Source organism: Eulemur rufifrons, chromosome 7 (assembly GCF_041146395.1).
Source record: "Eulemur rufifrons isolate Redbay chromosome 7, OSU_ERuf_1, whole genome shotgun sequence".
NCBI lineage: Eukaryota > Metazoa > Chordata > Mammalia > Primates > Lemuridae > Eulemur > Eulemur rufifrons.
This window is the reverse complement of record NC_090989.1, coordinates 227,921,802-228,168,833: the sequence shown is the minus strand read 5'-3', so window position 1 is coordinate 228,168,833 and position 247,032 is coordinate 227,921,802. Positions and strand designations below refer to the sequence as shown.

The following is a 247,032-nucleotide window of genomic DNA, read 5'->3' as shown; positions in this document are numbered from 1 at the left end:
GTAGCTACGGTGCATGCTTCAACTCAAAATGGATACTAATAATAATTTCTCTCTCTCTCTCTCTCTCTCACACACACACACACACATACACTTTTTTCCCTCTTTCCCGTCCTCCAATCCTGCACACCAAAACCTTCTACATATTGGATTAACTCCTCTACTCAAAAACCTTCAAAGATGCACAGTTAACTATCAAACGACTACAAACTTGGGAGTTCAATGTCACAATAACATGGGTTTGCAGCCATTCCTGGATAATGTCACCAGACCATGAGTTCCAAAACACACAGGAGGGGTGGGATGTCTGAAGGGGGTGGCAGCTTGAGTAAGATTAAGAGTTGTAATGAGCCTTATGCTGATTAGAGTCAGTTATGAGGAACCACTAGGGAGGTGACAGGTTGGTAGAGATGTAGGTAGAATTTGACAGAATCAGCCCTGAAGTCTATTGAGGGAGGTGGGTAGTCCATTTATATTTATGTCATTTCTTGAGATTGCCTTTTAGGGAACTGACAGTGGTCATGTGGGGTGTGTTGAAAAAGCTCCAGGACCCCTGAGAATCTTCCCTCCAGAATTCTGTTCTGGGGGATGCCAAAACAAGAGGAGGAGCTGTCACAGTAGGCATAGCTTTTTATATGTCATCTCATGTAATTACCCCACCATCTTAAGAAAACAACTATTATCCTCTGCAGCAGACCCCATCAGTGCTATTCACATCCTTTCATCTCTTACCGTTTTCAGTGAAACTCTGCCTAATTCTCTTCCATCAGTACCTATATGTCTTTGCCTAAAGGTATTTCCCACCCATACAGAACTCGGCATGCCAACAGTACTGGGGAATTAATCCCTTCCTCTCACCCCCTGAGTCTTCAACAAATGACTGACAGAAGTTAATATATGACTAACCCAGCTCCCTTCACCTTTGGATGAGACAGCTTTGAGATGTCCACTCTACAGTGTTTCCCCAGGACTCTCCAGCAGTTTCATGCTCCAGTTGCCCACAGTGGTAACTTGCTTGATTAAATATCTTTTAGCGCCTTCTTTCCCTTTCCTGTATCATTTCTCAACTCCCTTCTGATACATCCTGGGGTAAACTCCCAAATAAACTACTTACACTCAGATTCTTGCCTTAGAATCTTATGAGCAACCCAAAAATAAATGCTGACTTTTAAAATTTGAGAACTGAGGTTCAGAAAGAATAAATTGCCTGCTTATGCACACTCTCTCTTCTTTCCTCTTCCTTCTCTCTCTCTCTCTCTCTCTCTCTCTCCTTCTTATTGAAGGTTCTCTCTGGCATGGCAGCTTCATGGTAGCCAGACTTCCACATATATGTTTGGAACCATAAACCTTCAATTAGAAGTCTACCTACCATGAAGCTGCCATGCCAGACAGAGCACACAGAGAGAGTAAGCTAGCTGTTCCAGCTGACAGCCAACATCAACTGCCAGACAAGATAGTGAGCAAGCCTTTGGATTATTCCAGTCCCCAGCCAGCCTCTGACCATTCTTTGTTGCCACCCTGGCTGATGCCATGTGGAACACAGATGAGCTGTTCCCACTGAGCTCTGCCCAAATTGCATAGCCCTAAACTAAATAAATGATTGTTACTTTTTAAGCTGTGAGATTGGGGGTGGTTAGTTACACAGTAATAAATAACTGAAATGGACTCACTGTGTGCATTTTGTATTGTTTTAATTTAGATAAAATAGAACTACATACTGCTTAATTCCCTTGCCTGCATAGTTCTGGATTAGCAAACCACAAGAAACATCTTGCATAAGATTATCGAAGGTCTGCTGAGAGACTGTATAAGGGTCTATGCAAGGAATTTATTAATACATACACTATCTCTAGTTTGGTCCTCACACCAACCAGCTCAAAAGTTGAATTGTAAGTAAATAGGGGTTTAGGAAACAATTCCCTCTACTTTTATTTGTGTTTGAAATTGTTCATTACAATTTTTTTAAATCTGATCATAGAATCTTCTTTTACACTAAATTATAAATAACATATGCTTTGCTTTGTAATCACTTCCACAAATACTTCCATATTAATAAAGCCACAGGGTATTGGGTCTAGGGACTGGAGTATAAATGAATTCTTCCCAGTCCACACAGAAAGTTGCTCAAGACCACACTTCCACCTACCCTGCTACCTCATCATCTCCTTTGTCCAAGCCATCATAAGTCCAAGGGCTTTTTTCTACCACAGCCTGGAACTAATGTTTCCCATGCTCTGGCTTTAGGATGAATTTCTGTGTTCAGTGCTCCTCCTCTGGGTCTCCACGATAAATATTCACAACTACATTTTTCCATATTATACCCTTTTATAATCTGTTTATATGGCAACCTCTCTAATAACACTTTGTGGTCCAGTGAGGGCAGGGACTATACTATGGCCTATCATTTAGAGCAGAAATAGTATCTTATTGTATCCCCAGTGCTTAGCACCTATTAGGAGTTCAAGGAAAGTGTGACTAAAATATTACTTAATTAATTAACTGAAAGACACATGGCTAGGCTAAATCAGTGTTAAATTAAGTTTAGCCTAAAGCTGCCTTCTTACATACTTTAAGTTATGCCAAGCTGTAACCAATTTGGCTCTTTCTGTACCTCACTTCTGTTTCCTGTACATCATTTTCTTTTTTCTGTCCATAAATCCTCTCTGACCATGTGGCAACTTGAGAGTCTCCCTGAATCTATTCTGGTTCAAGGGGCTGCCCAATTCACAAATTGTTCTTTGCTCAATTAAACTCTGTTAAATTTAATGTGTCTAAAGTGTTTCTTTTAACATTAGTGAACTCAAAAGTGTCTAAATCATTCATCAAACTTTAACATGCCTTAAAATTGCCTAGAGGGCTAGTTAAAACTCAGATTGCTGGGCTTCATACTCACAGTTTCTTCCGTACGTCAGGGGTAGAGATTGAAAATTTACATTTCTAACTTCTCAGGAGATGCTGATGCTTCTGACCTAAGGATCACACACTTTGAGAAACTTTAAAAAATTAAAGAAGGAAAAAAAGCACTCTGGGAGGCTGAGGTGGGAGGATTGCTTGAGGTCAGGAGTTCAAGAATAGCCTGAGCAAGGGCAAAACCCTGTCTCTATAAAAAATAGAAAAATTAGCCAGGTGTGGTGCCATGCGCCTGTAATCCCAGCTACTCTGGAGACTGAGGCAGGAGGATCACTTGAGCCCAGGAGTCTGAGGTTGCAGTGAGTTGTGATGATGCCACTGTACTCTAGCTTGGGTGACAGAGCAAGACCCTGCCTCAAAAAAAAAAAAAAAAGAGAGAGAGAGAGAGAGAGAGAGAGAGAAAGAAAAAAAAAATATTTGAAGAAATAGTGGGCCAAAACTTCCCAAATTTGATTAACTACATGAATCTATATGTCTAAGAAGTTCAACAAATTCCAAACAGGATAAAGTCAAAGAAATCCACACCAAGACACAAGATCAAACTGTTGAAAGGCAGAGAGTTTTGAAAGCAGCACGAGAGAAGCCGCTCACTGTGCACAATGGATCTTCAATAAGATTAATAGCGGATTTCTCATTAGGAAATGTGGAGGCCAGAAACAAGTGGGAAGACATATTCAAAGTGCTAAAAGAAAAAAAAAAGACTGTCACCCAAGAATTCTCTATCCAACAAAACTATCCTTCAAAAATGAAGGAAAGACTGGGTGCAGCGACTCACACATGTAATCCCAGCACATTGGGAGGCAAAGGCAGGAGGATCACTTGAGGCCAGGAATTTCAGGCTGTAGTGAGCTAAAGTCATGTCACTGCACTCCAGTCTGGATGAGAGAGTAAGATCCTGTTTCTGGAACAAACAAAAACAATGAAGGAAAGGAAAGCTGGGCACAGTGGTGCATGTCTGTAGTCCCCACTACTCAGGAGGCTGAGGCTGGAGGATCACTTGAGCCTAGGAGTTCGAGTCCACCCTGGGCAACATAGAGAGACCCCATCTCCACAAAATTAATTAATTGATTGAGTGATTAAAATAAATAAAAAATGAATGAGAAAGACACTCCCAGTAACAAAAACTGAGAAAGTTTGTCACTAGCAGACCTACCCTACAAGAAATGCTAACAAGAGTACTTCAGGCTAAAATGAAAGGACACTAGATAGTAACGTGAAACCACATGAAAAGATTTTAAAAAACCAATAAAGGTAACCAAATAGATAAATATAAATGATAGCATTAGCATATTTTTGCTTTTTTATTTAAAAGATAATTGTATAAAATAATAGTTATAAATCTATGTTGATGGACACACAATATATAAAGGTGTAGTTTGTGACAATAACAGCATAAGGGGGAGAAAAGGAGCTACATCGTGTAAAGCTTTCATATACTAGTGAAATTAAGTTAGATTTAATGTGAACTAGATTGCTTTAAATTAAGACATTAATGTTAATCTCCAGAGCAACCACTAAGAAAATAATTTCAAAATATATAGCAAAATAAATGGCAAAATAATTAAAATGATATAATAGAAAATATCTATTTAATACAAATAGACATTAATGGAGGAATTAAGGGGGAAAAGATAAAGATATATAAACAACAAATAGCAAAATGACAGAAGTAAGTCCTTTCTTATCAGTAATTACATTAAATGTAAATGGATTAAACTCTCCAATTAAAAGAGATTGGCAGAACGGATAAAACACATAACTCAATTATATGCTGTAAGCCAAAGATTCATTTTATATTTAAGGACACAAATAGGTTGAAAGTAAAAGTATGGGAAAAGATATTCCATACAAACAGAAATCAAAAGAGAGCTGGACAGGCTATAATGATATCAGACAAGATAGATTTTAAGATAAAAATTGTTATGACAGACAAAAATGGACCTAATATAAAGATAAGTGTATCAATCCATCAAGAAGATATAATAATTATAAACATATATGCTTCTACCAATAGAGTCCCAAAATATATGAAACAAAAACTGATAGAATTGAAAGGAAAAATAGATAGTTGTGCAATAATAATAGCTGAGAACTTCAATACTCCTCTCTCTTTCTTCGTTTTTTCTTTTTACTTTCTTTCTTTTTTTTTTTTTTTTAATAGAGACAGAATCTCACTTTGTTGTCCAGGCCAAAGTGCAGTAGCACAATCATAGCTCAATGTAACCTCAAACTCCCGGGCTCCAGTGATCCTCCTGCCTCAGCCTCCCAAGTAACTAGTGCTACAGGTACACACCACAATGCCTGGCTAATTTTTTTATTAATTATTTTCCTTTAGAGTTGGGGTCTCACTATTTTGCCCAGGCTTCTACTCTCAATAATGAATAGAACAACCAGGCAGAAAATCAATAATAAAATAGAAGATTTAAACAATACCATAAACCAACTAGACTCAACAGATGTGTATAGAACACTCTCCTGAACAACAGCGGAATATACATGCTTCTAAATGCGCATGGAGCATTCTTCAGGATACACTGGTGTTAGGCCAAAAACAAGTCTCAATAAATTTTAAAAGATTTAAATCATACAAAGTATCTTCTCTGGTCACAATGGAATAAAATGAGAAATCAATAGCAAGCAAATTTGGAAATTTTACAAACAACATCCTCTTATCTTAACCAATCAGTCAAAGAAGAAATTACAAGGGAAATTAGAAAATACGTTGAGACAAATATGAATTAAAACACAACGTAACAAAATTTATGGGATGTAGCAAAAGCAATGTTCAGAGGGAAATTTATAGCTACAAATGCCTACATTAAAAAAGAAGATCTTAAGTCAATAACCTAATATCGCATCTTAAACACACTAATAACCATTGGTGAGGATATGGAGGAACTGCAACCTTTATACATTGCTGGAGGCAATGTAAAATATTGTAGCCACTGTAGAAACAGGTGACAATTCTTCAAAAGTTAAACATAAAATTTCCATATGACCCGGCAATTCCACTCCTAAGAGATATACCAAGAGGCTTAAAAATACATGTTCCCATAATAACTTGTACACTAATGTTTATGGCAGCATTTTTCATAATAGCCAAAAGCAGAAACAACCCAAACACCCATAAACTAAGGAGTGGATAAATAAAATGTTATATACCCATACAATGAATTCAGTCATAAAAAGGGATGAAGTGGCTAGGTGTGGTGGCTCATCCCTATAATCTTAGAACTTTGGATGGATCACTTGAGGCTAGGAGTTCGAGACCAGACTGAGCAACACAGTGAGATCCTGTCTGCACAAAAAAAAGTAGAAAAAAATTAGCTGAGCTGGGTGGCACATACCTGTAGTCCTAGTTACTTGGAAGGCTGAGGCAGGAGTATTGCTTGAGCCCAGGAGTTTGAGGTTGCAGTGAGCCACTGTACTGTAGCCTGGGCAACAGAGCAAGACCCTGTCTCAAAAATAGGGTAGGAGTGGGGCGGGGAGTAAGTATTGATACATCTACGATGTAGATGAACCCGAAAACACTATACTAAATGAAATAAGCCAGACACAAAATGCCATATATTGTATGATTCCACTTATATGAAATGTACAGAATAGGCAAATCTATATAGACAGAAAGTAGAACAGTGGTCCCCAGGGGAGAAGGGAAGACGGAATTGGGAGGCATGAAGTTTCATTTTGGGGTGATGGAAATGTTCTGAAATTAAGAAAGTCATGATTGTTAAACAACATTGTGACTATACTAAACAAAAAAACCCACTCAATTGTAGATTTTGAGATGTTTAAAATTGTGACTTTTATGTGTATTTTATCTCAATAGAAAATGTAACTTGAAGGTTAAAAAATAAAACAAAAAATGATATCTAGTCTAATACTGGGAACATAATAAATGCTACATAAATATTTGTTGAATAAGTAAATGGAATTGTAAAGGACTAAATCATTACCATGGGGCAGCTTTCTATATTTAACAGTTGCTACGTTGGATACTACCACAGAAATCCTGGATTTGACTTATATTTATGTGGCATTAAGTTACATGTTTTATTATGACAATAATGAAAAAAAGAAGGGAGAACAAATGCTAGATATGCTTTATTTTTATATATATATTTTTAATATTTTAAAAAAGTAGAGATGGGGTCTTGCTCTTGCTCAGGCTGATCTCGAACTCCTGAGCTCAAACGATCCGCCCGCCTCGGCCTCCCAGAGTGCTGGGACTATAGGCGTGAGCCACCGCGCCCGGCCTAGATATACTTTAGATCAAGAGATTCCAGTCTATTCCAAAGGAGGGAGAAGGAATTGGCTATTAAAATTGTCTGGGTGGTTTCTCTGTACAGCTGACAACCTTAAAAATAAAATTTCCCTATCATTGTCATAAATGTTCATGGTGATTTGGAAAGTATATCTTTTTCTTTTCTTGTTTCGGATTTTGAGACCCTTCTGAGTGCATTCTGGTCTTGAAGTGTACGAGGGCTGTCTGGAAAATATCCAGCCATTGTTAATATAACAAGAACAGTTTGCACAACATCGATGTAACCTGGCAGCCAAGGCGAGTGGACTGGAATGCACATGCGTGAACTATGACGACGTCACTGTACTAGTCAGTGGGACGCTAGGTGCCATTCAGTGAGCGTGTGTACTGTGTGGCCATCGCATTCAAAACAATTGAGCAAGTAGAGCAATGGACCCGCATCAAGTTTTCCATCAAGCTTGAATATTCCTTTGCATTCAGAAGGCTTTCAGGGACGATGCAACGACCGCAGCACAAATAAAAGTGTGGCACAAATGCTTCTAAGATGGTCAAGAATCTGTTGAAAGTGATCCAGGTTCTGGAAGGCCTGCAACAAGCAGAACACCCAAGAATGTTGAATACATGCAGGTTAGGTTAAGAGACGCAGGGAGAACTGTGTGGGGTCCCAAGGTGCCTATTTTGAAGGAAACCGAGGTGTCATTGTCCTATGTACTATGTTTCTTGTATCTTCTTCAATAAACGTCTCTATTTTTCATATTACATGGCTGGATACTTTCCAGAAAGACCTCATATTTCTCTATTTAAAGAAAGTCATATGGACAAAGCTAGGGTGTTCAATATAACAGAGAATAATAATATTCATCATTGTACTGATCATATCCCTAATGACTTTAAATATATAAAATTAAATTTTATCCTGCATATATCTGATTGCTGCCTTTCTGTTCCATGCTGCCTAAGGAGACTAGATGTAGTAGGACCACTGCTTCTCTGAACTTATGCTAAATGAAATGTCTGTTCAGAGAACTCAACAACTGCTCTGCTGATGAGAGACAAAAAAGTAGACTTCCTAGAATTTTTAAGATTTCGAACATGTGCTTGACATGCCTGGGAGCTTTGAATTCAGCTAGGTTATTCCTTTCCTTGTTAGATGCCTTCTTCCATTTTTACCTGCCATTCTTAGATTTTTTAAAAAACTTAAATAACACTTTGGTACCATCCTATGTTCCACATCTTTAAAAACTATCCCTCCATTATCTAAATTTATTTGTGGAGAATACTATTTTTCAATAACAGTTGGAATGCAGCTTTGACTATTGTAACAAGGCCAAAATAATAGTGGCTCAAGCATAAGCCATCTAGAGTTGATATGCTGATATAGTATACTGCACTGTTGCTCCTAATTAGTATTCCCAAACCTATAAAACATAGGTTCTCACCATCCATCTTTGGGAGGCATATACATCTCCATCTTATTAGTATTTTGCTTTGCCATCTGACTTGCTTTGACCAATAGCATGTAAACTTACATGACGTTTGCCATTTCTGAGCAAAGGTTTTAGGAGCTTTATATGTTTCCACCAGCTCTCTTGCTCTTTTTCCATTGACCATGACACTATGTCCAGATTAGGGAATGTTTCCTTGGCCTGCATTCTAAAATGAAGAAGACAACATGGAAAGATCCATAGCTAACCCACAGCAACACTCAGCTAACATATTCTATAAATGAAAAACTTTTGTTATAACCCTCTGGAAATTGGGGATGGGTTGTTACTGCAGCAAAGCTTCCTGATACAGGTGACCCCATCCTTGTATCTTCTTGCTCTGCCATTCTCATAATGCAGCTTCCATCTTGTGGCCCAACACAGCAGCTCTAGATTCCACTGTAGGATCACATTCTGCCCAGTGGGAAGGGAGAATGGGTAGTCTTTAGCTGGTCAGTCATGTGCTCAATTAAAACTGCCTGTTCTATTTTTCTTCCATACCCAGATCATCATGGTCCTCTACCTTGCCTGTTATATGAACTTTTGTTATTATAATAGAAAGAAAAAACATAGTAGTAAGAAAGAAAATATACATTCTGGGATTCTGTGAGAAGGTGAGAAACTAAAATGTACTAAACTCCTACTAATAGTTTTATTTTTGAGTACCGGGAGGACAACAGAGAAGTAAACTGACAAGATCCCTATCCTCAAAGAGCTTACATTCCAGTTACGGGAGACAATAAACAAGCATTCAAACAAATAATAGGATATTTTCAGAGTGTGATGATGTGACATAACAAGAAATATATATTCGGTCTCTGCCTCTATTTTCTGACACGGAGCCGCTAAAACCTGTGTAATTCCTAAGCAATAGGAGTAATAGGAGTGTCTTTTGTTCTAATATTTGGTCTTTGATCCTGGTGCCTGAAACCGAGCTCCTAAATACCTTGGCATTTCCTGGGTGCTAGGAGCATCTTTTGTTCTAATGAGGCAACTTTTGGTGGGCTTCTGGATGGGTGCTGTCCCGGAAAAGACAAAGCCATGATTAGAAGCTTGGAAATTTCAGCACCATTCTCCATTCTCCAGGAAGGGGAGATGGGCTGGAGATTGAGTTAATAAACAGTCGTACCTACCTGATGAAGCCTCCATAAAATTCCCTAAACTGAAGGGTTCAGAGAGCTTCCCAGTTGGTGAACATGTTCATGTGATGGGAGGGTGACGAACCCCGACTCTTAGGGGACAGAAGTCTCTGTGCTTGGAACACTGCTGGACCTCACTCTATGTACCTCTTCATCTGGCTGTTCATCTGTATCTTTTGTAATATCTTTTATAATAAACCAGGAAATGTCAAGTACATGTCTCTCTGAGCTCTGTGAACTGTTCTCACAAATGATCGAACCCAGGGAGGGGGTCATGGGAACTTCTGATTTGTAGCCAAGTCAGACAGAAGTTGTGAGTCACCTGGGAACCCACCACTTGCTATTGGTATCTGAAGTCGGGGGCAATCTTGTGGGACTAAGCCCTTGCCTTGTGGGGTCTGCACAAACTCCAGATAGTTAGTGTAGTACAGACAGTGTCAGAATTGAATGGAATTGTAGGACACCCAGTTTGTGTTCACAGAAAACTGCAGATTTGCTTGGTGTGAGAAAACCCCACACACATCTGGTATCAAAAATGTTGTGCTATGTATAGAGAAGAAAGAAGTTTGTTTCTCCCATACAGGTAAGTTCTAAGAGAGTGGTGGATGATGGGCAGGTTGGTCAGAGAGAGCCGCATGAGAGAAGTAACATTTGAGCTGAGGAATGAGTAAAATCCAGCCATGATAAGCTCTAGAATATGAGCATTTCAACATCGGAAATAGCAAATACAAAGGCCCTGAGGAGGGCATAAGCTTGGTGTGATCAAAAAACAGTAAAAAGGTGAGTGTGGCTGGACATGTGAGGCAAGTCATAAAAAATAAAGTAGGAGGGATAGGCAAGGGGTCAGGTCATGTAGAGCCTTGAAGTCCACAGGAAAAAGGTTGAAATTTATTCTAAGTGCAATGAAGAGCCCTTTAGAGTTTTAGGCAGAGGAGTTGAAAAATGTGACTCACATGTTAAATAAATTAGCTATTGTATAGAGAACAGCATTTCTTAAATTCCTGCTGTTACTCAGGACCTGTGCCAAGTGATACACAGACATTATTGACTTAATTTTACAAACATTTATTATTAATAATTGGTATCATTATTTTTCAGATGAGGTACTGAGGCTCAGGGAGGCTTTGTAACTGTCACGGATCATACAATTTAGGAACCATGCAATCTAGGTGTAGCAGACAGATGATTCTTACCTCTCAATGTTCATGCCCTTGTACAATCCGCTCCCCTTGAGTGTGGACAGGACCTGTGGCTTGCTTCTAACCAATAAAATAAGGCAAGAGTAATAGGTTGTCACTCCCCTGACTACTGACATTATAAGATTGGTTATATAAGATTCCTTCTTGCCAGCAGTCTCACTCTAGACTCTCCCTTTGTTGCTGGCTTTGAAGAAGCAAGCCACTATGAATCATGCAGTTGCAAGGAACTGAATGCTGCCAACCACCACATGAGTAGGAAAGTGGACCCTTTCCTAGTTTAGCCCCCAACTAAGAGCCCAGTCCTGGATGACACCTTGATTACAACTTTGTGAGACCCTGAAACCCAGAACCAGCTAAGCCATGGCTGAGCTCCTGACTCCCAGAAACTATGACATAATTGTAAGTGTTTAAATCACTAAGTTTGTGGAAATTTGTTATGCAGCAACAGAAAATTTACACAGTGGCTTTCAAACCCACATCTGTCTGGCTTCCAAACTCTGTGCTCCTTCTACACATGATTAAACTCATGGTAAAAGGTGTTAACTGAGGAGTTGATGGAAATTAGAGAGTTCAAAGAAACTTCCAGATCATATATTCCAGCCCCTCTATGACAAACAGATCCTCTTTTTTCAAGAGAAAGTATCTGAGCAGGCTAGGATATTGATTTGGAAGCCAGCAGCTTGAGTCCCATTTATATTTAGATGACAACCAGGCATAACTATAACTAATACTTTTAAAAATTTATTATGATTCTGGCAGACCTGTTGATTATGATATTTAATCTCTATTTTCCTAGAATTGTTAGCAATGAAAATGCTAAAATTTGAATAAGTTTGTGTGTTTGTTTCAGAGCCTTCAGGAGAGGGACAGGGTGAGGAACTTCAGTCTTGCTTCACAGGCAACCATAAACTATCTTTATTGGTTATGAAAATGAAAGAGAAGTGGGTGATCAGAAGATGATGAAAAACTTAGCAGAATTTTTAAGGTCCCAGTTGCCAATCTTGAATTCATTATACCATAATTATGAAACATTATGATTTATAATTATGAAATTTCAAATATGAACTGAAGCTTAATACACAAATGTGAAATTGGGTTATTAATAGTTACATAAATGATACCTTCCCAATTTTTTAGGACTGTCTTAAATTCCCATATTTTATTCACTGTCTACATTAGTACCTTTGCACTTATCAAATCACATGTTCTAATATCTGATTCAGAATCATTTGTATTACAACTAAGTCACAAATTTCAAGATACTTAGATGTAAAAAGGAATTGATTTATTAAAAGTGAAGAAATATCTAAAAGTCCACCAACTAAAGAATGGATAAGCAAAATGTGATCTATCCACACAGTGGATTATAACTTGACAATAGAAAGGAATAGAGCACTGATAAATACTACATTATGGATGAACCTTGTAAACATGCTAAGTGAAACAAACCATTCAGCAAAAAATCCTCAGATATTGTATTATTCCATTTATATGAAGAGTCCAAAATAAGCAAATCTATAGAGACAGAAAGTAGATTAGGTACAGGCAAAGAGGGTCATTAGAAGGTCCAGACTAACGTTCTAGTAGCTTAGCAAATACAGCAGGAAGAAGCCATCTCTTTCCCAAGAGCAACAGAAATCTGGATTAGGGCTCTCATTGGCCCTACCTGGGTCACATACTGGTTTCTGAACCAATCACTGTAGTCAGAGGGAATATGATGTTCTGATTGGCCGAACCTGGGTCACGTGCTCACCTCCTAAGAGAAAATCTTTTCAGTGACTCTCAAACTACAAGAATGGAGCATGGGAGAGGGGTGCCTCCCCTAAGAAAGGGTAAAATGCTGTTATCATAAGAAGATTCCTGATGTCAGAAACAGTGTGAGATGGTAAATTTTTGTTGTTTCAACCAGCCAAGTTTTGGAACAATTTGTTACACAGCAGAAGATAACTTATACACTGACAAGAAGTTGCCATCTTTTTAAAGTAAAGGCTTTTTTAAAATTACCATCTGTTAGCATTGTATAAAAAATAATTAAAATCTTTATTTTTTTTATTATGTATGGTTTTAACATAAACCAAAGTAGAAAGTGAACTTATGTACTTATCTACCCAATTCAAAAATGATTAACTCATGACCAATCTTATTTTACCTATACCCATATCCATCTACCCATATCCACCTTAAATTATTTCGAAGGAAATCCCAAACATCAAATCATTTTATCAGTAAATATTTCAATATACATACATCAATATATATAGGTATCTCTAAAAGATCATTACCCCTTTTAAGTATAATCACAATACAATGATCATAACCCCAAAGATAACAATTTCTTAATATTGTTAAATATCCACTAAGTATTCAAAGGTTTAAAATGTTTTTGCAGTTTGTTTGAATCAGGATCAATTGCTTGACCTGTTTCATACATCTCTTTTAACTATTCGCACATTTTCCTTTCTCTCTCTCTCCTCACCCCTTTTTATTGCAATTAATTTGCTAAAGAAACTAATTTGACTATCTTGTAGCATTTCCCATAGTCTGGATTTTGTTGATTGCATTCCTGTAATGTCATTTGACATGTTCCCCTGTCCATTGTATGTTTGTGTAATTGTATATAAATTTATTATTTGATTTAAAACAGAATTTCTCAAACTCAGCACCATTGAAATTTTGTACCAAATAATCTTTCACTGTGGGGAGCTGTCCTGTGCAGTGTAAGATGTTTAGCAGCAACCTTCGACTCTCCCTACTAGATGCTAGTAGCACTCTCCTCCTGCAATTGCGACAACCAAAAGTGTCTCTAGACATTGTCAAATGTCTCCTGGTGGGAAAAATTTTCCAAGTTGAGAGCCACTAGTCTAGAGGATTCAAAAAGATTCAAGTTCAGTTTTGAGGTTTTTGTTGGCAGAAGACAAATTTCATAGGTGGGATATGCACACTTGTCATAAGGCACACAATGTGTAGATGTCTCTTCTTTTTGTGTGTTACCAGTTATTATTGATGATCATTACTAGCTCCATTAATTATTGGAGGTTGCAAAATAGTAACATTCTAATTTGATTATTTCTTCTTCATTTACTAGCTGGAAATTTCTATAAAGAGAAGCATCTTCTCATCAACTATTTGGTTACCTGAGATATAGTTCATAGAGAAAAGGCAAAAACTCTGTTTCTTTTCCTTTATCTACCAGTTTTCAAAATAAAGAGTTCTGCAAAGGTGTCCTTTGGAAATTTTTGGATTTGTGAGTCTTTATGAGCTCATGAATTTAAACATATTTTATGTGTTTCAATCCATTGCAGTATTAGTAATAATGTTCAAATTATCCTCTCTCTCCAGAAGGAGACTCTTCAACTTAGTTGATAAGCCTTTTTAAATGAGTACAATATTTCCTGATAACTTTCTTGCTTTTTTGAATGACATGATATTCCAGGCTCAGATCGTATATTTTCTGTCCCTAATCTGGAATCAACCATTTTTCCAAGAAGCTCTGACTTCTCTTAGTGAAAAGTGGTAATTAGAGACCATAATCTGGGTGCTCTTTGCTACTTTGTCCTTGTTTCAAGGCTTTTCAGTAGAAAAACTGGGAATATTTTCTCTTTTTTTTTTTTTAAGATAAAATATATAGTGAGTTCATAGGGGTACTTTCAACTCAAATTCAGGATTCAAGGTGTTTAAATTAATCTCACTGTTCTTACATTTGTATCTCTTTCTCCCAGGCCAAAAATCCTGGTTCCCCATGGATTAATCATTAATCATTTCCTTTATCCCACAAAACACAAAAATAGTCTCAGAACAACAATACTAACACTACCACCAACAATAGGATTACAGAAAATAGTTTACAGGTCTTTTATTGTTCTTAAAGTATTACCACAGGGATATATAGTAAAATTTGTATGTTTTAAAAGGACTTGAAATGGTCCTCTCTGTGTGATTATGTAATCTACTCAATACAGAATAGATTTATTTGTTTCATTTTGCTTCCAATTTCTAGGGATTTATTTACAATTTTAACTTTGTTTCATAATCATATAAAATTTATAAAAACAAATCACATTTACAAAAGATAGTATTTACAGAGAAGTCTAGCTACTATCTCCATCCTTTCTATACCACTCTCTCCTTTCCCAATGGGGTACTGATTTTTTAAAAAGTTTTTATTTAGCTTTATTTTATAAATATAAGCATAAATCTGTAATTTTATTCTCCCTCCGTTCAGCTTTTTTTTTTTTTTTTTTTTTTTTTTTTTGAGACAGCGTCTCACTTTGTTGCCCAGGCTAGAGTGAGTGCCGTGGCGTCAGCCTCGCTCACAGCAACCTCAGACTCCTGGGCTCAAGCGATCCTCTTGCCTCAGCCTCCCAGGGAGCTGGGACTACAGGCATGCACCACCATGCCCGGCTAATTTTTTTCTGTATATATTTTTAGTTGTCCATATAATTTCTTTCTATTTTTAGTAGAGACGGGGTCTCACTCTTGCTCAGGCTGGTCTTGAACTCCTGAGCTCAAACGATCCACCCGCCTCGGCCTCCCAGAGTGCTAGGATTACAGGCGTGAGCCACCGCGCCCGGCCCCTCCGTTCAGCTTTAATAGAGAAGCAGTATCAGACTATACAATTTTTTTCATGTTGATTGTTAACTGACAAATATATCCTAGAAATCACTCAGTAACAGTCATATAGTTATTTCTCATTTACCTTTACAGCTTATTTTGTTTGAATGAACCATATCCTGTTCAACAGTCCACAACGAAATACACATTTCCAACATTTTACAATTACAACACTGCAGCAATTAATTGCTTAGTTCAAATATATTTTCATAATTTTGCCAGTACAACTTTGAGATATATTAAATGCATCTAGAAGGGGATTGCTGGATCGAAGTGTAAATACAAATGTAATTTTGCTAGATATTTCCAAATTCTCTTTCATACATTTATTAGGGTCAGCCAGATAAACAGAACCAATAGGATACATACAGATACATATAAGAAGAGATTTACGGGCCGGGCGCGGTGGCTCACGCCTGTAATCCTAGCACTCTGGGAGGCCGAGGCGGGTGGATAGCTGGAGGTCAGGAGTTCGAGACCAGCCTGAGCAAGAGCGAGACCCCGTCTCTACTAAAAATAGAAAGAAATTATATGGACAACTAAAATATATATATACAAAAAATTAGCCGGGCATGGTGGCACATGCCTGTAGTCCCAGCTACTCGGGAGGCTGAGGCAGTAGGATCGCTTAAGCCCAGGAGTCTGAGGTTGCTGTGAGCTAGGCTGACGCCACGGCACTCACTCTAGCCCGGGCAACAGAGTGAGACTCTGTCTCAAAAAAAAAAAAAAAAGAAGAGATTTACTATGAGAATTGGCTCAAGCAATTATGAAGGCCAAGAAGTTCCACCATATGCTATCTGCAAGCTGGAGAACCAGGAAAGACAGTGGTGTGATTCAGCCCAAGTCTGAAGGCTTGAGACCTAGGGGCTCCAATGTCGAAGGACAGGAGAAGATGAATGTCCCAGCTCAAGGAGAGAAAGATTGAATTCGTCTTTCCTCTGTCTTTTCATTGTATTTGGGCCCTCAGCGGATTGGGTGATGCCACCCATCTGCTGAGGTGAGGGAGATCTTCTTTACTCAGTCTACTAATCCAAATGCTGATCTCTTCTGGAAGGACTCTCACAGTCACTCCCAGAAATAATGTTTACCAGTTATCTGGGCATCCATTAACCCAGTCAAATTGATACATGAAATTAACCAACACAGTATGTGTTGTATAATTTTGCATTCTCACCTGCAACATAGAAAATTGCCTATTTCTCCACATTCTCACCAAAAATGTATATTGTTAAACTTTCAAATTTTGCCTGACAGATGATAAACAATATTTCTGTGCATATTTAATTTACCAAAAAATTTTTTTCTCTCAAAAACTGTAAGGACATATTTTCAAAATAAATTAGAACCCTTTGAATTGAATACATTTAGATTTACACAAACCTCACTACGTTTCCATTTTTATCACTTTTCTCTGGACTGGTGAAGACTTGCTCATAGACCAGCATCAGTCTGTAGAATATAGAAACCATTGTTCTAGCCAGTACTTCTCAACCACACACATAAAACAATAATATCTGTAAGCACTCTGGGGTAGTAGGGTGAGGCTGCTTGTAACCAAAGACAACAGGCTTAGGAGTCAGACCACCCCAAGGATAAGACCTTTAACATCTCCACACATCTATAATCCACACCTGTTCCAAAACTGTGTGTTAGAAAACTAACCTCATCCATGACACATGGATTTTTATTAGTTTCCATCTCAGAAGTTTGTGTGTTTTTCTTGCTATAACTGAGTTAGGACATCTTCCTCTGGGGACTATAGTCTTTTGTCCTTTAACTGCAATAATGTGGAAACTGCTTAGGAGAACAAAGACCAAATTGTTTTCAAGCCCCATGAAGAATTTCAAAAGTTCTATTCACATGTAAGTTTTTTAAAATTATAAATTAGGCCAGGCACGATGGCTCATGCCTATGATCCTAGGACTTTGGGAGGCAGGAGGATCGTTTTGAGGCCAGAAGTTCAAGACCAGCCTGAGCAACATAGCAAGACCCTGTTTCTACAAAAAATAGAAAAAATTATCTGGGTCCAGTGGGGGTGCATGCCTGTAGTCCTAGCTACTCAGGAGACTGAGGCAGGAGGATCACTTGAGCCCAGGAGTTTGAGATTGCAGTGAACTATAAGGATGCCACTGCACTCTAGTTCAGCGACAGAGCAAGATCCTGTCTAAGAAAAAAAAATTATAAATTATATGCTATTTATATTACAAATCTTTTTATTTGCCTGTTAAAATTAGGGATATGCATCTTGCTGCCCACCTGATTTTGGGTGTGACGGTGAGTTTTGCTTTGGCCAATGAAATGTGAGCAGAAATTACCTATGTCACTTTCAGGCTGAAGCCCCTCCATGGCAACCACCATTTTCCAGTTAGTAGCTGCTCCATCAGCCTGAATCCTGGAATGAGAACCACTGTGATGCAGCAACCAATCTACCGTGGACATGCAGCTGGAGTGAGAAATGAACCTGGGTTGTTCTAACTACTGAAATCCGTGGGTTACTTCTTAGTGTAACATAACCTAGCCTATCCTGACTATTAAAGCAAAGAGTCTTTGTTTAATGTGGCTCTATATTACAGAGACCTGAGGTTTCAATGCAGTTGAAGACATTGGAAAGGCATTAGTTTCGAAACAGCACAGAGGTACCAAATGATTACTCTGCAACCGAAAGAACAACACACATATTATGTGGAATTAATATCAGCTTACAGGTCAATTAAGTTATTAATTATTCCTGGAATCATAGGTTTTTAGATCTTGAGAGATTCTAGAGATGACCAAGTCCAATACTCTATCCAACACATACCTCCCCTCTAAACACAATCACCAAAGAGAAATCTTCCACGGTCTTCTTGTAAACCGCCATGAGTAGACAGCTTATGTCACGTGAAGCAGTTTGTTCCATTTCTTGATAACTCTAATTGTTTAAAAGTGCTTCTTTATATATTGTGTTGATGTCTTTCTTCATTTTATTTTAATGCATTGGCTATGGGAGTAAATTTAACCTCCCATAGTACAAAACCCTAACATGCCACCTTCTTATCCCGGTGAAATATAACCAGTTTTTTGTAGTATTCCTCAATGTCATTCCAAGCCATTGTCTTTTCCAGTCATTTACCTGGGGTCTGTTTGCAAGTCTGACAGGTCATTCTGCAGTCTAATAACCAAGAAGATTCTGTATTTGGCATGCACTGTTTTCTATTCCCACCCTCTTGCCTCCCTGCCAACTCCACCATCTCCCAAGCTGGTTGCTGGTAGAATGGAAGCCCACCACAGACAAGCAAACCCTTAAAAGACACTTTTGATGTGACAATTCTCTAAAAAATCAAAACCACATCAAGAAGACTCGCTAATAGTTAGTTCTGGAACTGTGATAACAAAAAAGGACAAATCCCTGAATTTTGCCTTCAGGGAGAAGTATTGAAACAATTGACTTATTGTATAATTCTGGCTGAGTGATTTTTTAGACCAAGGCAGTCTGAAACCAGAAAAGGGAAACCAGCTGCAGTGGATTCCAAGAAATATCAACATGTGTGTACTACTTGGAGGGAAATTTCCAGGGATTTCTGGGAACATTTCATAACTTCTGTGCTTACATATGTTTAGTGTGTATAAAGCAAGAGCTTGCATCAAAGATATTCATTCAGAAATTGACACAGTGAGTTTTGTTTTTCTTTAAAAAAGTGTCCTACTTTTTCTCCAATTTATAAAAATACTACAGGCTGTCATAGAAAATTTAGAACACACAGAAAAATACACAGAAGTAAAAGTTAAATCAGTTTTGGCAGATGCTCTTACAATAAAATCTTTGCATTATTCAGTAGATAACAGTGTACCTTTTAATGGTCATATTTGATGTAAAAAAACATTATGAAGCCTGGTGCAGTGGCATGTGCCTATCTATTGTCCTAGTTATCTGAGAGGCAGAGGGAGGAGGATCACTTGGGCTCAGGAGTTTGCGGCTGTAATGCACTATAATTGCACTTGTAAATAGCCACTGCACTCTAGCCCAGGCAACACAATGAGATCCTGTCCCAATAAAAAATAAAAATATATATATATGGTTCAAAATTACTTTGGCTGTGTCCTTAAAAGTTGTTTAACAGGATTTAGAATTTTTAAAGCTTTAACTTTCTCCTTTCTGTTAGAATTATAGAATTTATTTTAATTTCTTAACCTTACAGACAAGGAAATCAAGAATAATAAACTCCACAATTATTTTGTGGCTGACCAAAATGTCAAAGAGGGTTCCCAGCTGCACATTTTTCAGTGACCCATAGAAAATATTTATAGTCATTTCAAACTCAGCATGTCTAAAAACTGAGCTCATCTTCCACTCAAACTTGAGGTTCTTCCTAGTCATCTCATTTATTTGAAGAGATGGGTAATGTTATTTTTGTGATCCAGCAGGCTTACAACATCAATGCCTCTCTCTCCTCTTCTCAACATATTCAAGAAGATAGAAATTCTGTTGATTCTTCTTTTAAACTCTCTCTAGATTCCATCCCTGCCTCTAAAATTGTATGCCACTGCCTCAGGCCTTATCAACTGGGAAGCTGTTAATAAAAGACCTGAATTAATGTCCATCCAGCTGCCTCCATCATCTCCCTAAAGCATTCTATGTTTTATTCCTTTTTCTGTAATGTGTGATAGCTCCTCCTTGCTTATGGACTCAAATCTAAATTCTTTAGTCTAGTGCCATTCATCTAAAACCCTTTCACTTATCTACGCTGTGCCAAGCACTGTGCTTGGCAGGAAGGACATAATGGTGAACTAAACAGACAAGATTCCCTGTCCCATGGTGCTACAATATGATGGTGGAGACAGACAATAAAATGAGCAACAGCAACATAAATATATAACTTATGAGAGCTCTGAAGGACATAAACAGAGTGCTGTGCCCAAGAATCACAGGGACAGTCTACTCTGGCTGCTGGGTGAGGTGTAGATTACAGGGGGGGTGAAAGAGGATGCTGGGAGAAGAGTAAAGAGGCTCTTGCCATTGTCTGGGCAGAAGATGATGTGTCTTGGATTATGGTGATGGCAATGGAAAGGGAAGGTAGTGGCCATATCAGAGATATAGTTAAGAAGTAGAAATGACAGGACTAGCTAATGGATTTGATGTGAGGTCGGTGGTAAGGGAAAGGGCTGAATTAAAGATCATGTCCAGCTAAGAGAAGAGTATTTTAAGAACGATTGTACCAAATGCCACTGTGAGATCAAGTAAAGAGGAGAATACAGAAAAGTCCATGGGGTTTGACCATTTTTAGACTGCTGTAATTTGTTTATATTTCCCCTAAATGACCCAATGCTTGCAAAGTTCTAACTAGAGTCACATGTCCCAGATTGCTCAGGACAGTCCCCAAAAAAGTCATATTTTGCTCGTGCCCAAATGTGGTTATTGATAGTGCTCTCTTTCATTTTCAAAAGCACAGCAGTTTGTATGATAAATTATATGGTCACCATCTTTATAACACAAGCCTTTTGTGCTGGGTGAGGAGGGTAACTTTAGTTCTGATTCCTCCCATTCTCCTTCCTATCTCGGGGCTTTTGCTCAGGGAGCTTCCCACATGTCAGAAATGTCTTTCTGCTCCTTCTCACAAATTCAAGTCTCATGATGCCATGATGGTTCCATCCCACCATGAACCTATTCAATCTCAATCTTTCTTTTTATTTTTTAATGCATTTTTATTCTGAATCAGTATCAGATTGATAGAAAACTTGAAAACATAGAACAAAAGATTCTTTGTTTTTCATCTATTAGAGAATAAATTTCCAACATGGTGCCTATGGCCCCTAAATACTTTAGAGTGTATTTCCTATAAACACGGGCATTCTTCCTACCAAAAATCAGGAAGTTAACACTGATGCATTATTCTATGTAATTCTCAGACTGACTCATTCAAGTTTCACTAATTGTCCCAGTAGTGTCTTTCAGCCAATGAGTCCAGTTCAGAATCATGCGTTGCATTTATTTGTCATATCTCTTTTAGTCTCTTTCAGTCTGGAAAAGTTCCTCAGTTTTTTCTTGACTTTTATGACCTTGAATCTTTTGAAATTACAGACTAGTTATTTTATAAAACGTTCCTCAATTTGGGTTTGTCTGATGTTTTCTCATGATTAGGTTCAGGTTAGGTATCTTTGTCAGAAATACAAAGAAGTCATGTTATGTTCTTCTCCTTGCATCCAAATTTTAACATGTCATGTTAGTAATGATGTTAACTTTGACCAAATATTTCGTTAAGGTGCCATTTACCAGGCTTCTCAACTGTGAAGTCACTCTTTTTCCCTTTGTAACAAATCGGCATTTTGTAGGGAAGAACTTTGAGACTATGTACATTTTCCATTCCTCATCAAAATTTCTCTTCATTTATTTATATCATTTTATATCAGTATAAACTCATGAATTATAAATTATTCAATGAGCATATTACTGTCAATGGATTATATTATTATCATTAATGTTAATGTTCAGATTGTCCCAGATTTGGTCAGCAAGACATTTCAGGCTGGTTTCAGTGTCCTTCTTTGAGCACTTTCTTACTTTCTGAGATATCCCAGACTCATCTCTTACTCTTTTCTCAACCCTAGAATCAGCCATTTCTCTCTAAGAGGTCTTGGTTCCTTTTAGTGAAAAATGATATTTAGAAATCAGGATTGGGCGTTGTTGATCTCAAGCCCTCTCAGTGCACAGAACTAGAGACTGTACTGACATATGTACCTAAACACATAACCATATATGCATTTACATTTACATTTCCCTGTGTTATATATGTATCTTATTTGTTTGTGTGTTATTGAAAACTATGAGTTCACATTGATACTTCCAATTCCAACCCAACACAGGTTCCATTCCAGTTTTCTCTCTGTCCATTATTTGTTAAGTCTCCTCTGTAACAGCAAGAAACTTTGCTCCCGTTATCCTTAATACATTTCCATCCATGTCTTTGGCGATACCCTTCTCTCCCCACGTGGACTCCAACACCCCATGACACACTGCCTCTCTGCCCAGACACCCACCTACCTGACCTGGGCTCTGACACCCTGGGCTAGACACCGCCCCCATGCATGCTTTCCTCTCCTGGGCAGGTTCTGGGCTACACCACTCACCCAGTCCCTGTCATAGTTACCTACCTCACTTGGCCCACCACCTGATGACTCAAGGAAGGAAAAGAAAGGGAAAGAAGTACTGGATCTTCTTTCTTATTACTTTTAAGCACTTCCATTTCATTACACTCTGTCATTCAGAACTTGATAGTTCTTTCCATTGTGCACTGTCCTTGAATTGCGCCTCCCCAGTGAGATTGCATCCGTGCTGAGAGCAGAGGTTTGCCACCTCCCACTTCTTATTGCAGACCTGTGGGAGGTGGGAGGGCAGCAAGCCCCTCCTCTGGCTCCCTCTGGAGGGCCTCCGGCTGAAAGCTCGCAGGCTCTGGCGGGGCTGATAGTGAGCGCAGCGGCCGGGCCAGCCCTATCAGTCCTTTGCACGCGGATGCTCTTAGGGCTCCGGGAGGGAGGAAAGGGAGAAGGAGACGTCCATGGGGCCCCGGGCCTTTGCTGTGACGCTCACTTCCAACAGCCCAGGAGAAAGTCTCGGGCTTTCAGACTTTGGTTTGTGAGGGAAATGATTTTAAAAGGTTAGTCACGTAGGCATTTGACAGCCTGGGAAGGAAACAGTCAGTGGATGACTAACAGAAATTACAGGACGGCTCCACCCTCTTGCTGAAATGACATATTCATTTAAATGTTTTGGGTAATTTCATAACAGGCAGAGCTCGCTGGGAGCAGCTTCCCATCAAAGAGGATGGAGACAGGGGTAATTACGAATTTCATTCCCATCTCCTTCAGTACCTGCCCGGCCTCCTTCCGCTGGCTTTACTTGTCTAAGGCTTCATCCTTAAGAAATCAATTTATTCATGCAAGTGGGATAACTATAGACAAACTGAGCAGGAAAAAAATAAATTCAATTATGCTGCGTTTGAGGCTTGAATTCCAGTAAAACAACAAAAACTAACTTCCTGTCTTCCTCCCCCCTCCTCCCCCCGCCACGGAAAAGCATTTATGTTGACAGAGCGCCACCTGCTGGCCTCTGGAGTCGCAGCCAGTGTTGTGCCTGACAGCTGCTGTTCGTTTCACTCTCGTGCAGAGCACGTTCGTGGTGTGCTTATGCTAGGTGCTAAAGTTACAAGAAAGCATGACCACTTCTCCGTCTAGGAGACAGGTCTCGCTCTGTCGCCCTGTCTAGAGTGCAGTGGCGTCATCATAGCTCACTGCAACCTCAAACTCCTGTGCTTAAGTGATCCTCTTACCTCAGCCTCCTGAGTAGCTGGGACTACAGGCGTTTGCCACCATGCCCAGCTACTTTTTAGAAGTGACGAGATCTCGCTCTTGCTCAGGCTGGTCTCAAACAACTGAGCTCAAGCTATCCTCCCGCCTCAGCCTCCCAGAGTGCTAGGATTGATTACAGGTGTGAACCATCCCGCCCAGCCTGTGGTGGTTCTTAAACTTGGTACAAGTCAGAATTACCTCCAGAAAGTTTTAAAATGCTGACTCCTAGGGTCTGTCCTGCAAAGATTCTGAGTTGGTGGGTCTGGGGTTTGTGTTTTAAACAAATTCCCCAGATGATTCTGAAACAGGAAAGCCACAAATCACATTTTAAGAAAACCTAAAAATGGAGAAGCAGACAATGGAATCCATTATCGCAATGTATCTGCTGAATGCCACAAAGTATGAGCAGGTCTGAGAGGGACACAGGGAAGGGACATCTCATCAGACTAAGGAAAGGAATGGAGAAGGCTCCCCAGGAGGTAAGATTCCGGACAGATAAGAGTTGGTGAGACGAAGAAGGGGCACAGGGGAAGCAGACACAGGGTGTAGGATATGCAGAGGCAAGAGGGCATGGGACTCCAGGGGACCTGCAAGCAGTGTGGGGGGCTACAAGGAAGGAGAATGTGGCACAGTGCCAGGAAATGAAGGGCCTCGGATACTTTATCCTCAAGGCTCCAGGGAATGCAGAAACTTTTTAAGCAAGAGAATGACTTGACCAGATCTGCATTTTAGGAAGGTTCCTCTGGCAGCAACGCTGAGGGTGCAGGACTAAAGACCCTGAGTGGAGGCTGGGGCAGAGAATAAAGAGGAGCGGCAGGCATGAGAGGAGTTTGGGAAGTACTGACAGCAGAACCTAATGACCCACACATGGGCAGGGGCAAGTGCGAGGCGTCTCACAGATGCCTATAAGCGTTCTGGCTTGGATGATCCAGTGTCATTTTCAAAGACAGGGCACAGAAAGGGAGTGACAGGGTTGGAGGAGGAGGTCAGGGAAGAGTAGGAAAGACACAAAAGACAAAGAGAAAATGGACAGTGTTCCTTTCTAATATGATCTTCACTGCTCCCCTCTGTCATTCGCTGTGTGATCTTAATTCTTCCTTAACCCTGCTGTGCCTTGGTTCTCTCTTCTGTAAAAGGTGGAGCATAATGGAATCTGCCTCATGGGGTTGTTGTGAGGATTAAATGAGTTGATTCATGCAAGTTACTTTCAAAAAGTGCTTAGCACATAACAAGATTCAATAACTGTTAGCTATTGTTTTATTATTTTTATATATTACAATAATGTTTATTGCCATATTACTAACTGCGTATAGTACATTGGCTGTTGTTCCCAATGCTTCACTCTCTCCATGTTTTGGAATGTTACATCCATGTCCTTTGCCGAGTGACTTTACAGTGCCTCCCACTGGAGTACATTCTCCTGTTAGGCATCCATGCCTGGCTTTGGTCCAAGCAGTGTTGTTTGAGACTTTAAATATACTTGTGAGAGCTGGCTTACTCTCTTGTGCTTGTGCCATTCACCAGCCATGCCCTTGTTAGCCACCGGCTTGGAATGACAAAGACGATGGAGCAGACCTGGGCTGGACCTGCAGCCTCAAGCCAGCGGGGGCCCAGCCAATGCACAGACTTGTGAACAAGAAAATGATTTGTTGTTGTTGTGTGCCAGTGAGATATGAGTGGTGGTGGTGTTACACAGCATCATCACAACACTGATATGGGGAAAAATTCTCTGGCCAAATTTTTATACTGATCAGAGACTCTTTTTTATATCTAATTTGTTGAGATGATCAGACACTCTTCTGTCTCTCCACTGGGCTCTTTGCAAGCAAAGGCGTTCTAGATCTTTGACAATATCCAGGCCTTCTCAAAAGAGCAAACATTTCATGCAGCATGGTTCGTAATAGCCAAGATATGGAATCAGCCTGTGTCCATCCACAGATGGATAAAGAAAATGTGGTCTATATACACAACAGAATATAATTCAGTTTCAAAAGAGAAGGAAATCCTCTTATTTGTGACGACATGGCTGAACTTGGAAGACATTATGTTAAGTGAAATAAGCCAGGCACAGAAAGACAAATACCGTATGTCTCTCTCATATGTGGAATCTAAAAAGTTGAACTCATAGAAGTAGAGAATAGAATGTGGATCCCAGGGGCTGCGGCTCTGGGGAACGGGGAGGGGCTTGGGGGATGTTGGTCAAAGGACATAAAATTTTAGTTAGACAGGAGGAATAAATTCAAGAGATCCATTGTACATCTCAGAGACTAAAGTTAATAACAACGTATTGTATACTTGAAAATTGCTACGAGAGTAGATTTAAGTGTTCTCACCACAAAAAAAATGAAATGTATGTGAGGTAATGCTTATGTTAACTATCTTGATTTGATCATTCCACAATGTGTGCATATATCAAAACATGTTGTATGCCATAAATATATACAATTTTTATTTGTCAATTAAAAAATTTTCAAAAAGCAATCATTTTAGAGTTTTCTCAACTTGTAGCCACTAAGGGCTTACTTTGGGTGTCTTTATGTCCAAGGAGAGAGAGTCACTGAGCAGGGAGAGTGGCAGGAGCCCAGCTCACATCTTCTGCTTATGTTCTTCCTTCCCCTTGACCAAGCTCAACCCACAGCCCTGACCACAGAATGACCCATCAAAGCTAAATTTAATTTTGTGTTTGAAACCTAGGAGCAGGCTTGACTTGACCTCCACACTTCCTAAGAGCAGCAGCATTCCCAAGGCCATTTGCTGTACACACAGCAAATGGATACAGGACACAAACTCCTTTGTCAGGGAGTTTGGGGGTCTGTATTCATTTCTCAGTTGTACTTGACACCTTGTTTTTATTCTGGACAGCAGAGTGGGAGAGCACTGGGCCAGGAGCCCAAAGAATGGCTCTGCTACCAAATTGTCTGACACTGAGTAAGTCACTTAAGCTGGCTGCCACTCTGTTTTCTGTCTGAAAAATGGGAATAAGAGAGCCTAACCCTAATCATTACTTGGTTTTCTAAGGATCAAATGACAAAGCACTGCAGGAAGCAACGCCCCTGGCCCCCTAAAGTTTTGCTGAAAAATCATTGACATGAGGCAGATTGATTAATAAGAAAAAAAGCACACAAATTTATTTACTGTGTATACATGGGAGCCTTCAGAATGAAAACCCAAAGATACAGGGGAAATTGTCCATTCTTATGCTTAGGTTTAACAAAGCAGGGACAGCCTTGTAGAAATGTGATTGGACAAAAACGATATGACCTAATGCTAATAGACTGGGTGGGGAAACTCAGCAAAGGCTGTTGTGTCTAGATTCTTCTTGGCCTCTCTGAGCAGCATTCCTTCCTTCTCAGTGGGTGGGTGGCAGGACCCTCTCTGGAATGGGGGATCTTATGACCTACAGTCAAACAAGGTAGATTAAATAATTTCTTTATGGCCAGTTTTTACACAGAATAATTTTAGGTTTCATGGCTGGCTTTCAAGAAAAGGGGTTCTGCCTTTTTTTTTTGAGAAGGTCTCGCTCTGTTACGGAGGCTAGAGTACAGTGGCAGGATCATAGCTCACGTCAATCTCAAACTCCTGGGCTAGAGCAATCCTCCTGGCTCAGCCTCCCAAGTAACTGGGACTACAGGCATGTGCCACCACACCCAGCGAAACAGCACTCTCAAAACTGTAAAATGAATATAAATGATAGATGCTATAACCAGCAGCAGCATTACTGGGGGTTGGGACAGGAGGAGTAATACTGGAATGGCGCCTCCTCCTGTGAAGTACAGGAACTGCAATACACCACTGAAGGCGGCCTTTATCTAGGGTGGGGAGCGAGCCAGCATCGCCAGGCTGAAGTCTTACTGCAGGTCCCCTCCCTGTCAGTTGTTTTACGACTTTCTTCCTGGCTTTATCTGCACCATTCTCCCTTCCCTCTGTGTGATCTCCGTCGGGACACGAGATCTGCACAGCAGCTTAGAATTCTCAGCCCTGACGTGCGATTCCCACGACAGGGCCCCGTTAATCACGGTGGACCTTTCCTGCAGGAAACCCCAGATGAGATATTTAGGACGGAGTAGATTGTAGTAGAGTTAATCTTTTTTTTCTCACCAATTAGTGCTTGCTAAGAATGATTTTGATTTTTCATTTGCTTATCCACAAATTGGGTGTCATTCTCAGGACACGTGAATTACAAGCCCCAGGCAAAAGCACAAAGAGGGGCAAGGTTGTTTGGAGGGTGCCTCCACCCACCTTTCTGTAGGCGGATTTTCTTTAAGAGAATGTTGAGTGAAGCATGGGATTATTCTGGATGGCCTTCCCGTCCCATTCAGATCCCAACCTCCCTGGGCCCTGAGGTCTCGGCTCTGCTTTTGCTAAGACAAATTTGATTAATTAACTTCCCAAAAGTTATCACTAGATGATAATCTTAATATGCTAACATATTTGTCTTTTAATAGCAATCTTTAAGACCTTGAACCAAACTTGGGGGGAGGGGTGATAAAGAGGAGAATTCCAATGTCAAATTATACAGTTTGCCTAAAGGGATTGTTTGTAGACAGGGCCTTACATTCCCATAATGATAAACCATGCCGACATCAAGAACCTCACGGCTCCCTCTGAGAGGGCGTGATCTCCATTTCATTGTTGAGACAAGTGCAGATGAGAAAGGTCAAGTGCTTGCCCAGATCTATAGAGCTAATTAGTGATTGAAGCAGGACGGGGATGGAGCTCTTCTAATGGGCACTTCATTTCTTGGCCACTTCATTCCACTGTGAGGGTATATTTGATGAGGTGGAGGTTGCAAACATTGACTGAAAGGAGATATTGATATTTTATAAAATCGTCGGCAGATTTACAATTTTCATTTGCTTTTTTGGTTCACAGCACTTATCACTACATTGAATGAAAAGAAGGTGGGAGGAAAGGAAAGAAGGAAAGAGGAGCAGAGCAAAGGAAAGAGACGGAGCACACACTCTATACCTGGCATTTTACACATGTTAAATAAAAATTACGGAGGCCGTTGTTTTGGACTAAATTTCTGTACTAGATCCCAACAGACCAAACTGAAAACCAAAATGGAGTCACCCATATTAAAATTCCACATCCAGGTCACCAAACCCAAACTAAGTTGTTATCTGACCTTCTGAGGTATCAGGAAAAAGAGATACCAGCCAATTTCTCGAACATGCCAGTTTAAATCTTCAATCTCAGGATAATGAAGTTCCCTATCCTTACACACACACACACACACACACACACACACACGGAGGTAGCCTGAAGTAATCAGTTCTTAACAAATCAGTTATTTTCCTATTGTTCTGTCTCACTGTCCCTGCCTTACAAGATAAGTAACTTTGAAACAACAAATACACTCTTTGTTCTTTGCTTCTGCTTTCTTCAGCCCTTCTCTGTCTATAAAGCCAACCCCTTCTGCTCAGCTCATTGGAACACTTACTCTATTTTATGAAATGAAGAGTTGCCCCATCTAGAATCACAAGTAAAGTCAATTGGCATCTTTAAATTTGTTGTAATTTTGTCCTTTGACACGTATGCAATCTTATTTAAATCTCACAACAGCCCCATAAGGTAGGTATTACCCTTCCCCTGTTTCATAAACTGCAGCCTAGTGAAACTGAGAAAGGTTTGTTATTTTGCTTGAGATCACTCAGCTTGTGAAAGGCAAACTTAGCTGTGTGCACCTGCAACTCCTGTGATCCAGGAATCCTTTGAATTTCAAGGAGGAGGATTATCCTCACGGGAGTATATGATTACTTTATACCTGGGTTCTGGGACAGAAAGGCCCTGGATGGACCACAGCTTCAGAACTGAAAGGGCGTTATTAGAATAGCCCAGTGCCTCAGGAGGGAAATCAGTACTTGGTGGGAGATGTTTCATCTCACAGGACAAGCAATGCCTCAGGCAAGGAGAAAACAGGCAAAGAAGTATGTTCCACGGCCAAGGTTATAGTATTTGCCCATCTGTCAGGAATACCAAAGATAGATGAGTGAGATTTATTGAAAATTCCAAAAGAAAACTTCAGGACATGGGTTCCTTCAGTTCCAAAGGAAGCCACCACCTATACTTAGATTTCTGTAAGCTAATCTGTTAACCTGAAATAAGTGAAAGGATCAGAACCCAGTAAAGAGTTTATCTGAGGAAAAAGTTGGGAATGACCATCTGAGAACATGGACTCCAGAGAAATGGGGTCTAGTTAAGAGTTAAGGTCTTGCTTGTATAGGCAGGTAACAAAGAAATTTAGTAGGATTATAACATTTTCTATATAAGACTGGCTTATGAGTTACAACAATTCAGTTACAGTTTTTTTTTTAATTTCCTTTTCAATTTAAAAGAGTGCATTTAACATTCCATCTTAGACAATGTGATAGTCATGAAGTCTGTGAGAGAGAGGAAAGAGGGAAGTTAATCTATACTGAAGATAAACAGTAAAGAGGGAAGGGGTCTTCCTTGATCCCTTTGTCATTTACGACATTTTACAAAATAACATAGGTAAAGAAGGCTAATCTATAGTCAGAGAAGCAAAGGTTACAGCTGCCTGTCACATGACTGAGGCCCCATAATCACATTCCTTTAAGAATCAAAATAATTTAAAGTTCTAACAGCTTACATTTTAAATTACTTTCACAAATAAAAGAGCAGTAGCAATTTATAAAACTAGACAGAACTAGGTCATTACAACACCAGGTTTATTTGTTTCATTTTGCCTTTGACTTTTAGGGGCTGCTTTTAAAACATTTTTTTTTTTTTTTTTTTTTTTTGGAGACAGAGTCTCACTCTGTTGCCCAGGCTAGAGTGAATGCCGTGGCGTCAGCCTAGCTCACAGCAACCTCAAACTCCTGAGCTCAAGCGATCCTACTGTCTCAGCCTCCCGAGTAGCTGGGACTACAGGCATGCACCACCATGCCCGGCTAATTTTTTCTATATATATATTTTAGCTGTCCATATAATTTCTTTCTATTTTTTTTTTAGTAGAGATGGGGTCTCGCTCTTGCTCAGGCTGGTCTCGAACTCCTGAGCTCAAACGATCCGCCCACCTCGGCCTCCCAGAGTGCTAGGATTACAGGCGTGAGCCACCGCGCCCTGCCTAAAACATTTTTAAAAATGAAATCTTATTACATAATTAATAAAGTCAAGTCGACAAGCCATAGTCAGAGCCATCTGGCCTCCATCTCTGTGCTTAAGCCCCAATCCTTCTTCCTCTAGAGGTAATCAGGGTTTTGGGGAGCTTTTTAAATTTGTTTATTTTTATTTTATCCTTTATTTTATTTTATTTCATTTTTTGGAGACAGAGTCTCGCTTTTTTGTCCTGGCTAGAGTGCCATGGTGTCAGCCTAGCTAACAGCAACCTTAAACACCTGGGCTTAAGCAATCCTTCTGCCTCTGCCTCCCGAGTAGCTGGGACTACAGGCATGCGCCACCATGCCCGGCTAATTTTTTCTATATATTTTTAGTTGTCCACATAATTTCTTTCTATTTTTTAGTAGAGACGGAGTCTTGCTCTTGCTCAGGCTGGTCTCAAACTTCTGACCTCAAGCGATCATCCTGCCTCAGCCTCCCAGAGTGCTAGGATTACAGGCGTGAGCCATCTCGCCTGGCCTAGCCTTTATTTTTAAAAATATAAATGTACAGATATATTCATATCCTCTTCCTCCTTTAGTTAAATGGTAGTATATTACCTTCAGTTTTTGCCTCCTTACTTTTTTTGATTGGAGATCATGCCATAACAGTTTATAGAGATATTTCTCATGGGTTTTTACAAGTGCATAGTATTTTACTATGTGAATGGATTTTAGTGTATTCAATCATTCCATGTTGAATGGACTTTGGGGTTGTTTCAGTCTCTTGCTATTAAAAGTAGTATTCACTGAATAACCTATGTATATACCTTTTTATATTTTTTCTAGACTATCTGAGATAGATTCCTAGAAGTAGAGTGTCTGAATTAATAGATAAATGTATATAAAATTTTGCTAGATATTGACAAATTTCCCTTGAGAAAGAAAAGCAGCTCGGAGGAGTCTGAAGAATGTGAGGTATACAAAACTGATCAGGCCCAGAGAGGCCTGAGAATGAGCGTTAAGTCATGCCCCTCCCCGGGCTCTCCCCCACCAGGCACCAGTAGCCAGGGAGGATTGTTTAAAGACATCTTGTTCTTTCTTTCCTTCCCTGTAGTTTCCAGACTAGCTGATAAATTACCTAAAATACTATCACAAGTTGCAAAATGTGATCCTCATCCATTACCTCCATTACCTTTATGTTCATGGAATTTGTGAGACAGAGAACAATGTATAGCCAACCAATAGCTTATGTTCACCTGAGGGACTGCCCCTTACTTTTTTCCTTTAAAAAACCATTTGCAACTGCTGCTAATTGGAGCATATATTCAGGGCAACTTGAATGTGTGTCTCCCATGTCACAGTCCTCAAATTTGCCCCAAATAAACTCTCTACTTATATTACTTTTGCCTCAGTTTCTTTCTTTAGGTTGACACCCTCCCCATGGATTGTACTATTTTTACATCCCCACCAGTAAAATATGAGTGCCTCTTTCCTCTCTGTCTTGTAAACACATTATGTTGTCAAACTTTCAGATTTTTGCCAATCTGATAGTTGAGAAATAGTATCTCATTATAGTTTTAATTTGCATTTATTTTATTATAAATGTGATTCAACATTTTTTCATATAAGGGCCCTTTATATCCATTTCTTTTTTTGTGAACTATGAACTGTCTGTTCGTATTTCTTTCCTATTTTCCACAGGGTGGTTTCCTTTTCATCTCCATCTTTAAAAGCCCTCCATATATGACAGATATATTCAGAGATGTGTTGGAGCTGGCTAGTGCCAGCTTATAAGTGCTGATTGTTAATTTTGGGGGAATTTTGCAATCCAGTTGATGTAACATTAGTACAGTTAATATTACTTTGGCAAGTTAAAATTGGCTATGGTGGGAGTATTTACCCTATGGAAACTGGCAAATGCTATAACATACTCTCCACCCAATAATCCCCCACTGGACATTAACCTTTTGTCTATGACATAAATTGGAAATAATATTCCCAGTTTGTCCTTTTCTTTTTATTTTGCTAATAATGTGATTTGCTATGAAACAATTTTATTGTTATTTTGTATAGTCCAAATTTTTGTCTTTTCCTTTATTGTGTCTGGGGTTTGAATTAGAGTTAGAAAAGTTTTCCCAATTTTCTTTCTTTTTTTTTTTTGAGACAGAGTCTCACTTTGTTGCCCAGGCTAGAGTGCCGTGGCGTCAGCCTAGCTCACAGCAACCTCAAACTCCTGGGCTCAAACGATCCTCCTGCCTCAGCCTCCTGAGCAGCTGGGACTACAGGCATGTGCCATCATGCCCTGCTCATTTTTTTTTCCTGTATATATTTTTAGCTGTCCATATAATTTTTTTCTATTTTTAGTAGACACAGGGTCTCGCTCTTGCTCAGGCTGGTCTCGAACTCCTGAGCTCAAACGATCCTCCCGCCTCAGCCTCCCAGAGTGCTAGGATTACAGGCGTGAGCCATCGCACCCAGCCCAGACCCCACCTCTTGATTGCAGAAATGTCAAAGTCACATGTAAAAAGAGCACGTGGACTGGGAGGTGGCAGTGTGGCCATCTTTGGACAAAACCATTTGCCACAATGGCTTATTAGGCCCTGTGAGATCTTCACCCTCACCACCTTCCAGAGCTTTCCTGTCTTTCTCCTTCTTGCTCTTTCTGCCCCAGGCACACTGGCTTCTCTACTGTTCTTTGAAAACCCAAGCTCTCTTCTCCTTCAGGGCTTTTGCACTTGCTCGTCTTTCTCTCTCGAGACAGTCTTCTCCCCAGATGTCTAAATGGCTTGCTCTCAGATTGCCTTTAGGTTTCAAATTGTCAGCCTCTCTATTCCTTTACCCTATCTATATAAGGTAATGACAGCCTTACCCTCACCCTGCTATATTTCTCTGTGTGGCACATATAAACACCTGCTATTTTATATATATATATATATTATTTTATATGTTTGCATCTTTTCTCTCTCCCTACTGGAATGTTATTTCCATGAGAGCAAGGACTTCATCTGTTTTGTTCAGTATTGGAACTGATGCTTTCAGCCAATAGTCCCAGAAGGCCTGAGACCTGCCAACAGTCACATGAATGAGCTTGGTTGTTTTTTGTTTTGTTTTGTTTTGTTTTAGAGACCGTCTTGCTCTGTCTCCCAGGCTGGAGTGCAGTGGCATGATCACAGCTCACTGCAACCTCCAACTCCCAGGCTCAAGCGGTCTTTCTGGCTCAGCCTCCTAAGAAGCTAGGACTATGGGCACACACGCCACCATGTCCAGCTAGTTATTTTAGTTTTTTGTAGAGACAGGGTCTTGCTATGTTGCCCATGCTGGTCTCAAACTCCTGGCCTCAAGTGATCCTCCAGTCTCAACCTCCCAAAGTGTTGGGATTACAGATGTGAGCCAAGACACCCGACCTGAGTGAGCTTGGAAGTGGCTCTTCCCCAAGTTGTGGCTTGAGGTGATCACAGCCCCAGCCAACACCTTCGTTGCAGCTTTGTGTGAGACCCTGAGCCAGAGGTACCTAGCTAAGCTGGGCCCAGATTCCTGACCCACAGAAACTGTGAGATAATAAATATTGTTATTTTAAGCTGCTAAATTTTGGGATGGTTTAGATAGATAACTAATCAGCAATAGACAGATAACTAATACAGAGCCCTTCTGTGGTAGGTTGTTACAATAATGGTTCCTAATGAATCATACCTCTCAGCATCCACGCCCTTGTGTAGTCCCCTCACTCGCTGACTTGGGGTTTGGCCATGTGACTTGCTTTGTCAGAAAGTGTGAGGCAAGAAGAGGTTTGGGAAGTACAATACTTGCATGCTGACGCCCCCCATCTAGGAATCCCGAGACCACCTGCATCTGAAGCAGCCACGGACAAAAGGCCATGTGAAGAGAGGCCCAGCTGTCCACACTGTTCCAGCCATTCCAGCTGAGCAACCAGGTGTAGACACATGAGTGAGCCCAAGAGAGACCAACAGGAGAACTACACAGCTGTGATAAGTGATAAATCATGTTGCATGCAGCCAATAAAGTTTAAAGTGGCTTTTTATAGCAGTAGATATCTGATGCATCTTTCTTCTCTTTACTCCACTACAATCCTAGTCAGGACTTCTCAAACACTGATCACTTCTATTCTCCTGTTCTCATCTACCTCTGAGTGAACCAACACACACGCACATACACACGCTTTCTAGCAACACACTGTATTAGTTTCCGAGGACTACTGTAACAAATTACCACAAACTGAGGGGCTTAAAACAACAGAAGGTTTTTCTCTTGAAGTTTTGGAGGCTACAAGTTTAAAATCAAGGTGTTGGCAGGGTTATGCTCTCTCAAGGGCCCTAGAGGAGACTCACTTTGGTGTCTTTCTCTTGGCTTCTGGTGTCACTGGCAATCTTTGGTGTTTCTTGGCTTGTAGCTGTATAACTTCACTTTCTGCCTCTGTTAGCACACGGCATCCTCCCCCTGTGCCTTTGCCTCATATTGGATTAAGGGCTGACTGTTCTCCAGTGTGACCTCGTTTTAACTAATTATGTCTGCTAAGACCCTATTTCCAAAAAAGGCCATGTTCTGAGATAATGGGATTAAGACTTCAACATGTCTTTTGGGGGAATACAATTCAACCCATTACGCATGCCTATAGTTTTCCCCTCAGTTGTACATTCTAGAGCCCTTAAATATTCCAATCTTCAATATAACAAAACAGTAATTCTTAGTATTTAATCAACAAACATTTATAGAATGTCTACTATGTGTAAAACACTCATTTGGGCTTTATTTGATTCAAACTAATTTGTATAAACACTTGGTCATTAAATTAGGGTTTGTACTAATTTGAGCTCAAGGTCTTTCCTTTTTTAGAGCATGTTAAGCACTGAAGAACAGACCCATACACATGCCTGTGTATGGCGAAATGGCTATGCCTGGCACGGTTGCCAGGAGATTTCCCAGATTGGCAGTCACTTACTCACATGTAATCAACAATCTTTTGCTAAGCCAAAGTTAGTTGGTGTTTTGTGGGCCGATTACTATGACCTTGACATTCAGCTTTTCCCTCCACAATGACAGGATGATGCCTCAGCCACTTTTGTTTGTTTGTTTGAACATTTTTTTTTCCTAAGCCAAATTTCCCCGGGATTTTTTTTCAGATCTCTTTTGGAGCCGCAACCTCAAATGTTCCCAGCTTTGGAGATTAGTAGTACTTTTTCCACACCTTCGGGTTTTCTAGTATTGCATAACTTGTACTTGTCTAGACTTTTTCATTCTTTTGTTTGTTCTGTTTAAGTTTTCTCATGCTTTCATTTATACTGTTTACTTAATCCCTTCCTCTGCTTTCCTTATTTTGATGTCCTTTTTCTAACTACATAGACTGAATGCTTAATTCATTTATTTTCATTCTTTCTTGCTTAGTAATGAATATATATGAACTATACACCTTTTTTTTTTTTTTTTTTTTTTGGTAGAGCAGGGTCTTGCTAGGTCGCCCCAGGCTGATCTGGAACTCCTGGCCTCCCAAAGTGCTGGGATTAGAGGCATACGCCACCACACCTGGCCACGCATTTTCTTTCTAAATACAGAGCTGCCTACCTATTAAAATCTCCCATTCACCAAGCTCAGATTTGCTCACTGAGCAAACCTTCCCTTACCATCCCTCCCTAAAATAATTTCTGTCTTCTTTTAAATCAGTTTTGGACCGCTCATTTGGCAACCTCTGAGGAGGATGGCACCGTGTTTATTTTCACAGAGCTTTCTTTCTGCCTTAGCATAGTGTCCCAGCACAAAGAAATGATAATTAATGGACTTCATTGAACACTTACCCTGTAGCTGACATTGCACCGAGTACTTTACATACATTATTTTAACCTCTTCCTACCAATCTCCTGCATTCATTTTACAGATAAAATGGTACTCAAATGTTTGTTTTCTGTTTCTATTCTTGAACATGCTGAATATTCCGTTTCAGGGCCTTCCCTCTCGCCTGTCTCTCTCCCTCCATATTCTAATTCAGTGCTCAGAGCAAATGTCCTCTCTGAAAAGCTTTGCTGACCACCTGATCTAAAATAGCCTCCCTCTACACTTTCACACATTCTATTTTATTCATAGCATTATCTCAAATTATCTTGCTCATTTGTTTCCTTGTTATGATCTACCTCCACCACTAGACTTTAAACTTCAAGTACCCTCGGAGCCCCCTAGGAACAATATCTGGCACATAGTAGGCACTGAATAAGGATTTATGGAGTGAATGCATTTCTGAAGGTGAATAATGAAATCTGAGGAGACAGTGCTTTCGGGCTCTGCAAAGTAAAAGTAGCAGCTACTTTTGAGCCTGAAAGTGTGATCCTGGCAGGTAAGAGACACTTCTCACTAGATGTGTGCCTTGAAGCACCTCACTTGATGAAAACCGGGTTTCCTCTCCTGTGAAAAGGGCAGGGAGGCCCCTTCGGTTCATTGTTATTATCTGAGACGCTACAGAGACGGAGGGGGAAGACGGCGCTCAGCAGCAGAGCAGGAGGAAGGACGGAGAGGAAGGAAGTGCTTGGGGCGGGGGGGAGGTCTGGTGTCCCAGAGGGGAAAGGGGACGCCAGCGGGCGCCGGGGTTGCCAAGGGGGCACCGTGTATGTGGCTGGAACTGGGTAGGACAGGGCCTGGCACGGACTAGGAGCGAAGGGTACGAAAAGAGTGTTGGGGGACGCGGGTGGAGTCCGGTAACCAAGGGGCGACTAGAAGTAGGGAGGGGACGCCCAGGAGTTGACAAGGGTGAACCGAGAGGCGCGCGGTCTATCCGGTTGAGACTGGGCAGGACAGGACGCGGGATGGACCTGAAGCGAGCGAAGGGCATGCAGGGGTCACCGAAGAGGTCTCGAGGAATTCCTGGCGGCAGAGGGTGGCAAAGGCAGCAGAGTGGAGCGGGCGAGTGGGAAGGAGGCGCGGAGGGGTGCAGGTGGACCCTGGGCAGCCGAGGGCTCGCGGGGTCGCCGCGGGAGCGCGGAGGAGGCGCGGCTTGCGCGGGCTGGGCTGGGCTGGCCGGGCGCCGAGGAGGGGGCGCGCCGGGGTCGCCGTGGGCGAGCGCAGCAGCGGGGCTGGGCGCGGGCGGAGCAGCCCCAGTGGCTGTCGCCTCACTTCCGGGAACGCCGGGACACCGCGGCCGCAGCCTGCTAGCAGCTTGCCAACCCGCTGGCCCGGGGCTGTGGAGCGCGTGAGCGCGCAGGCCAGGCCAAAGCTCCACTGTCGGCTCGCGTGGGCCTGTCTGCGGCCATGGGGGCGTCCGCGCGCCTCTTGCGCGCAGTGATCATGGGGGCTCCGGGCTCGGGCAAAGGCACTGTGTCTTCGCGCATCACCCAGCACTTCGAGCTGAAGCACCTCTCCAGCGGGGACCTGCTCCGAGACAACATGCTGCGGGGCACAGGTGGGAGTCCTGGGCGAGGGCTTGCTGTGCGCGGTCGTCCGGGTCGGGGTTTGCGGGCAGAGGGGCCAAGGTGGGGGAAGCGGGTCCCGAATGCGGACGCAGCATTTCCCTCCCGCCGCCCGGGGGAGAGACTGAGCCCCGAAATCTCTGGTCCAAGGGCAGCTTCGGGCGGGTTATGGGGGGAAGGGACTAGGAAGTTAGGACTTGCTCGAAGTTTAAATGTGAAAGGAAACCATTGGCTTTGTTTGGGAGGCAAGTCTATCCCCTGTCGCAGCTGCTCTTGAGGGTCCATGGAGCCGGGCTGTGGCTTATTCTCCACGTGCCCTTGCACAGAGAAAACAGGCGTACGCCCTGCCAAGGTTTGCTCTTTTTCCCCTTACTTTCTGTAGTTGCGCTCTATGGGATCTTGTAGTTCTGACCTTTCCCCCGTAATCTGAATGCCGAGTATTATTTACGCTTGTTGCAGTCACAAAATTGGCTTAGATTTTGATATCCCCAGAGATTTCTGAAACACGAAGGCTTTTCTTATGCGTGGTTACATAAAAGATTGTTTATTTCTCATGCCAAATAAATGCTTGTAACTCAGCATAAAATCCAGTCAGCAATTTGTACACTTTACAATGGGCGAATTTGTGGTATGTAAATTCTATTTTAAGAACGCTGCTTTAAAAAAGTCAACAGCAGGATAAATTTCTTTCTCACAAGTGTTGACCTTTACTTTCCAAACAGAACCCATTGGAAACTCCTTTTGAAATCTGTTTACATAGAAATAATGCCTACACAAGGTTTTTTTTTTTTTCTTTTTTCTTTTTTAAAAAAAGGATTGGAAACAGGATAGAATTGCATAAAATAAAAAGCAAAGTCCTTTTCTTGCCTGGGTCCCACTCTTCAGAGGGGAACAGTGTGTATACTTCTAGAAGTGTTTACTTATGTACAAGCACATATATGTGTCTCCTTTATTTTATGTAATAAGTAACCGTGTATATAATATACACACACTCTGCACCAGTGTGTTTTCACTTTACATCTGGGATATTTTTCCACACGAAGACCTAGAAATCCATTTCATTCTTTATGTTTTATTTTTTTTCTTTTATCTTTTTTCTCCTTGTTGCATTTGTATTAGCAAAGTCTAGCATGTTCACACGTCATTAAGTAGTCTTAAAAATGATAATTTAATTTCATCAAGGTTCCATAATTATTAATTTAAGCATTTTCCTATTGTTAGCCACTGACATTGTTAACCATTCTTTGCTATAATAAATACTGCTATGACTATCCTTGTAAATGAACATTTGGCTGCATCTTTGCTTATTTCCTTCAAATAAATTCCTAGTGTGGAATTTCTGCAAGTATAGTACCATTAAATAAAGCTACAGAAGGACTGCACCAATTTACTGTCCAACCACCATTTCATGAAGGTGCTGTATTTTGTAACCCATGGTTGTATTTTATATCTAAAGTTTAAAATCATCTCAGAAGATAAAAGGACACTGAAAACACTGGGCAACCCACGACAGTAGCAAACCTGGAGTAACTGTAGACCACCACTGAACCTTAAAGTCAAGAAGCTTAAATCTGACCCACAGACATTTAGTCCAATCTTTTCTTTTAAAGATGAGGAAACTGAGTTCAGGAGACGTTAAAGAATTTATTCAATAGTAAAAAGTATTTCATGAAGAACTAGGGTTAAAACAACCCAGGTTTCTTTGTGTACCAATTAAATACCCTTTCCACTCATCCTCTTCTTATAAGGACACCAATCTTATTCAATTAATGCCCCACCCTTATGGCCTCTTTTAATCTTAGTTAGGTCCTTAAAGTCTCTGTCTCCAAAAACAAGTCACATGGGGGCTTAGGGTTTCAACATGTGGATTTGGAAGGCGCAATTCAGTCCATAGAAGATGTAAACACATAGTTTTAGCAGTGTGATACGTGTCCCAATAGAGACAAGTTTGTGACATTATGGAAGTCCTAGTTGCCTAGGAGGTTGAGAGACACCTCACTATGAAGACCCCTTTAAGACGGATGTTGAAAGATAAATAAGAGCTTATCAGGCAAAAGAGGGGAGCATGAGGCTTGTGCAAAGACTGGGAGGATCCAGAGGATGCCGAGCTCCCTGAGGGGTGGGGGTTTGAGGGTCAAGTACAAATAGGGAAGATGGGGGAAGGGGAGAAATCAGATGAAGCTGGACCCAGGTGGGCTTTTATGTAACTGAGAATTTATGCTACCGCAGAGTGAATGGGAAGGGGTGGAGTACAGACCTGGAAAGGGAACTTTCTAGATGCTTCACTGAAGAGGAGAGAGATTGGGTGATGGTTAGAGGGAAGACCAATGGTCAAGGGAGGCTTTTGTTTTCAATATGATTCTTGTGAAATATTCCATGTGTCAAAGAATTATCATGTCTATGTATGGTTAGAAGATTAAAATGAGCACCATTGACCCACGACCAGAGAGAAAACCAGGACTTCCCCCCAACCCCTCCCATGCACATCTCCTTCCTGCCCCCCAAAGGTATCCACTGTGTTGACTCAAGTGTTTTATTATTTGAGAAAGATTTTTTTTAAAAGCTTATCATTTAACGCATTCCCTGACATTCTTCTAGTTTCATTTTGTTTTGTTTTGACACATTTTCAAAGGTAAAGTTTTATGTAGTTTACCATGTAATGATGCTAAAAGCAAATTTGGCAGGAACTAGGTTAATTCTCTGTAGCTGCATGTAAAAGAGAACTGTTATATGCAGGTAGGTCACATCGCTCTTTTGTACTTCATAGCTGCTCGAACTAAGTTTGAATAAGCTCATTCAGATATGAGAGGTGGTTGGTTTGGGTTGCACTGTGAGATGTTGTGAGAATGACCAAGCTTCAAAAGTAGATGTAGAATTAAAAATTGGTTTTTATGTAATACAAACACTTATCCTCATACTAATGTCTACATGTTTTAGGATTTCTGATTTTTATCCTTAAAAGTTAGTTTTAACCTTCCTTATTTTTCTCTGACCTTCCTTTCCTGTTTTTATTTGTGTGTAACTTTGTAGAAAATTAGCTTATTATGAATAATTTACTTTTTTTGTTTGTTTTTGAGACAGAGTCTCGCTCTGTTGCCCGGGCTAGAGTGCAATAGCATTGCTCATAGCTCCCTGCAATCTCAAACTCCTGGGCTCAAGCAATCCTCCTGCCTCAGCCTCCTGAGTAGCTGGGACTAGAGGCACATGCCACCACGCCCGGCTCAGCTAATTTTTCTACTTTTTGTAGACACGGGGTCTTGCTCTTGGTCAGGCTGGTCTTGAACTCCTGGCCTCAAGCAATCCTCCCACCTCAGCCTCCAACAGTGCTGGGATTATAAGCATAAGCCACTGCACCTAGACAGAATAATTTACTTTTAAACTAGCTTTTTGTGTTTTGTAGGTGTGGGAGCTCCGAAATTTGTTAATTTTTGAATCAAAAAAGGAAATACAGTTGACCCTTGAACAACACAGGAGTTAGGGGTGCTGAAAACCCACATACAACTTTTGACTCTCCCAGAACTCAAGTACTAATATTAATAGCCTACTGTTGACCAGAGCCTCATCGATAAGATAAACAGGCATTAACATATTTTGCATGTTATATGTATTATATACTGTATTCTTAAAGTAAACTAGAGAAAAGAAAATATTAAGAAAGTTGTAACGAAGAGAAAGTGTATTTAGTATTCATTAAGTGGAAGTAGGTCATCATAAAGGTCTTCATCCACCTCGTCTTTGTGTTGAGTAGGCTGAGGAGGAGGGGGAGAAGAGGGGTTGGTTTTGCTGCCTCAAGGGTGGCAGAAACAGAAGAACCGCTTATAAGTAGACCCTCGCAGTTCAAACCTGAGTTGTTTGAGAGTCAACTATAGTATTTTTGTGAAAAGTCTATTAAGATGTAATACTAAATTATAGGCAATCAAACAAACAAAGTTTTACCAAATGTCCAAAGAACATGCTGGATGAGAGTCTTTGCATATAATTTTGGGAGGGAGCAAACATTTAAAATGTATTAATAATAAACTGCTCAGACTTTGAAATAGGGAGTTGAGTCATTTTTTTTTTTCTTTTAAATAAACTCCAATTGAAGCATTTCAGGCTTCAGGTTTTAATAAATACTGTGGATAAATGTTTATTGATAAAATTCATGATAAATGAAAAACACATTAGATTATACATAGGATTATCTATATATACACAAAACTCAAAGTATCTAGAAGTTTTTATATTATCAGTTTTAACAATAATTATCTCTGAGCAGTGATGGGATTATGAGTAGATTTTTCTTTGTTTCATATTTGCTTATCAGGAATTTTTCATCTTTTTTTTAATGGATATTGAGATTTAATTTATATGCCATAAAATCAACACTTGTAAAGTATGTGATTCAGTGGTTTTTAGTATATCCAGAGTTGTACAATCATTGCCTTCATTGATTTTAGAACATTTTTATCACCCCCAAAGAAATCCTGTTCGTATTAGTAGTCACTGCTCATTTCTCCCCAACCCTCCCAGCCCTAGGCAACTACCAATCTTCCTTCTGTCTCTGTAGATTTGCCTAGAGTGCCCATTTTATAAAAGTGGAATCATATAATATGTGGTCTTTTGTGTTTGGCTTCTTTCACTGAGCATGTTTTCAAATTTCCTCCATGTTGTAACATGTATCAGTACTTTGTTCCTTTTTATTGCTGGATAATATTCCACTATGTGGATATACCACACTTTATTTATTCATCAGTTGATGGACATCTGAGTTGTTTCTACTTCTTGGCTATTTTGAATAATACCACTATGAATATTCTTGTACAAATTTTTGTGTGGACATGTTTTTATTTCTCTTGGGTATATACCTAGGAGAGGAGTTTCTAGGTCATATAACTCTCTTTAATCTTTTAAAACTGCCACACTGTTCTACAAATTGGCTGTACCATTTTATAATCCTACCAGCAATAATGAGGGTTACAGTTTCTCCACATTCTTGCCAATACTTATTACAGGTATACTTTGTTTTATTGTGTTTCTCAGATACTGTATTTTTTACCTGTGGCAACCCTGTGTTGAGCAAGTCTATTGCTGCCATTTTTCTACCATGTGCTCGTTTCCCATTTCTGTGTCACATTTTGGTAATTCTTGAAATATTTAAAATGTTTCCATTATTACTCTATCTGTTGTGATGATCTGTGAGCAGTGATGTTTGATGTTATTGTAAAGGTTTTGGGGTGCCAGGAACCAAGCCCATGCAAGAAGGCAAATTTAAGCGATAAATGTTGTGTGTGTTCTGACTACTCCACCAACGAGCCATTCCTTAGTCTCTCCCCCTCTCCTTGGGCCTCCCTAGTCCCTGAAACACAACAATATTGAAAGTAAGCCAATTAATAACCCCACAATGGCCGCTAAGTGTTCAAATGAAAGGAAGAGAGTGGTACATCTCTCACCTTAAATCAAACGCTAGAAATGATTAAGTTTAGTGAGGAAGGCATGTTGAAAGCTGAGACAGGCCTAAAGCTAGGTTTCTTGTGCCAATCATTTAGCCAAGCTGTGACTGCAAAGGAAAAGTCCTTGAAGGAAATTAAAAGTGCAACTCCAGTGAACACAGGAATGATAAGAAAGTGAAACAACCTTATTGCTGATATGGAGAAAGTTTAAGTGTTCTGATAGATCAAACCAGCCACAACATTCCCTTAAGCCAAAGCCTAATCCAGAGCAAGCCCTAACTTTCTTCAGTGCTATAAAGGCTGAGAGAGGTGAGGAAGCTGCAGAAGAAAAGTTTGAAGCTAGCAGAGGTTGGTTCATGAGGTTGAAGGAAAGAAACCATCTCCAAAACATAAAAGTGTAAGCAAGTGCCTACTAGAAGTTGCAACAAGGTATCCAGAAGATCTAGCTAAGATCAATGATGAAGGTGGCTACACTAAACAACAATTTTTTCCATGTAGATGAAACAGCCTTCTATTGGCAGAAGATGCCATCTAGGCCTTTGATAGCTGGAGAGGAAAAGTCAATGCCTGGCTCCAAAAAGGACAGGCCGACTCTCTTGTTAGGGGCTAATGTAGCTGGTGACTTTAAGTTGAAGTCAGTGCTCATTTGCCATTCTGAAAATCTTAGCGTCCTTAAGAATTATGCTAAATCTATTCTGCCTTTGTTCTATAAATGGAACAACAAAGGCTGGATGACAGCGTATCTGTTTACAGCATGGTTTACTGAATATTTCAAGGCCACTGTTGAGATCCACTTCTCAAAAAAAAATTCCTTTGAAAATATTGACAATGCACCATTCTCAATGCATCATTGTATCACTGACAATGCACCTGGTCACCCAAGAGCTCTGATGGAGATGCACAAGGGGACGAATGTCATTTTCATGCCTGCTAACACGACACCCATTCTGCAGCCCATACAAGGAGTAATTTCAATGTTCAAGTCTTATTTAAGAAATATATTAATATTTCATAAGGGTATAGACGCCATAGATAGTGATTGCTGTGTTGTATTTGGGCAAAGTAAATCGAAAACCTTCTGAAAAGGATTCTAGGTGCCATAAGGAACATTTGTGATTCATGAGAGGAGGTCAAAATATCAACATTAATAGGAGTTTGGAAGAAGTTGATTCCAACCCTCATGGATGACTTTGAGGGGTCAAGAATTCAGTGGGGGAAGGAAATGCAGCTGTGGTGGAAACGGCAAGAGAACTAGAAGTGGAGCCTGAAGATGTGACTGAATTGCCACAATATCATGAAAAAACTTTGTAACAGAGGAGTAGTTGCATGGATGAGGAAAGAAAGTAGTTTCTTGAGATGGAAATCTACTCCAGGTGAAGATGCTGTGAACATCATTGAAATGACAACAAAGAATTTAGAATATGACATAAGCTTAGTTGATGAAGCAGTGGCAGGGTTTGAGAGGATGGACTCTAATTTCTAAAGTTCTACTGTGGGTAAAACGCTATCAAACAGCATCACATGCTACAGAGAAGTCTTTGTTGAAAGGGAGAGTCCATCAGTGCAGCCAACTTCTTTGTTGACTTATTTTAAGAAATTGCCACAGCCACCTGATACTTCACCAACCACCACTCTGCTGATCAGTCAGCAGCTGTGAGCATCCAGGCAAGACCCTCAACCAGCAAAAAGATAACGACTTGCTCAAGGCTCAGGTGATCGTTAGCACTTTTTAGAAATAAAGTATTTTTAAATTAAGGTATGTACATTGTTTTTTTAGACATAATGCTACTGCACACTTAATAGACTACACAGTATAATGTAAAGATAACTTTTATGTGCACTGGGAAACCAAAACATTTGTATGACTCAGTTGATTGCCATAGTCACTTTATTGTGGAGGTCTGGAACCAAACCCACAATATCTCTGAGGTATGCCTGTATTTGTCTTTTTGATTAAGTGTGAAATGGTATCTCATTGTGGTTTTAATTTGCATTTCCCTAATGACTAATGGTGTTGAGCATTTTTTTTCATGTGCTTTTTGGCCATTTGTATATCTTGTTTGGAAAAATGTGTATTCAGATCCTGTGCCCATTTTTAAGTTTTTTTTAATTTAATTTTTTTAATTGTTTTAAGAGTTCTTTAGCTATTCTAGATACAAGTTCCTCATCAGATACATGGCTTGCATAAATTTTCTCCCATCTCATGGATTGTCTTTCACTTTGTTGATGGAGTTCTTTGAAGCACAAAAGTTTTTAATTTTAAGTAAGCTGAATTTATATATTTTTTCCTTTGTTGGCTATGGTCTTGGTTTTGTATCTAAGAAACCATTGCCTAATGTGAAGTCATGAAGATTTATACCTATGTTTTCTTTTAAGAGTTTTATGCTTTTAGCTGTTACATTTAGGTCTATGATCCCTATTGAGTTAATTTTTATACAGGATATGTAGTAGAGGTCCAACTTCATTCTTTTGCATCTGGATATTCAGTCGTCCCAGCAGTGTTTGTTGAAAAGACTGTTTTTTCCCCATTGATTTATAGTGGCATCCTTGATGAAAATCAATTGAGAGTAAATTTGAGAGGTTATTTCTGGACTCCAATTCTAATCCCTTAATCTCTATGTCACTTCTTATGCTGGTACCACACAGTCTTGATTGCTGTTTTAAAATTGGAAGTTTGTGTCCTTCATCTTTGTTCTTCTTTTTCCAGATTGTTTTGACTATTTTGGGTCCCTAACATTTCCATATGAATTTTAGGATCTGCTTGTCAATTTCTGCAATGATACCAGCTAGAATTTTGGTAGAATTGCATTGAATCTGTAGATCATTTTTGGAGAATACTGTCATTCTAACAATATTAACTCTTATAAGCCATGAATAAGAGATTTCTTTCCATTTAGTTAGGTCTTCTTTAATTTCTTTAAACAATATTGTAGTTTTCAGATCAACACTTTTGTACTTTTAAAAAATGTATTGCTAATTTTCTTATTCTTTTTATGCAATTATAAATGGAATTGTTTCTTAGTTGCATTTTCAGATTGTTCCATTGCTAGATTTTTGTATATTGATCCTGTACCCTGCAACTTTATCGGATTCCTTTATTAGTTCTAATAGTTTTTAGTGTATCCCTTACGATTTTTTTTTTTTTTTTTTTTGAGACGGAGTCTCACTCTGTTGCCCAGGCTAGAGTGAGTGCCGTGGCGTCAGCCTAGCTCACAGCAACCTCAAACTCCTGAGCTCAAGCGATCCTCCTGTCTCAGCCTCCCGAGTAGCTGGGACTACAGGCATGCGCCACCATGCCCGGCTAATTTTTTCTATATATATTTTTAGCTGTCCATATAATTTCTTTCTATTTTTAGTAGAGGTGGGGTCTCGTCTCGCTCTTGCTCAGGCTGGTCTCGAACTCCTGAGCTCAAACGATCCGCCCACCTCGGCCTCCCAGAGTGCTAGGATTACAGGCGTGAGCCACCGCGCCCGGCCTCCCTTACGATTTTTTATGTACAAGACCATGTCATCTGCAAATAGAAATAGTTTTACTCCTTTTCTGGATGTTTTTTATTTCTGTTTCTGGATTAATTGCCCTGGCTAGTATTTCTAGTACAATATTGAATAGAAGTGGCAAGAGCAGATCATCTTTTCTTAAAGCTGTTCATGAACAGATGAAACTAAGTGCTTTATTAATTAATCCCATCATCTAAATCCATTTGTTGCAATTGGTTGGGTTTAGAAGAAGAAGACTTAGCCTAAAGAGTGAAAGTTGAGGGGAGGGACCAATACCAGTTTTTTCAGGACTCAGCTCTGGAGAATTGCAAGTTTTTACAGTTTTTTCCAAATGCTGTTGATGAGGCTGGAGCTCTACCTCCTCAGAGTAGAGGTCAAACGCCTGGAGACAGAGAGGTCCATACATTAACTCTATGGACCTTTCCAACAGGGTATTTTAGTGAGCCCCGAAAGCTCTTTCTCAGAACCTAGGCCCTTTTCCAAATGCAGTTTACAAATCCAACAGTACAGCTGTCGAATGGCAACCAGTTTCCATGTAGTTAATGTTCTTGGTTAAAATCTGAGGTTTCATGCATTTGACAATTTAGATTCTGTTTTGAGGTGTATGGCACTTCATACCAATAGTTATGAAAATGTTCATATATTCCATGACCCTTTGATCTGACTCCTGGGAATTTATCCATTAGAAATAATTCAGAAAAGCAAAAAAGAAAGAAAGAAAAAAAAGAAAGGGTGTTAAGATCTTTAACAGCATCAATGATGAGGAAAAACCAAGACTGATTTATATAATTTAAATGTCCAACAGTACTGCTGTGATAGTATATTTTTATATATTCATTTTCTATATTGATGGAGTACAATAGTTACCAAAAATTACTGTATAAAGTCACTGAAAAGTATTCACAAAATAATGCTAAAAAAATAGAAAAAAAGAACTTACAATGGTATGTGCACAGATTACAATAGTATAAAAATTCTGAATGTATATAAATGGTTTTATAAGGGAACATGAGGAAATGAAATACTCTTGCATAAGAATGACATATAGTTGGAGGTAATATTTTTAAATTGTTCATAAATCCTTTTCCGGGGAGTTTTATTAATAAAAATGTCATGTGATCACAGACCTAATTTGGTCAAAAATTAAATTGTATTATGAGAGCAACACCTGTTTTACAGGATTGGAAAAATCTACATAGTAACATGTGAGATCAGGCACTTACATTGAACCACTTCAAAATAATGACTATTTCAAATTCTTATTTAAAAAAATAATTTCAGTTATTCCATATATTTTTTCTGATAGAAAATTTAGAAAATAAAGAAAAATGCAAATTTGTAAAACAAATCACTCATAGTTCTATCACACAGAGATGACTACTGTTAACATATTGGACGAGAGCTTTATTTTTTTGGTTTATATATTTACATTTATATATTTTTCCATAATGGAGAATTTGAAGTAGGTTTAGATTGTTTTGTAACCTCTGTTTTTACCACTTTCATATGGGTGTGTCATCCAGAGGTCCCCTTCAGGCAGCCAGTTCCTAGGGACCTGGAATGGGATAAAACAAATGCACTTATGATTTCTTCCCCTTCTGCTGCAGAAATTGGTGTGTTAGCCAAGGCTTTCATTGACCAAGGGAAACTCATCCCAGATGATGTCATGACTCGGCTGGCCCTTCACGAACTGAAAAATCTCACCCAATACAGCTGGCTGTTGGATGGTAAGTGGAGTGTCGTGATCATTTCAGCTGCCTACAGTTATGAGTGCTGCCAGGACAGTGAAATTCACTCACTTTGTCACTTTTGAAAAATGTTTTATTTCTACCAATTTTTCCTGGTGTTCTGAACAAAATGTCCTTAATAACGATATTACAAAGTCAAAAATTTATGATCAAAATATAATTTTTAAATTCTCTAATGTATGTGGGTCTATTTCTGGATTCACTGATTAGTTACATTTGCCTGTCTCTTTGTTTTTGAACCACATTGTTTAGCTATATAATACATTTGTTTATCTGTTAGGGTTTGTTCCTTTGCATTAATAATTTTCTTTTAGCTGAACTTTAATATCATTTTGTCACATTCCAAAAATAGCCTCTTGAATTTGAATGAAGTTAATGAGTTCAGTCTGAGTCCAAAGTCAGGAAAAAGCCAGTGTTTCAGTTAGAAGGTAGTCAGGAGGAACTCTCCCTCCTTAAAAGTGAGTGGATGAGGCCCACCCACATTAGGAAGGACAATATGCTTTATTTACTCAGCCTACCTTTTTTAATGTTAATCTCATACAAAAACACCCTGACAGACACACCCAGAATAATGCTTGAGCAAATATCCAGGCACCTCATGGCCCAGTCAAATTGACACATAACCACAGTTGCACTACAGCTGTGATCAGCCTGCCTGGTATTATTCCTTTTGTTCAGGTTGCACAGTAATTCTTTCTTTTTCTTTCTTCTTTCTCTCTCTTCCTTTCCTGCCCCTCTCCTTGCTTCCTTTTTTTTTTTTTTTTCCCTTTGGTTTACTTTATAAAGGCTTTCCAAGGACACTTCCACAGGCAGAAGCCCTGGATAAAGCTTATCAGATAGACACAGTGATTAACCTGAATGTGCCCTTTGAGGTCATTAAACACCGTCTCACTGCTCGCTGGATTCATCCAGCCAGTGGCCGAGTCTACAACATTGAATTCAACCCTCCCAAAACTGTGGTGAGTAGTTGTTGTGGAACTGACATATAGCAGACTACTGTCCTCGAGTCCTCTTGCCCTCACAAATGTAAGTTTCGTGAATTTGGAAATCCTCTGCCTGACCAAAACTCGTTGGGGTATATTCGCAGGTTACTTGGTAGAGTCGACTGGTACAGTCCACTCAGCTTGCCAGTGTAGGTGCCCAGGGAGCAACAGGGGGTTGTTATTCATTCAAAACCATTCAGTGATTTCCAACTCTGTGCCAGGGAGTGCGTTAGGAGTTCGAGTGACAGAGATTTACAACATCTTGACTTATTTAGGGCTTGTAGTTGAGATTCCAAGTCTGTAGCTGAATCTTTTTGTATATATATGAAATTACTTAGAAGCTGCTTAGAAAACCTTTTAATCTAAGGAGAAGATGACTGACAACTGTGGAAGTCATCCTGGGGTCTCCTGGCTCTGTGCTGCAATGATCTGTCTTTAGGTTGGATTCCATTCATTTAAGTCAGCACATCGTTGTGCTTGTTGTTTTCACAGAGAAGATGTCTGTTTAAAAAAAATAGAACTGCTTGTAAAAATGTCCTTCAAAAATATGATACTTGATGCTAGTGTCTTCTAACTCCTGTTTAGGGCATTGACGATGTCACTGGGGAGCCTCTCATTCAGCGTGAGGATGACCGACCAGAGACGGTTATCAAGAGACTGAAGGCTTATGAAGCCCAAACAAAGCCAGTCCTGGACTATTACCAGTGAGTTTTTGCTTTTCAGAACTTCTCTTGCATGAAGAAGCACTAAGTCAGTTTTTGATTTTCCATACTTTACAGCTGAAATGCTAACATACCAGAAGACCCAATTCAAATTGGCTTAAGCAATAAAGGAAATGTATTAGCTTATGTACAAGAAGTCCAGAAGGTAGGCTGGCCTTCTGTCACTTCAAGGTTTGATCAAAGTTTTGCCATACTCTTGGCTTTGTGTATTGGCTTTGTCCTCAGGCTTCCTGAATGGTCACAGACATCTGCAGGAACAGTCGGGCCCTCTTTCATGAAGGGCTGAGGGGTCACCTTTCCCCCAATGAAAACAAGCCCCGAGCATCACTCAGACTGAGTCAGCTTTAACAGCCACTGTAGTCAGGGAATGCCTGGCACTGACTGTTTTAGGCATGGGTTACTGCCCATTCCTGAACCAGTCGCTGGGGTGGGAAGGATTACACTGATTAAACTGATTTAGTCCACACCCAGAACTGAGGGTGGGTCAGTCTCACCCACACTATACTATGTACAGATGCTCCCCAATTTACCATGGAATTACATCCTGATAAACCCATTATAATTTGAAAGCACCAAACATCATAGCTTAGCCTAGTCTACCTTAAATGTGCTCAGAACACTTATATTAGCTTACATTTGGGCAGAATCATCTAACAGGAAGCCTATTTTATGATAAAGTACTGAATATTTCATGTGATTTATCGAATACTATAATTACGGTAACAGCTAATTTATAGTATCTGTTATTGTAAGTGAAAAGCAGAATGCTTGCTTGTATGGGTACTCAAAATACAATTTCTACTGAATGCATATTGCTCTCGGACCATCATAAAGTCAAAAAATCGTAAGTTCTATCATCATAAATTGCGGATCTTCTGTAGTGCAGGGAGGGCCAGAACAAATGCTGGGGAGGCAAACCTAATAATGCCCACTCCATCTGCCAACAGAGGAACGGTATAGCACAGAAGAATCTCAAATGGCAACTAGTCCCTCAGATCACTTATTTGGCTAGTCGGCTTTAAAGGCTTACATGCTAACATTATTTTGTCTGCTCTTCAGGGAATTCATACCACACAGGAAATATGGGAACTATAATGAGTTAATGTGTGACTCAGGCTAAGTAACAGTCCTGTTTTCTTACTCAGCCTTTCCCTCTCCTTACAAAGAGGGCTGATCGCCTCCGCTTCCATTGATTCGCTTACTGAATAATGATTCAGTGTCAAGGCAGTACAGGTCGTGGGTAGAGCAGACTCTGGAACCAGAATGCAAAAGTTCAAGTCCCAACTCCCCATTTAATTAACTTTGTTTTTACCTCTTGTCTAACTAACCTCTACCTGTTTTTTCCTCTATAAATGGGGGTGAGAATAGAGGGTTGAATGATTGAGTTAATATATATAACTCTTAGAATTGTGCCTGACACATACTAAGCACTACATAAATGTTAGCTATTACTGTTGTAATAAAGTATGCAATAAAAATCTGAAGCAATAGTCTCCAAACGGTTTTAATAGTTATTTCAGAATGGTGAAATTACAAGGGAGTTGGCAATTCACTTTTTATAGTAGCTCTTACTGTAATTTCGTGATTTGTATAATGAGCCTGGCTCTATAGATTACCAGCTCTGTGGCCTTGGGCAAGGTATTTAACCTCCATGCCACAAATTCCTTATTTGCAAAATCAGGTGATGTTAAATAGTACCCACTTTATAGTGTTGTTAAGGGAATTAATAATGTGAGAGAAACCGTGGGAAGACTTAAAGTAGCCCTGGCATCTATTACATCACTGTCAGCAATTATTATTTACTCTGTTGACGCTGTGCTAGTCCCTTAGTTCACATAATTAGACCCAGTCCCTGTCAGGCCCTAAGAAACTCACCTTCTCTATGTGGGTCAGGCAGGGAGCTGGGTAAACAGTATTTATCATACAGTGTGACACATACTTATATTAACCAGGAACCTAATTCACACTAGCTTACACAAAAGGGAAATTTATTGGCAACTAAAAAGTCCAAAGGTAGGTGACTAGGTCCAGGTGTTTAAAAGGTGTTATCAAGAATCAGTCACTCAGCTCCATTGTCCAGTGTTGGCTTCAGTCTGGGAGGGGGGCTTGAAGGGGGGGCTCTTCCTGTGTGGCAGCCCAACACTCCAGCTTACCTCCTACCAGTTCAGCCATGCCAGCATAAAAAAAGCCTCTCTTGCCAGCAAAAGTCCTGGGGTTGGCACTGATTAGCTCTGATCATGTCCATTCTTGAAGATAGGGAATGGGGCAATCTCACCTGAACCTCAGGGACTGAGTTTGACAGAGAGATTTTCCCAAAAGTAACCAGAAGAAGGGAGTATGCATTGTTGCTGGGCAGGTAACACCACTGCAAGAGGCAACCCCTGAATGCAGTGAAGTACCAGGGCTGTCGGAATTAGTTCTGCCACAGTGTGGGAAAGAAAGTTAGAGAAGTCCACAGAGATGAAGTGAATGACTTGGGTTCTTATCTTAGGAGATATCTTAGATGTCTTAGGAGAAGTCTTTCTAGGCTTCTTCTGCCTTTTGCTAGTTCCAAGCTTTTCCTTCTAAGTTCCCACACATAGAACTAAGGCTGGACTTAACTAAAAATTAAAAGTGGTGTTTGCAAGAACCTTAGTAATAGTCAGCATTGTTATTTAAAAATGCCAACAATTGTACTTGTTTTTTTAAAACTCTTCTCAGCTACGGGACGTTTATAAGTCTTTGTTTACAAACATGATGCTCATTGTGGAGGACAACTTGTTGAAGCTGGTCCCATTTTATTATACAGAAATTAGAATGACAAATGTTCATCCTAAATGTACAGTTTTTGGATAGAATAGGTGCCTTAGTAATTAGCCCACTTGTTACACTGGCTTGACTTAAAGTGGCTCAAGAGGCTTATGACAGTCAAGAAGCTTGTTTGCATGAAAGCTGTGAATTTAGAAGGAGGGCTTCTAATATCCAGAGAATACTGTATTTGCATAATTTCTCTCCTTAGCAGATATTTGTTACCAAGAAAACAGTAGGAGGTGTGATGTAACCGAGGCAAATTGTATGAGGTATCAAGAAAGGAATGCTTTTGTCCCTAGGGAAACCTCTGAACCCTAGTAAGAAGGGTTACAGAGGTGTGACTGATCCTGTTTTCAGAAAGTAATAAACTAGAGTTCTTCAGTTGCTCTTATATAGCCTTTAAACCAATGTGTGCATGGGTTAGAGGAGGGGTGTTAGCAAGAGGAATGCCAGAATCTCTCGAGGGAATGTGTGGTTTGGAAAGAAACCCCACGGTTCTGATCCTCACTCAACCATACTACCCACGGGAAACTGGAGTAAATAAAATAGACTTTGGCTGCTGGTCTGGTGACAAGCCAGACAAATCTGCCTGGGGAGAAATGGAAAAACTCAATAGGAAAAACAATAAAAGCAACACTTTTTATTCCCCTTTCTGTTAAAATTCAGAAGGGTAGAATAAAGGAAAAAACAAACCCAGGCAAAAAGGAAAGATAACCAAGTCTTAGAAAGCTGTTTTTGCCAAGGAATAAGTAAGACAAAACCAAGGGGTTTTCTGGTATCTGACAGGCTCTGTCTGGAAACCAGATACCAACGTGGTGATTTGAGGCTAAGTTACTTTACAAGAGACAATTGTATTAGTAAGATAAGAAACTTTGAGCTTTGGAAAGGATTAAATGAACTAGTACATGTAAAGCCTTTAGCACAGGGTTTAGCACACAGCAGCACATGCTCAATAAATGATAGGTGCTATTATTTTTTTAAAAGCCCAATTCTATAAGTCAGAGGGCACAACTGAAACTAAAATCTAGGTTTTCCAATGCCTAGCCAAGTGCCTTTCTATCTTGATCACACAGATCTATACTTACCAAGAGTCCTAAATCTACATTATTATAATTTACAAAAAAGCTTTAAAAAGCTCATTAGGAAGACTCAGACATGTGTTTTGTTTGTTTTTCATCTTTAGGAAAAAAGGCGTGTTGGAAACATTCTCCGGAACAGAAACCAACAAGATTTGGCCCCACGTATATGCTTTCCTACAAACTAAAGTTCCACAAACAAACCAAAAAGCCTCAGTTACTCCATGAGGAGAAATGCATATAACTAGTAAGATGAGCAAAACCTCCTTGTCCTTGCATTTAGAAGCTTCTATTCTTAAGACTCCAGCTTGTATGAATATTCTTTTAGAATTATGTTACTTTTATTTCTACTGATTTTATACTGGATACTAAGGATGTGCCAAATGAGTCAGATACTAAGATTAAGTTTTTTGAAATTATCTAGTGTGTCTTATCTAGTTATCTTCTATGGGTGTGCAATTCAAAAATATCAGAGATGTCTAAACTTTTATAACATCTGTTAGAGCAAAATTAAAAGAGCAATTGGTAGTAATATAGCCTCTTATTCAGTAAGAATAAATGGTGGATAAAATTTCCATATTTTTCTGGAAAGGTTTAAAAAATTATCTGTCATTTGGGGAAAATATCTCTTCAAAGGTTTTTGCATAGATTGATGCCAAAAATGACATTTCTAACATGGTGGAACATGGTTTCATGAGATACCATATCTATGAAATTCCAGAAAAAAAGCAACTGGATTTACAGATCTGTTGCAAGATACAAATAAGAAGTGTATAAAGTAGGCATGCTGTATTTTGTTGTTAAACGTACCTTCAGTTTACTCAGAATTTCAGTTTGCTATAAAAATGTATTAATTACCATATAGGAAAATATTACTTTAAGATGACTTGTTTTGTTTTCAAAATACGTATGTATTGAGGGATATGATTTATGTCAGAAATTGACATTACAAATTCTTGGATAAGCACCAAAATTGAATGAATTTTCAACAGAAAATGTAATTAAAGTCTTGTTTTTAGGTGTAACTCAGGTTAAGAAATGCGTGTTTCAGGATCTACTTGCCAGTTTTTCTCTTTGATCCAAACATGTTCTGCCTTGATAAATCTAAGATATAGTGAAAGGAAAGGAAGGAGGGAAGAAAGGGAGGAAAAGAAGAAAAAAAAGAAAAGAGAAAACCCATGGCACTATGTAAAATGAGCATACTTTGTCTTTAGGAAATAGAAAGAGATCAGGCATGCCTGGGGAATATTCCCTTGGCATAAATAGCAATCATAATTAGTAAACAGGTATAGCAATAAAAAGAATGCATATGATAGGGTAACAAGGACCAGGAGAATAACTGAGTTTCCTGAAGGAGTTCTTTATTCCCAAGGAATTGGTTGGTATCTGCTAGCTTTTACTGTCACTCTATCTTAGGGAGAAAGAACTCTGCTGGCAAGTGTTATGTGAGCAGCCATTTATAAATATAAACCATTTCGATTCCTTAGTGGGGTAACAAGGATGCATGCTTATGTACCGTGACCTGGAGGAGAAGTGGGGTAATATGAGAGACGGAAGAAAAACCTATTCCTTCCATAGGATATTTACTCTTACTTGGTGCTAAATCAAATGAAACAAGCCCCGTACATGCTGTTATTAACTGCCTTTGAAAATTCGGCCCATTTTATTCCAGGCACATACAAATGCCAGCAAATAGTTCTTATGTATCCTGGGGGAAAAAAACTTATTTTCCTTTTCCTTTGATTTTTCAAAAATTTATTGTTGATCTTTCAAAATGGACCAAGTCTTTTTTAAAGGATTATAGTAAACATTTCATTCTTTATAAAACTTTATATAATGCCTTATTTGAATATTAATATGTGTTTTCTAAAAATATTGTGAACCACTAAACTTATGAATTATCACTAGATTATCAGGCATGCATTAGTCTTTATTAGAATAAAATGAAATTTCTTAACTGAGGCTATTACTTTCTCTTTGATGCCTCACAGGGCCTACTCCATCCCACCTTCCTTTCTGCTGTCCTGATGTCTCATTGGCTTCTGAATGAGGCACTGTGTTCTAATAAATTGTCTTAAAACAGTACATAGCCTGGTTTCATTTTACACAATACTTTATCTCCTGCTATAGTATTATAGCCATACTAGGCCTTCATAGTACCCTTAGCAGATCTGGAAATCAAAGAGAAGGGTAGAAGAACATGGCTATGAAAACTAAGACTCTTCTTCTCTGTGACCATTCCCTAAACACTTAAACCAAAGTTTTGCAAATACATTTATTACTTTGGGAAATGCCTATGACTTTTTTATTAAAACATAAAATAATTTGTTTTCTGCTGAATGAGTTGATGTCACAGACAGTGCTGTTTAAGAATATCATTGCTGAGGAGTGCATCCTGCTTAAAAAAAAAAAACCATAATGCTGTAATGACCAACATTATGATTTATGTGCCACATGGAAATACATCTGGAGCTGAATGTCCTGGCTAGGAAAAGCCACTATATTGTATAGGTAAAAGCTAATGAGAACAGTACCTCAACCTATTACCCTATTTCCTGGAGTAACAGTTATTTTGGTATACCTTTTATAAGCATTGCGTGCTATGGGAAATGAAAATTCACAATTGTTAGCACCAACCACCCAGAAATTCTATTTCTGCTCTTAATTCCATTTGAAATAGATTAAATTTCTAAACCCCAGCCTGTGGCTCCTTTTCCCTCAGCTATATAATGGCATTCCAGGCAAAACATTTTGGACCCTCATAGTTGTGACAAAGCTTCCCTATACTAAAAACACATCATTGTAATTATAGACCTCAAATTTTATTAAACTGCTGTAAGACTTACAACCAAAAGCAAGAATAAATTTGTATTTTAGAACATGTTTACACTGCCAGGCATGGTGCTGCACACTTGTAATCCCAACACTTTGGGAGGCCGAGGTGGGAGAATTGCCTGAGCCCAGGAGTTGGAGACCAGCCTGGGCAACAGAGCGAGACCCCATTTCTACAAAAAATAAAAATAGCCTGGCATGGTGGCACACGCCTGTAGTCCCAGCTGCTTGGGAGACTGAGGCAGAAAGATCACTTTGTTTGAACCCAGGAGTTTGAGGCCACAGTGAGCTATGATCACAACACTGCACCCCAACTTGAGGACAAAGAGCAAGACCCTGTCTTTAAAAGAAAAAAAAGCTTTTAAGTTGTGTCTTCTCACTGACAAAAGAAAATATCTTCAGACATTGATAAACTGTAGAAATAGCTTTCCTGTCTTTGCAATTAAAAATTTTCATCTTGAAAGTTATGGTTTAAAAAAAAATTTTTTTAGGCTGTGCATGGTGGCTCACGCCTGTAATCCTAGCACTCTGGGAGGCCAAGGCTGGCGGATCGTTTGAGCTCAAGAGTTCGAGACCAGCCTGAGCAAGAGCAAGACCCCATCTCTTCTAAAAAAATGGAAAGAAATTAGCTGGACAACTAAAAATATATATATATAAAAAATAAGCTGGGCATGGTGGCACATGCCTGTAGTCCCAGCTACTCAGGAGGCTGGGGCAGTAGGATTGTTTGAGCCCAGGAGTTTGAGGTTGCTGTGAGCTAGGCTGATGCCACGGCACTCTAGCCTGGGCAACAGAGTGAGACTCTGTCTCAAATTTTAAAAAAATTAAAAAAAAAAAAAAAATTTTTTTTTAAGAAACACAATTAAAATAGTCTAGCTGTGCTTAAGCTTTTAGTAAAAGCCAATGTGCTTTGTAGAGTTTTTACCCTCCTCTGTACTTTTCTTAGTTCACCAATGATTATGAGTTTTTCCACATATAGCATTGAGTAAAGTTAAATTTACTGTCATGCCAAAAGTGTTTGTCATGCCAAAGTGTAAATCAGTCTAGCATTGTCCTGTTTTTCCAAAGCATCTGAAGTGTAAATAGCATGAAGAATCATGCTGTTTAAAGACAACAAGGGAAAGATGTGGGAATTTAAAAAATCATTTTCTATACTTAGAAAAGACCAAACTTCAAGTCTAATTCTTCAAGGCTTATGAAAATGGTTTCAACATCATTATTAGATGGTAAGCAATCCATAATCAACTTATTAATATATTCATCTTTGTGCCCCCCCCACCCCATTAGCTTACATAGTAGGCAAGCAAATACTTCTTAGATGAATCAGCTTCTCAGATGACCTATGATATAGTACATACATGTCCATTACAAATGGGAAATGGATGCATAGGATTTAGGGTCTTATTAAAGTATACATGATATAGTAGCAAAATTGAAATGGAAAGCCTCAACCCAGACAAGTACCATTTCCGTTCCACATCAATCTAAGAACTAAAATACATGACTGACTTTGAGAACGGTAAATTGACATTTTTATGCTTCTCTGAAAGTACCCCAAGGTTAACTTTAGTATCAACTTACCTAAACCTACAATCAATTTTTTCATCCTGTAAGAAAATCCACTTACTAAAATAGATCCATCTTCTTTGGGCAGTATGTTAATTCATTTTTAAAAGGTTAATATACATGCTAGTCTGGAAGAAGAGGGCCTGATTTTCCTAAAGAGAAGTTATAGGAGATTGTGAGCTCATGAGGCAAAATTTGAAAGGGCCCAGTCATGGTATAACTGGAAAAGACTGTTACCCATCTATCTATCTTAGAGTAATAATTTTAAATCAGTATTAATATCTCCATTACCATTGATAAAATGACATTAACAGAGAATAAATGGATAGCTACTTGATTTTTAAAAAATCTTTTATTAGAATATCAATCTTATCAAATGAAACAAGAATCTTTGATGGATACTTTGATGTCATTCATCTGTTTGGACCAACTGTGGTTTATTTTGTTTAGGGAAAATTGTCCAACCTGAAATATGAATTATCTCTTTGCTTAGTATACTCTTCCTTATTATTTCTTAAGAAACAGAAAAGAGGACATTTCATTTGGTAGGAGTTAGTTCTTAATACTAAAGCAAAATAAATAAAAATAAAAAAGATGTCAATTTACTGTTTCTACTACCAAAGTACCGCTATGTAAAAGTTATAATCTTTAAGTGCAAATTATGGCATCAGCCAGTGGTTCCCAAAACAAATCCAATCACACTTTTACACACAAAACACAGAACACTTCCCTTTGAAAGTAAAAAAATAGATATAGTCAAATTTCAAAGAACAGCTCTTCGGTAATTACTATTTTTAGAAAACAAAACCAAAAAAATCCTCCAGACATAGTTTACTCAGTTTGTTGTTTCTCTCCCACCAGTCTTCAGTCATTGATACCTCAAACTTAAGGCAAAATGAAACACAAAGCAATTTAGATGCTTACAGGCAAGTCATGGGAAGGAATGGAAAATAATGGTTTAAGTAACATTTCTGTGAAACTAGGGATTTTGTTCCACTCTCTTGATTTGGTAGGAAGGGAAAAACAGATTTTGCTCCAGAACAGAAAGAAAAAGAAAAAACTTACTAGGTCATTGGTTTAAAAAAAAAAAAAAAAAAAATTACAGGCTGATGAATACTACCATATAAATTAGTCAAACATTTTATTATAGAGTATATATTTATATCAAAAGCACAAAAAGACTTTTATTCTGAAAATCAGGAAGATTGTGATGTTACAGCAGTATGATTCAGTAATTCCAGTCCTTTTCTATGGTTACTAAGTGCCTGATTACCTCAGTTAAAGCAAAGTACAAAAGAGGCCAAGGTCTCAGGTCTGATCACCATAAGGGTCCCTTAGCACTATTTGGTTTCTTCATTGGAGACATGTATTCCCAATCCCAGTTAGCCATTTTCCAAATGTTTGCTACTGGTCTCAATGGGTACCAAGCCAAATACTATACTCAAATACAATCAAAGCTCATGTTTCCATAAATCAGAAAATTAATCCTTGAATAAGGATAGCATAATTAGCAATTACCTAAATAAAATGAATCATCAAATATTCTCACATATTTGAAGTGAATTATATAGGAAGTAGTAAAGCCCAGAAGCATTCTATGGTAACCGAGCTGAAGAGAGGAATGACAAACTAGTAAATGCTATCATTACCTGTAAGGGTCATCAAATTTTTTTCTTCTTATAAAGATGCAGACATCATAGTTTGGGGGGCTTCTTTTGGTCTGGCTAATTTTTTTTTATTTTTTGTAGAGACAAGGTCTCACTCAGGCTGGCCTTGAACTCATGGCCTCAAGTGATCCTCCCGTCTTGGCCTCCCAAAGTGCTGGGATTACAGGTGTGAACCACTATGCCTGGTCTCAAATTCTTAGTAAAAAGTTGTGGCAGTTCAAGGCAGTTAGTTCCACAAGATTCCTCTTGTCTTTTCAAAAAGTCCTTTTTAAAAACACTACATGAAAATGAAACAAACAATAACCATGATTTCAAAAATCAGATTATTCTTCCTGTTTGTTCTTACAGGCCATTACTGTTCTTTCAAAACTTAACTCCCTGAGAGATCCCAGACTATGTCAGTCAAGTAAAGAAATTAAAAGTAAGCTTGAAGTTAATCTTATTTAAAAAGAAAATCTTTACTAGCTCATCACTTTTGATATCACTATAACTCTTAATATTAAAAAGTCAACAGGGTAAAATAAACTTCTAAGGAATATAGTTTTTTGAGAATACTTTGGGCGTAAATGTAACGTCTTTATATCAAATTTGTTATTCTAGTCAAGGATTTAACTGATGGTGCCGAAAATACAAATGTAGTATCATTATAAGAGGAAAGACTTTTTAAAATTTGTACCATCCAGCTTAGTTAGAAAAGTAGATTACCAACTACTGATTTATTGCTTTTAATATGATGAAACACCAGATTTGACAGCTAAATTAGCAGTGAGATACAAGTACATTTTTATCTTTAATCATTTTTGTAGAGTAGGACATGTACATATCCATATAAAAAGAGACTGTAGCAGATGCCTCCTAGAATCAACCAGTTCTTGTAAACATTACATTTGTGCAGATTTTCATACTTTGATTCCGAAATTGAGAACAATAAGATTAAAGGCAAATTTAGTAGCCAAAAAAAAAAAAAAATCCAGTTTCACTTCCTGCAACATATGGTACCACTCCTCTCTTCAGAAAAAAACAAAACAAAAAACCTAGCAGCACATAAAAAAAGTTATAAAACGTTTCAGTACTCTTTTTTTCCCTCCCATCAAAAACCAAACAAAAATAAAGTGCAGCACCCATAAAAGTGTCAAGAAAATAGCCAAGTTCTTCCTTTCTTGTAACAAAATAACACTTGGCCTCAGCAGTCTTAACCAAATTATACCGTGTCCATCATTTTGGGTTCATCATCTTCTTTATGTACCACTGAGTTTAAACTGCAGAGAGCTGTATTGATAGAATACTGAAGATAATCTGGATTCTGGTGGCCGGGGGAGGGGAGGAAAAAGGTAGAGGAAAAAGAACACATGATAACCAGTTTTATGCTAGTACATGCAACTACATATTCAGTTTCACATTTTCTATTCCTCTGCAGTGTAGTAGGGTAGGAAAGAAGATGGACTTTGAAGACAGACTTGGGTTGAAACCCAAGAAAATAAAGAAAAAAATAGGATGTTATCACTTCACCCAAAAAGATGCAATAAAAGACAAAATGATACCTGTGAAAAACAAATGTAATAAACGCCACCTTTCTTCTTTTAAAACTATAAATTGCTTAATCATACAAGGCTACATCTTCCATGTGACTATATGTACACAGCTACTGGTAATTTAAATGATAAATATGGCTTTAAGCCAGCATGTACTTTGAAGTTTACTATGTAATTACAACAGTAAATACTAAAAATGCGAAACATTTGAATAAAGAAAAAAACTCATTTATTGAGTAAAATTATAGTTATCTTCAGGGTCTATTTTGGTTTTCCAAAGATTAAAACAAACTCAGTGAGAAATCTTTAATCTTTTGAGAGGTACTTAGACTCTTATTTTTAAAATTGAGAATAAAACAACAGTTAAATTTTATGTATTTTTTAAACAGAAGGAGAATTCATAAATGTTATGTTTGCCCATTTCCCAAACTAGGAACAGAAAATATAAAATCTTATTCAATAAATGCAAAAATGTCTAGCCAGAATTGCAAAAAACAAAACAAACGATAAAAAGCAAAAATAAAACCATTATTATTTGTTAAAGCACCATGAACAAGGACATAGGCCCTTAAGATCCAGGACTTAAAGAAATTCTTCCCCAAGAATTCAATTTTGTCTACTCAGTTGATCAGATTGTCTGCTAGTACTTAAGACTTTTACTATTGTATCCCCTAGTTTATTTTATTTAATAAACACCAATTAGGAAAATAGTCAAAATGGGATAGATGTCTTAAACCTCCCCATTCTATAGGGAGGCAGGGTTTTCAAAAGATCCTGCTAATACAATATAATTACAATACTTTGTGAGATTCCTTTATTGTAAAAGCCAAAAAGCTAGCTAGAGTTTAATCAGGTCTTTATGAAGGAGGCAGTGCAAGTAACTGACTGAGGTCTGGGACATTCACCCTAGACCTCAGTTCTAATCCGCCTCTACTTAGTAATGCATTCCTCAAACAGAAACAGATTCATCACAATTTAATACAATTAAAAGCTAGCTTATAGTTTAGACTGTTATTTATATCTATATCCTTTGTTTAGCCCTCTTAAAACTAAGGATAATGGTATTTGGCTTATTTCATAAGATTGTTGTCAATTATGAAAGAGAAATTAAAAGCTAAAGTGTTACCTAAATTTAAGCTTTATAAAAAATGATCAATACTTTTGTTACATTATTCCATTCTCCAAAAAACAATGTGAAGGCCTTTTCTTGACAATCCAGGCTAAATTCCAAAGGCTTTCGGAACAGAGTTTACAATTACCCTATTAAGACTGGGCTCTAGTTTTCCATGACAGAATTTGAGTAATAGAATTGGCTGAGTAAGTTCTCCAGAACTCATCCATCCATCTCCCTAAGAACTTAAGATACTACTTAAAAAAACAGAAAGCAATCAATACATCTAACCTAACCTACAATTAAATTCTACTTATTTCCCGAGATTCTCATCTAGTAACATTCTCAACAGATTTCTTGTCCCAGTGACCAGTTCTTCCCAAGAGTATGTAATTGTTATTCCTATTTGTAGTACAGGTGAATGAGTGAATAATAATAGTAATCTAGGATTAGAATATTAGCATTTATTGTGCTGACTTCAGGCAAATTAGCTAACCTCCACGAGTCTCAGTTTATTCATCTATAAAAATGAATGAAAATGAATCATAGCATTTTTGAGAAGATTAAATGATACAACATGTGAAAGAGTTTTATAACCTATAAACTGAAATAAATAAAAATGGGATATTATTATTATGGTCAGATTTTTCTTCCAAACCTCCAAATTGACAACTTGGTTCCTCAGGTGGCCTCTCATTTTATCCGTTTCCCTCAACTAGTTGATAATCCTTCTGCACATCTAGTTGAAATTTTATCCAGCCCTGTTTCCCTCAGGAGGTCTAGACCAAGATGCTCAACTTCTCCCACTATGAGGAATGATTCTGTTAGCCCAGCTTAATTAAGTCTGAACAACCCTGATAACATCAGCAATTCAAAAGTGTCTAAACCGTACAATCATTCCAGCCCCCACCACCGTAACTATAAGGATTGCCTAGCAGCTGGTATCAGTGGCTATCTGATATGCGTAACAAGAACTTACTTCTCTCAAACCAGAGGCAACTTCTTGATAACACAGGCCTCTTAAGGTATTATAATGTGTATCTTTTCCCTCTTATGTTTATAATCAATGACATCCTTCAAATCTCTTTTTTCCACTGCATGCATGTGTGACATTTTAATTTTAGGAGGTTTATGTATTGGACCTGACAGTGACTTAGTCATAGAATTCCCTTGGAAAAACTACTTCCCTGTGGGATATCTCTCAGCAACCGAAGAGAAAAATCATCACTGCATTTAAATAACATTAAGAGATAATCTATAGAAAATCTGTAGGGAAAATATTCCTTACAGGTCTAAGGGGGAACATTACTGAAAATTTAAAATTCAGAACTTTATTGATTATTTCCATCCCTGAAAATATTTTTGAATGAATTGAGTATAATCAATTGCTTTCTTTAAAGGGCCTACAATACATGTAATTGGAATGGTGAAATTGCAGTAACATAAGGTCAAGATATTGGAAAACTCAATTTCTACCACATTAGAGGTTTAAAAATAAACAGAGGACTCTCCTCTCACATTGTCTTTTGAATGAGACTTCCCTTCTCACGATGTAGACAATAGACTAAATTGGCTAAAGCTGGTCTTAAAATCTTGAAGTCTGGAAATGAGAAATAACTGGGTTCTATTAAAATCAAAATGGGCAGGAACTATCTTATAACAACTTAAAATTATAATCCTAAATAGTATCAGGCAGAGCAGTAGTCTGATCCCCTCTTCTTTTTTATATAAATTCTTTCATGCTGGTGACAAGGTTTTATCTTGATCTAATAGCAGACTTTGAAGAGGCTCAAACAGTTGGCCAATTATTTCCAGATATAATATTATCACTACAATAATGAGTACTAAAAATGTTACATCTGTGGGCAACACCAACATTTAACAAGATAATAAATAATACTAAAAATAAACTCATGCAATACATCATCTTGGTTTCCACTCGCACATCCACTTGGAAGCTAATTCATCCTAAAAAATTTATAATGGCATAGTTCTCAGAATGGTATGTTCCTCAGGAGCCATCTTGAAGAGTTCATGATTGAGATAATCAACAGGTAACACTTGCCCTTAAGAATGCTTAGGCATAGGTCATTGTTTATGTAGTAAAAGGAGATGTCATTTGGTATCTAAGTACTTAAGAAATGGAAGAGATTCAGTGCCAAAACACGGCATGAAATAAGACTCAGGGTTATTTTCTGAGGCAAGAATATTTAAAATGGTCACACATACAAAAGAAAGAGTAAGCCAAAAGAATACAAATTACATGAACTAATACGCTTATAAAGAATTATTTGCATTTCCAACTTACCTGTGGTAAGGATTCTAATAAACCTATAGATCCAACACCAGAATGGGGAACATGGTTCTGAACTGTCATAGGCTGAAAACTTTGTGATTGAGAATAAAGTCTTACTCTTGACTTGAAAGCTTCAAGTTCATTTTTGAATGCTTCAAAATAACCTTCTTCCTCTGCCTAGAAAACAATAAAACAAAGACTGTATTTTTCAAGACTTCTTGACTGCACAGTAAGTTCTAAAAAGCATATAATAGGTCTCAGGTGGAGGAAGTAAAGACAAAGAGAATAGTTTAAATGTAGAAACCACCATGATCTTGTCACATTTGTGAAAACTACCTGTTTTATAGGAACATTAATAATTGGTTTGTTCCATTTCTTTCTGCTTCAGCAAAATAAAACAAGTAATAAGAAACAACTCCTCCCTATACACATACACACAACTGTAACAAAAGAAAAGGAGGCTTTCTCTTTATTTCCCTTGATTTATCTGGATCCTTGATGGGATACAAAATAGTCCTCATTTAACCTCCCACAATCATTCTATGCTCTTCCCACTGCCAAAACAACCACCAAGGGATATTCTTAAAACCTTTCAATTTGGTTTGGCATGGTGCTTCCCAGAACTTTGGGAGGCCCAGGCAGGATAGGAGTTCAAGACCAGCCTAGGCAATACTGTTGAAACTCCCATCTCTACAAAAAATTTAAAAATTAGCCAGGTGTGGTGGTGCACACCTGTGGTCCTTGCTACCCAGGAGGCTGAGGCAAGAGGGCCACTTGAGCCCAGGAGTTTGAGGCTACAGAAGGCTATGATCATACCACTACAACTTCACTCCAATCTGGGCGATGGTATGATTCTGTGTCAAAACAAAAACAAAGCCCCCCAAAACCCACCTTTTAATTCTCCACCAATTAATGAGGGGGCACTATTACTTGTTTCTAGTAATTCTCTGACCCTATATTCCCTATTTGTAAAAGCCGTGAAAACCAAATAAAACTCAGCATTCAACTTCCTTATGGGAATATCTTACGTACTAGTTAAGCAAATACCTTCTTTTCAACATCATAGTAAAAAGTATAACTTATGTTGAGGGAGGGGAACTAAGATCATCTAATGATCTATAATATAAGCAAAATTCTTGATACTCCCTATTGGCAGTTGCCTCTGTTTCCTCCACAGATAAAGAAATGACACAGAGCATATTCTATACTAACAGAATGGAGGCTTTAAGTTCAAGTGGTGGAAAAGATCTTGTCAAATGGAGTTTAGGTTACATAATCAGGTTAAAACCTATGGATTAGTAATAGCATTAACCTTATATTAGACAATGTTCTGTGCTGTCATTCTATCTTACGAATTTAGGAATAATTTCCTTAATTACATTCTAGCATCTCACCTTAGTCAGTATATGGTACTCGAGCAGACATATAAAATGTCAGCCTTCCCATCTTCATATCAAGATTTCAGAAAGTAATCTTTCTGGAAGTGAAGTAATAAGCGGCACAACTGCTGACCTTAGTACATGCCTAAGGCCTAGGGATTTAGATCTTGAGTGACTTGACTGATTTTGTATTATTAAGTAACCTACCGCCTACTTGCTTAATTTCTTTATGCCAATTTCCTCACCTATAGAATAAGAATAGTAATCCTCATAAAATGTTATAAGGATTTAATGAGTTAATCCACATAAAGTGCTTAGAACAGTACTTGGCACAAAGTAAGCATCCCATGAAAGTTATTATTTCTTAACTTAAAAAAAGAAAGCATAGTTTTTATTACTTCTATGTGTCAAGTAAAAATTTAAACTAGTCACTGGAAGCCTAGCTAAAATACCAAGTCAATCATTTACTCATTAAAACTCAACCATTGCAGGAAAATTTCCTATTTAGGTTGCACTTCAGAAGAGTTTAAGGCATTTAAGTTAGGACGACTGCCACCTTGATAGTTATCTTAAAAGTTAAAAATATAATTTTTTTCCCTCTGTTTATAAAAAGAAATCATTTATAATTCTACCACCCAAGTATAAACAATGTTAAACTTCTGGTACATTTCCTTTTAACTTCTAATTGTATGTGCTAAAATGTATCCTATATGCGAAAGAGTATGTAAAATATGTATGTATAGTTTATTCAGCAAAACCTAAGAAATAGATCATTACTAGTATCTTAGAAACCAGGTCCCAAGAGCCTTCCTCCTCCCCCTCTGAGGTACCATTATCATTAACTTTGTTTTAACAATTCCTTCGCTTCTTTAGATTTAACACTTATATATGTATCCTTCAACAATATATTTTTTAGTTCTGCCTGTTATAAAAAAAAGTAAAAATATAAACTTTAAAAAAATATAAAATGTTTTAAAAAATGATACTAGATATATTATCACTCTGTGGCTTGTTTTATTCACTCTCCTGTTTTCTTATCCATGCTGATGCTGGTTATTATATTACCAAATGAATACACAGGTTGAGTATCCCTTATCTGTAATGCTTGGGACCAGAAGTCTTTTAGACAGCAGATTTTTTTCAGATTTTGGAATATTTGCATTACCCTTACCATTTGAGCATGCCTAATTTGAAAAACCAAAATCTGAAATGCACCAATGAGTATTTCCTTTGAGTGTCACAGCAGTGCTTAAAAACTTCTGGATTTTGGAACATTTTGAACTTTGGATTAGGAATACTCAACCTATACCACAATTTATTCATTCTACTATTGACAGACATTTGGGTTGTTACTAGGCTTTTTGCTATTGTGAACAACTATGCTGTAAACATGGTAAGCTAGTGCACATGTGTAAGAGTTCTTCTAGGGCACCAGTTCTCCTTACGGTCTCAGGACTCTTTCACACTCTTGAAAATTACTGAGAAACCTAAAGAGCTTCTGTTTATGTGGGTTACATCTGTCAACATTCACTGTGTTAGAAATTAAAACTGAAGGATTTAAAAAAATATTAACTAAAAATAATAGCAAACTCATTACTCACTACCATTAATAATGTATTTTTATGTGAAAAACACTATTTTCCAAAACAAAAAAAATTAGTGAAAAGAGAGGCTTTTTTTTTTTTTCATTTTTGCAACTCTCTCTATGGTCTGGCTAGCTAGATTCTCACATGTGCTTCTGCATCAATCCGTACTATACACTCATGAGAGAATAAGAATGAAAATGGCAAATAACATCTTAGTATTATTAATATTATAAAAATAGGCCGGGCGCGGTGGCTCACGCCTGTAATCCTAGCACTCTGGGAGGCCGAAGTGGGCGGATCGTTTGAGCTCAGGAGTTCGAGACCAGCCTGGGCAAGAGCGAGACCCCATCTCTACAAAAAAAAAAAAAAAATAGAAAGAAATTATATGGACAGCTAAAAATATATATAGAAAAAATTAGCCGGGCATGGTGGTGCATGCCTGTAGTCCCAGCTACTCGGGAGGCTGAGACAGGAGGATCGCTTGAGCTCAGGAGTTTGAGGTTGCTGTGAGCTAGGCTAATGCCACGGCACTCACTCTAGCCTGGGCAACAGAGTGAGACTCCGTCTCAAAAAAAAAAAAAAAAAATTATAAAAATAGTTTTGACTGAGGGCCTCTTGAAAGGGTCTTAAGGACCCCTAAACCACACACCACACATTGAGAACCAACTCTCTAGGGTACATATCTAGGAAAATTTCTGAGTGTAAAGTATGCACTTGTTCAACTTTACTAGGAAATTCTGCAAAGTGATTGTGGTTGTTCCAATTTATACTTCTACCAGTGGTGAATGTGAATTCTTATTGCTCTACTTTTGTGGCAACTTTTAAATTACTACTAATCTAGTGAGTGTGTGAAGTGGTACTTCATCTTTCTAGATGTATCTCTTTTTCTTTAATATGGCCAACATCATCTTGTATGTATCACTTCTTTTGAATTTATAGCATATGCATTTTCTCAGATCATTAAAAATGTTCCATAAATGTAATTTTAATGGCTGCATAATATTCTATGTACCACAGGTATTTTTAACCATTCCTTTAATTACTGAATTTTTAGGTTTCTTATTTTTTCATTACAAAAGTCTGACTTCTCATTAAACTGTGAGTTCTATACGAGGAGGATCCTGTATATATTATTCAACAGTACATCCTGAGTATCTAAAATGGCTGTGCTTTGCATTAGTAGGCACTCAGTATTTATTGAAAGAATAAATGATGGAACACTGCAAGTTTCCTAAATACATACATTCATTTGAATGGGTCTCAATTTAATATATGTGCTATAGTACAGTCTTTTATATAGCTCCTTTAAGTCTAAATTAGCAATATAAATTTTCTTTTCACTAAAAAAATCTACAGAATTTAGCCTGTCGCATCCTGGTTGGATGGCTTCTTTTAATGTGTATAGAACAAAGAGGTCTCAGCTAAGGCCTCACCTTCCCATTTATCATTATCAAATAACTACTTACTTTGGCTTTCTGGAAAAATAAACGAAAACACCCTCTTGGATCCACATTACAGTTTTTGGCCATTTCCATAATAAACTGCATTACAACAGCTTGATGTGCTATTTGTTCCATTAGAGCCCCTTTCTGAAAATAAATAGATTAAAGTTATAAGAAATATCTCTAGAAATACATTTAATTGATATACTGATTCAAATTTTGAATTTTTAGAATACTTTTGATTTTACTCTCTTTACCCATAAATAAAATACTTTACAATATAAAGGGTATATCTTAGTTTTTATTATTTGCATATGGACCAGAATAAGTAAAGGAGAACCATGCTATGGGCTTGATTTAACACTGTGATTACTGTTTGGAGTTTTAAAACATGACTTTCTAATTAGTCAAAAAAGAACAAGGATTATAGTGTATGGGAATAAAAGAGATGGGACAGGGTGTGGTGGTACAGAAAGCACATTGGAAAAGTTTCCAAATGCTAAATGAAACAACTAAAAAAAAAAAAAATTACTACCTTAAACTCAAGTAGGTCCATAAATAAATGTAATAATTCTCCTGCTTTCATTTAAAGAAAGTATTAATAATACAAAAAATAAAACACCAATACAGTAAGAAATCAAAATTCCACTAAGGTTCCCAGGAACTCAATGTTCACACAGTACCTGCTCAGCTTCTAGATGAAAACACCATAAAATAAGATATTTAGCAGTTTCTTCACATACAAGGTATGGATGGTCTGACAAAAATCTCTGACTATCATCCCATCGACTCAACATACCTATAAAAAAAGAATTAAACCATAAATGTCAAATATTTCTTTCTTCCTGTAAGGGAAAAAAATGCCATTCTTAATTAATCTCGTATTGGTATTTTAAAATGATTCTCTTTAAATACAATTTGTATTACCAGAGTAATATTCTATGGTAAAAGAGCAAATAAAGAGGGAGAATACTTTCAAATAATTTCCAGTAGATTGGAAATAACTTCCAAAATTCACAGAAAGTTTTATTTCAGATAATTAGGATAAAGTAGAATGGCTAGTTTAAAGTTAAAAAGTCCTACATCTAGGACTGCCAGTAGTCTTGGGAAAATTCAGACAGTCATTCATTTAGCCATTTACTCATGATATCTGTTTATATATAAAGTAACATAATCTTATAAAAATTAGTTAAGCATATTTTAAAATGGCTGCCATTTTGTTTCAAGATGTCAAAGGAATCCAAATACTATTTAAGGTGTATCTGCATCTTTCTCTAAATTAGAAATTTGGTCAAAGTCAGTAATCATGAAACCAGGAGAGTACTGAGTTTTTAACTTTGCCCAGTCAATTTTATAACTGAATAAATTAAATATAACAATGTTAGATTTAGTCTCTGTAGACTCATCCAAGGAAGTTAGGATGTTCACGGAAATTTTATAGGGCTATCTCAATAGTTTCACAATAAACTTTTCCTCTAGACACACAATGAACTCCTACACATTAAATTCCACATTAGAACACAAAAGAACAAAACTGAAGACAAATGTCTCACTGAGAAGACACAGCAACACATGCGAGTCAGCTGAAAATAAATGATTGATTTTTCTTCACTTAAAAAAAGGGGAAAAATATTTTAGCATTTTCTCATAGAGATGTATAAACTTTAAAAGGTAGTACCTTAATATTTTGGAGACAATGAATAGGTCACTGAAAATTCTGAGAAACAGCGTATGATGGAAATTACTTAAAACTACTTCTCAAGATATGAAGAGTCTAATGACTCCGGGGGATCAGATCTAAAGAAAGCATAATCCTTAATTTTTACACTTGAAAACACAATGTAAATCCTATGAAGCAGTTTTGCTTTAGCTTTCTTACACTTCTGAAGAGGTAATATTTTCAACTCTATCTACCATCCATATAGAGCACTGCTTCTCCTGTTTTCTCCATGGCAGTACTGTAACTCACTGATTTACCAAAATCCTACCCATTTTAGTTTCTTTTGCAGGAAAGATGACATGAAAAGGTTAGTGACATTTGTAGGGCCATGAGGAAAGGTATCATTAAATGTTAAAGTTTTCTTAAATACATATTTAATACTTGAGACAAAGTTAACACTTGAGACTAAACATCCATTTTCTTTATCTGAAAAATATCTGTCATCACTGGATTTCAAAAATGCACATCAACGACTAGGCACAGTGACTCACGCCTGTAATCCTAGCACTTTGGGAGGCTGAGGTGGGAGGACTGCTTGAGACTAGGAGTTTGAGACCAGCCTGGACAATGTACTGAGAGCCTGCCTCTACAAAAAATAGAAAAATTAGCCGGGTGTGATGGTACACACCCATGGTCCCAGCTACTCAGAAGGCTGGGGCAGGAGGATCGCTTGAGCCCAGGAGTTTGAGGTTGCAGTGAGCTATGATGCCACTGTAGTCTAGGTAGGGAACAGAGTGAGACCCTCTCTCACCAAAAACAAACAAAAAAAACCCACCATTGAATTAGTATGAAATTGAGAAGTTAAATTACAGGTAGTCCATACAGACCTTTGTGGAAAAAATACGGAATTTTATGAAAATATTTAAAAGAGAATCAATAGCTGAGTGAAACAGAACCTAACTGAAATTATTGATGTTACTCTGGATTTTACAAACTTGTAAACAAATACACACGCCCTTATTAATTTCCCTTTCCTCTCTGCATTATACTTATAGAATGGTACATTTTAATACCTTACACTATTCATTTTATCTATGTGCTAAAAATCTCCCAGCTAGGTTGTGAATTCCTTGAGGAAAGATACATGACCATTTTTCCTATATTTCCTGAGCCCCAGATCTGTATTCCAGTCATCTGCCACCATACAACTATTTCTACTTACATTCCTACACAAAAATATTTTATATGAAACCAATCCCATCCTTCTCTCTCTGTAGGATTACAATGCTTCCTAGCCTGCATGTTACCAATAAAGCTTTCTAGAAATTTCTCTGACATTCCCATTTCTCTCACATCAAATTGATCACTAAGTCCTGTGGTTAACTACTACAATCTGCTAATATGGTGAATCACGTTAATGAATTTTCCAACGTTGAATTAAGCAATCCTTGAATTCTTAGGATAAACCCTTTAAATTTGAAAAATCCAGAAAATAAAAGCCTGCAATTCTATCACAAGATAATTATTAACATTTTGATGTATTTCCTTCCAGGTGTATTTTTTAATGACTTTTAAAGAAACAAAATTAAAATCATATCATGCATTGCCTATTCATTTCACTTCATATTCAAGAATACCATATATTAAATGTTTTCAAAAACAGGATATTGATATGTTTTTAAAAAGCAATACATAAGTAATTACGTTGAAGAGGCTATATTCAGTTTCAGTACAAATGAAAAAAAATCCCATCATAGTTATTTGTGAAAATATTTAAAGTTTTTGATAAAATTTCCAGCAACAACATCCTAAACAGATTCAAAAAAAGCTGAATCACAGCTAACTTTGGCTGGAAGTGAAGATGATGTGCTCTGAAAAACTGTTAGATGATTCCAAAAGTCGCTCTGATGATTACAAAGACAGTGATGTCAGAGATGCATATAACTTTCAATGTTAACTATGTGAAGTTTAAGAGTTAACAGGCTTTGTTTCTAAATTGATATTTTATATTTATAAACTATGAATTAACTAAATTAAATACAAATGTAGAAAAAAATCAGATTTCAATGCTTCATAACATTCCATGACATACTGTACCATTTACCATTGGATGGTAAATTTCACCTAATTATAACAGTAAAAACATCACAAGAAAGTAGTCAACAGATAGCATAAGAGAAAGTTAGGAAGAACTCTGAAGAATATAATACACAGAAGACCACAGAGAAGTACTGGTGTGAAACCCCTATAGTCCTACAGAGTTGCCCACACACCAGGCCCATGTCTTCCAAGAGTCTGGAATGGAATCCAAGTTTGGAAAGCCTCAAGTTTGAAGCTTTAATTACAGCTCCTATTCTAGACATTTTTAAAGGAGTGTATCAATGTAGTCCTCATTCTGGTAATGCTTTCTTCCTTTAACACAGAAAGCATACAACATCAGAAACAACTGATTCCACCAAGCAGGGACAGCATCAAACTTTCACTGTTTTGCCTCAGGTCTCTATCTATTCTATGCCATAATTTGGTCAACAGGGATTTTGATGATCTCATCATCCCACATGTCTACAAGTTGGTCTACTCTACACAGAAGGTACTTGGTGAACAGGAAGTTGCAGGTACCCCAGATGCCTTAAGATTACATGCATACCAGAGAGTGGGAAAAACACATGAAAATTTTAAGAGCCTACTACCTTAGTAACATTTCTGGGGATCCAATGTGCTGTGGCAAGTAGGATTATCTCCTCCAAAATGAAAAGCTGTGCATATCCACTAAGAAACAGGCACAATGTGAATCTGGGAGTGGCTATCTGGTCTGGTTGGGTTTGAAGACAGCAAGGCTCTGGTTAGTATTACAAGATAGTATACTGGAAGCTCACAACATACAATGGAAAAACGATTGCTTATTAATTACCTGTGGATGTCAAGTCAGCCTTTTCCCTCACCTATCTCATTACTTGCACCATAGTATCATACAATAAGGGGTTGTGGTGGCACAAGTTTGAGATTATGCACAGATTCAACAGCATAGACTCTCCTCATCAAGGATGTTCTGCTATCCCAATCCAGTTTAGCCAATGAACACCTAATATGCCTGTAGCAAAAACCAATGCTGAAGCTTCAATATGGTACCATACACTGGAGAGACCATCCAGTCATCAAGTAGCAGGTTGACTATCGGGGTCCCATTTCATCTTGGAGGGACCAGTAATTCCTCACTTGAACAGCTGATTCTAGATATGGAATTGCTCTCCCTCCTTGCCCTGCTACTACCACTAATACATCTGTGGTCTTACTAAACAAGCATACCACATTATTTTTTTACATAGAAACTCATTTTACAGCAAAAGAAATGAAGACTATAGGCTCATGAAATTCCCTAGTCTTATGAACATCACTACCCAGAAGCAGCAGGTTTTATAAAATGATGAAATGGTTTGTTGAAGACTTAGTTACAGTGTCAGATGGGTTAAAACACCTTCTGAGCTTCAGATAATTTTCTCATGCAAAATTGCTTTTGCCTAAGGCACTCAGTTTACAGCAAAAGTGAAGGAACTGTTTCTCACCTACTAGGTTTCCCATGGCTCCAAAGCAACCACCCTATAAAGTGTCAGCTGGATGAAAACATCTTGAGGGATGTTGTTCTATCAGACGTAGTACATACTCTGAAAGAGCAACCAGTATATGGCACTATTTTTCCTACAGCAGAAAAGCACGGGGCTAGGAAGCAAGAACTGTAGGTGGCAGTGGCAACTCACATATTACAAGTAAGATTCATTTACAAAATTTTTGCCTTTTATCCTTATGACTCAAGGTTCTGCTCATTTAAAGATTTTAATATCTGTCCAAGGGAGAATTGTTTGTTTTTTTTCTATTGTAAATAATACCACAATGATAATATGTAGAAAAACTTTGTCTATGTTTATTTTTTCAAGTACTATTCTTGAGTTAAATACACAGTCTATTTTCTTTTTTAAACATAAAAAGTATGAGGAAAATGAGTATTTTATAAGTAAATTGTATAAAAGGAAGGGAAAAAAGTAATATCCATTGTCTTGACATAACTGACACATAAATGAAATTCAAAAATCTTTGGGGAAAAAAACACCAATAAGAAAAAGATTTCAAAATGCCATTTAGTTCATGAACATACTACAAATAAAAACCATGTTTATTAAATTAACACATTACTTGGAATCAAAAAAAAAAAAATGCTTTAAGCCTTAACTCCTAACACTTCTCAGGAACATTTTCATGCCAGCAGTATTATACTGCTTATAATTCTCAGAACACACCATGCTGTTTCCTAATTCTGCCTTTCTACATGCTGTTGCTATTGCCTTGCCTCTTTTTTAACTACATGGAAAACTTCTATCTGTTCCTCATAATCAAGCTCAGATGCTACCTCCTCTGGGAAGCCTTCACTTTTATTAGCCCCCATACTGCCCCTTTTCCCAAAGAGAAAAAACTATTTTTAGTTCTTTATATATATATTTCTATTACTATATTTACCTGAATAACAGTTAAAGGATCTGCCTGAATTATATAGCATCATATCCAAAACTTGAAAAAAATGTATACTCATCTTTTAACTATGAGATAATCAGATACCAAGGAAGCAAAAATGAAAAAAGAAAAAAGCAAAGACTAGTTGGGAAATGGAAAGAGGCTATGGAATAAAAAGACTGTCTTAGAGGGTAGTATTTTGCTTCTCTTTATAATTTGGTTTGCTCTATCAATCTATTTTATTTCTGACCAAAAATAAGGCTAAAACAAAATCTATATAACTATGCCAGAAGTAGCTACACAACTGGAGTTTGCCACTTATCTTTTTGGCTCCCATTTTATAAATCCATATTTTGCACACATACATATGATACGAAACATTACAAAGAAGGAAACTCAAACAGTAGACTTACCAAAATGTCTGATTTTTTGCTCATATTTCTGCATAAATGATTTTGATTTATCTTCATCTTCTGTTTCTTTTCTTTTATCTTGATTAATAAAACTCTTAAGAAAAAATTTTAGAAATGAAAATCAGATTTTATATTCTAATTTAATCTTCTTTCTCAGATACTGAATGCCTAGCAATCCTTTCTATAGACAATATAAAAATATAGTATGGTATCATACTGATATTACATCATTAAATTCATCTGTTAAACTCTTTATTTAAAAGATAAAAATTTTTTTATATGGGAGTTTCATTAGTTTTATTTAAAATGATGTATGTGTGGGAAAGGTTTATCTCAGAAATCATACAGAAAAACATCTGATTTAACCTTTATGTTAAACTGTATCTCCCTATTAAAGGTATATACAGAAAGATCTATTATATACATAATTTATGTTTGCATTATTCATTTCCCATAAATATTTGCAACTCTGGCCTAATCCTTGGAGTTCTTGCTGTAAATAAACTAAGAAATTCAGAGTATACAGAGAATAAAGTACATTTACTATAAATTCTTTGTTAAGACATAAACCAAAAATAGACCTTTGTTGTATTTCTAATACACTTTTCTTAAGAGAGGCCAAACAATTTGATTCTTGAAATCAAGTATAAATTTCTATTTGGGAAGTGCTTATTTTCGGTTAAATAAGTCATAAAACAGATCAAGAATGAAGTTTTTATCTAGCCAGAAAAACTGGCAGAGCAGTTTCTCAGAACATTCTGTGATCACATTTATGCCCTGTTACCATTACTGCCAAAAATGAAAATTGCAAATCAGCTCACTACGAGTTTACAAGAGGAAACACACAAAAGTTTATATATTTCAAAATAAAAGTTTTTTTTTCTTTTATAGTCTGCCTTTATAGTCTGCCATCTAGCCCAGCATTGTCCAATAGAAATACAATCCAAGTCACAAATGTAATTTAAAGTTTTATATTAGCCACATTAAAAAGTAAAAAGAAACAGATGACAATAACTTATTTTATTTAACCTAATATATCCAACATATCATTTGAACATGTAAGCAATACAAAAAAATTGTTAATAAAATATTTTACTTTGTTTTGGTACCAAGTGATTGGAATCTGGTGTGTATTTTACACTTACAGCACTTCTCAATTAGGACTAGCCACATTTCAAGCGCTCAATTGCACATGTGGCTAGTGGCTATCCAGTTGGACAGCGCAGATCTAGACTAGGCCTCTCAAGTCTCAAGCTCCCAGACAAAACCAATGTACGATTTTGAGCAAATGACTGGAACATAAAGATAGTCCTAATTAATTTGTGGTATAAATGTAGGCAATGTTAGAACCTAAGTTTAAAAAAACAAAAGCAGAGACAATGTGAAAATATATTTTTTTTTGTGAGCAATGTGTTAAAAGAAGAGACAGTAACTTTATAAAACAAACGTTGCTTTGATCATTCCCTCTGGAAGAAAAAATTTAAATAGGTTTTGGGTAAAAATGCAAAGCAGAAAATAATACTAAAGATGACACACCCCTTAAAATAACATATACAGATATAGCTAATTATTCAGATAAAGAATGATCCTGCTGGGGAAGAGAAAAATTTATATACATTAGTACAGGCACAGAGAAAGTCCAGAAAGATATGATTGACTATTAACAGCGGTTATTTCTGGGAAATGGTAAAGGGATCCTTTCAATTTCTATTTTACATACTTACGTATTGTTTTTTAATTTATTTATTTTACAATAAGCATGTTTTATTCTTAATTTTTCTCAATTAAAGAAGAAATTACTGATAGAGCTAGTGGTAATGTACATTTATCTGTGTGTGTTACTGATTGCTGTAGTTGAAGTTGAGTTAGTCCAGGAAAAGGCAAACAATGCTCAAGAGGGCAAGGGAGAATGGATGCCAGGAGGACAGAAACAAGTGGGTTATGGACGAGAAGTCTAAAAAATAATGGTTAAAAATAAAGTCAAAGTGGATTTAGACAAGAATGAGCAGTCTATCCCCCAAGCTTGAGAGTTAGGTTTAGTACAAATACAAAGAGGTACCATTTACAAATTAGTAGAAAATGACTGAATTTCATTGCCCTACAGGTTCCACATTGCCATCCCAATAGGAATGTAGATTACATGAGTATATCTATTTGTTAAAATTTTACACTTACGATTTGAGCATCTCAAAGTATATAAATCTTACTTAAAAATTAAACAGAAAATTAATAAACAAGCAGGGATGAGGAGTGGGGGAAAGTATAAATGAAAATGGCCTAATGATGATAGTTGTGGTTGTCAAACACAGGGGGTTCATCTGTTTACTTTGTGTATGTTGAAATTTTCCATAATGAAAGGCTAAAAATGGGTCCAAATTCACACCTAAATGATGTTCATGGGTTAATTAAAAGAAATGATGATGTTTGAAGGCCAATCCCTCCCTATTCTGGGCATGTTGCAGGCCTAAAGAACACTAATAGTGGATAATATACAAAATCTACCTTTGTTGTAAAACTAAACGCTTTTAGCTTCTGCAAACTGTTTCCTTTAGACACTTTGGTATAGTGGAAAAAAACCGAACATCAAAATATCAGCACCTGTCAGCATGTTCACAGATTTATTTATAAATGCTTCTCCAAAATAAGGCTTAATATAGATTATTTTTCAACATATAATTGTATCAGTTTATTCCATATTAGTTCGTGAAGCTATCTGTTAGGCTTTGCCTTTTTACCCGTCTTAGGCATTTGGAAATTGATCTCTAAAAATTCTGATTTTCAAATGGAAACAAAGGTATAAAACCCTAAAGTCTGAGAAACATGGGATTTTAAAAGGCTAACCAGGCCAATGATGTCCATTACTAATGCAGATGATAATTTTCAGAAAAAACTATTATATGGACATCAAAGGGATCTTAATAAAGGATACTCAACTAGTCTCTCAATTCCACAGTCAGAAATAATCTCTCAATTCCACAGTCAGAAGTTTTTTCCTCACATTTAATCTACCACTATGTTATCAAGTCACTCTACTCTACTTACTTTTCAGTTTCTTCATTTATAAAATAAGGTGATTGAATTAAAGGAACCCTAAAGCAGTGACCACAGTAGGGGGTACAAAACATGAGATGTGGGGGAAAATACCTTATAATGTTTTCTTATCCTTGTGAGTATCAATTCTTTGTGAATGTTTTCTAATATATATATTTGTCCAGCAGTACATGTATATAAACAAATAGGTGAGACAGGTCAATTAACTGCCTGGAGTCTATAGCTCTAGAGCAAGAGCTTTTAAACTTTTGACTTTCATAAACTTTTCAAGCACTTTTCATAAACTGTCAAAATTGAACACTGTTTACAGGATTCCATTACATTGCTACCAAATATGCACAACTGGTTTGTCCAAACACTTCAGTTTTCTTTCTTTCATTATGGCCCAATAAAAGGTCATACCTTATTAAAAACATCCTTGCTAATGGCATCCACACTCCACAGACACATCCTTTCTCTTTGTATTAGAGCCTCTTCTTTCTGTCGCCATTCTTCTTCCCGTTGCCTCAGTTCTGATACTGCAGTTTGTGCTTTGGCGTGTTCCTGATCCAAGGACTCAGAGTTATGCAGTGCTAAGCTACCAAGTTTCTGCTGAGCTTCAGCGAGATTCCATTTGCACGCCACAGAGCTCTTCACAAACTCTTTCTGCTTTTGGCAAGCTAGTTCAATCCCATGGCTATATATCTGGATGAAAAAACAATATTTGTTAGAAATGAAGAAGGCAATGAATATGTTTGTGCAGCACAGTTCAATTTTTTTTATGTAAAGGATTTCTGTGCAATATTTTTGGTACATAGCATATCCTGTGTTCTGGACTTGCAGTTACATTTTTACATTCTAGGCCTTGTTTTATCAACTAGACTCTAAGCTTCTTTGTTAATCTATGCCCCTCCCCTGACAACTAACAGTAACAAAAAGCCTGGCAACAATCACAGTGCATAAAGCCGGTGCTCACTAACTGATCAACACTATGGTGTTCACACAGTAGTAATATTTTCCAGGGATTAGGAGGTTGGAGGGGGGTAAACTCACAACTAATGGACACGGTGAGCATTGTAGAGGGGAAGGGCATGCCTCTGAACCTCGCCTGGGTGAGGCAAAGACATAAAATGTAAACAGAATGTTTGTACCCTCATAATATCCTGAAATTAAAAAAATAATAATAAAAATAAATAAAGCTGGTGCTCAACAAACATCAGATTTATAGTCTTTATGATACTGAGCCAGCAAAATAAGGAGAACAGAGCTTAAATCTAGTTTATCACCTCAACATCCAACACGCTGAAAACAAGACCTTTAGAGTTTTGTTCTTCAAGTTCTTCACTACAAAAACCTCCTTTTATTTAGAAGTAATCATTTCTTGATTTCTGTTTACTTTCTGTATTTTCCCAATCCTTGGTGATCTGAGAAGTTCTTATTGGAAATTCCTATTTATAACTGATTATATCAGACAGCTATCCTTTAACTTATTCCTAATCAAAATAGGCAAAGATTTTTTTTTTTTTTTTTTTTTTGAGACAGAGTCTCACTCTGTTGCCCGGGCTAGAGTGAGTGCTGTGGCGTCAGTCTAGCTCACAGCAACCTCAAACTCCTAGGCTTAAGTGATCCTACTGCCTCAGCCTCCCGAGTAGCTGGGACTACAGGCATGCGCCACCATGCCCGGCTAATTTTTTTTTTTGTATATATATATTTTAGTTGTCCATATAATTTCTTTCTATTTTTAGTAGAGACGGGGTCTCACTCTTGCTCAGGCTGGTCTCGAACTCCTGACCTCGAGCGATCCACCCGCCTCGGCCTCCCAGAGTGCTAGGATTACAGGCGTGAACCACCGCGCCCGGCCAGCAAAGATATTTTTTTTAAAAGTGCCAAATGATCCACCCTGGTGACTCTGTTCCACTCAGAAGCTGTAGGATTTAATTAATATATGTAAAGCACTGTGATAGGTATTTAATTCCTTATATTACTTGGCTCTGTAAAACAAAAGCTGAAGGTACATTCTTTACGATTTCTTAGCCAAATATAGATTAACTTCAAACGACTTATTAGGAATAATTTCTCTCCCATCTGTTCCTGTATGTGCATCACTATTCAAGCCCTTATCATTCCACATGTGAATTATACAAATACAGCCTGTTTATCCCAAGCCATTCTCCACTCCACTAGCCTGGAGTGATTGTTCCAAAAAACAAATCTGATCATTTTATTCATTCTTAGGTCTCGGGATAAAGTGCAAACTCTGTGGCATGGCCCTTCATGACGTCATCTCCAATTATCTCTCTAGACTGGGTTTAAGTTACTCTTTTACTTGTTTGTTTATTCTTACTGTCCCCACCAATGCTCTCCCCCCCCCCTTCAATTTGCCAATTTTTCCTCTAGGTAACTCCTATCTCCATCCAGATTCTGGCATCACCTAAGTTTTTCCTTATCCATTTTCTCCCCACCCAAGTTATGCATATTTCTAAGGCAATGTTTTTCACACAATATCACGCTTATCTGTTTACTCAACTATCAGCTCCTTGAGAGGCCAAAATTCAATAAATGTTAGATGAATAAATTCACTTCTTTGAACCGACTGGTGGTGGTAAAGAATTCTGAGGCAAGTAGCAAGCAAGGCCTCCACCTCCTAGCTGAGTCTTCAGGAAAACTCAGATTTCTACTAGGGTAAATGTGGACACTGTCGCTATTCAGATGTTTTATTTACTCATTCAGCAAGTTTGGAGCCGAGGTACTACAGACCATGTCCTTAATAAACCCAGTAAAATATTTATTTTTACTTTTTGCTATCTTAGAATGGGATCAAGAGTAACTGTAGACTAACTATGCTTAAAATGGGGCCAGGAAAAGGAGAAAAACAAAGCTATAAAACTTATTTTGTAAGAAGACAAAGATATACCAAGAAAGGCAATAGGGATAAATGGAAATATCTTGCATTTTTAAATTATGTGGGCGCAAATACTCATTTCTCAAATCAAACAAATTCTAAAAGTGATTTACGTTTAAATTCTCCACAGACTACCCAGACAACATTTGGCCATTTGGGAAAACATTCCAACACGTATTCAGATGGTTAAATAAAATATTAGGCCATATTTTAATCAGTGAGCATACTGAAGTTTTAGAAGGACATTAATATGATTATATTTTAATGAACATAAATTCTAAAAAGGAACTGTTAGCATTAAAATGTACCAATGTAACTTTACAACAAAAAATCTCAAAAAGGATCTCTATATTCTGATCTGCCTTTATATTAACTGGATCTCAGAATTATACATCACATAGTATATTAAGATGTCTAGATTCCCATATTTGATAAAACTAAACCAAAGCTGTTTTTTAAAGATTATAAAATGTTTATCAGCTGCATTACACATTGTATTCTTTCCAAATATTCCAATCCCAAAATTTCAGTCTTAAAGCCAGCAAGACAAATAAGTAGGTTTATAATAAGCACATGAACTTAGAATTAGTAATCACTTTGCAAATTTTAAAACCAATTAAAGGTAGTTTCATCTAAAGTTTTACAGTACTTCACAGGACGGGCAGTGCAGTAGGTGGGAAAATATACCGCACTAGGAGTCATAAGTGGTTTCTAGTTTTAATTCTGCCACTAACGAGTTATATGGCCTCAGGGAAATCACTTTCTTTTTTTTTTTTTTTTTTAAGGCTGCTGAAGTGAGGAAATCACTTTTAATAAAGGAGATAAGCCTACTGACTTCTAAAATCCCTTTCAGCTAAACAAGTTTCTAAGTGCACCAGTAAAAATAATATATATATATACACATACAGATATTTTTAAAATTCAATGTTTCTCTTAGCTTACTTTTGTGATTCAACCACAACACACTAAAATTCTTGAGACCTTTCTTTCTCTCCAGCTGCCTTCAAAACTGACAACAGCAGCTGCTGTTCATTATTATCTTTCTCTGTAACACATTACATGCTTATAACACATTTTGTATATAAACATGACACTGGTGATCCACAATTAGTGGGTGACTACTGACCCATCAACTCTCATTCTGTCCTCCTAAAAAATGCCTTGCACTTTCCTAGTGACTAGCTAGCTGAACTCCAGTCTGTGGTTATGAAACAGCATTTTTCTCTGTGTAAAGCCAACTAACCCCATTAGCTGGGTATAAGATTGATGATTTTACACATACTGGCAAACGACTTAAATCTTCATTAACACCTAGCAAAATGAGTTCAGAGAAAAACTATTAATTTTGTTATGACCTTAGGAACCCCATTTTCCAAGAAGCTTAGAAGGCAGACACTTACAATCCATTGACCATATTACTGTTTAGTCTGTGATCCTGAAATATACTTCCAAAACACACTAAGGTTAGGAGATAAACCAGGACAAGGTGATATGAATATATAAGTATTCCCTAAGACAGGGCCCAGAAAAATCCTAAATGGTGTATCACATTTGGATAAATTTCAGAGCAGGAATGCTCGGTTGAAAACCACTAGTAGGCAGGAATGCGAGGAAGAATTCTGTAGGAAAAGGGAAGTGTGTGCCTACATGTTTTTACTGGGGAATGACGTGAAGCAAAACTAAAAACAAAACAGTAAGGCAAAGATGGTCACGTGAATGGGAGAGGTGTGCACCAGCAGCATTAAAAGCGAGGTTTACAGAATTTTTCTTAGATGTCAACGTGGGTGAAATAGCATGTGAATTCATCTTTACGTCAAGACTCAGTGTGATGCTTAACTACAATCATTCACTGTTTATAACTACCAACTGTGCACAAGTATGTTGGAGCCTTTAACAGAATAAAGTGCGTGGAGAAAAGCACACACAAGAGGACAAAGGGTCAATGTTACAGCGTGAGCCACCCAAATCTGGGTGCTGTCAGGAAGCGGGGAGGCGGAGGAATGTCTTCTAAAGGTGAGGAAGAATCAGCCAAGGTGAAAGAAAAGGTGTGCGTGGAAGTGGGTAACACATACCCACCCTGTCTCCCCTCTGAAGATGCTATAATAGCAGAGAGATGGCATCAGGCCCCCGGGTCCCAGGGATGAGGTGAACACAGAATAGGGAACAGAAGAGTGTCGCATCGGGGAGACGCGGCACTCCATGGGGCTTGGCGACAGCACCTCTCCATTCCCCCCGCAGAACGCGGGCCCCCTCTCACCTGGGCGCTGCCGCCCGGCAGCTGCGGGCAGCGGGGAGAACCGGGGGACACGTCCAAGTCACTCTCTTCCTCAGCCTCACCCTCGGCCTGAGGCAGGCTCCAGGGTCCCGGCGGCGGCCACGGTTGCTCCATGTCCGGCTACTCCCGGCCCTACAACCGCCCCTGCCAACGGACTTGGCGTTAAGTGGAACCTGCTGCGCGGAGCCAGCCGCCCCAGCCTGCCGGGGCCGTTACCCAGAATCCCCCTGCTAGCCTCGACACAGACGCACACCACGCGCTGGTCTGGGCCGCGCCTCCGGCGGACGGCGGAAGAAGTAGTCGACGGGAGTGTCACTTCCGGTCGGGGCGGGGCAGCGAGGTGCGTCCTGCGGCCTCAGTGTCGGGGGTGGGTCTGGAACCGTTTTCTTGTTTAAAACTTCATTCTCTGAAGCCTTTCAGTGCTGGAGACTTGCATCAGATGGCGCGGCGGGCGGTGAAATATTTGTTAGGTAGTGTTAGATATTTGCTATCCAGTGTTCCCTGCGATGTAAACAGTGGGTCCTGGCCGCCGGGAGGTGCTCGAACCAAGTGTCCACTTTGCATGTTGTTTTAAAACTGCAACTCATTCCTGTGCATTGACACATACACCAGTAGTCCTAAGGTGGGGTTGAGACGGGGGTGGGAGAATTTTGAAAAGTGGAGCCGATTTTCGTCTCGTTTCCAATTACAAGCAATAAGAAAATTATGCAAAACTTGGAGGAGTACACCAAAGATAAAGTACTGGGGCGAGCACGGCTTCAAAGAATTAAGATCAGTACCCTAATAACGAACGTGTAGGGAGGGCTTCCTGTATTCCTACTTTTCTTTAATCCTAAAGATTTGTGCTCTTACTATCCCCTTTTTTGATAAGAGGAAATATACCCAACAAGCCTGAGGTCACACACTTTTAAGAGGAAGAGCTAGGATACAGCCCAGGGAGTCTAACTTCCAAATTTGCACGTTTAACGATCAGGCTTTGTTGCCCTACTTATAATTAAAGACACCCAAATAAAAGCGACAAGACGCCATGTTTTCCCCTGTATTACACTGACAAACTTGGGAAGTTTGATGTGAGGAAATGATGCAAGAATGTAATTTGTGTAATCTTTTGGGAGGAGTAATTTGACAATATGAGAGGCTTAAGTGCTTTGATTCAGTAATTTCACTACCAGGAAATTATGCAACAATTATTTTTGCACCAGTATTGAAAGACTTATTTACAAAGATATTTCGGTAGAATTTTTTGTGGTAAGAAAAAAAAAATCTAATTGCCCATCAATAGAGGAACTTAAGTTATGGCATATTAGTAAAATAGAGTATTATTGGTCTCTAAAAAGAGGAAAGTAGATTTAAATATGCTGATATAGAAATATCTCCAAAATGTATTAAGTTAAAAAAAAGCAACTTGCAGAGTTAGATATATGTATGTATATGTAATACTAGAGAGAAGGAGAGAGAGAGAGAGATCCTATTTATGTGAAGACTAGTGCGCGCGCGCGCGCGCGCGCGCGCGCGTGTGTGTGTGTGTGTGTGTGTGTGTGTAACAGTCCTGGAAGGTATACAAAAAACTGTTAATGATTACTTCTGGTGGGCAAGGCTGGGGAGGAAAGTTTCTGAGGATCTTTATTTTCCACATTTAGCTTTCCTATATTGTGCTGTTTGAATATTTTCCAATGAATATATAAATTAATATTTATATTAAATAAATATAAGTATATTTATTTATGTTATATAAGAAATATATATAATTAGTAAGTAATTACAAATAAAAGTTGAGAAGCACTTTTGCATCTAAACCTTCTGAGTTTATGGGTGAAAGCCACAGGAGAAAACAAAGGGAGAAATAAAAGGAAAACACTTTTCTTTTGCTTCCATAAAGCCACAAAGTGCTTTTAACAGTGCCTGGCATAGAGTAAGCACTATATAAATGCTAAGTGTCGTTGTTGCTGTTGTTGTTGGTTTTTTCCTACCTCACTACTTCTCCTCAGTCTCCTCTTCTAGCTGACTTCTAATTTTAGATTTCCTCAGATTTTGGCAAGTGAGGAAAATCTTGTCTATTCCTGTGGCATTAAATAACATCTGTGTATCGACAATTCCCCAATTGAAATCCAAGCCCTGATCTTACCCCAGTGCTTCAGACTCATAAGTCTACCTGCTGATTTGACATCTCTTTCTGAATGGCTCATAGAAATCTTAAATTTAATACATCCAAAAAGAACACTCGATCTTATCCTGTTCCCCAAACCTCTTCTTCCTGCCTTCTCCATGTCAATAAATGGCACCACCATCAAGTCCAACACCTAGAGGTCAGCCTTAATTCCTCCCTCTCCTTTACCTCTCATACAAACAGCAAGTCTTGTTGTTTTTACCCACCAATCATCTTGAATCTATCTACTTCTCTCCAGCTTTACTGCTTCCTCCCTAAGCTAGGACACCATGATCCCTTCTCAGGACTACTGCAGTAGTCTTCCATGCTTCTGTTCCATTCTTGCTCCTTACAATCTCTTCATACAGTTGCCAGAGAGATTTTTTAAAAATATATAAATCAGATCATGTCACACCCCCGCTGCATCAATTGTATGCTTTCAGTGCAAATAACTGAAACCCCAGCTAAAAGAGACCTAAGCATAGGACATGTATTGTCTATTTAACAAAAAGGATGAAGATAGGTGGTCCTGGAATAGGCTTATCAGTTTGCTGATGTCATCAATCACTCAGATTCTTTCCATTCCTCCTCTCCATCATCCTAAATATGTTGACTTTCATTGTTGGGCTTGTTACATCCTGGTTGCAGGATGACTCCCACAGCCCTGGACAGCACATCAAATTAAAGCAGCTAAAGCAGAAAGGGAGAGGAGGAGGCAAAACAGCTTTATTCACTTGTGGCTCTCATATCAGAATAAAAGTCTCAGAAGCTTCTAGTGATTTCCCCTTATATCTTATTGGCCAGGACAGGATTAAATACATTATAATTTGTTCCCTGGAGCTGGGTACATTGCCACCCACACAAAACTCAGGTTCTGTTGGCAAGGAGGAAAAGTTATGGCTACAAGGTAGAAAATCAAATTCTCTGCCATAACTGTTTTAAGTTCTTGTGCAATCTAGTGTCATCTTAGAAACTCTTGAGTATCATCTCTTAAAACACCCCATCTCTCCCTGACTCCAACCCCATGTCTCTCTTAGTATGTTCATTGGACTCCTTTCAGTCTTTAGACTGAAACAGGATCTGCACTTTTCACCATTAAGAATCATTTGATTCATCAGCTCAGAATCGAAAATGGTTTTGGTAGACAAATCTATGTTTAGGCCCAGGTAACTAGATATTTCCAAGAAGTAGGTAGCAGAACTTTTGAAATAACCATTATTTTAAGAATTATTTCACCATTATTTCACCATTTTTTAAAGGACTGTAGCACTTTTCACCATCATTTTAAGATGATTTGTTTCATCAGCTCAGAGCCTAAAATGGTTTTGGCAGACAAATCTATGTTGAGGCCCAGCTAACTGGGTATTTCCAAGAAGTTGGTACTAGAGCCTTTAAAATAACCATTATCTTAAGAATTATTTCACCATCGTTTCACCGTTATTTTAAGACCAGTAGCACTTTTCACCATTATTTTAAGAATCGTTTGTTGGAGTTGATTTTTGTGAGAGGTGGAAAGTGCAGGTCCTGTGTCAGTCTTTTGTTTGAGTTGATCATCCTCAGAGATGAGAAGTGCGCATTTTTGTGAGAGGTGAGAAGTCAGATCCTGTTTCAGTCTAAGGTCCAAACATACCATTCAGTCTCAAACATACCATTATCCATTTCTTTCCTGACTCATGGGCCTTTGCATTTGCTGTTTCCTTTGCCTGAATATCTTTTCTCTTACTTCTTTGAAAGTCTTGCTAGTAGTCATGCTTCTCTTCTTAGATCTTAGATTAAATGTTAAATCCTTAGAGAGGCCAATCTGGCCACTGAGTCTAAATTAGGTTCTTATTTCCTCTCTAGCTGTATCTTCTATCCCACCACCTTGGATATTTCCATCATACTGTTATCTTATTTATGTTCACTTAGTTATTATGTGTCTTCCCAGACTAGAAGGTAAGCTCCATGAGAATACACATTGTTTCTTATTCATCCTTGTACCTATATTGCTCAGAACATAACTGGCACATAGCATGTACTGAATAAATTAATAGGGAATGAATAAATGGAAACAAGGATAAAAGAAAAGATGCAGGGTTAAATAAAGGCAGAAGAGGGTGAAAAGAGAACAAAAGGGTATATTTTGGTAGATGATAAGGGGTGGATATAATGACATCAGAAGTTTCCATTGCTGACTTTAGTGCCTAAATGCTGTGTCCAGGCACTTTTTTTTTTTAAACAAGTCTTGGAACTTAAACATACTCTTCTACTTTCTTATGTTGGATAATAAATAAAATTCCTTCAAAATTGCTTTGGGTCATAGCTAGCCTGCTACTCCCATGGACATAGAGCTAGCCAGTTGAAACTCAAAGGAGAAAATTAGTTTTTTCTGAGTAGAAATTACTTTTAAATGGAAGGACTATATAGTTGAAAATGTTCAAGGGCAGTTCTTGTAGAAGGACTCGTGTGGTGTCATTATGTAAGTATTGAGCCTACAAATGCCAGTAAATCAAAGCATAAGCCAAAGAGTAACATATGAGTCTGACTCATGAACCCTAATAAAGTTTTGTGAAATAGATCTCATGTGCAGATCCAGATCCCAAATGACTTCAAGATTGTTAAAAGCTGTTCAACTGCAATTTGATTCCTTCCTTGGCAGTATTCCTGACACTTGGGGAAAATTCTTGAGAAGTGTGTATACATACACAAATACTCAAATTGTCAGCTCCCGTTTTGTATATTCATGCAGAGATCACTATTGTTATAATACAGTGCTACTTTTTTCGTTTAAATGGATTTCCTTCTGAATTGCTTGTAAGGTGTTACACATCAAAGTAATTTTATCTGCAGTGTGGTGAATAGATCCACCATATTTTTTCTTTAAGTGTATGTAAGAAGTCTATTGAAGGGAATTTGATAGTGATGTCACCAAGAATTCTTTGGATGGGCTATTTTAGGACAGAAAGAGGTCCATATAAAGATATAATAGCTTTTTCTTATTTAAGTATATGTTTGAAAATTTTTAATTATCATTAATATTTTTATACAAACAAAAGTATAGAATTACAGAAACCATATCCATCACTCAGATTCAATAATTACCAAGATTTTGCTACATTTGCTTCGTCTATTCCTTTTATTCATTTGTTGGAGTACTTAAAAGCAAAATCTGGCCGAGCGTGGTGGCTCACACCTGTAATCCCCACGCTGTGGGAGGCTGAGGCAGGAGGATCACTTGAGCCTAGGGATTCTAGGCTATAGTGAGCTATGATCATGCCATTGTACTCCAGACTGGATGAGAGAGAATGAGAACTTGTCTCTAAAAAAAAAATAACAAGTAAAAGAAAATAAAAGCAAAATCTTAGACATTAGGTCATTTTACCAGTACATACCTTAATGTGCCTCTCTAAACAATGTTAGTATTTGCCTTACATAAACACAAGGGCATTCTCATACCTATCAAAGTTAATTGTTTGGTATTATCTAATGCCCAAACCATAATCAAATTTCCCTGATGGTCTCAAATATTATATTGAAGTTGGTTTGTTTGAATTAGGGTCCCAACAAAGTCCACATATTACATTTAGTTGTTAGGTCTCTTAAGTGTCTTTAAATCTAGATCAGCAGCCCTCACCCCTTCTTCTTCTTCTTTATTTTTTAATGCCATTGACTTGTTGGGGACTAACTTGGTCAGTTGCCCTATAGAATGTCGCACGTTCTAGATATGCTTACCTGCTTCTTTGTGGTGTCATTAGTATATTTCACTATCCCCCATATTTCCTTTAAGTGAGTTTAGCTCTAGAACAATGCTGCCCATTAGAACTCTCTGTGATGATGGAAATAGTTCTACCTGCACTATCTAATACAGTAGCCACTAGACACATGTGGCTATTTGAGCAATTTAAATGTGACTAGTGCAAGCGAGGAACTGAATTTTAAATTTATTTAGTTTTAGGCTGAGTGAGGTGGCTCATGCCTACAATCCCAGTGGTTTGGGAGGCCAGGGTGGAAGGATCGCTTGAGGCCAGGAGTTTGAGATCAGCCTGGGCAACATATTGAGACCCCCATCTCTACAAAATTAAAAAAAAATTAGCCAGGTGTGGGGGCACACACCTGTAGTCCTAGCTACTTGGGAGGCTGAGATAGAAGGATTGCTTGAGCCCAGGGGTTCAAGGCTGTAGTGAGCTATGATAGTGCCACTGCACTCCAGCCTGGGTGACAGAGCAAGAGCCTGTCTCAAAAATAAATGAATAAAATTATGTAAGTTTATTTTATTTTAATTCATTCAGATAGCTATAGGTGGCTACCATATTGGACAGTCAGTTCTAGTGACTTGATTAGATTCAACTTCAACTTTCTTGGCAAAAGTGCTTCATACGTGCTTCCTATAAATTACATAGAGAGACACATGATGTTACCCATAGTAATGTATAGTCGTGCTAGTATTGATCAGAGTTCATATGGTGACAACCTAATCCCTTTAATGTAAAGTTCCCCCAAAGAATATGACTTTAACATTAACCTTTTTTTAAAAAACATAAACTTCATCTTTATGAAGTTTTTTAGAACCAAAGAAAGAGCCCAGTGTAGTTCATTGAGCTCTTTTATACGTTCAAAGCAAAAGTCAGAAAGGTATATCAAGGTGTGAGAAAACTGAACTATTAAAGAACATTTTAGAGAAAGACTTTGGAGAAATCTAAATATAAAGGACAATTATTTCTTCGATCTTGAGGCTGGGTCTGTACTTAAAAAAAAAAAAAAAAATCAGTGATCTGTAAATGCATTACTACCGAAATAATTCAGATTGTTTCATGTACTTGGGTGTTTTTTGTTTTCCTTTTCAAGCATTTCTTTCAAATGCTAATTATAACTCACTTTGGAAACTCAATCTGCTGGTGTTATTCACACTTGCTAATGAATAATTCATTGGCTCAAAAGATTGTAGGGCCTAACAAATGAGTCTACTGAGTCCAGACACAAACAAATGGCCTAGAACAGGATTTTGAAGGTCTTCTTATTACTTATTATGGAATACAGCTGCCCTTACAGAGTCAACTGGCTCTATCTAATAAGAAAGCATGAATGTGATGGAGAGAAAAAGTCCTCTTTTCTTACCTGCCACCTTATCAGATAACCCAGGTGACCCTTCTTTCTGCTGTAGGCAGAGAACTCATGGCAGGACAGAGGGCTCAGCATGCACCAAACAGTGCTCTAAAACCTGATTTGGCCTGACTCTTCCCCTTTCAAACTCTGATGAAAGCTACAGGCTTTCTTCCCATAAAAATGCACACATGCACATGCAGGAAAGGTTGCCTATCATTTCAGGGGGGTTAATAAACACTGCAGAAGTAGAAGTGGCAGAAACACTTGCATGGATATTTTTATAACATACAGTATATAGGATATACCCCAAAAACTGAAGAAGCCAGTTCCTGCTCCTCCCTATGTTTTCAGATTTATCCATTCTATTGTTTTATGTTTTCTAGTTGTTTTAATTTGTTTTCCTTTTTGAACTAGGTAATGCAAGTACTTGGCAAAAATATTTTTTAAAGGTACCTAAGGATATTCAATGAAAAATAAGGTTTCTCTCTCCCTCCCCTACCCCAGTTCCCTCCCCAGAGGCATCCATTATTAGCAGTTTCTACTGTATCCTTTCAGGAACATTCTAAGTATATATATGTACATATAATATTCTCCTTCTCTCCCAAAGGACAGTATACTTACACATTTTTTGGACCATGCTTTATTTCCCTTAGTTCTATATTTTAGAAATTATTTACTATTAGGATTTATAGCTCTGCCTCATTCTTTTCCCATGCTTCATAATATTCCATTGTGTTGATAAGAAAACTCCTCCATCTATTACCTGGCGCATCAGCCACCTGAGACCCCTACCCCTCAGACCATCCCAACCTAATAAAAGTGGTAAAAAATTGGGGAAACGGGGCTCAAAATTTGGTGGTAAGACCCCTCTGAGCCCGCCAGCGAATAAACCTTGATTCTCTGACTCTCCGACTTTCCGTGTGCTGCTTGGTTTGTCCTCGGAACCACCTGCTGTAACACTTGCTGTAACAGTATGGCTAAACCATAGTTGATTTTATCTGACCCTACTTATTGAACTTTTTTTAAAGAGATGAGGTCCCACTCTGTCACCTAACCTAGAATGCAGTGGTGCGATCATAGCTCACTGTAACCTCAAACTCCTGGGCTCAAGCAATCTTCCTGCCTCAGCCTCCTGAGTAGCTAGAACTACAGGCACGCACCACCATGCCTGGATAATTTTTTTATTTTTTGAAGAGATGGGGTCTCACTTATGTTGCCCCAGGCTGGTATTGAACTGCTGGCCTCAAGTGATCCTCTCACCTTGGCCTCTCAAAGTGCTAGGATTACAGGTGTGAGCCACCATGCCTACCTGTATCTACTGAACATTTAATGGGCTGCCAGTATTTGGTTGTTTTTTTTTTAACTACAAATAATGGTGCATAATGTGTTTTTGTGAAAGTATACCCATGGGATAAATTCCTAGCAGTGGAATTGCTGAGCCAAATTAAAAATTTTTTTTTTTTTTTTTTTTTTTTTTTGAGACAGAGTCTCACTCTGTTGCCCAGGCTAGAGTGAGTGCCGTGGCGTCAGCCTAGCTCACAGCAACCTCAAACTCCTGAGCTCAAGGGATCCTCCTGTCTCAGCCTCCCGAGTAGCTGGGACTACAGGCATGCACCACCATGCCCGGCTAATTTTTTTTTTCTATATATATTTTTAGCTGTCCATATAATTTCTTTCTATTTTTAGTAGAGATGGGGTCTCGCTCTTGCTCAGGCTGGTCTCGAACTCCTGAGCTCAAACGATCCGCCCACCTCGGCCTCCCAGAGTGCTAGGATTACAGGCGTGAGCCACCACGCCCGGCCCAAATTAAAAATTTTGATAGACATTATCAAATTGCTTTCCAGAGATGTTATATATGGTAGGCAGAATAATGGCCCCCAAAGATGTCCACATTCTAATGCCTGGAATCTGTAAATATGTTACCTTACATAGTAAAGCGGAAACTAGGGTTGCAGATGGAATTGATGTTGTTAATCAGCTGACCTTAAAATAGGGAAATTATCCTGGATTACCTGGGTGGTCCCAGTGTAATCACAAAGGTCCTTAAGAGTGGAAGAGAGAACTGGAGAGATGGCAGTATGTAAAACTCTTGGCTCTATGTTGTTGGTTTTAAAGAGGGAAGAAGGGATTTTGAGCCAAGGAGTGCAGGCGGCCTCTGGAAAAGCAAGGAAATGGAAAGGGCAAGGAATGCAGCCCAGCTGGCACCTCGATTTTAGCCCAGTGAGCTCTGTGTTGGATTTCTGAGCCACTGTCAGATAATAAATTGTTTTTGCTTTAAGCCCTTAAATTTGTTACATTAGCGATAGAAAACTAATACATTATATGTATTTACACACCCACCAACAATGTGTGTTATTTCATACCCCCCCATTATAATGTGCCTCTTTTTTTTTAGTTTCTTCTCCTCATATGAATACTCCTCCTGTTATTTGTAAGGAAATGTTTATGATATTGTATTTTTTTTTTTAGACAGGGTCTCACTACATAAGCCAGGCTGGTAACTATTGGGCTCAAAAGATCCTCTCATTTCAGCCTCCCAGGTAGCTGGGACTACAGGTGTGCCACTACGCCCAGCTCTAATATTGTGTCTTATAATACTTAGTTTTTTTTTTAAGTTAAAATCTCAGCCATTATTGACATCTTTACTGGGAAGAAAAATAAATAAATAAAATCTCAGCCATAATTATCTGACTGTCATAGTCTTGTTTTTTTGCTAATTTACTCTTTGGAAAATTCCCTTTTGGGGCATGTTTCATTTTCTTGTCTGGGGCCAGGAGGTGAACAGACCTTGCTGATGTGTCATTTCTGCAATGCTGATGTCACTGCTGACCGAGCTGCACTGCAGAAACATTCCGGAAATAGAAGTCATTCTCGGAATCTGTTTGCTGCCACCAACGGTACCTATCCAGGTAATAAAGCCATTCTCTTTTTAAAAAATATTTTTTGTATATATTCATGGAGTACAAGTGCATTTTGCTACATTGCTATATTTCATTATGGTGAAATCAGAGCCTTCCCTACATCCATCACTGTAGCAGTACACATTGTACTCACCAAGCAACCTCCCATCATCCACCCCCCTCTCTCCCAAGCCATTATCTTGAAGTGGAGACAGTCTAATCCTTAAACATCTTTGCTTGGCCTCCTGCAGAGGTGGCAGCCTCAGTGATTAATTACTCTGCAAGATGGGTGAGAGGCATTGTGTATGTAGCAACTTCCACATCTCCACGGCAGCTGGGAGCCTCAGGTGACCATAGTGGGGGAAACTGACAGAGTGTGACTATTCCCTATCAACTCATTTAATTTAATATCCCCATGGCAGACTAGCAGAAGTAGTTGTGCCTGGTTCTTTCTCATTCTGCATATTTAGTCTGTCCTGATGTGGTAGGACCTCCCCTTGGTGGGACCTCTCCTTACCCATGTACATTAACCCCTACAGACTGGCTTGACCATCTTTGTATTTAACCTCTATTCAAAGATATTTACTGACTATCTGCTATACTAGATATTTAGGATACAAACACTTAGCCATGCAGAGTTTACAAACAGTAATCACCAATCACAGGATCAAATGTAAAGCTGCTATTGTGGCAGCTGCTACAAAGAGGAGATACATATATTTACAATAGTGAGATTTTACCTTGTTGGGGGAGCAGAAGAGAGGCCTGGGCGGGATATGTAAATCTGTGTATGTGTGTTAATCAATACCTACACTGGATGACACTCTAGGTAAAGAGTATGTAGAGTGAGGAAAGGAAAAGCCTGGAAACATTGTTTAGTAGATTGAGGGAGATAAATAGTGACAGAGAAAGAATGGCCAGAAAGTTGGAGGGAAACCTGAAGAGGGCTGTGCACTAGAAGCCAAGCAAGGAGAGTCCAGTTATATTAAGAGTTAAGACTAAGAGGAGCACTGGATGGAACTTTGTATCTCTGGGGATCAACAGGATGTCTGTGTTGCAGGCCCAGTGATGTGGTAGGGTGCCCCTGCATTCAAATGTAGCTGCTCCCCTTATTATTTGCATGGCCTTTGGCAAAAGGCTGTCTGGCTTCAGATTCTGCATCTGTAAAATAGGGATAATATCTCCTTCAAAGAGTTATTGTGGGGATGAAATGAATTAGTATGTGCTATGTGCCTAGCACCTTGCAGATGCTCATAAAGATTAATTCCTCCCTTCCATTACATCTTTGGATTACTTATTAACCTGCCTTGGTTGTCATTTTCCTTGATATCTTAGGGTTGGTGCTGTGACTTTCCTATAAGGATCATCACAGGTCCTGTCCCACATTATTTTGAGTGCCAGTGAATTGTTAGGTGACAAGTCAGTGATCTGGACCCTACAGGGAGCCAGGTGTCCATTTGTCTTATCTCTTGGTGTGCAGAGAGACAGAGCAATAGGAAGTGGATAAGGATACAATATACCCTTCTACAACATATTGAGCTTTCTTCCTTCCAGGGAAAGGAACTCCAATTACCAAAATCAATACCTAATCTTGTCTCCAGCCATCTTTCTGCACTATTTCTAATTGCATAACTCTCCAGTGCAAAATATTCGTAATAAATGACTGAAGACAATTTAAGACTTTTTTTTTTGGAAGACAGCATTGGCCCTCCCAGATTTCTTGGATTACTAGAAGCAGCCGCTTCTTGCTCCTTTCTTTCATTTTTGTCTATCAAATACGGTGAATGGAAAAAATGAGATTCCCCCTATTGGCTGAGAACTCTTGCTCTGCTCACCCCCCTGATGGTTTTTACAGTGTTAACTGCGGCTTTGGCAAACACGGTAACTACCCCTTTGGGAGATAATGTAATTCAAGGCTTGCTTTAGATTAAACCCCAGAAAAGGCTGGACAAAGCCATGAAGAGCGAGAATGACTTATATTTCTATTGTTGCTAACACGGGATACCTAACTTTTAAACCTGTTTAAGAATTATACTTGTACTAATATTTCTAATCAACACACGTTTAATTTCTTGTAACTGACGGTTGGCCATGTTTTCTAAACCAAACACGAGGACGTATTGAATAAGCAAGAAAGTACCTTTAGCGACAGGCAACTATATTAAATTAGGATTGTTACAGAAATTCCAGGGCTTGGGAATCGTGTAGCTCCTAAAAATGCATAGTACTTAAATAATAACAGAGTTTTGATCTCATTCCACTTTTAGAATGGAAACTGTAAACATTTTAACATAGTGATTGGGGATAAAAAAAAAATCTGATGGAAAGAAGACCAGGACTCTTGGCATCTCCGGATCTGGCCACCACGCCCAGTAGCGGGCCAGGGTCTCGGACTGGGGCACCGCGGCGACAGCGGGCACCGGCCGCGCGTTCCTGGCGGAGCACAGAGCGCGCCTGCGCCGGGACCGCGCTCGCGTTCCAGGGTGGAAGGTGGCGCGTTTGAGCGTCCATGGCAACGCGACGACGCTTCCGCCTTCTGGAAGCCTATGCTGCAGCTCTTGTTGTGAGAGACCTGTCCCGGTGGGAGGGACCAGGGCTGGGCTGGGGGACAGATGGGGGAACAAGAGGATGGGGGGCTGGGGAAGGTTCTGGGAACATTTGCCCTAGAGATTGAATTAAACTAAGAAAAATTGGTCCAAAGCCGGGCACAAAAGGATCTTTTCATTCCAGTCCTGTCGCCCACGCAGGGAACGATGCCTTTGGAGGTGGTGGTGGAGCTGCAGATCCGGGCGGTAAGAGATCCACGAACCCGCTCCTTAACCCAAAGTCAGACTCTGGGGTGATTTTCACCACCCCTCCCCGACTTACAATACCCACATCATTATCTTTTGGGATAAATCGTATTTTTGTCCGTAAGATTTTCTACGTTGGTCTTCCCGGACTTCCTAACCTTTAATTCCGCTCAACCAGTTCTACCTTTTGTTGTTGTTGTTGTTGTTGTTTTCTCCTAAGCTAACTTGTTTCTTAACTTTATCCTTAATTTTTCCGTCCTTTTAAAACAATCCTGCAAATAGGACTTTCTTTTTCAGGATAAAGATTACTGAAAGGATTTCAAAAACTTCTCCTTTAAATAATACGGGAATAATTGGATTTTAAAAAGCCCCATCACTTCCTGATAATATGCCACCTCTGTGAACCAATCACATATTTTCTAAGCTGTTTCCCCTAGTGATGGCTCTGGCTTGCGGCTTCCAAAGGGGAAGTCAAACAAACAACAGATATTTTGTAATTATCCACCAAATGCTTCCTAAGTAAGGTACTGTGACAGAGTGCCTCCACTGTTCCTATTTGGGGGTCAGTCATTCCTTTTCTTTTAGCTTCCACTTTCCTGGAGGCTTCTCTGCTGGACATGATTACAAGCTAACAGGATACAGCCATGGAATCTGGTTAGCCTCCATACAATTGGCACATGCTGGGTTTCATCATACATGGAGCTGTGAAACAAAGCTGATCAAAATTTCCTGGATTTCTCCCACTTTGCTGACAGCAAATAGGGCCCAGCCATATCAGTTGTGCTACATCAATTTCAAGCTCTCAAAACTGTGCAGGAAGACTAAGGAACCCTTGAGAAGCTAAGTGATCAATCAATCAGTCTCCCTCCTCAAAGAAAAATTAAATAAGTTTTCATCTCACTTCATTTAACATTACTGGTTAATTTTATTTTGATTTTTAAAAGGCATTCCTCAGTATACAATTAACAAAGAAATCAGTTCTCTACTCTACAGTACTTTGGATGCTCCAAAAACATCAGGTGAATTGATCGTTAAAAGCCAGCCAACTCAGGCTTCAGCAAGGAAAACAGGGGATTCCAAAAGTATAACTATGAATCAGAAGGTAGGCCTAATTTCTAGCTGCCATTATTTGGACTCATGGACACTGCAAAAGGAAATATTGCTTCCAAGTATCTGGCCTGAATACTGCTGCAGTTAAAATAAAGGATCTCTCTAAGGTTAAACAACAGACCCAAACCACTTAGAGATTTACAGTTTGGCTGATTTAGCAAGTGAAGAGGTAGTAAGTGTTCAGGGTGTTGTGGGAATACAAATGATTTTATTTTGAGGAGTAGCTGTTCCTTTTTCAGTGTGCCCTTCGCTCTCAGTTCGTGCTTCCACCCAATCAGAATCCACTTACCACAGCCATTCTCTAGGTTCCTATCTGCATCTCTGTATGTCAGATCAAAGTATATAATCTTTTCTAATTATAAATGCCAAAATAATGAGTCATTAAGATTATCTGAAAAATATCACTTCCACAGGTAATTTAAAGGTTTTCTTTTCAGGTAGAGCAGCACTTAAAGCACACACTCTCTTCAGTCTTTCTGGGTCAAAGAGTAATGAACAGAGTCCACCCTGTGATTGGTGGTCTCTGGTCTTAAATGATTTTGGAGGCACCATGAATGAACAGCTTGAAATGTACAAGTCAATGTAAACAGAAATTTAGGAGTTATGCCTTGTGCCTGATAGAGTGGCAGGCTCCCCTGATGAATTTCAAGTTAAATACTATTACCTAAAGTGTGCTGTATACAAGAAAATGGAATTTCATATGAAAAACTGTAGTAAACAGGGTCATTCTTATGGCATATATGAGAAAGCCTATGCTACTGCATTGAAAAGAATCATGTTATTTTCTCATTTATTACCCCGGTAGAGGAACATTATTCTTTATTCAGTAGGGATGACTGGCAGCAGGGCCCCGTCTCCTGCACACTGGTCATTGGCATACTGTGTGGTCAGCTTATTCCCAAACTTTCAGTTCCTCTGACTTTCCCCAGCAACTTAAGCTTCTCTGCCCTCTATCCTGCCATGTTATTGGTTGTCAACAGAATTAAGCATGAGGCCATAGTCCCATTCTTCCTTTTTTATGGGCACCTTAGATATGCCCACCTTTTAAAAATGTTTCTTCTTTAAGTTCTTGGCTTATTCTCTGAATGCTAAAAGACAGTATTAGGGAGTAGTGGGAAATAAATATCTAAAGATCTTTTGAGGGGTAGAGGGAGAGGAGAGAAAGACAGTACTATCATCTCTTTGTCACTACCCAATCCACAAAAATGGAAGAGATAATAAAGTAAAAAAGCTTACCAAGAAAATCAGGATTAAGAAGAAATCTCCTCAACTGTGGCAACAGATCTTCAGGGAATAAGCTAGGAAAACCTGTGTCTTAGACTTTTAAAATACTGTTTAAAATCTCTCAGGAGGAGGACTAGGATTGGTACATGGTTTCTTTGCCATGTTTATTTACGGAATGAAGATATGTTTCTTTCTCAAAGTTAAACATACAAGTGATACGTTTTGACTTAGGGGATTACAACAAAACACAAATCTTACTGATGTCAACTTTTGAAAAACAGCAGCAGTATAACCACCCCAGCTTGGTTTCTTTGCAGTTGTCCTGGAGATATAAACAGTTGCTGAATAAATATATAAATAGAGGGATTTTTGTTTGTTTGTTTGCTTTCCCTAATATGGCTGTGTTCAGTAATGGCCAGCACGTGCTCCATCCTAGCAACACATCAAGACGGTGGGACACCTGAAATCCCAAAGGAAGCCTGAAATGTCTAAGAGGGGCAAGCAGGATGGCCGCTGATTTAGGTTGGCATCATTGAAATGGTCAGCCCTCCTGGTGCCATAATCAATGAGATAGTGTCATTGTTGATTCCACAATACAAAGAGGACAGGAGTAGTGTGGGGTGAGAGCCAGCAATAGTCCACGATGCTGTACTGCATGTAGCCCAGAAAAAAGCCAAAAGCCACGTCGGTGACATTGTGCCGCCCCAGCATGACCCTGGAGAGGCCCAAGACGAAGGCCCACAGCACCACCAGCACCCTCAGCGGAATGGCCAGCACCAGGTGGTTCAGGATGAACCTCGACACCAGGGCGGCCCTTGTGGCATGGCCCGAAGGGAAGGAGTACTTGTCCACGGAGAGAGTGACAAACATGTCCATCAGGTTGTGGGCCGGGCGGCGCCTACGGACCAGCCCTTTAATCAGGGCCACCAGCAGCAGGTCCAACAGCAGGGCAAAGAGCAGGTTCATCAGCACCTCGCGCCCGGCCCAGCTGTCGCTCCTGGCCAGGCAGTAGAGGGTGCCCAGCAGCCAGGGGATGCCATGTCCCGAGATCTCCAGCAGCTTCATAAGGGGCCGCACGCTGCCCCAGGACGAGCTCTCCCCGGCGCACACCCCCAGCTTCTTGGAGAGCCACAGGTCAATGGCCAGCAGGGAGCGCAGGGCGATGCCCAGGAAAGAAGGGTTCAGGTCCATGCGGTCCTCCTCGGGCAGCGGGGGCGGGGGCGCCTGCGAGGGGCCGGCGGCGGCCAGAGGGAAGGAGCCGCGGCGGTGCACTGGGCTCTCGGACGCGCGGAGCCGGGCACAGGTGAGGTCCGCGCCCGTAGCGCGGCTGCTGAGCAGGGACTGGAACTCGAACCTGCCGCCGCCGCCATGGGCTGGGCTCCCGGGGCTGCTGCTGCTGCTCGAAGCGGAGGCGCCCAGCGGCCGTCCCTCGACGCTCCTTCGGGGGCTCGGCATCGCGGCGGGCGGTCCCGACCCCGGGACCTGACCGGGCTATAGAGAGGCTCCCGGGCCCTGCAGCCTCTTCCGCTTCCGCACTGCCATCCTGGAGGGGCGGGGAGAGGAGCTGGTGAGGGCGCGATTGTGACACCTGGCGGAGACGTGGGAAGGAATCGGAATTTCCACTTGAGGGAGGAGAGCAGAGCAGAGGAGAGGGGAGGATGTTGGGCTGGGAGGTACAGGTGAGGAAGTGCGGTGATGGGGGAGGGGGGATTTCAGTGTCCGTGGGAGTTTAGGAGAAATAGAGCCCCGTTTAACAAAACAAAGCAAACCCTGCTTTCTCTTTCTCTTTTGTTTTCTTTCTTTTTAAGATCTCTTGCCCAGGGGTGTTCCTGCCCTGCAAGCAAGATGTGTACCTCGGGGTCTACCTCCTGAATCAGTACCTGGAGACAAACTGCTTTCCTTCTGTGTTCCCTATTATGATTCAGCAGAGCATGAGATTTGAAAAGGTGATTTTGACTTTCTCTTTGGGTTTTGATGCCTGAGGATAATAGTTCTTAGAAAGAACATAGTTCTTATTAAATTATTTTGCAAATTTCCTTTTAATTTAAAAAGCACTTCAGCACAGTGCAAAAAACCACGGTGGGCCTTGAAGCAAAACCGTTGTTGGAAGACTTGATTTTGCATTTCAGATCTGAGCCAAGTTCTGTCAATCTAGAGCTAAATACCCTGGTCGATGTTTCCTATTCTTGGAACTCCCATGGCATTTTCTAATTGGAGCAAAGAGAGCATTTCTCAATGTTCTTAGAGGTGTTAGAGGCAATTGCATTACTTTTATGAAAGGGATTACTAATAAACTGCAGACCTTAGGCAAAAAACTTTTTTAGATCCAGAAAAATAATGAAAAACTATAACCAAAGTAGATAAATCCTGTAACTGAAATCCTGTAACAAAACAACAAGGTTCTTAGATTTACTGAGTTTCCTTAGGTCATACCTGGTTTATTTAGCTACAGTGATAAAGGCTAGATTCCATTCCAGTGAATGCCATAGTGATATAAATAGCCAAAACATAACCAACCCTCTTCCCACTAAAGTATTTAATAGAATATTAATTTCATTACTATGCAATCACTGAGAGTCGCTTACAGTTTTTGTTTTGGAATTTGGAGTTGAAATCAGTTTTAACTTAATAAGTCTAATGATTTGCCCCAAACAATGTCATAGAAGTGGATCTTTTGCAGAGAGAGAAGGCTCCAGGGTAGAGCATATCACTTTGAAAGATCTGGAAGATGGTGCCCAGAAAATGACCTACCTGTTTTGATCTGAGGTTGGGAGAAGAAATGAAGATCGATTTTCTGAAGGGCTAGGGTTGTATGTAATATTTTTATAAACCACAGCCTATTAATTTATGTAAAGAATGTACCAAACTGGTTGGATAAAAGAGGAGAGAAACAAATGGCTGTTACCTTGGAACATACAGTCAGAATCCAAAGGAACCTACTTCTCCCATTTAGATGTTGGAAGTGGGAAAAAGTAGGTGGTAAAAATGCAGTCTTTTTTTCCCCACAGATTTTCTTACTAGTTTTATCAATTTTGAATTTGCTTTGTGGAAGCCTTTTAAAATATTTTAATAAGAAGCCCAAGGATACAAAATCACAGAAGCACAAAATGGTAAATCTGTAAATCCTCGATTTGTAAAAGAGGGGGTCTGAGTCACATTTTAGATGCCACTACTGCTCTGTTGAAAAGCTGTACATTTGAGATTACTAGTCACACAAATCATGGAGCCATCTTTTCATTTTATGAAATGCAATTAAATAATTACTCTCTTGCATGAGTTGTTTGGGTTTATATTCCAGCTTTCTTCCAGTTGATTCTGCTTTCTTGTATCTGTTCCATTCTCTAGCTGCAAATACTTGCAGCAAGTGGCGAAAACATCTCTTTCCTGGATCTTCTGTGTAATTCAGAATTGGATGTTCTAAAGCATGTGGATAAACAAATTACTCGTAAAAATGTATGTTTGGGCAGTTCATGTTGCTCATTTACACCCCAAGAGAAAGTCCTTGATATGGGTATTAGTTTCCTAGAGCTGTCATACAAAAGTACCATAAATGGTGTGGCCTAAACAACAGAAACTTATTGTCTCACAGTTCTGGAGGCTATAGAAGTCTGAAATCAGAGTGTTGACAGGGTTATGCCTTCACTGTGTGTGTGTTTTTAAAAATTTATTTTGAAGGGAAGGCCATTAGGCTGTGGTGGCTCCAGCGCTTTAAGTTACTGTGTAAGCAAACTGACACTCAGTGTAAACAGTAAAATGAAACTAGTGACTTTACCAATCAGATACCACCAACTAACCTCTAAATAGAGACTTTACCAATCAGAAACTGCCAACTGGCCTCTAATTAGGGTCGTTCCATTCTAACCAATCAAATATATTTTGTCTTATTCCCACCTCAGCCTATAAAAGCTTGTTACCCAAGCTACAGCAATGAAGCTCTGTGAACCTGTTCTGGTTCTGAGTGCTGCCTGGTCTTTGCTCAGATAAGCTCTGTTAAATTTATTTTGCCTAAAGTTTTTCTCCCAATAGTTCCTGTGTTCAAATTTCCCACTTTAAGGACACCAGTCATGTTGGATTAGGTGCTCACCCTACTCCAGTATGACCTCATTCTAACTTAAGTAATTATATCTGCAATGATCTTATTTACAAATTAAGGTTACATTCTGAGATACTGGGGTTAGGACTTCAATCTATGACTTTTTGGGGGGAGGGGGAATATAATTCAACCCATAACAATGGATAAAGTGAAAGGATGCAATTATTGAAATAATTTGGGCAAAAAAAAGTTACCCACAACTTAGTAAGACAAAAGTGGATTGCAAGGGACAGCCCTAATTTTTTTCTTTAAAGCAGACCTGGCTTTGGACCCAAGAGCATATTTTAACCATGCTTAAGTTAAAGCACCATTTAAATCAGAACTTTAAAGCCTGAAATCAAACTCTGCTGAAAACTTTTTGTTTTTCACAGGGTGCTAGAGTTCAGGGAGAAGGGCATGATATGCCTTTTATTGTCCTATCCCAGGCTCTTTTATCTTAAGACAAGCTATACAATTTGGCAATAGCTACACAGATATCACAGTGTTTTTCTTGGGTTTCATGATACACTTAAAACTTATGAGCCTCTCTCTCTCTCTCTCTCTCATATTCTTTGTGGGAGTGTAGCTGCTAGTGCTTAGCTTTTCTTTTGTGTTACACATATAGGTAGAATTTCTATTTATGTTTTTTTTTTAGCACAACCAATTGCTTGGGATGAGAAGTTGTTCATTCGGTTAACATTTAGTGAGTGTTGTCATATAAGTACTGCGCATTGATTGCGCTATTGGACCTCCCACATTTAGTGAGTGGTGTGTACGGAATGTTTTCCTACGTACTCAAACAAGATTCTTTAAGTTTAATGCATAGTATGCTGTTAGCAACACACAATGGAGCTATGTCAGGTTGATGACATTTTTGGCATGTGGTAAATTTAGCTAATTCAGATTTTGTTGCACATGTTATTGTTGTGTTAATTCTCATTCATTTATTTTATAATCATTTGTTGAACTTTTAACCACACACCTGTTAAAGGGGCTTCTGTTGAATTCTTAAATATTATATGACTGGATTTTACATGTTAATTATTTGGAAGAATATAATCTAAAATTTCTATAAACACTTATTAATACAACTTTGAAAATTTATTTTCCCCATTGTTCTCTGTAGGTATTTGAAAATGCAATAGATCCTGGAGCTGTAGCAGACCTTTTAGAAAGTAGGTATTCTCAAAAAAAACCCCCAAAACAAAAAAACAACCCAAAAAACAAAATAAAACAGAATAAAAATAAAAGACTATTGTGTGTAAATCACAGATAGAAAATTCTGCTATTTTCTAAATTGTGATACTTCCATGTTTGATCCATATTTGTATTCAAAGAGTCTATATAAATTTGAATCACATTTTTTATTCTATTGCAAACCCTTTTCTAAATATAGATAGGATGTATTGGATGGCATGATTTTGTTTGTTTATTTATAAAAATTAAGTGGTTATATAGTCACAGAGTTGTACAACCATCACCACAATCAATTAGATCATTTAATCAATTAGAATATTTTCATCACTGCATAAAGAAACCCTGTACCCATTAGCAGTCACTCCTCGTTCCCCACCAAACCTCTCAGCCATGGGCAACCACTAATCTTTCTGTCTCGACAGATTCGCTTATTCTGGATAGTTCATATGAATGGGATTAGACAATTTATGGTCCTTTGTGACTGACTTCTTTCACTTAGCATGTTTTCAAGGTTTACCCATATTCAGTTTTTTCCCATTAATTGTGGTACCAGCTATTGGTTTTATATAAATGCCCTATATCAGTTTGAGGAAGTTCCTTCTATTCTTAGTTTATTGAGTTTTTATCATGAAAGAATGTTGAATTTTATCACATGCTTTTTCTGTATCAAAGTGATCATGTGGTTTTTATCTTTTATTTTATTGATATATTAGTTTCATTTTAGATATTAAACCAACCATACATTCCTAGGGTAACTCTCAGTTAATCATAGAGTATAATCCTTTCTATATGTTGCTGGATTTGGTTTGCCTGTATTGTGTTGAGTTTTGTTTTTTATTTTATTTTTTTTTTGAGACAGAGTCTTACTCTGCTGCCCAGGCTAGAGTGTTGTGGCATCAGCCTAGCTCACAGCAACCTCAAACTCCTGGGCTCAAGAGATACTCCTGCCTCAACCTCCCAAGTAGCTGGGACTACAGGTGTGTGCCACCATGCCCAGCTAATTTTTTTTCTATTTTTAATAGAGACAGGGTCTCGCTCTTGCTCAGGCTGGTCCTGAACTCCTGAGCTCAAGTAATGTTCACACCTTGGCCTCCCAGAGTGCTAGGATTACAGGCATGAGCCACCGTGCCCGGCCCTGTGTTGAGGTTCTTTGAGTCTACAGTCATAAGAGATATTGGTCTGTAGTCTTGTTTTCTTATGATGTCTTTGGTTTTGGTATACTGGCCTCATAGAATGAGTTGGGAAGTGTTCTCTCCTCTTCTGTTTTTTGGAAAAGTTTGCGAATAATTGGTAATAATTCTTTAAACAGTTGATAGAATTCAGATGGTAAAGCCATCAGGACCTGGGCTTGTCTTTGGGTTGTTTTTTGATTACTAACTTAATCTCTCTACTTGTTACAGGTCTTTTCAGATTTTCTGTTTTTTCTTGAGTCAGTTTGGTAGTTTGTGTCTTTCTAGGAATTTGTCCATTTTATTTATCTAATTTTTTGACATAAAGTCATTCATAGTATTCCCTTAAAAATCTTTTTATTTCTGTAAAATGAGTGTCAATATCCCCTCTTTCATTTGTGATCTTAGTCATGAGTCTTTTCTCTAAGACTATCAGTTTGTTTTTTTTTGTTGTTGTTGTTGTTTTTTTTTTTTGAGGCAGAGTCTTGCTCTGTTGCCCGGGCTAGAGTGATGTGGCATCAGCCTAGCTCACAGCAACCTCAAACTCCTGGGCTTAAGCAAGCCTTCTGCCTCAGCCTCCTGAGTAGCTGGGACTACAGGCATGCGCCACCATGCCCGGCTAATTTTTTCCATATATATTTTTAGCTGTCCAGATAATTTCTTCGTATTTTTAGTAGAGATGGGGTCTTGCTCTTGCTCAGCCTGGTCTCGAACTCCTGACCTCGAGTGATCCTCCCGCCTCGGCCTTCCAGAGTGCTAGGATTACAGGCGTGAGCCACTGTACCCGGCCAGACTATCAGTTTTGTTGATCTTTTAAAAGAACCAACTTTTTGGATTCAGTGATTTTTCTCTGTTGTTTTTCTATTGTCTGTTTCATTAATTTCTGCTTAATCTTTTATTATTTCTTCCCTCTGTTTGCTTTAGGTTTAGTTTGCTCTTTTTTTTTTTTCAGTGTCTTAAGGTGAAAGGTTAGTGGATGGTATGATTCTTTTTGTTTGTTTTTGGTTTTCGTACAATTTTTAGTCATATTCTTGTTTTATGAAAATTTCAACTGAGATTTTATTCAGTTGAAAGAATTAGGACCAAGATCACAGATAATAGCAGAATATAGAGAAAGCGTCAGAAGCAAGTACCAGGTGAGCTGAGGCAGTGCTAGGTAGAGGACAGAATCAGGAGCAGCCTAGGCATCAGGCTGATATACCAGGGGGGTTAAGGAGTTTGAAGTTATGCAAGGAGTGAGTCAGTGCCTACAGATGTGCAGGTTAGAATGGTCACTGAGTAGGTGTTCTGGAACACAAGGGCGGAGCAGTAAGGCAATGGCTCAGAAAGCCAAATAGATAATAAGGAAGTAGAAAATCCATAGTAATCACAGGTTAAGATAAAGTGGAAGAGTCAGAAACAGTGATTTTTCTAAAAGAAAAATTCAGTCATTTTAAATGATTGTATAATAATTAGGATCTTTTCATTTCAGTTCCCAAATATTAACCCTGGGTCGTGAACTGAAGCATAAAAGAACATGAGAGCAGTTCTCTAGGTCACATACTAGTGATTTGCTCTGTCCTTGATATTTAAAGCAAGTATAAAGTATGTGATGCCATTCCAGCAGGCAATTAAAAGCTGTAGATATTTTATCAAGTATCCTAATTAACTTGTGCTGTGGAAGAATGAGATTTTTCAATGAAGTATCCTGTGCATAAGAGCACAGGCTCTGGTAACAGACTACTTACTTGGGTGTCAGTGTTAGCCAGTGTGACCTTGCCCACATTACTATATTTTCCTCTTTGAGATTTAGTTTTCTCCTTCATAAAAATGAGGATAGCTATTATACTGGACTCATAAGGTTGTGATGAGAATTAATGGAATGTAAGGAATTTAGAGCCTGAAACAAATTAAGGGCTTAATATTACCATTAGGGTGATGGTTGGCAAATATATTTCCCCCTCCAATTTTGAAAACCTAAAATTTCAGGCTCTCTTGGCTTTTAAGTTTCTTAGCATTTCAAGTGTTGTCCTGTGCATTCATATATTTTTCATAAATTTACAAAGTGAGAATTTTACTTTTATTGTCTATTTTAAAATATTTTTACTTCTAATATTATTTTGTGGGAATTATTTTTATTGATTTTTTTATTATTATATCATTTGTTTTAAGTCATCTTTAAGATTTAAATTTTATTCTTATCCTTATAGGCATTGTATATGGGCTATTTCTAAATATATTTTGAACTCAAGAAACATATAAAAAGTTATATATTTTATGTCTAATTTGTGTAGTCGTATAGCACACTGTTTTAAGCAAGATAAACTTTTGTGTGTTCATGGATAACAATTGGATTTTAATTTTTTAAGATGAAAAGTGCATTGTTATTTTAGTGCTCTATGAATACACTTTTAAAAGACAAAATATTGCATCTGTTTTGCCAATACTTTTCAGGTAGTGAAATACTATTTTTATAACTCAGTTATTCTACTCTCTCAATTAATTCTAGAAATACCTGATTTGTTGTTAGCACTTATTTTTAATTATTAATATTAATGCAAATGGGTGTTATGACAGTTTTAAACTTAGCAATTATTGAAAAATTGTGGGAATTTTTTGAAGTGTTAAATCTCATATTTTTCTTTTTAGGCTTCCTAACCAGGTTTGAATTAATACAGCTAGTACCTCCAGGTAATATGCCATTAAATATATTTCTAATTAGCTTAATAAAATTTTAAAAGGATTTTGGCATGACAAAATGGGGACTGGTATTTAAAAGTTGTGCTTTTGAATAACGTATAACTCTATACGTATATAAGTTTATATAACATACACTTTTTTCTGCCATCTATTGAATTTTGTCCACTTTCAGAAGAGTAACTTAATGGGATTTGGTAGCAGTGAGCATAAATTAAATAAAGCTCTTTGTCTTTCCATTTTTAATAACTTTAAGTATCATCAAATAATTTTTTCAGTCCTGGCTCAGCTTGTTTCAAGTTTTGGCCTTTGGCTATGTTCTAATTTGTGGGGTGTCTGTGTGTGTGTGAAACCCAAAGTGATCTTATCTGTGAGATGCTGGAACAGGGTTGGTAAACTTCAGCTCACAGGCAAATCCAGCCTGTCGTCTGTTTTTATATGGCCTGTGAACTAAGAATGGTTTCTACATTTTTTATATGATTGGATTTTGAATTTCAAACACTATAAAATTCATCATTTTTAAGTGTACAAGTTAGTTGTTTTAAGTATGTTCACAATATTGTACAACCATCACCACTATCTAATTCCAGAACATTTTCTTTACCCCCTCAAAAAATCCTATGTTCATTAGCAATCACTCCCATTCCCTGTTCCCCTAGCCCTTGGCCACCACCAATCTATTTTCTGTCTCTATTGATTTGCTTATTCTGGATATTTCCTATAAATGGAAACCTGCAAAATGTGTGTGGCCTTTTATGTCTGGCTTCTTTCACAGAACATAATGTTTTCAAGGTTTAGCCATGTATTAGATCTTAATTCTTTTTTATTCTGAGTAATATTCTTTGATATGGATATACCACATTTTCTTTATCCATTTATCAGTTGATGGACATTGGGTTGTTTCCTGATATGGTTTGAATATTTGTCCCTTCCCAAACTCATGTTGAAATTTAATCCCCAATGTGGTTGTATTGAGAAGTGGGGCCTTTAAGAGTTGATTAGGTCATGGAGCTCTGCCTTCATGAATTGATTAATCCATTCATGGATTAATGAGTTATCATGGGAGTGGGACTAGTGGTTTTATAAGAAGAGGAAAAGAGACCTGAGCTAGCATTCTCAGCCAGCTTGCTATGTCATGCCCTGTGTCGCCTTGGGACTCTGCACAGAATCCCCACCAACATGAAGGCCCTCACCAGGTGCAGTCCCTCAACCTTGGACTTAGCCTCCATAATTATAAGAAATAAATTACTTTTCTTTATAAATTACTGTTTCAGATATTCTGTTATAAGCAACAGAAAATGGACTAAGACATTTTGACTTTTTGGATATTATGAATAAATACTGTTATGAACATCCATGTACAAATTTTTGTGTATTTGCTTTTAGTTATCTTGGGTATATACCTAGGAATAGGGCATATGATAACTCCGTTGAACTTTTTGAGGAACTGCCAAAATGTTTTTGACTTTTACATTTTTAAATGGTTGGAAAAAAATTTAAAAAGAAGACTATTTAGCGACATGTGAAAATTTTTAAAAATTTATTTTCTATATTTTTTAATATCTGCATATCATTTATTTGGTTTTTTTTTTTTGAGACAGAGTTTCTCTCTGTTGCCCTGGCTAGAGTGCCATGGGATCAGCCTAGCTCACAGCAACCTCAAACTCTTGGGTTCAAGCAATCCTCCTGCCTCAGCCTCCCGAGTAGCTGGGACTGCTGGCGCTTATCACCACACCCAGCTAATTTTTTCTATTTTTAGTAGAGACGGGGTCTTGCTCTTGCTCAGGCTGGTCTCGAACTCCTGAGCTCAAGCAATCCTCCTGCCTTGGCCTCCCAAGTGCTAGGATTACAGGCGTAAGCCACCGTGCCCTGCCCGACATTTGAAAATTATATGAAATTCAAACTTTATCATTCATAAATAAAGTTTTATTGGAACTACAGCAACACTGATTTGTTTAAGTATTGTTTATAGCTGCTTTTGTGGCACAATGACAGAGTTGAGTACTAGTGAATAGATGGTCTACAAATTCTGAAATATTTACTATCTGACCCTATACAGAAAAAATTTATGACCCCTGTGCTAGAATCATGGGATTGTCGGAAGAAACTGTTTTATGGTGCCTTTGCTTTTTGGTGTGTCTCTAGTGACATAAAACATGAGCTGATGAGAATGGGTGGGACCTGCCACCAGTGGCACCAAATTTTCATAAGTAGTCTTTCAGTGTGGGGGTTTGGTGATTTTAGGGTTGTCTGTGTAGGGGTGTGTGTGTGTTTGTGTGTAGAAGAGAGAGGGAGAAAGAAAGAAAGAGAACACTGAAAACTCACAAAATTCTCTTCTGATCTTCACTATTACACATTTCTGCTTGTTTGCTTTCTCAAAATTAAAATAATTTTTACTTGTAAAAAGCATCTCCAAATCATATCATTCTGAGAGAACCTTTGTTTATATTTTGGTGAATATGTTTGTTGATATTTCTCTGTGGACAGAAGAAAACATAGATAAGGAATTTTTACCTAGCATCACATACATTTTCTTTGGTTATTAGCTTTCTCCTATTATATGCCACTATTATATTGTCATTTCTAAAAGCATAGATCTGCATCATTATTTTTAATAGTTACAAGGAATTTCACTGATTTACTTATGTGTTTTTAGAGGTCTATAAATAGTACAAACATATTTTGGGTTTTACTTTTCTTACTCTACATTGTTACCTACAAGTTACTTATTTATCATTTTCTGTAGCTATGTATTTTTCCATAGTGTTATTATCCTTAAATTGATATTGGTGAGTATTTAGATTTTCTTTATCTTTCACACCTTTATAAAAATTATATTTTTCTTTGTATATTTACAAAGAATTGAACTACTGGATTGAACTGTGTCTTGTAAACTGGGATAAACTGATCCCCAGTAAGGTTCCACTGCTTCTACCGCATGCAGCGATGCGTGGTGTGCTCATTCCCGTATCCTAGCTAATGCTGGATATTATCATTTGGATTTGTTGTATTTACCAACTACGAAATAATTTCCTTAAAATATATTTTATAATACTATGTTTTATAGTCCCCTTCTTTTTACATATGATTTGTGACAACCTTAAATTTAAAATTTACTTCTTGGCCGGGCGCGGTGGCTCACGCCTGTAATCCTAGCACTCTGGGAGGCCGAGGTGGGCGGATCGTTTGAGCTCAGGAGTTCGAGACCAGCCTGAGCAAGAGCGAGACCCCATCTCTACTAAAAATAGAAAGAAATTATATGGACAGCTAAAAATATATATAGAAAAAATTAGCCGGGCATGGTGGTGCATGCCTGTAGTCCCAGCTACTCGGGAGGCTGAGACAGGAGGATCCCTTGAGCTCAGGAGTTTGAGGTTGCTGTGAGCTAGGCTGACGCCACGGCACTCACTCTAGCCTGGGCAACAGAGTGAGACTCTGTCTCAAAAAAAAAAAAAAAAAATTTACTTCTTATAAATTTCCATTTTCCCTTATTATGATTTGTTTTCTTTCTTTCCTTCTGTATAAAGTGACTGTCATTGTCCTTTGATTACTTGTTGCGTGATGTCTGGATGTAAACATTGCATTTTGGTATAAATTCCTGATATTTTTACCAAAGTTTATGTTTTTTTCCTTATAAGATAGTGTCTCGCTGTGTTGCCCAGGATGCTCTCAAACTCATGGGCTCAAGCGATCCTCCCTTCTCAGCCTCCCGTGTAGCACATGCCACTGCACTTGGCTTTATTACCAAAGTTTTTAATCAGTTATGTTCAATACATGTATATTCCCCATATTTTGTTGCATTATTTTGATATTTTATTGTATAAACTTTTGCTTTTCTTAAGAGAACATAGGAGAAGGCAGGTGAGCCTGGCAGAGGCCTCCAAGAAAGCAGGAGGCCGTGGTCCTGCCTGGTACGGGTGTCACTGGAGCAGGTTGGGGCCCAGTGGAGTGGAGTGGACCCAGAGTCTGTAGTTCTCTCCTCTGCTTCTTGATTCTTTGGGAAAGGCCTCCCCTGGAAACAGACAAGAAGCCCAGTCCCTGTGAATCTAGGGATAGACGCTCTTGGAGATGTCATTACTTTCTTAGGTGGATAGAACAGAGCAGCTCTCTCCTTCCTGCTTTCCAGAAATTCTCACTGAATGGTTTTCAGAGTAAAAGTGACAGGCTGAAATCAGGGCACTGAGTTTTTTTCCATAAGTTTTTTTTTTTTCCTTATTTGACCCAATTTTATGTTCAAATGTATATCACTGCTAACTGGCAAATTATATTTTAGTATGCTAATAAAGAAACAGCACAACCATTTGGTCTTAATTTTTGCATGAATTTTTAAAAAATTACCCAATACTTAAATAATATTGCTATAAAATTTTTAACTAACACAAAAGTATATAAAATAAAATGTCAAACAACTCATTCAGCAACTCCTAACAGTAATTAATAGTTAAATAGTATTAACAATTTGATGTGTATCTTTTTTAGACCTTCTAAAATGCATTTAATATTCAGCCAACCCTAAAATATGTGTGTGCACGTGCACACACACACATACACGCCCTATATACAGCTGACCCTCCATATCCTTGGGGTTCAAATCCACGGATTCAGCCAACTGTGGATCAAAAATGTAGTTAGGCCTATGATGGTTACATCTGTACTGAGCATGTACAAATTTTTTGCTTGTCATTATTCTATAAACAATACTGTGTAACAACTATTGTATATAACATTTACATTGTGTTAGGTATTACAGATAATCTAGAGAAGATTTAAAGTATATGGGAAGATGTACATAGGTTATATGCAACTACTATGCCATTTTATATAAGGGACTTGAACATCCTAGGATGTTGGTATCTGCAGGGAGTCCTGAAACCAACTCCCTGTGGATAATGAGGCATGTGTATTAAATATAGTATATGTAAATATAAATATATTTAGTGTTTAGTATATATAGGTGTGTGTATGTATACATATTTTAGGGTTGGTTGAATATACTAGATCCTGGGTTCCTGGTCACATGAAAAACACATGGCAAGAAATACTAAGTTTTAAAAATCAAGTTCCAGAACATGTATATTCAACACACACACACCTATTTATATGTTAAATATACATATTCTACAACTTGCTTTTTAAAATTTTATATATCTTGGACTGCCATATGTTTTTCATGTGACTAGAAATCCATCTGTGAGAAGAAGGTTGCAAGAATAGTTGTTTGGAAAAAATAATTGGAGACTATTTGAGCTGAGTGCATGCACACTGGCTATAACTCATAAGTTAATTAGATGCAGAATGGGAGCCTTGTTAAACTTGTTTTCTTTTTATCCACAGCCCTTCGATTTCAGATTGTAATTTTAGGGGAATTAAATTTAAATTGCTCAAAATAACAATTTGGCTTAGCTTCAGATGCAGTGCAGATCGATCTGTTAGTTTGTTCAACGTATGTAATTGTGGGCGTACCTTGCACACAGCCTACACTGTCTTCCTAGTTTGATGCTGGTGGCACCAGGCACGCAGCAGCAGCAGTGAGCCAAGTCCTCATGATCTACTGGTCCTTAATACTAAATAATTGGGTAAAAATGATTTGCTAAAAGTGTCATGTGGACTGCACTGTGGGGCCACATGGGCCACATTTGGGTTCTCAGGGACCAAATTCTTCATTGGCTGAAATTGTTACCTTTTCACTTTGCTGTAGATATTACTATATTGTTTGATATATTTTCCACATCACTGTCAAACACACTTGTTAAAGTCAAAAGACATTTTATGACCATTAAGTTAATAATACAAGTAAGTTAATAATAAGAGTAATAATACCCAGCTTTGCATATGGCTTTATTGTTGAAGAATGAAGAGGTCCAATAATTTTGCTGCTGTTCTTCAGTTTTCAAAGGTGGGAAAAAGTGAATGGACACAGGGGGGCAGCGCAGTCCTTTTCGACAGTGAGCTTGGTGCTTTCTTTTTATTAACCTCTTAATAAATACCTTCAATGTGGGTAAGTCAGGAATGTTCAGTCCAACTGTAGAAGCCTATTTTAGTTTGCATCCATTCACTTAATCAAAGCTTGAGTTTACACTTCCATAGTGATGCTGACTAGGCATCAGCAAGGAAAGAACTTATGCCTCAGATGATCTGATTTTGAATTCCTACTTGCCATGTGGCATCGCTAGCCACGTGGCATCGTGACAAGTGTCAAACTCTCACAGCCTCAGTTTCCTCATCAGTGAAGAGGGAATCAAATGAGATCCTGTATCTGGAAGCACATTGTCATTTCTGATAATACTCTATAAATTTTAGATATTTCTTAAGCCAATGTTGTTATTAAAAATATGTTTCTCTAAAAGTCTCTTTTGTTTCCTTTTTGGGGGAGAAGTTTTTCATTGATGGCATGGATGATGTCACTGTCTATGCCATTAGCTTATTGAGAACCCTGAGTTTTTTCAGATACTTCACTTGGCCTGTGAGACTTACTCAGCCTGTGAATATATTTACTATTTATAACCGAGGCTCTTGCTGTAACATTCCCTTAGTGTGCTGACATTTTCACGTTGGGTGGCAGTTTGGATCTATAGAAAATTACCAAACCAGAGAGACTGTATTGAAAAGCTTCACAGCTTTCTACTTATTTGTTTAATTGTAAATTGGCACATCCCTTCCCATTTGTTTAACCCTGTTTCAGTCTATTGTTATCCCTATGATTACAAAGATAAGCTATAAGCTCACTTCCAATTTTCCAATCTCTTATTTTTATCTAAATCCTTGCTAAATATAGGAATAATAATTTAGTAGCTGTCATTTTAGATGCAGTGACAATAGGTAGTCAAAACTATATGAAAGGAAAGAGGAAAAAGGAACAGCCTGCTGTGTAGAGCATCATACTATGCATCCAGGTGTTTGTTCCCAGTAGGTGCATAATGGTAGTCACAGAGACCAGAGTAGTCCTGAGGTCACTGCTGGGCTGGTGTCAGGGAGCAATCTGGATGGGGGCAGGTGTTGTCAGGCACTGTGCTCGGCACTTTACACACGTTTGTCATTGGTCCTCACAGTAGTCCTGAGGGGCAGGTACTATGATGATGTTTACATTTTCTTGAAGAGGAAACTGACTTTAAGAAGTTTACATAATTTGCCTAAGGTCACATATTTGGTAAGTGGTGAGGCGGGGATTTGAACCCAGTGCTTTCTCGGTCTAGAACCTGAGTTCTTAACCTCTATACCATATGCTTCAGGGGAAAGTTGTGTTTTGTTGCTAGGTGAGGAAATTGGCACATCACTTCCCATTTTCAGGTTGCACTTCAGAGTCTCTGGATGGAGGAAGAGTCTGTCTTTGGCCCACAAAGGTGGGGGCAGTTATGCCCATTACAGGGAGCACTGTAAAGGGAGCACTGATGGAAAAGGAAGCCCGGACGAGCCTAGTACATGAAGCACAAGGTTTTTTGGGTTTTTTTGGAAACAAAGTCTTGTTCTGTTGCCCGGGCTAGAGTGCCATGGCATCAGCCTAGCTCACAGCAACCTCAAACTCCTGGGCTCAAGCAATCCTCCTGCCTCAGCCTCCCAAGTAGCTGGGACTACAGGCATGTGCCACCGTGCCCAGCTAATTTTTCTATATATATTTTTAGCTGTCCATATAATTTCTTTCTGTTTTTAGAAGAGACGGGGTCTCGCTCTAGCTCAGGCTGGTCTCGAACTCCTGACCTCGAGTGATCCTCCCGCCTCGGCCTCCCAGAGTGCTAGGATTACAGGCGTGAGCCACTGCGCCCGGCCGAAGCACAAGATTGATGTTAGAATCACACCCACCTTCCCACTGGCCTCCCCATCCTCCTCTCTATCTCTTTACTCCCAGAAATCCACTCTCATGGAACCTGCTTCTTTTCATTCATGGCACTTGTAATTTTTAATTGTACATTTAGTTGTATAATTGTTCAATACTTGTAGATTGTAAGCTCCAGAAAGGCAGGAATCATATCCATCTTGTTTACTAGTATATATCCAGTGTCTACAACTATTAGCACATAGTAGGTGCAATACTGAATACAGTATTTCTTGAATGTATAAATGAAAAAAATATTGAAAATGAATGAAGGGTAAGAGCTGGAAAAGATTTTAGAGAGCATTTATTCTCTTTTTTATAGTTGGCATTTATTCTCTCTTTTTTATAATTGTGGAAACTGGGTCTCAAAGAAGGTAATTAATGCTTATTGAGTGGCTAATATAGGCAGGCACTTAAGTTATCTCACTTTCATCCTCACATTAATTCATTCCAGAAGCATTTATCCAGGACCCACTGCATTCCAAGTGCTGTTCCACAGGTTTAGGGGCAGCGTCCCAGATCTTCACTACTCTCCTCTGAACATGATTGAAATGCAATTTAGAGAGAAAGGGCATAATCAAGGATGGATCCCAGATTTGTGGCTTGAGTGACTGGTGCTGGTTCCTCTGATGAGAAGGCTAGGGGAGAGCTGATGTGTAGGAAAAAATCATGATTTCTATTTTGGACCTGTTAGGTTGGAGATGCTGTAAGACATTTAAGGTAAACTTGAAAGATGAGCAGTATCTCAGCAGGATGAGAGGAAGGAATAGCATACACTATGGAAGTACATTTACAGAGGAGGGAAGATACATCATGAGTCCTTTGTGGCTGGAGTGTGTCTGGAAGGGAAGGGTGGAAAGAAACGCTATTATGGCAAAAAATATGGAATACCTTCTTTTTGCACTTCGATCCTCTCCTCATTAGAACCCAAACATTCATATTAAATGGAGTAAGTAGGAAGAGGAAATTAATCCATCATACTATTTGATGTAAGGTCAATTATTTTCTACAGTTGATATACAAACAAAAAAAAAGATAACCTCAGAATTCTTTTCACAAGTGAAATGGCATCACCAAACATAAAACTACCTCATTGGCTACAGTTAGTTTTTTGCTGGTGCTCTGTGCAGGGTCCACTTTCAGTCCAAATTGCTTGTGTGGCACCTGCCGTGCAGTGGAGGATGGCTCAGGTGGCAGCTTCTCTGTCCTTCAGCTCTGTAGTTGTCAATCCTGTTAGACCCAAGATCTTTTGGTGATGAGTATTTTGTAGCATCCCTTTTACCATACTGAAAATAATAGTCATAGTTAATATAATCAACTTATACACATCACTGCAAAAAAATCAATATATTTCAACTATAATATGAAATAGTAATAAAAGGAAAGTGGTTCATAATAAAATGTGCATATCAATATGCAAATGTTGAACAAAATGAAGTATTGTATTTATGTGTAACATGATTTTCAAAATGCCAAACAGGTCTGGGTGAAGATCCAAACAAAACAGAGTACAGTTGTTCCCTGACTTACACAGTACCTGCATTCCTAGAAAATTCAGTATATTTTAAAATCATGCAAAAAATACTTTGTATTTATGTGTTAAATACGTTCTAGGCTCAGATAATTATAAAATGGATTTTAGTCCACAGGAATGTCTGATAGGACATTAGCAAGTCATCGGGGATGGGGAAAATTGTTCAATGTGCAAAAGTGTCGTGAGTGCTGCAGGATACCCTGGCACTTCTGGCATCTGCCCGTGAAATGTCCCCACAAATATCCCAAATGTCTCTGGGGTTGGTACCACCCAAGAGAACCACAGTGGTAGCTGTTCCCTGGGCCATTCGCATCCCTGCTTCACAGAAACATTGAACCCCAGCCTAAACTGTCACCTTTGTGTGCATTGTTCCTGTTCTGTCCCCAGGGTGTGGTTTAAGGTTTGTTTTTAGTAAACACTTGTTGAAAGAAAGAATGGATAGACAGCTGGAAAGATAGATTTTCTTCTTTGTTCTGTGTTGTGTAGCAACCCTTTAGTCTTTTTTTCTCTGTTAGGACTTGGGAAGACTTTTAAAAGTTATCCACGAGATAAAAAGTAGTAGAAATGATTTTCCTTTTGAATAACAGGTACTGAGATCAAAATGTCTATTTTATGTGAGTGTTATCTCTGCCATCATCTGTCTGAACTTCTATTTTGTTAAACTTGCGGGTGTAGACATATATACTTATTGTTTCTCTCCTTTCTTTCTAGCGTGGGACGAGTTGGCCTATTATGAAGAAAACACACGGGATTTTCTTTTCCCTGAGCCCAAGCTGACACCTTCACACCCAAGGATGTGTCGGGAGGTGCTCATGAAGACGGCTGTAGGTTTTCCAGTAAGTAATCTGTGCCCATCTGGGCCTCACTTGGGAGAGACTTTGGGACCTGGCCACGTGTTCCTGACAGTTTGATCGTAGCTCCCTTCGTCTTGGTTGGTACCCCTGTTCTGTTTAGATGCCCAACTCAGGATAACAAATTATGCTGATTTCTACTATTGATCTGACAGGTGAAGTCTTATTATCTAATCAGGCTAAATAATTGCCAGATTCACATCGTCACATAGTTATAAAAAGGTTGTTTTTTTTCAACCTCCTCTTATTGCACATCAACAGAAAGATTTGTTTGTTTAGTCATAGCTGTTGACTAAATAAAGTAGCAATGGTAGTAATGTTATCTCTCATTTATTTTGTGCTTTCAATTTTTTTTACATATGATTTTCCTCCTAACAATCGTCAAGTTAGCCAAGGCCAACTGGATATGGTCTCCATTTAACAGAGGGGGAACTAACAGAGGCTCATAAATTGATGTTACTGAAGGATCTTAAAAGATACAGCAGATAATCAGTTGATAATCTATTTGGAGGGCATTATCTGAACCCAAATTCAAAATATTCATTTTGACGTTATCTGTGATGATTTCTATCTCCATAGCAACCTTGACGATTTTCTTGACTTTTATGTAGGATGACCTCCATTTTAAGGGCCACACCTTTGTGAATTACAAGAAGCATATTTAATACTCAGATTTTCTTTTTGTGTTAGTTCGTTTGTGTTACTATAAAGAAATACCTGGGTCTGGGTAATTTAAAAAGAAAAGAGGTTTCTTTGGCTCACAGTTCTGCGACCGTACAATAACCATGACGCTAGCATCTGCTTCTGGTGAGGGTTTCAGGGAGCTTCCAATCAAGGTGGAAGGTGAAGGGGGAGCAGGTGTGTCACATGGCAAAAGCAGGAGCAAGAGAGGGAGGATGAGGTGCCAGGCTCTTTCAAGCAAGCAGCTCTCCTGAGCTATAAAGTGAGATCTCACTCATTCTCATGGGGAGGGCACGAAAGCCATTCATGAGGGATCCGCCCTCATGACCCAAACACCTCTCACCAGGCTCCACATTCAACACTGGGGATCAGATTTCAACATGAGATTTGGAGGGGCATAGCACCCTTATTACCCCATGAATTGCAATTATTATTGTTTGATGAAATGTCTCCATTTTGAGAGTCCTGTGCAGGATATATGATATGCAGAACCTCTGTTTCTATGATGTTTATCAAGACAGAGCTTCTAATTCTAATACTTCAAGCAGCAAACATTCATCAAAGGTTGTCTTAATCAGAATTCCTAATGACTATAACTTTAAGTCCTTCATTATCTTTGAGGGTTTGGTGAATATCACGGAAACCATTTTATTTCTCCAAGATCATCTTTGTGTATCACTTGTATCCATGGTACATGTGAGATGCTTGCCTTTATTATTTTGAACTATTGGGATATTGCTCTTCAGAAGCTGAAAGGGGATAAAAACTGTTGAGAATCAGATGGAGGATACTCTATCATATTAATTTTGGTTTGCCCGAATTCTCTATTAAATAAAAGCCATCTACAAACACTGAGCTGGTATCCAGCTAAGTATCAAGACAAGAAGAAACATACTTTCTTATAGTTTCTCAAGTGTTAACTCTGTTTAACTTTATAAGCATAAATAGGAAGAAGAACCTATAGGAAGTTGTGTTTACAGTTATTTATCAACACAGATAATTATCAAAGAAAGGGATTAAAAATGTGTGGAAATATCCCCATATTATACATTATACATTAGAGATAAAGTATTAATTCTTACAATTAAATTAATCAAACTATATTTTAAAGAATTTGTAAAAAGATAGAGGGGCTCAGTTTCTCTCAAATGTTCTATAAATCAAAATATTTAAAACCAATCACCATAGTTTTAATCATAGCTGATGTTTACTGTGTGCTCGCTATATACCAGGCACTGTGTGAGCTCATAGCAAGGATAATCTTCAGTCCTCCTTCACCTTGTGAAGTGGCTACTATTTTTTCCCCCTTTTTGGATGGGGATGCTGGCGTAGGGGGTTTCAGAAATGTACTCAGTGTCACAGAGCTGGTAAGCAATAGAGCAGGAATTCTCACACTGGCCTGTGGGGCTTCAGGGTTTGCACTCTTACTCACTGCATGATGCTAATTTTCTCATATTTATTTTGGTCCACTATCCTATTTCTTTTCATTAATGTTATAGGAAGTGAGAATGAATTACATGTGCAGATGAGGCAAATCATTTATTTATTTTCTCTTAATTTACCAACTCGTTCATAATTAGGTTTATTTCCTCCACTAAAATGTCAGTTTTTCTTTGTATTTTCATATCTTGTTGTTTTATTTCTCTGGATACCTTAATAGTCTCCCCCACCTCCACCACTGGTGAGGTCAAGAATTTTCTTTTTGGGGAAATAGTATCTGTTCTCATGTTAAGACTGAATTTGTAAAGTGAGCAGAAAGAGTACTTTTTAAAAATTATTTTTAGTTGATAATTTATTATTTTTCTTTAGTGTAATGACACTAGAAAAATGACACCGTTAAGTCGTTTTATTGACTTAACCATTATCAATGTCATCCCATTGCTAAGGAGATTGGAAAAGATACAGTCTCTAAATTTCATCTCTAAACTATAATGCTATGCTAAAACAGCCCTGTCTGAAAAGGAAAACACATTGCTCTTTATTGTCTGTAAGTCACTGCAAGGAGTGGCGGTCACATAAGGCAAATAAGAATGTCTTACAGGGTGTGGATTCCTTACTGGAAGGAGACCTCCCTCCTCCTCTCTAAGCAAAGTAGGTCAGGGATTTGAAAACCTATTAGGCAGCTGCATGTACAGTGGTTAAGTATGGGGTCAGGTTGTCTGGGTTCAATCCTAGTTTTGTCATTAATGGCGGTGTGACTTGGGGTAAATTCCTTAATCTCTATGTACCTTAGTTTCCTCATTTATAAAATGGGACTGTAGTAGTACCTCCCTTATAGGATGATTATTGTGAGTGTTAAATGAGGTAATATATGTATAGTGTTTACATATACATATTTGTGTATATGTATATATATCCCTGGCATATAGTTATTAAGTACACAATAAATATGGGCTGTTATTATTTATTATGCTGTCATTTGAGGGTCATTTGAGTATTAACTGCTTCCCTGTGAGGCAATGAGAAAACTGCACAAGTCTGTGGCTCAAGAAATGACTTGTTCAGGCTCAGGCTACTGGGCCATGGGGGACCTGGGACTTGGCACACGTGAGAGTCTTGTGATTCCACCAGTACCCACCAGTAGCTCTGGGGACCCTGGAACTCTCTCCACCCTCTTCTTCCTGTGGGTCATCTTGTTAACAGGAGATGAGGCTGTGCCAGTACATTCTTTATCAAATATCCCCTTGGATTGTCTGGCTCTGTATAACAGCTGGGCCCCTGTGTTTATAAACCCAGAAATATTTTCTTGAGTTGGCCGTCCGGGCCTTGCACTCTTGTGGGCATACTGTGCATTCCAGAGGCAAAAAAAAAAAAAAAAAAAAAAAAAGGCAGCCAAGGATGTTGGTTGTGCTTGTAAGGACTCGCTGCATAGACACGATGGGTGCAGAGGAATGAATGCATGCACAGGAAACAAGCTGACTAGTTGGTCCCTGAGGCTTCTGGAGAGGCAGCACGAGGTAATGGAAAGAAGACGGGCATTGTAGTGAGGCAGAATTTCAAGTCCTGGCTCTACTGACCAATTGTGTGACATTGGGCGAACTATCAAACCTCCCCAAGCCTGTTCCCTCATGTGTACAATGGGATACAGCAATCTGCTGTACACGTTGTGTGAAGATTGAACGAGAGCCCACCTGTGAAAGCCCCTAACAGCACTTGGCACATGTAGCAAGCACGCAGTATGTGTCGGTGTCCTTTCTCTCTAGGGCTTCCGCTGGTGCAAATCCTTTCTGGAAGCACTTTGAGTGCAAGTCATATAAATGAAAATGAAATATCAGAGATGGGAAGGAGAGATCCATGGGTTTACCTGGAGGAGTTAGGGTGAGGCCAGGCTTTGAGAGATGGCCAAGATTTGGAGGGGAAAGAAGAAAGGGAAGGTACCCTCAGGACAAGAAATAACTCGGCCAAGTGGTGTTCTCTGGGGGAGAGTGGAGCAGAGGGGCCATGCTCAGAGGAGACAGTGGAACTCAGTCAGATCCAGTTCCTGTCCTTGTTGTGCCATTTATAAGCCATGTGACCTTTGGGAAAATTGCTTTATGTCTCTCTAAGCCTCAATTTCTTAAGAAGGAAAATTGCATTTTTTTCATACAGTAAAATTGATGCTTTTTTGGCATACAGTTTATGAATTTTAACATGTGTATAGATTTGTAAAATCACTGCCATGATCAGGATATCAAATAGTTCCATCACCCCCCAAATCTCCCTCATGATACCCCTTTAGAGGCACACCCTCCCCCGAACCCTAACCACTAGCCTGTTCTCCATCACCATAGTTTTGTCTTTTTGAGAATGTCACATAAATAGAATCATACAGTATGTAACCTTTTGAGACTGGCTTCTCTCACTTAGAATAATGCCTTTGAGATCCATCCATGCAATTGTTTGTGTCAGTGGTTTGTTCTTTGTTACTGCTGAATGGATTCCATTATACAGATATACCATAGTTTATTCACCCATGAAGAACATTTGCATTGTTTCAGTTTTTGTTCATTTCTCCATTTTATCATCTGTAAAATAGAGTGATGATAATTGTACTTACCTCATAGGGTTATGAAAAGTAAATAGGATAGGGGGTGTATATACATATATAAAACACAGTATTTTAAACAGTATGGTACTGAGCAAAAAATAGAAGTATCAATCAATGAAACAAAATGAGTTTGGAGTTAGATCTAATGGATATAAATATTTGATATAAAATATAAACCAAGTTTTTCAAAGCAGAGAGGTAGGAAATGAGAACCTCTATCCATCCCTCCCCGTAGGTAATCTCATTCAATTCCATGATGCAGTGTTTTAATTAGAGTAGCTAACAGCATGGACACTGGAGCCAGAATCACAATTACCAGCTCTGCCATTGCTAGATGGACAAGATACTTAAACTGTGTCTTATTTTATTCATCTACAAAGTGGAGATACTATTAAGACCTACCTTATGGGATTGTCCTAGGATTAGATGAGTTAATATATACAAAATAAGGCCTGGGTCTGGTACATAATACATATTAATGTATTTAGCTATTCTTACTCTTATTACATATGTATTTTAGATAATGTGTGTGGCTTTTTTTTTTTAAGAGATAGGATCTTGCTCTGTTGCCCTGAATAGAGGGCAGTGGTGTCATCATATTAATAGCTCACTGCAACCTCAAACTCCCAGGCTCAAGTGATCCTCCTGCCTTAGCCTCCCAAGTAACTGGGACTATAAGTGTGTATCACCATCCCCAGCTAATTTTTTTCAAGATGAGGTCTCGCTATATTGCCCAGGCTGGTCTTGAACTCCTGACCTCAAGGGATCCTCTTGTCTCAGCCTCTTGAATAGAATGTGTGTGGATTATGTGGTTCTTGCACGATTTCAAGTTAGGATGAGATGGGCAAAGAATTATTTCCAGTAATTTTATTTGCTTTTATGCTGTTTTATTTTTAGGGCATTGCTCCAAAAATAGAGTTTTCTACAAGGACAGCCATCAGAGAATGTGTGTTTCTGCACAGAAACAGATTTTTTGTAAGTATAATCAAAAAACTAGTGATAGAAATGACAGGAATTTTCTCCAAATATAAAGAATCTTAGCCCAAACTCTGTTTACCAAGTTAAGGTGCAACTGAACAAATAGAAACCTGAAAAGTTTCTGCTAGGCTTGAATTTTTGCATTCCAACTATTTACTCAGCCTCTCACATTAGAGTGAATATGTTTGGCACACATGTTTGGCAGCACAGTGTAGTTGGTAGAGTAGGGTGATTCAGAAGCTAAAATCACAAATTTGATGTAAGTAGGCTAGTTAGATTTTGTGGTTGCTGTTGTTCTATGATCTTTATGGAGCTTAGGAACAATAGTGTTTCCTTCTTTCTTTTGCTGAGGCTGACGGAGTTGTATTTGTGGTCCATCTTTGGTAAGCATGAAGGGTCTTACCAAAGGGCACCCAGGTGTGTGACTACCATTTTACTCTTTTCTTGAACTCTAATTTAATTCCCCCTTCACCTTGATTTCTTACTGTTTTACTTATTTATCTTATTGAACATAATTTTGTAGCCACTGAAAATCCTTTCTAGAACATGATGGAGAATGAATGAAGGTAGTTTGTAAGGCTTCTTCAAATACTTTGGGACAAGGAAGAGTAAAATGAATCAGTAAAACAAAATGCTTATCCCAAATCTTACCTCTGGTTCTAGAAAATTCCTTGAAAATGTGGGCTGTGGGTTAAGGGGTACTGAGTGAGAAAGACCACTAACCTGTGCAAACTTATCAGTTTTTCTGGCATAATAACTCATATAATGGGAGACCAGTGATTAAGAAAGGCTTTAGTTGCTTTTTAGTTTCTCCTTCTTTATCCTCTGTTAACTCCAATTTATTTGTGATGTGTTCATGGTGATGTTTTAGTCTTTCTTTCTCTACCATTCTACACTTTTAATCCTGTTTTAACTTCTTTTCTTTTTTTTTTTTTTTTTTTGAGACAGAGTCTCACTTTGTTGCCTAGGCTAGAGTGAGTGCCGTGGCATCAGCCTAGCTCACAGCAACCTCAAACTTCTGGGCTTAAGCGATCCTACTGCCTCAGCCTCCCGAGTAGCTGGGACTACAGGCATGTGCCACCATGCCTGGCTAATTTTTTCTCTATATATTTTTAGTTGGCCAGATAATTTCTTTCTATTTTTAGAAGAGATGGGGTCTCGCTCTTGCTCAGGCTGATCTCGAACTCCTGACCTTGAGCGATCCACCCTCCTCGGCCTCCCAGAGTGCTAAGATTACAGGCGTGAGCCACCTCGCCTGGCCCTGTTTTAACTTCTTAGTATAGGTCTTCCTTTAAGTGTTAACTTCTCAAGCAAATAGCTTTTATTATTATTATTTTTTATTATAGCAAAAGCATCACTTTATTTTAGAAAATTAGAAAATAAAGATAAGCAAAAAGGACAAAGTAAAAATAAAAATCATCTTTCATTCTTACCATTGAGAGATGAGCATGACTCATTTTTTCAGTATATTCTAAACACACACACAAACACTTTTTAGATTGGGATCATACTGCACTGAGTATTATACCCTTCTTTTTTCACTTAATATGTCATGGACATTTTCTCATGGCCTTAAGTATCATGCCAGACAATTTTTCATGGCTTTATAGTATTCCACTGTATGGAAGTACTATAATTTGTTTGGCCAATTATTTTCCTTTTGTTGAGCACTTAACTGATATACCAGTCAGAGTCCAGTCAGGAAACCAAACCAGACTTGTTATTTTAACAGAAAGATTTGATGTGAGAAAACAATATGGCCAACTAGGAGTTGGAGGACTGAGAGACGAAAGGGGAGCACTGACGTGACAGAGTAACTGCAGGAGGCAGTTAGTTTCTACCCCTCGGGCTGGATCATCAAGAACAAGGAATGGGTCCCAGACCCTTGGAGAGGGGTTGCTTTCCTGGGTGCTTCCTCAGGAGTTCAGGGGTGGGACTCCGATGGGCTGGGACTTCGACCTCTAAAGAGGGGGACTGCTCGCTGCCGGTGCCACAGGAGTTTGTAGGAAGCTCAAATATTCCTGTGGGGCTAGACTCAAATCTCCGAGCAGGGGGCTCAGAGACAGCTGGTGCTGGTATGTATGAAGGAGTGCAGTGAAGCTAGTTCTGGCATCATGGGAGAAAAACTATAGACTAGAACCATTTGCAGCTGTCAAGGTGAAGAATAGTTGCTGCGATGATACTGTAAGAGTACAAAACTGGAAGTAGCCGGTCTCATCTCCTCCAGCCTTGCGGTCTCTTTAGCGCCCTCTAGTGGCAGAGCCTAACAGAGAGCAGCTAGAGAAGCAGAAAGAGGGTTTGCAGAGTCCCTGGCCCGGTATCATACAGCCGACGTGGGTTTGCAGCTGAGAGGCAATTGCTTCCTCACCAACACAGTTGGTTTCTAATTTTTAAACTATTATAAGCATTTCTGTAGCTATACACATAGCCATAGTTATTTCCTTTTAACAGATTCCTTGAAGTGAAATTGCTGGACCCAAGTATATGCCAAATTCTCTATCACCTATTTATGCCTGGGGGTTGTCTGAGGCTTTGTAACTTGCCCCTAATACAAATAAATCTCACTGTTATTAGTTGAAATATATTATACTAGCAAGTTACAAATACTATTGATGTTAAGCTGAACTGTAAAAAAACTAAGTAGAGAAATGTCCTTTCTTAAGTTTATATTTTGTAAATCTGAGATGTTCAATCTTCTACCTTAGTTTTTAAAAGTTCAATTAAATACGGTTATGTTTTGATTGAATTTTCTTCCTTTCTTTCATTTTTTTATTTTTAAAAAATATTCTTTCTTGTTTTGGTTTCAGGAAGAAAGATATAAGTCACGAAGGCCTTTATTTATATCACATGGACCAACATTCCCCTTAGATAATATAAAGATGAAGCCAAAAGAGAATAATACCGACAGACTGCCCAAAGGCATGCAATCCTGGGCACCCTCTCCCTGTTCTGCCAGACGTTTCTTCCAGGACCAGCCAGCACAGTTGAACCTGGGAAATCATTTCAAAATCTCTGGAGGAAGCAAGCCTCCATTTGTAGTTAGACATGTGAGCCTAAAATTATTTTTTGGAGTACTGTGGAATGGGAAGGGTATGGATGAAGGTGGAATAAAGGAAGGTTGGGCTATAGAAGTAAATGAGTAATATTAAAGAAAGAGGGAATTCAAATTGGATAATATTAATAACTGTGATTAGAGTATGTTCATTTCTTAGAGTCATTATCAGGAAAGTCCTATATATGTTCTTATATAGAGGACTTGCTCAGTGAATGTCAACAATCTCTATTTTAAATTTTTGTTATTTTTTTATTTCAGAATATTATGGGATACACATGTTTTGGTTACGTGATTTGCTTTTGTAACCTATTTTTAATTTTTGAAAATTATTAATATAATATAACTTCTACACATGATAATTCACCATTATCCAGAAAAGTCAGTGAACTGACAGGGGTTGAAGACACAGAACAAAGGCTGGTATCAAAGCGAAACGAAAGCTTCATCAGTTTTAGTGAAAACTGCTTGAGTTTTCTTAATGAGATTGGTGCTCAGTGGCCATACTTTGAAGAGGAGAAAAAGTGTATTTGCAGGAAGAAGCAATGATGTGCTGTACTCAAAACCCTTAATTAAAGTCATCTTAGATTTAGCCCTCAGGAAGTAGTGGACTAATTTAATCACACTAGTTCACTACTATAAAAGTAATGGAAAATATAGACAACTTCATGAAAAAAACTACCCATTGGTTCACAAGCATAATAAAATCATTGTTTAATTTGATGTGTTTTCTCTGCCTTTTTTTGATTTATAGGGTTTATTTTTTCCACAAAAATAATTATACTGCATATAGAGATTATTTTCCCTATATATTCCCTATATATTTCCCTATATATTCCAGTTAACATGACATTAAAAGAAGTTTCTATATTATTTCATACTTTGTATGAACACCATTTTGTGTTCTAATTGATGACTTACTCTTCAGAACGTTTAACTGTTGATAGTATCATTAAGTTGATATTTTGACTTAAAGTCACTAGTGGTGATATTTGTGTATTAGACACAGGCTATGAAGTGTGGTAGGTCTCAAAGTCAAGGTGCTGTTGAGATGGCTGTACATAAAGAGTTGGTTTGTAGGTAGAACAGAGCTGTTGGCTAGAAACTACAGAATAGCTATCTATCTATAGATGCTATCTACCTACAGATACAAAAGTAAGAACAACTATTGTCATCTTGGTGGCCTGGGTAAAGATATCTGGCAAAAATTGATTTTTTTTTTTTGCCAATCTTTTAAACATGGTGCTATAAAAATATTGTTGAATTGAGTTCATTTCATTTTATTGAAAATAAATCTGATTTATTTCATTCAATATAAATTTTTGTCCATGCATTATTAAATAACCTTAAAATCTTGGTAGATTTCTTAAGGAATTAAAACTTGCTTGATACTTATTTTATTTAACAAATTCTTATACAGCTTTTACTATGTGCCACGCTTTTTTTTTTTTTTTTTTTTGACCAAGCTATGGAGGAACGCCAAGCTTTTTTATAAGTGATTTTATGTATTTAATTCTTTATTCAGCCAGATTTCCTGATGGTATGTGATATTTCCTTAAGTAGAAGCATTACAATTTAGAGGACCTGAGGTCATAAAGGCTATAAATTCAAGTCAATGTGTTTCTTGAAGTAGAATGAAAGTAACATTATAACCTGCCTTATTGAAATAAAAAAAATAACAGAAATAAACAAGATAAAAAAACCCAAGGAACTGTATGTTGTAGATATTCTGGAAAACTCCCTAATTCAAGTACTTTGAAATGTTTGCAGATCATGTTGCCCAATTTTTCTTTAGGAAAATAAGATCAATCACCTTAAGTAAAATAATATAGTTACCATTATTGTTTTTTCAAGAACATAGACACTCAAATGGGAAGAGAATATGGAAGGCTGAGATGTCACTTTGTGGCAGTCCCTGCTGTCAGGGAGAAGCCCACCTAAGCTGTCACTGCTTATACTGTTTAAGGAACATGAAACTCTGTCCTGTTCTTAAAGATCATGAAATAATGCTTCACTTGTTCTTTCTGTGCTCTCTGCTTACCAGTTGTTAGAATATAATGTGTCCAACCTTCGTTCTTTATGCTAACATTTAGCCCATATTCTGATCCAGGGGCCCCGGGGAACCTGTGGCTTTGGGGCCACATGTGGCCTTCTGGATCCTTGAGTGTGGCCTTTTGCTGAATCCAGATTTTACAGAACAAAAGCTTTTAATAAAGGGATTTGTTCTGTGAAGTTTGGATTCTGTTGGGGGGCCTCACTTGGGGATCTGGAGGGCCACATGTGGCCTGGAGGCCGCAGGTTCCGCACCGGGAGGAGAGCGTAATACAAGTTATGGTGGATTTAAGTCTTCTTTCTTTCTTTACTTTCAGGTGGACAGTGCAAAACCCTTTGGTGAGAATATTTTGGAGCATCATTTGTGGAAGTCTAGAAGAAAATCTAAGTTTTCAAACTTTCCGTTTCCATTGAGAAAAGGTACTCGAGTTTCTCGTTACTCTTGTACATTTCCCTATGAGAAAAAAATGTGTCCTGCTTACTACCATCTTTCATTCTGAGGAATCACAAGTTACCTTGGAAGCTGTGCGCCTAATTCTCGCAGTTCCAGCTGTGCCGTTTGCAGGGCGGTGGTCTCATGAAGCAGAGTCAGCTGAGAAGCTGTCCGTTTGTGATTTCTCTTCGCTGTGGAAAGGGACTTTGTTCTGAGTGGTGTTGCTAGCCAATGTGCTGTGGTTGTAGTTGTTCCTTGGCTGGGCTGGAGAGGCAAAGAGCAGCTTGTCCTGGTGTGAACTCCTTGCGAAGGCACCATTAATAGCTAACAGATAAGACTTTCCATTTTTCTGGATGGGAAAGGGCAGGAGATTGATGGTGATCAGAAGACATAATATTTGCTTTATAAGATTCCATGTCAGCAAGGAGGGGAGCCAGTTCTGTCTAAAGCAGTTAGTTAAGCCAGGGTGTCTCAAACTTTTAGATTTCAGGACGCTTTTGCCTTCTTAAATATTACTGAGGACCCTAAAGAGCTTTTGTTGATGTGAATAATATTTATCAATATTTAGTACATTAGAAAGTAAAACTGAGAAATTTTTGAAATGTAAGAATACACTAGCATACATTTAGCCATCCAGAATGGTAATGTCATGACATGTCATGGTAATTTTTGGAAAACTCCATTGTAAAATCATGAGAAAATGAGAGTGAAAAAGGCAAATCATTTCTTAGTATTACTATGAACATAGTTTTGACCTTGCACATCTCCTGAAAGGTCTTAGGGACCCCTGGGGAGATCCCTGGGCCATACATGGAGAGTCACTGGGTTAAGGAATCCCTTACAGACCCTTACCTTAATGAATGAAATATGTGAATTGTGACAATAGTGAAGGTCATAGCAGTGAAGTCCAGTCATTCCTGAAGTTCATCAAAATTCTTAAGCTAGAAAGGGATGGTGGTGGCCTACTCTTTTGCCCCCTGGTAGAAGTGGACTTGTGCTGTCCCTGACAACAGAGTTTCCTGTTTTAGGCTTAAAGGTTTATACTCTTAGGGACTGCAGACTCTCTTGTGGTGACTCAAGTCAGTGTTCTTAGGTTATGGTGACTTTGGTGGCAGCTGACCAAGTACCGGCTTTGAAGCAGAAAGTGCTTCATCACCTCTGACACTTAATTTAAGTTCTTTGAATTGAAAATCACCCGCATAGCCTAGAACAGCAGGACTGTCTTCCCCGTTATGGTGAAATCAAGCAGCACCAAATGTCCTTTCTGGGGGAAGACAAGTTGGGCTTACTGCTGGCTCTATTATGATGGGACTCACATATCACATTGGTCTCGGCCTTTGTCTTTTCTTAATCCTGGCAGGTGGAGAACTAAGGTTCCAGAAAGGTTACAGTGTGTGTACAGGTCACATGTCAAGTTTTTGGCCATACCTGCATTTAGAGAAGACGTTCAGACCTCTGAGCTCAGATCCTTGGAATCCCTGTAGCTTTCAAGCCAGACCTTTGTTTAGGTCACCTGTCAGCTCGTTCATCCAGGCCTAAGGTAGAATACGGCCGTGCTTCTCAAACTTGAATGTGCATTTGAATCACCTGGGGATCTTGTTAAACTGCAGATTCTGATTCAGTAAGGCTGGGGTGGGATCTGAGATCCTTCTTTTCTAATGAGCTTCCAGGTGATACTGATGCTGCTGGTCTGTGGACTGCGCTTTGAGAAGCGAGGGAATGAAGGCAGGAATGAAGGCAAGCCTTCTGCGAAAGGCAGTGCTCAAAACCAATAGCCAGGAGGTTACTGGGCCACAGGGCAGGTTTGGAGTGATGGCTGCAAAGGACCTTAGTATTGTTGATTCCCTACCCAGCTGAGACAAGATGGTACGCACATGTGTGCCCAAAGGATGTGAAAATGACCAGGCTTAAAAAAGCCCTTTTTATATTTTCCTTCTTACTACCAGAGGCATGGGGAATCAGCAGTCTAGGAAACGTCCTTTGTCACTGCCTAAGCCCCAGTCATCCTGGGGGAAGCCATGGTGGCCTTAGTCTCGCCTTACAAATACTCATTTCAAAAGCATTTTTTTTCAACCTGGAAAAATCCAACCTAGTCTAGGTTTTCTCTATGTGTATTTATTATTTCATTTGCTAGTCATCCTTACCATTCTCTGGCCTTAGGTCTATTTGCTTATCATGATACTTAGGGTAATCATAATTTCCATTTTTGCTGCATTATGTTTTTCCAAGCTCTTATGCATTCATTGTTTCAATATAACATTTGTGTCTACCTTGGACAAATGTACTCAAGAGATCCTGCATAAATAGGATTCCATGAAAACCAAGGAGAATGGCGGAAGAGGCAGAGTTTATAAATTTAATTTAGACCCCCATTGCTTTCTTTTAGGCTCTGGGCTCCTGGGCAAATGTGAGTGTTTTAGCTGCTTAAGGGTTGCTGAACTTACTGATTCACTTTAGAACTTGCTTTTACGCTTTCCCTTTCCATATGTGCTGTCGTTAGAAATACAACCTCACCGTTGACCTCAAAAGGACAAAAACCTTCTCAGATAGAATTGCTGTGGCTCAAGGGAGACTTAAAAGTGATAGTGTAATTTATAAGGGAGAATTTAAGTTCTTTCGTAATTCATTCATTGTCTAAAATTTTTATACTGCTGTGGAATAAATGAACAGCAGTTTTGGGGCTAACTGGTAATAATGAGTCATTGAAACACCTGTTCCTCTTTCTTCTAGCTTCTTCTCTTGACAGCCTTGCAACTAATGTAAAGGTAATTTTAGAAGTAGAATTTATAAAATGATTTATTTTCAGCTATCTTATGTCAATTATTGTGCTTTCTCCAATCAGCGGTAGAAAGTATTATTTCTAGCTAGTGCTACTTATGTGGAATTGTTACAGATTAACTAGCGTTTATGTAAAGAGGTGCCCAGGCTCCACTGTATACTTTGCTTTGGGGTTAGTTGTTTGTGCCCCTCATATCAGCTCTTTTCATTTGTAGGATGACTCACCAAGGGGAGTGTATCTAGGCCCAATAACTATCCGTAGTGATTTTCATTGCTTTTTCTCTAATCGAATACCTTTATACATAGAGGTGGTAAATCACTTGTTCTTGAAGTTTAATTGGTTTGTCAAAGTGAAAGCTCGAACTTCTAGGTTACAACATGAGAATAAATGTGTGCAAAGAAAATTGAGTATACGAGGCTTCTTATGCCGTAGCATTTAAAGATTGTATTTTTCCTAGACCCACTAATCCCTAGTTCTCAGAAATCAAAGTTCACAGCATGAGTTTATTTTGGCTTGTTAATATATACCACACATACAGACTTTTGGTTCCTTCAAGGTTCCTGACCTTGACTCCTGAGCATTTTATCACTAGTCTTTTCTACTCCACCTCCTCTCTTAATTGCAGGGGGTCCCTGGGACAGATAGTCTGTCATCTTACCCCTAGTTCTCTTCCTTGTTCCACCCCACCCCCAGCTCTAAACTCAGCAAACAAACAAACAAACAAAGAAACTACAGCTAAAGAATAATGCACATTGTCACCCAGGTTATCAAAGAGCCAGATGAACGAATTGTTTTAAGAAATGAGTCACCATCACCTTTAGGTTCAAGTAAGTTTGGAAAGCCCTCGCCCAGTAACCAAGGGGATGCCGATTCCCACCGGGAAACTTCATTTGCCACCTCCCAGCATTTCACCTCTCGCAGCCCTCTGGATCAGCCCCTTCTCCGAGAAAGGTCAGTGGCAAACACTCAACTCTTTGCTTGAAGAGTGCATTGTGGCCTGGGCAGAAGTAAAGCCAGGTCGTTTATTTCTTCGGTTTGCTTTCTTAGGGATATTCAGCTAGTGACCCTTTTTTTGTTTTTTGTTTTTTGTTTTTAGTGACAGGGTCTCACTCTGTCACCCAGGCTGGAGGGCAGTGGCATCATCATAGCTCATTGCAGCCTCAAACTCCTGGGCTCAAGCTATCCTCCTGCCTCAGCCTCCCAAGTAGCTGGGACTACAGGTGCATGCCATGACACCTGGCTAATTTTTCTTATTTTTTGTAGAGATGGGGTTTCACTATGTTGCTCAGGCTGGGTTTTGAACTCCTGGCCTCAAGTGATCCTCCTGCCTCAGTCTCCCAAAGTGCTGGGATTACAGATGTGAGCCACTGTGCCTGGCCTGGTGACACCTTGATATGAAAAAATGATTATTCTTCTTAAGGTCTACCCAGAAGCAGAGTTGAACCTTTTCTCTTGCTTCTGGAAAGCATATCTCAGGATGTTTGTTGTAAATGAGATAGACAATTTTGGCATGGATACTGTTTACCCATTTTTTTGTGTCATAAATTTAAAAACTAAAGCTTTTGATTTCACCAATATAAAAGTGTTTACTATAGAAAGTTTGGAAATTACAGAAAAACAAGAAGGAGTGGAAAAAAAATCACCCATAGTCCTGCCGCCCAAAGATAACTGTTATTAACATTTAGGTTTATTTTCTTTTTCTAAACATGGTTTCTTGTTTGTTTACATTATTGTCACGAATAATAAAAATACATTTGCATATGTCTGGAAGGTGAGCCAGAGAGTGAGAATAGGAACCTTTCTTTGTCAAATTGTACTCTCTAATTCGTAACCATTCAGTTTACCTGGGTTTTGCCAGTTTTAACTTAATGCGGTTTAAGTCCTGCATTCTGGGAAACCTCTGAGTCTCAGGCAAGCTAGGACAATTGGTAACCTTAACTCCAGGAAAGTGGCATTGAAAAATAATATATTTAAGACAGCTGTTTTGAATGAAGGATACACCAATCTGCTTTTTTCTGTGTTATTTGTGATGAGAATAAGAAATTTCCATACGAGAATAACACAATTGCTCACAAAGGGACTCATAGTAAATATATCCTGGAACCAAAGTGGCCCTAAAGGTTTAACAGGAATTATAGCAAGTTTGAAGTAGACTAAGAAAGTGGCAACCCATTCTTAGTGTTTTTCAGAAATGATAGAATATAGAATAAAATAACTCTATATTACAAAGTTAAATCATGGATTTGAGGAAGCCAAATCAAATATTTTAATAAAATCTATTACTATATGGTGAGATTTTGATTAGATTTTGATTACTTAACTGGAAGAAAATAATACAACAGAGGCAGCAGTTGTCTTTGGCACACAGACACAGTTACACTCCTCTCTCTGCCTGGTTCTCCATTCCCTCCTGGCTTATGCCCTTGCCCCCAGCCTGGAACACAGCAGGTTGGCAAAGCAGGGGAGGTTATCTGGGATTCAGAGGCTTATAGAGAATTGATTTTAAACAGTAGGAAGAACCTTCAGCTAGGGGTGGTCGGGAGACTTGGGCTCCAGTATTCATCTGTCTCTAAGTGATATGTGATCTTACATAAATACTTGACCTTTCAGACCTCAGTTTCCTTATCTTTGAAATGGGTGTGATGATCAAAGATCCATCTTCTTCCAGCTACAAAGTGCTTCTCTGCTGCTAGAAGTGGGGAAAGCCTATGGCTTTTGTCCATGTGCTTTGTTTATATATATCTCCTAAACTCCTTAAAGTCAGTATAGCAAGCTTTACTGAGAGACTGAATTGGGTGTGCAGCTATTGGGCAATTACTAGGTGCAATGTCCATGATCACGGCATATCTCTGCCTTCTAGTGACTCACACGCTAGACAGGAAAGCAGGCCTACCCCCATGTCAGTAAATATGCGATACATTGCAGCATGTACTTAAGAGATGTGTTATCCAAATGCGGGGGAAAGAGAGAGCAGTAGGAGATTAATTCCATCAGGAAGGAGATCTGGGAAGGCCTCATTTCTCTTTAAATAAATTTGTTAGCTGGTTTATGCATTCATTCAGCCAGCCCTTCCCGAGTGTCTTTATGCAGAAGGGCAGTGATTCTCAACTCTGGCCAACATAAGAATTGCCTCCTGTTTACTGAGTCAAGATCTGTCAGGATGGAATCAAGTATGTTTGTGGGAGCCTGTGGAATCTTTGTAGTTAAAAGAGCGTGTCAGAAGGAAAACAGGATTGATACTCAGTCTGCTAGACCTGGGCTGGAAACACTAACATCGAAGACATTTTTCCCGATCTCTGAAAACTTGCAACCTACCAGAGGATGTAAAAGAAAAACAAAGTACACAAGCAAGGCAGAACTTTGTGAGTAGTGCAGACCACATGCTACTGGAGTGTAAAGAAGGAGGATGCCACTTCTAGAATGTTTTATGGGGGAGATGCCCTTTTCCTGTGGGCCCTGAGGGGAGCGGATTGGTTCATGGTAGAGTTAATGGGGGTTTAGGATGGGAGGTGGGAGGCAGGGCCCTGCAGGCCTCTAGCAGTTAGACAAGTTTGGGAGAATACTGGGTTCCAGGGCCCAGGGGTCTGAAGAGGACGTGGAAGCCGAGCTAAGGAATTTGGGCTTTGCTTGGAAGGCCCTGGGGAGCTTTGCAACTTAGTCACAGGAGTTGGCACAAGGGACTTTAGGAAGACAGGTCTGACTGCAGGCCAGAGTTTCATCAGCCATCTCTGATGAGGCAGCAAATTCCATGTGCCCAGCGTCACTCTAAACTGATAACTTTGGACCTAATTGAACTATGAGTTTGTAAATAAGGCTGTGATCCACAGTGACACGGGATGACACAGCCGCAGGAGGGACATCCAGTTTGCCTGTGGCTGTCCTGGTTTTAGTCCCCAAAGTCCTGCATCCTGGGAAATCCTTGAGTTCCAGGTAAACCAAGACAGTGGGTCATCTCAACTCCAGAGAAGTGGCCCCTAAGACAGTATTTTTAAGACAGCAGTTTTGAATGCAGGACGTGTGCTTCATATCTGTGGGGAAGAATCCATTCCCTGTTGACTTTAGAGTGATCACAAAGGCACTCCTGGGACACTGAGGGCTACCAGCACTTTGTCCCCCCACCCCCACTGTTCTTTTCACATCAGTGCCATCAGGTCCCGTCTCTGTGCCCAGATCACAAGGGTGCATGAAAAACACCTTTTGAGTTTCTCCTTGCTTAATACTGAAGTTGGTAAGGGGTTGCGCTGGAGGCAAATTTTAGAGGAGAGTCAGCCCAACGTTTCATTAGAAGTGGAAATCCTTTTAACTATCAGGGTGAAAATGGTAGTCCCAGAAGAGGAAGGCACCGTCTCAGGTCTGTTCCCTATGGCATCATCTGGATGGTGTCATATCCCTTCAGCATACATCCTCCCTCTTCCCACTGCATGTGGAGAAGGTGGGTCCCACGGAGAAAGCTATAACAAAGGTATAGCACTACTCCTATCTGTTTATCCATCATTCTCAGAGATCTTCACATGTAGAATAGATTAGTGTAACAGCAATGATAACAAATGCTGGAATCACTTTGGTACTATTAATAGTTACTCAAGACCTATGAAAAAGCATTTACCATGTCCAGCTAGTGGCTATTTTTAAACGCAAGCTTTATTCATAGCTTCAAAATATTTCTAGTCCTTCCTCTTAAAAATTCTTCAGGAAGTATAGAGATGATGTATGTGGACTTTTCTTAAACATGCGCCAATGGTTTAGATGGTGCTTTTATTTGCTCGAGCCCTTTTCCTAGGTTGGTAATGGATTTGTATAGAACCATTCATACTCTTGATCTTGTCTCCCTGGAAACCAGTGGGACATACCTGTCACAGAGAGAGTGGGGATGAGAGGCCTGGACATGGGCTGGAACTAAGCAGAAGGGCAACAACGCAGGGGGTCATTTGTGTGGTGGCCACAGAAGCAACTGGATTTCCACAGATTCCTGTCATTTCCAGTGTTTATCATAAGTTAACTCAAGAGAATGATTTCATCCAAATGGCTAAAATTCTTTAGGTGTTTTTAGAAAACAGTATCTGTGTTTTCCATTATCAAATTGCTATGTATACTTTTAGCTTTTTTTCCCCTGCTGGAATTCTAAAATCTTTCCTGATATACACTTTTAGCTTGGTTAGACCTCAGACTTTAGGATTCAGTGTCTGTCTCCCTCCCAGATATGAATGAATAAATGAATCAGTGAATGAATGCAATCATTAAAGAAATATTTATTAAATACTTACTATGGTATTCAAGGTCTACTATGCCCTGGAATGAGCTATTGATCAAAGAGTCTCAGTCCCAATTTCAGTCTAGGAATAAAGACAGACATTAACCAAATAATGACAAAATGTCCACTGGCAGAAGTGGTATGAATGAGGCGTAGGTGAATGAGACTTCAAGTGTGTATAATGGGGAAGCCGATCTCCTTTATAGGAGGGGCTCAGGAAGTACTCTCCTGAGGAGTTAGCAATTGGACCGAGCTCTGAAAGATGGGTAGGAGTTAATGAGAGAAGGGATGGGGGTTGGGAGGTGAAGACGGAACAGTGTTGGCAAATGTCTATGAAAGGGAGAAAATGTTTCATACTTGAGGAACTGAAAGAGACTATCGGACCCGTGGCTAAATTTGGAGTCTCGGTGGCCTGAAGTAAGTGAGATATAAAATAAAATCCTTGTGGTAGAAAACAACTGGGATTAAATTTTGTATTAACATTTTTTGGATTAAATTTTTAAATGTAAAAATAGTATTTGCTCATGAGAGAAATATCTGAAAATCCCAGGAAGGTACAATGAAAAGAATCACTCACAGCCACACCCAAACACAAACCATTCTTAATGGTTTTTATTCACCAGTGCTTTTCCTATGCATAGGTTTCATAAAGGCATTGAAATCACACTATGTATACTGTTTTTCATGTTGCTGTTTTTTCTTATGATTAAATTGTAATATCCATCCATACTGTTATGTATTTTATGTAAGTGTTCTTTTTAGTAGCTGCCTAATACTCCACCCCATTTAATCTGTCGAGCAGGTCCCATCCTAGTTTCTCTTCCACCTGGAAGAAGATCCATGAAAGGGTATGCAGCCTTCTGACATCCCACAGAGCTCAGCAGCACCCGAGCAAGGTTAGGGTTTCTGATAACACCGGGTCTTCACTGACAAAATCGTGTGGGAACTGGGACTTACAGCCTAGTGAGGGAGACAGACATTAATCAAGTAACCACAGAAATAAATGTAAAATTGTGATGCTTACCAAGGAGAGTACCTGGTGTCCTGTGAGTGTGTGGTAGAGGGTATTTGACTTGGTTGGGAGTTAGGGCAGTCTCCCTGAGAGAGAGAGAGTAGGACTTAGATCTGAGAGATGAGTAGCAGCTAATCTGGGACACAGCATTCATCAAATGGAGGTCCTATGGTTGGGTGTGGGGAGTGTTTCTGATCCATTGGTAGATATACCCAGTACTTTGTGTCTGCTGCAGGTATACAGCTAAGAGACCTTTCACCATTTCAGAAGAATTCAAATGAAAGGTTAACAGTGCCCCCGGTGGCTGAATCTAGCCATGCTGTGTAGTTGAATTAGTCATCTTGACGTATTTATTTATTTATTTTTAGAGCTGAGGTCTTGCTCTGTTGCCCATGCTGGAGTGCAGTGGTGCGATCATAGCTCACTGCAACCTCAAACTCCTGGGCTCAAGCAATCCTCCCGCCTCAGCCTCCTGAGTAGCTGGGACTACAGGCGTGTGCCATGATGCCCAGCTAATTTTTCTATTTTTTTATAGAAACAGCGTCTTGCTCTTGCCCAGGCTTGTCTTGAACTCCCGGTGTTAAGCAATTCTCCTGCCTCAGCTTCGCAAAGTGCTGAGATTACAGGTGTGAGCTACCATGCCTGCCCTAGCATCTTGACTTACTAAATACTGACATATGCTAGATTTATAGAATGACACTTATAAATGGATATTGATTACCCTAACTGTGGGGGTAGTGGATTACTTTACTTCCTTTCTGCAAAGTCCTTGGATTTGCTTTAATTCCCAATCTTTTCAAGTAAGGAATCCCTTGAAAAAAAAGAAGAAGAAAAGAAAGAAAGAAAGAAAAAAATCTATATACACACATATATAGTGAACTCCATATATGGCATAGATGGGAGGCACAGACCTCTTAGATACAAAACGACACATCTGGGTATCATTGATCTCTTTTACATTATGGTCAATGCAATTGCTGGATTTGTTTTTGTTATAGGACGATTCAACCTCTGAAGTAAATTATATCTGTGAAAAACCATGCTACCCTCTGAAGAAATACCCACTGCATGAACAGAGATATTTTTAAGCTGCTGTCTTTTGTAAGTAAGCGGCTTAAGTGCCTCTTGTTATCTTGATTTGCTAAAAGAATTTCAGTTTCCTGAGATCAATATGAACTAGAAAGTGTGGTGGACAGGAGACGTGGAGGGGGGCCTAGAACCACGTGCCTCTTCCATTTAGTATGATAGTGACGAGGCGCGTGCCTGCCAGCTCTCTTGCCTCCTTTTCTGCTCCCCACCCGTCCCACCTCACTCTTTATCTATGGGACCCTCTAGCCTCCTTTCAGCTCCTTGAACACACAAGCCCTTTCCTATCTTGGGCCTTTGCACGTGTCGTATTCTTCGTCTGGAATACTTCTTCCTGATGCTGCCTGGGTAACTTCTGCCCGTCTCCTTCAGGTCTCATGACTTCCCGTGACACTCCTCCCCCTCCGACATACGCCCTTTAGCACCCTTCCCTCCTCTTTCAGAAAGTATGACACAACGTATTATTATGTTTTTTAGTTGGGTTGATTGTTTAAAATCTGTCTCTTCTACTAGAATGGAACCTTCCTGAGCTCAGGAACTGTCTTGCTCACTCCTTCATATGCAGCTCTTAGTGCACTACAGTGGGAATCCCACTTAACTTTTCACACACACACACTGGGCGTTGTGTCCTGAACGAGAATCAGCCTTCCCAATCCCACCCCGCCGCTGTCCCTGCATCACTGACCCTCCACCAAGGTTGCTGCTCAGTCAATATTTTTTGTAAGTGAATGTTGAATGAGGTAATGAGGCAACTCTAGAATTCAGACATGTGGCAAGTCATTGGCCACACTGTGAGGTGTCATCATTTCTTAGTATTCTCTTCTTTTTCTTTTCTAACCCAGGCCCAGAACGATAATAGTTCTTCCTCATTACATGCTTCCTAAGTGCCAAGAATTGGTCCAGATACTTCACATGTATTAAACAAGATAATATTTAATTCTCAGAGCAGCTCTATGAGATAGGTACTATCATTAGTTCCATTTTACAGATGGGGAAACTGAGGCACAGAGCATTTAGGTACCTTAAGGTGGCATGGTTAGTGGATGGCAGGTATGTAAAGGGGAGCCCTTTGGAACCCAAGCAGAGTTTGAACACTACCCCTGGATGGTCTCCCACTAGGATCCAATATGTCATATTTGTGTAGTCCTCATGCCAGCAGCATCAAAATAATCACGAGTATTTTTAAACAATAAAGGAGCATGGGATGACCTGCTAGGTTTTCACTGTAGTCAGGCTCCTGAAAGTCTGGTTTGAGGCCATTCATGCCTTAGGGCACAAGTCACCTTGTCCCAGGGCTGGCCAGGGCTCCCTGTCCTCAGCACGGAGGCATGTGGAGGAAGCTTAGTAATTGCCCATTCTGCAGGCTTCAACGTTAGGACGTTCTGCTTGGTAGATTAAAGGACAGATTCTGGGCCACTCAATCTCTGGTTGCGAAAACAGTCATCTAGGCATTTATTAGGTGGTTATACAGAACATAGCCCATGTAATTACCAAATGCCAAATTGCACTGAATTTCAACTTGGGTAATATCAAGTTACATAAACCCCTGAACCAGTTGATATGTGGACACTGATGTGAGTGGACAGAAAGAAGGTAAGAAAAAAACAGTGCAAATTCTGTCTTGGAAAATAGGTTTCCTTTATAACAGGCGTTCCCACCCGGTGGTTTGGACTGTGCTTATGGGCCTTATTTTGACCTGGGTAATCTCCAGGCAGAACTACAGGCCAAGGTCAGGGTAGAATGAAATCATTTTTTTCTCCTTAGCTGTGTTGATTGTTCGCCTTTTTCTCAGCACCACCTGTGGTAAGTGATGTTTCCAATTCTGCAGGGGAAAATGAATGGAAGCCAGAGGAGGATCATGAAGAGCTCTCTCATCCAGACAACTGACACATCCTTAGAGAAGTGAGCAACAATTTTTGTTGTCTGTATCGAGTCACCAGTGTATGATCCCCTTTAAATCAAATCCTATACTCAGTCTTTTGTGCCCACCCAGGTAAGAGTTGTTGATTAAAGTGTTTGCTGTTTGGGGCTCACATTTTCTTGTCACACTGGAAAATGTGTATTTTAGTTTGTGTGTTTGTTTTGAACATGAAATAGAAAATCACAACAGTTGGCTGGTGGGTGCATTTCCATTTGGAAGGCACTCCTTAGAATTCTAACTAAAATGTCAAGATGTCTTTTCAGGTGTTCTTCATTTTTGGCAGTGGATGTGTTCTTGAAAAGTTTTTTTCCTCCCTTTTTTCTGCTCTCCCTTTTTCCCATCCCTTTCTCCCTCCCTCTCTCCCTTTTTCCTTCTCTCTCTCTCTCTCATTCACTCACTCAACTTAAATTTTATACAAGCTAGAAGAAGTTGTTGTTTAGAGGAATAACCTGATAAATCCTCCAGGGAAGACTGTAAACTTGACTTTCTCTTTTTGATAAATTTGTTCCTTAGTGATTTATATGTAGTCCACTGAAAACCTAGGAAAAGAGAGCATTACATCTGGAGAATTCAGATCTTGTTTTAAAGGTTGAATTTTTATGGTAAATTTGTAAGAGGGGGACAGTTTCTTTGGACTGTAGTGTAAACTACTCCTTCTGTTCCCTACCCCTGCTTTTCCCCGAGCAATTCTTAATAAATTTGTCAGGAGCAAAACCTTTCTCAAATATTTCTCTAAAAGAACTACATTAAGTAAATAGGTTCTATAGATATGACTGGAAAAACCAGATTTTAAATTGGTAGGGTGCCTTATGAAATGTTTACACAGATTGAGGGAGCAGGAAGAGAAAGGGGATGAGATGAAGGGGGACCAGAGGCACATTTGTCTGCATCGGCACAGATCCAGAGAAGAAGGGGTCTGAAAATGGAAACGTTCATCCTGCCTTCATACCATAACCTTAGCATTTCCCTCTACCATGCCTGCTATGGTCTGAATGTTCGTGTACCTTCAAAATTTATGTGTTGAAATCCTAACCCCAAGGTGATGGTATTAGGAGGTGGGGCCTTTGGAGAGGTGATTAGGTCATGAGGGTGGACCCCTCATGCATGAGATTAGTGCCCTTATAAAAGGGACTCCAGAGAGCCCTTCTCCCATGTGAGGACACGGCAAAAAGACATCTGTATATGAACCAGGAAGAAATCCCTCACTACTGGCACCTTGATCTTGGACTTCCCAGTGTCCAGGACTGTGAGAAATAAATTTCTGTTGCTTCAAAATCACCCAGTCTAAGATATTTTGTTATAGCAACCTGAATGGACTAAGACAATACTCTAAAACATTTTTAGTTTTTACAAGATTCAGTGAGAGCTAAGTTTTCTTTTCTCATTATAATCATAGGAATTGGTTCATTAGGTAAATTTGGAAAACAAAATTGAAAATTAAAGCAGAAAAGAAGCTTTAAAAACAAAACTCATCTATCCTCTTCTCTGAATTTCAGCCAAATAAAGGTATATGCAGGTTGAGCATGACTGACGTGAAAATCCAAAATCCGAAATGCTCCAAAATCCAAAACTTTTTGAGCACCAATATGATGCCACAAGTGGGAAATTCCACACTGTGGAATTACAGAATGGCCAGTGACCCACTGTGCTGGGTCTCAGTCAAAACACAGTCAAATGTACACAATTATTTTTATTTTGTTATCTTTAATTTTTTTAGAGACAGGGTCTTACTCTGTTGTCCAGGCTTGAGTGCAGTGGCATCATCATAGCTCACAGCAACCTCAAACTGCTGGGCTCAAGTGATCGTCTTGCCTTAGCCTCCTGAGTAGCTGGGACTACAGGTGTGCACCACCATGCCTAGCTGATCATGCAAGAAATTATTAAAAATATTGTATAGAATTACCTTCAGCCTATATGTATAAAGTGTATATGAAACATAAATTATTTTGTGTTTAGACTTTGGTCCTGTCCCCACGATATCTCATTAGGTACATGCAAATATTCTAAAATCCCAAAAATCCCCAAACACTTCTGGTATCAAACATTTCAGATAAGGTCTACTCAGCCTGTATTACAGCAAGCATTCCACCTTTGGAAGGCACACAGCAAGCTTAAATTACATGTGCTTGTATGTTCTTAGTGTCTTTGAAATTATAGTTGTCAATTTCTTATTTTGATATCACCTCTAAGTAGTCATTAAAAATTAGAAAATACTGTGTTACATTAATATTATGGTACAATTCTTAGAGGAGGGCCACTTACATAAGCAACTGAAGGAAATCAGCCCTAATAATTGGTATCTCATTTCAGTTATTGTTAAAATATACACTGTGACATTCAATGTTCAGGCTTTTTCTAAATGGTTTGAGCATAACTCCTTAATTTAATTTAATAAGATCTTAAATGCCCATTCTTATTTAAAGTCATTTTTGTCTTCCTCACTAAATTATGATTTTTTTTCCCTTCACTTTCTGATCTGCTAACTCTTTTGTTTAAATTATTTCTATTTTAACTTTTTATTTCTTAAGGAATTATTTCTGTGTGGAGAAATCCTGCTGGGGCCAGGGCTGCACTTGAGGTATTTTGCTTTTGGAGTATATAATATTAACAGCATGAATAATTTTGGGATGTATTGGGTTTGGATTACTTCGGGAAGCTCTGTATCATTAAACATCATAAAAAAGAGTTTCTACCTGTCTTGCTTCCATGTATAATTCATTTCTTGACTTTCACAGTTTCAGATCTGTCAAGGCTTGGACCGTATTTTATGAGCGTGTTTCATCTTTCTTGGTTTGGAAAGGCTCCTGGGAAAATCTCCTTTGTGGGGCATGGGCCCTCCTAACAAAAACTGCTGTACAATGAGGCCATTTCTTCATGGTCACCAGACTGACTCAAAGTTAGCTGAAGCCTGTAGGCTCTGAATTATAAAAGAGATTTTAAAAAATGAGAGTGTGAATGATATGTTTGACGTAGATGAGGTGGTTGGTTTTAGGTGTATAATTTGAGGAGATGGATGGGTATGTATGTAAGCTCAGCCTAGCCCCTGAATGCCTGGCCACTCTCCATACTGCCGTGACTCCACTCAATTAGTTCCATCAAAGGAGCCCTCTGGCCTCTCTGAGGGGCAGTCTGAGGAACAGGACATGCCCTCTAGTGCATGCTGCCACCAACGAATCTGCTAGCACTGCCAGACGAGACCGCTGTCCTTCCCTGATGAGGGGACCCAGCCCAGCACTACCTGGGGGCCTGCCGGTCTTGGGGAGACCCCCGCCCCCTTTCTTCTCTTGTACTGGGAACCTGCGGACAGTGAGAAGAGCTGTGACCCTCTGTGCCCTTGGGCTGGAACCCCCCCATCCTCCACACTGGGTTTAGGGCCACCAAATTTTATGGCAAAGTTACTTTGTTTATCACAGGAAAGACCCTATGCTTAGTTTTATCTTCAGAACTAGGGGATTTGGTCAAAATACAGTCATATCCAGGACAGGAACTCTTCCCGAAGGATAGATTAACAAGAGCTTCTTCAGCAGAGAGAGTTCCCAGTCCAAGATTTTCTCCTCAGGATTCTGTATCTTTTAGAGTGATCCACTAGCACCACTGTAAGTATAAATGTGCTTTTGTTTTCTTATCTTTAAAGTACCCTGTAGCCCATAATATAATAAGATATCAACTCTTCTCATTCACCGTAAGAATCACCTGCTGGAGCCCATTGGCTCTCTGTGGCTCTGTGGCCACCACGCAGCTTTGCTTTCTCTCCAAGACCATGCCAGCCGATAGGACACACAGGATACAACATGTGTACAGCCGGGTTTGCTTTCTGTGCATGTGCACGTCACATGAGGGGTTGGGACGTATCTTCATCTGACAACAGGAACTCTGGGACGGCAGCACTGAGGGTACCATGGCCTGCCCCAGAAATAGAGAAGGGGGTTTAGGAGCTGCTAGGCCACCAAGATGCCAGGATTAGGACTCTCAAATGAAGAGAGGGAAAGGAGATTCCTAGCGAGTCAGAGAGTTTGCTTTAAGATAAGAGAGTTGAAATACACATGGTGGGCTTGTGGGCCTTTGGTTTGTCACTGCAGGATGCTTTTGAACTGCCAAGGTGTGACACTGCATGTCTTCTAAGGCTGGGTGGGTGTGGTGGGTGATTTATCCCACATTCCTCCTTCCATAGAGGAGGCCGGGACAAGGGCAACTTTGGGGCTTGGGAGAGCTAAAGTCTTTTACAGACTCACCATCTACCTTTCGGGGACCTAGAATGCCAGTAAAGAGATGGGGTAAAGGTTCTTTCTTTCTTCCCTCCCCCACACCCCTGCTCTCATTCATTCTTTCCTTTGTGTAATATCTCCATTTGTATCAAGAGCTTCATGTGAACACAACAGCGTAGATCTGTTAAGACTGAGGATTCTGGAGAAAAAAAAAAACACCTGGATTTAAATCCTGGTTCTGCCAAGTGCAGGCTGAGTGCTTTGGGCAAGTAATTTAACCTCGTTGTGCCTCAGTGTCCTTATGTGTAAGACGGATAATAGTATCGACTTTGTGATGTTATTATTTTAAGTAGATAACACATTAAATCAGTGCCTGGCACAAAATGAGCACTTGGTAAACTTTAGCGATTCTTGTTTTCACCTCATTTAACCTTTTGAAGAAAGCATGATTTCCCTCATTCTCCTGCTTAGGACACTGAGGCTCAGAAAAGCAAATGTCAGAGCCAACTGGCAAACCCTGGTCGGTCTTGTTTCCCAACCTCGTGTTCTTTCTATCACTTTTTGCCACCGCTCGATTATCACCTGATTTTCTCTGGGGCTAGTGCATTCTGGATAATTCAGCCTGGATGGCTTGAAAAACATGAAATCAGAGCATTTCAGGGTGACAGAGAAACTCAGGTCTCTTTACAGAAGTTGGAACAAGGTTAACCGCTTCTTGGTTAGGTCTGCAAGGATGCTTTCAGTTCTTATTTCCTGCCATTGGAATGTTATGTTTGTAAATAGCATTTTTAGGAAGCCACCCCCAGCCCCTGCCCCCAAATAAACCTTCCTGTTCCTTTTCCTCCAGGAACTGACACTCACTTAAATTGGAATTTGAACTGAGATAAATATCACACCTGTTTTAGTGGGATGGTTTCCAGGAACAGACTGTAGGCACTAGGTGTTACTGCTGGAAGTGCTGGATTTGTGGTGGGAACTCTTTGTCATGAAAGCTCATTTGGCATTGCGTAAGGGAAGTTCAGCTCAGGCACATGATGACATCCTTTGTTCCTTGGGTCACATGGTCTTCTAGCCCTACAATTAACCAAATTAATTCCGCAACCTTGCATGGATCCACTCAACTTGTATTAATTAAGCTCCTACTATGTGCTCAGTGTTGTACTGGACCTTGTGGTGTAGGGAAGGGGTCGCACTAAGGGGTATGAAATATGATCTGTGCCCTTCCAGAGTTTCCAGATTTCCTAGGGCAATGAGATATTTTAAATGTGATTCTCTAAAGTGTTGTGAACTCAGATGTCTTCAGCACCAAGCAGGATTTGTGACTCTCAGAAGCAGTGGAGTCTGAAATAATGGTGCGTGGTGGGGAATGTATTGAAATGGAGAGTGTAACCCCCTGCCCTCCCACAGGACATTCATCTTCTCCAAATTCAAATCTAAAACAAACAAAGGCTCTGTGGCCACTTAAAGCTGGTCTGAAGCTGGGTCTTGCCCACAGCTACCTGTTTGGACTCCTGTGTAATAGTATGAAATAATGATATTGATTTACAGTGAGATTTGTGGAACTCAATTTCATTGCTTTACAATCAAGTCTCATATTGATTAACTTAATAATTTAAGGCAGTATGTGATTATGTACCAAGACACTGCTACTTCTCTAGGTTCCAGGAGGTAAGAAGCAATGGGATCTTGGGGATGGGGGGGCCAAGAATTTATTTTTAACATTAAAACATAGGAAGACAAGGTGGAGAAGAAGTTTGGGAGAAGTGAGGCAATTGGAGAGGGTATAATGAAGGATATATGTATGGAGAATGAGGAAATGTCCTCTGAGGACATCTTCTGAAGTGTCTTAAATATTAGGCCTGATAATTTAGACTTTATGCTATAGACAATATGTAGCCATTAGAGTTTTGGAGCAAGGAAGCAAAGCATTAATCTGATGATCCTGTTCAGGATGGTTTGGGAGTAGGTAGAGGCTGCTAACAGGGAGAGCTGACGAAGCCATTGAAGAAGTCTGGGAATTAGGGTAATAGAGCCTGAACTGAGTGGGAGAGTCATGGGAAAGAAAAGGGCTGATTAAACACTGGGGGTGGGGAGAAATCATGGGGCAACTTATTTTAATGGTGTTTTAAAACCTGTGGGTGTATGTGGAGAGGGGGTGGGAGGTGGGGGTGGAGGATGGGGGGTGCGTCTAGCCCCATTAAGGAAAAAGCAGATAAGTCAGGTGGCCTGGGCTGAGTTGCAAAGTGAAGGTGAACTATTTAATCATCAGAAATGCAGTATTGATTGAGAGAATAACTGCCCCGCAGAGATGAGGACACAGCGTCCTTCATTGTGTAGATTCATGTTCTTCATGACACGAGCAAGATGAACTCAAGGACTAAGAACAAAATGGGAGGTCAGATAAAATCTTTTGGGAAGGGTTTTTTTTCATGGTCTCTTTTGCCAGGGGAGCTAGAGTAGGGAACACAGAAGTACTAGGGAGCAGGGTGCTGTTAGGCAGGGTGGCTGTTCAGAGGCAATGCAGGACTTGTCTTGGATTTAGTTTAGTGAGGTTTTTTTATTCCTCTGAATCTTGTTCTTACTGTGAAGGTCTCATTGTTGTAAATAGAAACTTAGAGGATTATCACAATTACAAGCTGCTTATTTAAGAATTACTTGAGAGGAGAAAATGCAGGAGTACACCGTGTCCAGTTATTCATGTCTGAACAGAGGCTAAGTCTTGGGTCATTCACTTCACAAAGACGCAGCACTGTTCACTCAGGGGCTACCCCTTGAAGCCCAGAGCAGAGGGATTTGCATAAATTATCTAACCTCTATGGACCTGCCTTGCAACCTCAAACCTCTTGGGATGAAAAGCAAGAAGAAATTTTTATGAAATTAGGTTGCAGGGGAAATAACAGTGGTTTTGAAAATGCAATACCCAATTTAGGAAAGAGAGATGATAGGAAAAATTTATGATGTTGATTTTGGATAAGTTCAGTTTAAGAAGATGGTGGAAAGGCCATCTGGAAATGCCTAATAGACGTTGGAAATGGGAATCTGAGGTTTGGCTTAGAGATCAGGGCGGGAGACACCAAGGGCAGCTAAAGATGTTGTGGATACACATATTTGGTAATCATCTGCATAGAGGTGGTAGCTGAAGCCATAATAATGGGTGAGTTTCTGGTGAAGAAAGTGTAGTAAGAGAGACCAGAAGAATATGGAGCTTGTTCATGTATTCCACAAATATTTGGGGGGCCCCTGTGTGTTTGGCGCAGGCAGAGATCACAAAGGTGGAGGAGGTCACAAAGGTGATGGAGGAGAGGTGGGAAAGATCAGGGCGGGGCAGAGCCCGATAATGTCTTGGAAGCTGAGGTTAAGAGAACTTAGTGGAACACAAGCTAATCAATGGTGACAAATATTGCAGAAGAGTAAAAATTGACTACTGAGAAAATGCCTTTTAGACTTCACAACCAGGGCATTGATTGCCTTGGAGTGTCAGGAGAGTTGTGGGGGTGGAAGCCAGACCGCAGGAGATTGAGGTGTTAGCGAGTGGGGAGGAAATGGAGGCAGAGCACCAAGACCGATAAACAGCCCCCAAAATTTGGGAAGAGAAGGGAAAGAGAAATAAGGGTCCAATGTTTATTCTGATACCTTTTCATCCTTGATTTTGGAACAGAAGGGGCATCTTGGAAGAATTGGATTTTGAATGAAAGGTTTAAAGGTGATATGATGATACTGTATCAACCATGAAGGAGGTGAGGTTGGGCAACTAGATGATGTAGGAGATAATAGAGACACATTTTAAATTAATCTTTGTTAGAACAGGAAAACAGGGAGAGGGAATTTGAGGGAGTAAATTTGATTGTGGCCAGTGAAATGACACGATTAGAAAAGATGAACAACCTTTAAAGAGGTGACAGTTGGACACTGTCATGTATTGCCTTTTCCTTTTTAGGCATCTGGAAGCACCATATCTTAATAGTTCAGATAAGACTTAGGAATCGTGTTTGAATCCCAGCTGTGAACTTCGCTAGTTACTTAACCTTGTTAAGCCGTAGTTTCCACATATGGGAAACAGAAGGTAATATCACCTTGCCTAATAGGACGGTTGAAAAGAACACATAAGATTATGCATGTAAAATATTAATACTTAGTGCAGTGCCAGCACATAGTTAGCACTTGGTGTTAACCATGATTCTTTTTTTCTTAAACTACTTTATTGAGGTATGATTGACAGAAAGCTCTGCAGATTTAATGTGTACAACTTGGTGAGTTTGGAGATAAGTATGCACCTGTGAAAGGACCACCACAGTCTATGCCATAAACCTATCCCTCACCTCCAAAAATTTTCTTTCACCTTCTTTATCTATTTATTATTTCTGGGAGTGTAATAAGAACACTTAACGTAAGAGCCATCCTCTTCGGCAATTTTTAAGTATCCAATGCAATATTAACTATAGGTGCTATACCGTACAATAGATCTCTACAGTGATTCTTATCTGACATGAAAATTTTAAGCCAGCCCAGACTTGAGTTACAGTTAATATTCTAGCACTTCTGGCTCTCTCCGCCTTTCAATGCCTGGTGAAGAACAGTGACACTGAAGCCAGATTGTTGTGCCGCCAATTTGTTGTGTGATCTTTAGGCACATTGCTTAACCTTTAATGCCAGTTTCCTCATCTGTAGAAAGGGTATAATAATAGTACCCACTTCACAATGCTGTTAGGAGATTAAATGATTTAATGTTAAGCAAGAACAGTGTTTGCCACATAGTAACTGCAATGCCAGCATTTGCCAAATAAATAAAAATGATTTTCCTCTGTGTCGTTGTTGCTGTTTTTCTTTCTGGAATCAGGACATCCTCTCCTGTACTTATCCTGGCAGGGAATCAACATCTCAAAAGAAACTGGATCTTTATTTCACTTAGGGTGTCATCTTTATGAAAAGTAATGATGCCCAAGAATAGGGTAGGTGATTTTTCTGCCTGCACTGATACCGGAGCAAACTTTTCGTTAGTGGCAAGAAAAGCAGACTAAATATCCTTGCAGCCTGAGTCTGCTTTGTTGTTTGTATGTCTAATTTTTTCATCAACTGCAGGTGGCGTGTTTTTCTAACTTAACTGACCTCACCTGAAGGAGCAGAGAGCTGTGGGTTTGTGTGTGATTAATGTGAAGCTGACACATTCTTGTCTATCATAATCTTTCTTGCTAAATTAGGAAGTGGATGATTAGCTCTGAAGCCCTGCGAGTTAAAGCCAGTTTGGCATGCTGGGAAGACAAAAGCAGGTATTAAGATCGGCCAGTGTCCCTCGGCTGCCGACTGCTACTGCTTTTAATCATAACATGAGTTTACACACTAGCACTTCTCTGACACCTGTGAGACCCACCCAGTTTCCCAAAGACCTGGACATTTTGTTATCCTCAGATTCATTTTTGGAGAACCTATTTTATTTTTTCCCCGAGTCCTTAGCTCAAACCTTTTGGCCGGCCTTTTATTGTTCTTGCCAAGCTAAGCTGATAACCTTGGAAACACAACACAAGGGCTCCTTAGATGAAAGTTACTCTTGAATGCTTGGAGGAGGATCAAAGTCATCTTTAAAATGTGCATGCCTTCAGCACTCTGTGAAGGTGTGTCCATAAAATGGACCGAGTGCTGCCTTTTCTCCAGCGACTGCCCTCCCTGGATGACTCAATTCATTTCAATCTGTCTTAACTTCTCCTTGGAAAATGTACCTTCCCACAGAGCATGGACAAGATAAAGCAAATCCTGGTTAGTGTAAGATCCTCAGACTGTTCATACCTTCCCCTGTCAGCCAAACCCTTGACCCTGAAATGCCCAGATGATGCAACCCTGCTTTGCATTCCCTTAAAAGCCCTGAAGTGGAAAAATGTGACATCCTCCTAACACTTGCTAATGGCTTTCCCAGGACATGGAGGAACGGCAGCTACCAGAGCCTGCAGTCTGTTCGGAAAACGCAGCTTCTCAGAGGAATCCAAACACTACTGCTTAGGAGTTTGGTTGACTCTGTGTTTTAGTTCCAGGGTTCTTTGTCTCTGTTTTCTGACAAATGGTACTTTCTCAAGGCAAGCTTCTCTCTATGTAATATCCTAGTGCTGTCCCAACAGGGCCAGAGCTCCCCAGCTCCAGGCTGTGGAGACCTAGAAAGCACCAAAACTTCTCTAGAAATGTTCCTTTCCTGTTTTCTCCAACCAGAATAACAAATATGGATTTTTAGCTTGTTTTGGAGGATTCACTCAGAACTGTTCTGAATTTTGTGATACCTTAAAAGTGGCAGACCAAGTGGAGATTTGTAGATGAAACCAGAAGTGTCTCCCTAATTCTGCAGAAATGCCCTCCATTCATATATGGCACCGTGGTTTGTCCTAGAGAGGGAAGAAATGGGCAATTGTGTGGATAGATCTCACTGCTTGCTTAGGAGTTTTGTGGCACTCTGTAGCCTTGGCCATTGAGAATCAATAACTTCATACACTTAGGTGTGCAGTCACCAGTTCCATGTATATGGACAAATGTATTGTTCCCAAAGCGAATTTGGCAAAGCCTACTTCTTGTTGTTTGTATATCCAGCTTTTACTTAAAAAGCCTGAGATTGCAGGGGAGGGAGGTGCATTTCCTATCACAGGGTGTATTAGAAAGCCCCAGTTGGGGCCCAGAATAAAGTCTACTTCCGCCTGGTGGGGAGAACAGTTTTTGAGGAGTCACATGAGGTTTAGAGGCCAAGATTGCAAAAATGAACTTCATGCCCTACTCTGATTTTCAGGATGTTTGAAGGGGTGTTATGTGAATGTACATCTCAGCCTCACACACAGCCCGAGCATCTCAAACCCCGTTCTCTATGTCTTAGACCATAGAAAGAAAGATTGCAAACACTTGGGAACACTTATATTTATTTACTTCCTACATGATACTTTACAGAAGAAGTTCTAAGTCTTATACTCTGTAGATTAAAATGTCCCATCTCTGGAAAGTGGTTTCCTCTTTTTAGACTGAGGATTGTTTATGAAGTCTCACTAGGTTGGACATACTGTTTGCTCTAATAACCCTGCCAGCCCCAAGTGGTAGGAGCTACAGTCCTTAATCATATAGTGACATGGGTCCTAAAACACTGGCATAGCATCTCTGTGGATTACCTATGTGAATAAATGGGGGACGAAGGAGGTTGTAGGTGTTTTTTGTGGGGGGAGGTACTAGCATTCATTAACCATATTATATGACAGGGTCTCTGTTAAATGCATTACATGCATTTTCTCATTTAAAACTTAAAGCAGTCTCTCATGAGGCAAGAATTATTATCCCCATTTCATGGAAGAGAAGGCTTAGATTATTGGCAAAGCTCATACATCTGAAAAGAAATCAGAGCTGTGTGCCCACTCAATGTGTTCTGCGGTCCCTTCCTGAGCAGCTAGAGAATACAGAATATCAACCCTGTCACACAGAATCTTCTAGCATTCTGCCAAGGTTATGCAGGACTATTTCCTCTCTCTGCTCTAGGAAGGAAGATTCTTAAACCCATGCAAAGCCAGATTGCTGCTGTCCCACTACCTGATTATAAGCCAAACATGTTTCCCATGGCTGTTCTAAGAATAGGGGCTGTGTTTTAATAAAGGGCCTTGTCCCCCGTGGGCCCATAAAGATTTGTTGAAAAAATAAAGTCATTTGCCAGAGCTGATGACATCATGCCCCTGTGCATGAGTGTACTCTGGGCAAGATCAAAATCACAGGGAGGCCCCCTACTCAGGTGCACGAACTCTTCCAAACCAATCTTTCTTTTTCTAAGGAGTTGTGTTGCTGGGTATTTTCTCCCATGTTGTAAACGAAGGAAACTACCCTGTATTCCTTTGGCCAGGTAGTGATAAGCATTTTTTTGAGGAGACACTATGCTCTCTCAGTGGGGAACAGGGAACTGTCCGTTCCTTTGTCGTGTATCCCAAGAAGCGAGTCCACTGTGCCCCACAGAAGGCCCTCCCGACTCGAGTATTCCAGGCAAGACTGTGCCATCCCCTTGAAGAGCACTCTGAATACAGCCATTTGTAGTTTGTAGCCCTGTTTCAGAGGACAGGATTGGTCCTTCAGTGAAACCAAGTCACTGTCATACTGAAATAAGACTGTCTCCTGTTATAGTAATTTCTAACAAAATTCTACTTTCATCTCAAGTCACAAAATATGGGCACAACTCTTCATAATGGCACTGTATTTCGGCCCTGTAATTCCCACTGGCTAACATCAGGAATCAGATTATTTTTCTTCAAGCCTCGTGTTTTTATTCTTTGTGTGTGTGTGTGTGTTTTTATTCTTGAGGTACAAAGTTTTAAAAACAATTAATTTGTATTCAATCTGATTCAACCGACCATATCTCTGCCTTCCCACACCCGTCCAAGTAAGTATGATAAAAGAACAGATAAGAGGAAGAAAAAGGAGGGGAAGAAAGAATGAAGGTTACGTTTATTGAGACTGAAATGGAACATTGTTCTCTTTTATGAGTTAACAGCACACAGCGTGAAGAGGCTGGTTACAGACCAACTCCAAAATAAGGATGACCCGCAGTTCATGACCAGCTCAGCCAACTCCAGTGCCACCAACTGGAGCAACCTGATAGGGGAGTAAAATCATTCGGCCCAAGAGAAATTACTGATTCAACTTCATTAATATTTAGATTTATTTCCTATAAATACCAATATTTGCATTTTAAAATTCACATTGAATCACTGCTATTTATGATCTTACATGACAATTCAGTATCATTCTGTTGTAGATTTCAGGTGCAGGTGGTCAATACTGAGCATTTATTTACTTTTCTGCTATCTTTGGCACAATTTCTGTTTCTTAAATATAAAAGCACAGGTTTAAGGTGGCTACACAATACAGCAGAAACATGACTATTTTGGATCTCAGGGTAAGCACACGTTTATGTTAAGCATTATTTACAAGATGAAGACCGAAGCACAGACTTTAATAAGCTATCTTCATAAATTAGCAGGAGAATGACAAGCAGAGGATTTTAATGAGTAGGGCCAAGACTACTATTAATAGTTAGAACATTCCTTTCTGGAGGAGGAGACAAGTATGGTAGAATAGAATAATCTCCCCTGGACCACTGACACCAGTGTCTCATGTTGTGGGATTTACTCTGCAAGAATCCAGGGTAGGGACAGCTTTTTTTCCTGCAATGTAGCTTGTTCAACCCATGGAGTCTATATTAAAATACAGCTTAGTTGGCAGCTTGCCACTGTTGTTTGGGCCCTGATGGATACAAAAGCGCAAGGGTGGCAAAGTACTGGCCTCTTTAAATGGGTATGAATGAACTTGGAAGAATGACGCCTTTCAGTTGGATAAAAGAACATTCCATCCTTTTGTGAGCGACACCTTTGTATATAATCTTACATAGATTCCCTACAGGCAGCTCGAATCTGGAAGTTGTAAAAGAATGGCTGTGCTACCTTGGAGTATCACCATCATACATCTCTGATTTAGGGCTGATGATACACAGATGTGAAGGGGTCGCACAACATAATTTCTCATTCTAGTGCTCCTGAGAAAGGAGTTCTGATAAGCCCTGAAAGAGACCTGGGTTGGAATTGTAGTTATTATTCAAGTACATGAGAGCGCTTTATTTCACATTGACAGTTCAGTTCTGATCTTTGTCTGGCAAATTATATGAAAATAATAAATATATATATATATACATACACACATATATATAGCTCTATACTAGACACTGGGTTAACAGTTACCAGCGTCCCAATACAGTACATTGAAAAAAGAACCCTCTCCCTTCCCCCCAACCCTATGCCCATCTTAAAACTGTTATTGCAGAACTGTGCTGGTCTGTTTTCTTTCAAAGCAGTTTCTTTGAAATTGGCTGAAGATGAGTTCAAAATGAACAATTTGGCACATTAACTGGGGAGGAGATTTTTGGATGCATTATAATCTATAAAAAAGTGAGAGGACAAAGGAAATCCATGCCAATAGAAAGCCTGAGTAAAAATTTGTAACCAACGACAGGATATTTTTTTTAAAAATCTAAAACAATAGTCTGTGCGTGAGAAAGCAATTTCTCTTCCATATCCATTAGTAATTCCGACGGTTATTACTTTATATAGTTCCAAACTTTGTCTCACAGAATTTTTAAAATCGAGATAGTACAACTTTCCTTTTACTCAATTTCCTTTCCTCTTATCCCACCCTCAAATCCCAAAACCTGGAGAGCAAAGGCTGTGAATCCAAATATAGAAAATAATCTGGAGGTCTATCAAATCAAATGTACAATTGGACATTAGTGTTTTTCTTTTCCTTAATTAATGTTTGAATTCGCTACGAGATGACCCTCATGGAGATATCCTTCATCGCTCCCGGTCATCTGAAGCCAGGGGCTCTAGAACTGTGAGGTCTGGGTGAATGAGATGGTGTCAGACTTGTCTACGGCAAAGCCTCCGTTGACATAGGACTTCTTGGTGTCTGAGTCTTCGTTATCGAGGACTGTCGATTCCAAGGCAAAGGGATTCACGATGTTGACTTCAGATGAAACATCCATCTGCTCCAGCTCCTTCTTAGAGAGCTTTTCCACGATGCCCGTCCCAAAAGCATCACCAAGGACATTGACCATGGTCCTGAACCGGTCCCTGAGGAAGAGACAGGAGGGTCAGACAGCAGGCCCAGATTTCAGTTTCCTTTGCCTTTTAGAGACCAAAGGACCTGATGTGTTCAGTCCAGATTTAAGTAAATGCAGAAAATGCTGTCCTCATGACCCACGACCGCAGGCTCCTCACAGGCTAGGGGCCGAAGGTCGTTTGGAAAGGCACAGAATGAGCACACAGGCTCCACCAGGTCTCTGCTCCCAGTGAGTAGCAATGATTCCCCTAAATCTCCCTAAATGCTCTCCTTTCCTTCCAAAGAAATGTAAATACAGTCTTCCCAGATATTTTTGGAGACTAAAGGAGGTTCAGAATTCAGGAAATCTTTCAGCTCTAACCTCTGTCTTGGGGGTTTTCCAGTTCATTACAAATGACATTGTGGGTTCTCTTTTGGCTAAGGTGAGAGAACTTGGGATGTTTTGTGGGTGGTGTATGTGCCCAGTGTGTGTGTGTGTGTGTGTGTGTGTGTGTGTTCATGTCCCTGACGTACTTGTTTGTTTACCAAACTAGATACACTGTTTATGAACAAGCCAGCAGGGATGCCACAGAGCACAGGGTCAGAAAACACAGGTCAGCCCAGGAGTGGATTTCCCCGAGACACCCTCAGCCAGTCTTAAATCCCAAACAGCCTGGAGAAGAGGCGGGTGGCAGGAAGATGTGTGGAGAAGGCACACTGCAGAGGGGAAGTATCTATTTTGATACCGGCTTTGTGACAGGAACTGTGCGCATGGGTCATCTTGTGAAAACCACACCTGCAGGACAGAAGAGGCCAGCAGCGCTTACACGTGCACTCTGGATGGCCTTCTGTTACTCAGAACAAGGCCAGCATTGAACTGGCTGGCCCTCATGTCTTTCTATCCCATGACCTCAGACTGAACCTTTGACTCATCTGGGTATCTTGGCAGTGAAGGGCACTGGTTCCAGGAAGAACCAGGGAAAGGAGAGAAGTGCAAATCCACCATCACCACTAGAAAGAAAAACTAAATCTTGCCTCGATGGTAGGGTATCTTTGCAAGAAGGGTGCCACCTGGAGGGTCCTAGCTCCTGAAGTAGCCCCACATGGCACAGCTTCCAAGCCAGGTGCAGGGGCTTTTTGCCTTCTGGAATGTGCTTAAGTTCAAAAAGCAAGTAAGACACTGGATTGGGGATTCGAACCCAGGCCAGTCTTACCCCAAAGCCTCAGCCTGGCTCTGAAGACGCTTGGGAAGATGGACTGGTTTTGAAGCAGGTGGTTTTGAGCCTATGATGCTGAACCAGGGTTGGAATAGGCCAGCATGGCCTTGCCCAGCTTCTTCACCTTATTATTCTCTGTTTATTTATCTCACCCCACACCCAGCTCCTAACCTTGAGCATTAACAGGTATAATGAGCTGATGCGGCTCACTGGCTTTTTAAAATCACTATCTCAGGTTATGAGGAGTTAATTTTTAAGCACATTATCAGATGGCCTGATCAGAGGGAAATTAAAGCAGCAACAGGTGGCTCATTAGGCAATCTGAGGGGACAATGATGACAGACTGCAGAGTCTGCATGGCTGCCTGCCTGCCCATCCGGCTGAGGCAGTGCATTTATTCCAACTCACAGGAGCCAGTCGACAGCGATGATCAGGGTGACATCCTCAGCAGGCAGGCCCACGGCACTCAGCACGATCACCATGGTCACCAGGCCGGCCTGGGGCACACCAGCAGCTCCAATGCTGGCAGCTGTGGCTGTGACACTGTAGCCAAAACATATCAACAAGAATGGAGTCAGACACCCATCTATCCAATTAAGGCCTCAGGCCTGAAATCATTAGTCCCTTTGGCTGTTCTGCTGTGTCCCCAAACTGAGCAGTCAGAATCTGTTATCTGAGGAGCACCAGCTCTGCCTCATTATAGGATGAGAGCTCTTGGGGGGCTGGGAAGAGTGATGCTGTCTCCTTGCAGGGGGAGATATGGCACATAGCTCTAATGCAAGGAAGAACTACATGAATGGCACCAAAAAATGAGCAAGAGATATTTACAAGGAAGGCAAAAGTTTACCCACTGGGGAGTATACAGAATGCTTTACCAACGCATCCATGCACACATCCATCCTGAATAAATGCCACGTACCTCTCCGCCTGCCTTTCTCCTCCCTTCTTCCATCTACTTACCCACCCAATCATTCACAGAGCACCTAATAAGTGCCAGGAACTTAAGTTGCCTTGAAGGATGGGTAGAGGGATGGTGGTAGGGGTGGATGGCAAGGGTATTTCAGGTGAAGGCAAAGGAATGAGGCAATGGTTAAGCAGGTTTTATGTACTCTCTTGATATCACAAGACTTTTCACTTCTCTGGAAGCTGCCCTTTAGGGCACTGAATTGAGAAATAGCCATGACTCCTGTCCAAGGTACAAACATTTACTCCTGACTACTACTTTTTGCCAGAGGATGCACTTTGCACAAAAGGAAGAGAGATCTGGAATCTAGGAGAGGCAGCCAGATGAACTTTATTACCATGTATTTAAAAAGATCTCTCAAATCAGTAGCATTCCTACACACCAACAACAGTCAAGCTGAGAATCAAATCAAAGACTCAATACCTCTCACAATAGCAACAAAGAAAATAAAATACCTAAGAATATATTTAACCAAGGAGGTGAAAGACCTCTACAGGGAGAACTACAAAATGCTGAGGAAGGAAATCACAGAGGATATAAACAAATGGAAAAACATATCATGCTCATGGATCAGCAGAATCAACATTGTTAAAATGTCTATGTTACCCAAAGTGATTTACAGATTCAATGCAATCCTCCTTAAAGCACCAATGTCATTTTTTTGCAGATCTAGAAAAAATAATTCTACACTTTGTATGGAACCAGAAAAGACACCAAATAGCCAAAGCAACCTTAAGCAAAAAGAACAAATCAGAAAACATCACTTTACCAGACTACAAGGCTATAGTAACCAAAATAGCATAGTACTGGAACAAGAGCAGAAACTTAGACCAATGGATCAAAACAGAGAACTCAGATATAAAACCATCATTATATTGCCATCTGATCTGTGACAAAAGCAGACAAAAACATACACTGGGAAAAAGAATCCCTATTCAATCAATGGTGCTGGGAAAACTGGATAGCCACATGTAGAAGACTGAAACAGGATATGCACCTCTCAGCACTTACAAAAATTAATTCATGATGGATAACAGACTTAAACTTAAGACATGAAACTATAAGAATTCTAGAACAAGACGTTTGAAAAACTCTTATAGACATTGGCCTAGACAAAGAATTTATGAAGAAGACCCCAAAGGCAATCAAAGCAACAACAAAAATAAATGGGACCCGATTAAATTAAAAAACTTCTGCACAGCCAAGGAAACAATCAATAGAGCAAATAGACAACCTACAGAATGGTAGAAAATATTTGCATGCTATACATCCAATAAAGGGCTAATAAGAAGATTCTACAATGAACTCAAACAAATCAGCAAGAACACATCAAACAATCCCATTAAAAAGTGGGCAAAAGACATGAACAGAAGCTTTTCAAAAGAAGATAGACTAATGGCCAATAAACATATGAAAAAATGCTCAATGTCTCTATCATCAGGGAAATGCAAATCAAAACTACAATGAGATAACACCTAACTCCAGTGAGAATGGTTCTTATCAAAAAGTCCCCAAACAACAGATGCTGACGTGGATGTGGAGAGATCGGAACACTCATACACTGCTGGTGGGACTGCAAACTAGTGCAACCTCTATGGAAAGTAGTATGGAGATACCTCAAAGAACTAAAAGTAGACCTACCATTTAAAAAAGACATTCTATAAAAAAGACATCTGCACGAGAATGTTTACAGCAGCACAATTCACAATCACAAAGACGTGGAATCAACCCAAGTGCCCATCAATACATGAGTGGATTAATAAGATGTGATATATGTATACCATGGACTATTACTCAGCCATAAAAAATGGTGAACTAATACCTTTTGTAATAACCTGGATGGAACTGGATACCATCCTTTCAAGTGAAGTATCACAAGAATGGAAGAACAAATACCGCATGTTCTCACTACTAAATTGAAACTTATAGATCAACATTTACATGCACATATGGTGGTAAAAATCAATGAAAATCAAGCAGGTGGAAGGGAGGAGGAGGGGATGGGAAAATTCACACCTAATGGGTACGATGCCATTAGAGTGGGTAATGGAAACACTTATAATTTTGACTCAAATTGTACAAAAGCAATTCAGATAAATAAAATGTTTGTATCCCCATAATATTCTGAAATTTTAAAAAATCTCTCTTGGGCAGGTAAGATGTGACACTAGAGATTTTTCTCCTTGTAAGGTGCAGGTTTTCATCCAGCAACATCTCCCTTATTTTAATGGGATCATTGTGGAGGAAACAAGGGCTCAGAATGCCCTGAATAGTACCTTAATTTGGATGAGCTTGAGGGGACACCCAAGATACTTTCTGGAGATATGTCCTCGCCCTTGAGCAAGACCTAAACTGATCCCCAGATGGTACTGGGTTGAAAGGTGAAAATGTAGAAACTGCCAACTTAAACTAGAAGGATCCCTGATTCTATCCACACATCCATTATCTTTTGGGCTCAAAAAGTCTGAGTTCTTAGGAAGCTGATTCATCTGCCACCTGATGTGCTGCAGAGGCCATTTGAGGGTACAAACATGGCCAGAGTTCTTTGACAAGTGTTTTCATTCAGTGGCTGTGGCCACTAATTTACGGTAACTTAGAGATTTCTGGGGCTGTACCAATTTCTCTAAAGGTTTCAGGTCCCTGCATAATCCTTTAGATCTGTTCTGACCTAAGTACTCTTTGGAAAACCCAAGTTTATTTTAATGCTGGTTGAAAAAAAATTTAAACTGAATGCATCAATGGGTTTTCTTTGTCAGAAGTGATTTGTGCCCATGCCCATTGATCCCTCTTGGAAGCCCTGACATGTCACAGTTAACCATGTCTCCGTAGCCTGAGGCTGGACTTGAAACTCAAAACCATGTAGTTAAAGAAAACTGTGCCCTTGAGCCTTGACCTAGCTTGCTAGGCCTCGGATGCTTGGCTTTGGTCTGATACTCAGAACTATAAATCTTCAGATTGGGGAAAACAATATAAAAACCTATTCCTGCTTGAACATATCCTACTTTGACTTAGAGGGTTTTCACAGAAGACAACATAATAATCATTGGGACAAAGTGCTTTCCTCACACTGAGGCCTAGTTTTAGGACAGGCCGTTGAATTCAGCTTTCTAAATGGGCTGAAGGTTGGGTTGTGAACTAGAGTGAACATAGTTTTTTACAGTCAGACCCATCTCAGTTATCTCAGGCTTTGCCATTTTACTGACAGCATTTCCTTAAGCAAGTTACTGCTCTGAATCTCAATTTCTTGCCTGTAAGATGGGGACAGTATGTCTACTTTGCAGGCTGCTGTCAAGATTAAATGAGATACTATATTTAAGGTGTCTGTTATAGCACCTGCATAGTATATGCTTAAAAATATGCCATTCTAATGCTCCAGGACATTGGTATGGTCAAAGATTTTTTGTGTAAGATCTCAAAAGCACAGACAATCAAAACAAAAATTGACAAGTGGGATCACATCAAGCTAAAAAGCTTCTGCACAGCAAAGGAAACAATCAACAAAGTGAAGGGACAACCCCCAGCATGGAAGAAGATATCTGCAAACTACCCATCTGGCAAGGGATTAATAACCCTTAACAATGCAATAGCAAAAATAACTCAGACAACTCAATAGCAAAAAAATAAATAATCTGATTAAAAAACAGGCAAAAGATCTGAACAGATATTTCTCAAAAGAAGATATAAATGGCCAACAGGTATATGAAAAAATGTTCAATGTCACTAAGCATCAGAGAAATGCAAATCAAAACCACAATGCAATATCATCTCACCCAAGTTAACAGGGCTTGTATCAAAAAGAAAGGCAATAACAGATGCTGGTGAGGCTGTGGAGAAAGGGGAACCCTCACACACTGTTGGTGGGAATGTAAATTAGTACAGCCACTATGGAGAACAGTATGGAGGATCCTCAAAAACCTAAAAATAGGACTACCATTTGACCCAGTAATCCCACTGCTGGGTATAGATCCAATACAAAGAAAAGCAATATATCAAAGAGATACCTGCACTCGCATGTTTATTACAGCACTATTCACAATAGCCAAGATATGGAATCAACCTAAGTACCTGTCAACAAATCAGTGGATAAAGAGAATGATGTATATACACGATGGAATTCTATTCAGCCATAAAAAAGAATGGAATCCAGTCATTTGCAGCAACATGGATGGAACTGGAGGCCACTCTATTAAGTGAAATAAACCAGGCACAGAAATACAACTATCACATGTTCTCACTCCTATGTGGGAGCTAAAAAAGTGGATCTCATGAAAATAGAAATAGATTGTTGGCTACCAGAGGCTGGGAAGGGGAGGTGTGGAGACGAAGTAAATAAAAAAAAGAATACAAATACATTTATTACCACTGAACTGTACAGTTAAAGATGGTAAAGATGGCAAATTATATTTGTATATATTACCTCAATAAAAAAACCAAAAAAATCCATGCCATTATTCTGTACTTTTGCAACAACAGCAGTTGCTGCTACTTCTACTGCCATTATTGCTGCTGCTGTTAGTATTACAACTTCTGCTAATACTGTAGCAACAACCAAAACCACAACCACTATTACAAGAACTACTACTACTACTAGTACTACTTTTCTTCTCTCAGTTCTTTCTAGGCCCCAAATCGTATAATTATCTTTTTTTATAGAAAATTTATATCGAAAACTTATCCAGTTTTCAATCAGTTATAAACTTAGATAAGTGAATATTATGATAAAATCACAAAAGGGTATGTTTTAGGTAGATGGTACCCTATGTTTCTTTGATGTCCACAGAAAGAAATATACTATGGGTCTAAAACTCTCTTTAACCATTAGTCACATGAGCTATAACTACACACTGTACAGTATATACGATAACCTGTAAAGTTAAAACAACTTTTGTTATTTCCCAGGTAGAGCCAGAGAGCATTTTAAATTTTAAGCTGATGATTACTTTGGGCCTCACAGTTGTTATTGGTTCTGGGCGAGTAGTTATCAGCAAGTCTAATTTAAGAAAAAGCCAGAGAGTAGGGAAAGAGGTTTTAATGTGAATTGACTATTTAGCCTCTACGCCTGAAGTAGATTCCTCTAGTAGTCAGGCAGAAAAAAAAAAAAAAGAAAGAAATGGTTAGAAAGATCTAGAAAACTTATGACTAAGGAAGAGGAAAGAAATTCATCATAAAGTGGCAAATACATGAAAGAACTGGCACCTCATGCAGCCACTCCTTGGACATCAGTTCAGTGTAGACTGGGTTCCACAGGCCAGGGTGAAGGGAGGTAGGGAAAAACCCTTGGGACTGTAAAAGTAACAACTACATAGATGGTTGTGGGGCAGAACCTTTCTCAGGGAGGATTCAAGCTTTTAATTTTAACATACTTTCTGCTGTTATAACTATAGGACTTTACTCAAGTTCTTTGGCTTGGGCTTCTTTAGCCACTAACATTTTTTACAGATTACGCAGTATCTGGATAGTTCCCCAGCTGTTGTGCCAATTGGTATATTTTGTACTTGTCTTCAATTTCAGGCAAACAACAATAAATACTTTATGATTTAGGGTTGGGGAGGATTTTTAAAATGTACTGTTTTAGAACATCATTAATTAACAAACTTACTTTATGCCTAGAATTTATGTCTAGTGTGGGGACACAGGAGTGAATTAACTCTAAAATGGTTCAAATTCAACCTTGAATAGGCCTAGGGACCCAGTTTAGTCTTATACTTCCACTCTACACTAAAGTCTCCAGGTAAGCTCTAATCCCAGCTTATCACTCCAATACAGTGTTGTCCAGCAGAACTTTCTGCAGTGAATGGAAATGTTCTAAATCTCTGCCATCCAATTCAGTTAACATGTGGCTAGTGGCTACCATATTGAACAGTTCGTTCAACTCTGGCAAAATTCACCAATGATATTTCTACCATCTACTTGAGCAGACAATTTTTGTCCTTGCTTGAGAATTTTCTGTAGTATCTGACTGTGGACCATTTCATCCTTGAAAGTCTCTCTTCTCTGAGTTTCCATGACACCAAGGTTTCCTGATTCCCCTCCCACTTCTCAGTCTTTCTCACTCAGGGTTCCTTCTTCTCTGCCTGCCTCTGGTACTAGGATTTTCCAAGGCTCAACCCTTAGTCTCCTTCTCTTCTCTACAAACTCTCCCTGCATCCTCCATCCATTGCCAACATTCACTGAGTGCTCACCATGTAGGCACTGTTCTAAGCATTTTATATGCATCATCTTACTTAATCACCACTACTTGAATAATTGTAGGTACCATTAGTATCCTCATTTTACAGGTGAGAAAACAGAAGCTTAGAGCATTCAAGTCACTTTCCCAGGGTCACAGATAATCATGTGGTAGCTGAGATTCAAACAGACACCTGACCCAAGACCCACATGTTTGAAGACCACCATTAAGCTGATGTCCCTGACTTCTGTACCTCCAGTCCAGATCTACATTTATCACTGCATGTCTCCATCTGGAGGTCTTAAAGCCAAATTGAATGTGTCAAAAAGTATTAACTCTTTATCTTTCCATCTATACTTGCTTCTTTTGTGCCAGTCCCTGTTTTGGTAAGACTTGTCCACCAATCCAGAATCATCCACCAATCCTGAGAGTCATCCTAGCCTTTCCCTGTCCCTCACCCTGACTCCAACAGATGCCTATTCCATTCATTAGCTCTTCTCCATCCCCAGTGTCAGTGCTTGATGTGGGCCTTTTAATATCTTATTTGGGCTTCTGCAAGTCTCCTAACCAGTTTTCTAGTTTGCAGTTTCTGCCCCGATCCAATCCATCTGCCGTGTTGCCAGTTACATTTCTAAAATGCAGATCTGTCCACAATATGACAAAGTGTCTGAGACCCTTCCATGAGCTTCCCATACAAAGTCTTTCATGACATGATCCCTGCCTCCTCATTCCTATATGTTCTCCACATTGTACCCTTTATGCAAGCCATAACAAATAATCTGTACTCTGTAACTAGGCCATGGCTACATCACAAGCCATTTCTGCTATCCAAAATGCTCTTGAGCTTCCTTCTTCACCTGCTAAATTCCTATTCCTCTTCTAAGATTCAGCTAAATTTTCCCCTTCTCTGGAAAGCTTTCCCTCACCTTCCCATAAAGAGCTAGCCCTTCCTTCTCTGTGCCCTCTGTGACCACCACACAAGGTTCTGTTAGAGCCCTCATCACAGCCCTGAGCGTTCATTTGGGTATCTGTATCCCTATGTATCAGGGACCTCTTGAAAGCAGGGACTGGCCTTTATCCAACTTTGAGTCTTTGTGCCTACTCTGTGCCCAGCACCTGGGTCCACTGAACTGAGCATAGAGTGATGCCTTTGGCTACTGAGACCCTGAAGCAGAAATCTTGCGTATCATGAGTCCATTACTTATAATATAGTTGTATTTAATCCTGGGAAGGGACTTCATAGACCAAGAAAAACGATCTATCACTGGGCGATTCTTGGCGACCCTTTACAGACTACTTTTACTCGAGGCGATCACAGTAACAGTGATGAAAAACGAGTATGACACCACAGCCCACCTGATAGTGATGATCTGCCCAATGCCCAGCTCCAAGTCATTCAGCTGTGCGATGAACACAGCTGCCACAGCCTCATAGAGCGCGGTCCCATCCATGTTGATCGTGGCGCCAACAGGTAGTACAAATCTAGTGATCCTCTTGTCTACACGGTTGTTTTCTTCAGCACAGCGGAAGGTGACAGGCAGTGTTGCTGAACTGTGTGATACAAAGAGAAGGAACTTATGGTCTAGGAATGCTGGCCTTGGGTTCCTACCTGAAGAGACACTTCTTCCAAAAAGTGAACAAAGGGCCGAAAGCGTGCTGGCCCTTTTGGCGGGCCCAGAAATCAGAAGGTGCTGTGCCCACTGCTGCTCCCAGCTACACTACGACCCCTTCCTGGGTGCAGGCCATGCCAAGATGGCAGGGAACAATATTCAATAGGGTGCAGAGAATATGGAGGTCATTTCTCAAGTTAAAACTAGCTACAAAGTAGCTACAAAAACTACAAGCTGGAGTCTGTTTCATCAAGTGAGGTGAGAGTTGATAAAGTTTGGCCAGAGGCTTCTTCCAGAAACCCCTCTTCTGTTTACCTGGAAGAGATCATGAGAGCCGTCAGGAGAGCCTGGGCCATTCCCAGGGCAAATTGGAAGGGGTTCTTTCTTACGACTATGAAATATATCAGCGGGAGAATCACAATGGAGTGGATTGCAAGCCTGTAACAGAAACAGTTTCAAAGATAATGCCACCTCCTCATACTTAACCCTTTTATAAAACAGCTTTTATATTCATGATCTTGTTCAACTTTCATAATGACCCAATGAGAACACAGGAAGTAGGGCAGGAATATATATCCCCATTCCATGTATGAGGATGTAGAGGCTCACTCAGCAAACAAAGCATCTCGTCAGAGTTAATGGCAAAGCCAGTAGCTGAATCCAAATTTCAGAGCTCACAGAACAGGGTTACATCATGCTGCCACGCCTCGTGCATGCCATTCCTGCTACATGTGCAAAAATGCTCCTCACTTCCTTCTGCTGCTGCTGAATTCTTACTCCTCTGCTAAGACGCAGCTAGACCTCCCCCCTCCTCCAGGAAGCCTTCCCTCACTGTCCCAGGCAGAGCTGATCCTTCCCTCCTTGGCTCCCTCTGTGTCTCTATACTTGATACTTCATTACAGCCCCACCACAGCCCCGCTCCCTCCATCCCCAGACCCCGCTGCCTTGCTGGACAACGCCCACTGTCCAAGAGGGAAGTCAGAGTTGCAGTAAGGAAAAAGTCCCTGCATACCTTAGGGCTGGACCCTCTTTTCTTTTATTCCTGCCTTCCAAAACCATTCCTTGTTTCACATGAAAATATACAGGTAACACAAAATAGGGGGAGTTTAAGAAATGAGACCCATTTGGCAGAAGGCATATACATGTAAGTGACAATTTCTAATTTACAGATCGGTCATGTGAGTTTGAAACAATAAGAAATGGGCACTGAAAATACAGATCCTGGAGGTCTGCCAAGAGGGTCTTCTCCACAGAGAGCGTATAGCTAAGAACTATGAGGAACTGACTTTTTTTTTTTTTTAATTGAGACAGAGTCTCATTCTGTTGCCCTGGCTAGAGTTCAGTGGCGTCATCATAGCTCACAACAACCTCAAACCCCTGGGCTCAAGCGATCCTTCTGCCTCAGCCTCTCGAGTAGCTGGGATTACAGGCGCACACCACACACCTGGCTAATTTTTCTATTTTTAATAGAGATGGGGTCTCGTTCTTGCTCAGGCTGGTCTCAAACTCCTGAGCTCAAGTGATCGTCCCAGTTCAGTCTCCCAGAGTGCTAGGATTACAGGCGTGAGCCACTGTGCCAGGCCCAGAACTGACTTTTAGTATTCTGTTAGAAATCTAGACAGGATGAGAGAATAGAAAGCAGCAGAACTCCATTATGAAATGGCTTGGTATCCCTCAGCCACGTCACTGCCTGGACATAGTCCCCGGTACTGCCTGTTTCAGCAGCCCCGCAGCACGGTGGCCTCCCCAGCTCCCTGGATTTGTCCCTGGCCCTCACACTGTAGGAACCCAGGCTGCTTCTCTGTTTGCTAGCAGGGCTGTGCTTCTGCCAAACAGATTAAGAACCAAATGCTGTGTGATGGAAACTGCCCCCCATCTCAGTGCAATCAAGGTCCAATAGGTGAGTTGATTAAGTTGGGAGTCTGACGGTATTGACCTGTGAGAGTCCTATCAATGATATTTACTCATCCTTTGGTCCATATTTCTTAGTCTGTGTGACATACCCTGCCGCTGGCTAGGTGTCTGGGGGCACATTCATAACCTACTCCATCACATCTCTTTCAAGGAATCAATACCTGGGCTGTAATAAATATGCAAATGACCGATCCCCTGCTGCCTTCCGGTCTTAGGGCTTCTAAAAAGCCCCCCAATTCCTCCTGGCCTCAAGATCTCCCCAGCACGCTCTCTGACCACTGATGACGCAGGGCACGTGGTGGGTGGCAGCCCCGGCACCAGCGTGGGAACCAGCCGGCCATCCTGCTTCTACTTGCTTGAGCTTGACTTCATTTAGGCCCTTCCTAATTTCTTTCAGGCTCAGGGTACATCGGGGCTATTCTTACTTGCTTGGCTAGTTTACATTCTTGAGGAAGCGAAGTCCAGGAGAGAACCAAGAGAGGCTACGAGTGGGTTTCTCTTTTGTTTTAAAAAACGATTTTAACACAGCCAATAAAGGCAGTGACAAAGCCTGGTCCAGGCTGTTCTGCCAAGAGCTGGCAATTAGTGCGGCGCGATCCACCTACGGTACAGCTGTTAAAGGGCAGCCCTCCTCCCCTGCTCTCTTATCTCTGAACCCTATCTCTCCCTGCACGTGGGAGAGAAGCTGATTTGAACCAACTGAAACCCAGCCTCTCAGCAGCCATCCCATTGCATCACAGAAGTTTCTGTTGCTTCTCTTGAGTCCGACATACCCACTCAGGACTGTGGCCATGTAAAGGCCCAGCTTGCGGAATATTTCCCAGTCTTCAACTTCTATGATCTTGCCGGCAATCAGGAACAAAATACCGAGAGGCATGTAACTAGAAAGTAAGCACAACAAAGACATGTGTTTTCTCAGGCTGGGGTTGTTGGGGAAGAAACAAGGTAGGGTATGCAACCCCAGCTTGGCGTGCGCACTCAGCTGGCTGGCAGGGCACAGGGTACATAATGCAGCTAAGAGCTTTTTCAAGTCCCGGGTGGACTCTGTTGGCTCTAGATTTTAGTTCCTGCACGCACCTTCAATGTTACCCACTGAAACTACCATAAGGGTGGTTTGCAAACTTGGTAAGAACATGTGGTCAGACTGGTGCATTCCCATGCCATGTTCCCAATGCACATGTATCCTGCTGACTGTCATATCTGCTTATCTCACTTGAGCTTGACCCTCACTGCCAAATACAGACGTTAGCCATGGACATCCTGTTTCCCAGGTATCAGCAATAGAAGCAACAGCATTAGCAGTGGAAGTGGTCATGATAGCTCTATTTGTGGAGCTCTCATTACATTTTGTGTTAGGGAATATATCTTACATGCATCATTTCATTTAATGTACTTCTCCTAGCCCTCGAGGTAGATTTTATTATTCTTTTTCACAGACCATGAAGCTGAGGTTTCTGCAGGATTAAATGACTTGCCTGGCTGTTTTTACTGAGCATTTTACATCACTGTCAAAGTCTACACTTAGGATTAAATAATGTTGCTCTAATTCGATATGAGATAAGTAAGGCAGATGTTTCCTAGGATAGAAAGACTTCTTAGCATCTCCAGGGACAGGGCAGACACTCAGGTGGTGTCACTGGTACACTCACAGATGGCAGCTTTCACTCAGACGTGTTAGTGCCATGCTGTAATAGTTGTAAATATTTTGAGTCTCACTTTTGCACGGAGCCTAATAAAGGAAAGCACTTTGTGTTCTCATGTGCAAGGAACTCCTTCAAATCATCTCTTTAAGAATTCCTTCTTCCATGAATGCTGGTTGAGAGAAAGATGATCTCCCAGGGCTTTGAGGGAAAAGACAATGGCTGATAACTAGATTTTTGTTAATGAACTAACTCCTGAGCAGTATGTGGAACTATTTCATACTCTAGTGACTTGATATTAAACGTACAGCTGCTCTAGGATGAGGTCAGTGGAGAAACATAAGCCTCTTCTTTCTAATTTGGAGGAGACAGAATTGCCAGGGGAAGCAAAGTGACGTTAAACAGTGTCTGCTCACCACATAATGATCTGAACGATTTTCATGGTTGCATCACTCAAAGCATTGAAGAAATCCACCAGAATCTGTCCCTTTTCTCCCATTTTTCCAATGACAAGTCCAAAGACAAGGCAAAAGACAATTAAGCCCAGGACATTTATGCCATCTGAATACGTGCCTACAATTTTGTAGTCCGTTGTTTTGTTCTGTGGATCAAAACCAAGAAAATACATTGATGCATGGTTATAATCTTGTTAGAATGCACAGCCCTGAAATGAGAAGATATGATAGCCAAACATAATAAACGAGTGATCTACCATATCAGAGTCAACAATACCTTAGGAAAGATAATAATAAAACCTATGCACATAACACATTTTACTCCACCCTGAAATTTAAAGTTTTTTTTTTTTTCCTCTCAACAAGTCCGTATTTGAATATTTCTTAGGAAGATTTCTTATTCAGGAATGTTTCACATTTTTATTATGAATTTTGGAATCAGGGCACTTTTCAGGGTTATTTTAATTACTGGCTACATTTGGAGTCTGCTTTAAAAAAAAGAAATGAATTAATAAATGCAGGAAGTATAAAATATTTGCCAGCATGAACATTTTTAGGAGATTTTACCATCTGTTTTACCCTGAGAATAAAGCACACGAACATTCTTTACTGACTCTGCTCTTGGATGACCCATAAGTTTTTAGAGATCTAAAAATTAACCAGATACCTACTACTGTGAGCCATTTCTTCACTTTATCCTGGGTAAAAATAGCATAAGATTTACCAAGTGATAGTGTAATTTGAGTGGTGCAAACCCAGTTTATAAAGAATTATGTCAAGGAGCCACTGGGCTGCCAGTCATTTCTTACTTCTGATCAAACAGATATTTAGGGAGCAGCTAGAGTGTTCTAACTGCACTAGCAACAGCATAAGGTCTTAAAATTCAGCTGGAGAGACAAGACTAACTGTGAGAAACATGAGCCAATAATAGCAAGACGGTATGTAATTAACCACACAGCCAAGCTATGAGTTACAAGCGTCATATGGAGACTGGGACATGAATGAGGGTTTCGAGGTTAGGGAAAGCAAGGCCTGAGGAGTCGGCAGGCAGGAGACAAAGCACATTCCAGAAAAACGGTAAGCCAAGGGAAAAGTCATCGTGCGCTGGGCCTTTGTACCCTGCTTGAATAATTCCTACTCATCCTTTATGGTCCCCAAACTAGTTTCACCCCCACTGAATGCCCCCAAAGCACTCCATTCCTCCTGATGGTGATACTCATCCTTCTTTGCATGAGGACAGATGCCACATCTGTCTTTTCACTTTTATAATCCCAGTGCCCAGCAGGCCTGGCATGTGGAGAGTGCTCAGAAAATATTTGTGAACCACATGGAAAGGCAGGAATAAGGAGTGATGGAGGAGGCGGATCTGGACAGACCCCACTGGGGGCCCATGGAGGAGTAAGCTGGAAAACCGGAGAGAAGTCAGGTCTTGCAGGGCCTCTGAACCCAGCTGGAGCGGGTAAGGCTTTCTGCAGTGGGAAGCAGGGAGCCAACCGTGGTCTATTTCATTTGAATTCTTAAGGCTACTGATATTCGTTTTCCTTAAATCTTTCCTTTCTATGTGAGGCAGAGAACATTTGGGGGTTAATTTACTACAGGTGTACAAAGGTACCTCTTCAGGCCCACACATTCTAATCCCCAATTAAGAGATCCTGACAGCTCTCAAACCCACTGATTTTATTGCTACATTTATGGCCAATTCTCTTGGTGGCAAAGCCTACGCTGAACTGAGATGAGGCTGCAGAGAGTCTATTTCTCTCACTTGGCAGAACATTCATGAGTTTGTTGCAGAAATATTGACATGCTTGATTCTGGAGTGTGGTCGCCAATCCCACTTATGGATATTGCATAATATGCTGAACGTACACCACAGGGCCCTTCTGAAGTCTGAGAAACTCTGAACTCTGAATCACATCTGGGCAGAGAGATTCATGCAAGGAATGGTGGGTCTGCATTCTATGTTCACGTAGGCTTGCAAATCTACAGCAGCTCCCAGAGGTGCCCAACTCTACTGGGCAGTGGCAGAAACATAGAGGCAACAGGGCTCATTCTTTTCTCTCTGTGGTAGAGCTGATTCCCTATTCCCAATAGTTATGTTCTATAAAGTCCCCATGAACACTGAATTAGCAAATACTGAATCACTGCTGCTAGGAGAAATACAGGGGTTCCTGGGAACCCTGATCACATCATTTTAATTAAATAATCAATACCTAACATTGTTTTGTCTGTTTCTGTTTAAAGACACCTTATTTAATATATATTATTGATTCATTAATATTGAATTCACAGCCAACAGCATTATAACTCATGCCTGAATGAAGCTTATCTAATGCCAACTTTTCTCCGTACGGCACATCACAATATTTTTTTGTGCTTAGGAACACTAGAGAGGACATTAGCACTACCCTTTGGTCCATTTTAAACAGTGAAATCACCAAGAAAAAACACAAAAATGCAAAAAAAAAAAAAATAAATAAATGTGATGCTAGAACACATTGCAAAATGGACATTCATTTACAATATAAGAACCCAAACAAGAAGGCAGAGCAGAGCCTTGTTCGACCTCAGCTGGGAACACGTACTTCATGTGACTCAGATATTTTGCCAGCCTTTGTGTGCTGCGGATGACCGCAAAAGCCCTGCAAGTATTGATTTTGGCATTAAAAATAAAGCTTAGCAAGTAGATGGATTCACAAACGTGGATTCTGCGAGGAACGAGAAATACAGTCATATTTTCATCTCCTGCTCACTCCTGACTCAGAGGCTGCCTGCTGGGGAAGGGGCAGGCCACAAGACAGTACCTTGGAAACCGCAGTTGTCATGATCGCTGTGGAGGACTCCTCTGTCACGTTTGTCTCTGCATCACTGTAAGAATTCACTTCTTCACGCGTGGTTTTGTACTGCACATTGGAGAAAAAGACAAGTAAACAATAAAAAAAGAGTTTTTAAAGCGTCTGTGGCTAAACCACTGGAACATGTTATTTTGGCCAAATAGGTGCCACGGTAGGGTTCTACCTCTGAGGCCTCTGCTGGTTGTCTGTGGTGCCTCCCAGGAGGATTTGGAACTGAAAGTGAGACTGAGAAACCCAACCCCTGACTTCCATGCCACCATTCGATAATGTCAAAATGTTCTCTCACTTTCCCAGTAAGGGACAAATTAATGGAGCAATAATGCAAAAGGATGTATAGGTTTTACCTGTAGGTGCTTTCATAGACTCTATAAAGATTCTTGTCCATCATTTTTGTTTCTATTAATTAATGAATTATTTTTAATCCTGGGACAAAACGCTTCATCACTTTGGTAAAGTCACCATGTTTTTAATAAACTTCAAGAAAGGTTTAAACTATATGGTTGTTCCAAAACCAACAGTCCCTTTAGGGCTATTCCATGAGTGAGATTTCTGTTGAATTCTCCTCCTTCAGCCCTGTTTGGCTTTGTGGAGCTTCAACATGGAGGTTTAAGAAAGAGCTAGTATACTGTTACACCAGGCATAAATGTCCCCCCTACAAGGCTCTGCCAACACCAAGAACCTTACAAATGACCACTGTGGCTGATCTGCAAAGGTGCCCTTGAAATAGAGGTGGTTCTGTGCCTCGTGGAGGCCAGGGGGAGCAGTATAATTGCTGTTTTGTTGGTATACACAGAAGTCTCTGTTCATGTAATTTATGTAAATGAGTACAGCAATTTGTGATAGACTCAGCTGTCTTAAAGCACATAGATAAATAAGAGAAAAAGGCTCAAAGTCAATTAAAGAGATTGTTAAATTTTCCTAGAGAAAAAAATCACGGCTTTGTTACACTGTTCGGTAGAGTGCCAGCAACAGGGACATAATGATTAAGTAAAAGACCGAATCCAGAGTGTGAACCACACCGTGTAGGTTAGATCCTGGGCTCCAGTGTGAGAGGAAAAGGAAAGAGGAGGTGGAGAGCTGCTTTTTTTCTGCAGAGAGATTAAGTTTCTGCACAAATATAACATGGTTTTTCAAAAAATAGGCACTGGAGGCCACATTTTAAAACATTTATTGTTTGACAGATTCCTGACTTGCACCATTTGAGCCCTTTTGGGGGAAAAAGCATAAAGGAAAAGGGAGCAGTGTAAGTTATGACATGCACTTCATTGTGGGCTGCAAAGGCCGGACACAGAACACAGGAGTCCCCCGAAACTCCGCCATCCACAGATGCACTTCCTGCTGCTGTTTTTGATGGATCACAGGAGAAAAAAATTCTTAATTGGTAATGGGAAGAGAGTAGCAACTTAAGGGCAAAAGTCATTAATATTACCTGCTGAAAACAGGCTTGGACGAGGTTCTCAGGAAACATATTCCTGTTGGAGACAGGAAAAGCAGCATTATGTCAGTACAAAAAAAGTGGTTTTTTTTTTTTTTTAATCATACTCAATACATTGGTGGAAATGAGTATAATACAGAATGAGTACTCTGGTTCCTCTTCTGGCCTTTCCTTTGCATAATACTTCCTTGTATTAAGTCGTCTTTTCTCCTGCTGAGCTTCAAGTGTAGAAAGCTCTCCTAATGAATCGTCACTTAAATGATTCACTGACACGCTTTCTATCCTCGGTGAAACGCTGTGCTGGCAAGTGGACACTCACAGTCAAGAGACTATTTGTTGTTTAAAATTATCACATTTCTGTTTTCATCAGTGAGAATGAATGCATACCAAGAGTCCGATGTATTTATTTGTTCCCAAATTTCTTATGCCAATTGCAAATATCATCATAATTACTGAATTAAATATTATGTGAGCCAATGAAATATGAGTATGAAAAGGAAGGTATGGTTTCTATAAAAACTAAGCTGAATGCCTGGAAACTCAATAAAGGCAAAGGACTAAAATTTTTATGGTTAAATTAGGTATGGGAAGACAATTGAAATAAAAAGATTTTATTTGTCTTTTTGGCATTCAGCTTTCTTTGCAATTCCTAAGGGTTTCATTGCTCTCATCTATGGAAACTTAATCTGGAAATTGCAAATGATGCATTTAAAAGGGCTGCATATGCAACAGAAACCATATGAAATTATAAACTGACAAACTCCAAGAAAAGACCTTGGCCCTACATCAAAAAATTAGTGAATAAATGCCTTTAAGTTTTGAGTGGAAACAAAATATGTAAAATGTATCATATTGTTTTTTATGAGTCTCTGCTTTGCTATTTTTATCAACTAACCTATTTATGGCTCTGATTGCTTTAGATAAAGAGTTTCTCCCGTACAATTAAAAAAATGTGTTTTTCTGAGTGCACCTTGGAGCTGACCACTCAACCCAGCCAAGCATCCCTATGCAACAAATATGCTTTTGGCATCTCTGTCCATTCTAAATCCTGACAGAGGAGGTTGTTCCTTCCATTCCCTCTTGGAACTATGACCAGGAAAGCAGGACTGGCTATGTAGTTCGCAGGGTCCAGAACAAAATGAAAATGCACAATTCAAAAACTATTAAAAATTTCAAGCCAGCAACAGCAGAGCATTAAACCATGCACAGGGCCTTGTACAACTATACAAGTCACATGCCCATGCAGCCACCTGATGGCAAGACACTCACCTGATGAGGTCTAACATGGCATCCACTGTGCTCACTTCAGGGGTGCTGCCAGTCCTGTCGATTCCAGTCACCTTCTGGGTGACACCAGGCTTGATACTGATCACCAGCACAATACCTGCATCCAAGAACAGCACCCACAGAGCATTAGGAAACTTCCAGGGCAGCTGGCACCCCTGGCACCCCAAGGCATCCTTCTTAGGACCAGCAGGCATGGTGGTACCAGGTAATATCGTGGTGGGGAAGACCCTGAGGTCCAGCCAAAATGCTGAGCCCCCACTGGGACTTCAGCAGCCTGTTAATTACTTTTCCATTTAAATGAGTAAGCAGAAAGAACTCTTTCCTTTTTTTTTTTTTTTTTTGTTTCTTTTTTTTTTTTTTTTGAAGTGAAGGGGATGCATCTCAGAATTGCTTCTGGAAATACCTGCTGATGAGAATATTCTTTTTCTTCTCTTTAGCTATGAGATCAGCCTGGGCAGGTGTTAGGATGAGGGCGATTCATTTTCCAGCCCAGGGAACTCACTCAGTATCTTTCTGTAACTTTTATCCACAGATGCTGGTTACCTTCCTGAGGGTCATACAGAACTAGCCTTGCCTTCCTTTCATACCACGGGCCTTTGAATATCTGGAAAGTTGTCATGTGGGAATATGTTGTTCAGGGGTGGAGTGAGGACCAAAAGATGGGAGTTATAGGGAGGGAGGGTTCATCTCTCCATAAGGAAGACCTGTCTACATGGTAGAGCATCTGAAAGAGCCATTATGCCTTTGGGAGTAACGAGTTCCTGTCACTTGAGTGTCCAAGCAGAGGTGGGAGGCTCTTTGACTGGAGGGAGTGAGGAAGAGGGTCCTCATGCTCTTCATTGCTCCCACCCCAAAAGGAGGTCAAAGGGTAGGACTTTGGGATGTTGAATGGGCCAGTTTTGCTAGTGAAGGAGTCTCTAGGAAATAAGAGGGCCATGAGTGGGCATGGTCCACTCTTCCCTCTTGGGGCTGCAGAAGGGTTATACACCCAGCTAATAATAAAGCAGTATCTTGCTTTCTTGCTGCTATTTTTTCTTTGTGTCTGTCTCCCTCAAGAACCTCATGAGCAGATGGGGCTTTGGTTTAGGGCAGGGTCCCATCACTTCTTATCAATTCATTAAAGCAGGACTGCAAGGGTCAAGCTGACTGCAACATTTGAGTACATTCCCTTCCTTCCTTTCCACTCTGGGTATCCTTCTTAAAATGTCATGCTGGGACACAAAGGATAGACCACACACAGAACCATGCTAAAGGGAGAAGAGATGCTATTTCCTTATTGGAACTTTCTCCCTCTTTCAAGTGGGATTTATACTTGGCAAGGTTTTGTTAGCTGTTAGCTCTTGGAACTATGTGAAATACACTAAAATGCTATCTTTCTGAAAATATTTTATAATTATACCCAACTCCACTATTATAGACTAATTATCCAGTTTAAGAATTACATAAGCTCTTGGCTTCACTTCCTTCTACCCAATGATCCTGACAAGGCACAGAACTGTCACCCTTGAGTGACAGTTGAGACTTTAATAGGAAGTACCATGGCTCAGATTCAGTCAGTATTACATTTTCTTCACATAAAAGGTGCTATGTAGACTTCAAAGGAAAAAGCTTCATAGTGGTTTGACAATACTTCTTTCTGATTTTAAAAAAAATTGTGCATTTTATAAAGCCCAACTACTTTCTGAATGAAAAGTTTCAATTATATAAAGGAATAAGGATTCAGAAAGAAACGTTACCTAGAATTACAGCAATGGCCGTGGTACAGAAATAATACACGACGGCACGCAGACCAATTTTTCCAGATACACTGGAATCCAATGCAGCAACACCTGAGGGGTGGGAGGAGAAGTCAAATTACATTGATTTTAATAAACAGATTTCCAGGACTGGTGATTCCATCCTCCAAGTGTGAAATAAAGTGCTGAAAGCTGTTTTCTGCATCTACAAGGCCCAGCTTGTCTGGGTAAGATGTAGTGAGAAAAAGCATCGCTCAAAAACTCTAAACACAGAATTAAGAGCCAGAAGCCCAGTGAGGAGCAAAGTCCCCTGAGCTAATCCCACCGCTGTACCCTAGAGTGCTGGGCCTTTGGCTCCAATCCTTAGGTGGTCATGAAACAGTCACAAGGAGACCCCTTCTGCATTCACGCTAAGAACTTTACCAAGATTTGGACATTATGTCACTGGACATCTCTTATGATAAATCCCCTTTGGAATTCAGCATCCACGAAAAATTTATCTGGAAGAACTGAGGTCATCCTTTTATCACATAATGAGAATCATGTAACTCATGTAACCTTTTCTCTCAGAAAGCTCAGTCAACTGAAAAAAAAATTTATGTGTGATTATAAAGTAGTTAATAGCATGCATTCATTACTATTACCTGAAAAAAAGAGAAAATACAAAGATGAAAACAAAAATCACTTCACCTCACCAGCCATAGCTAATATTCTGGTGAATCCTCTTCCAATATTTTTTTCCTCAATTTTTTGGAAGCATAGCTGAGAGAATTTTGTAGTTTTCAACCCTCTCTTTTCTTAATATTGTATTATGAGCATTTTCCCTCATCATTACAAACTGTCTCTGAGGATAATTTTAATGGCCACATAATCTTCTGTCACGTGTCTGTGCAATCATGTATTTAATCACCCACTTACTGCTGGATCTTTAGATCGTCTCGGGGCCAAATTCAATCATAAATCTCAGTAATGTCATTATCCATCCTGGCTAGCACATTTCCTTCCTCTTTTCATGATTTTCAAATTGCTTCTACGTGAACAACCTTACAGTGTGTGGCTTCTTTTGTGGCATACCTTAAAATTTCTGCTTGAAAGAGGACGACTATAAATATTACTCTCTGAGGACACAGGCAATTTCAGAGACTTGTGGTCACATATATCTAGTTTCAGATGGTCTTTGGCTACCGATAAAATGACTGAGTGTTGACTAGACGTGAAAGGGCTGTCTGGAACGCCAAGGACAGCCGTATTCAAGGAGAAAGGCAGGCCTTCCTCCTCGGTAAAAACTCGTGCTTTCTAGCAAAGATGCTCATATAAATGGGGTCAAATTCTGCTCTCTAACTGGACTTCTACATGGGAGGGGGGCAAGCTGAGAAGCAACCAAATCATCTTTCAAGCTGTCATTTGGAGGTTTCAGACGCTACCCTGCCTTATTTCCAAAATGAAGGTCTCACATGTTGAGTTAAACGATAATCACAGAAAATGATTTTGCGTCTTTAACATGCATGAGTTGTCCCATAACTGTTTGCAAAGCCTAAAGCACAGGAAAAAAGGACGAGGCTATCACAAGGCAACCCCAAGGAAAAGGCAGTAAACCTGTACGGCTATAAGCCGGCACAGGTAGCTTTTATATTCACTTCTCACGCCATAAAAGGCCTGTCCATTTGTTTTTAAGTGACTGGGGGATTACACTCCTCCCATATAAGCATACATATTTGATGTACAGGAAAAATTTGCGAGGAAACTATGGCCAGTACGATGACAGGACAAGTCAATTCTCACTCTAAACACACCACTCCTGTGGCTGCTGATTGCTCCTTTGGGAGTTAACATTTTGAGGAAGGTGCTCTGACCTCTGCAGTGACAACCGCAGGATGTTGTTCAGGGCCCGTTCGCCAACCTCCGGGACAAGACTGCAATTACCATATGGTGGGCATATTGCAACACTCACATCCTAGAATAACTCTGATGATAGATTCTGTTCTCTTTCTTTGGGAAAAATGCAGTTTGGTGTGCTGGGACTTTCTTTTCCTGATGGTAAGACCATTAAAAATACCAATTACGCAAGGAACAACAACAGCAACAACAAAAACATCAGCAGGCATCAAAGGCCGAAATTCAGAAACAAACGAACTATCTCATATTCAGTTTAGGTCTCTTAAAGAAAGAGCAAACCATAATGCAAATATACAAGTTTGCTAAGTATATTATATGACTACAAAATGTGCCCATTTCATTTTAGAGCTCAGTATACTATTTTGATAAACAGCTATAATTATTTTTAACAATAATTGTAGGTTAAAAATAAACTAGAAAATCACCACCTTAGCAGACAGTAAGTAATTTGTATAAGCACTTATAATCCTCCTCTAATATAGGATCTATTTTCAGATATATTATCCTTCTTTGGTAGGTGTCCAATTTAAGTAGATTTTAGCCCCTAAAGTGCTCACAAGTGACAAGAGTCACAGGGTGGCTACAGAACGGTTCTCAGGTGTGTGTTTGGTGCCCTCTCAGGATTTCCTTCCAGCAGCGAAACAAATTAAACCTATGTGAGTAATTGTTTCCAGCATATGTTAATATGTCTTAATTTGTCTCGATGATTTGGCCATGGGCTGCTGCTTCTGCCTGTACTTCAGGACTCAGCTGGCAATAAAAGGCTTCATAATAATGAAATTCATGGTGGAAATATCTTAAACAAATACATCCCCAAGCAGGCAGCCAGCTCCTCTCTGTTGCAGCGCAGCAACTATCTTGTAGTCACTTTAAGGAAGCGCTTTAGTTCCCATTCCTCTAATCCACCTCCGTCCTGCAGTTTTCCTGGATATATCGGAGATTTACTCGAGTCAACAATCATACTTCTCTACACTCTATAGTTACCCCTCTCCCTCTCTAGTCATCAACGATAGGGGGCACAGCGGGTCCCCAAATCCAGGCTCTTGGTGGTGACCACCACAGAGGGAGGGAACAAATCAAGGAAACAGCCTAATCTTTGAAAACCTCTATAATAGGAACATTACAAAACTTAATGACTATAAAATGTCTGTCTGGGTGAGTGTAAACACCCCACCTGCCAATTAGATCCATAATGATGAGGGTGATAATTATAATTATAATAAAAATAATGATAATGATGACAACAGACACTATATCAAGCAATGACTGCATGTAAATGCATCATCTCTAATTCTCATTATAACCCTAGGGGGCAGGCAGTATTATCCTCACTTAAGAGGAGAAAGCTGGAGCTCGGGAGGGCTAACCCACATACTGTGATCATAAAGCTGATGAGGTGAGTGGTGGAGCTGGAATCCCAGCACAGGTGACCACAGGCCACATTCGTAACCACTATTCCCTACTGGCTCTGTCCAGCACGGCCCAGTAGAGCTTCCTGATGATGGACATGTTCTATATTTGTGCTGTCCGATGCAGTAACCTCAGGCTACACATGGCTAGTGAGCCCTTGAAAAAGTGGCCAGTTCACTGAGGAACTGAGTCTTAATGTTATTTAATTTTAATTCATCTCAATTTAAATAGCCACAGGTGGCTAATGGCTAGCATGTCAGAGAGCGTAATCTCTAGACCCTACTGGAGTGTTTAACATTTAGTAAGTGCTCAACAAGGTTGAAGTAAACTAACTCAAGCTTAACTACATGATCCAATTCAGTAAAAGCTCTTTACTAGCCAGCACAGGGGCAGGGAGGGGAAGACAATAAACTGAAATCTCCTGGCCCCTAGTTCCATCGCTGTGCTGACCGTATTGCTCTAAGCATTCCACGTTCCACGTGGCAGAAAGAGCTGTGCGTCTAACAGGTGATCCTGCCCTTACAAACGAGCCCATTTCAAAGGTCCACTTGTGGGTAAGAAGTCTGGAACGCAGCAGGTAGCCTAGTCTCTTAGAAACCACAAGTACGTGGTGGTTTAGTTCGGTTCCCAGGGCAGCCAACGAAACCACTTTTCACCCCTAAAAGACCACCACACGAGAACACATTTAGCACCTTAGTGTTTCTCAACTTTTTGATTTTTCTATTATTGTGGGCCCCCTTCCCCCCAAGCCTTTTCAACATTTTTCCCTAATCACCACCCTTGTGAAATTTTAATACCACAAACTGAATATCTGTTTATATACTAGATGAGTACATGGTTTTTTTTTTGTTTTTTTTTTCATAAAAAGAATAAGATTCTCTCCCTGCCCTACCTCTCCACCAAAAAAAAACAGTTTTTTGTTGCCTTGGGGGCCATACTCTCTAGGCCTCTATCTGAGGACGGCACCTCTCCCTCTCTTGGTGGGGGGAGGTCAGACGGGTGCCCACCTTAGTCCCAGATGAGACCCCACTGAGCTTTGTCCTTGGGTTTTTACTCTCAACAACCACCTGAGTTTCTTGCTCTCAGGCTGTTCCTGCTGCCTGGCGAGGTCTAGAGGACCCCCCTCTCCTTACAGCCCACTCCTAGAACTCGTTTCCCCTGGGAGCTGAAAGCTGTCCTGTGGGAGGTGACAAACGAGAGGGAACTGTGCATTCGTATACTATAAAACAGGTATGACGGGATCTGCACAGAAATCAATAATGTTTAAAAACGTTTATAGTAATTGGACAGTAATGTTATTTCTGCTGAAGGTAATAATAAAACATAGGACCAGTATTTTACATGTCTATTTTTCTAGTAATTCACTTTTTTTAAAGAGACAGGGTCTGGCTCTGTTGCCCAGGCCACAGTGCAGCTGCACGTTCATAGCTCACTGCGGTCCTCCCGCCTCGGCCCCCAGGTAGCTGGCACTGCAGGCACACGCCGCCACGCCTGGCTTAGTAATTCCCTTTTCACATCATTTACAAAGGTTAGTGATCTCTGACAGATTAGAAGTTGTAACAACTGGATTTCCCCCATTCACAGCATGTTTTGTGAAGCCCTGGTGCGGAGAACAGGTACTGTGGGCTTTTGGAGGGCTCTGAGGTGTCACCAGATTGAGATGCCCGGGAGGGACTTGGTGGAGCAGGTGGCACCTGAATTGGGCAGAAAAAGACGAGCAGGATTCCAGTTACCAGTGAGCCCAGGATTGTCCCTTAGAACCAGGGACAGTTTTGAGGCTGGGCTGTGGCCTAGAAACAGGGATAAAATCCAAGGTCGTGTTTGGAAGTTCGGGGCACCTGCCAGCTCTTTATTTTAGAAAAAAGCATTTGCTTTTTTCACCTCAGGAGAAGGCTCTGACAAGCTGGGGTGTTGGCTCCCAGCCAAAGAAGTAATCATCTGAACTTTTTATAAAAACGCTACAAAGGAAGCCGTTGCTTGGCTAAACAATAGCATGTTTTAAAAATAAACATCCGAGGGCAAAAGACTCCTCCTAGAGCTCTCTGATTAAGCTACCACCCACCGAGAACAAAGTTTTCGTGACAATCTCTCTCCACCTTGCTGTTTAGGTATCAAAATTAGATCCCCTATTGGAAGTTCTGTTAGGTCTGGCATTTGATGGCGCTTCACCATCGAGAGTGGACACAAGATCCAAGAAGCTCACTGTTGCCTGGGAGGTAAAACCCACTGTGTGGATGAGTCCCGTCTCTGTCATCAGCAGAGAGGCCACCAGCACAGACAACAAGAAGCATGGGCTTTGAGGGGACAGACTGGGCTCCAATCGCAGATTCAGTTTCCCCATCTATAAAGTGGAGGTTTTTAAATGCCTATTAAAAAAACCCCAGGGTAATTGAGGGGAGCAAAGTGAACAAACTCAGCTTGCATGGCTGTCCTGAGGATTAGAAATAACGTCCATAACGTGCCTAGTACGGCGCCTACAGCTTCACTGTGCTCGGTCAACAGCCCAATAGCCCCACTATTACTGAATGGATGACAGATGTGACATGTGTCAGCGAGCACTGGAAGGCCCTCAACAAACATTAACTCATTCATTCCCTCACTCACTCATTACACGGTCACTAAAGAGGTCTTTTAAAAACACAAATGAGGTCATTTTACATTCTGGGGTAACCCTCCAGTGCCACTGAAGATAAAAGAGAAACTTCTTACCCCAGTAAATAAGACCTGCAGGAGACACCTGCCCGCCCTCCAGGCCACCCTGTGCCACCTTCCTGTCTTAGCACCTTCTCTGGGCCTCTTCTCCAGCAGACCAAGCTCCTCCCCACTTCACGGCCTTCGCACAGGCTCCTCCCTCTGCCCAGACTGCTCTTCCCCACTCTTCATGGGCTTCTAAGTCCCTTCCTCACACTCTTTCCCTGAGCATCCTGGCTACACCAGGCTGCCCTGATTTCATTTCTTGGCATCCTGTGCATATCATGTCTCACAATGTCTATCACGGTTCGTTATCCAGTGTCTGTCTTTCTCCCTAGGCTATGAGCTCTATGAAGGCGGGAGACCTAGATATCTGCTTGTTCACCAACGCATAGGCAGTGCCCAGCATAGGGGAGACGCTCCGTAAATGTGTTGATCGAATAAATAGCATCGTTATTTATGTACGGTCACTTGCCCCAGATCCTGCTCCCAGGCTCTGGCTCTTCGGCAGCAGAATGTTCCAGAATAGAACTTGTCAGTCCCAGGTGCTGCCCTTATGATCTGTGTGATCTTGAAAAAGTGGCTTAATCTGTCTTCAACCTCCTGTTTCCTTATCTTTAAAGATGGAGTTAAGGTCCCACCTACTTTATATACTTCATAGAGATGCTATGAGGATTAAATAAACACGTTCACAATTTTTTTTTTTTGGTGGGGGGAAACTGGGTCTCTCTGTTGCCTGGACTAGTGTGCAGTGGCATCGTCGTAGCTCACTGCAACCTGAAACTCTCGGGCTCAAGCGATCCTCCTGCCGCAGCCTTTTGAGTAGCTGGGACTACAGGCACACGGTACCACGCCTGGCTGATTTTTCTATTTTTAGTAGAGATGGGGTCTCACTTTTGCTCAGGCTGGTCTCAAACTCCTGAGCTCAAGAGATCCTCCTGCCTCAGCCTCCCAGACTGCTAGGATTACAAGTGCGGGGCCACCACGCCCAGCCCACAATTTTTAAACTACAAAATGTTTCTTTTATTCCCCAGGGAAAACGAGGCTGGCTGGGATCTCACTTCATTAATTCAGGGCACAGGGACATCTCTGAGGCCTGGCTTAGCACCGCTGGGATGTCAGAAGAGAAAAGGCAGAGGGGAGAACGCAGAATATACTTCCGTGCACGTACATGATGTCTATTTCTCTTAGAGACATTAATTCCAAGAACTCCCTTAAAAACAGGTTACATCCCCATGCTAGACGATTCTGGGACGTTGACAAAATAACCTGGTCCTCAAGCAGAAGCAACTAAAGGTCCCTTTGCAGCTACTGTCAGCTGGTCCACATCTGATGTTCAAAACACGCATCAAGAAGCAGCGGGATGGTGTCTGGGTTCTACAGCAGTCCAGGAGCTGTTTTAACATTTTTTTATACCACAGAGCATGGTGGTATTTGTAGTAGGGACCAATTTTTCAGAAGACTCCATGAAAAAAAATAAAATTGTTCAATAAAAGCATCAAACACACCTCAGAGGATCTGAGGAACTCAGCTGTTCTCTTCCAAAGTCTATAAGAATGTCTTGACATCAGCGGCTAGCTAACAGCTCAGTGAGACTTTTCTGGTTTTCTGCCACAACCTGAATATTATAGAGCTGTCTCTTTGCCTCTCCTTATCCTATAAATTTGGTAGCCCAGGCTTCAAGGTAGAAGCTTCTTATATGCTGGTGAACTTTAAGAACTGGTGGCAGAGCAAGTCTTTTTATATTGTTTTCATTTCCAGAATGAATATAGTTGCTGCACTCGTATGTGTGTAGCTCAATTTGAATATTGGCCCTGTAGTTTCTGGTGCCAATTCAGGGACTTTCTAGAAACTTCTGAAAGTATCAGACAAAAAAGAGTAAAGAAAAATTTATACATCACTCTAAAGGCACTATGACTCAGTATATTATTATCTCTACTTTATAGCTAAGGACAAGTTAAGTAACCTTTCCAAGGTTTCACAGCTAATAAATGGCAGAACTGGGATTCACACCCGGGCAGTGTGGTTCCTAAGCCTGTGCTCTTAACCACTAGGCTCTCCTGCCCCTCAGTTGTGGATACTTCCCCACCTGAGGCTTGTTCAGTGTGTCCCTCTGTGGAGGATGGCACAGGCGGGAGTCACTGCTATCACTTGCTTCCCGTGCCCACAGGGTCACGACCAGTCCCCTCAGCAAGGCACATGAAACCAATAAAGCCACGTGCTCACCCTGTCCATCCCATTCCTCCTCCCCAGGCTTCCAGCATTCCAGTTAACATCTCACTGTCCTCCCAAGATGCCAGCTAGGCCTTCTACTATTTTCTTCATCCTGGAAAAACCTTCCCTCTCTCGTTCACTCAATTCCTCTCCTTCCTTCAAAATACCCCCTCCTAGTGTCCTCTCCACTGGCCTTAGTCCCACAAAGCACTTGTCACACAGCACATAATGTATTCTTTCTTGCTGGGATAGAGCTTAATTTTATATCTTGTGTGCCTGACACAGCCTGGCTCATCGAAGAAGGAAAGAATGACCGAATGGTCTCCAGGTCCGTGCATTCAACACATAGGAGGATCCTTAGAATCCCTGCATGGTTTCTCCCTCCTTTTTAAAGAAACAGAATCAGGTTATCTTACAGCTGAACAGAGCTGTGAACCAGTCTAGTGCCAGTTTAGGCAGAAAGAAGGCTCATGCATGGTTGATTCTCTGGGCTTCACCGTCTCAGGGAGAGACTGAAGCAGGGCGTATTTATCTCCTGTCACTTTTTATTTTATTACTCACAAGTGGCACATTCAATACAGGGGCTCTATTCCTTATACACTATGTGCTCCTTTCATCTTCGGAGGAAAGGCATTGTAGAAATCAAAATAATACAGTAAGTCCTCTGGCTTTAATAGCTGTGCTCTAACTCAACCCAAATGTCTTGATCATCCTAGGGAAATGGGAAATGTTTAATTCATGTGAGCAAAACTGCTTAGGCCATTTTATTCTCCTTGTTCCCAAACAAGGCTGGGAAAAGGAGAGGGAGGCACTTAAAATGCAGGAAGAGCCCACTGGCTCTAGATGTTGCAAGTGAGGCACGAAGTTCATTCTCAGACTATATGGTCTCAGGCTACAACCTTGTCTTCCCCAGCATGGAGTTTTAAGTTTATAAACCACCTTGAAATGGCAATTTTCATAGAAACTGAGCCATATAACAAACCACCAATGTTTCAAGAAAAGCACACACACTTTCCCCCCAGCTGAAGTCGACACCGAATGCTCTTAGCCACCTATGGTTATGAGCAGCGGCTTTTATTTGATAGCAAGTTGTACAAGGAAGTAATATGTGCATCTTCAAGTCTACATCTTCTTGCCAACAGGGGGACTCCCGGACCCAGCTATCAGAAGACTTCAGCTCCATGACACTGTGGGTGGCAGGGCCTCACCCTCTTGGAGGTGGTTTTCTGTTAGTCTGTTTTCATGCATTTGGGGTTAACAAACAGTAGTTGAATAAAACTGAACCCTGTCTCAGGGAGGCACATGGCATGGTTATTTCCATAGGAGGATGTGGGATTGTTTCCAGATCCACAGCTGCCGATGAGTAAATGAATACATAGCCTTAAAAAAACGCCTTCCCCAGCCCAAATGATCCAAGTGTGTCATCTCCTGTAAAGCCTGAATTTAAAAATAAAGGTCTCCAAAAACTTCAACTGACTTTATTCTGCTCCTCTAGTCTTCAGCCTCTTCAGGGCATTTATAACTCATTGCTTGGTGTGGTGGCTTATTTTGTCACCTGTATTCAGTCTCAGCTAGATTGTATCTTGAGGGTCAGAGTCAAGTCTCATCTTTCATCTGCGGCAGGGGTCAGCTGCTGGCGGACCTCCTGTTTTTGTAAAGAAATGTTTTTTGGCACAGACTCACCCCCAGTCATTTACATATGGTCTGTGGCTGCTCTCCCATGACAACCAGAGTTGGGTAGTTGGGCAGAAACCAGATGGCCCACAAACCCTAGAATATTCACTATCTGACCCTTTATAGAAAAACCTTGCCGCTTAAAAGGTAACCAGCTCACATATGTATTCTACATTTGGCTGTTGTTTAATAAATCCTGTTTATAGCTAAGCTTTTAGAAAGTTTTAACATTTTTTTTTTCTTAGTTAAAAAGCATTGGAAATCCTCTGCTCTCATGGTTGAGGTCAAGCCCTAAAAATTTTGAAATCCTGATGTAGAAGCTGGAGTAACAATCATTTAAAAGCCTGCAGCAATTATTTTTAATTTTCTAAGGTTAAAAATTTATCTTAAATTTATCTTTGGAGAAGCTCCCCACATTTGTAAATCCAATTACCCAACCAGTGCTCTTGTGGAAACAAGGTTATTGATAAATAGAACATAACCATTTTCTACTGACGTCTTGTGTTTGGTACTGGGACTTGCCCAGGAAATGGAATTGGCATGAGGACCCACACTCAGTGGCCCGGGGGGGTAGAGGGGAGGGAAAGGAGGGAGTTCTCTGGGCATGGTATAAACTTGGAGTACATTGAGTCATGAATGGTGCTGCTTCTTGAAGAGCCGTGTGTGCTCTTGTTTCAGCAGGCATTTGTAGGAAATCCAGGGCTGAGATGTCACAGGAGTGGTTAGGAATGTGCTTCGCCTTGCTCTGGAGGAGCAAATGTGCACAGGAACCAGCATGGACTTGGCCCAGCCCGACCTGGACAGAATCCACGTTCTACAAGCTGGGTGGGTATGCAATAACCCAGCAGGTACTGGGGTACGGATTCTACCCAAGTCTCCTGATGGGGTCCACAAGGCAAGCCCATCCCCTGGTGGCTGCGAGGGGGGGGGTTCTCTGAAGTGGACATTCCAGGAGGATGTTATTCCCAGTCTGGACAGGAAAGCCTGGGTGATAGTAAAACTTCTCTTCTTAAAACATGCTGTCAGGTTCCAGGGTTCGGGGTGCAGCAGTGCTTGGAACACCTTCATGTGCAGAGAGAAGCTAGCCTGCTTAAGGGACCCCTGGGAGCCCCTTTAGGGAGCAGCTGGATGTCACCACTGGTGTCACATCTACTTTTGGTTGTTCTCAAACCTTTAGCACAGCTTTGTCCCAAGTAACAGTCTGGTCTCAGCTACGCTATGGAGGATTAAACTCTTGCTCTTAGGATGGAGGAACAAAGCGGGGAGCTCCTTAGGTCAGAGCGGGTGGCGGCAGCCCGGCAGACACCCGAGCACAGCTGTGCAAGTGGAGCGCTTCTGGCCCGGGCGGTGGTGGCAGAGAGGCTGGAGTGGAAGAGCCAGGAAGGACCTCTTCGTGAGCCTGGCTAAGAGCATCCAGGAAGGATGCTCAAGGCATCTCTGGGAAGGGCACTGGAGGTGCTGTCTGGTCCTGTGCTGGCTGTAGGAGGCTGCAGTCATCTTTAATGCCCTTTAATTTGGGCATTAAAGAAAACGTGACCTGAATTTAAACTCCCTGGCTGGTACGATCTGGATCAGGATTATTCCAGAGCTACAATTCTCAGGCATGTTCATAAGCTATTTCCTCTGCGATTTCTCTGGTGGTTGGACATAAATACAGTGCACAAACCTAAATATTAGCAGGTCCCAAACAGATATTCCTGGGCATGGCAGGAGTGTGATCTTCAGGATATAAATCTGAGGTAGGATTCTGTCTGTTAGTGCCTGCCTGTCTGTCTCTGCAAACACCTTCAGATTATATCTACTGTGCTGTTTTCCTCTTTTTTCTGTTTTAAAGAAAATTCAAGACATTATGTCATTTCATCCCTACAGAATTCCATATGCATTTAAAAAATAAGGACATTTTCTTACACAACTATATGTCATTATCACCTCTAACAAAAATTATCAACAATTTCTTTTTCTTTTTTTTTCTTTTTTTTACCATCTAATAGCCAGTCTATATTCAAATTTCCCTGACTACCATGACTTCTTAACCTCATCATCACACAAAAAGGGATTCTTCCGGCTTTAAAAAAATAGCTGTAAGTTATTTTTATGTCACCAGAGGCTTTGATGGCAGAATTTTTTTCTACCTGCTAATGTGGCAAGAGAGTTTCCTTTATGCAGGAGCACAGATTATTAATCTTGGGTCTCAATTTTAGCTGTTTTTCTGTCTCTAATTTATGTGTCCTTAGGGGATGCATTCAACTCTCCCCAGCTTCCCACAAGTACCCTTCTTTGGCCTAATAAATGTATAAATTAAGCTACTGGCCTGCTGGACTTATGAAGGCTTTTGCAATGTGAAAACAGCTCTTCCTGTGTATTTTCCTCCGCCACCTTCTGGGAGGGGAGGCTGAAGATTGCTACAGGGCTTGGGGGAAGGAGCCACATACCTGGGTACCGTTGGCACTGACCTAGCAGGGACAGGGGGCAGAGGTGGGAGGAGGGGAGCAGAGAAACCACCAGAGGCAAAGCTGGAGGATCACAGAGCAGAATCTACACCTGTCTCTTTCAAAAAATATATAAAACACATAAGAGTAAAGAAAGTACAATGGATCATGTTTTCTTACTATCCAGATCGAATCATTATTAACTGTTTGGTTTTGGTCCCAAATTTTAAAAATGTATATACATTTTAATAAAATTTGGGTTGTGCATAATATCTGGATGTATAATTTGTTTTATCCTCCCACTTTATACTGTATTAGGAATATTTCCGTATGTCATTAAATGTTTCCAAAACAAAGTTTTTAATAGTTGCATAGTATCCTAATTTATGGGTATACCATGCATTTAGATTGCTTATATTTTATTACCATTATTAAAAAATGCTGCCATGAATATCCTTGTACCTAAATCTTGGAATATATCTCTGATTATATCTTTATGATAAATTCTGAGAAACAGAATTACTAGGCGGAAAGATCAGAACATGTTCCAAACTGTCCTCCAGAAAGTTTGTCCCAATTTATATGACAACTAAAAATGTATAAATGAACTCATTTGCCCACAACAGTGCCAACATTAGTATTGTTGCTTTTTCCCTTTAATCTCACTATTTAAAGCATGAATATGGCATCATTGTCCCCGCACTTCCTTCATGCCCCTTGAATCTTTCACTATTTCATTGCTTTACATCAAAAGAAAGGGTAGTGGTTTTGTTCTCTTTCTTTCTAGCTCTTGACTAGCTGCTGGAAGCCTGGTGAAGGAAAAGTATAGAAACTACTGGACCTGTGCTACAGCTTCAAAAAGCAGCTGGGCTATGTCAGTGGAATGCTCTGAGTTGTAAATTATTTTCCTAGATTATTTGCAAGGCTGAGCTAGCACACAAAATATCCAGACTGCAAAAATATCACGAGTTATTGACTACCAAGAGTGGCACATATTTTCAAACATCTAACATTATAGAACTAGTATATTCATTACGTATTTTTACTTTTTCTTCTACAAGCTGATTTACTACATGAGTTTTGGATTTGCTGCCTAATTTCGATCAACCTTCTATACTTTCTCTTATAGACACAAGAATTAAATAGTATCACTCTTCACTTGGTTTATGCACCTTGTGTAGCTGCATGCAAAATACTGCATATATGTAAAATGGTGACTATTTTTCTTGGGACAGAACCCAGTGCTTTCATGTTCTTGAAGGAGCCCATGAAAACATTAAGAATCTTTGGTATGGAGAAAATTCTAAGGGATTATAACTGAAATGTCTGCAGGGGCTATTCAGGTAATGTAAAAGAGTGAAGTGGACAAAGTATTAGGCAATAGGGAGTAGTGAGGACTGTGGCATCCTCAAATGCATTTGGTCCAACTACATGGAGTAACTGTGTCTTGGCTCTAGACCACTACTGGTGTATGGAAACATGGGTCTAGTGTCAGATCTTAATTTTTTTCAGAGAAAGCCAGAAACCTGAATATTTACATGAAATTTTCCAAATTTTAAATGCATATGACAATTTAAAGCTAAATGAATAAACAAACATTATATGGGACAAACAACTGGTTTGCTGCTTTGTCCCTCAAGCTACTAGGCTTAAATGAAACCAGGTATTTCCAAACATAATTAAATACATACATAGAAATAATTAAATGCCTTCTTTAGATTTCTCATAAGCCAAGAACACCAAGACCATTTAAGAACAAAGCTACCAAGGGACTCTAGTCTGACTGGAGTTTGGCACTTGGGAAGTTCAATGGCCAAATGTGACAGCTCTTCAAGCAATGCAGTTGCTGAATGCAGCAGACCCTGACACCCACCCTCCCTTCCCCTGGCCAATGTCCAGTACTCCACAGGGATCAGTCCCAGGCCTTTCAGTGGCAGGGGAGACTAATGTCCTAGAAGAGGATATGTCAAGACTTCTAATTGCATGTTTACATAAAACCCTGGTTTCAAGCTGACAATGCTAGTGATTGTCATGCCACATTTTCCCAATTGCCAGAATCAAGGTAAGTACAAGAAACTATCAAATGCACAGAGAAACTTACATCCAGATGAATGACGTTTTTGTAAACCAGCTTAATCTCTATCTACACGATGGAGCTTGCTCTTTAAAAGAACCCTGCAATATCATGATCAATAAGCGAAAAGTCATTTCCAAATTTAACTGTATCACAAGTTCTGATTTAAAAATACCGGGCTTTTAAAATATGGCACATGCCCGTATTTAAACCTTTCTCACAGAACCTGGCTGCTGGTTCCCAGGGCAGATTTCCAGGCCACGTACACAGCAAGTCCTGAGGTCTGTGGAGCAGTGGAAGTGGGTGAGGAGTGACGGGGAGAGGGTCCCTGCAGACAGCTGCTGGGAGGTTAGGGGCGGGACAGCTGCAGCTGGGAAACAAACCAGTGCACCACCGAGAACTGAACAAAATTGACAACCACATTTTTCCTGAGGACACTAGCTGATGCCACTGTGACCAAATATGCCTTTTCTTCCTTCTGTGCCCTAGATAGCATTTTATTTATATGTTTGAAAATGGCATCTTCCTCCCAAGTCATCCTATACTGGTCAAATGAAGATTTGAGCTGTGGTAGGCTGTACTGTAGACACAGCCTATGACAGAGCAAAGCTACTTTGAAACTAATGAAATCTCTCCACCCAAGCAAATATACAGTGAGGAGTATGTGTGTGTGTGTGCGTGAGAGGGAGAAGGAGAGAGAGAGATGTATCTAATGCATTTCAATTTTTCCCATAATTAGAAAAGAACAACTTAGGTGAAGGGTCTTTAAGTAATCACAGAGAACATCCGTTTTCTCAAGGTACCTGTAATCATGCTGGATATAATTAATGGCAAAATGATGAGTTTCAGCATCCTCATTAGAATTTCTCCAGGAAAAGCAAAGTAGAATTTCTCCAAATTTGACAGCTTGCTGTTTTCTCGAACCAAGACTCCTACGGTAATGCCTAAGAAAATCAAAAGTTGGAAAGAAGAAAAAAGAAAGATTGTTGAGTTCTCCTGCATACATTTTGATGGGAAAATACCAAAAAATGCAAATTTAATGTCAAGAAAAGCAGTAGATAATCTCCCAGGAGTCTATAAAATTAAGACTTTTTAAAGTCATATTTTAAAAGACAGTGAGCAGAAAGTACACATTAGTCAGTAAAGCTGTAAAAAATATTCTTAACATGAAAGCTCTGTTGTCATTTCTTCCCTATCCGTTATATTTATTATGACAAAACATCAAAGAATGCTGTGAGGAAAAAAATGCATCATCTTAATCAACCCAATATAACTATTTTGTTTTCACACATTACCTTTATTTTTGTCAACTTGCAGAAATATTTTACATATTTTGTAGTTTACATATTGGCTTTTATTTTCTCATATATTTATAATAAATACTCTTTTTATAATAGATCTTTATGATAGATACTCTTCCCTCTTTATGCAACCTTTATAATTTTAATAGCAACGTAACATTCTATTGATTTGATATATTTACCACATTATCGAACAACTATGTTCATTAATTCTTTGCATTCTTTTCAGGTATTTCTAGATAATGACCTGTTCAGGAATATCTAATCAAGAAGCTTTTTTTGAAGTTTCTAATTCCAAGTATCTTGTATGAACAGGTTTAGAATTATGTGAGTATAGGGACATGTTCATTTTTATTAATAAGAAATGCTATACAGGGCCGGGCGCGGTGGCTCACGCCTGTAATCCTAGCACTCTGGGAGGCCGAGGTGGGTGGATCGCTCGAGGTCAGGAGTTTGAGACCAGCCTGAGCAAGAGCGAGACCCCGTCTCTACTAAAAATAGAAAGAAATTATCTGGACAACTAAAATATATATAGAAAAAATTAGCCGGGCATGGTGGCTTATGCCTGTAGTCCCAGCTACTCGGGAGGCTGAGGTAGGAGGATCACTTAAGCCACGGCACTCACTCTAGCCAGAGCAACAAAGCGACACTCTGTCTAGAAATGCTATACATGCTCCAAAAGCTTTGCCTTAACAAGATGCCTATATGAAATCCTTCAGTTGTGTGAACTTTTGATAACTAAAAATCACAAATTTTTAATATTTCTTCTTTAACAGCTTCACCCATCCCTCCCCTCAATATACACCCCCCCCTTTTTTTTTTGAGGCAGAGTCTTGCTTTCTTGCCCAGGCTAGAGTGAGTGCCGTGGCGTCAGCCTAGCTCACAGCAACCTCAAACTCCTGGGCTCAAGTGATCCTCCTGCCTCAGCCTCCCGAGTAGCTGGAACTACAGGCATGCACCACCATGCCCTGCTAATTTTTCTATCTATATATTTTAGTTGTCCAGATAATTTCTTTCTATTTTTAGTAGAGACGGGGTCTCACTCTTGCTCAGGCTGGTCTCGAACTCCTGTCCTCGAGCGATCCTCCCGCCTCGTCCTCCCAGAGTGCTAGGATTACAGGCAGAAGCCACCGCGCCCGGTCCACACACCCCTTTTTAAAACCAAGAAATAAATGAGTTGGGATGACTTCCACGTCTGTTTTCCTTCATCATCCTCTGATGGATGACCTGCTAATTGACTAAATGGCAGGAAGATTCAAGGAGGATATCACTAGATATGTGAATTCACAGACTCAGATAATTAGTTTGTGAAAACCCAGAGTTGTTTGGACACAGTTAAAAACTCTAGGGCGATGGAAAGAGATATGAATTATAACCAATACTATAATTTTCATTTAAATTCAGGTATCTTTCCCATGCCCACTAGTCGACCAAATAGGTGAACCTCACAAGATGCATTTTTATAATAATCTTATACTTAGCTTAATTTTATTTTCCTATATATTCTAATAATACCTTTGCCTCGATCTCTTTATTTTGTGCATACATTACTAAATGCATTTCAGTATACACTACTGAATTGTGAATGCATAATCATTTTTGGAACAAAAGTATACACATAAACATTTACCAAACTGTAGCAAAGACAAAGACAAAGACAAACAAAACATCTTTATTATCAATCTGTTTGGTTCACATTTTAAAACCTAGTGTTAGAAACTCTTGAATGCCTAAGAACCGCAAGATTCAAAATATTTTAAGTAAATTTTAAAAGCATGATGGGCATACTTCTTGCTTTATAAATTGCCTGTGTTCTATATGAACTGTTCTATATGAACATACCTAAGGATACTCTGTAATGCTCAGGGCTTTAGAAAACAAACATTCTCTCTCACACTATTTGGGTTGCTTCAAGTAAATTTTTGGCTTCTATGTCAAAGAAAGCTCAGTATGTAAAAATAAAGATGTGTCTGTACTCAAAACCCAGCCACAAGAGCACTCTGTTGAGTAGCAAAAGAACCTCATGTGCCCCAGTCTTAGGGTTTATATTACTAATGATTAACTGTGCCTCTAATTATCCCCACCCCAAACGAACGTAGGGCAGTTAGAAAGAAATGTACTTGCTATTTTTCAGCCTTTAGCCAGATATGGGTTTTTATGGGAGAAATAAGAGTTGCCAGGTAGGGAAGTTTGAAAGAATCAAAGGTGACATGCACAATGAATAGGTTACTGTATTTAGCAATTAAAACTTTCTATCAAGCTTGTTCTCAAAATTGAGTACCACAAAGTGCACTCCAATATTTCCCTCTCCTTCTCTCTCTCTCTCTCTCTCTCTCTCTTTTTTTTTTTAACTGAAAAGAATAGAAATACCAACCTTGTGCTGGAAAAGCAGTTGGGAGATTCAGAGATGTAACTCTGGGATCCTCAAGAACAAGAAGTGGCGGGTGAATGACCTCACCTATAGGAGTTACAGCTTGTAAACAGGGGTGCTTTATCTTGATCTCAAACAAGTTTGGAAATAGCAGATTGAGGACAAGGAAAATCACTGGAAGATTTTTCAGGTCCCAAGATGAGGTCAGTATCTCACAGGGCATAATCCACTCTTACCCATTAACAGAGTCAGAACCTTGACTGGATTAAGGAGTGTGGAGAGGTCCCCAAGGTCAAAAGCTTCTGGGAAGAACTGCCCTCCTAGGGGTGTGCAGGCCAGGCCCGCCTGGTCGGGCCACTCCCAGAACTAGGGAAGGTGAAGATCAAGAACCTCCCTGAATGGTATAATTTTACACAGGACTTCAGCAGAGCCAAAAAGGAACTCCCAAAGGTAAAGTAGTTACCAGGACCCCTGAATCCCTAGCAATGGACCCAGGACACCATTCTTGGGCCTCCTTCTCCCGACAAGCAAGATGATCCCAAGCAGGTATAGGGGTAGCTCGGGAAGAACACTGGGGTTAGACAAGCAGCCTCTAGCTGTGGTTCCACCATTTGTGAGATGTGTAACCTGGGCCATGACTTCAACCTCTCCTATTGGCAAGTGGTGGAGAAAGGGCTGGATTAGCTGCCTTCAGAGGTCCCTTCTAATGCCCAAGATGCTGTGATTACCCCTGAACCTTGGTTTCCTCAATTTTATTTTATTTTATTTTTTTGAGACAGAGTCTCACTCTGTTGCCTGGGCTAGAGTGCCGTGGTGTCAGCCTAGCTCACAACAACCTCAAACTCCTGGGCTCAAGTGATCCTTCTGCCTCAGCCTCCCGAGTAGCTGGGACTATAGGCATGTGCCACCATGCCTGGCTAATTTTTTCTATATATATTTTTAGTTGTCCAGCTAATTTCTTCCTATTTTTAGTAGAGACAGGGTCTCGCTCTTGCTCAGGCTGTTCTTGAACTCCTGAGCTCAAACAATCCACCTGCCTCGGCCTCCCAGAGTGCTACGATTACAGGCAAGAGCCACCGTGTCCAGCGTGGTTTCCTCAATTTTAAAATGAGATCACATGATCTCAGTTCCAAGAAAGCTGTCTATGCTTTCTCCAGCTTTTATGCTAAATGTAAGTATGTGGGTAAAATAGGCAAGAAAGAAACACAGGAGGAAAACAAGCAAGACATCAGCTGGGGATTCTTTAAGTTCAAGTTTAAAGATGCAAGCTTAAAATAGAAGATGCACAGAATGTCATCTCTTCGTGTCCTTGATGTTTGGGAAAACTGCCGGTCCAGCAGCCTTGTCTCAGAGGTTGTGAGGGGATTCATTTTTTATTTCTAAGTTGATTAAAAAAATTATTGTTCAGGAAGCAATACTGGAAATCAGAAAATAACAAAAATGTCACATATAGTATCATTATATCAGCCTATCTCCCCTCTCCCATTTTTTCCAAGTCTTAACCAGTCCATGTTCATCCGCATATGCACTTTTTACAGTTATATTAATAATATTAACCTGGGGATAGTAGTTGAATTGCATGTGACTCAGATTTATGAAAACAGTATTGTTCCTGTTTTGGGGTATTTGCAGAAAAGAGATTAAAATCTTTTCTGGTGTTTTTAATCAAAGCCCTAGAACAGTTCTCCAGTACACAAATAAATTTTAGCTTGATTAAATAGAATTATTGTAAAAGGAAAAAATATTTTTAATTATCACTTTAGCAGTTACCTAGCCACACCATCATGCTGGGCACTATCAAAGTAACTATATGCCTTTTTGCCCTTTGCGAGCTAATCTAAGATGAACATTGATGATGAGAAAATAAGTATAGAATGAATATTTATTAACAAATGACCATGTGCAGATGCTGGACAAATGGAAGGATGGTTTCTCTATCCTGTCCTTATGCTATAATATATTTGTACCCTTTTCTTATCTTTTTCTCCCTCCCTAAAGAGCTGAGTAGCTCCACCAATGCCAGGTCTTTACAAGAAACTTTGGCTCACAATGAGATATCACTTAATTCCAGTGAGAATGGCTTTTATCAAAAAGTCCCAAAACAACAAATGTTGGCATGGATGCAGAGAGATAGGAACACTCCTACACTGCTGGTGGGACTGCAAACTAGTACAACCACTATGGAAAGTAATATGGAGACACCACAAAGAACTGTAAGTAGAACTACCATTTGATTCAGCAATCCCACTACTGGGTATCTACCCAGAGGAAAAAAATTCATCCTGTAATAAAGACATCTGCACTCAAATGTTTGTAGCAGCACAATTCACAATTGCAAAGATGCGGAAACAACCCAAGTGTTTATCAATACATGAATGGATTAATAAAATGTGGTATATGTATACCATGGAGTATTACTCAGCCACAAAAAACAATGATGAACTATCTCTTATATTATCCTAGATGGTGCTGGAGCCCATTCTTCTAAGTGAAGTATCACAAGAATGGAAAAAAAAGCACCACATGTACTCATTATCAAATCGGTACTAATCGATCAACACTAATGTGCACATATGGAGGTAACATTCATCGGGTGTCAGGCAGGAGGGAGGGGGAGGAGGGGATGGGTAAATTCACACCTAATGGGTGCAGTGCGCACTGGCTGGGGATGGGCACGCTTGTATAATAGCTCTGACTCAGGCAGTGCAAAGGCAATATATGTAACCCCAATGTTTGTACTCCTGTAATATTTTGAAATTAAAACAAAAAAAAAAAACCAAGAAATTGGCTTAAAAAACATGTCTGAGTCTGTAAAGCTTTTATTTTTTGTTTTCAAATCCTTAAACAGAGTATTTACTATATTGGCAATATATGATCGCAGCTCTGCTGGAAATAAAAATAAGTGCGAACATTCATCTACAACTCACCAACTCAAATATACGCAAGGTGAAATGTTTTTATTTTTCCATATACTATTATAATAAACCATAATAGTTAACAATATTAAGCACATTGTATACGTTAAGTCCTGCACTAAACACTTTAAATGAATTATCTCCTGTATATCATGTCTTGTAATTTTTTTTTTTTTTTTGAGACAGAGTCTTTCTCTGTTTCCTGGGCTACATGCAGTGGTATCATCATAGCTCACTGGAACCTCAAACTCCTGGGCCAGCGCATCCTCTTACCTCAGCCTCCCAAGTAGCTGGGACTACAGGTATGCACTATCACATCCCGCTAATTTTTCTTTTTTTTTATTTTTAGAGACAGGGTCTTGCTCTTTCTCAGACTGGTCTTGAACTCCTGAGCTCAAGCAATCCTCCCACCTTGGCCTCCCAGACTGCTGGGATTACAAGCATGAGCCACCTTGTCCAGCAAATTTTTCTATTTTTTGTAGAGATGGGGTCTCGCTCTTGCTCAGGCTGGTCTCGAACTCCTGGCCTCAAATGATTCTCCCGCATGGGCCTCCCAAACTGCTAGGATTACAGGCGTGAGCCACTGTGCCCAGCCTCTTATAATTTTTAATGGCTATATAACTATAGTGGTTTTTGGTAATTTTTACATTGAGATAAAATTCACATTACATAAAAATTTCTCATTTTAAAGTGTACAATTCATTGCTTTTTAGTATATTCACAATGTTGCACAACCATCACCATTATCTAAAACATTTCCATCACCCCAAAAGAAACCCTACTTCCCCTCTCCCCAAGGACTCCCAGTAACCTCTTATCTACTCTCTGTCTCTATTGATTTGTGCAATGTGGCATTTCACATAAATGGAATCCTACAATATGTGGTCTTTTGCCTCTGGCTTCTTTCACTTAGCATAATGTTTTCAAGGTTCACCTATGGTATGGCAGGTAGTGTTGTTTTTTTTTAATTTTTAAAGTATTTTTCATTTGCCATTATATCATAAGCATTTGCCCCAAGTTAAATATTTTCATCTTTTTAGTTGTTTGGATGGACTTGCTTCTTGACCGTCAACCAACTGTTAAACACTTCAATTCTTGACAGTTTTGCTGAATGCTGCTGACTTTTTCTAACAACCAAAGGAGACAAGCATGAAATACGATGCATTTTCAGGTTTAAGGGAAGAAAGTGCATTAAACACATTCTTTGTAGAATCTAAATTCAATAAAAAGCAATAATCAATTAGCATGTATTAATATCAAACTATATGCCAAGCACTATGTTGAGTGCTAGAGGATATGAAGTTCCGAGAGGGGTTAAAAAAGAATACAATTTTGTTACTATGGCCATAAGAAATGTTTTGCTGCATGGATAACTGTCCACTATCAACAGGAAATGTGGTTTGCGCTGTTTACATTGAGTCATCTATCCCTTTTTGTCTACCACCTACAATTAAGAACTCAGTCTGACTCCGGAAGAACATTGATTTTGGTGAGGATCTAATGGGTTTCTCCAGGGAAGAGATTTGGGTTTACAGGAAGTACAGTTTCTGTCTGGCACGTTACTGTGCTAAACCAGCACCTATGTGCCCATTAAGAGTGGCTCCTCCCTCAGAAGCTGCTCCTGAATCAAAGGTTGCACTTTGTTCTGCATCATTACCGTACTAAGTACACTTAGTTGTGCTTCCAATGCTTTAAAAAATTAGTGGTCCATCCTGGAGAGTTGTGACATTTCAATTATCCAGATTTCTGATTTTTATCCACACTATTCCATTGTCCACCATGGCAGACATCAAAGCTTGTTATACTATGGAATTGGAGAGGAGAGAAGAGTTGGGCCCTCTTCTTGGCATGATCCCTAATCCCCTCCCAATTCCTCCCCCTCCCCAAACCTCCTCCTTTCTGTCAACCCAAATAAAAACAAGAGCAAAATAAGGGAAGGAGTCAGGTTATTCACTTTCCATTGGTTATGGTGCATTTTTAGGAAGACATTAAATATTCAAGTTACTTTCTCAGTCTATTTGGTCTAAATAAATATGAAAATTCATACACAAAATTTGCCTCATTATCCAACTCCACTTTATTACCTGAGAGCACTCAAAGCATTCATCTTGCAAAGGACTCAGAACTCTAAAAGGGACTAGGCTCACAGATCATGAGCAAAACAACCCTACTGCGGTGAAGTAACCAAGGAAATATATATTTAAAAATAATGAGAGCTGCATTTTGACCTAAGGAGAAGCTACTGCTTATCTAATTCATCCTTCATTCCTTCCTACACTTACTCATCTGCCTAGTCATTGGTTCGCTTGTCCATAGGTTTATTATTCCACTCACTAATAAGTACACATCAGGCATTTGTTGAGCACCTGCACAAACAGGCGCTGTGGCACTTTGTGTGATGCATGGCCCCACCCTCACGGGGTCACCTCTGAGAGGCAGAGAGACAAACCATTTGAACACAATGGTGAGAGTGTTAGCATGGAGGTAAACACAGTCTCTTCAAGAGGGTAGAGAGGTCTGTCAGGGAAAGGAGGAGTAAGAGTTAATAAGACCCCCCCCCCAAAAAAAAAGAAAGAAGGGAAAGGAAAAGAAAAGAAAGATATTTCAGAAAGATAGAATACCGAGAATGCTTAGAGGTCGGAAATCTTGGTATATTTGAACGACTTCAAGCAATTCAGCACAGCTAGGATTAGGGAGGAGGATGAGAAAGAAGCAGGACCCCACACACCAAGCTAAGGATTAGAAGTTGATCCTGAAGGCAGTGGGAAGCCAGGGAGGATTTATTCTTTCACTTGAAGGAGTTTTGCATTAGAAAGCAGGGAGTAAATCCTGGAAGCAGGGACACCAATTAGGAAGTGGCTGCTGTGATTCAAGGTGAGAGGTGCTAAGGGGTGGAGAAAGGAAGAGAGTGGAGCTCTGGGATTCTTGCTGGTTTTCTAGCTTGGGCAACAGTGTGGGTGGTGACACCTACCACAGTGTGGGAGTTGGGTAATTCTGGAGAAAGACGATGAATTCACTTTTAGAGGGGACACTGAGGGGAAGATGTTTAATGAACAAGGGATACGTGAGTACGGAACACAGGAAAGAGATGTGGACAAGGCATGTTGACACAGGTGTCAGTGGCATGACGGCAACTGAGGAGGCGAGGGTGGTGAGGCCAACTCAGACTGTACACTGGGGAGCACGTCTTGTTAAAGTTAGTGGTCCACTTATCAAAGACCTGGCATCATCTCTGCAAATTAGACCATCAGCCAGTTTTGCTTCTTCCCACCTTCTTAAACCACAATACTCTCGAACGATGAGGAAATCAAACTTGCATTTTTAATAAACATCTTATTTATTAAGCATCTTGTTTCTGGAGATGCCTTTCCCTTAGGGAACTCTCTCTAATTAGCACTATTACCATATCATGGCCCAACGCATGAAAGTGTCCATTGTCTTAATACCTCAGCGCAGCAGAGAACAGACTAGAAGGTTCAAATGAGACATTACTAAAAGATAGGAAATGACAAGAAGGAAATAAACATAAAGGGTAACATGCATGGGATAAACTTGGTAACAGGATTCCAGTACTCATTCATTCTTAGTGGTGACCCCAATAAGAAAGTCTCCAGAGGTGCTTCTGGTCTTACTCCAAGAGTAGCTTCATTTCTTGCATGTTCTAAAGTTCAAGTTCAAGTTCCTACTTCTTTTCAGAAGACTCACCACTTCACCATGATGGATACCCAGAATGTCTACTCCTTCAAGGAGGCAAACCCATGGCTTCAAAGCAACAACATATAACACAATGGTCTCAAAACTCAAACTCCAAATGAGGGAGACATTTGCACAGACATTAGTGTTGGGTGGGTGCTGTCATTTTTTGTTATACAAGCTTAGAAACAATTTTTGTGGATCTTTTGTGGGAATTTTATTTAAAATGAGAGCCTGGTTTGATGATCTGAATCAAAATTGAGATCCAAGAGAAGGTAGAGAAGATAGTAAATGTAGTACACTGTAATAGGCTAGTTTATTGATCACAGAAGCTCAGATAAAATGTGAACAATCAATCCCATAACAAAACCCAGCAGTGTCTGTTTATAGAGCATGTCACTTTATGAGCTGTTTTTACACAACAGGGTAGCTACCGTATTCACCTTCTATTGCTATGTAACAAATCACACATTTAGTGGCTTAAAACAACACACACATATAGTATTATTATCTCAAAATTTCTGTGGATAGGGAGCCTGGCACAGCCTCCCGGGGTCCTCTGCTCAGGGTCTCACAGGCTGCACTCGGGTGCATTCCTTTCTGGGGCTCAAGGCTCTCTTCCCAGCTCCTGCGCTTGTTCCCGGGACTTGCTGCCTTGTGGCTGCAGGACTGAAGCCCCTGATTTCTTACTGGCTGTCAAGGGGGGCTGCTCTCAGATCCTAGAGAGAGAGCACTCTCTCTCTCCCTTGCCAGGGGGGCCCTCCCACCACATGGAGGCTCAGCTCTTCAGAGCGACAGGGGAGTGTCTTCAGGATGGGCCCAGGCTCTCTCTTCAGGGCCTTCACCTGATCCAGTCGGGCCTACCCAGGATACTCTCCATTTGGATAACCTCAAAATCAGCTGATCAGGGACCCTAATTACATTTGCAAAATGCCTTCACCTTTGCCACACAGCATAACCTAATTACAGAAGTGAAGTCCCATCATAGTCACAATTAAAGGAACATCATATGGGGCTTGTATGCCAAGGGGTGGGAATCTTGGGGACCATCTTAGAACTGCCTACCGCACCCACTTCATATCCCTCCACACCGAGTGAAACTCTCAGGCAACACTGGCATTAACTTTATTTCCTGACAGTAATTTTGTCAGAATGCTATTCCATGTACAGAATCTGAACTGTTGGTTCTTTGAAAAAGTTATTATTCTGCAATATGTCAGAGAAAAGTAAAAAAGCATAAAACATGGACACATCCACCATCTAGACTGACCAAATCTTTAGCATTTTACCAAATTTCCTACACATCTTTTTTTTTCCCAAATAAATCATTATGGTTGAGAGTCCTTTGTTTGTTTTGTTTTGTTTTTTTTTTTTTTTTTTTTTTTTTTTGAGACAGAGTCTCACTCTGTTGCCCAGGCTAGAGTGAGTGCCGTGGCGTCAGCCTAGCTCACAGCAACCTCAAACTCCTGAGCTCAAGCGATCCTCCTGTCTCAGCCTCCCGAGTAGCTGGGACTACAGGCATGCACCACCATGCCCGGCTAATTTTTTCTATATATATTTTTAGCTGTCCATATAATTTCTTTCTATTTTTAGTAGAGATGGGGTCTCGCTCTTGCTCAGGCTGGTCTCGAACTCCTGAGCTCAAACGATCCGCCCACCTCGGCCTCCCAGAGTGCTAGGATTACAGGCGTGAGCCACCGCGCCCGGCCGAGAGTCCTTTGTATCTCCCCCAGTTCCAATCTCTCTTTCCTTCTTCACAGATACTCACTATTTTGAGCCTATTTTTTTTGTCCATGTTTTTATACATATACTACATATATCTCTATTCATTAAAATGTATTATGCTATTTGTGTTTGAAAAATCTGACTCACATAGTATCAGTTTGGATGTATTCCCTTGAGTTTTTTCCATTATATTTTTGGGACTTATTAATATTAATACAAGTAGATCTAGTTCACTTAAAGTGCTGTTCAGTATTTCATACCACGGTCTCTATTTTGTGTTCTATATTATTAAATTCTGCTTCTCTAATGACTTCCTTCCTTTTAATATTTTTTAGGTTTACTCTGTTTTTTTTCTAACTTTTTGAGTTGATTGCTTAGCCCATTAGCTTTGTTTTCTTTATTCAATATATGCATTTAAGGCATTGCCTCCTAAATTCTGCCTTGGTGTCCCGTGACATTATTATATAGCATTTTCACTGTTGTGTAGTTCTAAATGTCTTATAATTTCTTTTGTAATTTCTTCTTCGAACTGTAAACTCTTCAAAAATACGCTTTTCAGTATCCAAATGTATGAGGACTTGGGGACTTTTTATGTTCCTTCTTTTTATCTCCCTGTGATGCATTTTCACTGATTTTTCTCAGCTCTACCTTGCAGTTTACCAATCCTTACATCAGCTGTATTTACTGGATGTTTAATCCATCCACTGAGTTTTAAATTCCACTCTAAGTTTCATTTCTAGAAGTTACAGTATCCTTTTCACACTATCATTTTTCTATTTTCCATTTTCTATTTCATCTATTTTTCTTTAATCATTTAAAATATATTTAGTACATATTCTTTCAGATTGTTCTATCACCTCCAGTTTTGGAGATGCCTATTCTCCTGCTGTCCTTTCCTGTATAGTCTGTAATTTTTCATTGTAGGCTTATCTTTTTGGGGGGGGGGGGCTTTTTTATGAGTTGTGAAAGTGTCCCTGTAGGCTACATGTTTCTGTTGGGGATTTTGGAGTTTCAAGGCTTCCAGGACAGTTTTCATATTAGGTTTTCAGCTTTAGAAATCAGCATTATATGGTGGTGTACATTTAGACCATGCACTCAGGGAAAAGTATAAATCTGGGTTTTAATTTTCTCCTAGGTACCCTCTTTGCCCCTTACTGTTAGCCACGGACAAATGGTAAGCTTTTGTGAGGTTTTCCTGAGTCACTGGGTAGAATTTTTCTGCTCTTCTTTCTAAGGACAGGGCCAAATTTTGTGGTTCCAGGCTTTATGTAAAGGCCTGATTCTCTCTTTCACTCATGTGGGCCAAGATCATATCTCTTTTCCCCACAGGGATATTAAAATCTCTTTCTCTCATCATTAAAGCCTGTATCTGGGTCTTGCTATGGTTTGGAAATGGTTTGTTTGTCCGCACCAAAACTCATGTTGAAATTTGATCCCCAGTGTAGAGGAGGTATTGAGAGGTGGGGCCCAGTGGGAGGTGTTTGGGTCACAAGGGCCAATTCCTCATGTGTGGCTTGGTGCCATTCTTGGGGTAGTGAGTTCTCACTCTGGTCAGACTAGATTAATTCTCCTGGTCCTGGATTAGTTCCCTTAAAGTGGGCTGTTACAAAGCCAGGATGGCACTCAGGTTTTGCCTCTTTGTACATGTCTGTTTCCCCGTTGATTTTCTCTACCATGTTATGACACAGAACGGAAGTCTTTGCCAGCAGCCAGGGCCCTGCCCTTGAACTGTGAGCTACATAAACCTCTTTTCTTTATAAGTTACTCAGTCTCAGGTATTCTGTCCTAGCAACACAATACAGACTAAGACAGGGCTAGATATTGGCATCAACTCTTATTTATACTTCTGGCTTTGAGTTCCCTTTTTGTTGTTGGCACGTGGGGATTTTCCTTTACTTCTTTTTAGTTTGGGTTTGGCTCTATAATACTTTGTCGGGGACTGTTATATTTCTACGTGTTTGAGATGGTAGGATCTACATTAGCTCAACTACCATATTACTAGATGTGACACCACCATGCATTATTTATTCCTTACCCTTTCCAATATGTCCACTTTAATATGGATAGATGGGTAATGGAGCTAATGAAGACTAAAATTCAGAGTTCCACAATATATAGGAAAGCTCTTGCTATATCAAGGACTTGTTATACTAAAGAAATTATTGCTTTTCTAAGCACTACCATGTAAGCTCACGGAATCAATTAACCAATAATCATTGATCAATAGGGAAATATGGATGAGAGTAGTGCATAATCAAAGGGCCTTTAATATTCATGATGAAATAAGGCATGCTAAATCACATGAGGCATTCTGAAGGAAGAAACTAATTTAGCAGCAGCTTTTCAGGAGGGAGGCTCTGTAATCAGACTATCTGTGTTCAGATCCTGGCCTCACCACTTTATCCGCTGTGTAATCTGGGGCAAAATTAGCCTGCAGTCTGTGCCTCTGTTTCCTTATTTATAACAATGGGAATAACAAAATATCAACCTCACAGAGGCACTGGGACATTTAAAAATGAGAAAATATGTAAAGTGCTTAGAATAAAAAGTACCTGGCTCAAATAGTAAGTACAGCTATAAATGTTTGCTATTATCATAGGCTCTACACTCTTTATAGATTTTTCTCATGAAATGCTCAAAACGGTAAAAAGCAGTAAAGTTGAAGGGAGAAATTAATGTAAAATATTTTCAGTGTAACTAAATTTACAAAATGCTTCTTTCTGTCAACTGTATGTTATTTTGGTAGAGAAATATTCACTTTTATTCCATAAATTAAAAATTTCAGAGTTAACATTATGATACATAAAAGATCGACGGAATGCTCTGAATGTAATGTTTGCTAATCTCTGTAACATTCATATCACTGAAATAAAAGTGATACTAGGAGAAAAGGCATTTAAAATGTTTTTGTGTGTCTCCTGAAACAATTTTCAATGTGATTCGATAACCTAATTAAATTCTGCAAATATTTACTAAGTATATTTGGTCTAGGGGTGGGAGTGAAGCTATAAAAATGGATGATATAAGACCCTTCCCTCAAGGAGCTCACATGTAATGAGGGCCAATCATACATTCAACCCAGCAGAGGCAGGAGTCAGAGTGGGTCACAATGCACAATGGAAGGTGGAAGTATCAAGCTGTGGGAAGACAGGGAGAGGGAGGAGGAGGAAGGCGAGACAGCCAAGGAAGGCTCTAGAGCAAACACAAAGAGGTACCTATCTCAGGATTTCTATGGAATTGTTTACAAGCCCGAGAGCACTTCAGGGAAATGCTAATCGATCAAGAGATTAGTTTTCTTCATCTAGTAATGAAAGGAAGCTGCAGCCAGGACTAGGATGGCATCCAGAGTACATCAGGCCAATCCCATGAAAAGAAAGAGGAAGGCTGATTCACACAGACATAGACTGAGTAACCACATGAGATGTGCAAGAATAGGGAGAATAGAACGTGAGTACATGCTTCTTAAACTTCAATGTGCACACAAATCACCTCGGGATCTTGTTAAAAGGCAGGTTCAGATTCAGTAGGACCATGCTTGGAGTAACATAGAAGTAAATGAGCCCAGCAAGGCATGCGTAAGACCTTGCTACCAATGGCAACATCCACCTTGACAGAGCAGCAAGGTCCTCCTGCAGGCCTCGAGCAACTAGACAGTGAGGTAGGCCTCACCCAGCATGCCAACAAGGGGGCCGCTCCCTTTGTCAATGTCCTGAACAAATAACTAAGTGGGAGAGACCCTCTCTCTCTCCCGCTTAGCCACCTTCTTCAGCTGCACTTCCCCCTTCCCTATTCTGTCTCAGTGTGGGGTTCCAGGCATCCCACAAGGTGTTCAGGGCTGAAGTTACAGTGGAGTCCAAATGAGGGAGAATGAGACCAGCCAGTCATTACAAAGCTTCCAGTACACCATCTCAAACAGGCAAACTCATCTTGACAAGAAGAAATGTGCTATAAATACTCTTCCTGGATGATGGGGTGGGGGGAGCTCATCTGCTCCAGAATTTTTCTTTAAGAGCAAATTTTGAAGCAAAACCGATGTCTCCATCCTACCATGGATAAAAATGTGATAACCCCACAAGATTTTGTCATAACATGCATCCTCAATCTACACAGCACTTTCCACTATAGGAGATGGTGACCACGGCTTTCTTCAAGGTGGTAGGGAGGATTAATGCATGACTCAACAGTGAAACTCTCTGCAAACAAAATGCTTCCTTCTACCCCAATTCCTATGTTTAAGGATAAATTCTGGTGATCCTCCAAATACCAATGGGAGTTAGCACCTGGTAGAGACAACTAAGCTTTACAATATGGCAGCAAAATACAGATTTTCTTGAATTTGCAATTGATTCAAGAAAGGCAAATATACAAATCATATATCTGACAAAGATCTAGCATATATAAAGAACTCTTACAACTCAACAATAAAAAGACAAACAACCCAATTTTTTAAAAATAGGCAAAGGATTTCAGTAGCCATTTCTCCAAAGAAGATATACAAATGGACAATAAGCACATGAAAAGATGTCCCACATCATTAGTCATTAGGAAAATATAAATCAAAACTACAATGAGATACCATTTCCTACTAATCAGGATGGCTATTAAATAAAAACCCAGAAAATGATGTGTTGGTGAAGATGTGGAGACACTGGAATCCTCCTACATTGTTGCTGGGAATGTAAATGGTGCAGCCTCTGTGGAAAACTGTTTGGTAGTTTGTTAAAAAGTTAAACAAAGAGTTACCATATGACTCAGCAATTTTACTTCTAGGTATAAGCCCAAGGGAACTGAAAACATCCTCACAAAAACTTGTACAAGAAATGTTCATGGCAACATTATTCACAATAGCCAAAAAGTGAAAACAATCTAAATGTCCATTAACTTATCATTGGATAAATAAAATGTTGTATATCCATCCAATGAAATATCACTTGGCTATAAAAAAACAATAAAGTACTAACACATGCTACAGCAAAGGTAAGCCTTGACAACATTATGCTAAGGGAAAGAAGTCAGACACAAAAGGCCACATACTGTATGATTTTGTTTGTATAAAATGCCAGAACAGGCAAATCCAGAGGCAGAAAGTAAAAGAACAAAATTGATTTTAAAAATGGCAAAAAGAAAAGTAGACAATAATAATATTAAATGTGATTCATTTCCATTTTGATTGGTTAACAACTGATGGCTTTATCATGGGGTGGGAGAAATGACAAAAACATAGGTGAACTTTTTTTCTTTTTATCATTGTGCTAACAGCACAAATATTGTCAAAGATGTGGCATTCTGTTCAAACTTCCATTTGGTAGGATGTGTGTGAGCTTATCAGATCCAAAACTCTTACCATCTGGAAATAACAATTGGAAAACCCAGATGAAGCCAGACGTGTTTATTAACAGCTCAAAAGAAGATGATCAATTTAAAGAAAAGTTGTGATTACAGATTATAGTTCATAGCCCACATAGGAGATACTTGAGAGCTTAATTTTCAATTACAGTGTATAAAAATGAATCAAAACAGCCAACAGAAAACCAGGATTATTCTGAGAACAGTATGATCCGAAAATTCCTGTAGGAAAAGAAAAATCAAAACTATCTGCCTAGAAAAAAAAATCAGCTGTTATTAAGGAATGACTTGTATAGTTGCATACAACTATTTTGCTAAGCTCTATGGAGTATAGGTGGTCCTGGTTCCCATGTGGTTTACAATCTAGGTGAAGGAAAAGACACAGCAGAAATTTCTATGAGTCACCCAGATCTGGAGTTGCGTCTTCCCAACCAATTACTGGCAGTGCGACCTTAAGTAAGCTACTTAACCCCTCTAAGCCCCAATATCCTCATCAGTTAAAGGGGGGATACGAAGGGCACCTACGTCACATGGCTGTCGAGAGCAATAAATTAAATAATGAATGCAGAGGACTCAGCCCTGCCTCTGGCCAACAGGAAGGCTCAGTAAATGTTAGCTATGATCGAATAATCATGATGGGTGATAACAATAACAGCAAAAGCAGAGAGAACAGAGCTTTCAAAATTAACACATCTCCCGGTGGAAGTAAAAACTAAGCAGGATCAGATAATGGAAAGACGAGTCAAGAATCTGGATTCTAATTCCATTTCTCCCACACACCTACTTAGCCATGTCATTTAATCCTTTTGCTTTTTTATTGCTTTATCTAAAAACTTCAGTGAAGATACCTTAAAAACATTATGAGAACCAAATGAGAAAATATACATAAGAAACACTTTGTGATCTTCTTTTTTTCCACTTTGTGATCTAAACCAATGTCATGCATTATTCTTATTTTAGAATGTATTCATCTGTTATTCTTATTTGTTCTCATCTCCTTGAAGACCATTCAGATTATAGTGATATTTATGGTGTAAAATTTGGAGCCTAAAGACACACTCCCAGTGGACAGCTGAACTTCTCTATTTAGAGCAGGTAGGAACTAAAGTTTTATTTCAGCTCAGCTTGTAATTGTCTTCAAACTAATAAACAGTTATGCGAATATCAGTCTTAGATACACACAAGAAGGGGGTAAAGACTCCAAGGCAGACAAAATAGTGGGATATGACTGGGCCCAAACTCCACTCATTTATTTTCTAGCTTTGGGACACAGGGTAAATGACAGCCTCTGTGTGCCTTAATTTTGTCATAAGTCAAGAAGGAATGAAACCTGACTTTGAGACTTAGAGTATTAAATGTGATAAATCAAAAAGTGAGAAAATTCTCTTCTTCCTCCTCTTTCTTCCTTCCCTGTCACTTCTGCCTTTCCCCTCGGGGAGTGGAGGGACCTGTGCTGAAAGGCCATAGAGGGAGCAGAGTGACCCGGCTCTGCTCTACTCTACCCTGATGGGCAGAATGGGACTGATGGCCCTTCCATCTGCAAGAAGCCACAGATACTGCATCGACAGGTGGCTGGAGTTGGAACAGGGCATGAGGCCTCCATCACCACAGATTCTAAACAAATGAAAGATGTCTGCAGATGGAAAACACAAAGACATTTACAAAACAGGCCACAGAAGAAGAACCTTTCACCACTCTGGGAAATAACACCTCCTTGGTCATCTGTCCTAAAATCAAACAGAGGAACAACTCTGTTTTTAGAGTTTAAATACATTTCAACAATTTTCACAGTTGACATCAGGGATTGCAAACGTCCAAGGCTACAGGGGTCAGGGCAGTAGTCAGGGAGGCAGGCCTGTAGGGTCTGTGGTGGTCCTGACAGCTCCAGCCAAGCACCGTCACATGGAAGTGAGGGGCCAGGGTGGCCTCGTCTTCTGAATTTTTTAAGAGAAACTAAAAATCTGGATCTTTGTGTGAAACTAGCCAATTTTTTAAATGTTTAACTAAAGCTTAAAAACAATTGTTAAATTCTGTGAGGTCATCCCAAATACCTCTGCAAGCCAATTTCCTCCTGGGCTGTTGTCTTTTATTCTGGTTCACAATAACAGAACAGGGAAAACAACAGTGTTCAGTTGAAAGCAAATTTGAAAGCAAATAGCACAGCAATCAGGAAGTGAGCATGATGAACACATGAAGCCTCCTGTGGTCTTGAGTCAGTCTTACAAATGTTATCTAGGTGACTTCTTTGCGCCAGCACCATAGGAAGTGCTATGTGGCGAGGCCAAAGAGAGGATGCTGCTCCTGCCAGTGAGCACTTATATTCTAGTAGGCAGGGCAGGGCAGTGCAGGACATATGGGCGACAACAGAGAATGTGCTAGTCTATAAGAACGAGGGAAGAGAGTGGGGAGAACCAAAGACAGAGGGGTCAGGAGAAGAAGAAACTAACATGCATCAAGTGTCTGCTGTCCTAAACACTTCTTAATATATTGTTTTATTTAATTGTTGAATCTAAACTAACAAGCTTGTAATTTACAGAGAAAGACAATAATGCAAGAGAAGTTAGGAAACTTGGCCAGGGGGACACAGCCAGCCTTGAGACCCAGGTCTGCCTGACCCCAAAGTCCTGTTCCTTCCATGAAGAGGTGATAAAAGTATGTCAGTCAATAGTTTGGTTGGTGTTTGAGGGGTGGTTTAGAGAACCCAGGCTAGACACATCGCTTGGGGTATACCAGGAAAGGCCTTGAATGTCAGGGAGGAGAATTTATACTTTTCTGACCCTTACTTCCCTTCTATATGAACAGGGTCATTGTGAGGATTAAAAATGATAAACCAAGTGTTAAACTATAAAGTAATATACAAAGATTATCTATTAGTAGGGATAATGAGTAGCCATTGAACGTGTTTGTGTAAGGGCCAGCCTAGATTGGAGATAAACCTGGCTGAGATGTACAGGACAGATTAGAATTGGGAGATCAAGCAGTTTGGAGGCCACTCATGGGCAGGGAAGTGAAGCCCATGGGATTGGAAGATGGAAAAGGAGCTTCATCAGGAGTGGGAAAGATTGAGGGCAGGAGAAGAATGAGAATCCCAGATCCATGATTTGGATCAGGGAAAGGTTTGGTGAGATGATAAGGGGGGTTTATTTCAGAGTCTGGGTGAGAGGGAGCATGAATCAGTTCATTAACTCATCTTGTTTCCCAGAGAGAAAGGGAGGTTGAGAGAAGCCATTCCGACTCTGCCATGTCCCCACAGCAAGCCCTGTTCTATGTGAAGTGCTTGCTCAAACTGAACCCACCCGACTGGAGGGCAATCTGTCGGGAGCCAGCTGGGGTGTATTGTATTCAGCTGTCAAATGTTCAGGCCCATTCCCGGTCAGCTCCCACTGGTGTCTTTTGGAGGGATGCCTCGGGTGAGGAGCAGGGCTCTGAAGTCGCCCACACCTGTGTGGCAACCTGCTCTTTCACAGATTGCGGGTCACCTCCTCTTTCCCTGTGGCAACTCAGGAAAGAGGAACCTGGCTTGTCCTGGCACCACTATTGTTCTCTAAAAGGATCTGAACTGAAGGCTAATTACTGGGATGTGGCTAGAATTCAAAGGAACATTTTGAAGTGGTTGGAGAGGATGAACTTTCCTGTTCAAAGACTTTCATTTCAGGGAAAACACCTGACTGGAGGAAGGGCAGAGGATTCCCTGTCCCATGCTAGAAACACACAGGCAAAGGTAATCTGATCCCCACGCTCCCTGCACGACATGGCCTTGCCTAGGGGGGAAGGGGGATTCTGACCGTCAGCAGCCTGCCAGCAGAGGAGGGAGAAGACACCCGATCTGGGCAACCAAGGGTCCAGTCTTGCTCAAAAGATGACTGTCCTTTTGCCACGAGGATGCTGAGACCCAGATGGACATCTGGAGAGACTCAGCCAGGCTGAGTAAGCTCTCATCTCTCCACCCTTGGACATTCTGCTCCAGCTCGATGTTAGTGTCCACCAAGGGCTTGGTCTTCTGCCCTCTCCTTGGGCTGCACACTCTCCCAGGGCGCTCCTGTCTGCTCTTACAGCCTCAATTTCCACTTCTATCTCCGGCCTCATCTGTCTCCCAAGTGCAAACTCAATACACAATTGCCTTCTGGAAATCTCTACCTGGATATATACCTCAATATGGGACCCAGCATGGGAAAAATAAACTCATCTTTCCTCCTCTGCCTCTGCACCACCCTGCCTCCACCACCAAACAAACAAACAAACAAACAACTCAGACTTTTCATCCTGGCTTCCCTGGTGGTTTAAAAATAGGTCTATGGAATATTTGACAGTCCTCCCATCAGGAAATGGAGTCTCTGTCCCCTCCTCCTGAACCTGGGTGGGCCTTTGTGACTGCCTTGGTAGACAGAAGGCAGCAGTAGCTAGGCTGTGTGGACTCCAAGGCTAGGTTAGAAAGGGCCACCTTCTGCTGGTTTCCCTTTTTGGGACACTCATGTTGGAGCCCTGATATATCATGTAAGAAGTCCAGCTACTCTGAAGCCAGCATGTTGGAGAGATAACATGGGAAAATCAGAGACAGAGGGACAGAGGGAGAGAGAAAGAGAGACAGAGAGAGAGGGGACAGAGGAGCCCCAGCTGTGGGAACCTGGCCAGCTCAGGCAGCAGACGAGTGAAAGACCTTTAGATAATCCCAGCCCCAGGCCCCAGTTTGCAACCAGAACGGAGACCCCAAGGGAGAATTGCCTTGCTGAGCCCAGTCAGGCTTCAGAATGGGGGGGCAATAATGATATGATCATTGTTATTTTAAGCCACTGGGTTTGGGGGTGACTTGTCACATAAAAATAGATGTCCCTAAACTGTGTTATCTGCAAACGTTTTTTGAGGGCTTTCCTGGTACCAGGCACTGGGCTAAGCATAATTAACTCTGATCTTCACAACAACACTATGAGGTGACTTCATTTTCAGGAGGGAGAGGCACAAGTGGGTGATATAACGTGCTTAAGACCCCACAGGAAATAAGTGATACAGCTGAGACATGCAAGCAGTTTGGGTCCAAAGTGGTACACTTGGGAGACATTCTAGATGACTCTGTGTCTTGTGCCACATACCAGGTTCTTCTGATTTTACTGGCCAAATAACTCTCAATCTGTCTTTCTCCCTCTGTCCTCACTGGCATTGCCTTGGTTCAGGTCCACCTCGTTTCTCATGAAGACTAATTTATCAACTTTCTAAAGCTCTTCCTGCTTCCAGTCTTGTTTCTGTCAATTCCTTCTGAAAACCAAAGCCAAGGCCATCTCTCCAAGATGCAAATCTGCCTGAGTCACTCTCTTGCTGAAAGCCCTTCCACCGGTTCCCTGACACAGGGTGGCACGCCAGCTCCTGGGTCCACCCCGGCCCCAGCCCCGGCCCCACTGTGTTAGTTCCGCCCTGTGCCTTTGTCTTTGAGCAAGGGTTATTGCTCCCTTTGTTCTCCCATTTACCTGATTACTATTTCACCTACTTCAAAACTCAGCTCAAGGGTGTTAGAAAGCCTTCCCAACCTCCTCCATGACCCATACAACACATGCAGCCCCAAGCCAGATAACCAGGGAGGCCCTGGTTGGCCCTGCAGATGTTGAGTTAAGAAGTTCCTGTACCTTCCATGCCCAACGGTACCCAGAACTATCCTCAGTGGGAATTAGGGCAGCATCAGGCCACTAGAAGCTTCACTCTTCGCAGGGATGAGGAACCACCAGAAAGCAAGAATTCCTCATCATTAAACACAGACCACCTCTTGCAAACACTGCATGTGTATGGACCAACCTCACTCTTAAGGGGTATGTGTGTATGTGTGTGTAAGTATATTTATCATGCAGTAAAACTGACTTTTTTAGTGTATCATTTTATGGTTTTTTAATATGTGTCAAAATTCTTATAACCACCATCAAAATTATTATAGAATATAGAACAGTTCTATCAGCCCAAAGAACTCCTTCATGCTATACCTTTCCAGTCACACCCTTTCCCTACTCCTAACCTCTAGCAACCACTGATCTGTTCTCCATCACTATGCTTTTATCTTTTTGAGACTGTCATGTAGATGGAATCATATTCTATGTAACCTTGGAGACTGGCTTCTTTCACTGAGTATAACGCCTTTGAGATTTATCCAAATTTTGTGTGCAAGAATAGCTGCCATGTCCCTTCTACCATGTGAGGACACAGCTAGGACATGCCATCCACGAACCAGAAAGTGGGCTCTCCCCAGACACTGAATCTGCTCACATCTGGATCTTGGACTTCCCAGACTCCAGACTGTGAGAAATAAATTTCTGCTGTTTATAAGCAACCAGTCCATGGTATTTTGTTATAGCAGCTCAAACAGACTAAGACACCCTCTCTCGGACTTTATAGTGGTTTCTGTCTAAATTCAATCGATTTCAAACTATGTGGTTAATAACTAAACAACTTTAGTGGTTCTTGTAACCCCATGAACTCAATAAAATTTAACCTATGAGCATGTATTGATCACTTTCAGGAAATAGCTCAGGAACATAACAGGTAAAAGGCAAGGATTTTGTTGTCATTGCCACCCACATTCATTGTCCCTGCTGTGAATAGCACACTTTCCATTGCTCAATCTGCCTCAGGTGGAGCTGAACCTGTCACTAGTTCAGAAGTTTGGGGGAACAGGGTGGGATGAGGGAGTGACTCTGGTCTGGCCAGTCAGATCGTCACATTCCTTTAGTCCTGAGACTACAGTGAGGAATGGGGCTGTGACCCAGTCAGGGCTTAGTGAGCCTCAGGCTAAGGCCCAGGAGCCTTGTTTGAACCGATAGGGATCAGAACCTTTCCCTTTTCTGCTGGGTGTGGAACTGGGAAAAGGAAACCTTGAGCTGTGCTGGCAGCTATTTCACCACCAGGGAAGAGTTCTCGCCTGGGAGTGACAACAACACAGGAGTGCAGAGACCAGATGTTAAGAGAGAACAGGTCCAGATGATACCGTGTGAACCCCTGAATCCAGCTGTACCTGAAGCCTGGTACTAATGCTGGACTCCTAAGTTATCCGAGCCATGAATTCTCTATGTCAACCCCGATCTTACTGGCTTAAGCCTGTTTGAACTGGATTTTCTGTTACAACTAGAAGAGTTCTGAATTATAGGTGCAGAGACAGAGAAGGTGTCACTGGTATTCTGGGTACCTCCTCTGTCAACCACAGAGGCCCTCCTGGGATGGCAGGAAGGTTAGTTGATGTGGGGCAAGGCCCTCAAGACATGGAGGCCATGGGGACAGGCCCGTGGGACGGGGCAAGGGCAGGAGAGGGGTCATGCTGGGAGACAGCAACAGAGCTTGTGGGAGCCATTGTTACCTCCGGTTTCCCACAGTGCCCATAAGCGGCAGCCAGGATCACCAGGCATCATCAAAATAATTTCTCTGCTGTCGTTCATAGAACTTGTATCTTTTCAACAGTTCCTTTTGATGTCCTGAGTTAACCTCTCAGTGTGGCACTCCATGCCTATGGCTCTGGGCTGGTCATTCTCTGTGTGCCCCTCGGATTCTCCCTCTGTCCTTCCTTGTCCTGCTCTGTGTGCAGGGGGCTGACCCAGGGTCCCTTGCCCTCTGGTTTGGGCTGGGTTTAGCCAAGGAGAGGCACTGGCTGTAGATCTTAAGGACAGAAAGAAAGGGAGTTTAGGGTCTTTATTTTCTCCCTGCCTCACCAGGCTCTGGCAGTAGCTGTCCCTCTGTGGCCAGGTAGGTCCTGTCACTGGGTCCCTGCCTCAGGACTGTGCTAACACTGTCCCCCGCCTGCTCGCCCAGGCCTATGGGAACTAATAGCTTCCTATGGCTACTTGTCCCTGGGTGCCTCGCCATCCCTTGCTGATTCCCTGAACCCTGCCTAACTCTATAAATAGTCCCTTGATTAAATTCTGTTCAGTGTAACCCCTTTGAGTAAGTGCACCATCTGTTTCCTGCCAGGTCCCTAAGTGACACAGGCCTGCATGTCCTTACCACCCTCAATCTCAGCATAGCCAGTCACAGCAAACTCCCTGCAATTTCTTAAAGATGCTCCACACTTCTGTTTTCATGCCCTTGTTCACAGGACTCCCCCTCCTTGGAATCTCTGCCTAATGAACTCCTAGCCACCCCTTAAAGCCTACTTAGCATGCCACCTCCTCCAGAAGCCTTCGCCAGGCTCTCTCCCCAGGTGGAAGGAGTCTCACCTCTGGACCCTACTAAGCTCGTCTGTGTCTCTATTACCCCCTCTGACAGGCCTCTGTCTCACTCCTATTTTCCTTCGTCTCCAGAGGCAGAAGCATCCATCTGCTCGTTCCTGTGCCCCATCACCCCCGGTACTGAATTTGACATACTGTAGGTGTTCGATTGCACCTGCTGTGTTGAACTGAACCAGGAATGCATGATAACTGCTATTTAATGCATGGGCCTAGGAAGCCACTGCGTTGTCCACCCTCTGCTCATCAGACCTGTTGATGAAAGGCAGGAGAAAGTAGCTGAGGGAAGATGCCGTTAGCAGAGTATGAAAACTGGGCCACAGGAATATGAGTACAAATTCTGCCACATCATCCCAGGGCCACCCAAACCAAACGTGTACTGTAAACATGACCTTTCCAAAAACTAATGACTCGCAGGAGTGTTCTCTTTTGACAATGGCAATGGTGCTGTACTCACGAGAATTCGAGTGCCCAGTTCCTACACCTGGGAACTTCCCTCTGGCTTCTGAGGAGCCCTTTGGGTTCAAGCGAGGATGAGGTTGGTTGGGAGGTTAGGACCAGCCCACAGGAATCCAATCTCTAGAGCAAGCATCCAACTGACTTAGAGCCCAGCAGGAAGATGACTCTTTCAATCTCAGAACAACCAGACTCCTGCTCTCCTCCACAGGTATCTTGTTTGAAACGACAGGTGTGTCAGTCCCACACGTGTTGTGGTGGGATTATCTCCTGAGTTACATATCTATGACTTGACTTGTGGGTTCTAAAATCTCCCATTTTCTACCTGTGCTTGACTCTCCTTAGTCTACTTTTTTTCTCTTAAAATGCCTCATGTCTGATAATCTCATAGGCGATTCTATCTATCACCTTGTTTGATGCATGCCTGTGAAATACCTTTACCTACCTTGTGGTCACATTCCATTCTCTCCCCTCCTCAGTACCTGGGCAAATATTTGGCCTCCGAGTCACTGAAGGAATTATGAGCCCTTCACCCAGACTTGTATGGTTTGGAAAGGCCCTGGAACTCTCTGCCTGAAGGATACAACTTTTCCTCAAGTTTAACACCAGTTCTCAGAGCACTACCTCTTTACAACAGCCAGTTTCACAACTCCTATAAACACCTTCTTGGCTTACCACACAATCTTAGGAAGCTTTCTCTCTGCCTGTAAACAAGATCTGCCCATCTCCCCTGGAGCAGGTTTTAGTCAGGAGCAACCTGATATCAGACTGACCTCCAGGAGAAAGGTGGCGGCAGGCAGGTCATCCTAGACTTTCTAGACCTGCCATAAGCCTGGAATTCCCAGTCTGATTAACCTTGAGCCCAGAGTGCAGAGTCTAAGTAACTGGGACTCCCCAACTTTCCTCAGCCTGTTCCTTACCTCTGCTTACAAAACCCGTGTCACCTTGAACTCTGTTCTTCATGACTCCTAACCCTGCTGCCTGACAACTGTTTCCCCTCCTCTCCTAACTTTTGTGGAGCTGCGACTCTCCTCTCCTTCCCCGCTTCCAGGAGGACCACAGAAATATTTACTTTTATCTCCAAGTGAGTTAAGACATAGTTTCAGAATTGTGTGATATTTCTTAAATTAAAATGAAAGTGGCCCCCAGTGTTGAAAGGCTAGGTTAGGAATCTCTGCCTGTGATACCTCAATGCTTCTCTTAATTCTCACTGAAGAATAAAGGCAAAGATAGGCCAGCTTGTTTCGTTATCATTTGTCAAAGGAAAAAACACTCATGTATGGAATATTAAACATGTTACATGACACTAAAAGGGGCCCAGATGCCTCTTCATACAAGATGAGAGTGGCCTCTAAAAACACAAAGATGACATCTTCTACCAATGCCTTCAAGGAATAACATTGCACCCCAAAGGAAAATCTTACTATTAGCACCATCTTTCCTTTTTATCTTTTTGGGAAATGATAACAAACATTTATAAGGCACTTTACAATTTTATGAAGTACCCCCACATGGATCAGCTCATTTGGTAACAGCTATGGATTAGAGTTAGGTCCAGAAATGACTACAAATGCATCTAAGATGACCACCAGGGACCAAAAAAATCAAACATGGTGAGTATAATCTTTTCACAGTAACACTTGAGGATTTTGTTTACTCTTCTTGGAATCTTTTATGTATATGGAGATCTGCAGCCCCCTTTCTTAGTATTTCACTCATGGACAACAGATGTTCCCTGGAGCACGAGGGGAGGTTCTAAGACGGGAGAAAGAGAGAGAATCTAAGCAAAAAGTTGCAGCTGCCTCCCCCATCCATTCCAATCGGCCAACTCTTTTCCCTAGCGCACAGGGCCCTGAGCAAGATTCACGAGCTCAGGGATGAGCACTGCTTTAGGGAACTTCAGGATTCTGGATCTCAAATGCAGTTAAGTCTAGTCTTCTGTGGTTACTGACTTGAGGTTAGAAAAGCGAACAAATCTTACTCAATCATTTCCACTTAAACAAAAGTAGATGTAAACATCTGATTTTTTTTTTTTTTTTTTGAAAAATAAACAAGCTAGTTGGAGATCATTGGAAAATTCCAATATTCAATGCAGGTGTCAAACCTGTCACAGAGGAAACCTGGGCATGTGTTGCAGGTTCTGTGGCTTCTGAACTGGCAACAAGATCTCGAACTCTATCACTCCACAGAACTCAGAATCTCTTCGGTCTGCTGAAACCTCAGGCAATTCTCCAGATACAAGAAAGAAATCCATGAGGAGGAAGCAGAAATGGAGCAAGTCTGTTACATCTCCTGGTTGACAATTAACTTTTGTTAATAAAAAAAAGTAAAAACCTATCTTCAGATTATTTAATGACCAAGTCTGGTGTTTACCCAGGCAGTTGCTCAAGGTCTACTGGAACAGATAGCACAGACAGGCTAATGAATTTCTTATCATAGAAATAATCTCTAGACAGGGAAGGAAATGGGCAGAATTTGGACAAGGATGTGAAAGGATAATCTGAGGAAGAAAACTTAGAAGTAAATTCACTAAAACATGTAGGAGTTGCTAAATACCACATCTGAAAAGGCTCTACCTACTACTCAAGGCTGATTCAGCTCCAAGCCATAGCTCAACTATGGGAAGCCAGATGTACCTTGCAGATAAGATTTCCATCTTATCTAACCAGTGCAAAGAATTCTCTGGAGATCAGGATCATTCTGGTGCTGGTTTCTTGAGAAGTCAGATCTTCCTTAGGGTAAAGAGACACTCTCCAGTCTGGGAGCTTCAGGGCCATGCTAAGCTCACACTAAAATGGCTTCAGAACTGTTAATAACCAGGCTTTCCTCCCCAACCTAGGAGTAAAGTATGTTTGGAATGACTTGGGTTGGGATAAAGTTCCTCATGGTCTTCACTCAAAAACCCATACAACTGAGTGGGTAACTAGGGGATCAATGGGGTTGGCTGAGCAAGGATTTACCTCTTTTGTTCTTCAATGAAGAAGGTTTTATAATCAGCCAGGAATGTTTTGGGGGATCTCCTATGAAGTAAGTGCAATGCTAGATGCTATGATGTGCCAGGCCGGTGTAGGACAGCCTTCTTATACTCAGGACACTGAGGAGACAGAGGAGTATGAAAGCATAACAACACATATATTAAATAATAGTTCCACATAATACCGACATTGGACAGAAGAGAGGATAAGGCCTCTGCATGCACATCATCACCTCCACCTGGACTTGCTCCTTCCAATCTTCAAGCTCAGAGTCTGACCACACCCACTCTAGGCCATTCCAACTACGGCCTTCTCCAGGGACTCTCCCAAATCCACCCAGAAGACACGTCATAGCTTTCTGGCAGCCCTAATCATACCCAGGCTTATTTAGTGATATTTGTGCATGCACTGCTTCCGACACACTGAGAAGCTAAAACACAGACTTAGACTCTGCATTTCTTGCTAGTAACATCAGTACTAGCAATTGTTCAATATAAATTAAGTTCTTCATTGATTTCCAAATGAATAGATTTACCCAGCAACATACAATACATTTCATCCTACATGCCAATTCTGTTTGATTAACGGTGGTTGCCTGGAGCATAGTGTCGAGGATTCTAAGGGCACGACAGAGCTTGGTAGTAGAGTGCTGTAATCAATTAGTGATGTCTGCCACAGGACAGGCGTGGGAGTGGTGGTGCAAATGCAGATGGTTTGTGAATATAAGTTCAGAGAAGGGGGATTATCTCCAACTGAGCAGTGAGAGAAGCCTATAGGATAAAAGTGGGAATTACATCCATCTTCCAGGATGGGCAGGATAACCATGGTTGAAACTTGAGCAAAAGCATTAGGGCAGGAAAGTACAACACATCCTGGGAAAGCAACTACTAGACAAGTTCCACCAGAATTCATACAGAAGGTTTCTGGGGAGAGGAGAAGGGGAAAGACCAAACTACGGAATGCCCCAAGTTAAGATAAAGAAGAGCTAGAGACCAAGAAGGATGGAGCAAGAGGGAGGATAATGGGCTTTATTTAGCAACTTTGAAAGAACAAAGTCTGTCTGCAAGAATGATTTCAACCACCAATTAGGTGTATCAAGGTTTGCTAAGAAAGGAAGAAGCCTTGCTTGATGGTTAATAACCTAAGCTTTGGAATCAGACAGTCTAAGCTTTGCTGGGTGCAAATCCCAGCTCTGACTGTATACTCAGCCACATGACCTAAGTCTTGTAAGTTTCAGTTTCCTCATCTGCAAAATGAGAACACCTTCCTCCCAACTTACCGTGTTGAGGGTTAAGAGAGTAATAAATGTGCATAAAACTAATAGTTAAGCCCTCAATAAATATTGATACTAGACTTGGTTAGCCACACGAGAGAACTTTTCAAAGGAGAAAATATGTCTTTGTCTTAATGTCTTATCATTTGAAGAATCTTATATGAGACCTGTTACGTAGCTAAGTGGCTCAGAAAACAATACGTATATGAGATACTCATAGAAATTAAGCAAAAGCAGTTTATTTTCCAGTAATGGGGAGAGGCTCGGAGATCAGGCTTTCTGTAGTTCAGGCATTTCTGGTGACCGTGCATTTTTTTGGTTGACTTAATTCTTTACTGATTATAAGTAACTAGATAACTCTTGAGCAATGAACAGTGGTAGAAAAATAATACAATAGTACAATCTCACTTAAGCTCTCTCCTATAAGGATTTCCTTCCCCCTTGGTTGAGTGAGTGCTGTAGTTTTCATCATCAGAGGGCACTGAACCAAAGTAGTTGTCTCAGAGTGGTCATAAGAATAAAAACACTGTGTAGACCCTCTCTGAGAGTGTTTCTGAATCAAAGCTCCAGTCCAAAAGGCCACCACTTTGCTTCAATGTGCAGACCAAGCAGAGTCACATGCTGCTGGTATCAAGACACTTCCCAGACATGTCGAGATCTGCTGTGACAACTGTCCTGTCTTGGACACAGTTAGGGACTCTGAGACTAAGAAGGGGCCTGGGAATAAAGACTTCAGCCTGAGTGCAGAGGGACTGGTAGAGGGTCTTATCTTCTTAGCGCTGGTTCTGAGTCTTAGTGGAGAATGAGGCACAGTGTCCCTTCCTGTCTTGGCTGAGTGGGGACCCGCTGCCTGGAGCTCACACACGGGCTGGCCCCGGGACAGGAATGACAAAGGACACACTGTGTGAAGTGTCTGTGAGCTGGGACAAGGTCCATCCATCCCGGAAAGTACAGGATATTTGCGGGAAAGGAAATCTTCTACCTCTGGTAATGGAACAGGCAGTCAGCAGATATTTTTCAAAGCAAGGTAGTAAAATTTCTGGCAAGGAGTGAGTCACCGAAACACTTCCTTTCCATTAACAGAGGTGTTACTGTGGAGTGCACTAATTACAACAGAGCACTCTTTGTTGCAGTTAGGGCTGTTCCTTCAGCAAGTATAATGAATTAGCTCCTTCTAAATCTATCCATTGAGCTAAACTATAGCTCTGAAGTGAATAATTGGCTTCATAGTAACTGTCTCCAATATTGTCTTCTATTAGAAGATGTATGTTTAACATTCAAAATAGGAAAGGCCATTTAAAACACTTGCTACTTTAACAGACACTGCTGCAGGAGGCTTTAAATAGGCCACTTCGTGTCATCTAAAATGAGTGCATTTTCTTCGAGAGTGCTTCAGTGTCTTCAGTGTATGTGACCCCAGATCTCCAGCGACACAGGGGAGATTTGCAGTTCCTCAGGTGAACACAGCCTCCCTGGCGCCGGGCCAGTGTACCGCCAACTCCCTAGGACAGTTATTTTCAGTCTTGGCTCTGTTAAAGGTAATCACAATTTCTCACAAGTAATTAATGTGGAAAGCTTTCTCTCTTCCTGAGCAAGTGCTCACATATGCATGCACATGCTTTCTAATGGCTAATTCCTAATCCCACCTGTTTACACCTTGTCTGGTATAACCCAGAGTTTACCCATCTCAGCTACATATATGAGCTCGACTACATCCTCAATTAGCACATAAAAACTTTCTACGTAGTGTGTCTTCATGTGAAGCTTCCATGCTCAATGCTCAAATTTTTGACAGATGGGTAATTTTGATTCTGTAGTTTTATTGTATTAAATAAAACACTATATCTTAAATTATGCAACACCAAACAAGAGATTTAATATATTGTCAACCATTAGCAGTTTATATTCAAAGTCCTCCCAATAGGGGACATTAAAAATGTATATGCCAAGCCTGATGTGCAGTCTGGCAAAATTATGTAAAATAATTTTTTAAAGATTAGTTTTATAATTTTGTGTTTTGATAATTTTGTTTGGGGTTTTGATTTGATAGACTTGAGGTGTATACCTTGCAGAGGACAACCAAAAATCAGAACCTTTTCAGTGATGCCCCAAATTTGCTTCTGACTCGATTTCAAAAATGAAAGCACCAGCATAGGCATCAAAGACCAATTTCTTTTTTTAATTCTTCAATATGTGGAATTTGGGCCAAGCCAGCTAAAGGACCTCTTCTCTAAGGTACTTAAATTAAGCAGATATGTGAGGGAGATAGATACATGATTTTATATAGATGTACACACACACATACACAGAAAGAACCAGAGAATGAGAGAGAAAGGAGAGCACATATCTATCTAAATATCTTAGGGAAGGTATGTAATACCTTATAGACACATATATAAGTGTACATGTGTATACATTTAGTCACACATAAAGTGACTTAGACAAATCTAACACACTATCAACTTCCAAATTTCTAGAAAATACCATGGAAACCAATTAGTATTGATCATTATTTTGCTAATCATATTGTCATGTCTGTGGCATGCTATGGAAATAAAAAGAAATATATATACAAATAAAATATGGCTAAACCAGAAACTTTGTCTGTTTTCATCAGTTTTCATAACTATATAGACATAAAACTATATTCTTCATTAAAAGCAAAAGTCTCCACTACATACAGACAACTATGCCAGTTTTGCTTTCCCTGTGTCAAACTGATTATTAATTGTACGTTGTGGAAATGATTGATTTTGAAGATATAGGAACTAGACTATTCCTATCATTTTAAAGAAATTTTTTTAAGGAAACTGTTATTTTTTTATTTTGTGATTTTGGAATATTCTGTGCTTCAAAAGTATTTTAGCCTTGAGACATATAAAGTCCCAAAACATACATTTATTAGACTTTCTGTTATTACTATTGTAATGAAAAATCTAATCCTGACATAGAACATCACTCTGGTAATTGCTCCATGTACAATTTACATTATTATCCCTAAGTCACTGATTGATTGGCAGTTCATACAGAACAGGTGACTCAACATCAAAGTCATTCCATCTTCATGTAATGCCCTCTAACCTTCCCCTAGCTCACTACAGAAGAGTTCCTCTGGCTCCTGGCAATGAACTGAGGAATGACTATACAGTCATAGAGCTAAAGGTTCTTAAAACTACAAGAAACCTCAGAGATTTTCTAACCCAGGGACAACCAGTATGCAGCACACATACCACTATGTCCTGACCCTAAGTCCTTGGCAGACAGCAGTAATCCATTTCAGAACTTTTGTTTGCAACTTTCTCAACAGACATCATACCAGACAGCCCACTACCTATAAATGAGAATTGGCACATGAATGGAATCCTAATCCAAACCCCTTTCTTTCTGATAAGAAACAAAGACTCAGAGAGTTATAAGTATCAGATACACTGTTTTGTAAACATGGAATTTAAGAGTCAGTCTCATTACTTTGTCTCATTTCATTTTCCAGTGCCTACTAGGTATCACAGGAGGGCCCTCAAGGAATCTATAATCTAGATTTGAGGAAGAAAAGATGCTTGAGATATTTATGGAGACTAATTAAATGTTAATCGGTGTTGCTGACATAGATCAAAGGGGGCTGAAGTAGGAAGAGAAGAATGTAAGGAGGAAATGGAGTTTCATCTAAGCTTTGGGCTCATTTATTCCCTCAACAAACAAGATAATGTATTACTGACTCTCAGGGTCATAAATGGCTCAACGACTCAACAAACGTATTGAGCCTGCCAGGTAACGTGGTGGGTGCTGCGGGCACAGAGAGTAGCAACACAGAATTCCTTCCCTCGTGGGTTGGTGAGGGAGGCAGAAAAATCAGAATGTAGGGTAATAAATACCAGGTAGATACCAGTTCTGCGCAGCAGCGGAGGAGCATAACAGGTGCAGAACGTGTGGAGCCGGCCTGCCAGGGTTTGAGTCCCATCCCTGCCCTTGACCAGTGACCTTGGGCAAGTTTCCTAATTCTCTGTGCCTCAGTTTCCTGAAAATATGCTTGATGGAAAGGTCAAATGGGTTACTATACTAATATATAGCACTTGCAACCGTATTGGGCACATAGTCAGTGATACATAAGCCTTAGACCTTATTATACGGGAAACCGGAAGGGAGGGCATTTTGTACCACCTGGGAGAAGTGGGGATGAGGGGAATGACCCAGAAGAAGGGGTGTGTGAGCTGAGTCTTGAAGGATGAGTCAGGCAGGCTGGATGCAGGGGGTGAAGGGTTTTGGATGCCATGCTAAAGAGATGTCCTCCCCTCGCCTAAGGGCAGTGCAGAGCCATGAACTCTTTTAAGCCCCAGAGTGATGTGATCCAATCCATATCTTGGAAAGGTCACTTTGATAGCAATTTAAACCCTCAACTGTTACCTCTTGCCGTGGTTTGAGTGCTGGCCCCAAAATGAATGAATATGACCTTCTATGGCAACATGTGATTTAGTCAAGGATCTTGACAGGAGGGTCATCTGGGCAGGCTCTAAATGCCATCACAAAAAGACAGAGCTAGAGGGAGACCACAAACACAGGAGAAAGGGACATGGAGACAGAGGCAGGGGTTACAGCAATGTTGCCACAAGCCCAGGCACGCCGGGGCAGCTGCCAGAGGCTGGAAGAGTCCAGGGACAGATTCCCCCCTAGAGCTCCCAGACGAGTGTGGCCCTGTTGGAGTTTGGACTTTTGGCCTCCAGGATTGGTGAGAATAAATTTCTGTCGTGGTATTGCGTGACAAGAGCTGCAGGAAATGAATACAGCCATTGACCCTTGCCACCTCCCCTTCCATCTCAGGGGCATGAAGTCCTGTCGCCTGTTCAGGGTTAAGCTCTGACCAGACCCCTCCGTCCCACTCCCCTGGGCCTCACTGCAGCCATCGTCATTCACAGTTCTCTCTCTTCTGCATTTGTACTCTCAACGGTTGCTTCTCTTCAGGTTCAATCAGATTCAAGTCTCCTTAAACACAAAACAAAACAAAATAGAAAATACTTCTCTGCATCTCACACATAACTAACTACCACTTCCTTCCGATTCTTTCACACCTGTGCGCCTCCAAAGGCAGGCTCAGAGGGTCAGTCCCGTCCTCCGGCACCCTCAGCGCTGTCGAACACCCTCCCCCACTGAGTCTCACCCACCACTCGCTCCAGTTCTTAATTCCCATCACGCTGATTCTCCTCTGTGCGTCTCCTCTACCCAGACCGCCAACGTTGGGGTTCTCCAGGGCTCTGTCTTTGTTCTTCTCTTCTCCCTCTTCTCCCAAAACAGGTTCATTCGTTCCCTAAGCTTTAAACACATGCCCAACACACTCAACACTCCATTCCACATTTGTCTCCTGAGCCCAGACCCACTCACACAGCTGCTTGCTGCCCACCTTTGCCCAAGGGCCCCTCTAGCTCCTCAACTCCAAGTGTCCACAAGGGAACAGGCCATGTTCTTTTCCAAGCTGGTGTCCCTTCCAGGACTCCCTATCCTGCCACCGCCTTCTCCATCAGACCAAATCCAGCTCAGCCCTGCCAGGTTAACCTGCTGAGCACCCCGAGCAGCTGTTTTTCCCTTGCATTCCACTGCTGGCTGCTCAGTCGAGATGCTCGTCTCCCCTGGACCGGACCTTGGACCTGAACCATCCCATTGCTCTGACCCCTGAGAACCCACCCCAGCTCCTCTACTCTCTCCCGCCCTCACACCACTCCTTGATGTTTCTCAAATGAGCCAGGATGCTCCCCAGATATCTGTGCGACTTGTTCCTTCCCCTCTTTCCAGTCTTGATGCAACTGTCACCTTGTCAATATGGCCTCCCCTGTCACTCTATCTAAAGTTGCAATCCCCCACCTTCCCAGCCCCTTCCCCTGCTCTATGCTATTGCACAGCACTATTGCCAGCGAGCACGCTACACTGTATTTTACCTATTTATTCTCTTTACTGCCTACCTCTCTCCACTTGAACAGAAGTCCCATGAGGGCAGGGAGTTCTGTTCCCTGCTGTGTGACCTGGCCCTAGAATAGCCCTTGGTTCTGCAGGGATGTTCCTCAACACCGCTGAGCCACGGCTCTGTGCAGGGGAGGGGCTGGGCCCAGACCAGCATGAGCCACCAGCCGCCCTGTCCTCAGGGGTTTCACAGACAGGACAAGGAAGTATATACCAAGTCTCAAATTAGCACTGCCAGACAGACGCTGCAAGGGCTCCAGGGCAGGAGCCAGGAGGCCAGGCAAGGGTGTTACTGAGAATGTGAAAGAATCTTTTCAGATTTTTAAGACAATGGAATCAGAACCTATAAATGATTGCTTCCTGGCCGGGCGCGGTGGCTCACGCCTGTAATCCTAGCACTCTGGGAGGCCGAGGTGGGCGGATCGTTTGAGCTCAGGAGTTCGAGACCAGCCTGAGCAAGAGCGAGACCCCACCTCTACTAAAAATAGAAAGAAATTATATGGACAGCTAAAAATATATATAGAAAAAATTAGCCGGGCATGGTGGCGCATGCCTGTAGTCCCAGCTACTCGGGAGGCTGAGACAGGAGGATCGCTTGAGCTCAGGAGTTTGAGGTTGCTGTGAGCTAGGCTGATGCCACGGCACTCACTCCAGCCTGGGCAACAGAGTGAGACTCTGTCTCAAAAAAAAAAAAAAAAAAAAAAAAAAATGATTGCTTCCTTAGCACTCCAAAGAAAATGATTTAGAATGAATAAGCTTGCCAGTTCCGTGTAAATACCAATACCTATTACCTTTTCTGAGAATTCTTAAGCTTGAAATCACATTTTCTAATGACTGAAATAACACATGACCCATCCGGAGAAAAAGATGAGGGTTTATGCTGTGAATAGGGTGAGATACCACAAGTGCCTGAACAACATTATCATTACGTGATCATCACCGGGTGACTTGAATCAGAATGCCGGCAGAATTCCCACACTCAGTAATTCTGCTTGGACAGAACTCCCACTCAGAGCACAAAAATCCTTCCTTAAATTATATATTTAAGCATTATATTTAAATGGCTTGAGGATTAGACTGTGGGGTACAAAACAAAATGATTAATTCCTTCCATTTCCCTTTTAAAAACAATGAATACTACTACAGAGGCTTGTATTGGTTTGGACAGCGCATGTCATCAAAACACTTCAATCGCCCTGGACTCTAAATTATAGGCTGGACACCAAGCGGAACAGTGAAAGAAACACAGCATGAGAGACTTTATTTTACAAGAAAATACTAATTTCCTCATAATAAAGTTAACCAGATTTATCTTAAAATAACAACTATAGAGTACTTATTATATGCCAGCTACAGAACTGGGTATTTTCACATTATCTCACTATTCTAACAACAAAGGACATAATGATGAATAGCCCCATTGTCCAGATGAAGAAACTGAGGATTGCAGAGAATAATCAATTTGTCTAAATAGTAGGGCCTGATAGTGCCGGAATTCAAATCCAGGACTCTTGACTCCAGGCTCTGTGCTTTCTGCCACACTACAGAAGGAGGGAAAAAGCTTGTAAGAAATGTAATGAAAGCAATGAAAATGTTCCTAATGGTATCTTAGTAAAGGCCTCTCCTGTGAAAATTCAAGATATTATTTTCAGGATCTTGTAGGGTTTCACAGAAATTAACAATGATGATCACCTAACTATTCAATCCCTTTATCATGTGAATAAGAATTTGAGAAAGGTTTAGTTCTCAGCAGTTCCTTGTTCATGAGAAGAATTAACTCCCACACCTAATAAATAAAGATGATCTTTAATTGCATTTCCCCTAAAATGCTGTATCTTGAAAATCAGAGGCTTTAAGCTGGCTCATAAAAATCTTTGCCCCTCATTTCAATAACCGAAATATTTTAAAGTGTCAGGGCTACTGCATTATAGCAGGGGCCAAACATCTCAATGGCTGTAATTAGAAGATGATGTTTCTTCAGGGTAGTTAATAAACTTAACAGTTTTTTCTTCTTTACAGGCCACATGCAGAAAACTCCAGAAGGGAGGCTGCACGAGAGCTCTTGTGATTTTTCTGGATCAATTAAGACAGTTATAAAATAAACTCTTTCTATTATGCAGGGGCTTATGGAGAGACTCAGTGCCACTGTTACTGTAAGTGGCTGGAATTTCACTGCTGGTTAAACAAATGAGCCTTTGCAGACTACACAGAGGTGACTTTCCACTCCGGCCCAGCACACTCTGAAGAAAGAGGAAAAGAGAAGGACCGCAGGAAGTGGCTGTTGATGGGCACACTGGGGTGGCCTAGGATTGAGACTTCTCAAACGAGAAGTGACAATCGGGCCTGCCTTGTATTGGGACTGCCCTGAGTTGGAACTACCCCGTGTTGCCATCTGGAAGAGGAAATGTCGAGGAAGACTTCAGCTGTACACTTAAAAATTTTTCTTTTGATATTTTATTTTTATTTATTTCTTTTGAGACAGTCTCGCTCTCTCACCCAGGCTAGAGTGCAGTGGTGTCATCATAGCTCACAGCTACCCCAAACTCCTGGGCTCAAGGGATCCTCCTGATTCAGGCTCCCAAGTAGCTGGGACTACAGGCGCACACCACGACCCCCAGCTAATTTTTTTTTTTTCTATTTTTTGTAGAGACGGGGTCTCACTCTTGCTCAGGCCGATCTTGAACTCCTGGCCTCAAGCGATCCTCCCACCTCAGCCTCCCAGAGTGCTAGGATTACAGGTGTGAGCCACAGTGCCCAGCCTTACAATTTTTAAGTGGTAGTTTTCGTTTCTGGAGACAAGTACCCGAATCAAGCTCCTGGGGCTCAGCCCATTAAAACTGGAGGAAAGTGCCCATCTGAGACCAAAAGTGACATCTAACAAAACAGGCACGTAATCCTTCTTGACCAGGAAGGATTATGCAGCTAGTTCCAAAGGGCAGGGAACAACTGCTCAGAATCTTTTCCAAACCAGCCTCTAGTGAATGGGTGCGCTGAGCAGCAGTGTGCGACACTTGGGTAACAAGTGCATACCTCTGGAGAGCCCCAAGGGCAAAAAGGCAGGATCACTGCACTTCCGTGGGGAATTGGGAGGGAGACACAAGCCAATGTGCACCCCCGAAGTCTTTAAAAAAGATATTCAACAATTAATTCTGGATACTTATCGCTAGGAAAACAAACAAGGCCATCTCTTCTATTTGGCTAAAAAGAAATCAAATAGCTCTTTGTAGAGTCTGCTATTTAAGTGGTGGGGCAGGATGAACCTTCTCTATAAATTCCCAAAGTCACTTGGCACTTCTTGGGGGTAACAGTCAACACTTGCTTCTCTACTCTCCTTTTCCTCCCACAAATGGCCTCTGCCAAGACAATTCCGGATGTTATTTATTTACTAGAAACCTGACTTTTCTTTGCACAAGGTTCTGGACAATCTGACCCCAAGGATCCCATTAACTTTCAATGGTGATTTTCTAGGGCGTGGGGAGTAATCCGAGGGTGAGAAGGCGACACCAAATATTCTGAGATTCTGAAGTGGCAGCTGGAGAGGAAGGTGCAAGAGGCTGCCCCCACCTGCCTTTCCAGCAAACCCAGCTGCAGTTTCCAAAGGGAAGGTGGAGCCTGCCAAGGAATCCACATTCCCCAGAGTGTGCATCAGCCCTCACCTGCTGGGAGTCCCCACCTGTATGAGCTCAGATGGAAAGAGACAGACAGGGCTCCAGCCGCAAAGAAGTGCATCCCGGGGCCCAATTTGGAAAACAGACAACCTTGGCAGAAATTCAGAATCCAAATATGAATAACTCATACCTCTGAGCAATGGAATGGCTCAGACATCCACCTAGTGCAGTGATCTGCCAGAGGTGAATCACTTAAATACACCCTTGTCTAAAAACAGGCTAGGATGGCTTAAAAATTATTTTTAATAGAAAAACAACGTGGAGAGCAAGGAAGCTAAGGGCGGGGGGCGGGGGGGCATCTGAGTTCTCTTAGCTCTCTTTCCCTGTGACCTCCCGCTGGCCACAATGGCACGCCTCTGAATTCAGGCAGGAATCTGTCAGTTTTTCAGAACCCGGTGCAGGCAGTTGGCGCTCGCCGCGTGGGAAGCCACCTTTCCAGGCACTGCCTAGGGCGAGCGGCAACATCCCTAGCCTGTCTACCCGGGGGCATGGTCATCCCGGAGGCCGAGGTGCCTCTTTCAGTGTCCAGCTGAGAAGTGAAAGCCACATACGGTCTGCGCGGGCAGCATCGTTCAGGGGGGGAAAAAAAAAAAAGGAAGTAGAAGGGGAGTAGAGAGGATTAAAAACAAATTTAAACCCCATTTGTTTCCAAATGGGCAGAGCCTAGATCGACTTGCTTCTCTTTCCACCTTCAAGCCCATTTCCACCTTCAAGATCATTTTGTGTAAAGCAGGAACCAGCGGCTCGTGGAGCACCCAAATGGGAGTCCCGGAGGAGCTTTGTTCTTCGCCCGCAGTAATTAGCGCGCTTGGGGGGAACCCCCCGCGTGGGGTCTGAGGCCAAGGCCGAGGGGGGCGCCGAGGGATCCGGGCATCGCGTGCGCCAGCGCCAAGCCCACCCGCGCGCCCCGCACGCGGCCTGGGCGCGGGGCGCGCGTGAGTGTGCGCGCATCGCCCACCCGCTGCGCCGCTCACCTAACACCACCGCGGCCACGGTGGAGAGCAGCAGCCAGTTATTCCTCAGGAAGCGCTTGCAGTCAAATCCCTTCCTCGCCGGCTTCCCCATGGCGGGCGCCCGGGCTCGGAGCCGCGGTTGCGGTAGCCGCTATTGTGCGCGGGGCTCGGGAGTGCGCTCGTGGGCGGGGGGACACGGGGACCGCAGGCTGCTCCGCGGCGCAGTGGAGGCGGGATGCAGGAGCACAAGGGAGAGGGTGAGCGTTGGCTGTCCCTGCTGCCGCTGCTGCCGCTGTCACCGCCGCCGCCGCCGCCGCCACCTGGGGTCGCGCACCGCTCCTGACGCCCGGCTAGCCCGGTGGCTTTGCGTGGCGGGCGCGCCCGGCTCCTCCTGCCGCCGCCGCGCTCTGCGGCGCCCGGGCCAACCAGCGAGAAAGGAGGGAGGAGCGGCGGGCCCAGGCAGGCGGGTGGGTGCGTGCGTGGGGCGCCCGGGGTCCCGGTGGAGCAGGCGTGGAGGGGTGGCGCGCTGCGGCTGGAGCTGGGGTGTTGTCTCTGGGAACCCTACGCCCCGCTCCACGGCCTTCAACTGGAGTCTGTGTCGCTTGTCCCCGCACGCCCCCACCGCGTGTTAGGTCTTCGGATTTCAGGTTTTCTTCTGTCCCTAATCCAGAGGGGCGGTGCCACTGCCCGGGTTGGCGTGAACTTCATCCTGCAGCCTCCCTCTGCTTCTCCACACCAGCCATTCCCAGTGCCAGCACCAGGAGAACGCAGTGTCCGTTCGAGTTGGGGGAAACTGGTTCTACCTTGGGTCCCTCTTGCTTTCCTGTGCAGGCTGGCATCTGCCAGCAGCCGCGAAAGCCCAAGGCTCAGGGAGGAGGGAAGGAAAGAGTACTGGGGCAGGACAGATCTTTGGGAAGTTTCACACACGTCCTCTAATCCCACGGGGATTATGAAGTCTTCTCTCGGGACTGGGAGGTGATTTGTCTGTGGACACTGGGCTTGGAATGTTCCCAGCATATGGAGGCGATGATCCTTCTTAGAACTTCACTACTGCTCCTTGTGACTAACTCTGTGGCCGCCACAAGCTCCAAAGCTTTGAGACTTTGTTGAGTAATTAGGACCCAGAACCAGACCGGGCTGATCTGGGGAGAAGGTGGGCGGGCCCATCCCTTAGGCCAAACGCACTGGAAAGGCAAACCCAGGAGAGTGGGAGAAACTAGGTTAATGGTGCCAAATAGATTCTGCATTGACAAATGAATTTTCTCTCTTGCATTCCTCTATCCAATTTTTCCACCCTTACTTTATACAAAGTCTTACCCTCTTCCCTTTATCACATTAGCACCTCGGCGGCTCTAAATTAGGTTCTCATCCGCTTTCCTAAAATTAAGTGAGCCCTGCACGTTTTTTGCTACCGTGGTGTCTACTTTTTGATTTGTGGGTAGGGAGAATTTCCTCGACTAGATTTTCTGATAACTAAAACCCTGTAAATAGAGCTTGATTCGTTTGGTTTACGTTGATACAAGTATCCTTGAAGAGATAATAAAATTAAGCTTTATCAGACATGTACACTTTAGTATGAATGAGTTTATCAGCTCTTTTCCAGAAAGTAAATTTTGAGAGACAGAAGGTTAGAAGGATATCAAGGTCTGAGGAAGATTTGAAGAAATGTCAGAAGAGGGGAAACTATCAAGAAAGAAAAGATAGATTCATCCCACCGTAAAAAAGCTGGAAAATCTCCAATGTCCAACATGGGTGGAATGGTAAATATATTATGGAACTGCCATGCAACAATACATTATGCAGGCTATATAAAGGAAGTTTATGAAGGTTTTTTTTGTTTTTTTTTTTTTTTTTTGAGGTAGAGTCCCACTCTGGCACCCTGGCCAGAGTGCCGTGACATCAGTCTAGCTCACAGCAACCTCAAACTCCTGGGCTCAAGCAATCCTTCTGCCTCAGCCTCCCAAGTAGCTGGGACTACAGGCATGCACCACCATGCCTGGCTAATTTTTTCTATATATTTTTAGTTGTCCAGCTAATTTCTTTCTATTTTTTAGTAGAGACAGGGCCTTGCTCTTGCTCAGGCTGGTCTCGAACTCCTGAGCTCAAACGATCTGCCCACATCGGCCTCCCAGAGTGCTAGGATTACAGGCGTGAGCCACCACACCTGGCCTTATGAAGTTTTTAATAGCATGGGATAGCACATGTTATAATATTATAAAAGGAAAAAAGAACCATTAAAATTATGTATACAATATGATCACATATATAAAATAAACATATAAAACAAAACCACATGCTTAGAAAAAAGACTGGAAGAAAATATGCCAAAATTTTAGCAATGATCATCTTTTGTTTGAATCTTTTTGTTTTCTATCTTTCTGTATTTCCAAAGTGTCTACCATAAGCACACCCATGCTCATTCAGTTGTATATAGGGCTGTACTTACAAAATAAACAGGCCCTGAAGAGAAAAAAGTAGATGAACCTAAGAAGAACTTTGTGTAATCACAATTTTTGGGGTTGTAATAAGGCATTTACGTCTGGGTTCCAGGAGTAAGATATTTAGGTTTAATTCCCAGCACCACTACTTACCAGTTGGGTGATCCTGGGCAACTTGCTTAAATGTATTATGTATCAGTTTCTTCATCTGTAATATGGGGACATTAATAATCTTTATCTCATGGAATTATTATAAGAATTAAATATAATAATATGTTTGAAAGGCTTAGAACAGTATGTGGCATACAACAAATATTATTGCTAGTTCTACTTGGAGTTTACCTGGACGGGCATCTTCTGTCTCCCTCTCTCTTGAGGCTACCTGTCGTGAACTCATCCTGAACCACTTCAGAACCATGAGAATCCTTGCATTTTGGTCGACAGTAATTGCCCTTTAGAAATACAAGAGCCCTTATATCATCCATTGCATTTTCACACCTAAAGCTTGTGTAGAGCACGCCCATTTTATGCTCATTTAAATTATGCAAGTTTAAAATAGTGCAATATAAAAGACTAGTGATGTCTCAATATATACACACATTTTGAAATCATAAAAGTCTTCCAGACTAAAAAAAAAAGTCAAGAATATTTAAAGTTCAAAGCTGGTGAGCCAAGTGAATTGTAAACTGCTTACTGCTACGTGGCAGTTCCATGTTAGCTGGTAATCAGAAAAGAATGAGCACTTACAAAGCACTTATGTACCAGGCACTGTGCTAAACACTTTATACATATGGATTCATTTGGTCCTTTCAACAACTCAATGAGGTAAGGACTGTTCTTATCTCACTGGGCTGTTGGAAGAATCAAATGAGATACTGTCTCATTGTCCTTATCTTACAGCTGAGGAAACTGACAGCACAAACAAGTTAAGCTACTTGTCTAAATTCCCTCTGTTAGTAAGAGGAGGATCAAGGGTTGAACTAGGTGGTCTGGCTCTGGAATTTGTGCATTTAATGAACACCTCTTATAAAAGGAATAAATATAAAGTGTTATGGGAAAATTACTCTTGAGTTACTTGTTTCACTTATGCAAGGTCTTTAAGAGTCTGTTTGCCCATGTCCGGCAGACACTTTGGTGTTCTAACGTGCTGTGCTTAAGTGGACACAATGCATTTCATGGGGCAGTCGGCTGAACTCCTAAATTCCCTGTTCATAGCTGCTGGCACCTACTTCTCTGGGATTTCTCTGCCTTAGATAAGAAATGGTATATGAAGCATCACTTTGGGGAGAGGGCAAGTTGGAGACCCCTAGCGCTTAACTTCTGTCTTTTTTACTTTCTTTGCCTGTGACAGTCACGGACACAAATGATCTCAAATTGGACAAGTGGTAAGAGGCATTTCCCTTGTAAGTCTACCTAAGGAGAACTTGTCTACTCAGTTCCTGGAAGGGTTCACTCTCCAAGTCAAGTAGGAAGAATCGTTAGGATTTTTTTTCCTGCCAATAAATGTTAACAATTCCCTTTCTTCTAAGTCCCTCAAATTCCTTCATCCAAATAAGCCTCTGGCTGATTTTTATCAATTATATTTTGCTAGTGTGCTGCTTCTACTTTTTTAAGGTTTAAGTAACTCTGGTATTTCCTTTATTGTTATTGTTTCCTTTTTTTCTTAAAAAAATGTTGACTCGTGGACTTTCCTGTTAGTTATTAAAGAAAGGAGACTTTGACTTTGCCACACAAGGTTAAACCAGCAGGTGACAGCCTGGCCTTATACATCAATTGGGATATAAATGGAAAAGGCATTTAGAAACAAAAAGTAAGGCATCAGCTCCTGAGCATCTCTAGAAATAGTTTGCTCGTTTTATTCTGCCATCATAAAACATATGCAGTTGGTTGCTTTGTCCTCATGCTGTGGCAACGGACGAGGTTATGGAATGCCAGGGTCTCCTTCAGCATCGCAGCTGCACAGCCTGTCACGGCCGATGGGTGGGGAGAAGTACGCTGTCAGCATATCCAGACATCCTTTTTCATCTCCTCTTTATTTCCATTTGTGATCTGGAACTAACTTAACTTGGAATTATAAATCAAAGAGGAAAAGAACTGTAATTTGTTAAACCGTCACAATAACTCTCCAAGCAATATTTTATACAGATGATATGGCCAGATGAAACTTTCCTATTAGTAAGATGTCCTTGAACTCTTGGCTTCAATAGAACCTTGCCCCATGGGCTTTATTGCTCACTCTTACAAACTGAAGAATAATTCCATTTCATTTTAGAATATGAAAAAGAAATTCTCTGTCTGCTTCACACAAGCTGTGTGTTCTTGAGCAAGTCATTTAACTTCTCTGAACTTCAGTTTCCTCATCTGAAGACACCATTTGAAGTAATAAATGCAAATGGTCAATACATATTTGAAACATACGGAAAAATCCAATCTCACTAGAACTAAAGGAAATACAAGTTTAAACCAATGTTTGTTTACCAGCTGGGTAAAGATATTTTAATATAAAATATTTTAAAATTTACAATTATAAAATTTATACTTTTAACATTACAAATTGTAACCTTAGAGGTTTGGAGAAATGGGCAGTGTCACACCCTGCTGGTAGACCTAGAAAATGCTATGACTTTCCCAAGGACAATTAATTAGTAACATCTATCAAAAGTGCTTGTATTCTTTAATTCAACCATTCTACCTTTAGAAATTTATAACAAAAAACTACTCATAGATGCACACAAAGGCTGTTTATCCCAGCTCAGCCGGAAATAACTTAACTGTCTAGGAAAATGGATTACCTAAGGATTAAATGCATAAAAGCACACTGGACAATGGAACACCATTTAGGGATTGAAAAGCATATTTTAGCTTTGAACTGACTTAGGTGGGAATTACATGGGAAACTGAGTTACACTGGAAAATGGTAAACACATACACAATTTATTTTGTGAAATAAATTATAAAACAGTAGGTGGATTGCTTTTTTACAACGAAGATGTAGTAATTTATACTTGTATACTTGAAAATATAAAACTTAAAATATGCATTCTATAATTCCATTTAAATGTACATATGTGTGTATAAGAATAGTAACATGAAAATTATTAATGTGCTTTTTTTCCATTGCCCTTCCAAGCACATGCTCTTTGTCCTACTAGGCCAAAGTGTTCACATGCTTGGGAGATTAGGATTTGTTACAGAGGAATTTTAAAAATGTGGTGACAGTCCACTTCTGCATGATATATAGGATTATATAGCAGGAAAGACTATTATTGAGAAAGAATATTCCATATTCCTTCCTTTCCCCATTGGAATATCAAAAGCCCAGCCTGGAAGACCCATCTCACAGAATTCTTCTGTAGTAGAAAGACACCCTTCCTCCTGTAACAGCTGTCACTCTGTCACAGCAGGATGTTAAGACTAGGGAATGAGAAGAAAAACACCACTTTCTGGTTAAGAGAATGGTGGGAAGAAGACAGGGAGGGAGGAGAAGGGATGGTGGTCCTGTTTTCTCTCTCTAGGCTTTGTCCAGGAAGGGGATGTATATTAGAAAAAAGAGGGTGGCAGCTCTGTCCCCCACTCCCCATGTGGGAGGCTGGCTCCCAGGCTGCCACTTACCAACCTGGCGTGTGGCCACATCAATGCAAATGTGGCAGAGCAGTGTGGTCAGGCTGAGAGAAGCTCTGAGATTTCATTTCCCAACACCCTTGGTAACTGGAGGCAAGGATGCTGAGTAGAGAGCCACAGGGTGGTCATGGCTGGGCAAGGTGACCCTCCTTAGAATCTGGGGGGAATCTGTGTCAACTGGCCTGATGCATAGACTCGCATATTTGTCATTAGCAGTAACTGAAGTTAGGATGAGGCCATGGGTAAATGCCCCTGGGCTCTAGTCAAGTCCAAGAGAGAGGACAGAATACATCTTCCCAGCAGCTGACTGCAACCACAAAGGACCTCAGAACAAGTTGCAACCAGGTACACAAAGGACAATGCTCTGGACACCAAGATCTAAATATTAATAAGTCCACACATTATATTTGGTTAAGTTTTACTAAGTCCCATTTATTCTACAACAGATCTCCCACGTTTCATTTATTTGTTAATGGCTCTGGGTCATTTTTCCTACAAGATTCTCCACATTCTGGATTTGGCTGATTGCTTCTTCATGGTGGCAATTAATTGGTTTCTTTATCCCCAGTATAACCTATAAACTGGTAATTAGATCTAGAGGTTTGATATTTGGTAATGCTAGGAACAGTGGATTCTAATGTCGTCAGCTTGATTCAACTGTGAAGAATTCACCACGGACTTTTCACGTGTGGTTTTAGCATTTGTTGGTGATGGTTGTTTAAGACCATTTTATTTCATTCATTCTAATTTTATCATTCCTTCTGAATACATTTGCTGGAATCAACTGTTTGGTTACCCTGAATTACATTTTATATAGAAAAAGCAGGATGAATGCTTAATTCTTTTCCTTTATTTGTCTTCTTAATAATGATTCAGTACACTAGCAACTTCCATTGGTGATTGCTCAGGTTTTTGTTTTGTTTTAAGTATTATAAACACCATGGATTTACATGTGCTTTGGATAGATTTATGTGTTCCAATCAGTTACAACCATGATTCTTCTCCATGTTCAAATTGTCTCATCTTTGGCCAATGAGAGCCTCTTCTTTTGTCTCCTGTATTTTTTCCGACAATGATTTGTCTTCAGTGGTGTCTTTGTTTTCTGTCTCAGCAAGATGTCCCAAGACCATCTTGTGCATTAATATTTCTTGCCCTGGATTTGGAATCAGCCATTTCTCCAAAGGGTTCAGGTTTCTTTTCATGGGGAATAGTATTTAGAAACTATACTCTTGGTAAGAGGGGGCTCATTGTTAAGAGGTTGTCATTGTTTCTTGGCCTTTTGAGTGGACAGAGCTCAGAAATATGTACTTCGTAGTAAGAGACAAATTAATAATAAATTTATACTGTTATTTCCAATGCAATTTTTAAATTATGATGTAATATGCATAACGAATTTTGCCATTTTAACCATTTTTAAGTGTGCAGTTTTGTGGCATTAAGTACATTCATATTGCTCTGCACCTGTCACCACCGTCCATCCGCAGAACTTTTTTTATCTTTCTAGGCTAAAATTCCATACCCATTGACCACTAACTCCCTAGTTCCCACCTCCTCCTACCCATCATGCCAGCTCCCAGCTGCCAACATTCTACTTTCTGTATCTATGAATATTTGTTCTTTTGTGACTGGCTTATTTCACTTGGCATAATGTCCTTTAACTTCATCCATGTTGAATTATGTGTCAGAAGTTTCTTCCTTTTTAAGGCTGAATAATATACCATTTTATGTATTTACCACATTTTGTGTATCCATTCATTCGTTGATGGACACTAAGGTTGCCTCCAGCTTTTGGCTGTTGTGAATAATGATGCTGTGTACATGGGTGTAAAGTATCTGTTTGAGTTCCTGCTTTGAATTCTTTGGGTATATACCCAGAAGTTAAATTACTGGAGCAGATGGTAATGCCATACTTAATTTTTTGAGGCACCACTACACAGTTTTCCACAGCAGCAGCAATTTTACATTCCCACCAGCAATCCCAGGAGTTCCAGTTTCTCCACATCCTCACCAATATCTGTTATTTTATGGTTTTTAAAATTCTATTTTTTTAAATAACAGCCATTCTAATGGGGATGAACCAATTGAAATTTAAAATTTGAATTAACAAGATTTTAAATGAACTTTTAACATTTTATTCTTGTGCTTCTCTTCTCCTTACTTTGAAAATCTTTGTTCTGAAAAACATTAATTTAAGTACTTATTTCTTAATCCCATAATATACATATAAGAGTAAAAAAAAAAAAACCCACAAGATCCATATTACTTCCAATAATAAGACCACAGAATGAAGTTTAAGATTTCTTTGTGGTCCTTTTGGCCCCAGGATATACACCACTAGAGATATACAATTACTGTATTTAAAAGTCACTTGAAGGCCAGGTGCGGTGGCTCACGCCTGTAATCCTAGCACTCTGGGAGCCCTAGGCGGGTGGATCTCTCGAGGTCAGAAGTTCGAGACCAGCCTGAGCAAGAGCAAGACCTCGTCTCTACTAAAAATAGACAGAAATTATCTGGCCAACTAAAATATATATAGAAAAATTTAGCTGGGCACGGTGGCGCACGCCTGTAGTCCCAGCTACTCGGGAGGCTGAGGCAGTAGGATCCCTTGAGCCCAGGAGTTTGAGGTTACTGTGAGCTAGGCTGATGCCACAGCACTCTAGCCTGGGCAACAAAGCAAGACTCTGTCTCAAAAAAAAAAAAAAAAAAAAGTCACTTGAAATAATTCTTTTCCCTGTGTGGTTATTCCATCAATTTGATATGCAGTTAGTATCATATTCATCTATTTGTTTTAAAATTTCAGAAATTGCTTTTTTTCAATTTAACAATTTTTAAGTTATGTAAAACACTCATATAGTTCAGTCAAAACTATCAAACAGTAGCACAGAGAATTCACATTTTAATCTCCATGGCTTCTCTTTTACTACCCTCTCTCCCACTGTAGGTAACAATTAGTTAATCAATTATTGGTGATTGGCATATCCTTCTATTGCTTCTTTTTTAGAAAATATAAACAAATATTTATATTCAGATTCCCCTTCCTTGTACACAAAGTGGCAGTTTACAAGCCTGTCTTGTACTTGCTTTTTCTTTGAATAATACACCCTGGTGCTTACTCAATATCATAATATAGAAATGTTCCTCATTCCTTTTCTACTTAATACCCCTCTGTGTAGATGTTATTATAAAGAAATCTTCCTCATTCCTTTGCTGTGCTGCAGAATACTACACTGTGTGGCTATATCCATAGTTTATTCAACAAGCTCACTATTGATGGACACCTGGTTTGTTTCTAGCATTATGCTATTATAGATAATACAACAAGAAATAGCACTGACTTCACTCAATAATGCTCTGGTAAGTGTTTACCAAAAACTCTCTGGAAACAACCCCCCCCCAAAAAAAAAATCACAACTCTGATATGTAATCCTTGCCAAATTCCATGGTGAAATACGCCCACCATGGCCAATTTCGAATTACCAAATTATTGACTGTGGAGTTAGAAAGAGATGTATGGTAACACACCATTATGTAGTGTTTCTACCATACAGGCAGAACAGATGCAAATAATCTCAAGTCATAAAAGGTAGTCAAAATAATCACAACGTAGTGAGTTTTGATTATTTATTACCTTTGTTTTTATCTCATTGTGGTTTGTATTTTTATTTTGAGACAGGGTTTTGCTATGTTGCCCAGGCTGGTTGGAACTCCTGGTCTTAAGTGAACCTCCTGCCTCAGCCTCCTGAGTATATTACCTTTGTTTTAAATGTAACTTATTCAGCTTTATGTTTATATAATTTGTTTTGGTTTTTTTTTAAGGGACGAGGGTCTCCCTGTGTTTCCCAGGCTGCCTCAAACTCTTGTCTCAAGGGATCCTCCTGCCTCGGTCTACAGAGTAGCTGAGACTATAGGCACACAACAACCTTATAATTTAATTTTTTTAAATGAAAGTATTTAACAGCCAGCTCAGAGATGTACCTGCAAATTTAACAGTTGGTTCTTGTGAGCTGGTTTGAGCCAACACATCAATAAATTAATATCTAGTTTTTATACCTGAATAGAAAGTTCTGCTATCTGCCTAAATTAGCTAGCACTAGGATCATATGCATATTATGGTATGTGTAAGGGCCTATTTTTCGCTTAGGAAGAGAAATCCAAAGGCAGGCAGCCTAGGGTATGTGTGGAAGCTCCATGACTATCAGTGTCCCATGCTCCTTCTTCCTCTCTGCTCTGCCATCTTAGTGAGTAGCCTCATGGTCCAAAGTGGCTGATGGAGCACCAGGCATCATGTCCACATGCCAGACAGTTGGAAGGAAGAAGTGGGAAAAGGTAAAGTGGTTGCACTGCTCAGGTGAGTCTGCTACCTTTTAGGCTATTTTTTGTAGACCTCATACAGCATTTCTGCTTATAATTTGCCAGACAGCACCTAGCTACCTGGTCACACAGCGAGCTATAAGAGGGGCTGGGAAGTGGAGTCAACTATGCAGATTGCTGCCCCAGATAAAATCAGCATTTTTTGGTTTGTTTGTTTTAATGTAATAAGTAAGAAATGGAAAATGAATATTGCATAGGCAGCTGCTTAGCAGGCTATACCCTTCTAGCTAACTAAATCTTCTAAGCTACTCCCTTTATAAAGGCACCTCTGACCACACCCTTTTTTCTAAACTACAGCATTTATGCTCCAGTGATCATTTTGTGTACAATATTATATTCTTTCTTCCTTTTTTAGTTTTTGTAGAGACAGGGTCTTACTATGTTGCCCAGGCTGGTCTAGAACTTCTGGCCTCAAGTGATGCTCCCCACCTTGGCCTCCCAAAGTGCTGGGATTACAAGTGGGAGCCACCACACCCAGCCTTATTTTACTTTGTTATAAAGTGCTTTGTTAGATTTTGATATAAAGGTTGTGTAAGTGTTGTAAAGTAGGCTAAAAGTGTACACTTTTTCCCCCCAGCCCCGGAAGAATTTGTGTAAGATTTGTTCTTTTTTCCTTCCCTTTAAATATTTGGAAGAATTTGCTAGATATCTGTTTTGTTATTATTTTCTAACTCATTTCCACCGGATTCATAAAACATATTCTAAATGATTATAATATTTGAAATTTATTGTTTCTTGTTTTATGGTCCACTATATAGCCAATGTTAATAATAAATGTTCCCTATGACCTTGAAGAGAAAAATATTCTTTCATTGTTTGGTTCTGTGTTTTATGTAGGTTAATTATGTCAAGTTTGTCAATCAGGTCATTCAAATCTTCTATATCTTTACTGACTTTTCCATGCTTATTCTTTAAGTTACTGAGAAATATATGTTAAAAATCTCCTATTGTAGTTTGGATTTGTCTATCTCTTTTTTAGTGCTGTCAATTTTTGTTTTATATACTTCAAAGCTGTACTGTTAGATACATACAACTTTAGAATAGTTATAATTTTGTGATATATTGACCTTTTTCTCTTTATGAAATATCACTCAATCTTTAGTAATGCCTCTTATCTAAAAGTCTTTTTTGTCTAATATTAGTATAGTTGTATCACCTTTATTTTAATTAGTGTTTGCATGATGTATCATTTTCCATACTTTTAATAAAAACTTGTGTGTCATTATTTAATGTGTGTCTCTTGAAAGTAGGAAACAGTTGAATTTGGTTTTATTTTCATGCTGAAAATCTTAGTTTTTACATTGGTGTATTTAACTCATTTATATTTAATGCAATTACTAATATATTTGGGTTTATATCAACTTAGTATTTTTCTACCTGTTTTATGCTTCTTTTTCTCTTTTTTTATCACTTGCCTCCTTTTGGCTTAATTAAGTATTTTGTAATTATTCTAAACAACTTATTGGTTATATACTTCTTAACTATTTCTTTAGTGATTACACTGGAGATTATTACATTTAGTCTTGAGTTATTAATGTCTAATATAAATTAGTATTTAACACTTAGTGCTAGAACCTTAGAACATAAAAGCTCCATTTACCTTTGGTGTATATGTTGTCTTGCATTTTAATTTTACATAACTCTAAAGCCCCTCAAGACAGAATTAGTATTAATAGTAGTACTAGTGTTTTTCACATGTATTTGCCTTTTCTGGTGCTCTTAGTTTCTTCTTACACTCTGTATTTGTGCCCGGGATCATTTAACTTTTTCCTGAAGAATCTCCTTTAGTATTTCTTGTAATACAGGTCTCCTGACAAGGAATTTCTTCTTCCTTCTTCTGGAAACGTCTTTATTTCACCTTCACTTTTGAAGAACGCTTTTGCTCTCTTCTCAGCTGCTGCTCTGGCCTAGGGCAAACACTTCATGCCTCAGGCCTTGTGCTGCCCCCCTGGTAATGCTGTAGGTTGAGTGTGTAAATATAGGCAGAGTTTTCTAAGAGATATGTCAGAGAAATTTGTTATCTCTAACCCTGTGGTCATATCCCTTTATAGCTTATGAAAATGTACCTGCTCAGAGGAATTAACTACACTGGCTACCTATAACAGGTTTGTGTTTTATCTTAACATTTTGGGAGTTTTCTTCTTACATTTGTGCATATCTCCTGCACTAGTTTTAAACTCAAGTGTGAAGTTCATCAGGCTAGGTCAGTGTTTCCTGGCTTCAATATTTTGCACACAACCTTCACAATTCTTTTCCACATCTATCTGCCACTTATATTGTTTACCTAAGATTTTATTTTGTCTTTTACTGTACCTTTTCTATGTTTAGATACACAAATATTCACCATTCTGCCACAACTGCCCACAGCATGCAATACAGCAACATGCTGTACAGGTCTGCAGCCTAGGAGCAGTAGACTATACCACATAGCCTGGGTGTATAGTAGGCCATACCGCCTAGGCTTGTGTATGGAATCACCTGATAATCTATTCCCATCATTAAGGGACATAGAACTGCATTCTCTTATTTGGACAATGAGTAAATGTGTCAGGGCCAACAATCACCAACTGACCAACTACCAAACAATTATGTTTCTAAAATCTCTTGATGTCAATTTTGCACAAAGAGCAATTGAGTTGCCCTACATGTGCCACTCAT

General features: G+C 40.2%; 4 protein-coding genes and 1 non-coding gene across 8 annotated transcripts in view; 2 read left to right on the top strand and 3 right to left on the bottom strand.

Annotated features, from left to right (window-relative positions):
• Nucleotides 1-37,896: 37,896 nt before the first annotated feature.
• AK3 (adenylate kinase 3) lies at nucleotides 37,897-55,863 on the top strand. Of its 2 annotated transcripts, XM_069476457.1 has the most exons (5): nucleotides 37,901-38,389; nucleotides 48,934-49,053; nucleotides 49,861-50,033; nucleotides 50,643-50,761; nucleotides 54,753-55,863. In XM_069476457.1, exons 1-5 carry the CDS (start codon nucleotides 38,239-38,241, stop codon nucleotides 54,871-54,873), a joined length of 684 nt encoding a protein of 227 aa, XP_069332558.1. In that variant the 5' UTR covers nucleotides 37,901-38,238; the 3' UTR covers nucleotides 54,874-55,863. The 2 variants fall into 2 exon arrangements, with proteins under 2 accessions (XP_069332559.1, XP_069332558.1); XM_069476458.1 differs by lacking the exon at nucleotides 48,934-49,053 and having other exon boundaries at nucleotides 37,897-38,389.
• CDC37L1 (cell division cycle 37 like 1, HSP90 cochaperone) lies at nucleotides 48,763-85,091 on the bottom strand. 3 transcript variants are annotated; one of them, XM_069476455.1, is made up of 7 exons: nucleotides 84,822-85,091; nucleotides 80,086-80,367; nucleotides 76,633-76,726; nucleotides 70,740-70,855; nucleotides 70,081-70,203; nucleotides 65,662-65,826; nucleotides 48,763-48,881 (listed from the first exon to the last, which is right to left on the bottom strand). In XM_069476455.1, exons 1-7 carry the CDS (start codon nucleotides 84,951-84,953, stop codon nucleotides 48,795-48,797), a joined length of 999 nt encoding a protein of 332 aa, XP_069332556.1. In that variant the 5' UTR covers nucleotides 84,954-85,091; the 3' UTR covers nucleotides 48,763-48,794. The 3 variants fall into 3 exon arrangements, with proteins under 3 accessions (XP_069332556.1, XP_069332557.1, XP_069332555.1); XM_069476456.1 differs by lacking the exon at nucleotides 48,763-48,881 and adding an exon at nucleotides 60,195-60,987; XM_069476454.1 differs by lacking the exon at nucleotides 48,763-48,881 and adding an exon at nucleotides 60,994-62,013.
• A 12,629-nt stretch (nucleotides 85,092-97,720) lies between these two features.
• SPATA6L (spermatogenesis associated 6 like) lies at nucleotides 97,721-142,782 on the top strand. The gene is made up of 13 exons (XM_069474178.1): nucleotides 97,721-97,759; nucleotides 101,902-102,039; nucleotides 105,292-105,340; nucleotides 109,160-109,201; nucleotides 119,263-119,387; nucleotides 125,008-125,085; nucleotides 127,896-128,135; nucleotides 130,510-130,612; nucleotides 133,356-133,390; nucleotides 134,168-134,355; nucleotides 139,458-139,551; nucleotides 140,666-140,768; nucleotides 142,582-142,782. The coding sequence occupies exons 1-12, from the start codon at nucleotides 97,721-97,723 to the stop codon at nucleotides 140,753-140,755; spliced, it is 1,221 nt and encodes a 406-aa protein (XP_069330279.1). The 3' UTR covers nucleotides 140,756-140,768; nucleotides 142,582-142,782.
• Nucleotides 142,783-155,336: 12,554 nt separating this feature from the next.
• Nucleotides 155,337-234,564, bottom strand: SLC1A1 (solute carrier family 1 member 1). The gene is made up of 12 exons (XM_069476453.1): nucleotides 233,966-234,564; nucleotides 193,937-194,077; nucleotides 178,746-178,838; nucleotides 176,992-177,106; nucleotides 175,717-175,759; nucleotides 174,237-174,335; nucleotides 171,397-171,581; nucleotides 170,114-170,221; nucleotides 167,742-167,864; nucleotides 167,173-167,367; nucleotides 159,092-159,226; nucleotides 155,337-157,498 (listed from the first exon to the last, which is right to left on the bottom strand). Exons 1-12 carry the CDS (start codon nucleotides 234,054-234,056, stop codon nucleotides 157,252-157,254), a joined length of 1,575 nt encoding a protein of 524 aa, XP_069332554.1. The 5' UTR covers nucleotides 234,057-234,564; the 3' UTR covers nucleotides 155,337-157,251.
• A 12,350-nt stretch (nucleotides 234,565-246,914) lies between these two features.
• LOC138389003 (U11 spliceosomal RNA) overlaps nucleotides 246,915-247,032 on the bottom strand; it is a 134-nt gene continuing 16 nt past the window's right edge. The window contains exon 1 of the small nuclear RNA XR_011234449.1: nucleotides 246,915-247,032. This exon is cut by the window's right edge and continues 16 nt beyond it. This is a non-coding gene — a small nuclear RNA (U11 spliceosomal RNA).

Coding starts and splice junctions, on each gene's coding strand:
- CDC37L1 (XM_069476454.1), bottom strand. CDS start 84,953: ATGGAGCAACCGTGGCCGCCGCCGGGACCCTGGAGCCTGCCTCAGGCC. Junction 76,727..80,085: donor GCAAGGATGTTTTTAATAAG/GTATGACCTTTT, acceptor TTTTTTCTTAAG/AGTTTTATTAATCAAGATAA. Junction 65,827..70,080: donor TATTTTTCCAGAAAGCCAAA/GTAAGTAGTTAT, acceptor ATTGTTTTCTAG/GCAGAGGAAGAAGGTTATTT.
- AK3 (XM_069476457.1), top strand. CDS start 38,239: ATGGGGGCGTCCGCGCGCCTCTTGCGCGCAGTGATCATGGGGGCTCCG. Junction 38,390..48,933: donor CAACATGCTGCGGGGCACAG/GTGGGAGTCCTG, acceptor CTTCTGCTGCAG/AAATTGGTGTGTTAGCCAAG. Junction 50,762..54,752: donor CCAGTCCTGGACTATTACCA/GTGAGTTTTTGC, acceptor TTTCATCTTTAG/GAAAAAAGGCGTGTTGGAAA.
- SLC1A1 (XM_069476453.1), bottom strand. CDS start 234,056: ATGGGGAAGCCGGCGAGGAAGGGATTTGACTGCAAGCGCTTCCTGAGG. Junction 170,222..171,396: donor ATCGTTCAGATCATTATGTG/GTGAGCAGACAC, acceptor CTTACTTTCTAG/TTACATGCCTCTCGGTATTT. Junction 167,368..167,741: donor GCTCTCATGATCTCTTCCAG/GTAAACAGAAGA, acceptor TGTATCACACAG/TTCAGCAACACTGCCTGTCA.
- SPATA6L (XM_069474178.1), top strand. CDS start 97,721: ATGCCTTTGGAGGTGGTGGTGGAGCTGCAGATCCGGGCG. Junction 119,388..125,007: donor AGACGGCTGTAGGTTTTCCA/GTAAGTAATCTG, acceptor TTTTATTTTTAG/GGCATTGCTCCAAAAATAGA. Junction 125,086..127,895: donor TGCACAGAAACAGATTTTTT/GTAAGTATAATC, acceptor TTTTGGTTTCAG/GAAGAAAGATATAAGTCACG.